The sequence below is a fragment of the Saccopteryx leptura genome, chromosome 8 (genome assembly GCF_036850995.1).
Source record: "Saccopteryx leptura isolate mSacLep1 chromosome 8, mSacLep1_pri_phased_curated, whole genome shotgun sequence".
Classification (NCBI taxonomy): domain Eukaryota; kingdom Metazoa; phylum Chordata; class Mammalia; order Chiroptera; family Emballonuridae; genus Saccopteryx; species Saccopteryx leptura.
In genome coordinates, this window is record NC_089510.1 from 88397363 (window position 1) to 88685720 (window position 288358).

At 41.3% G+C, this 288358-nt stretch overlaps 2 protein-coding genes and 1 non-coding gene across 6 annotated transcripts; all 3 read left to right on the forward strand.

The window, feature by feature from the left end:
* Nucleotides 1-8103: 8103 nt before the first annotated feature.
* Nucleotides 8104-54499, forward strand: LOC136379564 (transcriptional regulator Kaiso-like). Its single transcript, XM_066346928.1, is given in 11 exon segments — nucleotides 8104-8218; nucleotides 8303-8368; nucleotides 11693-11752; nucleotides 12845-12904; nucleotides 14073-14159; nucleotides 14300-14704; nucleotides 48037-48108; nucleotides 50212-50357; nucleotides 52107-52602; nucleotides 52605-53276; nucleotides 53279-54499. Coding segments are annotated over 11 exon segments (3324 nt in total). The 3' UTR covers nucleotides 54424-54499.
* Nucleotides 54500-74515: 20016 nt separating this feature from the next.
* GOLIM4 (golgi integral membrane protein 4) lies at nucleotides 74516-189687 on the forward strand. Of its 4 annotated transcripts, none has more exons than XM_066347126.1 (16): nucleotides 74516-74705; nucleotides 141099-141173; nucleotides 142511-142560; nucleotides 156461-156514; nucleotides 157701-157851; nucleotides 161744-161826; nucleotides 162314-162397; nucleotides 166458-166616; nucleotides 170326-170673; nucleotides 172140-172393; nucleotides 173202-173284; nucleotides 175155-175261; nucleotides 179081-179248; nucleotides 179583-179651; nucleotides 187734-187814; nucleotides 188355-189687. In XM_066347126.1, exons 1-16 carry the CDS (start codon nucleotides 74519-74521, stop codon nucleotides 188502-188504), a joined length of 2103 nt encoding a protein of 700 aa, XP_066203223.1. In that variant the 5' UTR covers nucleotides 74516-74518; the 3' UTR covers nucleotides 188505-189687. The 4 variants fall into 4 exon arrangements, with proteins under 4 accessions (XP_066203223.1, XP_066203224.1, XP_066203225.1 ...); XM_066347127.1 differs by having other exon boundaries at nucleotides 173202-173281; XM_066347128.1 differs by lacking the exon at nucleotides 162314-162397.
* LOC136380236 (small nucleolar RNA SNORA31) lies at nucleotides 159036-159170 on the forward strand. Its single transcript, XR_010746910.1, has one exon. It is a non-coding gene; the product is annotated as a small nucleolar RNA SNORA31 (small nucleolar RNA).
* Nucleotides 189688-288358: the final 98671 nt, after the last annotated feature.

The window sequence follows — 288358 nt, forward strand, 5'->3', positions numbered from 1 at the left end:
AAGAAGCCACAAAAAACCTGGTAGGGAGTGCCTGAATCTCCCCTGCTTACAGGAACGGAGGAGGGGGTGAGGCTGAGAGCCCAGAGGGGATCTCACACAAGGGAAAAGGGCAGAAACTACAGCTCACAGCCACTTGCCTGGCGACCAGAGAGTGATGTGTGTTGAAAAGACCAGCTTATCTCCCAAGTGGAAAGGACAGAGAGAGGGACAGACTGTGAGGGGCTAGGAATGCAGGAGACAAACTAAAAAAGCTCACTCATCCATGCTGGAGGCGGCCATAGCTGGGAAAGGGACTGAACCTTTCACAAAACAGAGCTGAATTGCTTCCGGATCAGAGATCTCTGGACATCTATCCAGCTCCAATCAGCGCAACAAGACACAGCTGAAAACAAGAAGTGGGGAGGAGGGGCAGTAACTCAGGTCTCCATGGAGATCTGAGATACACCTCCCACTACTGAAGCTGAGAAAACACCCTGCCCCCAGAGAGATTAATTGGCTAAAGAGGCCTTCAGAGGCTCAGGTTACACCCACCGCATTCCTGGATACAGTTTCAAGGAAGCCCCCTGCAGAGATCATTAACAAGACTATCACCTGTTAAGAAAACAAACAAATCAAGACTTCAAAGCAGCCCAAATCCGAAAGTGGATTACAGATAACAGCTGATACCAACCCAAGAAGATCTAGAAATAACTGAAAACTGGAGGCAGACAACACCAAGCCTCGACTCAACCAACTCTACAAATAAAAAACCCAAAAACAGACAATGAGAAAACAAAGAAGTGCAATCAAATGAAACCACAAGAGACACCTTCAAAAGATGAACTGAGTGATATGGAAATAATCAAACTTCCAGATTCAGAGTTCAAAATAGTGATTGTAAGGATGCTTAAGGATCATAGAACAACAATGGATGTCATTATGAACATCTAAATAAAGAAATAGCAAGTATAAAAAAGAATCAGTCGGAGATGACAAATACAATATCAGAAATAAAGACCACAATGGAAGGAATTAAAAACAGGATAGGTAGAGCTGAGGATCGAATCAGTGAGTTGGAGGACAACTGGAATGAAGGCATGAAAGTGGAGAAGAAAAGAGAAAAGAGACTCAAAATGTCAGAGGAAACCCTTAGAGAGCTCTGTGACAACATGAAGAGAAATAACATCTGCACCATAGGGGTTCCTGAAGAAGAAGAAAAAGAACAAGGGATAGAGACTTTGTTCAATCATATCATAGCTGAAAACTTCCCTAAATTAATGCAAGAGAAACTCTCACAAGCCAAGAAGCACAGAGGACTCCATTAAAGAGAAACCCAAAGAAACCTACACCAAGACACATCATAGTTAAAATACCAAAGCTAAGCGATAAAGAAAAAATATTAAAAGCTGCAAGAGAAAAAAAAGTTATCACCTACAAAGGAGCCCCCATAAGGATGACATCCGAATTCTCAACAGAAACACTTGAGGCCAGAAGGGAATGGTAAGAAATATTCAAAGTAATGCAGAACAAGAACCTACAACCAAGACTACTTTATCCAGCAAGGCTATTGTTTGAAATCGAAGGAGAAATAAAAAGCTTCCCAGACAAAAAACAACTCAAGGAATTCATTACAACCAAACCAATGCTGCAGGAAATGTTAAGGGGCCTGTTGTAAACAGATCAAAGTGGGAAAAGAGTATAGCAAAAAGGAATACACCTTTAAAGAAGAAAATGGCAATAAACAACTTCATATCAATAATAACCTTAAACGTAAATGGATTAAATGATGCAATCAAAAGACATAGGGTAGCTGCATGGATAAGAAAACAGGACTCACACATATGCTGTCTACAAGAGACACACCTTAGAACAAAAGATACACATAGATTGAAGGTAAAAGGATGGAAAAAAACATTTCATGCAAATGGAAATGAAAAAAAAGCTGGGGTAGCAATACTTATATCAGACAAATTGGACTTTAAAACAAAGGATATAGTAAGAGATAAATAAGGCCACTACATAATGATAAAGAGAGTAATCCAACAGGAAGATATAACTATTATAAATATCTATGCACCTAATATAGGAGCACCTAAATATATAAAGCAGACTTTGATGGATTTAAAGGGTGAGATCAACAGCAATACTATAATAGTAGGGGATTTCAATACCCCACTAACATCACTAGATAGATCCTAAAGAAAGAAAATTAACAAAGAAACAGCAGACTTATTGGAAACACTAGATCAACTCGATTTAATAGATATCTTCAGAACCTTTCACCCTAAAGCAGCAGAATATACATTCTTTTCAAGTGCTCATGGTACATTCTCTAGGATAGACCACATGTTAGGGCACAAAAGTGCTCTCAACAAATTTAAGAAGACTGAAATTATATCAAGCACTTTCTTCGATCACAGTGGCATGAAACTAGAAATGAACCACAACAGAAAAGCTCAAAAATTCTCAAACACATGGAAACTAAATAGCAGGTTGTTAAATAATGAATGGATTAAGAATGAGATCAAAGAAGAAATAAAAAAATTCCTAGAAACAAATGACAATGAGCATACAACAACTCAAAATTTATGGAACACAGCAAAAGCAGTACTGAGAGGGAAGTTCATAGCACTACAGGCACACTTTCAGAAGCTAGAAAAGCTCAAGTAAACAACTTAACCCTGCATCTAAAAGAATTAGAAAAAGAACAGCAAGTAAAGCCCAAATGTAGTAGAAGGAAGGAAATAATAAAGGTCAGAGCATAAATAAATGACATAGAGGCTAAAGAAACAATACAGAGGATCAATGAAACTAGGAGCTGCTTCTTTGAAAAGGTAAACAAGATTGATGAACTTTTAAGTAGACTCACCAAGAAAAAGAGAGAGAGGACTCAAATAAATAAAATTAGAAATGAGAGAGGAGAAATAACAACTAACACAACAGAAATACAAAATATTGTAAGAAAATACTATGAAGAACTGTATGGCAAAAAACTAGACAACCTAGATGAAATGGAAAAATTCCTTGAAACATACAATCTTCTGAATATCAATCTGGAAGAATCAGAAAACCTAAACAGACTGATTACAACAAATGAGATTGAAACAGTTATCAAAAAACTCCCAACAAAGAAAAGTCCGGGGCCCGATGGCTTCACAACGGAATTCTACCAAATATTCAAAGAAGAACTAACTCCTATCCTTCTCAAACTATTTCAAAAATTCAAGAGGAAGGAAGACTTCCAAGCTCCTTTTATGAGGTGAGCATAATTCTGATTCCAAAACCAGGCAAAGACAACACAAAAAAAAATTATAGGCCAATATCTCTGATGAATATAGATGCTAAAATCCTCAACAAAATATTAGCAAACCGGATCCAACAATATATGGAAAAAATTATACACCATGATCAAGTGGGATTTATTCTGGGAGGCAAGGATGGTACAATATTTGTAAATCAATCAATGTGATTCATCACATAAACAAAAAGAAGGAGAAAAACCATATGATAATTTCAACAGATGCAGAAAAAGCATTTGATAAAGTCCAGCACCCATTCATGATCAAAACTCTCAGCAAACTGGGAATACAGGGAACATACCTCAACATGATAAAAGCCATCTATGAGAAACCCACAGCCAACATCATAATCAATGGGCAAAAATTAAAAGCAATACCCTTATGATCAGGACTTTCACCACTCTTATTTAACATAGTCCTGGAAGTTCTAGCCACAGCAATCAGACAAGAAGAAGAAATAAAAGGCATTCAAGTTGGAAAAAAAGAAGTAAAACTATCATTATTTGCAGATGATATGATATTGTATATAGAAAACCCTAAAGTCACAATCAAAAAGCTACTAGACCTGATAAATGAATTCAGCAAAGTGGCAGGATATAAAATCAATACTCAGAAATCAGAGGCATCTTTATAAACCAACAATGAACAGTCAGAAAGAGAAATTAAGGAATCAATCCCCTTCACAATTACAACCAAAAAAATAAAGTATCTAGGAGTAAACTTAACCAAGGAGACTAAAGACTTGTACTCGGAAATTTACAAAGCATTGATAAAAGAAATCAAGAAAGATACAAACAAGTGGAAGCATATACCTTGCTCATGGTTAGGAAGAATAAACATCATTAAAATGTCTATTTTACCCAAAGCAATCTATAAATTCAATGCAATACCAATTAAAATACCAATGACATACTTCAAAGATATAGAACACATATTCCAAAAATTTATATGGAAGCAAAAGAGAACACGAATAGCCTCAGCAATCTTAAAAAAGAAGAATAAAGTGGGAGGTATCACACTTTCTGATATCAAGTTATACTACAAGGCCGTTGTACTCAAAACAGCCTGGTACTGGCATAAGAACAGGCATATAGATCAATGGAACAGAACAGAGAACCCAGAAATAAACCCACAGTTCTATGGACAACTGATATTTGACAAAGGAGGTAAGGAAATACAATGGAGTAAAGACAGCCTCTTCAACAAATGGTGTTGGGAAAATTGGATAGCTACCTGCAAAAAAATGAAATTAGATCACCAGCTTACACTACTCACAAAAGTAAACTCAAAATGGATAAAAGACTTAAATGTAGGCCGTGAAACCATAAGCATCTTAGAAGAAAACATAAGCAGTAAGCTATCCGACATCTCTCGGAGCAATATATTTGCTGATTTATCTCCACAGGGAAGTGATATAAAAGACAGGATAAACAAATGGGACTATATCAAACTAAGAAGCTTTTGCACAGCTAAAGACAACAAGAACAGAATAAAAAGACAAAGTACACAATGGGAGAACATATTTGACAATACGTCTGATAAGGGGTTAATAACCAAAACTTATAAAGAACTTGTAAATCTCAACACCAGGAAGACAAACAATCCAATCAAAAAATGGGCAAAAGAGATGAATAAACACTTCTCCAAAGCGGACATACAGATGGCCAATAGGCATATGAAAAAATGCTCAACATCACTAATCATTAGAGAAATGCAAATTAAAACCACAATGAGATATCACCTCACACCAGCCAGAATGGCGCTCATCAACAAATCAACACAGAATAAGTGCTGGCGAGGATGTGGAGAAAAGGGAACCCTCCTGCACTGCTGGTGGGAATGCAGACTGGTGCAGCCACTGTGGAAAACAGTATGGAGATTCCTCAAAAAACTGAAAATCGAACTGCCTTTTGACCGAGCTATCCCACTTTTAGGAATATACCCCAAGGACACCATAGAACGGCTCCAAAAGGAGAAACGCACCCCCATGTTTGTGGCAGCATTGTTCACAATAGCAAAGATCTGGAAACAGCCCAAGTGTCCATCAGAGGACGAGTGGATTAAAAAGCTTTGGTACATATATACTATGGAATACTACTCAGCCATAAGAAATGATGACATCGGATCATTTACAATAACATGGATGGACCTTGATAACATTATACGGAGTGAAATAAGTAAATCAGAAAAAAACTAAGAACTATAAGAATCCATACATAGAAGGGACATAAAAATGAGACTCAGAGACATGAACAAGAATGTGATGGCAACAGGGGTGGGGGTGGGGGGAGGGGGGAGGGGGCGAAGAAGGAGAGAGGGGTTGGGGGAGGGGAGGGGCACAAGAAAACCAGATAGAAGGTGACAGAAGACAATTTAACATTGGGGGAGGGGTACACAGCACAATCAAATGTCAAAATAATCTAGAGAGGTTTTCTTTCAACATATGTACCCTGATTTATCAATGTCACTGCATTAAATTTAATAAATAAATTAAAAAAAAAGATTTTAGATTTTCATCTTATTGTAAAATTTTCAACATTTAGTTTAACATAATGCAATAGAATGTCTTCTTTGGCATCATCTTTGTGAAAATATAATAATGTATATAATGCAGTAAATACACTAATACACTAAAAGATATGATTGCATCAGAATTTGTCTACAATTTCAAAACAGAACATATTAAAACACTTATTTTAATCATAAAATTTGTGCAAAACTAATTTAAATTCTATTCAGGCAAAAATTTGCGTTTGTAGCTCTTGTGTTTGGGTACTTGTTGAGGACAATCTCGTTTGATGCTCCAGCAGTAGTCTGCTCATCACTAACAGCTCCAAGATTTTCAGGAAACTTATCAAGGTGACTGTTCAGGAAGTGAATCTTAACACTCATGTTACATCCAATGTCGTGGAAAGCCAACAACATCCTTTGAACCAGAAGTTCATAGTTTTCTGCTTTTTTGTTACCAAGGAAGTTCTTTGTACCTGCTACAAAAGACTGCCATGCTGCTTTCTCCTTATTCATCTTCCTGGCAAATTCTTTGTCACGTATGAGGGTGCAAATTTGAGGTCCATCGAATACACCTGCTTTTATCTTCTCAAAAGACAAGGCAGGAAAAGCAGAAATAATATGTTGAAAGCATTCACTTTCTCTATTCAAAGCCTGAACAAACTGCTTCATTAAGCCAAGTCTGATGTGAAGTGGGGGAAAAATGATCCTGTCTCAATTAACTACAGGTTCATTCACAATATTTTGCATCCCTACTTCCAGAGCTTCACATTTCAGCCACTCCTCTGTGTCCAGTGTTTCTCCTGAGCTTGGCTGTCCTACAATCACAGAAAGCAAGGATACTTTGTGAAACCTCTCTGTTGTCCTAGCAGGAAATTTGCCATTTTAAGATCCACACAAATGATTCAGTTATGCTTCTCATATTTCAGAAAGTCGAGTACAATTTTTATGTCATACTTACTAAGTCATTCAATTCAGGTTGGCTAAGCTGCTGAGGGGTTAATGACTGTTTGGCATCAGAAGAAGACCCTTCAGATTCTACAACCATTTCCTCATGCATCTTATGAAAATACACTTGATCACCATGTTCACTTTCTTCATCCTTAGAAGAAAGAAAACCATTGAAAACTGGAACTAGGAGTGTCTCAGAGTGTGGGATAGGTCATATTGCTGAAGGAATATTAGGATATGTGATCATATGCCATTTTTTCTTGCCGATGCCCTTTGCATTGATCAGACAGAAATAACAGTCACTGCTGTGGTCCTTAGGTTCATGCCAAACCATGGGAATACCAAAAGGCATTCCTTTGCATTTTTCTTTTATCTAGTCACAAAGCATTTCCTCACAATTATGACACACAATATGAGGAGCCCAATTCTTGTCTTGATCGCCAAGGAGAACTTGAAAATAGGCAATATATTCATGTGTCACAAATGATAAAATATTGCGCCTTTGATGTTGAAGTGTGTAACAGCCACATATATAACAAAAGCTGTCAGGACTATTCTTACATTTACCCCTACTGGAAGAAGCCATGATTCAATCTTAAAACAAAATAAGAGGGTTTTTTTTTTATCAGAGAATAACTTTTTGAATTTAGAAACAACTACAGTTATGTAAAAGTGTTTGTAAAACATTAATTGCCTTGTGGTTATGTTCAATCCAAGGGCCATTGCCCTTTAACTCCAATTAAAAAACCAATGCATGCCATTAACTGTAACAAAAAGAAATTAAAATTGCATAAAAACTAGAGCATGCACCAAAAAATGGATTTCAAATTTGGAATCAGCAGAAATATATAGAAACAATTCTAAAACTTCATGCAGCAGAAAATGAAAAAAAATTTGTTCCCTAGTGTAATAATTAGAGATTTATTTCCAGGAATATTTTTTAAGAGCATTAACTTAATCATTCTTCCCACTTTTTACTTCCACATTCAGGATCACTAGCCAAGGTTGTTCACCACACAGAAGAATCCAGTGGGATAAAATGTAGACCACACACTATTCTCCAAGCTATGGACACATCGATTGCCTCTGCCTGTAGGAACTGATTTTGTCTAATTCAAAGAAAGGTGCTATGTGGGCTATGGGGTTGGTATTCTCCGAAACAGTTAGTTCCACCATCCATTGTCTCTGAAATTGACCAATTTTTCTCCAATGCCCAAGTCAGTATTACTTTATCTCTCACCCAAAGTGCTGAAATTGCTTTCTAATTGCAGTGCATACTTACAAAAGTCTTTGGAATGATGTATAAAATCCTTTGCTATCTGGCCTCCATTCGCCCCAACCGTTGCATCTTCCTTTGCCCTACAACATGCAGTCTGTGATCCAGCCACGCAGAACTACTTCAGTACAAACAAGCTCTTCCATGCCTCTAGGAAACGGGACAAAAGAAGCCAAGGAGAAATGCGGAGAACCTGAGGTCAAAGGCAACTGTCATCCAGACCCCAAATAAAGCCAAGGGAAGCCTGAAGATGCCAGCCTAGAAATGAATGTTCCCTGCGTCTAAACAGTTAGGGCCGTGGACAGCTTTATAGGAGCAGCAGAACGTCTGAGAATGTCCTGGAGGGAGCTGAGAGGTAGGCGGACTCAAAGAAACCCAGTTCATAGAAACAAGAGCAGATTCAGCAGTGACCTGTGAAGGGCAATGTTCAAAGAGCAGACAGAAACAACACCGCAGCAGAAGCCGATGTAAAGACGGCACTCAGACGGCTAGGTTAGGGGTGCTTCGCCACCACTAAAGCCATGAGCTCAGACCTAGTAGGGCACAGGGTAGAGAGGCACGAAAGTGACTGAGATTAAATCTTCCTCAACAAATGAAATGGATGTTTAATATAGATTTTAATTATGTTATAGAAAAATCAAGTCAGAATTTTTGGACATCTGAGTTTATGAACTCAACTACAAATTATTAACAAATAATGTCTAGACTTTACTCATGTGCCTGGTACATAGCAGATCTGAAATGAATACTTACGGAAAGAGTAAATAAAACTCATAATAATATTTTAAACCATGTATAAATTCTGAAATCTTGCTGTCATCTGTTGAAAATCCTCCAGATTCCCACTAGGTGGCGGTCATTATCTGGATTTCTTGACTTTCTGGATTGCTGCAGGATTTTTCCAGTGAAACATTGTTTCTTGTTTGCATCTGGCAGAGGTCTTTTTTGCTATTTTATTAGACTCTTACAGGTTTCTTCTTATGCAAAACTATTGGGATTTCCCCTCTAATCTTTCCAGGCTGCTTCTGCAACTGCTAAGGAAACAGACTGAAAACTCTAGTTTCAGCATATTAAAAAATATCAGAGCAGCCACAGTAAATAGATCCATTTCACTTTTTAAAAAATGTTCTTTGGCCTGACGAGGCGGTGGCGCAGTGGATAGAGTGTCAGACTGGGATGCGGAGGAACCAGATTCGAGACCCCGAGGTCCCCAGCTTGAGCCCGGGCTCATCTGGTTAGAGCAAAGCTCATCAGCTTGGACCCAAGGTCTCTGGCTCAAGCAAGGGGTTACTCGGTCTGCTGAAGACCTGCGGTCAAGGCACATATGAGAAAGCAATCAATGAACAACTAAGGTCTCGCAATGAAAAACTAATGATTGATGCTTCTCATCTCTCTCCGTTCCTGTCTGTCTGTCTCTATCTATTTTTATCTCTGACTCTGTCTCTGTAAAAAAAAAAAATTTTTTTTAATTTAAAAGAAATGTTCTTTGGATGCAGATTGTGTAGTATTTCTTCCTTCTGCATATATTTCTCAGGTCTGTCTCACTGTTACGCTTCCTATCTCTATTTCTCCATGAGAAGTAAATTCTATTTTAACTTAAATATTTTTTAAAGTTTTGTTTAGAGTTGTCTGAATTTTGCAACTAGATCATAAGAAAACAGCTATGAGGAAAGTCCAAAGCAACTAGAAAAACTTCCTTAGAAAACAAGCTTTTCAAACTATAATTAAAATTTTTTTCATGTTCTATAAAACTAAACTGAAAGAAAAGTCTCCATTGCTTTAAGTGATTAAGTGAGAGGTTAGAAAGATTCCCTGGAAAGAAAAGAGCGGTAAACACTGAAATGTTTAATTTTTCTGGCCTGGACCCTGGGAGAACATGCAGGTGAAAGCACTGAATGGTTATCAGTGAGCTTTCTGAAACCTTGTTGTATCTGTGGGGTCTGGTCCTCATTCCAATCTACATACTCCGCTAGGGTGTTGTCCCAGACAACTGTTGTTACCCACATATTCCGATCCCCGCTGGCTGTTGCCTGCTGCTTCCCCAGCCATATCTACAGCCCAGAACTCAGTCCCCAGATCAGACATGCAGATAATGTACTCTGCATCTCCACCTGGGTGTCTTCAAGGAGCCAAAATTCAATAGGTCCAACGTTTGACTCTACCATCATCACCATCACCATCACCTCTTAAAGTCCTTACTTGAACACTCAAGACAGAAACCTGGGAATTCCCCTCAAATCTTTCCCTCCCTTACCTCACACCTAATTAATCACCCAGTCTTGTAATTTCTGTCTACTCTAAGTCTCTTGTTTCTACCCTTTTCGCTCTATTTCTAATATCCTTCCCTTGGTTTAAGCCCTCATCAACTTTCACTATGAGTTATATTGCAAGCTCTTAACAAATTTCCCTGCCTCACCACTCTCCACCTCCTCATCTACGGTCCCCAGATTGTTCTTTCCATAACACAAGTATGAGATCATGCAACCAACTCTTCTGTTTCAAACCCTCTTCTATCTCTAGAACAGAAGTCCAAACTCCACTGGAAGACCCTGAGTTAGCCCCCCCTCCAATGTCATCCACCACTGCTCCTGTCCTGAGCCCTGTATTCCAGCTTTCCCAACTATTCGCACGCACCAAGGCGCTTTACTCCTTTATGTCACATGCTTTTGTTAGTATTCCTCTCTATGAAATACTGCTTCCTTCTCCTGCTTCTCCCATGTTTATCTACAAAACTCCTGATTAGTCTTCCAAGACCCAGCTCATCCTCCAAACTGATTATTCTACCCTCTGTCCTGTCCTGGTATCTTATATATAAATCTACCAGAGCGTTATCATATTTTAATTACAAGACTAAGTTTTCTGGTAACAGGAACTGCCTTCTGTTTTTGAGTTCTTCAGTGACAAACCCTATGCCTGGTCCCACTAGTTCTTAGACTATCTCTATAAATGAATGAAGAGACAGGAGTATTTATCAAAATTTACTGACTGCTTAATGAAACAAATGCTGTACTACAACTTTATAAAACTCATTTATTTCAACAGCTCAATGAGGACAATTCTATAATTACTGTATTTCTCAGATGTTATGTTTCAGGAAACTAAGGAACATATGTAAAATCAATATGTGCAAATGTAGGGCTCAGACTCTTTGCTTAGTTTGCCTGATCAAAGCTCAGTCTCAGCCTCAAGTCTATGCTGCTTCTCCAAAGACTAAATATGACAAAATACTATTCTGACTTGCAAAAAAATTCTTTTTTAAGGAATATCATGGATACTGCAAGCTAATCACCTGAGAGTTGGATACTGATTCTCAGAAGAAAGCAAGAGTCACTCTCAAGCATGACTCTTGTGAGCACTTAGTGAGGGCATCTTACTAATACCTGTGGGCATTATTACCAGGAGGCAAGATGATTTCTCTAAGATCAAGCAATTCTAAACCCACTTTTTCCCTTCTGGAACACAGGATGATTTGACAGGAAAAACAGGGTAGGTATATGGGTGTGCGACTCCCCAACACCCTCAGTGCTCTGCCGCGCTGAGGTGGCAGTCATGCAATTTGTATGCTGACCCCATCAGGGGTGAGAGCTGTTAGTCCAAACCAGTGTTTTTACAAGCACTGGTACATTGAGCTACCATCCAGAATGCTTGATAAGAATGAATTTCCCCTTTCTATGCCTAGAGATTCTGAATCAACAGGGCTGGGGGCCCAGGAATCTGTTCCCAGGGAAACCTGATACAGGTAGGCCGGAGCCACACTTCAGAAACATTTGCACAAACCAATCATGAGCACCCATCCCTTTGCCAGGAGCCCTGGGTGAGCACCTCAGAATGCGGTTTTGTCCTGGGAACAGTTCCTGGTCTAGATGAAAGTGATAAGGTGGCCAACTACCCCTGTTTGCTCTGAGCTGCCCTGGTTTTAGCACTGAAGATCCCACATTTCAGGACATCCCTCACTGCCAAGCAATCAGGATTGTTGGTCACTCTAAAGGTGACCTAGTCAAACTGAAAGAATAGTCTTCTAGTTATACTTTTCTCCTTCCCAACCTCCCTCTGGGCACAGACAAGTAAGTGTGTTATACCCCCTGCTATTGGCAGCCACCTTCCAACCTCAACGGAAGCCACCTGAGGACAACACAGGGTAGAGATGGAACACTCTGCAAATAGCGGGACAGAGTGACAACCCCTGACTGTGTCATACTGGATCCCTCCCTACCTCTGTGCAGTGACATAGGTCTTTCCTGCTTATTCCAGGATGATTCAGAGCTCCATCTGCATGCAAAAACATCCTAACCAATGCAGTTGGGAAAATCAGGATGTTATAAGGACATATGACAAAGTCCCTTTTGCATATATCGAAGATATATGCAACCCTAAAGGTTGGTAGGGTAAATCTGTTATTTTTGAAAGTGCATAAGGAATTTGCCTGGGTGCTGTCTTACTGAAAGTTATGAAGAAAAGTGTGTGAAAACCTGAACCAATGTATAAAATATTCTTCAAAAGCTGGCACAATGGCCTAAATCTAATATGATGAAATTTAAAAATGTCATAAATGCAAAGCCCTACTTTTAGGCCCAAAACAACAATTAATTCCACAAATACAAGATGGTGGAAACATGGCTTAAGAGCAGCACGTGTGAAAGATTTAAGGATTTTGGTTGACTGTAAATTTAATATAAGCCAACGGTGTGATGTGGTTGCCAAAAATGCTAATGCGACTGCAGGCTGCCTTACTAGACATGTAAAAAAGATTTCCCTCAGGCCACGGCAGCCACAATAACCTTACAAAATAGAGTTTCTCTGTATCTACAACTACTGGTGTTCTTCTGTTCAGCTGTGAGAATTGTTGATGCCCTCCCACGAACTCTTTTTAGGAATCCTTTGGAGTTTTACTGTAAGTTTGTTCATTTCTTTCTTTTTGGAAATTATTTCAACTGTTGATTAAACTAGCTGTTTGCTTTTCTTATTCTCATAGTCAAACTATTAAATGCTGAAGAAATTCAAGTAAATGATAACACCACAAACTCTCCATCACTAACCCCAGCCAGGACTCCCACCCTGCTCAGCAATCTTTCAATAGCCCACATTGATTTTCACTTTTTCATTTCTCCCAGTTGATGACCTCACCTCCCTCTTCATGGAAATGTGATCTGAATTCACATAGCCCTTGCCTGTATCTGCTCACTCAAACCCCTAGCCCCATGACTTTCTAAACACTGCCACAGAAGTTTCTCCACAAACTGAGGTAGGAGACCTGTGGATACTGACAAACATCTCCAGCTGGATGCTCCCTGAGGACATCTGCCACGAACCAGCGCAGCTAGTAATTGTCCAGGTCCTGAGTGAAAACGGTGTGGAATGAAGAAATAGACTCAAAGAGAAAAAAGGATGGGATCAGGAAGTCTCTGCAAGCTAATGGCAAGCCAGAGCAAAAGCAAAGCCTCTGGTCTGCTTTATTATATAGTGTAGAGAATTAAAGCCTTTAAGCCATATGCAAATAAGAAAGTCTCTGATACAAGGTCACTCATCTGAGGCATAAACGGGAATCCTCACAAGAGCTCACCACCCTCATAAGAGTCAAGGGTGTGAGGAAAAGCTTAATCTTAAAAAGGATGTTTGAAAATATCTTAGTATTAGAAGGGTGTTGAGAAGACCTTAGTCTTAAAAGGATGTGAGGAAGAGCTTAGTCGTAAACCAAGCCCTTTGTCAGCTTACAGCCTGTCTCCCAACAGACATCCATGTTCTCCATAAATCCCTTTTGTCCCGAGGCCTCTGTCATTGCAGAGTGTGGGGTCTCCCGGTGCCAGGTGGGGCTGTGTTTTAACTAATGCTGTTACCTGGTGCCGGCTGGAGCCTCCATACCTCCACACAAGCAGCTGCTTCAGGCTTTGCTGATGGTTTCCTTTCAAAGGAAATTAATGCCTCTTTTGTTTTCTGCTGTCCCCACCTTCACTGCCCTCCACTCTACACCCACCCCAGGCAACAGACACATTCTTCTTCACCACTTCACCAAACAATAAAGCTTTCTCGGAAATTGACTGATATGACTAACTGCTCCACAGGTCCGTTCCCCAGTTTACCCAGCAGGCATGAGCGCTCCTCAGTCCAGGCCCAGGATCAGCCTTCTCCACCTGCAAAACAAGAGGACGGTGAACAAGAACTCCAATTCCTGACTTAGCACATCCAAACGTCACTCCCCAGCTCTTCCAGCTCCTCAGGGGGCGTTCTCTCCCACCTTCACCACCGCTCTGCGGACACCTCTCACCCTCCAGAGCTTGTTTCTCTGCAGCTCTTCCAGCTCCTCAGGACGTGTTCTCTCCCACCTTCACCACTGCTCTGCGGACACCTCTCACCCTCCAGAGCTTGTTTCTCTGCAGCTCTTCCAGCTCCTCCAGCTCCTCCTTCTCTCCCACCTTCACCACCGCTCTGCGGACACCTCTCACCCTCCAGAGCTTGTTTCTCTGCAGCTCTTCCAGCTCCTCAGGGGGCGTTCTCTCCCACCTTCACCACCGCTCTGCGGACACCTCTCACCCTCCAGAGCTTGTTTCTCTGCAGCTCTTCCAGCTCCTCCAGCTCCTCCTTCTCTCCCACCTTCACCACCGCTCTGCGGACACCTCTCACCCTCCAGAGCTTGTTTCTCCCCAGCTCTTCCAGCTCCTCAGGACGCGTTCTCTCCCACCTTCACCACCGCTCTGTGGACACCTCTCACCCTCCAGAGCTTGTTTCTCTCCAGAATCTCCAACACTTTTCTTTTGGTGTCTTTTCTATTTTTTTCTCTTTTTTTGCATATATATATATGTATTCAAGTCTTTAAAACTCCTCTAGGAAATAAAAAGAAATTAAAACAAAAATAAATGGACTCAGTGGCATAAACTAATAAAAATGTGCCCTAGAGAAGAATCTAATGTGAAGGCCCCTCCATATAAGAGCTCACATCTTTCTCTTTTGAGTATTGTAAGTGGAATGGCTAAGTAACAAGTTTTTTGGGGGGGTGTTGATGTCACATGACATAGATGGCAAGTGCATAGTTACTTTCTCCACCTCCTTCTACAGTATTGGGATTGAATTAACAAAAGAATGTAGGGTCAGTTTCCTGAGCCTGGGAGCCCTGGGACTGCAGCACAGTGTGGGCTCTGAGCCACTGAGGTTGGACAGCCCTTTCCGTCTGTTCCAGTGGTGGCTCAGCATTGACACATCTTTGTTCTCTTCAGTTCCAGCTCCTGGGCCTCATCCCAGCAAGCCCCCTCATTCCCAGCCTCTCTGCCATCAGCTCTCCTTTGCCATCGTCACCATTTTGTATTCTTCGCTAGCTTTTGTCCAGCTTCTCAGTGCCCTCACTTCTTCTCTCCTCAACCAATTTTATGTTCCACCCCTTACTCTGATCTATGGAAACCTCTCTCAACTGAGGTCCCCATTGTCCACCTTGTTGCTAAGTTCAATTAATATTCTTCAGGCCTTTTATTACTGGAATTTTTACTATATTCTTTGTTGGCTTTATCTTTCTTGAAAGTTTTCTTCCTTGGCTCACATGTCATTTGCTTTAGATCCTCTCTTTACTTGCAGGCCATTTAATTTCAATCTTCTTCTTTTTATTTTTAGTGACAGAAGGGGACATAGTGAGACAGATTTCACATCCACCCTGACTGGAATCCACCCAGCAACCCCCATCTGGGGCTGATGCTTGAATCAACCAAGCTATCCTCAGCACCTGGGGCCAATGCTCGCATCATTTGAGCCACTGGCTGTGGGAAGGGAAGAGAGAAAGAAGGGGAGAAAGAGGGGAGAGAAGCAGATGGTTGCTCCTCACGTGTGCCCTGATTGGAGACTGAACCTGGGGTGTCCACATGCCAGGCAAATGCTCTATCCACTGATCATGGCCAGGGCCTAATCTCAGTCTTGTTAGTTGCCTTCTCTTATTTCCTTAAGAATAGAATAGTTCTGACTCCATCAAAAAGAATAACATAAGAATAATAGGTATATCAGAGGGAGAAGAGAGAGAAAATGGAATGGAGAACATACTCAAACAAATAATAGATGAGAACTTCCCAAGCCTGTGGAAAGAACTAAAGCCTCAAGTTCAAGAAGCAAACAGAACTCCAAGTTTTCTTAACCCCAACAAACCTACTCCAAGGCATATCATAATGAAATTGACACAAACCAACAGCAAAGAAAAAATTCTCAAGGCAGCCAGGGAAAAGAAGAATACAACATATAAAGGAAGGCCCATTAGATTATCATCAGATTTCTCAGCAGAAACTCTACAAGCTAGAAGAGAGTGGACCCCAATATTTAAAGTCCTGAAAGAGAGGAACTTTCAGCCACGAATACTATACCCATCAAAGCTATCCTTCAAATATGAAGGAGAAATAAAAACATTCACAGATACAGAAAAGATGAGGGAATTTATCATCAGAAAACCCCCACTCCAGGAATTACTAAAGGGGGTTCTCCAATCAGATACAAAGAACAAAAAAAAACAGAGCCACAAGTAAAAGCTCCAAGAAGAACACAATAAAACCAAATTTAAACTGTGACAACAACAAAAAGAAAGAGGGGGAGAAGATGGAGATTAACAGTAGCAAAGGACGATGGAGTGCAAAAGTACTCACAAAATAGTTCGCTACAATGAACAGGGTAGGGACCCTTTTCATTATTCAAAGGTAACCACCATTGAAAAAACCACCACAGAAGCACATGAGATAAAAAAGATAGCAACAGTGGAAAGATGTATGGAATACAACCAAATAAAAACAAAAGATAGAAAAACAAAAGAGAAGGATCAAACAAGACACAAAACTAACAGAAAGCAAGATATAAAATGGCAATAGGGAACTCACAAGTATCAATAATTACACTAAATGTAAACGGATTAAACTCACCAATAAAAAGGCACAGAGTAGCAGAATGGATTAAAAAAGAAAATCCAACTGTATGCTGCCTACAGGAAACTCATCTAAGTAACAAGGATAAAAACAAATTCAAAGTGAAAGGCTGGAAAACAATACTCCAAGCAAATAACATCCAAAAAAAAAGCAGGTGTAGCAATACTCATATCGGATAATGCTGACTACAAGACAGGAAAAGTACTCAGAGACAAAAATGGCCATTTCATAATGGCTAAGGGGACACTGAATCAAGAAGACATAACAATTCTTAATATATATGCACCAAACCAAGGATCACCAAAATATATAAGACAGCTACTTATTGATCTTAAAACAAAAACTGACAAAAATACAATCATACTTGGAGACCTCAATACACCGCTGACGGCTCTAGATCGGTCATCCAAACAGAGAATCAACAAAGACATAGTGGCCTTAAACAAAACACTAGAGCACCTGGATATGATAGACATCTACAGGACATTTCATCCCAAAGTGACTGAGTATACATTTTTCTCCAGTGTACATGGATCACTCTCAAGAATTGACCATATGTTGGGCCACAAAAACAACATCAGCAAATTCAGAAAAATTGAAGTTGTACCAAGCATATTTTCTGATCATAAAACCTTGAAACTAGAATTCAACTGCAAAAAAGAGGAAAAAAATCCCACAAAAATGTGGAAACTAAACAACATACTTTTAAAAAATGAATGGGTCAAAGAAGAAATAATTGCAGAGATCAAAAGATATATACAGACTAATGAAAATGACAATACGACATATCAGAATCTATGGGATGCAGCAAAAGCAGTGATAAGAGGGAAGTTCATATCACTTCAGGCATATATGAACAAACAAGAGAGAGCCCAAGTGAACCACTTAACTTCACACCTTAAGGAATTAGAAAAAGAAGAACAAAGACAACCCAAAACCAGCCGAAGAAAGGAGATAATAAAAATCAGAGCAGAAATAAATGAATTAGAGAACAGAAAAACTATAGAAAAAATTAATAGAACAAGGAGCTGGTTCTTTGAAAAGATCAACAAAATTGACAAACCCTTGGCAAGACTTACCAAGGAAAAAAGAGAAAGAATTCATATAAACAAAATCCAAAATGAAAGAGGAGAAATCACCACGGACACCGTAGATATACAAAGAATTATTGTAGAATACTATGAAAAACTTTATGCTACTAAATTCAACAACCTAGAAGAAATGGATAAATTCCTAGAAAAATACAACCTTCCTAGACTGAGTCAAGAAGAAGCAGAAAACCTAAACAGACCTATCAGTAGAGAAGAAATAGAAAAAACCATTAAAAACCTCCCCAAAAATAAAAGTCCAGGCCCTGACGGCTATACCAGCGAATTTTATCAAACATTCAAAGAAGACTTGGTTCCTATTCTACTGAAAGTCTTCCAAAAAATTGAAGAAGCAATACTTCCAAACACATTTTACGAAGCCAACATAACCCTCATACCAAAACCAGGCAAGGATGGCACAAAAAAGAAAACTACAGACCAATATCTCTAATGAATACAGATGCTAAAATACTAAACAAAATACTAGCAAATCGAATACAACAACATATTAAAAAAATAATACATCATGATCAAGTGGGATTCATCCCAGAATCTCAAGGATGGTTCAACATACATAAAACGGTTAACGTAATACACCATTATCAACAAAACAAAGAACAAAAACCACATGATCTTATCAATAGACGCAGAAAAGGCTTTTGATAAAATACAACACAATTTTATGTTTAAGACTCTCAACAAAATGGGTATAGAAGGAAAATATCTCAACATGATAAAGGCCATATATGATAAACCATCAGCTAACATCATATTAAATGGCACTAAACTGAAGGCTTTCCCCCTTAAATCAGGAACAAGACAGGGTTGTCCACTCTCTCCACTCTTATTTAATGTGGTACTAGAGGTTCTAGCCAGAGCAATCAGACAAGACAAAGAAATAAAAGGCATCCATATCGGAAAAGAAGAAGTAAAGGTATCACTTTTTGCAGATGATATGATACTATACATCGAAAACCCCAAAGAATCCACAAAAAGACTACTAGAAACAATAAGCCAATACAGTAAGGTCGCAGGATACAAAATTAACATACAGAAGTCAATAGCCTTTCTATATGCCAACAATGAAACAACTGAGAAGGAACTCAAAAGAATAATCCCCTTCATGATTGCAACAAAAAAAATAAAATACTTAGGAATAAACATAACAAAGAATGTAAAGGACTTATATAATGAAAACTATAAACCATTGTTAAGGGAAATCGAAAAAGATATAATGAGATGGAAGAATATACCTTGTTCTTGGCTAGGAAGAATAAATATAATCAAGATGGCTATATTACCCAAAGCAATATACAAATTTAATGCAATTCCCATCAAACTTCCAATGACATTTTTTAAAGAAATAGAGCAAAAAATCATCAGATTTATATGGAACTATAAAAAACCCCGAATAGCCAAAGCAATCCTAAAGAAAAAGAATGAAGCTGGGGGCATTTCAATACCTGACTTCAAACTCTATTATAGGGCCACGACAATCAAAACAGCATGGTATTGGCAGAAAAATAGACACTCAGACCAATGGAACAGAATAGAAAACCCAGAAATAAAACCACATATATATTGTCAAATAATTTTTGAAAAAGGGGCCAAGAACACACAATGGAGAAAAGAAAGCCTCTTCAATAAATGGTGCTGGGAAAACTGGAAAGCCACATGCAAAAGAATGAAACTGGACTACAGTCTCTCCCCCTGTACAAAAATTAACTCAAAATGGATCAAAGATCTAAACATAAGACCTGAAACAATTAAGTACATAGAAGAAGACATAGGTACTCAACTCAGGGACCTGGGTTTTAAAGAGCATTTTATGAATTTGACTCCAATGGCAAGAGAAGTGAAGGCAAAAATTAATGAATGGGACTACATCAGACTAAGAAGTTTTTGCTCAGCAAGAGAAACTGATAACAAAATAAACAGAAAGCCAACTAAATGGGAAATGATTTTTTCAAATGACAGCTCAGATAAGGGCCTAATATCCAAAATATACAAAGAACTCATAAAACTCAACAACAAACAAACAAACAATCCAATAAAAAAATGGGAAGAGGATATGAATAGACACTTCTCCCAGGAAGAAATACAAATGGCCAACAGATATATGAAAAGATGCTCATCTTCTTTAGCTATTAGAGAAATGCAAATCAAAACGGCAATGAGATACCACCTCACACCTGTTCGATTAGCTGTTATTAGCAAGTCAGGTAACAGCAAATGTTGGAGAGGCTGTGGAGAAAAAGGAACCCTCATACACTGTTGGTGGGAATGTAAAGTAGTACAACCATTATGGAAGAAAGTATGGTGGTTCCTCAAAAAACTGAAAATAGAACTACCTTATGACCCAGCAATCCCTCTACTGGGTATATATCCCCAAAACTCAGAAACATTGATACGTAAAGACACATGCAGCCCCATGTTTATTGCAGCATTGTTCACAGTGGCCAGGACATGGAAACAACCAAAAAGCCCATCAATAGATGACTGGATAAAGAAGATGTGGCACATATACACTATGGAATACTACTCAGCCATAAGAAATGATGACATCGGAACATTTACAGCAAAATGGTGGGATCTTGATAACATGATACGAAGCGAAATAAGTAAATCAGAAAAAAACAGGAACTGTATTATTCCATACGTAGGTGGGACATAATAGTGAAACTAAGAGACATTTATAAGAGTGTGGTGGTTACGGGGGGGAGGGGGGAATGGGAGAGGGATAGGGGGTGGGGAGGGGCACAAAGAAAACAAGATAGAAGGTGACAGAGGACAATCTGACTTTGGGTGGTGGGTATGCAACATAATTGAACGACAAGATAACCTGGACTTGTTATCTTTGAATATATGTATCCTGATTTATTGATGTCACCCCATTAAAAAAATAAAATTATATAAAAATAAAAAAAAATAAAAAAAAAAAGAATAGAATAGTGTTCTCCAAGATTCTGGTCTTTTTCCTCTACCCTTTTCTCTTCCCACTACCCTCAATGATTGTACTCACTCCCGTGGTCTCAGCCACTACTCATAGATTGCCAACTTGCAAAGCTACATCTTAGTACCCACCTCTCTTCTAAGTTCTTAACTCATTTTTCTTCCAAATATGTATTGAATATCCAATAAGAGACTTCAAATTCAGTATGTGCAATATTTAACCCCGAATTATGTTCCCTCTGCCTCTACCCTAGGCATCTCTTCCTCCTAAGATCTCTTCCTCTGTCTGTGGTACTATGGTCACAGACCTGGGTGCCACATGAAATTATCCTTTTTCACTATTCCCCCACATGTCCTTGTAGCTTAAAACCTTATATATTCTCTAGGACTCAACTTCCACTAATTTAATTTAGGCCTTTATCATTGATTAGATCAGGGGTAGTCCACCTTTTTATACCTACCACCCACTTTTGTATTTCTGTTAGTAGTAAAATTTTCTAACCACCCACCGGTTCCACAGTAATGGTGGTTTATAAAGTAGGGAAGTAACTTTACTTTATAAAATTTATAAAGCAGAGTGACAGCAAGTAAAAGCATATAATAATAATTACTTACCAAGTACTTTATGTTGAATTTTCACTATGTTTGGCAGAATAAATCTTTATAAAACAACTTACTATAGTTAAATCTATCTTTTTATTTATACTTTGGTTGCTCAGCTACCGCCCACCATGAAAGCTGGAACGCCCACTAGTGGGTAGTAGGGACCAGGTTGACTACCACTGGTCTAGCCCAACGAAAAGGTCTCTTTACCTCTATCTAATGCCCCACCTACTCCCACTACCTGTCTGTTCTCCACACTATCACCAGATAACTTCTTTTCTAATGACATGATCCTCTCATTCCCTCACTTGAAGTCTTTTGAGTCATGACTGCTACTTCTCAAAGACTTCAAGACAAATGCCAAATCCCTTGTCATGAAACAGAGTGCATCATTATACACTATCTCCAACCTCTTTCTCAACACTCTGCTACAGCTATGGAGAGTTATTACTCTCAGAATATTCTAGTACCATGAAACAATACATAAGCAAATAAATAGGATATAGCCTTCTTTTCCTTAAAAAAAAACAAACCATCGGTTTAACTCCCAACCTCATTTTGTCTCTCCTATGAAGTATACCTGTGTGTTTCTTCAGCACTAGGTTGTGTGACTTCTGGAGGCAGTAGTGGATTTTTTCTTAATAGTTTTATCTCTAATGCTTAGTGTAGTGCTCAGACTAATCTATTATTCAATGAATGGATGAAAGCAAAAGCTTTCTTAAAAAAAGAAAAATTAATGAGAGAGAGAAGATGGAAAGAAAAAGTACAAGAGAAATAAAGAAAAAGGAAAGAGAGACAGAAAGAAAAAGAAAAGATGGCAGGTGGGAGGGAGGAAAGGCTGTTCATAATGGCTCTATTTTACAATCTCTTTCAAATCATATTTGGCTATTGGCCATTCTCTGTCTGTCTTATAAACACAAGCAACCTTTAAAGCTTACCACATAGCCTGACCAGGTGGTGGCGTGGTGGATAGAGCATTGGACTGGGATGTGGAGGACCCAGATTCAAAACCCTGAGGTTGCCAGCTTGAGTGTGGACTCATCTGGTTTGAGCAAGGCTCACTAGCTTGAGCCCAAGGTCGCTGGCTTGAGCAAGGGGTCACTTGGTCTGCTGTAGCCCCCCAGTCAAGGCACATATGAGAAATCAATCAATGAACAACTAAGGAACCGCAAAGAAGAATTGATGTTTCTCATCTCTCTCCCTTCCTGTCTGTCTCTATCTGTCCTCTCTGACTCTCTCTGTCTCTGACACACACACACACACACACACACACACACACACACACACACACACCAAAAAGCTTACCACATAATTTTTAATCAAGCAACATAATAATAATTTATTTGAAAGACAGAAAAAATATTCTAAAACACCTAAGAATTCTGTTGGAGACTGAGCATCTAAACATTTACAAACAGCTGGGGATTTCTTAAGAAAAAGAGAATGTTTGGAATCAAGAAGAATTATTAATTTTATGTCTCATTAATATTTAACTCTAGGTATATCTTTAGCAAACAAGAGAATGAATATTAAAGTTCCCCTGTCTTCTCATTGAATAGTTTAAATATCCTAGACTACCAATTTAGGCAAAATCAGAAGCCTAGAGTAACATGGCTACAAGATTAAACATTAGATTTATTTCCTCCTATCTACAACTCCTTATCTACAACTCACACCATGTGATAACACCTTCCCTTTGTCTCAGGTGCCTCACCTCTCTCCCAGCTGTTGAGGGGGACCTCGGATTTCTTGGGTAAAGGTCTGATCAGGTGAGGCTGGAGATGGGAAAGGGATTTGAGTGCCAAGATGTTCAAGAGAACTACCCATGGCTAAAACGACAGTCAAAGATGCCACCAGCTCATTATAAAGACCGAAGGGAGTTCCATGGGCTAAGATAAAAAACTGTGCGATTAAGATAATGTATAATCTCTCCCAACAGCAGTCATATAATTTGGGAGCTAATTTGCTGATATTGGAAGAGAAAATACCACATATTTAACCTTAAAAGCCTTGTCCAGAAATGTATGCGTTCAAGAGATTTGATTCATTGCCTTGTTTATCTCTCATCTATGGAGAAGAAATAGAGATGGAAAGTTCATGAATGGCTCAATAAACTGCAATCAATGTGGTAGAACACAGCAGAAAACTACATGGAAGTGAGTGAGTGACTGAACAGGTTGGCAGAAGCCAGAGGATCTGCTCTGGAATGGTGAGAATGTTGGACTTGACTCTGTAAGCAATGAGAACCCCTTAATTGGCAGGTTTTAAACTCAAACCTGAAACAGATCTGGTTTTAGGAGGAGCATTCTGGCAGGAAGTACAAGAGAGAATGGGGATGTTAGAATCAATTGGGAGGCTTTGGCAACAATCCCGAGTAGATTTGGTAGAGTCCAAATTTAGGCAGCAGAAATGAAGAGTAATGGTGGAAAGATAAATGAAAGGAAAGGAGAAACTAAGTAAGAGAAAAGGGACTGGTTGTTCACCTGGCTTCGATCAGGTGGTCTAATTTTATTAGCTGCTCCCTCACCTGATAAGCACGCTGGGTAGAACTTCTTTTTTTATGTTCTTGACAAATTTGAGCATTTGAAGCAGAGCTTCTCAGCAGCATTGCCTGTTGCAGCACCTATGGAGCCCTTTAACATGAGTGGTTCCTAGGCATGGCGCCTCTCTCTCCTTGTTGCAAAGTCTGTTGGGTCCTCTCGGTCAATAAAATCACTGCTCTTTTATTTATTTATTTATTTATTTTTTTGTATTTTTTTGAAGTGAGAAGTAAGGAGGCAGAGAGACAGACTCCCACATGTTCCCCACCAGGATCCACTGGGCAAGTTCACCAGGGGGCGATGCTCTGCCCATCTGGGGCGTTGCTCTGTTGTAACTGAAGCTATTCTAGCACCTAAAGCGGAGGCCATGGAGCCATCCTCAGCACCCGGGCCAACTTTGCTCCAATGGAGCCTTGGCTGAAGGAGGGGAAGAGAGAGATATAGGCAGAAAGGAGAGAGGGACGGTGGAGAAGCAGATGGGCGCTTCTCCTGTGTGCCCTGGCCAGAAATCAAACCCGGTACTTCCACATGCTAGGCCAACGTTCTGATCCTGAGCCACCCAGCCAGGGCCACAAAATCACTGCTTTAAATTAAAATAAATCAATAAATACATGCTCTAGATGTTAAAGACACAAACATTTCTTAACTTTTCAGAGGCTTCACCACACCATGCATTTTTAAATTGTCCCAACAGAAGTATAAGCAAGATTGTTGTTCAAATCTTTGAAATGTACTTCGTGTTTTATAGTTATTTAGATGTTCCAGTGACAGCTTATGACACTTTTACTGGATATAATTGAAATAAGAATCAGTAAAAAAAATAATAAAAAACAGAAACTTGCAAGATTAATAAGATGATTTCTGATCAAATAATGTACTTTTTAATCATTCTCTCACCTTTTGTCAATCAGAATTACATCTGATGAGTAAACATTCACCTTCTGGGATGTGTCTCTAGAAATCTTATTCAGTAGGATTGGAGAAGGAGCCAGAAACTGGACTGCATTCAGCTTCCCCGGGTAACCCTGCTGTGAGGGGCCATGGGCCTCGCTCTGGGAAACAGGCAGCCTACTGCACTAGACTCATAGCACGTCAATAAAACATGTTCAACATTTGCCTAATCTACAAAGCCTTTTGACACCTTACTCAGTGAATCCAGGTGTCATAAATAGTTTGGAAATCAGGATCACTGAACTGTAACATCCTTTGAAATGTTATTTACTCTGGAGCAGTGGTGGTCAACCTGGTCCCTACCGCCCACTAGGGGGCGTTCCAGCTTTCATGGTGGGCGGTAGCTGAGCAACCAAAGTATAAACAAAAAGATAGATTTAACTATAGTAAGTTGTTTTATAAAGATTTATTCTGCCAAACTTAGTGAAAATTCAACATAAAGTACTTGGTAAGTAACTATTATTATATGCTTTAACTTGCTGTCACTCTGCTTTATAAATTTTATAAAGTAAAGTTACTTCCCTACTTTATAAATCACCATTACTGTGGAACTGGTGGGCTGTTTGTTAGAAAATTTTACTACTAACAGAGATACAAAAGTGGGTGGTAGGTATAAAAAGGTTGACTACCCCTGCTCTGGAGGAGGAAATGGTGACATTTTATACTGCAGGGAGGGCTGTAGACTAGCACAGCAGGTGGTCCTGCTCTGGGGCTTCTCTGAGGCTAACTTTCCTGGTTATGGGCTGGCTCTGGCCCCAGCAAGTGGAAATTTGAAAAAACAGTCCTTTATGCTCTAGCAGGGGTTACAAGAATATGGCATTTACTGTCAGACTTAGTTCAGGATCTAAGAGGTAACAAGTTGTGCTTCATGGTAAGAGCAGCTGGCACATCCAGGGAAGAGAGCTAGGTCAGGAACCAGATGAAATGGGCAGAAGACACAAACATTTAAGAGGGATATCAGGCACAAAGAGTGCTAAAAGACTTGAGTGGACATAGGATCACCTGAAAATGTAAACAACAGCAATAACAAAAAGAACCCCAAACAAACAATAATGAGATCTCTAACTATGGAGGTAGACTGAAGCATAGGGATTCTAAAAGTTCTCCAGGTGGTTCTAGGCCAAGCCAAAGTTAGGATTCACTCCTCTAAATACCCACTTTCCCTGAATAATTTACTACCTTGACTGATGATGTTCACCGGTCCAACTGCAAATGCAAAGGCTAAAATTCTAGTACCTTTGGTCAATACTTATTGCTTTTAGCTCCAATAATATGACCATAAGGATGTCTTCCCTGGTCCCCTCCCAACCTCAGTCTTACTGTGTGCTACGTTATACACAGTGTCTATATACTTTTGTCACAACACCTGTAAATTCCACGCACCTCTTGTCTGCTCCATTGCACTCTTGAGGGCATGATGCATGTTTTTATATTCCCATTCTCCTTGGCATATAGTCTGACAAGTGACAGACCTGAAAGAATTCAATAAAAATTTATTTATTCTTTAAAAAAAAATTATTAATTTTAATTTATTGTGTTAAGATGGATTCAAGTGTCCCACTCAATATAACACCCTCACCCCCACCCCATGTCCCCATTACACCCTCTTTGTTCCCCTCCCTCTAACTCTCTCCCCCCTTCTCTCTGGGATTTGCTGTCCTGTTATCTGTATCTATGTGTTATGTATATATAATTTCACTAATCCCTTCACCTTCTCTGATCCTATCCCCTCATCCCCCTTCCCTCTGACTGCTGTCCCTCTGCTCCCTGTGACCCTGCCTCTGCCTCTATTCTGTTCCTCAGTTCACTTTGTTCATTAGATTCCACATATCAGTGAGATCATATGATATTTCTCTGCCTGGATTATTTCACTTAGCATAATAATCTCCAGGTCCATCCATGTCATCGCAAAAGGTAAGATTTCCTTCTTTTTCATGGCCAAGTACTATTCCATTGTGTATATGTACCACTGCTTTTAATCCACTCATCCACTGATGGACACTTGGCCTGTTTCAAGATCTTGACTATTGTAAACAATGCTGCAATAAATATGAGGGTGCATATCTTCTTTTGAATCAATGATTTGGTGTTCTTAGGATATATTCCTAAAAGTGGGATAGCTGGGTCAAAAGGCAGTTCCATTATTAAGTTTTTGAGGAATCTCCATACTGTTTTCCACAGTGGCTGCACCAGTCTGCGTTCCCACCAGCAGTGCAGGAGGGTTCCCTTTTCTCCGCATCCTCTCCAGCACTTATTGAGTGTTGATTTGTTAATGAGCACCATTCTGACTGGTGTGAGGTGATATCTCATTGTGGTTTTAATTTGCATTTCTCTAATGGTTAGAGACATTGAACATTTTATGTTGGCCATTTGTATGTCCGCTTTGGAGAAGTGTCTATTCAGTTCCTCAGCCCATTTTTTAATTGGATTGTTTATCTTCCTGGCATTGAATTTTAGAAGTTCTTTATAAATTTTGGTTATTAACACCTTATCAGGCTTGTTGGAGAATAGGTTCTCCCATTGCATGGCTTGTCTTTTTATTTTGTTCCTGCTGTCTTTTGCTGTGCAAAAGCTTTATAGTTTGATACAGTCCCATTTGTTTATTTTGTACTTTATTTCACTTGTCCATGGAGAGAAATCGGAAAAATATTGCTATGAGAGATATCGGAGAATTTTCTTCCAAGATGTTTATGGTTTCTTGACTTACATTTAAGTCTTTTATCCATTTTGAGTTTACTTTTGTGAATGGTGTAAAGTTCGTGGTCTAGATTCATTTTTTTGCAGGTACCTGTCCAATTTTCCCAAAACCATTTATGGAAGAAACTGTCATTACTCCATTGTATACTCTTTTTTTTTTTTTTTTTTTGTCAAATATCAATTGTCCATAAAGGCGTGAGTTTATTTCTGGGTTCTCAATTCTGTTCTATTCACTGTATGACTGTTCTTATGCCAGTACCAAGCTGTTTGGGTACAATGGCCTTGTAGTATAACTTGATATCAGGAAGTGTGAAACCTTCCACTTTATTCTTCATTTTCAAGATTCTTGAGACTATTCATGTTCTTTTTTGGTTCCATATAAATTTTTGGAATATTTTTTTCTATATTTTTGAAATATGCCATTGGTATTTTAATAGGAATTACATTGAATTAATAGATTGCTTTGAGTAGTATAGATATTTTAATGATGTTTATTTTTCTTATCCATGAACATGGTATATGATTCCACATGTTTGTATCTTTCTTAATTTTTTTCAATGTCTTATAATTTTCAGAGTACAAATCTTGTACCTCCTTGGTTAAATTTATTCCTAGGTACTTTATTTTTTGTTGTTGTTGCAATAATAAAGGTGATAGTTTTCTTAATTTCTCTTTCAGACAGCTTATTGTTGCTGTATAAAAATGTCACTTATAGCCCTGGCCAGTTTACTCAGTGGTAGAGCGTCGGCCTGGCATGCAGAAGTCCCGCGTTCGATTCCCAGCCAGGGCACACGGAGAAGTGCCCATCTGCTTCTCCACCCCTCCCCCTCTCCTTCCTCTCTGTCTCTCTCTTCCCCTCCCACAGCCGAGGCTCCATTGGAGCAAAGTTGGCCCGGGCACTGAGGATGGCTCCATGGCCTCTGCTTCAGGCACTAGAATGGCCCTGGTTGCAACAGAGCAACGCCCCAGATGGGTAGAGTATCGCCCCCTGGTAGGCATGCCGGGTGGATCCCCGTTGGGTGCATGTGGAGTCTGTCTGACTGCCTCCCCATTTCCAGCTTCAGAAAAATACAAAAAGAAAAAAAAATGTCAATTTTTTACTATTAATTTTATATCCTGCTACCTTGCCAAATTTATTTATCAAGTCTAGTAGTTTTTTGACTGAGACTTTAAGGTTTTCAATGTACTGTATCATGTTATCAGCAAATAATGATAGTTTTACTTCTTGTCCAATTTCAGTGTCACTTATTCTTCTTGTCTAATTGCTATAGCTAGAACTTCCAGAACTATGTTGAATAAGAGTGGTGAAAGGGGGCACCCCTGCCTTGTTCCTGATCTTAAGGGGATTGCTTTCAATTTTTGCCCATTAATATGATGTTGGCTGTAAATTTGTCATAGATGGCCTTTATCATGTTGAGGTATGATCTCTGTATCCTCACTTAGCTGAGAGTTTTGATTATAAATGAGTGCTGGATTTTATCAAATGCTTCTTCTGCATTTATTGATATAATCATGTGATTTTTATCTTTCCTTTTGTTTATGTGATGAATCACATTAATGGATTTGCACATGTACTAACCTTGCCTTCCCCAAATAACTCCCACTTGATCATGACATATGATCTTTTTGATGTATTGCTGGATCCCATTTCTAATATTTTGTTGAGAATTTTAGCATGTATGCTCATCAGAAATATTGGTCTAGAGATTTCTTTCTTTGTAGTGTCTACTTGGTTTTGGAATGAGGATAATGCTTGCCTCATCAAAGGAGCTTGGAAGTCTTACCTCCTCTTGAATTTTTGAATTGGTTTGAGAAGGATTGGTGTTGGTTCTTCTATAAATGTTTGGTAAAATTCACCTGTAAAGCCATCCAGTCCAGGAGTTTTGTTTTCTGGAGCTTTTTTGATAACTGTTTCAATTTTATTTGTTGTAATTGGTCTGTTTAGGTTTTCTGATTCTTCCAGATTAAGTTTTGGAAGATTGTGTGTTTCTAGGCATTTATCCATTTCACCTAGTTCGTCCAATTTTTTGGCATGTAGATCTTTATAGTATTTTCTTACAACCCTTTGTATTTCTGTGGTGTCAGTTGTTAATTCTCCACTTTCATTTCTAATTTTATTTATTTGGGTCCTCTCTCTTTTTTTCTTGATGAGACTGATTAAATGTTTCTCAATCTAGTTTACCTTCTCAAAGAACCAGCTCTTGGTTTCATTGACTTTTTGCATTTTTTTTTTTAGCCTCTACGTCATTTATTTCTGCTCTGATCTTTATTATTTCCTTTCTTCTACAAATATTGATTGACTTACGACCTATGCAACTTATGACCATTCGACTTTATGACTACAATCGCTAGCCATGACTGCTCCACATCTGGCAGCACAAGTGTTGCCCAGCTGGGTGTACAACAGTGCGGACCAGCCTCTGGCAGCACTTCCATCTCCACGTGCACCATTACAACTGTTATCCCAGACTCAGTACAGCAATTTGTGTTTTGTGTCTTGGATATTTTTCATCAAATCCCTCCCAAGATGTCTACCAAGAGGAAATAGACTTTGCAAATATTAAACCAGTTGTACTGATAATGCAGTATTTTACTTAAACCTGACAAATGTAAAAATAAGAAACAAAATGGTGTAGAGATGATACAAATGGCATAAAATGAACAAAAAATTATGATATATAACAATAATGAAAGAAAATTATGATAAAATATGACTTAAAGCTTTTTATAACATCATTTCACAGTACTGTACATATAGCCTACTCAACTTATGACCAAATTGTGTTATGACCAGTCTGTCGGAACCAATTGTGGTCATAAGTAGAGCACTAGCTGTACTTCCTCTGGGCTTTATCTGTTGTTCTTTTTCTAGTTCTCTTAGATGCTGAGATAATTTATTTGATCTTATTTTTTTATTCTCAAGGTATGCCTGTAGTGGTATGAACTTCACTCTCAGGAATGCTTTAGCTGTGTCCTATATATTTTGAGTTGGTATATGTTCCTTTTCATTTGTTTCAAGAAAATTTTTTATTTTTTCCTTGATCTCATTGTTAACCCATTTGTTATTTAATAACATGCTATTTAGTCTCCAAGTGTTTGATGTATTCCAGTTTTTCTATTGTAGTTGATTTTTAGTTTTATTTCATTGTAATCAGAGAAGATGTTTGATATGATTTCAATCTTCTTAAATTTACTGAGACTTGTTTTGTGTCCCAACATGTGGTCTATCCTAAAGAATGTACCATGAGCACGTGAAAAAAATGTATATTATTCTGCTTTGAGGTCAAAGGTTGTGAAGATATGAATTAAATCCAGTTGACCTAGTGTGTCCTGTAAGGCTGCTGTTTCTTTGTGAATTTTCTGTCTGGATAATCTATCCATTGATGTTAGTGGGGTATTAAAATCCCCTACGATTATAGTATTGCTGTCAATCTTGCCCTTTATGTTCCTCAAAGTCTGCTTTATATAATTAATTGCTCCTATCCTAAGTGCATAAATATTTACAAATGTTATATCCTCCTGTTGGATTGCTCCTTTTATCATTATGTAGTGACCTTTAGCCCGTACCATATCTTTTGTTTTAAAGGCTATTTTGTCAGATATAAGTATTACTACCTCAGCTTTTATTTTATTTCTATTTGCATAAAATACTTTCTTTCATCACTTCACTTTCATTCTATGTGTATCATTTTTTCTGAGATGGGTCTTTTGTAGACAGCGTATATATGGATCCTGTTTTCTTATCCATGCAGCTACCCTAGGCCTTTTGATTGGAGTATTTAATTCATTTACTTTTAACTTTATTATTGATATATACTTATTTATTGCCACTTTATTCTAGAAATTTACAGTCCTCTATTTCTCGATTTCTTTTTTTTTCCTTTGCTTTTTTACAGCAGGCCCCTTAACATTTCTTGAAGTACTGGTTTGGTTGTAATGAATTCCTTGATTTTTTGGAGTTTGTTTGTTTTTGATCTGGGAAACTTTTTATTTCTCCTTCAGTTTTAAACAATAGCCTTGATGGATAACATAGTCTTGATTGTAAGTTATTGTTTTGCATCACTTCGAATATTTCTTGCTAATCTCTTCTGGCCTCAAGTGTTTCTGTTGAGAATTCAAATGTCATCCTTATGTGGGCTCTTCTGTAGGTAATTAACTTTTTCTTGCAGCTTTTAGTATTCTTTTTTTGTCTCTTTCCTTTTCCATTTTAATTATGATGTGTCTTGTTGTAGGTTTCCTTGGATTCCTCTTTAATGGGACTCCCTGTGCTTCTTGAACTTGTATGAGTTTTTCCTTCATCAATTTAGGGAATTTTCAGCTATGATTTCTTCAAACAGATTCTGTATTTCTTGTTCATTCTATTCTCCTTCAGAAATCCCTATAATGTGGATGTTGTTTCTCATCATGTTGTCACAGAGCTCTTAGATTTTCCTCAGTTCTTTTGAGACTCTTTTTGTTTTGCTGCCCTACTTCTGTATTTATGCTTATTCTGTCTTCTAAATTGCTGTTTGATTCTCTGCTTCATTCAGCCTGCTGTTGATTTCTTCTAGTGTGGTCTTCATTACTGATATTGTATTTATCATTTCTGACTGGTTCTTTTTTATGATTTCAATGTCTTTTTTTATGTTTGCTATCTCTGTACTAAAGTGTTCATTATGTTCATCCATTATTGCTCAAAGATCCTTGAGCATCCTAAAAATTATTTTTTTTAACTCTGCATCTGGTAAGTTGGTTAGTTTTATTTTAAATAGTTCTTTTTCTGGGGATTTCTCTTGTTGATCCATTTGGGTCACATTTCTTTGTCTTCCTATTTTGTCTCTGTATTAGGTAGCACTGTCTGACTTTGAAATTTTTGTGATTTCTTTATGAGGAAGATGGGCTCAGTGGTACTGAACTCCAGGCCACCTGTTATCCTTGTTCTAAGAGTGCTTCTTGAGGTTCCTATTTTCCTACCTGTTGCATGTGTGTATTGAATGCAGTTGATCATTTTGTGGGAATGGTTATTCCTTCAGGTTAGCTGGCTTTCAGGGTCAACTTTGATCACATGCTGTGCAATGTCTGTCCTGTTGAGCGTATTTATTCTCCACAGTGTCAGGTACCTGCTAGACTCCTCTTTTGGGTGTGCTGCTTGTGTAGCTAGCTGAGTCTAGGGTTGGTGCTGTCTGCCACCCACTACCAATTCTATTGGTTCTATATCTTCTTTGGTTGGTGTCAGCTGTTGTTTATTACCCGCTGTGGGCTACCACTCTGCAGCTACTGCTCTTTTCATTTTTCTGTCTTTGTTTTCTGTGCATAAGTAGTGTGGGAGGGGCCAACCTGTGTATAAGGATCAACTTTCTTCTGCTTAGAAATGACAACAGCTCTGTAAAAACCTGAAGCTCCATAATATTTGCCTCCACCTTTCAGCTGCTCCACCTCCTCTTGTAGCTGCCTGGTTTCCCAGAGTCTTCTGTAGAAAGACTGTAGTGTGGGCTCAGACTGTAGTGTGACCTAACCCAACCAACTCGTCCAGAAGTTGCAAGCTTAGTGGGTTATGGCAGCTGAGGTTGGGAGTACATTAGTGGGTTCCTCTACTTCAGGGGTTTCTTGGTCAGGAGCTCAGTATGGAGAATGTGGCTCCTACTTTAGAGCCTAATCCTTCAGCCACTGCTGAATACTCAAATTTTAGTTCTCCCCAGCAAGGTGAATGGCAGGTTCAGATCAATTGGGGCTGACATTCCCCTCTGCAGAGGTTCTTGAAGCTGGTGATATCCTGATCTTGGGGAGGATGACAGAGAGAATCCTCTCCTGGGGCTAACTATGCCCCCAGAAAGTGGCTAAGCCCCTCAACTAGATTCAACAATAAACTCACAGAGACCCACACTTTAAATGTTCATGCTCCAAGCCTCTCTTCCTTCACCCTATGGAATATAGCCCAGCGGGGCAGGATATCCAGCACCCAGGCCAGCTGACTATGAAGCTCCACCTTATCCAATGCACATGAGCTGCTGTGCCAGTTCTGATTACTGAGAGTAGAACTTGCCTCAGCTGAGCCAGGTGTGACAAACCCTTCCTTAGGATACCCTACTACAAGTATTGTTAGGTCCTGAACTGACGCTCTTCATAGCTGGCCACTGAATGTGCCAACCCTGAGCCTCCCTGGCAGGAACCCAGCATAGACCAGTGGAAAACACTGCCCATGACTGGACCACTACAACCTTCTTAGAGCTACAAGCAATCCAGAGTTAGTGGCTGCCTCTGCTGGGCCCAGGTACACATAGAAATACCAAGCTGCACACCCAGACTACTGGCTTTTACCCACACTGGGCCTTGGGGAAGGTCTGCCTAAAAGGCCAAGGTTTCCTGAGTCCCATCTCCTATAGCCTCTGTCTGCTGGCTGCTTGTTTGGCTGAGACACTGAAAAAACCTCTGGTAGAGTCTAGAGTTTATGATAATTCAGGGATTAGGAAGGGTGGTGTGTATGGTTTCACTCTTCAGCCCTTGGTATCAGTCTGTACATAATTTTTTCACAGACCTCAGTAGAGTCTGGCTTCTGAGACCCAGAGATGTGGTCTTCCCACAGTCAGATAGTTTCTACTTAGTCTCTTATGAGGCAAAATCACCAGTTTTAGACTTGGGAGTGTGTAGGCAAAAACTCTGGTTTTAAAAACAGAAAACGGAGTCACTGATGCACCCCTGGCTTCCTGGCTTCTCAGAATAACCTCATCTTCATAGGGTGGGGCAGGAGAGACTCCTTAGCGCAGATTGAGAGAGGAGAAACCAGAGGAATTCAGGAGAGGGAGGCCTGCAATATCTGTGATCTTAAGCTCAAGGCAGTGACCTCAGCGTTTTGGACTGAGGGAGCAAGGGAAGACTGGGAAAAGTTTGAAAAATAACAAACCACAGCCGTGATTCTTACTTGTTATCAGTTCCTTGAAATAAACTTGCAGTACCAGCAAGAAAAATGAGTTATAGTCAAGGACAGACCCTCCAGCCTCCTCTTTTACCTCCTCCTTTCCCGGAGATACAAAAGTCACGTAGCTCTGCAAAGATGTCAAAGAAATTGGGCACTTTTCACATGAAAGCTAAAGCTGTAAAGGTGTCTAAGATGTGAGAAATCTAACTTCAGGGAGCTGGTGATTTTGGTGCTACTATCCCATGGGCCCTGCCAGCTATAAATAAATTCTTCTTCCTTCATCATGTTGTCTGGGTGTCTTATTCTCCATTTGTGGCTAATTCCTTTCTACAGGAGCAGTTGATTTTCCCCAGGCTGATGTTGCTCAGTGGGGACTGCTCTACCAGAGAAAGATGGCGAGTACAGTATTGGAAAATGACTCAGCACAGGGGTCCTCCACAGTGTTTCTCCCTGGGCCTCAAAATTCACACTCTCCTCATGCAACTCTAGTCATTTCAGCCCTCCCTCTACAGGAACCCTGGGTAAGTGGCTGTAAACGAGATTTGCTGTGCTAGCCCTTTAAGAGTGAGATTGCGTCTTCGAGAGCTCATGTGTCTTTTTCACAGACAGAAACCCCAGCTCTTTTCACTGCTAAATTCTACGTAGGCACCTCTTCTAGGCTGTGGGGCTCTAGGCTGGCACACTCGAGCTGGAGCTGAGGAATCACACCTCTCAGGGTGACCCTTCCCACAGTGAGAGTCCCTCTGGACCTTCAGCCACCACTTGGTCCCGGTAGCAGGGCAGCCCTTTTCACATCTCCTCCCTTCCTACCAGTCTTGGTGTGGCTTCTTCAGTTGTCCTTGGTTATAGATTCCTCTTTGTTTAGTCCAATGTAGGGAATCACCCATTTAACCTTGAACCCTCTTGACTTGGACTGGGGAACTTTAGTTAAAAGCCCTGAGTGAATGTCTCTTGGATGCAAACACCAAAAAACTGTGTGAGTGAGTGACCCTTGTGCAGACACAAAGAAATGCATGTGGATGGGTTTTAGAGAATTAACCTAGAGGTTCTGGATTGCCCCTTCCTTTGTGCTTGTTAATTAGCAAAAGAAAAAAAAAATGTGCTGACCCCAATTCGCCCTTTCTCCATGTCAGCAAAATGGCCATTAGTCATTCTTTCCCCTTATCATCTGGCTTCCCTCCCTTGTAATCCTGTTACCTCTGTTCTGCTTCTGATCAATTATTCTCCTTATTTATTCTTAAATACAGTGGTACCTTGAGATATTATAAAGCCAGTTGCCGCAGCCACTATCACAGCCACCTGGCCCATGCAGGTTCGCATTGGATTCGGACAGATGGTAATGAAACAATGAGGCCAAGAACTGGTGGGCCATCATCTTTAATCCTAGCTTGCACCCAACGGGCAAGTAAAAACACACACTGGGCTAAAAACCCACTCATTCAGCACTCACAAAGCTACTGACTTATCCAAGTTTCCTGGAATCAAATGTTTCTAATGTTACTAGTCTCATTCACCTCTGTTCCTCATCTTCTCCCTGCACAAACTCTGCAAAAACTGGCTTCTCCTTCAACACTTCGCCATGTTGGCTGCTTCTCCTAGCCTCCTCCACGTGGCCTTTCTCTTCTCTCCTTTTCTGCTCTCTCCTCTAATGCTAATCTCAGGAACCAAGAGAGCAAGCTCCCGGTCTGCCCCCATTTTATAGTGTAGAAATCAAAACCTTTTAATCCAATATACAAAATAGGGAACTCTCTAATACAAAGTCACTTATCTGAAGGATGATGGGATTGCACCACCCCACATTAAAAAGGGTGGGAAAGGCTTAGTCCTAAAACTAAGCCCCAGGCTACAAGGATCCTGCCTGCCCACAGCCCGCCCTCAACACACATTAATATAATTACGCCCATTCCGAGCAAAAGGGCAACTAATACCATCACCTGGGAGAAGGGCTTCCATGTGGCAGCACCATCCTCAACAAAGTAAAGATATGAATTTAATTTGTTCTGTAACTGAGATCATAAATCAATCCACTCATATATCAAACTGCCGATACTGGACCCATGCACCAACATGCCAACTGGTGACAGCTTCCCAAATCACGACTTGTATCTCGGAATTTCACTTGGATCTCAAACAAAAATATGGACCGAGTAGCAGCTTGTATCTTAAAAAATTCATATGTTAGTCTATTCGTATCTCAAGGTACCACTGTACATATTTAACCTCTATGTAACTTGTTTTTAGCATTTATATAGGAAGAAATTGAACTATATTGTCTCTAAATCTTAATCCCTTTAAGATAAAGAAAATCTGTGATTTTTTTTCCTGTCTTTATTACACAAAAAGTATATATATAATTCTGGAAATAATGCTTCTTAAACTTTATTAAAATGTGTAAAGCCAGTAGCCATGGCCACCATCACAGCCACCTGGTCCATGCAGGTTCGCATTAGATTCGGACAGACAGTAATGAAACAATGGAGCCAAGAACTGGTGGGCCCTTACCTTTAACCCTAGCTTGCACCCAGTGGGCAAGAAATACACACAGTGAAAAGACACTTCCCTTTCCATTCAGGGCTCCCAAAGCCACTAACTTATCCAGGTTTCCTAGAATCAAAGGTTTCTAGCTCACCATCCTTATTCACCTCTGTTCCCCATCTCCTTCTCTCTGCACAAACTCTGAACAAACTGGCTTCTCCTTCAGCACTCTGCCATCTTGGCTGCCTCTCCTCTCCTCCACGTGGCCCTTCTCTGCTCTCCTTTCTCTGTTTCCTCCTCTAATGCTAATCCCAGGAACCAAGGGAGCAAGCTCCTGGTCTACCCCACTTTATAGTGTAGAAATCAAAACCTTTAATCCAATATACAAACAAGGAAGTCTCTGATGCAAAGTCACTTATCTGAGGCATAAATGGAATTCCTCATGAAAGTGCACAACCCCACATCATGCAATCAGTCAAGGGTGTGGGGAAAAGCTTACTCTTAAAACTAAGCCTTAGGTTATAACCACCCTGCCTGCTTACAGCCTGTCCCCACACTATAAGCGAGCAAACATATATATCATATTTGACCAACAAAATGCAAATTATAATTTGGCAGGTTTGGAGACCTGAGATTCTGTATTTTTAATAAGTTTCTTGGTCATGTTGGTGTATCTGGTCGAGGATGACCAATTGTGCTTTGAGAAGCACAATTTTAGGAATTGAGTTCACATCATATGTTATAAGGAGACAATGGTACACCTTAACCCCAGACTACCTGTGTTCAGATCCTGGCCCTGACACTCCTGGGTGACAAAGTCATCTTAATATACTTGTGTCTCAAGTTCCACATCTGTAACAGAGGCATAACAATAAGGTATTTGTGTAATGAGGAAGTTAACTGTTGGGTAGATAAAATATATTATGCTCACTTTGATAAAGATGGCACTGCCCATGTGGAAGCCCATCTCCCAGGTGATGATATTAGTTGCCCTTATGCTTGGAATGGGCATAATTATATTAATGTGTGTTGGGGCGGGCTGTGGGCAGGTAAAATCCTTGTAGCCTGGGGCTTGGTTTTAGGACTAAGCCTTTCCCACTCTTTTTGATGTGGGGTAGACTTTGTATTAGAGACTTCTCTATTTTGTATATTGGATTAAAGGTTTTGATTTCTGCACTATAAAGTGGGGTAGACCGGGAGCTTGCTCTCTGGGTTCCTGAGATTAGCATTAGAGAGGAGAGCAGAGGAAGGCCACGTGGAGGAGGCCAGGAGAAGCAGCCAAGATGGTGGAGTGCTGAAGGAGAAGCCAGTTTGTGCAGAGTTTGTGCAGGGAGAAGGAAGGAGATGGAGAACAGAGGTGAATAAGTCTGTTGAGCTAGAAACCTTTGATTCTAGGAAACTTGGATAAGTCAGTAGCTTTGTGAGCACTGAATGAGTGGATTTTGTAGCCCAGTGTGTGTTTTTACTTGCCTGCTGGGTGCAAGCTAGGATTAAAGCTAATGGCCCACCAGTTCTTGGCCCCATTATTTCATTACCATCTGTCCAAATCCAATGTGAACCTGCATGGGCCAGGTGGCTGTGATAGTTGCTGCAGCAACTGGCCTTCCATTAACTCATATATAATCCATTCATGAATTGTGCTTCATATACAAAAAGGACAAGAAATACAAATGCTACAGCTTCAGTCCTTTTCAATCTGCTTGCTTTTGCAGTAATAAGTTCTATATATTCAAGAGCCTTGTTTCTCTCTTTTTTTTAAATCTTGAAATTAGTTGGGAGAAGATATGTTTTCCTTTATTACATTAAGAAAGGAAATACAGGGTGTATAGACCAAGAAAAAATGAAAAGAAAAAAATTTACTTGTCATTCTCCAGTAACATCATTCCTCTGATTTCCATCCCACTGGTACCCCTCTGCAACACTGAAAATATGTTGTTACTATCTTCAGAAAAGGGAAAAAACAGGGACTAAATCTATAATGAAAAGAAACAGTATACAGTTTACTCAAAAAATTAAAAGTGGAATGGCCTTTTGACCCAGCTATCCCACTTTTAGGAAAATATCATAAGAATACTGTTGGTCAAATAAGTTTGTAAATGTGATATATATGTTTGCTCGCTTATAGTTTGTATTGGGCGTGGGGGACAGGCTGTAAGGAGGCCGGGTATTACAGTCTGAGGCTTAGTTTTAAGACTAAGCTTTTCCCCACACCCTTGACTGTTGCATGATGTGGAGTGGTGCACTCTCATGAGGAATCACATTATGCCTCAGAAAAGTGACTTTGTATCAGAGGCTTCCTTATTTGTATATTGAATTAAAGGTTTTCTGCTTTTCCCTTGTCTTCTCTTGTGGTTTGCCTGTCTTGGTGAGACACCAATAAACAGAATGGCCCACCATCCTTCGACTCCACCATTTCTTTACCATCTGCCCGAATCCAATGGGAACCTGCATGTGAATGGCTGCAATGGCAGCTCCTGGCCTTACAAATACTGAATCACTGATTCAAAAGAAGATATGCACCCCATGTTTATGGCAGCATTGTTTACAATAGCTAAGATCTGGAAACAGCCCGAGTGTTTATCAGTGGACGAGTGGATTAAAGAGCTGTGATACATATACACAATGGAATACTACACAGTCATGAAAAAGAAGGAAATCTTACCTTTTGTGATGGCATGGATGGACCTAGAGATTATTATGCTAAGTGAAATAAGCCAGGCAGAGAAATATCATATGATCTCACTTATATGTGAAATCTAATGAACAAAGTGAACTGAGGAATGGAATAGAGGCAGAGGCAGGGTCACAGGGAGCAGAGGGACAGCTGTGAGAGGGAAGGGGGATGAGGGGATGGGATCAGAGAAGGTGAAGGGATTAGTGAAACTAAATATACATAACACATAGATACAGATAACAGGACAACAAACCCCAGAGGGAAGGGTGGAGGGAGTTAGGGGGAGGGGGCAAATGGACAAGGAGGGAGAACACTTAAAAAAAAGAAGTAATGTGGAAATATCTTAACAGTTTTATGTTTTTGTCAGGTATTATTTAATATTTTCTCATTAATATTTTAAAACTCTTGCTTATAATCTAGTTTTGCATACCTCTTTTATTGTTCTTATTTAAGTATTAAATAAGACATAAACTAAAAAAAAGAGAACGCTGGCCAGAGTCTACAAATTGGCATTCAGCACAGCATAAATATCAGCACAAACACACACAATAAAAAACATTTTTCTTTTAATAGTAAGATGCAAATCTCATTTTTTGACACTGAGATATCAGTTCTTTGGCAAGCCAATTGCTTTTTAATGAGTAATCAAACTCTAAGGAAGTTGTCAAGATGCAAGAAGGATTGCCCCAAACTAAAATAATTAAATGGCAAGCACAGAGCTCGGTTTCAGACAAGGAGGAAAAGATTAGAATCAAAGAGCAAAACAGAAACAAACAAAAACAGAAGCCCTAACATTATTAGGAGCCTTCTGTTACCTTAAGAAGAAGAGAGGATGGAAGAGGCTCTAAACAATCATTGAGTCCTTACTATGTGCTGAGTGTTTCAATGACATCTGAGTTTTAAACAACCAGTGACACTCTCTAGAGATGGCATTGTGAACCTCATTTTCTAGATGAGCACCCTAAGTGTAGGCAGGTTGGTTCTACTCGCCAGACCTAGACAGACAGAGCTGGGGCTGGAATCTCCTACTATTGGAGACTTAGTGCTCAAGTCAGTCCCATCTTCGAAAACAAACTGAAAGAATCTCCAGATCAGATCCGAACTTTCTCAAATTTAAATCAACTTTAAGGTCATATAACAAATAACAAGCCGGGACAAAACGAAGTAGAAATGAATACAGAAAACAGCTGAAATTATGCCAAAGTCACATTCCACCTTCTAATAGTTTACACTGGAACAGTAAATCCTGGAACCCAAACAAGTTAGGCTTGTTACCAGTCTGTGGGCTTGGCTTACATTTCCCCTGGGTTCCAGCAAAATGCAATATGATTTGTACTGGCTGACCAATTTTTTTTTTTTTCTTTTTGCTTTAAGGTATACTTGAGGAAGAGTGTCTGTCCTGCTAGGTGGTGCAAAGTGCAAAACTCTCCAGTAGCTTGAATTCTGTCGGCCCCCTGCTTCCTGTGTTGAAGCTTAGGCTGCTTGAGTCTCCAGCCCTGCTTTGGTGAGCCTGAAATCCCTTGGGCCACTTAGCTTTTGTTAAGGGAAGGAGGCTAACCCACAGGGAAAAATGAATTCAAGGGCCTTGAAAGATGGTTGGTTTCACACCCTGAGTTCAGTTTATTCATAGATTGACCTCTTTACTTACACATTTCTAAGCAAAACATATACAACCTGGCCTCTTGGTTTAATACATATCTCATTATGCTGTAAGATCCTTTTCATATTCTAATTAATTCACATATACTCACTGATTACATTACCTTCTTTTAATATTGAACGTAATATGTTCCACTTGGTTTGACTATATTGAAAAACTATTGCCCATATTTAAAATGTTCAGAGTTTATTTTTCATACCTAGAGAAGCCTAATTATTTCTTATTCAATATAACCTCCTGTGTTAGAAAAAGGAAAATTACTGATCAGGATTCTTTTAAATGGATCAAATACTTGGCAATGATTCATCATTTTGATTTTTCGTAACTATCTGAATCTTTTAATTTTAACTTTGTTTTCCACAGAATATATGACTAACACGAAAATAAAAGTTAGTAACAGTCCATAATAATTAGTATATCAGAAATTTCAACTTTCTGTAAAGAAGTAGTTGAAATGAAAAAAATAATGCAAATTCTAGGTTTTTTTAACACAGCCTGGCAATAAAAGAGGATTATTGTCTATATTGTATATAGATTATTTCAAAAACTTATAATTTTTTGAATACTAAAGTGACTTGGGAAATATAGTCTTTCTTTGATAAATCAGAAACTATTTTAAAGTCTTATACACTTTTAAAATCACCATAATAAACAGATATTAACAGTTTGATTTTTTTCTGCCAAAAGACAAATGTCGTGTGTGTGTGTGTGTGTGTGTGTGTGTGTGTGTGTGTGTTCTAATAAAACTCTATTTACAAAAACAGGTAGTAGGCCCAATTTGACCCATGGACTATAATTTGCACAAGAGTCATTAAGAGAAATTCCAATAAACCATATTTTACAGTAACACATGATATTTTGGAAAATATGTCCTCTTTGCATTTTCATTTAAAGCCTGTTACTGAGAAATAACCTATTTAGTGGTTATGAACTTATACACCCTAGAGCTAATAAAAATGCAATGCCTGTGATTTCATGCCCTTGCATGATGTCATTACAGAAGTGGGATTTGGCATGATGAACATATTCCTCATGTAAATCCGTTGTCACATTAAGTGCTAAACAGATTAAAAGCCACATTTCAAATACAGCTAGCGCTTAACTTATGACCACGATTGGTTCTGACAGACCGGTTGTAAACATGATTTGGTTATAAGTTGAGTAGGCTATATGTACAGTACTGTGAAATGATGTTATAAAAATCTTTAAGTCATATTTTATCGGAATTTTCTTTCATTATTGTTGTATATCATAATTTTCTTTGTTCATTTTATGCCACTTGTATCATCTCTACACCATTTTGTTTCTTATTTTTACATTCGTCAGGTTTAAGTAAAACACTGCATTACCAGTACGACTGGTTTAATATTTGCAAAGACAATTAATTTCCTCTTGGTAGACATCTTGGGAGGGATTTGATGAAAAATATCCAAGACACAAAACACAAATTGCTGTACCGAGTCTGGGATAACAGTTGAAATGGTGCAGCGGAGATGGTGGTGCTGCCGGAGGCTGGTCCACACTGTTGTACACCCAGCTGGGCAACCCCTGCGCTGCCAGATGCAGAGCAGTCATGGCTAGCGATTGTGGTCGTAAAGTCGAATGGTTATAAGTTGCATAGGTCGTAAGTCGATCACAAAAGCAAACCTAAAAGATTTAATGTTTTCTTATAGATCAAATTTCAATATGTTTAAGCAGAGGAAACATCGTTCAACCTAAAATTTTTAAGGAATTAACCCATTTTTCTATATGAACTAGAAACAAAATACAGATAGTTTTAAGGTATTTGAAGTCATTATAACTCTTGAAAGAAGTATACTTTTGCAATATTGAAAAGGAAGATTAACTTTCTAATCTGTAGAGTTTGGAGGATTTATCTGGTAAGTAATATTGATATAGTGAAGGACCGGTATTTTGTAATGAACTGCACGAGTGCAATCGGTAGCATTCATTAGATGCATTAAACATCCATCAAACTTTAAAAGAGATATTGACTACAACATGTACATATATTATGTTCATAATAAAATCATACATAGTCTTAGCATTTCAATCAAAGAGAGATTTCTAAATGTTAAATTTCTTTGTAATAAACAATTACTGCGTGGGAAGCTGATTGAAGGTAGAGAATAAAACGAATATTCTGCATATGAAATGGATCAAAGGAAAAAGTCTTAAGGTACCACAGCTTCTTAATCATTGAATAATGATGACATAAATCAGAATTGGCAGAAAATCATGGAAGAACTTTCTGAAATCAGTTACCTGAGAAATGGTTCTATAACTGCTGTCAGCAACGTCTTCAGAATTTATATGAAAGCTAGTTATGATTCCATCATTCCCATTGTCATCTAAGCTACATATTTTTATCTTGGTTTCCTGAAACCCACCTTTAAAATGCATCTTTTAAAAAACATATATATAACTTCAAAGATTATCTTCTAAAAGTATAATAATATGTATCAATTTGAAAAGATATATTAATCAAAAGTTAAAAATAGAATATATAAATATTTTTTCTCTTTTTACTTCCTGTTTGTAGTTTTATTTTTTAATAGCTTAGTACAAAATTCAGAAGCTAATAATATTTCGCTTAGTACGAAACTCAGAAGCTAATAATGTTTTATAAACTTCTATATGTTGTTGAGAGATATGACTATGCCCAAGAAAATCCTAAAAATAGTAAACTCCAATTAATGTCTCACTTCTCTTCCACATTGTTATAATATTTCATCCCTCCAGTTTTAACTCTATATATGTATTCTCATTATTATGTGGCATTATTTTATTAATATACCAAATTTCATTGTTGACATGTTTTATAAACTGTATAGAGTTTAAATTTAAACTTATAATCTATGTTACCTCTGTATTCTAATGTGTTATGCCATCTAGGCACCATCATGACTACTAAAATAAGTTGCTCCTGTATCACAGGGATGGGACTAAGGAATGAAATATAAATAGTGTAGGTAGGTTTATTGAGAAAGTGTGATAATAAGAAGAAACATGCCCAGTTATAGAATTCCTGTAACAAAAAATTTGACCTTTGGCATTTTATAAGCAAAAATTTTGTATATGAAGAAAAATATTAAAAAGAAATTTACAAAGCACTAATCTAGCATGTAGTCCAAAACCACTTTGTAACAGATGAGAAGATTTAGACCCAGAGAAATTAAGCAGCTTGCTTAAGTTAACACAGCTAATTAACTACAGATCCAAGAGTAGAACAAAATCTCTGAAATTTCCATCCTACTCTTATTTTGCTCTCAATTTTTTTCCCCTCTAATGCACAATGCCTTTGGATGTCCTGCAAAGATAGTGTACATTCAAGTTACGAAGAGATCTTTGTGGGATGAAATAAGCAAATAGGATTATGAAGGAATTAGATAAATCCAAGCATGATATACTTACAGTAATTTAAGGAAGAAATTAGATATCTTTGCAGAAAAGCACCAAAATTTTTCTTAGATATTCCTGCTCTATTCTGTTGAAAATGACCTCTAGAGTGATGGCCATGGCTTAGAGTTCACCTCAGTGCTTCCTGCCGCTCAAGGCTCCATGCCCTGCCACCTGTGACATTGCTTTGTCTGGACCATGTTTTTGACTGACTCCCTTCTCAGCCTGACTCCTTCTCCTCTCCATCATTGTTGCCCTTCCTTAAGGCCTTCTGCTCACTTGAACTCATCTTTCTCTGTTATCCATCAGTGTTTACTACAGTTTTCTCTGTAGATGCCTCCCAAATTTCTATCTCCTGTTTTTCTTTTGACCATCATCAAACTGCCCATGAAGAATATCTGTCTGAATGTCCCGCATATACCTCAAATTCATGGGACAGGGCAGTGGCAGAGGGTTTGAGTAGGACAATAAGCAGTCAGTCCTGGGCACGAACAATCTGATGGAAAACCAGCACCTTGTCCAGGCTATGGTAATACATTGTTATAAGGGTTAAGTAGAAATGGAGCACAATACCGGGATGACTTGAGCAGTTCCCTACACCTCTCTGCAAACCTGCCCCCAGGTCCCTGTGTCTCTCAAACCCACCCACATTAAGTTGTTCCCAAGGAAAAAGTAAGGTACTAGCCAGAAAATTTAAAAAATTATTAAAATTTATAAATAGAATAAGCAAAGGAGAAAAGTATTAAGGAGCTCATAACAATAAAAAACTCAGTATGTGAATTAAATTTAAAATGAGACTTGAAGGGAATGTATGTAGGACAAAAGGAAGGAAGGGATAGAAGAATAATCTAGGCAAAATAAACGGCCTGGCAAGGTCTTCATGCAGAAGAAACTCAGAAAAGGTCCTGAGATGATCCCAAGGCGCCTAAGGCCAGAGCCTGTCCCTGACCTGACACACAGGGCTTCAGCTAGAACCCGAATGAAGGGAACAGCAGTGAAAATGTACCTTGTGCTTATCAGAGAATTCCTATCAGGCTACAAAGTTAGGGAGTGAGGCTTCACAAAACATCTGTTGCTGTCTTAATGAGTTTTCAAGAGGTTTTATACTCTTTCCAATACCATAATCTCTGGAAGATATGACGAGCTAAAAGCTTTTGCATTCTCTCTCTCTGAAAATAGGGTTTTATGAGCTGACAACTGAGGGAAAGTCCGCTTGATTCCTGCTTGAGAAATCAGAGGTGCTATGGCTTCAGGTTTCCTCATGAGCAGCTACTTGATTAATTGTCTTGATAATAATTTTTTTAAAAAACAGAGGGAGAGCTAGTCCTCTATAAGAGATTCACCTACTAAATATGACCAGGATGCTTAAGAATAGAGTGAGAGACAAATCAATAAATTTTCCAAACTAAAAATTAATTAAATGTGATAGAAAAAGTCATAGCAATGCTGCTACAGTAAATATATTTTTAATTTGTGTCTCCTACACTCACAAAATCAATGGAAAAATCTCTAACGGCTACACTGCTGTGATCACAGCAAAAGGCAGTTTCTATTTTTGAGTTCCTGCTTCCTGTTATTCAGACAAACTTAGGGATTTTTTCTCCACAATTGAAATGTTTGTTGCTGACCTGTTATTTGGCCAACATTGCATGATTTTAATTGAGTGTGGCTGTATCTAAGAGGGAAAGGGTACTAACTTTGTAAGATAAATATCATGCCAGTCTGGCTCAAGGTTTTCTGGCTATTTTTCTGGATGATTAAAGATTTCTACAGATGTTGGAAACTGAATCATTGTGGAATCAAAGTTCCCCATTAAAATGCTCTCCTTATCATGCTGAATCAATAGAATGCAGTAAGTTAAAACTGGTTTCGCAATGCAGTGAGTCAATGGAATATTTTAAAGTTTTATATTTAATTCTTTGTTCAGTTGTATTGTGAGTTTGTCCAACGATTACATAATCACTCGATTAGCCTACTACTCTCGGTCCAGAACTCCTGGGACACTCTCCAACACATTTTTCTTCCCCATTAAGATACTTTATTACTAATAAGTTATATAACCTAGCAGCTTAAGTGATAATTGAAAAACATTTCTTCTCCACAGAATTTAAAATATAGTAATATTTAAATTTAAAAACCCTTATTTTTTTCTCTAAAGATTATAAGCCAATACTAACCATAATTTCAATACAGTTAATAAAAATAAGAACAAACATATATTGTGCACAATTCCAGACCGTGCTACTCAAAAGTTTTTCTCTAATTCTTCTTTGTCAACAAGGACCTTTTTTTTTTCCTTTGGCAGAGGGTTGACAATAAGCTTAAAATTACGCACCTTGGTAGACCCCTTTGCATCGGGAGAAAGAACGTGACCCAATAAATTTTAGAGTGGTTTCTAAGAAAGCTATTGTCTTTCTGAGTGTTTAAAAAAAAAGAGGAGTGGGTGGGGGGTTGGATAGGAAAGAGGGAGGGAGAAAGAACTTTCCCTTCCTGTTGGTGCTTAGAAGTGATGGCCGGCTGTGAACAGGCATTCTGCAATATTGCGATGAAAACTTCCTATTTCACAGGTGGAGCAGGAAACAAGATCATCTGCATTATTGATGATTCCTTTCGAGCAGTTGTGCATCAGTTCTGGACTGCCTGAACTCAGGTTTCCTACAGTCCGATAAAAAGAAACTTCTTTATGTCTCAAAAAGAGCGCTCAGGATTGTGACAGAGGCTGCCAGCGAGCTGAACCGATGAAACACCTCGTTTCCGCATCCAGTGCCGCTGTCTCACACACGTTAGGGAGCATCACTTGTATCTTGCACCATCACGTTGCCCTGTAGCTAGCTGCAAAACGATAAGAGAATTATGGGGATTCAAAAATTAGTGAACTATGGATCCGTTTTGCAGTAGTTTACAACCTAATGAAACAATTTTGTAAACTGGTAGTTACAATGTAATTTTATCTGTGAGGGTCCGAGTTTCCCAGAGCATGTTTCCGGGGGTAGCGCTCAAGTTAAAAAATGCTCTGCCATCCTGTTTGAGAAGCTCTCCATGCTTCACAATGCACTCCGGCCCATTAAAGGTTCTGAGGAGTCCCGTAACAAAAAAAGTCTGTGTCACTTTTTGAAAATTAGTTGTCTTAAAAATGCCATGGTTCCACTGCTTTATTTTATATCCTAGCACCCTTGTAAATCCCACAATTCGGTGTCGCTGTTTGCATAGATCACCCAAGTAGCAGTTCAAATCTGAACCCTCATCCTCTGACCCTAAGTTGGACACCTCAGCTGGGAAAAGGTAATTTTAAATTCTCAATGGATTTTTACACATATGACTTACTTAAAAATTAATTGTTCAATTTTTAGAAATATTGGGCATTAGAGTAATAGGAGTTAAGCTGCCATTGTATTAAAAAGAAATAAATTAGGATCTAATCTATAGAAACTTTTTATCTAACTTTCTTTTCCTTAAGAGACAATTTGACATTAGAAATCATAAAAGTAGAGTTTTAAAAATCAGGCAGCAGTTTTTCGCATTAAAATTGTGTGTATACACACACACACACACACACACACACACACACACACGACTTTCTTTAACCTGCTATTTCCTAAAGCTATTTAATAATAAAATATTTTCTCCCCAAGAAGTACCCATTAATATGCTGCAGATTTTTGTTAAAAAAACAAACACTTGAGGAAATGGTTTACTAAGTGATTTGATATATTATCTGTGAAAATAATTCATCCATATTTAAATTATTCACTATTAGTCACCTCCCCCATTAATTTTTTTATTGCATCTCTCCAAAAGATATGTTGATGTTCTAACCTCTGGTAGGCACCTGTGCTTGTGATCTCATTTGGAAACGGTCCTTGCAGATATAAATTAAGATGAAGTCATACTGAATTAGGGCGGGCTCTACATCCAATCCCTGGTATCCTTACAAGAACAAAGGGTACATGGACCTGCAGAGCAGAAGGCCATGTGAAGACAGAGGTAGAGATTGGGGGGCTCCAAATGCAAGCTAGGGAATGCCAAGGATTACTGGCCGCCATCGGAAGCTAGGAAAGCACTACAGACACATTCTCCCTCTGAGTCACCAAGAAAGAACCACCCGGCTGACACCTTGCTTTTGGACTTACTCTGTTCTGTGAGAAAATAGATTCCTGTTGTTTTAAGTCATCTAGTTTGTGGTACTTTGTTAACTCCACTCTAGAAAATGAATACTCTGTCATGCTCCTGTTTGGCTCCTATCAGTTCTATTTGTTCTTAAGATTTTTCTTTGCATTTTCTCTGTAGTCTTGCAGCTGAGGGATGGGAAAGGAGGGATATGAAGTCCAAAAGAGTTTGAGCCCTGACAGCCTGTTTTAACTCTTTGAATTTAGACAAGTTACTCAGTTGTTTTGAGTTCCAATTTTCTCAATCATAAAATAAAGATAGAAACTTTCATTCATTCATCAATTCATCCAGTCCTTTGACAAATACTGATTGAATAGTAACTATGTGCCAAGCACCGTGCAGGGCACACAGATAGGTATGAAGCAGGCATTTATTAAATCCTGTAGAGGAAAAGCAGAGGCTAAGAGAGGACATAACCTGACTACATAAGCCACTCTTGGAGGTGGGAGTGGGGATTAAATGAGAAGAATATGAACGTACTTTTTAATTTCTACCTTAAGATACAAACAATGGTGTTATTATAAATAGGATCAGATGGATAAATGCTTCTGTTCCCTCTGGTCAAACTAGTAATTATTAGGTAAAAAAAAAATGTTAGTGGGGTTTCAGAAGACTGGCAGAGAAACTGTTGGAGGCTCAGAAATGGGAATAGAAAGATATGAGTTGTTTGTGAATTTATTCATGAATATTTAACAAAGTAAACCTGATCATGCTCCTCTCAGGGTTTTGCCAAAGCCCACCTACCATGTATTGTAATTAAGTAAGATGGTTAATAATTGTTCTTTATTTTCCTGCAAAAGGAGATAAAATGGATGTTTTATGTTGACTCATTAAATGACACACATAAGAAATAATGTCAGAATATCAATTACAGGAAGGCAGAGTAACATTGGTGTTACATTGGCAAAATATGCACCAGAACAGAAGAGAATGAATTCTGATATCAAATACCTCTGAAGTCACACAGATGTCAAGACTGGAAAATTCAAGTCACTGGTACCTTTATGATGAAGATGCAAAAAATCCTCCTCAGTAACTGTCAGGGGACATCATCTGATTTCTAGTGAAACCATGAACCATTTCAAAGGCCTCTTCCTTAGCATTCAGAAGACTTGGCTTTCCCATTCTCATAAAGTACGCAGTCAAAAGTTTTTCATGCAAGGACAAGTACTGTCCTATGAAAACTTTATGAAATGACGTCGAGTCTTCTTCTTTCAGAAACCAGTCATGCAGTATTAACATTCCCATCACAAGGATTCATGCTTTACAGAAAGACTATACTTGATTGCAGAAGGAATCAGAGAGCTGGAGCTCTGGGACTGAACATCTTGATCTACTGGCCGGCTCTTGGGCTTCCGAATTTCGTAGGTTTATAACTTACCCTTCAATTTTTTTCTCCTAAAGTAAAAAACAACTGACAGAAGACTTAATACTGAAATAATGATAATGTGTAAAGAGAAAATTCACAAAAGCATATAGTTCTGCCTATTACAAAAATGTTTGGGGGCTACTTTTAAAAATATTGTTTATAGTAAAAGACATTCTGCTATTGCAGGACTCATATTAAGTTCTATTATATATTACAGGTTTATTAAGTATATTAGGTTTTTAATACCACATATTAAGTTTTAGTGTCACAACTAACATTTATGGTATGAATTTTATTTTTTAAAAAACCTCAAATTGTATTCATTTTATTTACTTAAGATTGAAAAAAAGTATTCATCGCTTCAAACCTTCCAGCAATAATTCAAAGTGAACTACCTAATTAGCACAAGGAGATTTGTTTCATGGACTCTGAAGGAATTCTGGCTAACAAGTCTCACATGTAAAATGAGCATCAAAAAATTGTGAGGAAGCCTGACCAGGCTGGGGCACAGTGGTTAAAGCGTTGGACTGCAATGCACAGAGGACCCAGGTTTGAAACCCTGAGGTCACTGGCTTGAGTGCAGGTTCACCCAGCTTGAATGTGGGATCACTGACAGGACTCAGGTTCGAAACCCCAAGTCACCCTGCTTAAGCGTGGGCTCATCTGGCTTGAGCACGGTATCGCTGGCTTGAGCATGAAATCATAGACAGGACCCCATGGTTGCTGGATTGAGCCCAAAGGTCACTGGCTTGAAGCCCAAGGTCGCTGACTTGAGCCCAAGGTTGCTGGCTTGAGCAAGGGGTCACTCGCTCTGCTGTAGCCCTCTGGGCAAGGCACATATGAGAAAGCAATCAACGAAAAACTAAGGTGCTGCAATGAAGAATTGATGCTTCTCATCTCTCTCCCTTCCTGCCTGTCTGTCCCTATCTATCCCTCTCTCTGTCTCTGTCACACACACACACACACACACACACACACACACACACACACAAAATGTGAGGAAAATATAGTGGCATAAATAGTTGAGTCACAATTATATCTACCTAGAACTATTTCAAATTATATTCATTAATTACCCTAAAATCATTCTAAAGCTTTTCTGCCATCATATCCTTATCTCTAGTTCCTTTTCTTTAACACTCGATGGCAGTTCTCACTTGTTGACTTGTCCAGCTAAAACTAAAGAGGGTTAATGTCGTTTGAATATGATTGAACACTAAGAGACAATTTGAGGTCTATGATATTTTATTCAGAGATGGCAAATGTATGTAAGAGTATACAAACATTTAAAGATATCATAAAAAATTACAGCAGGATATAGGAGAAACTGAATATATATGTATATTCACACATACATATATGTAGTCAGTTAAAAAGAGATGTAAATTTGATATCCAATTATTTATTTCAAACCTCTAACTTCAATTATAAAATGTTAAGTGTTGAAAAAGGCATCAGATATTATCTACCTAATTTTTCTCATTCTATAGTCATCTTAGTCATTCCACGCTGATATAATAAACTACCAAAAACTTAAACAACAAACATTTGTTGTTTAAACAACAAACATTTCTCATAGTCTTGAAGGCTGGGAAGTCTAAGATCAAGGTGCAGACAGATTCAGCACTGGTATGATTGTATGAACTCCCATCAGAGGGACGGGCTCTCTGAAGACGATCACATTTGAAACTGGCTTAGCTTTTCAGGCTTGCAATAAAAACTGAATATAAAAGCCCTTCTCCAGAGCCTTCCTCCGCCCCTGACGGAAGGAGCCGAAGGCCGAGGCGGAGCCAGAGCGGGCCCGCCTAGAGCTGGGGCCCCTCCGGAAAGACCCGAAGTGCACTCGGAAGCGGAGGGCGCGTTCGGCTTCAGCGCTTTCTCGGCGCTGCGCCCTCTGCCGGCGGCGCGGGGCAGCGGTTGCAGCGGTGGCAGCAGGAGGCGGCAGCGCGTGGACGTCGCCCGAGACTGGAGCTACGTTTCCAGAAGGAGCCGAATGGCCGCGCGTCCGGCCTCTGGTCGTTGGAGGACTCCCCCTGCGCAGGAGAAGCGGCGGCGCCGGGAAGCAGGCACGGAGAGCAGAAAACTGATCTCTGCTGCAGACATTCAGTATTCGGGTAGGCTGCCGAACTCCTTGCACGAGCAGCGCGGCCGCGGCCTCTCCCGCGATGTGACTGGCGGAGGAGACAGTCCCGGCCCACAGGCCCGCCCTCCCGACCCGCCCTACTTCCGCCGGCTCTTCTCGGTGCCGGGCAAGTTGTTGAACTGAGCTTCATAAGAGCAGAGATCTTCGCTGAAATTCTCAATTATATCTATAGTTCTAAAATTGTTCATGTTAGATCGGATTTACTTGATGAGTTAATTAAATCAGGGCAGTTGTTGGGAGTTAAATTTATAGCAGAGCTTGGTGTCCCATTGTCACAGGTTAAAAGCATCTCAGGTACTGCTCAGGATGGTGATGCAGAAACCTTACCTCCTGGTTCTAGTGACAAGAACCTTGATATACAAAAATCAAAAGACGAAGCCCAAGATAATGTAATGCCTATTATAACGAAGTCTTTTTCCTTATCTGCTGAAGATTGTGAGACAAAAAAGATCATTGTTACTGATTCAGATGATGATGATGACGACGTCATTTTCTGTTCTGAGATTCTGCCTGCAAAGGAGACTTTGCCAAGTACCAGAGCAGTGACACAGGTCCAGCCTAACCCAGGCTCCGTTGCTATTTCAGATGTCACACCTTGTGCCAGCAGTAACTCTCCCCCTTTAACAAATGGCACACCTACTCAGAAACTTCCCACTCCTGTGAATCAGGCAACTCTGAGCCAAACACAAGGAAGTGAAAAATTGCTGGTGTCATCAGCCCTAACACATCTGACAACTAACATTATTTTGTTACATCAGACAACACTTACTACCCACCAAATGTCAGTCCTTCACTTCCAAATCATATGTCTCCTTCAATCAATTTGCTTGTGCAAAATCAGCAGACCCCAAACAGTGCTGTTTTAACAGGAAACAAAGCCAATGAAGAGGAGGAGGGGGAAGTTATAGATGATGATGATGACACTATTAGCTCCAGCCCAGATTCGGCTGTCAGCAATACATCTTTGGTCCCACAGGTTGATATTCCCCAAAATACTTTTGATGGATCACTGATACAGAAGATGCAGATGCCTACACTTCTGCAAGAGCCACTGTCCAATTCTTTAAAGGTTTCAGATATAATTACTAGAAACACTAGATATCCAGGTTTAGAATCAAAACATCTAATGGAGGGTCAGAAGATCATTACTTTAGATATAGCTACTGAAATTGAAGGCTTATCGACGGGTTGCAAGGTTTATGCAAATATCGGTGAAGATACGTATGACACAGTGATCCCTGTCAAAGATGACCCTGATGAAGGGGAAGCCAAACTTGAGAATGAGATACCAAAAACGTCTAGCAGTGAGACGGCAAACAAACGTATGAAAGTCAAATATGATGATCACTATGAGTTAATAGTAGCTGGAAGGGTCTATTATATCTGTATTGTGTGCAAAAGGTCATATGTCTGTCTGACCAGCTTGCGGAAACATTTTAACATTCATTCTTGGGAAAAGAACTATCCTTGCTGTTACTGTGAGAAGGTATCTCCTCTTGCAGAATATCGCACAAAGCATGAAATTCATCACACAGGAGAGCAAAGCTATCAGTGTTTGGCCTGTGGCAAAACTTTCATCAACTATCAATTTATGTCGACACACGTAAAGTCAGTTCATAGTCAAGATCCTTCCGGAGACTTGAAGCTTTATTGTTTACATCCATACAGGTCTTTACAGATCAGACAATATGCACACCTCTCTGATAGGCCAGGCGCTGTGCCTGTCATGAAGGATGATGGTATTGGGTATAAAGTTGATGCTGGGAAAGAACCTCCAGGAGGGACCACATCCACTACTCAGAACAAGCCAATGACCTGGGAGGATATTTTTATTCAGCAGGAAAATGATTCCATTTTTAAACAGAATGTAACAGATAGCAATACTGAGTTTGAATATATAATACCAGAATCTTATTGAACTCCTTTGAAATATCAAAGTTTTGAGGTGGATTAAGGGGCAGGGCTTTGAGAAGATCTATAGAACAAATTAAGAAATTTGATCAGCTATGTCATCTGAAGGTAGTTTAGTTGGATTATATGTTGATAACTTTTAGATGCAAATTATCCTGAAAGTTTAAGTAGAGATTGAGAAGTCCCTAAGTATCTGTATATATAGTTAGCTTTCAGCTCATTTAAGAGGCAAAAATAAAAAAATAAAGCTTGGAGAGATAGTTTCCTGAATAGAATTTGAAGCAGTATGGATGTTGTTTGAAAATAACTGGAGTTATTAGCATACCCTAGTATATCTTAAACTTCCCCCTTCCGTGTTAGCACTTTACTGCTGAATTCTCAATTTTCTTACTATTGAGACTATAAATGTGTGTTTGTCTTGTATATGGCATAAAAAGTACACAAGAACTTACAAAGTTGTCCTGGTAAATTTTAAAAAAGGACTCCAGGCCCTGGCCGGTTGGCTCAGCGGTAGAGCGTCGGCCTGGCGTGCGGGGGACCCGGGTTCGATTCCTGGCCAGGGCACATAGGAGAGGCGCCCATTTGCTTCTCCACCCCCCCCCTCCTTCCTCTCTGTTTCTCTCTTCCCCTCCCGCGGCCAAGGCTCCATTGGAGCAAAGATGGCCCGGGCGCTGGGGATGGCTCCTTGGCCTCTGCCCCAGGCGCTAGAGTGGCTCTGGTCAAGGCGGGGCGACGCCCTGGAGGGGCAGAGCATCGCCCCTGGTGTGCGTGCCGGGTGGATCCCGGTCGGGCGCATGCGGGGGAGTCTGTCTGGCTGTCTCTCCCCGTTTCCAGCTTCAGAAAAATAAAAAAAAAAAAAAAAAAAAAAAAAAGACTCCACATGGTTGAGTATTCTGCTAGTCCAAATGTCCAAATGAATATCAACCTCTTGCCTCCCCATGAAAGTGCCATGAAGACAAGTCTCATCAGAAGAATTAGTTTTAGCTGATTAGAATTAAATCTTGCTTATATTGTTCCAGTGTGGAAGACTTTGGTGGCTGGGACCAGTGTGTGTGTGTGTGTGTGTGTGTGTGTGTGTGTATTATACCTTTGCTGTGTGGTCTCTGTGGGCAAAACTATCTCCGTAATGCAGACAGGAGGAGATGTAAAGTTCTGTTGTGTTTGTTAAAAAACATTTTTGCTCTAACATGATAGAGACTGAGAGTGGAAATGAATGGAAATTGCCTTTTTGCTGGTTATGGTTAAAAATTTGTCCCATGAAATTTTTCAAATTTCAAATCTGTAAGCCACCAAAATAAATCTTGAATTCTGTCTAGATCTCTGTACACGATAAATTCCAGAAATGGGACTCCTACATCTTTTGGGTGGGAGGCTCCTGGCATATATTTTTCAATGTTCATATTACTTAGAATCTCTAAATAGGAAGTTTTCATTGAAATAGCTGAACCCATGATTTAGTATTTTCCTTTCAGCCAGACCTTTTTGGTTTTTACCCCTTCTAAAATAAGTTCCATTCCATCTGCAAATTGCTGCAATATTAGAGCAATCAGAAACTGTATGTGGAATTTAATATAGGCTTGTTGATTCTCATTTATCTTAAGAACAGTAAATACCACCTTTCTTCCTTTTAAAAGACATATTTAAACACTTAGAAAACAAAGTAAAACTTATTGAAGTGCTAGTACTAAAAGGAAGCAGTTTGGAAAGTATAGCCTAGCATTTATAACTGGATTAACTTGTTGAACTTTTTCTGTAAATGACTTTGCAAAGGAAAAAATTGATACTGAAAAAGATTGTTGTGCATAGTTATTAGTCATGTGTAACTTTGCTTAAGTATTTCTTAATTCAATATAGATATTTTTTCTCCTTAATCATGTATTTTAAAAAATAGTCTTTCTTTAATTTGAACTTAAAGCTTTAATCATGATTTCTCATGTATACATCATTCTTCTGACAGTAAGCTAGATTTAAAGATAATGGTTTTAGTGTTTAAGTTGGTAGCTGAGGGTATCAGGCATCAGTATTTGCAGTAATAAAAGGAGAAGGAAAAATAATCCTTTGCTTACTGATGATGAGAATGACGTGCAACCGTTTTCTGTTCTGTGAGTCTAGACCTTGAAAAACCATTTTGTAAACTAAGCCTTGGAATCTTAAATTACCTTATAAGTTAAGACTCGGTGATCTCTGGACTTACAGTATCTGTTTCCTTTCTATTAGATATTTATAGCATTACTCTTTGGCTATAGGGTACATTCTGAAATATTTTCATTGGAAATTTCAGTTTCATTAATGCCATTTTAGAAGTTAAAAGGAAAAAAAAATGCTTCTCTGGTGACTAGTTTCTGGTCAATCCCCAAGAAGAAAGAAACAGCCCACTCTTTATTTTCTCAGATATTGGACAATTATTCTTTTTACAAAAAATTTTGCATTTGAATATATTTGAAGTGGAAATCTTTCTAAAGTACATAACAAGTTTTCATGACTTTACCGATAGGGTAAACAAAGCATAATTTAATTTGTTACTTATGTTAGGATTATCAAAGTGGGTCCTGTTCATCCTTGTTTGTTTGTTTATTTATTTATTTATTTACATCAAAGAGCAACATGGCTTCTCCTAAGTGAATTGTAGGAAGCCAGGCAGCTACTAGGTGGAAAAGAGTCCTCTGAGTCTGGGCCAGTGGTCATTAGACACTTGGCATCAGAACCTTCCACTCAGGCTTTGACATGACTGTTCTCAGAAGTTCTGGGAAAGAGTCTGTTTAACTCCTCCAGAGCAAAGACTTGGCATGCTACCACAGCTACACCCAGAATTACAGATGGGGCTGTCTTGTGATTCTGTGGGAAGTTTGCTTCTTGAGTTGGCTCATTTTGCACAGTATGTCATTTTCTGCCCACAATATGATCAAAGAGAACTTTTCTGAGCTTCTCTCTAAGCATGTGCATGCAATATAAAGGCAAGCCTTCTGAGTGCCAAGTCTAACTGTATTGTATAAAAGGACAAAGAATAAGATAATCTATTTCCTAAGAATATTGGGAGTAATACAACACAAAGACTATATTCTGCCTTCAAGACTAGGGTTATTTCAAATAAATGTAATCATCACATCCTTGAATTAATTAGATGATTATAGGTTACAAACATGTTTTAAAATACTAAAATATAATTCAAGCTCACAGTAATGATTGGCCTATGATTTGTGCAAAGGGTTAATATTTGAAGAATATAGATAATATAAGCAATTAAAATAGAAGAGAAATGCCAGTTAAAATCCTATTCACATATATGCATATAGTTGGCTAAAAAAATGTTTTGTTGACAGATGTTGATGCTGATATTTGAGAAAACACCATGAACAAAAAGAGATTTATAAAGTTTCCAGCATTATATACTAGCTTAAAAAAATTTTTTAAATACAGGTGTATTTTACAGTACTTTGGTCCTCTTCAAAACCCTATTATGACTCCCTTTTCCCCAATGAAGCCCATATGCATTATTTTAGTGTTTTTAAGTTTATACACTTTTTCGCCCCAATTTGTTTTTCCAATATAGTTTCTAATCCTCAATGTACAAAAATTTATTCTTTTATTAGACATTTTATCATTCCTTGAGAAAGCCTTGCACTGTCATTGGGCTATTCTAATGTCCCTTCCCCATGAAGCCTCTGTGATCCTTCCAAACAAAATAGATAGGTTCTTTATCTGAACTTCTGTAGTACTTTGTACTTCTCATGTGCCATTCATCATGTATTGTGCTGTGTTATTATCTGTGTATACCTTATGTCTCTTACTAGATTATAATATAACTTGAGGGCAGGCTGTAAATTACCTGCCCACATGGTATCACCCACAATACCTAACAGTGCCTTGCATATATAAAATACAAGATAATCAAATGATATTACATTTGTATGATTCAGGTCTCTTTCAGAAGCAAAATAACAGAAACCCAGTTCAAACTAGTTTAGCTTCTAAAAGGGAAATTTATTGACCCTTACAATAGGCCTAATCAGGGATGCAGCTGACCTCAAGTATAAAAGGATTGAGGAGTTCAAAGAATGTCATTATAGTTTTCTCTCTTCATCTTTCTGTTCTTTCTACATTTCTTTGTCTTTATTTTTCAAGGAGATATTTCTCACATGGTGGTCAAGGAAGGCACCAGCAGCCTCATGTCACATGTTTAGGAAAGACAACTATTCTTTCTGCTTGGGATTCATAAAGTTACACCAGATATAGAATGAAAGCATAGTTTCCTAATGAAACTCAAAGGCAAACAATAAGAGTCCTGTACAACAACTACAAAATTACGCTTCAAATTACAAATTAACTTTTTTAAAAAATTTTATTTATTTATTCATTTTTAGAGAGGAGAGAGAGAGACAAGAGAGAGAGAGAGAGAGAGAAAGAGAGAGAGAGGAGAGAGAGACAGAGAGAAGGGGGTAAGAGCTGGAAGCATCAACTCCCATATGTGCCTTGACTAGGCAAGCCCAGGGTTTCGAACTGGTGACCTCAGCATTTCCAGGTCGACATTTTATCCACTGCGCCACCACAGGTCAGGCCAAATTAACTTTTTAAGAATCTTATAGATTATTATAAGGGTTAGCTTTATCATTTTCTAATTTTAGTGAAAATATCAAATCAAAAGCATGCATTATATGACTGTATATTGCTCAAGGAATACAAATAATATGAAGCCAAAGAATCAATCACTGAGAAATCATAGCTAGTTGGTGGTTGATAAAATTTAACGCATAGCAAATGAATAAATATAAGACATGATATTAACCAAGTGTTAAATATTGCAGAATAGTTTATAACCTTAATAATTCAGGAAAGAAAGGATGAAGGAGAAAGAAAAGAGCGCAATGTGCAGAAGCAAGCATTCTATTTGTACACACACTTGTGGGCAATAGCTCCCAAGCAGCGATCAGAATAGTCTGAATGGTATTGGCTGCTTGATCATGGTGTTCTAAGAAGTGAAATAGTTAAGAAATCTACTAAAATCTTACATGATTTGTACCAGCAGAAAACTCAGAGCTCAAGTGGACAAAATTCTAACCTGAATCATAAAAGCATAGCCTTTCAACCAATTTCCAAACTTGAGTCAGTTTTTAGGTGCAGAACCTCTTGAAAAGAGAGAAGCCTGGGACCCTTTGAGGATGGGACCAGGTATACTGCCCAAAATGTGTATACTGTTAACCTTTGTTCAAGCCTTCGCCAAAAGGACCTCCAACATTTTACCAGGGTAACTGTGCACTGGGGGGAGGACAATTATTAGACCTTTTGAAGACTACTAGACATTGACTCTGAACTGACATTAATTGAGAAGACCCAAACGGTCAGTGTGGTCCCCCAGTCAGAGAAGGGGCACATGGAGATCAGGTAGTCTGGAAATATGAGCTCAGGTCCCCGCCCAGGGATCCAGGGGTTTCTAGAATATATCTGTGGCTGTTTGCCCAGTTCCATAGGCTGAGGAGCCAATGTGGGTCTTCTATGCTCCTTCCCTGTGAGGCAGCGGCTCTCCCACAGTACTCGGAGCAATCATCACGTTACCTCTTTTATTTCGTTTTCTAGGATTACTTTTGCCTGATGTCTTAAGTCTGAACCATTGTTCCAAATATTTCGTAAAAGTTCTTAAATATTCCAGGCATACTGTATAGCTTGTCTCCTTTTATAGTATTTTGAACCTTGATTTTGGTGTTTTTCTTGCTTAGCGCTCATCATACCATGAAACATCCTTTGAAAACACCAGTTTGGCAGCTGTCAGTGGTGCGCTCACTTTTGCCAGATACCTTTGTCACGTTCCCTTACACGGGCTTGCAGTGTGCTTCACTCCAAAAGCCAGTGCCTGGTACCTGGGCTGCTGAGACCACTCTGCTGTTTGCACACAAAGGGCAGGAAATTCCTGGGAATCTACTTCCTTCATCCTAGTCCTTAAATAATGACTCTGTCAAGTAGAAATATAAATACACCTGCCTCGCTCCTCTTGGGAACTCTGAGGTCTGACCTATGCTTTCTCCACAGCTCTTCAGAGTGACAGCAAAAGTTACTATCCAGGGGACTGCTTCTGGCCATCCTTCCTGCTACCACATTGGTTTTCCACAAGAATTCTTCCTAATAACCTCTTGTACATAAATTCTTTTTTCTGGGTCCCTTTCTGAAGATCCCAAGCTAGAACAACTTGTTTTAACGACTGTTAAAATGTTCTTTTACCATTTACATCACAACTCACTTAACTGTTTCCCAGTCATTAAGCATTTAAATTGTTTGTATATTTTTCTATAATAATAACTAGCTTTCCAATGATTATCTCTGGGTGCAAAATGTTTCCTTGAGTCCTAGATTACTTTTAGGGATAGATTCCTAGAAGGAAAATTACTACATCAAAAAGCATGAATATTTTTTGGTGCTTGTTCTGAATTGCCAGTTTGCTTTCCAGAAATACATATCAATTCCTAGTTCCCTTTGTAGCAGATCTTTCCAATTATTTTTACCATATTAAGCCAGTCTTAATGAAAACCTTTAAAAAACCCTTGTTCATTTTATTAGTTATGAGATTATTAGCTTTTTTTTGTTGTTTTGTTTTCATTGCTTTGATTCCTGAGCTTGCCTACTTTCTCACACTTAGACTGGTTGTTTTTCTTTTGTGAATTATCTGTTTTTGTACTTTGCAACTTTTAAAAATTATCTAAGTGTTTTTAAAACCAATTTACATATAACTATATAACTTAAAGTTATTAAATCTATGTAATTTATATAATCTACTTACTCTAGGCAAATGTTCTCTGTATATATTTGCTTTTAAATTTTTTTGTATTTTTTAAAAATGCAACAGTTTTGATTTTCAAGTAACTCAATCTATTTATTCACTTTTCTTTGTGATTTCTTCTAATGCTTCCCTACTTAAAAAGTTGTACTACATTTAAAATCAGACACCTTTTATCTTACACATTCCTCTAGAACTTTTTCTTCCTTCTCTATCTCTCTAACATTTACCTGGTGAATTCCTTCATTTTGACCTATGGCATAGAACAAAAACAGACTTCATCTGTGTGCTAAGCTTACTCTCTCACTCAATAAAACATTTATTTGGTGTTTAATATGTACCAGGCACAGTACTGGACATGATTGGCAGAGGCAAATGTTGAGAGGCTACTGAAGTCGCATCTGAAGTCAGAGTGCACTTCGCTGACTCCCAGGGAGATGGTGGAGAGGGGTGGGGAACAGCAGCCCAGCGCGGGGCTCCGCCTCCCTTTCACAGGGCGACCTCAGCTCACTCCTACAGAAAAACAGATTTTATGATCGGCGATATGCTCAACAATGTTAAAAATGCGAATGTATAAAAACATTATTATCCTAAAGAGAATAAACTGATTTTCATGAGTTATTTAAAGTATTTTTCCTCTTCATTTAATTCCTTACAGTAATAAGCTCTAACAAATTATTTTTTCTTAAGAATTTAACATGGTTGTAATCATTGTGCTTATGATTTTACATTCTACATGTTCCATTTAATATTTTAAAATATTTGCATGTCATAAACTAGTAAGCATAATATCTAATAATTACATATAAAAGGTTTTTAAAGGGACCAATTATTTTTTTCAAAGCAGAATTAGTTTTTATGCTTAAATAGACATTCTTCTGCAGATATTATATTTGGGCTATTATCATACTATCATGCTCATTTTTCTAGTGTACACATTTAATCAAAGTGAATTATTACAAGCACACACCACCTTAGGCCCTCAAACACATTTATTTTTCAATTAGCCTAGCAATGTTTGCAATTTTCATCTCTTTAGTAACTCTGAGGATCATTCACTCAATAATTTATTGTGCCCCTAAAATGAAAAATGGACTATAATAAGGCATTGCCTTAAAAATAACGTTCCAGCCTGCCCTGGCTGGTGGCCCAGTGGAAAGGATGCTGACCCTAGCACTAAAGTTGCTGGCTTGAGCTTGGGGTTGCCGGCTCAAGCCTGACAAGCTCAAGCCTGAGGTCACTGATTCCATCACAGGGTTATTGATTCTGAGGTCACCAGCTCCATTCAAGGGTGTTAGTCAGCTCCACTGCCTGAGGTCGGTTTCCAGCCTGCTCAGGACACTTGAGAAACAATCAATAGCACAACTAGGTGGAACAATAAGTTGATGCTTCTCTCTCTCACATACATACAAAATAATACTACTACTAATAAAGGTTGCATACATTCTAATGACTGAGACAGACTGTTCTTTGTTTCTCAGAATCTATATTTAAACGTAGCACTTGTTCCTTTCCAAAATTTTGTCTTTGCTAACCCAAAGGCAGAAACTAAATTAAAACCTCCAAATCAAACTTTCTCTCAGTTTCTTCCTCCAGCTATACCCAATCTATCCTATTTCCCAACCAAATGTATCAAAAGCAGAGTCTCCACCTTTATCCTCCTCCTCCCTCATATCCCTGTTACCCATTCATTCCCAGCCCACTGCATTCTTCCACCTCACCCTCCTCAGTTCATCTGCAGTCTTGTGGGCTCTATCTTAACTTGCCCTCTCTGCAGTTCTATCAGCCTCTCTTCAAAGTCTTCCCGTCTTCCCCCTACTTTTGGTTTCTCAGTTACTTCTCTCACATACCCTTTCCTTTTTTGATCACCAATCCTTCCCTTTACCTTTCTAGTTGTTTGAATGTATGGTAGTAGCGCTTAACTCCAGCTGACCAGCTCAGCGGAGTTAGTGAAAGGAGGCTGTTCCCGTCAGTCAGTCCCTCCCACCGCACTCAGCACTGAAGACCTTGGCACAGAAATGAATCTCTGACTGGCCTGTACACATGTCTGCGGAGCTGTGTGATTTAGTAGAGATGTGGTTTGTTCTAAAAACTGGCTTGCAATTGCACTTGCTATATTTTGCCTTATGTTTTTTCTATTTTTTTATTCTTTTTAAAAATTGAATTCAGAGAGAAAAGGTGGGAGAGTCAGACAGAAACATCAATCTGATTCTGTATGTGCCCCAGTCCAGGATCAAACCAGCCGCCTCTGCACTGCAGGACATTCTCCAACCAACAGACCCATCCAGCCAGGGCGCACTTGCTATTTCTATTTTTATCAAATATTGTGTAAACTAATGAAATATGAGAGTGAAAAAGGAGTTGTTCCTAGGAAAATTCAAATGTATTTTATGGAAAAGTTCTATATTGATTGCTAGCTTAAAAATAATTGCAGTCAAAATAGGTGAAAAACAAGGCCAAGAAAATAAATTCTTCAAATCTAGATATATTTTATATTGAGTTACCTTACCACACAAGTATCTTTAAGTTCTTGCGCTGTTCAGTCAAGCTGAGACTGGAATCTGAATGATGCTCTGTGCTGTAAAAGACAAAGCCGAGCTCCAACCAGCAGCAGGTCCACCCACAAAGCAAAGGCCTTGGCTTGACATCAAGAGAGAATCCAAAGAAAGTAGACTTACATGTTTTAAGGTGTCTATGCATTGCTTGTATTTTTCACAGCCTTAACTACTCTACATTAGTCTGTCTCAATTGCTTTATCTCTGAGGCATCCTCTGGAAATAACTTGATTGCATCATGAGGCTTCTTTCCTGGCTTTGTTCTCTCTTTGAGAAAATTAATTTCCAAGCAGAACTTTCGATTAGAAAAACACCAAATCTTCAAAGTCTTTGCATAGAGGGTCTATGGTTTATGCATCATCACCTCCCCTATTTTCAAGTACTCCTTGAAGTGTACCTCGTACACAGTGACTACTTTAGAAAATTGTTGAGATTTAAAGCAAAATGAAAGCATTTAGTTCATAAATTACAACTCAAGAATTAGAAATCTGGCTTGAATAGTGTACTACAAGAAAATTCCTTTGTCTTGAAGTCATAATTTACCCCTTCCTACCAATTAAAAGAAAGAAGCTCAATTGAAAATTTTGACTGGGTCCTGGCAGGGTGGTTCAGTGGATAGTGTTGTGCTGGCAGGCTGAGGTCCTGGGTTTGATTGCTGGGGAGCAATCAATGGGTGCACAACTAAATGAAACAATTAAGTGGAATGAGTCGATGTTTCTCTCTCTCTCCCTTCTTTCTCTCTCTTGAATCAATAAAAAAAGTTTTTTAAAGAAAATTATGATTGAGAAATAACCATTTTAAATTGAGTAGCTGAACTAATTTAAAAAAATCAAATGTAGTTTTCCAGACATGTACAAACAAGTTTAGGTAGACAATGCAAGTACCACTACAACATTCGGTTTTATCTAGATGAAGGTTGAAGTCTGCTCTCTCTTGAATCTTAAGGGCTTATTTTCTTTGAGCGAGGAGTGATGTGATTATCTCTTCTATTTACAGATGAAAGAATTAATGGTCCTAATAGTTACTGACTTACTCTTGCCCTTAGAGAGAGTTTATGACTTCAAGGGAATTTATACCATTGTGCTAGGTATCTTGGGTCACCTTTTATTTTTTTTAATTTATTTTTTTTGTATTTTTCTGAGGTTAGAAACGGGGAGGCAGTCAGACAGACTCCCGCATGCACCTGACTGGGATCCACCCGGCATGCCCACCAGGGGGCGATGCTCTGCCCATCTAGGGCATTGCTCTGCCGCAATCAGAGCCATTCTAGCGCCTGAGGCAGAGGCCACAGAGCCATCCTCAGCACCCGGGCCAACTCTGCTCCAATGGAGCCTCGCTGCGGGAGGGGAAGAGAGAGACAGAGAGGAAGGAGAGGGGGAGGGGTGGAGAAGCAGATGGGCGCTTCTCCGTGTGCCCTGGCTGGGAATCGAACCTGGGACTCCTGCATGCTAGGCCGACACTTTACCACTGAGCCAACCATCTTGGGTCACCTTTTAAATGTTCCTAAGCCCCTTTACAGTTGGGCAGGAGAATCAAGAATTAAATAGTAAGCCTGACCTGCGTGGCGCAGTGGGTAAAAGCATTGACCTGGAACACTGAGGTCACTGGTTCAAAACCCCGGGCTTGCCTGCTCAAGGCACATATGGGAGTTGATGCTTCTTGCTCCTCCCTCTGTTCTATCTCTTTCCTCTCTCTGTCTCTTTCTCTCTGTGTGTCTCCTTTCTCTAAAAAAATATAAAAAAATGTAAAAAAAAAAAAGAATTAAATAGTGAAAAGTCAGACCCTTCTATCCACAATCATCACTCCTCTGCTCACCAGGCTGTCTAGGATTATGCTGTTTAATTTAACATACTTTTCCAAAAAATTTTTAGAAGGAATAAATTAAAAATTCATTCTTTAATATTTTAATGTTAAATTAATTTACTATGTTAATATATCTAATTTTTCTTCAGTTAAGTGGTTACTTGAAGAAAAGGGCAGTAATTGGTGTATTGAGGTCAGATTATTTCATATTATCCCACTTTGATTTCAAGAAGGAAAGCCCAAAGTGTCTGTATACGGTGCGTGAAGGGAGGGGAGGGCAGTCACTACGGGGACTCTGAGGAACCCAAGGGCATTAGTGCGATATTGTATGCCAGGAGTCCAAGAGTTGAACTAGGAAACAGAATGAGAAGGGTATGAGTAACCCAAACGAATGTTTCTACTTAATTTTAATTTGAGCTGAATTTAATGGTGAGGTAACTTGATTCTTATCTTTTATTGGAAGGTTTTCTCTAGTTTATTTCTAAGTAAAAATATTGGTAGTCCCTTTGTTTTAACTTAAAATGTTCCTGAAAACTGGAGCATAAAGAATGTTTATGAAGCAGATTATGATTTCCCTTAAGAATCATTCTGAAATTGCTGAATTTCTGACCCAGGAGTTAGTATTTGATATGTCATAAATATGACAAGCCATGCCTCACGATAATTAAGTAATTACTATAAATACTCATCATATAACATATTAAAATTATAATACAAATTCTGTAAAATGGTTATGAATAAACCAAAAATGTCTTTTATATAAAGGAATCCAATAAACTATACATTTTGGGGAGAAACATTAAAAATGTCATGTTTCATTGGCTGCTGATCTTTTCCATGTTCTCCCTGAAGGCAGAGAGCTAGTAAAAAGCTGCCTGAATGAGTCAACAGAAGATTTGGGAAGTTCATTTCACTTTTGAGTCTCACATATGGTCTTTTTACATTCATTCTAACGTTCTACGAAACTTATTTTCTAAAATTAGAATGCTAGTTAGTTCATTACATGCTAGCATAATAAAGGTTAAGTAACAAATTCAAGATAATTTCTTTGCCACTTTAGAGTTTAAGAGAGTTTTAGAATATGCTAGTTTTAGAAGATTGTTAAAGAAGTTTAACAAATGACAGCTCTTGTTTCTTTTGTCTAGCTATACATCTTGTGGCAAGTAGGGCCTTCTACCCCCCGCCCCCGCTATCAAAGTAGTTCATGATCAAAAGGTATTTATTAGTGAAGTTGATGGTAAGGCTTTGCTTATTGAAAAGCATTTTACAAATAAGGGCTAAACATCTACTTTCTCTTTTACTCTCTAACCTCTTAAATAGTTCAGAGTTACAAAGATGGCAGCTTAGAAAAAGACCAAAGCTAGGTACCAAGACTCATGGATTGGGGTTCAATTACTTTGTTATTCATTTAGCCAAAAGACTACGTTTTTTTATGTGTGATAATTTTTTTTTTACATCATTATTTTTCAATTACCCTTGACATAAAACACTATCTTAATTTCAGGTGTACAATTCAGTAGTTAGACATTATAGAACTTACTAAGTCTTGTACCCATCTGACATCATACATAGTTATTAGAATATTATTGACTGTTTTGATTGTGCTGGACTTTTTACATCCCTATGACTATTCTGTAACAACTAATCTGTATTCTTTTTTTTTAAATAATTTTATTTTTTTAATGGGGCGACATCAATAAATCAGGATACATATATTCAAAGATAACAAGTCCAGGTTATCTTGTCATTCAATTATGTTGCATACCCATCACCCAAAGTCAGATTGTCCTCCATCATCCTCTATCTAGTTTTCTTTGTGCCCCTCCTCCTCCCCCTTTCCCCCCTCCCCCTGCAACCACCACACTCTTATCAATGTCTCTTAGTCTCACTTTTATGTCCCACCTATGTATGGAATAATGCAGTTCCTGTTTTTTTCTGATTTACTTATTTCACTTCGTATCATGCTATCAAGATCCCACCATTTTGTTGTAAATGTTCCGATGTCATCATTTCTTATGGCTGAGTAGTATTCCATAGTGTATATGTGCCACATCTTCTTTATCCAGTCATCTATTGACAGGCTTTTTGGTTGTTTCCATGTCCTGGCCACTGTGAACAATGCTGCAATGAACATGGGGCTGCATGTGTCTTTTACGTATCAATGTTTCTGAGTTTTGGGGGTATATACCCAGTAGAGGGATTGCTGGGTCATAAGGTAGTTCTATTTTCAGTTTTTTGAGGAACCACCATACTTTCTTCCATAATGGTTGTACTACTTTACATTCCCACCAACAGTGTATGAGGGTTCCTTTTTCTCCACAGCCTCTCCAACACTTGCTATTACCTGTCTTGTTAGTAATAGTAATCGAACAGGTGTGAGGTGGTATCTCATTGCAGTTTTGATTTGCATTTCTCTAATAGCTAAAGAAGATGAGCATCTTTTCATATATCTATTGGCCATTTGTATTTCTTCCTGGGAGAAGTGTCTGTTCATGTTCTCTTCCCATTTTTTTTATTGGATTGTTTGTTTGTTGTTGAGTTTTATGAGTTCTTTGTATATTTTGGCTAATCTGTATTCTTAATCCTTTCACCTTTTCCACCCATCTTCCCAAATCCCCTCCCATCTGGCAACTGTCATAATGTTTTATCTATGAGTCTGTGACTGTTCTCCTTGTTTATTTATTTTGTTTTTTTAGATTTGATTTGTTGATAGATGTTTATTGCCATTTTATTGTTCATATTCTTTATCGTTATTTTTTCATTTTCTTTTTAAAGAAGACCCTTTAACCATTTCATATAATACTGATTTAGTGATGATGAAGTCTTACGTTTTTCTTGTCTAGAAGCTCTTTATATGTCTTTTGAGTCTAAATGATAGCTTTGCTGGGTAGAGTAGTCTTGGTTGAAGGTCCTTGCTTTTCACTGCTTTGAATATTTCTTGCCATTCCCTTCTGGTCTGCAAAGTGTCTATTGAGAAATCAGCTGATAGTCTTATGGGAGTTCTTTTATAGAAAACTAACTGCTCTTCTCTTACTGCTTTTAGGATTCTCTTCTTGTCTTTAACTTTTGCATTTTAATTATGATGTGTCTTGGTGTGGGCCTCTTTGAGTTCATCTTCTTTGGAACTTTTTGGATTTGTATGTCTATTTCCTTCACCAGATTAGGGAAGTTTTCTGTCATTTTTTTCAAATAGGTTTTCAATTCTTGCTTTCTCATTTCTCCTTCTGGTACCCCATGATGCAAATGTTAGTAGACCTAAAGTTGTCCCAGAGGCTCCTTACCCTATCCTCATTTACCCTATCCTCATTTTCTGCATTTTTTTTCTGTTCTGATTGGATGTTTTTTCCTTCCTTATACTCCAAATCACTGATTTGATTCTTGGCTTGATCTACTCTACTGTTAATTCCCTATAAGTTATTTTTCATTTCAGTTAGTATATCCTTCATCTGTAACTGGTTCTTTCATATGGGTTCAATATCCCTTCTTATGCTTATTATTTCTTTGTTGAAGTTCTCACTAAGTTCACTGAGCATCCTTTTAACCAGTATTTTGAACTCTAGCTGGAGATTGCTTGCCTCCATTTTATTTGGTTCTTTTTCAGATTTCTCCATTTCATTCATTTGTAACATGTTTCTTTGTCTTTGTATTCTGGCTGCTTCCTGTTTGTTTCTATGTACAGGGGGTCCTTGGGTTAAGAGTTTTGACATACGACATTTCAAATTTATGACACTCACACCCATAAAAACTTAAGAAAATTGAGACATGAGTGTCTTGCCTTACACTGTTAATGTCATACTTACGGACTATGTGGACAAACTAGTTGGATTGCATGCAGCAGAATAATACGCAGTAACACAGCATATGAGTGAGGGAGTTTGCATCACCCAGTACACTTACCTATGCTATTTTGGACTCTTAAAAGTGCAAGTATTCCATTCTTGTTAGGCTAAGATGTATTTCAACTTACACCAAAATTTGGGTTATGACAGAGTCCCTTTCCTATGACAGTGACATGACCCGAGGATCCCCTATCTTTGGTAGACCCGCTCTGTCTCCTAGACTTGCTAGAGTGGCCTTGAGTAGTAGGTTCCTGTAGGGCTCAGTGGTACAGGCTCCCCTCCACCGAGCTGGCTGTTTCAGCTACAGCCCATGCGTGGACTGTGTTCACTGTCCTGTTACAGTTGAGCCTTGATTGCTGTTGACATCACTGGGAGGTCCTGACTCACAGGCAAAGGCCTACTTCTTACTTTGTTAACCTGTTAACAATTACCATGAAATCATTAGCAAACTATTGTGAAAAAGGAGTTTCAAAACATCTTTCACAGAATCCTCAAAAAGAGAACGCTGTTTCCTTTACCCCTCAAAATAGGTTAGGTAAAAGGTAGCAAGAAGAAACCTGTGTGTCAATAAGAGATAGAAAATGGGAGAAGTGGCAAAGAGAGAGACTGAAGTTTCCTGAAGAGAAAATGGAGTTGATTTCAGAGTTTTTCACATGAAAATATTAAAACTGATTTTTCAATATTGAAACACCATTTAAAATTTTATTGATTTACTTTTTATTGAGATATCATTGACATATAACATTGTATTAGTTTTAGGTGTATAACATGATCCAATATATATACATATATATATATATATGTATATATTTATTGCAAAATGATCACCAAAATAAGTCTACTTAACATTCACCAACACATATAATTATGCATTTAAAAAAAAATTAATTTAACATTCACTATCTTTTTTTTAGGTGTTCACTTTTCTTACAAATTGAAAAATACATATAGATTTTATTTTGCAGTATAGAGTTAAATGAAAAATTTCAGAAAATGGAAATTATTTGCTCTAGAATCCTGAACATTATTAATTTAAAATTATCTGTTTTTACAAATTATGTACTGGCTGTATCCCTCAGCTATATTTTTCTTGCTTTCCCCTATTTTGAAAATAAACATATTTTACTAGAATGAAAAGTTTACTAAAATTGAAGAGAATGCTGAGTTTCCCTACTATTACCTTAGCCCTTCTCAGATGTAAGAACCTGAATCTGTTTAAGTTTATTTCTGCCTGCCTTAGAAGTAAAACATAAAATTCGTGATATTCCTGAGGATTTAAAAATTTTAAATTATATGTATTTTTAAATATATAGCATACAGAAATATAATTACATGATACCATTATTAAAATGATAAAGAAATAAAAATAAAATAGAATTAACAACAGATCTAGCAAGACCAGTATAAATAGCTCATCTATTACAAGCTCTACCCAAGGCAATGTTATGTAAATTAATTTATAGGCCCTGAATAGCTTCTCCAGTTTTGGCCTTCCAAAAGATGTATACTGATATTTTCAAGAAACTAGCAGCATACTTCACCTTGGAAAAGTAATATTATAAAGACACTGCCATTAGTGACTTTATGTACTTCTGCATACCCTTCTTGATTTTGAAATAATGGATTAAGTTCAGGTAATAATTTTTGTTCTCTTTCAAATTTTATGACTAAAATATTGAGTTGTGTTTTATGGCCTACATTTATTATTTTCTGTTCAGTCAGCCAGCAGCTTTAGGCAAAGAATACCTTTGGAGTCTGGAAATCAGATGCAGAGATCAGAGGTTTAGAATGAGTAATCATGTGTTCTGGGAGCATAAGAATTTTCCAAAGGTTCAAATATACAACAAAATACTGTATAATATATGAGCAATAATTTCCCAACGCTCTCTACAATTTCTATTTCTTTATGACTAGGATAATTTTCTATTTAAGCATGGTCCAGGATTGTAGCTATAAAACTTTATTTCCTCCAGAGTTGTTTTGGGAGATTTTTTGGAGGAAGAGTTTGTTTAACAAATTGTACACTGGCAATGGTAAGAAATTTTTAGTTATGAGGAATTTAACAAGGTCACAGGAATTATCCGTCTCACTTTCGAAGAGTCAAACTGAAAGAGGGAAATTTAAAGCAGTAGATTCAATAACAAGTCAGGCTATATAATATTTACGAAACAGAACAAAACTCTAAAATTTCTTTAAATTTTTTTCTTTTTAAATTTGGCTCTCATTTTAATAGACCAGATACAAGTTGTTAATATAACTTGTTTAAAAAGAATGAGAACCTGGCTTCTGCAGGAGAAAGAACCGAAAGGACAGGACTCTGACCTGGATTCTAATCCTATGAACTCCTATCTTTTTACATCTAGACCAGTGGTCCCCAACCTTTTTTGGGCCACAGACCGGTTTAATGTCAGAAAATATTTTTACGGACCGGCCTTTAGTGTGGGATGGATAAATGTATCACGTGACCGAGACAAGCGTCAAGAGTGTGTCTTAGACAGAAGTAATAGAGGGAATCTGGTCATTTAAAAAAAATATATCATTCAGACTTAAATATAAATAAAACGGAAATAATGTAAATTATTTATTCTTTCTCCGCGGACCGGTACCAAATGATCCACGGACCACTACCGGTTCGTGGCCTGGGGATCACTGATCTAGAAGGTCCTAGAGCTATCACAATCATTTTTATAAACTTTAGTTTCTTTGTATTTACCAAAATGGAAGTCTTAATACATATGGTTCTTGATTTACAATGGTACTCAATTTACAAATGTTAGACTTACAATTGTTTCACTTCATGATAGTATGAAAATCATATGTATAGCAAATTACATTATAGATATTCAAACTATTATAAAAATACTTTGTGTTTGATAATTTTGGCTAATTTATCTGATATCTATAAGCTAATGTAAGTGTTCTGAGCATATTTCAGTTAAGCTAGGCTAAGCTATGATGTTCTGAGGGTTAGGTGTATTAAACACATTTGGATTTAAGATATTTTCAATTTATGACCGGCATATCAGGACATAATTCCATCATAGACTGAGGAACATCTGTATTTACCATGGCTATGATAAGTGAGATAATGTACACTGCTCACAAAAATTACGGGATACTTTATCGCTTCATATTCATTTTGAAAATAGCCCCTAATTTTCGCGAGCAGTGTATTTAAACATGAAAGTATTTTGAACAACATACTGTAAGTTATTTATTAGGGAAAAAGCACATGCCAAGCACACTTAGTTTTTATAGTGGTATAAATTTATGTCACAGGCTAGCCAGGTTGTAAATTCAGTTTATTTTATGGTTTTTAGCATCCTCTAACTTCAGAGCCAACCTAAAAAATTCTGCACCAGGGACTGTCTTTATGTTGTATTTGGCTAAACAGCTCTACCCTCATTTTGAGCACTCACTGGTCATTACTGATAGTGATGACTAAAATCCAGTTAGAGTATCATTAAAATATTGCATTATTTAATAAATTACATGACACTATTGAGGCATTTGAGAAGTAATTTACTTTCTTAGAATTCAGGTCAAGAGGAAAAACAAAATAATTTATGCATAACCTCAGTTTCCCCCTTCAAGTACACAAAAAGACCATTATGGATTTTCTTTGAAGAGGTTTGTGTTTATTACATTTGTTTTACTTGGTTTTATATAGGGAACCTTTGTTGGCCTTTAAAATGCAATTTAACAATGTAACCAGTCTTTTTATTTTTCACCATTAAAACAAATACATATGACAAAATGAATGCATACTCATTTCAGCCTGTAAGATTTGTTTTTAAATTATTCTATGTGCAGCCAGGGGGGGGAAATATGAGATCATTTCTTTCCCCTCTGCCCAAGGCAAACTGATTTCCGCAACCCACGTGGACAATCAAGCGGTAAGTCTAGCGAACTGGAGTGCTTGAGTCTGTTGACTTGTGTCCTGCCATCTGTGGGTACACACGCATGCACACTGGATGGGGAAAGACTCAGTTGGCACAGCATCTCCTGCTCCACTACGAAGACTGTGCTGACAATTTAACAATCCCTTGTGTCTAACGCACCTGCCCACTGCACCGGGAAACATTACTCAGTATAGCTGCTCCCGTCCACTCTCCCATTCACGGTACATACAATGTACTCCTCTCCGCTTGTGCTTTTTCAGGGTTCGATCACCCATTCACAAGCAAACTCACACGAGCGCACCGTACCTCGCCCGGCCGCAGGACAGGGCACGTCCTTCGCGCACCCCAAACAGTCCGCTCCAGGCTCCACCGCCTCTTCCCATCGACCCACACTCCACGTGGGCTCACCCCCGCGCCAGGCGGCCGCGCAGCCCACGAGCCCCTCTCTGGCCCCGCAGTGGGAGGGAGGGCGCGGCCCCGGGGTCGGACGGACAAAGCGGACGTCCAATGGAGCCCGGCATTGCCTCCCCGAAGGGAGGGAGGTGCAGTTCGGACGGGCCCAATGAGCGGGAAGCCCGAGTGGGACTTCCTCCGGGAATCCCGTTGGCCAGAATAGCGGGGCCGCGGGTGACACGTAAGGTGGCTGGGAGGCAACGGCGGTCGAGGCTCTGCAGCCCCGTCAGTGATACCGGCCCGTCGTCCCCCAAGCCCAGGCGAGCACCCAGCCCCGACTCGTCCCGGAGGCAGCGCAGCCCGGAGCCCGGAGCCCGGGCCCCTTTGTTGGGTGGCGCCCCCGCACTTTGGTGGCAACAGTCGCGCAGTGGGAACCACCGCGAGGGGGCGGAGAGCGGCCAGGGCGGGACTTCGAGCGCCGCCGGGGGCAGCTGGGCCAAAAAGTGGGGAAGACGAAAAAGGCCGGCGGCGTCGAGGGACGAGCGCCAGGACCTCCTGCCCGGAAGAATGCGGAGGGCCCCCTCCCGGGCCCCAGCACTCGCTGAGAGTCCGCTGCGCACAAGTTTGGCCGCGGCCGCTCCGGCGGCGTCGATGGCTGCGCGCCCCGCGGCGCGCGGGGGCTGAGCGGTAGCCACTTCCCTCCTAGCCCCGCTTTTGTGTCTCGCGTCCCCTCCGCATGCTGTGTCCGGCCACCTCCTGCGGCGGCCGCTGCTGAGCGCTCGCTCGCGCGCGGGGAGGGGAGGAGGGGACGGCGGGGACGGCCGCGGCGCGCGGTCCGGCGGGGACTATGGGGAACGGGATGTGCTCTCGGAAGCAGAAGCGGGTCTTCCAGACGCTGCTGCTGCTGACCGTGGTCTTCGGCTTTCTCTACGGCGCGATGCTCTACTACGAGCTGCAGACGCAGCTGCGGAAAGCCGAGGCGGTGGCGCTCAAGTACCAGCAGCACCAGGAGTCCCTGTCTGCCCAGTTACAAGGTACGGTTAACGGGACGCACGAGGCCAACGGCCAACTCTGCCCTGCGCCTCCGCCCCGTCTGGAAAACTGGCAAAGCGGCGTCACCTCTGACCTTCAGAACATCAGAGGCGAGCCCTGCAGAGTGGCCGGGCCCCCGGTGTGTCATGGAAAATGACATCCCCATCTTCCAGCTTCAAGGGCTGTTAGCTTTGCAGTGGGTGGCCCTTGGTTCCGCTGGGCGTCGGATAGGCGGGCGAACACTGAGTTCTTTACTCCAGCACGGCTGCAGTTAGGGAGTTAAACCAGTGGCTCTCGCTTTGCTTCTCCAGCCCTTCCTGGAGAGGCATAGTTTCCTGGTTTCTAGGTATTTGCTTTCCATTTGACTTAGTAGCCTAAGAAATGGGGAGTTTGGCAGAGATTTCTCAAACTGTGCTGTTTTTTCAAGGGAAATTAAGCCATGACGCAGCAGCCCAAACTAATGGCCTACTTGAACGGAAACTAGACCTGCTGGTTTCTGTTAATTCAGTAGTGTCTTTAGAGGTGTATGATGTGTTGGTAAAGTCCATGGTACTGCTGTTTATCCTCCTGCAAGTATGTTTTTGAAAAAAAAAGTCTCTTTGTCTTCCTAAGTAACATTTAGTTTGTTACAGAGGTAGGTGTGTGTGTGTGTGTGTGTGTTTACAATTAAGCCATGAGAGGTCCTAGAAGAGAGAGTTTTTCACTTTGCCAGACAAGGCGAACACAACTTGCGCAAGACCTGCAGGAACACTTAAAGCTCCTGTGTTATTTTAGAATCCCATTTAATGTAAATTTCAGAAAAGTTAAGGATGCATGACTGCAAAGCAAGCACCATGCTGTCTTGTTAAGAGCGTAGTCATCCTATACATATATTCTGAAAACTTTTACTTGGTTAGTTTTCGACACTTATGCAGTCCTCTCTCCAACCAAAAATTAAGAAAAATCTGTGAGTACTGAAATGTTCAGTCTTTGCTGATAATGCAAATACAGCTTATTTCATATAACTAGGAGGATACAGCTGACTTGATGTATCCATCAGGGTATATGTATACAAATATAAAACAGATGCCTTTTTGTTGCTTCAGCTATTTTAAGTGTCTTCTCGTAAAACAAATTAAGATGAGAGAAAATGATGTGTAGCTGATTGCTTGGTCTTATTTGCTCTTCCCAACTTAACAGAAAGGAAAGTATTTTTAGCTCACTGAAGGCGCACAGCCACAGGCAGTGAATATATGTGAGCTGGGCTTAGCTTAGAAGGAAAACCTGTTTTGATACAGTCTTAACTTAAAAATTTTTTGTTCTTTAAATTTGTGAACTCATGGATATCATTGTTGGTACTGAAAGTACAGATGTATGTTTATTTACTTATTTATTTAGATATCAGCAGCTTCCCTGTGAAGTTCCATGCAGGTAGACCAAGGGAAAAATTTATTGTCTAATAGCTCAATGGCAGAGTTGGGAGGGGCTTGTATGGTGGATTCTATTAGGTCGGTGCCTTGGTCTCTTCCTTGAGGAGACCAGTGAGAGCAGGAGCCCTCATGGTCACTACACTAGTACATCCTCAGCACTGCACAGTGCCTGACACTTAAGCGGGGATTGATACATATTTATTCAGTCAACAAATAAAATTTATTCAGTCAACAAATAAAAATTATTGTAAACCGTGGTGAGAAGATTAATCCCATGTACTTTTTGTCTACTTTCTCACGCTTCACTTCCTTGTCTCTGCTTTATGAAAAACCAAAGTAGCAACAAAACATTTTACCCAAGTAGAGCATTTGCCAGAATTGTCAATTCTGAAACTCATTGACCAAGAACATGATTTCTGAGTCATGGCCATTATTTGCAGTATTCCATTTTGAAAATCAATCTCAATTTTTTTAAATGTTTTATTTTTAGCAACAAAGGCAGAGACAGACAGGGATGCAGATGAAAAGCATCATCTCATAGTTGTGGCAGTTTAGTTGTCCATTGATTTCTTGCTCATATGTGTTTTGACTGAGGGGCTCCAAACTGAGTCAGTGACCACTAGCTTAAGCCAATGACCTCTAAGCTAAAGCCAGCAACCTTGGGGTCATGTCTATGATCCTGTGCTCAAGCTGGCGACCCCATGCTCAAGCTGGTGAGCCTGCGCCTGCTCAAACCAGCGGCCTGGGCGTTTCAAAGCTGGGTCCTTAGCGTCCCAGGCCAGTGCTTTATCCACTGTGCCACCACCTGATCAGGCCAACCTCAAATTTCTTTTCTTCTTTTATTTGCCACCTTTTGATGGTAGTGGGGAAGATTGGTCATGAGTGCTAACAAAAGACCCTTAAAATACACATTTGCTTTGTAGTGAAGGGCCAGTTTGTGTGAGTTGCCCTAAAGTCAGTTTCTTAATTTACTCTTTTGCCATTTCCTCTTCAGTTGTGTTGTTGCAACAATTATCAGATTAAGCATGAAGAGTTGTTTCCCAAGGAGGCTACAGTTTCTTCTTTCCCAAGGAATGGATTCCTTGTTGACTTCTGTAGCATTTATTTTGTAGTTCACATCTGCAGGCCATTTAATGAAGATTTTCTGATGGTATGCAGGTTTGTTTCCCTTTTCCAGTGACAAATGACATTTTATTCAGTAGTGCTATGTACCACCTGCATTTGTTTTTAGGGTATTAGACTTTCTATTCTTAAGACTTGTTTAGTTTTGTGAAATATCTTGACCTGGCTTGGCTTAAGATCACAGTTAATTTTAAATGGCATTCCTTAGAAAATGACTCTTGAAATGTTTAAGTAGTTTGATCCTATAATCTGAAGGTATAAATTTGTTAAGTGAACATATTTAGGTCGTCTTCAGTTTAAGAATGGGTTGTACTGCAGAGCTTATTTTGATAGTAGGTTACTTCTAACACCAAGTGCATTTTGTAGTAGAACAGCTCCATAAATAGGAGTTGGTTGGGGTACATGGGGAAACTACCAAGACTAGTCAACCCCACTCCACTAAAAACAAACCTGGGTCTGCCAGCCTATATATTCTGCTCTGTCTGCCATCCATACTGTGCCTTAATTTACTGAGGAGTGGGGCAGAGGTTACGGATTGGTGACAGAGGCAGTACTAACAACCTTTGACTAGCACAGTCAAAGGACAAAGTCTTTAACCTTTTACATTTTTTTAAACTCTTTTCATGTGGGTCATGCACCATTCTCTGTGTCTACATGCAGTGGTTCTTAGCTTTGGCCATTAGAGTTACCTGCGCAGCTCCCAGACCAATTGAATAACATTCTATGGAGGTGAAACTTACGTGGCAGTCTGCAAAGGCTATTACACATAGTGCAGCAAAGTTGAGAACCACAGTTCTATAATCTTAAAACTGAGCCACTTCACACAGTTACTTTACCTGCTTGGCTTCAAAGAGAGTTAAAGTTTGTTTTTTTTCCCCTTAAGCATATGATTCAAATTCTAGCCCTGCAAATTTTATCTGAACTTGGGCCTCATTTTTATTATTTACAGTATACACTGGAGATTAGAATGACCTATTTCATAGAGGTATTGTGAGGGTAGAATCATCCCTGGAAAGCTACTAGCACATCTGGCACGTAGTAGGTACCACTCTTTAAAGAGTGTTACTATTGTCATGGTCCCTTTTAGAAGTAAGATATTTTATCTCTCTTCTGATGTTGATCATGGGCAAAATTTTGAAAACAACAGAATTTGTTTTTATAATTAGCCATCTCCTTTAAAAATTTTTTTTAAATGTTTCCATTGATTTGAGAGAAAGAACAAGGAAGAGAAATAAGTAGGGTGGAGAGGGAGAAAGAGAGGAAGGGAGAGAGAGAGAGAGAGAGAGAGAGAGAAGGTATCAACTTGGTGTTGCACTTGGCTGTGTAGTCACTGGTTGCTCTCATATGTGTCCTGCCCAGCAATCGAGCTCGTGCTCTGGGCATGTCAGGACAATGTTCTGTCCACTGAGCAACCTGGACAGGGGTACCACCTTCTTTTACTGTATTTAAATGAATATCATGGAAAATCTGTGAATTGTCATAAATCTGAGTACTTGACTGGAGAAGAAGGGACCTTCCCTGACAGTTTAAACTTAGGGTATAGTTACTGATTAACTCTCCTCTGTATCGTTTCAGATTAAGGGAGGGTGTAGCTGCTAGAGATAGGCAATAACATTGTGCAATAAGATCTGGGAGAGAAGTATCACTTAAAAATTTTAAAAGTAGGGGCAAAGTATCCCTCATTCCTAAAACACTGTATGACATTATTGCAGAGTTCTCGGTCTTCCCAGTGATGACCAGAAATCATCAAAAAAGGTTTATATAATGTATTCTATGCTTCTGTTCTAGATAAGTGTATTACAGTGATTTAAAATAAAAAAGTTTGCTGTTTCTAAGGGTCATGTTGTGATTTAGGTTAGTTGTTCTTTGCATTGTGCCCCTGTCAGGCAGGATGGCTTGTTAGCCAGAGCAGTAGCTCACTTTATGGTAACGGGTTACTTTGTTTTAACCTATCCCATCTTATTTATTTTATTTATTATTTTTTAAGATGTTATTTTTTATTTTAGAGAGGGGGGAGAGAGAGAGAAAGAGAGAGAGGGAGAAACAGGGGAGGGGAGGAGCAAGAAGCAATTCCATATGTGTCTTAACCAGGCCAGGGTTTCAAACTGGTAACCTCAGCGTTCTAGGCTGACGCTTTACCCACTGCGCCACCACAGGTCAGGCATTTACCTATCCTGTTTTAACCATATGTAGTAATCAAGATAATAGTGCTTATAATAGTTTGTCGTGAGGATTAATAGTGTTAGCCAGTATAGAATGCTTAGAAGGCTGTAGCTTGCATGTTAAGACTACTGGGGACCGTCATGTACCACAGAGTGACTCACAGAACTCAAGAAGCTAGACCTACAGGCGAGGGCAATGTGTTGTAGGTATACTCATTTTCAAGTGCAAAGTTAGGACTGACAAACATCAATTAGATATTATCTAGTAAGTAAAGTACATCTTGCAGTTAAAATGAGATATTTATCAAGCTGTTTTTGTTTCATTTTGTTGTGTTTAAAAAATGGAAGAGAAATACTTTCTAGATTCAGTAGTCTTTATTTGTATGTAAAACCTGCCTTAAAATCCATTCCCTGAACAGAAGATAAAAACTTCCAGATACTTTTGATAATTTTCCTCATTTAAGTATTCTGTTGAATATTACAATTGGCAAAAATATTTGATTCCAGCCTCACCAGGCGGTGGCGCAGTGTATAGTGTTGGACTAGGATGCTGAGGACCTGGGTTCAAGACCCTGAGGTCACCAGCTTGAGCGTGGGCTCATCTGGTTTGAGCAAAAGCTCACCAGCTTGAGCCCAAGGTCGCTGGCTTGAGCAACTCTGCTGTAGCCCCCCTGTCAAGGTACATATGAGAAAGCAATCAATGAACAACTAAGGTGCTGCAATGAAGAGTTGATGCTGTCCCTATCTGTCCCTCTCTTTGACTCTGTCTCTGTCCCCAAAAAAAAGAAAAAAAAATTGATTCCACACATTGTGTCTGCCTTAGTCAAATCCCTGAAATGGGTACACACCAATATTGCTTAACCATGTAAGAAAGTTGCTCATTATTTGTGAGCCTTTAGTTTAAGTACCAGGGAGAATGACGACCTTATCTTGATTTGTTTGTATTCTCTCCTGCTGTTACAAATACAGATTCTTATAGGGCTGGGGCACGAGATCAGGTTTCAGTGACTTTAGGAGTGAGTGAACCAGAGTCGGGGAACTGATGATGATTGAAGCTGACGTGGACCAAAATACGAAGGATTTGAGAGAAACAAGAATAAGGGAGAGAGAGAAAAAGGGGTGTAATATCAGTTTATGAGTTTTCCAAGCTTTGAGAAAGATTCTTGCTTACAACTTTATGTCCTGGAAAGAAAGAAAGAGAGACTAATCAAAAGAGAGTGAGTTTGGCATCAGATAACAGCTTGAATGCAATTCTGGTGTTTACCAGTAGTTACCTGGACCAGGCAAGTAACCTTTCTGAACTTGAGTTATTTTCTATTTAATTGGGGATAACAATGACTATTACATACTATGGACTAGAAACAATGCACTTAAAAGTGAACACCGTGAATCCTGGTGTGAATTACTACTAGAGGCATTAGGTGACCAGGGCTACTGTTGCTGGATTAGTATCAGGCTGTTTATTTGGCTGCATTTGCTACATCGTACAATTTTAACCTTTTTCATCTCATGACACACATAAACAAACTATGAAAATTCTGCAGCACACCAAAAAAAAAATATTTATTTTGCCTATCTGATTTAAAAAAAGGTATAATTTTGATTCATTCAATACAACAGCTATTGTGTTGGCTGTTGTCACTTTTTTATTTGACAGTCGAGGGGAAAAGGTCAGTGCCCCTGACTAGTCAGATACTGCATCGATTAATAGTTCTTGTTGCACACTGATTGGAAATCCTGGATTTAATAGATAACAGTGTTATTAGTTGTGTCCCAATGTGGGTCATTTCAGAGCCATGTACCCAATTTGGTTGAAACTTTTCTTTGATTTAAGATACTCTCTTGTCTTTTCTATTGTTTTGACCCTTGGGGGGGGGGGGGGGAAGAAAATGCCTGACAACATTTCATGTTCCTAACTAAGAGTTGCTGTTTTTCATTTTGACTACTAAGTGTTATTTTATCAGTGAGGACAAAATGTTTTTGCTTCTTTTGCCAGTCAGTGGTTTGTGGATTTTGTTGCTTTATTTGGAAGTGAAGTTTTATGTGTAATACAACTCTATTATAAAAGAAAAATGACAAGCTATATTTTCAAGCTACTATTATTTGAAGCAAATTTATTGTGATAGGATTTTGAAAATTTATTTGAAGGACTTAAATTATTTTAAATATACAACGTTGAGTGTCTACAGTGTTCAGGTACTGCGCTAGGCACAGTGCATGCGTTTTCTCATTTAACAGTGACACAAGCTGTGTAATGTGAATGAGCAGTCTGAGGCTCGGAGGGGCTAATGAACTTGCCAGTGTCAAGGTGGAATCCAAGGAAACTGAGCTTAGAACCCTAATGTGATTTCCTCACTCATGTTCTTTTCACATTACTCTATTCCCTTCAAAATTATTTTAGTGTCTCATGACATTATTACTGATTTTGAGAAATTAGGTCATGTGAGGATTTAAGATAAAATTTAGAATCAGAATGAACAGGTGTGATTATTTGATTTCCAGAGTGTAGAACATTTACTTCTGTTATGAAAGATGATTTGGTTGATACTGAGTTAATTTTAGGTGGTATGCAGATCACGTAATAAAAAAATGCCCTTTTGAATCCCCTTTCAGTGTGTTCTTGACAAGTGAAGTAGAAACTTCCAATTTGATGCTAGAACCTCCTTCTGTATACAGCTGCTTATTTGTCTTTCTCAAAGAGAGCAGACTTCATTTAGCCAACAGCCTGATAGCTAGAATTAACAATAGCTTTTCTGTTTTATTGCATTTAAATTTTACTCTAACCACCCACTAATGCAAATGCAGGGTAATCCATATTTTTCATATACAATGTACTAGCATAAAGTTTACTTTTTTTGGAAATTTATTGCAGGAAAAGTGAATATTTGGCAACCCATAGTACCTCTACAGGTTTTGTGTTCCCAAAGAGAGACGTCATGTTTGGAGTACCTGCATGTCTGAAGTTTCGGAATGCATCAGCAGCCCCAGTCTGATATGACGGCTGACTTTTACAGTTAACAGTCCTGAAGCTGATGAACCCTCTCTCTCAGGTGAAGTGCAGACCCTGTGCGTCTGACTTCCGGTACCACCTAACATTCTTGCATTGCGCTCTGCTCCTGGAGCCCAACAGCACCCTCTTCTCAGAGAGAAATGGACGCTGCTATTTTTAACAATGCTATGTATTTCCGAATGGCATATTTGTGTTCTCTGTTATTATTGGCCTGTAGTGCTTAGCCAGTGGATATGCTAGTCATTGCCTTTCACTAAAAAGCCTCACTAAATAAGCTCATAGCCTATAGGGATAGAAGCATGAAAATAAATTTCACTGTATGACAGTATGACATTTTAAAAATATTGCTTTAACCATTTTTCATGTATAAAATGTCATAATATGATAGTGAATTGAAAAGTAAAAGATACACTGTCATTCTGAAGGATAAGGCATTATAGAACATTTGAATGACACCAATGCCTTTCTTTTGAGAGTAAGCAGATTTAAGAACATCTATAATTATTTTAGGAGAGTTAAACATTCCATTTCCTATTTCCCATCTCATTTAATTCCCTTTTGGTGTAATTTCCATTACAAAAAAATCTGCAAATCAAGATATTTAGGAGAGCTTTGACATTGTATACTTTCAACAATAGCTTGATGCTTTAAAAGAAATATCCTCGATGCAGATTAAAATTGGACAACTAATAATTACTTGATTAGTTTAGTTAGTGTAGAACAGTTTATCAAGTTTAACATGGGTAAGATTTAATATTATTAATCTGTAATATCTATTGTGTCAATCTCTTAACCTACTAAAAAATAAATTTTTAAAAGGACTTCATATCCTTTTTAAAAGTTTGATGCTATAAAACATGTTAAATTATACTGATGTCAGACATCACTTTTATTAGAAGATGAAAAGTAAATTTTCTTTACTATATAGATGAGCATCGGCTCAAAATCCAGAAGTCATCTAAATTTGACCTGGGTGCGGATAAAGTCCCTTGAGTACAGTGTATAAAGTCATTCCTTTTCAGTGTAGATTTGTGAAACTAAAAACTTACATTTTCTGACCTCACACAACCAGCGTACAACAGTGGGTCAGAAATTAGATGCCTCCATATTCTTGTTCAACAAAGCAGGAAATCTAAGGTATGGCTCTTAGCAATTCTGAAATCCAGCTGGACTAATGGCCTTGACTAGGTTTTTGGGCCTGGGAGTAAATCTCCATAGCTGTTGCTTCTACCTTTTTGGCTATTGTTTTCACTGTCTTGAGTCATCCTTTCTTTTTCATAGAGGATAGTGTGTGCCTGCAGCTGGGTTTTCTCAGCCTGCCTCCTGCCACCAGAGCTTTGGGACCTAGGGCCTTTTTGTGTATACAATGTACTGTAATGTCCCTTTCAGTCCGGACTGGCCATTTCTGTGATAAAATCCTTTCAAAACCTTTGTGGGACTCCTGTGAAACTTGATGGAGTTTACTCTGCTAGACAAAATCCACACCCACATGTTTCTTGGAGATAAATCCTTCTCTACTGTGGGCTTCTGCTTAGGAAAAGCAGAGACCAAGAGCTGTCTTCCCAGGAGGCAGGCCTGTTGAGAGGACAGGCAGGTCACACCCTTGAACTTTTCCTGTGTCTGACTGAACAGCACTCTGAGACACCACACTTCCAAGGTCTTAACAAGGATTTCAGAAGCCACTCCCTGGGCCTCGTCTTTACATCTTGTATTTTTCTGACAGTTCTCTGGAGTTGATCTTTACCTGGAAGCTGTTTCTAAATTTTAGCATTGCTTGCTGTCTAGAGGAAAGGCTGAGGGTGCTCAAAATGAGCAAATCCTGCCTCCTGTTTAGTAGTCTTTCCCTCAGTTTATCTTCTCCCAGATTACTGATAGTAACAGCAAGAAACCAGCTAGCATCCTCAGCATTTTGCTGGGACGTCTTAGCTAAACCACCAGTTCATTTTTTATTTCTCATGCTACAGGCAGCTGCAGGTCACGTAGCTTTATGTAAGTGAATGCATGTTATTAAAACTTCCTCCATTACATAATTTCCAGCTTCCAATAAAATTCCCTTCACTCATTTATGTCTTTATTAGCCATCTCTCTTCAGAGTTCAGAATTCTGTGGACGTGCGTTCACGGCACGCTGTCCTCTCACTCAAGATCTTCTCAACGCCCACTACACAGTGCCAAAGCCCCCTCCACCGTTCAGATTTTTGTTACGGCAGCGCTTCACTTTCTGAAGCTGTACTAGCTAGCTTGTAGCATAGCAAATTATCCCTAGTCTGAACTGCCTGGGAACAGCAAATGCTATCTTACAGTCTCTGTGGGAAAGGAAACGGGGCTTAGCTGGGTGATTCTCCCAAATGGGCTGTGAATGTAGCACGATGAAGCTGCCGAGTAGGGTTGGAGTCTTCTCAACATTCAATTGGGGCCCGGGCCGGTTGGCTCAGTGGTAGAGCATTGACCCAGCATGTGAAGTCCTGGGTTCTATTCCCGGTCAGGGCACACAGGAAAAGCAACCTTCTATTTCTCCTCCCCCTTCCCCCCCTCTTCCTCCCCTCTCTTCCTCCCTCTCTCTCCCTTTCTCTCTCCCCTTCCACAGCCATGGCTCCTTTGAGCAAGGTGGCCCCGGGCGCTGAGGATGGTACTGTGGCCTCGCCTCAGGCGCTAAAATAGCTAGATTGCTAAGCAACAGAGCAACAGCCCCAGATGGACAAAGTATCACCCGGGAGGGGGCATGCCAGGTGGATCCCAGTCAGGGCACATGTGGGAGTCTGTCTCTCTGCCTCCCTCCTTTCATTTAATAATTAAAGCAAAAACAAAAACAAAAAACAAACCCTGCTTCAGAATTCACAGGGTGGTTGTTGGCAGGCCTCAGAGATCTGCTTTCAGCCTCACTCATCTGGATTTTTTGGAAGACTTCCTGTAGTGCCAGCTTGAAACTTAAAACATGATTGCTGCCTTCCCTCAGGGCAAAGAGTCCAAGGGAGACTATGTAGGAACCCAAGATGAAAGTGAAAGTATTTTAATAACCTAATTATCTTGAAAGTGCTAAAACATCACTTCTGCCGTATTCTGTTAATTAGATTGAATTACTAGGTTCAGCCACTGCTCAAGAGAGGGGGCTTTGGGTAGGTATGAATGACACAATATGGGGATCACAGGGGGCTCAGCTTAGTAGCTGCCTACCACAAGTGAGAATATCATTACTTTCATTGTTGCCATGTCATTACCAAAGTCCTTATAAGCTAACTTTTTTTTTTTTTTTTTTTGAGACAGAGACAGAGAGAGGGACAGATAGGGACAGACAGAAAGGGAGAGAGATGAGAAGCATCAATTCTTCGTTGAGGCTCTTTAGTCTCCTTAGTTGTTCATTGATTGCTTTTCTCATATGTGCCTTGACTGGGCGGCTGCAGCAGAGGAGTGACCCCTTGCTCAAGCCAGCAACCTTGAGCTTCAAGCCAGTGACCTTTGGGCTCAAGCCAGTGACCATGGGGGCACATCTATGATCCCATGCACAAGCCAGTGACCCTGCACTCAAACTGGTGAGCCCACCCTCAAGCCAGATAAACCTGCGCATAAGCCAGCAACCTTAGAGTTTCGAACTTGGGTCCTCCACGTTCCAGTCCTACACTCTATCCACTGCACCACCACCTGGCGAGGCCTCATAAGCTTTTATTGGACACTTGCTATGTACTGGGCGCTGTGCCACATTGTTTTCTTGAATTATGCAATATAATGCTTTTGAAAAAATGTTTTGCTACATATTAAAATGTGATTTACCATTTAATTGGAAGTCTATTAGCAAGAAGTGGCATTTGAAATCATGGCCTTCAGAGGGAAAATAGCTGGTATCTAAACCATCTGACCTGGAAGAATTAGAATTAAGAGTGTTCCATGTAACTGAAGTATAATCCCACTAGTTGGCTGTCAAAAGAAATCCCAACGTAGAAGGTGTCATGTCCTTGGGGAGTTTCCAAATCCATTGACAATGTGTGAATTTCCCATTCCTCCAAGGGACTGTATTTCATGGTGAGTGGATAGAAATGTGCAGCGTGCTGGTGCGGACAGTATTTTCACATGCTTCTGGTGTGCCTTCTGACTTTATAGGCTGTAGTGCTTAGAGAAGACCTTTGTATTTGATTGTCAGAAGGTAAGTTTTTATAGAGTTTTACTGGTCTTAGATACAAATTTTTTATTTAAAGAAAGTATTAAAATAAAGAAAGAACATTATTGCATAACTGGTCATTGCAAGTTGTTCATTTATTGCTACTTTGAAAGTCAAGTTTAGAATATTTTTATCTATGCATATTCTTTTGTGATTTTAATAAAATAAAAAACAGAGCATAAGAGCATATTATGGAAAAGTCATTAAATGTTTTCTGAACACTTGTAATACCAAACATAGTGTGATCCTGTGTTTCTAAATATATTTCAGTAATTATAAATACATGAGATAAAGATTGCTATTTTAAGCCCTGGCCGGTTGGTTCAGTGGTAGAGCATTGGCCCAGCTAGAGGAAGTCCCAGGTTCGATTCCTGGTCAGAGCACACAGGAGAAGTGCCCATCTGCTTCTCTACCCTCCCTCCCCCCACTGTCTCTTTCTTCCCCTCCCACAGGGTGCTGAGGATGGCTTCAGGGCCTCCACCTCAAGTACTAGAATGGCCCTGGTTGCAATGAAGCAATGGCCCAGATGGGCAGAGCATCGCCCTCTGGTGGGTATGGCGGGTGAATGCGGGAGTCTGTTTCTCTGCCTCCCCACTTCTCACTTCAGAAAAAAATACACACACACATTGCTATTTTCCTTTTGACTTTTCTAAACATATTTCTATAAGAGATTGGCTTGGGAAGTGGATAGAGAATATTTCTTCAAAATGTTTGAAGCCATATTCCATTCAAGAATTAAGGAAATTTCTGTTCTTGTCACTATAAAGTTATTGTTGAATATCTGTAGACCCAGTGATTGTTTTTCTGCCCAGTCCTCTCTGTGAGGGTGCCAGGTTGCTGCTCTGATAGTCACTGTTACTTCATGTTAGTGTGGCCTCTTCTTGGTGATTCTCATGCAGGTATCATAAGTTTCCTGTGACATTTGGTCTCTGTTCTATTCTTTGTCCGAAAAACCAAAATGATAAAAATCCCCTACACAGGCCACAATGTATTGTTAATGTGCAGTGTGGTTCTTAGGGAGAGTTACAAGATACATATGAAGGAAATGGTTAACTCATGTTCTTTTCTTCAACTAATTCCCACTGCCTTCATTCAGATTTCTACGACGGAGGAATAGAATGAGAAATAGCTAACTTGTTTACCAATCCTCCAGCCCCCTTCATCCAGTCATTCTGTTTTTTCTAACCATTTCTCAACCCCCTTACCTAGTTAATGATATCCCCATCTCTCCCTTCCACATTGGTGCGACCTTTTAAACTAGCCAATCGGAAAAAATAAGATTGTATGGTCAACACTAGCCAAGACCCATGGAGCAAGACCCAGCATCCTAGGGCCTGCGTTAGGGATAAAAACAGAATTTGCCCTCTGTCCGCGTGCTTGCTGGCTGGCTTTCACTAGCGGCAGCATGCCCGTCTGCAGCAGTTATTAAAGTGACCTTGCTGAGGTATTTTGTCTGCACGAATCTTGCTTAATTTTATTTCTAACACATATGAATTTTTTCATACACCTTTTATTTCCAGGGTTGATTGATTAGGGTCCCTATGGACTGAGCTAAAGGATGCTCTTTTCTGTTGAAACTGTCCCAGGAAGCAGCGGCTAAGAGCTAGAGTGATGGTATTGATGAGTACAATGTAATATCCCCTCTGTACACCCTAAGAAATCTTCATCGGAGGGCCCCAAGGTAGCAACACTTTCAGTGGAGTCTGCTTCTTTAAAGGAAGACTGCTTTGTTTTTGCTGTTGACCTCCAGCTGTTCTTAAAGCTGCCTCCTACCCAGCAACACCGCATTCCTCAGACCAGCTGTGACTCTTATCTGGGACCCGCTCTTCCTTAAGAGTGGCATCTTCAATTTAGGATCCATGGGGGGGGGGGGGGTCCATAAACTTCTGAAAATATATGTCACTTTTGTATACGTGCCATTTTCCCAGACAGGAGCCACTGCTTTTATCAGATTCTGAAACCATCAGTAACCTGAAAGGGGTGAAGAACCACTGCTTTAGGGAAAATTTCTCTTTCTGAGGTACTTTTAAGTCCCCCTTGGACTCTGACCTCCTCTGGTCCCACCCCTGTACCCTTTAGAAAGTGGCTGAGTTTGTTCTGGGACAGTAATCATTAGGTCACTGCTATTTTGCTAAAGCTCTAACCCAGGGGTCCCCAAACTTTTTACACAGGGGCCAGTTCACTGTCCCTCAGACCGTTGGAGGGCCAGACTATAAAAAAACTATGAACAAATCCCTATGCACACTGCACATATCTTATTTTAAAGTAAAAAAACAAAATGAGAACAAATACAATATTTAAAATAAAGAACAAGTAAATTTAAATCAACAAACTGACCAGTATTTCAATGGGAACTATGCTCCTCTCACCGACCACCAATGAAAGAGGTGCCCCTTCCGGAAGTGCGGTGGGGGCCGGATAAATGGCCTCAGGGGGCCGCATGCGGCCCACGGGCCGTAGTTTGGGGACCCCTGCTCTAACCCACTCCATCCCCTCAAATTTAAGAAGAATCCTGATTGGGGACCTAAACGGCAGGCATTAAGTAGTTGCATTCCTAGAATCCATTACTAATTGCATTATAAATAATAAAAGTGCCTTGCAATTACAGGAGAAATTTATACTTTTCAAATTGCTTTACGTATAATACATATCATTTGGTTCTGAAAACAACCCTGTGATATAGAGTAAAGCAAAATACACTATATTACAACCAATTTAAATTGGGGGAAACAAAAGTCACACAGCAAGCCAGTGACAGATTTGGGATTAACGCTCAAATTGTTTGAATTCTAACTCAGGGCCCTGACTAATACTGTTTCCAAGGTTCCCTTGCCCCGGAAATTGGATGAGGTTTTTAACTGTTCACAACACAGTTTCTGACTTTGCCTGTGGGGAAGAAACTGTCCTTTTTAGAGTTTGTCAAACAGTTAATAATCCCAGAGGGTGACTCACCTGGACTAGAGAATTGGTCTCCTTGAAGTCTCCCTGGTAGCCCCTGCCTTTCCCGTGTCTGTGTCCAGGAAGGTGCTCATGGCTCAGGCTCCTCCTTCCTGCTTCACCTCTGCAGCTTTCCACTGTCAGTGGCATGTTTTTTTGTTTTCTGTTTTTCTTCATTTCCAAGTGAGAGAAGGGGAGACAGGGAGATAGACTCCCACATGCACCCCAACTGGGATCCACCCAGCACCCCTGGTCTGGGGCCGATGCTCTGCCCATCTTGGGCCATTCTCTCAATGGAGGTATTGTCAGTGCCTGCCATGGAGGCTCTGTGGAGCCATCCTCGGCGCCTGGGGCAGTGCACTTGAGCCAATCAAGCCATGCCTGGGGGAGGAAAAGAGAGAGAAAGAGAGAGAGAGAAGGCAGAGGTAGGGGTGGAGAAGCAGGTGGTCGCTTCTCCTGTGTGCCCTGACCTGGAATCGAACCTGGAACATCCACATGCTGGGCTGACACTCTACCACTGAGCTAACTTGCCAGGGCCAGTGGCATGTTTACTTCGTTCCTTTCTGGATCTCACATGCCCTGGAGGATCCAGGCAGGCTCTAGGGAGATTGGGTCCCAAATTTATTGAGAAGTTGCCACTGTGGTGAACTTGGCTTCACCACCCTTACCTGTCTCTCCGGCACACTGTCCTTGATCCAGAATTAGAGGTTTGGGTTATCCTTTACCTTAGGAGGATTCTGTTTTAAACTCCTCTGCATTCTGGAGTGTAGACAGGGCTTACGCTTACGTGTGGATCCTGCCACTTTCACCACAGGCTGTCACTCTCTGATCGCATCTGTAGCTTTGAAGCCTACCGCTCAACTGATTCTCCAGCTGTGCTTTTCAGTTTCCAGATGTAGAAGTCAGATCACTCTGAAATTTATCATACATTGGTAGAGCAATCTAGAAAAAAATGTTTGTAGAACTCATGTTGCAAAAAGTAGCATATGGACTTGTTTTGATTTGGCTCACACAGTGCTCTGAAAAATTTCACAGTAGTTGTCTACAAGGAAAAAGAAAGGTATTTTATATAGATATCTGGATTTCCGACTTTGAAAGTCATTAGATCCCTGGACACTGGGCTACATTCCTGTGTAATGAATTGCTCATGTTTTGAATGGAGCATGTGGACTTCAGTTGGCAAAAATTCTCTTTGGAAATAGTTTATCTTGATTAACTTCAGTTTATCAATGAAGAAAATCAGCCTTAGAAAGATCGGATGACGTGACACCCGTGCTGTCCAGTGTGGTAACCACTGACCGTGTGTGGCAGAGGCACTCAAAATGCAGCTAGTGTGACTGAGGAACTGAATTTTTAATTTTAAAGTTCAAATTGAATTTTAAATTTTATAATTTAAATTTATAAGTTAAAACTAAAGTATTGTGAAATATTTTTCTGTCCAACACAGCTTGATAGTTTTGGTGACACTACGTTTCAGTTAACAGTTGTGTTGCGGTTAGATATTATTGGTGGATTACAGAGTACATATACTTACTACTTTGTTTTTTTTTAATTTGCAGCTGCTAGAAATGTAAAAATCACCAGTGTGATTCACAGAGTATTTCTATTGGGCAGTGCTAACCTAAGAGCTCACACAGCTGGTTGGTGGCAGGTGTAATATCTGTTGGCAGATAACCACACTTCTAACCATATTTTTGCTGCATGACTAGAGTTGTATTCAGCTTTTCTTGTAATTCTCAAACCCTTTTCATTATAATGTATAATCTCACAAATTCTGGTAAGAATTTGTTTCTCATTTTTATGTGGTATAGCATACTGAAGTGATTTTATGTAAAAGAAAATTTAACTTTGTGTATTAGCAACTGCTTTATAATAAAAGTAATTTTAAAAATGAACATTTATGTATATATATGTCTTTAATTTTTAACAGTCAAAATAACATTGTATTTGATTTTGACACAGATGTATAAAATATGTAATCTAAAACTAGTTACATATTGTAGCTTTAAAACTGGACAAAATAACTTTTAGATCTCTTATATTGAGTTCTGATATTTGGCACTTGAACTATGAAGTGTAACTATACACACATAAAAGTGCACAAATTATAACCATACAGCTTGGTGATTTTCAGAGACATTTGTGTACCAATAACCTGAGCAAAACACATAGCAATACCAGCTCCCTGGAAGTTTCCTTGTACCCCCTTCAGTCACTGACTGCTCCCACCTCCTGGAGATAATCACCATTGATTAATTTTGCCTGTTTTCATACTTGACATAAATTGAACAACATATACTCTTGTGTCAAGCTTCTTTTGCTTAATGTTGTTTGTGATATTCATTTGAGCTGTGACCAGTTGTTATAGATTGTTTATTTCTATTAGTATACAATTGTGTAAGTCCGTCACGATTTATCCATTTTACTATTGACAGACATTTGAGTAATGTCAGTACCTGTTGCTATGTTCTTTTGGCTTTTTAAAATGAGTAGCAGCCTCTTCAGCCTCTTAATGTACTTGTTGAGTATTTTGAGTAAGATAATGCAATTTAAGGACTGTTTTGAGACAGTTTGCAAGATTGTTACCTTATTCCCCTCTCCTAATGCTAATCTAATATCCTTGTTATGTATCCTGCCTGAACACCTTAGTCTATTATTTTAAATTTTAAAATGTGGCTAAAAATAAAAATAACTAAAACTTAATGTTCAAAACACAAATATTGGTATTATTGTTCAGCCAACGATAAGATGTCCAAGAGACTGACCACCCAGTATGAGCCAGCTTGTCTGTTTTCTCCACCGTCATGTTCATTTGGTACATGGGTTTTCCAGTTTTGTGTAAATGGGTCATTTTTAAAATAGTTTATTTAGAAAGTAGAAATGACAAAAGCTCTAGTTATCCCCTTTTGCTAAACTTGTTTCCTGACACCTGTTCATGACCCCCTGGTTTGGGAATACTGCATGTCACTACAAATGTCCAGATATAACTGAGCATTCAGAGGAATATTATGGAGTCAACTGTGAGGTGATTAAGCTAGCTTTAAGAGTTCTTCTAAGTTACAATTTGTGACTTTTAAATCCTGAGCTGCCAGCTTAAGTGAACAAGAAGGAAAATAAGAATTACCTGTAGTGACTCATGCTCAGCAATTTGCTGATACACAGTAAATTTCACAGTATACTTTTGATTTGTTGTATGTAAATGATGGGAAGGGTAAAATGTTCTTGGAACTGATCCATGAAAATCTTAATATTACCTTTATAACCTGTGGTAATGGATGCTAGAAAATATCAATGAATAAAATATTTATGTCAACAAAAATCTATCCCACTTTTTAAATGAACAGATTTCTAAATATTTAGGAGCATAAAAAGGAAAGTATTCTTCTAGCCAAAGAACGAACAGATGCTGTCTATCTAGTGATTTCCGCAGGACCTGAAAGGATCAGTCCTGAAGCAATGCAGAGAACAGGCGGGCAGCTGGCAGAGAGGAGGGCGCTGTGGGCCTCAGAAAGAGGGGAGGGGTGGAGCAAAGCGGAAATCCCACCGGTGCCGACCCGACGCTTTATGGGGATTACCAGAGGGAAGAGGAATGGGGGAGGTAGACGAAGGTGTAGAGGGGTAAATGGGGATGGAAGAGACTGGACTTCAAGCGGTGAACACACAATACAATATACAGATGATGTATTATAGAACTGTGTTCCTAAAATTATATATTTTTATTAATTAATGTCACCCCAGTAAAATTAATTAATTAATTAATTTAGAAAAGGACAGACAGGAAGGGAGAGAGATGAGAAGTATCAACTCATAGTTGAGGCACCTTAGTTGCTCATTGATTGCTTTCTCATATGTGCCTTGACCAGGGGGCTCCAGCTGAGCCATTGACCCCTTGCTCAAGCCAGCAACCTTGGGCTCAAGTCAGTGACATTGGGCTTCAAGCCAGTGACCTTTGGCCTCAAGTCAGTGACCATGGGGTCATGTCTATGATCCTGCGCTCAAGCCAAATGAGCCCATGCTGAAGCCTGCAACCTTGGGGTTTTGAACCTGGGTCCTCAGTGTCCCAGGTTGATGCTATGTCAGTAGACCAGTAGGTGCCACCGCTTGGTCAGGCATCCCAGCAAATTTAAATTAAAAAGTTATACCTTTGAACTCTTTCTTAGTTCAAGAATTTTACTAATTCACACTAGCTCCCCCTTCCAACACTAGTTAGGTCACACGTGTGAGGTTTTGAAGAGAATCTATGCAGAAACTGCTCATAAAACCTGACAAGTAGTTCTGGATTACATCAGGAGTTTAAGGAGGTGCATTACTTTTAGTTCACTTGGAGGACTGCTAGGTAAATTTGTAGAAACATCTGAGGCTACAAAATTATAACTTGGGTTTCCTTAAATAGGGTTTATTCACTCTATTATATTTTATTTCTGGAAATTAGTCTTTAGTTATAGAGTAATTGTCTTATGACAACTTTTTCTTTAAAAGTCCTTTATTGAAAAGATTTCTGATTCTGTTTTCTGAAATAGAAGATAGCCAAAGAAATTACTATTAGTTTAGGACAGTGGTAGTCAACCTGGTCCCTACCGCCCACTAGTGGGTGTTCCAGCTTTCATGGTGGGCGGTAGCAGAGCAACCAAAGTATAAATAAAAAGATAGATTTAACTATAGTAAGTTGTTTTATAAAGATTTATTCTGCCAAACTTAGCAAAAATCTGCCATAAAGTACTTGGTAAGTAATTATTATTATATGCTTTAACTTACTGTAACTCTGCTTTATAAATTTTATAAAGTAAAGTTACTTCCCTACTTTATAAATCACCATTACTGTGGAACCGGTGGGTGATTAGAAAATTTTACTACTAACAGAGATACAAAAGTGGGCAGTAGATATAAAAAGTTTGACTACCCCTGGTTTAGGATAAGTAAATCAAGATGAGGTTTGATGCAAATAATGTTACAGTAGCAACTTTATAACAATACAGAACATCAATATATTAGTTATTGTTTTGTAATGATTTCAGGATTTCAGTGGTTTACAGTAATAAAGCTATGTTCATGGGTCTGGGCTTTGGCTGTGGCTTGGCCATTATGGACTGGGCTAGACTGGGCCCAACTTGTCTGGACCTAGGCATCGACAACAGGTTTCTGATCAGTTTGGGGCAGACTGCAGATGCCGCCTTTCTATGATCTGTGCTGAAAGAATTTCATCTACTTGGGGGTGCTCTTCTCAGGGTGGATCACAGGAGTACAAGAGGAGTTTTCTTTGTGTTTTTAAAGTTTTTGACAGAGACAGAGAAAGGGACAGATAGGGACAGACAGACAGGAAGGAGAGAGATGAGAAGCATCAATTCTTCATTGCAGCTTCTTAGTTGTTCATTGATTGCTTTTTCATATGTGCCTTGACTGGGGGGCTACTGCAGACTGAGTGACCCCTTGCTCAAGCCAGAGACCTTGGGCTCAAGCCAGCGACTTTTGGGCTCAAGCCAGTGACCATAGGGTCATGTCTGTGATCCCACACTCAAGCCAGCGACCATGGGGTCATGTCTGTGATCCCACACTCAAGCCAGTGACCCCGCTATCAGGTTGGGTGAGCCTGCGCTCAGGCCAGCGACCTCGGGGTCTCAAACCTGGGTCCTCTGTGCATCGCAGTCCACAATCTATCCACTGCGCCCCCGCCTGGTCAGGCACAAGAGGAGTTTTAAAATGTGATGCCTCTTAAAGCCTTGGTTTGGGACTGGCTCACTGTCATTTTTTGTCTGCGTCCCATTGGCCTGCAAGTTAGGTGGTCAGACCCAACATTAATGGATTGTATGCAGAGAATACTCTGCCCACAGCAGTGAGCATGGCAGCATGATTGGCTGGGAGTGAGTGTGTGATTACAATAGTGAGGGTGAAGAATTTGGAAGGATAACCCCATTTATCATAGTCAAGTTCAAAATTGGTACAGTGTGAGACAAAAGGAGAAAGCTTCTTTTATTTGAAGAATTCTTTTACAGTGATTTGATATAGACCTTTACAAATATTAACATTAAATAGCATGATTTTAGTCATATTTGTATTTCCTTGGCAAACAGTATGAGTTTATAATGAACAAGCACTTAGCATAAATTCTAAACTGAAGCATCTATTGTCCAGAGACTTGATTGGGATATAAATTTTATTATACAGGTGCTGGTATCAAGAGACAGAATGCAAAAAAAAAAGGTGTCCTTTAAAGTTGAAGGCTTTTCTGATGCGTTCTTATGACTCTGCTCTCTGATAAGTAGAACTTATTAAGACAGGCAGTCCCTGGTTAAGAACGAGGTAAGTTCTGTAAGGTTGAAGATGTTTAAGTATTTATATGCACAGAGAAGTAAAAGTAAATACTATGTTAAGACAAACATCTGGCTAAGTTGCATTTAATAGGTAATGTACCTGTTCCCACTCACATACAGATTCAATTTATGAACAAGCCTACAGAACCCATTTCGTTCGTAACCTGGGAACTGCCCATATTTCTACATTTAAGCTGATTTTAGCAGCAAAACAGATGTGAAAAAAACATAAGATTTACTTGTATACACTAACTTACATGGCTAAAATAAAAAATTAAAACAAGTTAGAACGTGGACCCATGGATAGATTTAGGTATTTAAAATTTTTTGTAGACTTCTTGTGGACATATATAATGCTTTGCTTTTTAAAAAAATATTGCATATTCACCATGATTTTTTTTGTAAAAAAACTATGAAAAAAAATTATTCCATTAGTATTTACTTGAAGGTACTATGGCAACTATGTGTGTTGATACCCAAGGTCTCGGGGAAGAGCCGTGGGAAATTCATAAAGGCAGGTGCCCTGGCTGGCTTTTTGTCAGTCACTTTTTTACAATTTATCTGTTTTAAGGCATCTCTTTAAAATACCCTTTTCAAGTTGTACATTTATTAGTTCTTTTTAATGTGTGATTGTGTGTGTGACTAGTCAGTTCTTGGCCTTCCTTGGTAAAATAACTCTAATAGCAATTTTTTTATATTTTCACTTTTTAAAGTATGATTCTGTATGGCTTCGCTTAAGAATATCATCATTTTCTGCTACAGAAGGGGGGCTGAAAGTCAGCCCCTTGGTATACATGTATGGCTTTGATTTGGAATTGGGGGTTTCAAGTGAGTTGTCCTAACACGCTTCTGGTGCATATACTAAAAGAAGAAATAGCAAGAGACATTTTTTTTTTCTGCCAAGTTTATTTCTGTACCGTTTGTGAAAATGTCTATTCAGAAACTTTCAGAGTAGGAGCATGTAGATTCTTGTTAAGACCTAACAAGTAAAGCTCTGTGAAACCAGTGCAGCCAGTTACCAGTGTGGTGGTGTTCTCTAACTTAAGTGCGGTCAATACTTCTCATTAACTCGTTCCTTTGGAAATATGTTGATGTGGAAAGAAAATTCAGCTTTGGCCTTCCTTGTCTGTTTTATTACTTAATTTAAAAAATTTTTTTCTTTGATTGCTGATTGCTTAAACACATTTGTGGTTTTTTTAGCAAACAAGAGAGAGAGAGAGACAGAGAGATGAGAAGAAACATCAACTCCTTGTTGCATGACTTTAGTTGTTCATTGATTGCTTTTCATACATGTCTTGACTGGGGGGAGCTCTAGCTTACCCAGTGACCTCTTTCTCAAGCCAGTGACCTTGGGCTCAAGCCAGTGACCATGGGATCATGTTGATTATCCCACGCTCAAGCTGGTGAACCTACGCTCAAGCTGGTGACCTCGGGGTTTCGAACCTGGGACTCAGCGTCCCAGTTCAATTCTCTATCCACTGCGCACCACTGGTCAGGCTAAACACGTTTTTGTTTGTTTTGTTTTTTTAACATTCTGGTTCATACCAATTAGAACAGGCACCAAAAAGAGTATTTCTACTGACTGCTTAATCTTTTATAAAGGGGAAAGTCTTTTTTTTAACAGGCTCCCCAGTATTTAACTATAAGAGGTTATGATTTTAAGTACCACACCTCAACTTACTGCCTGAAGTTTGAGTTATGTCTTAGGTCCTAAGAAAGACTTAGGAGATCATATCTACTTTTTGTAGGTCAGTTCTGGTATTTATTATTCTGGTCACTCAAAAACCAGAACCTACTGGCATGCTGTAGGCTATGTCAATGTTTTTCATGGAGTTGTATTGACTCTACTTTTAAAATGTATATCCTGAATTTTACCAATCTACAGGTATGTTCACTTGTAGTATCCTCACCTGATTTACTGTAATCTGTTGATTGACTGCTGTAGGCTTCAATCTGGTCTTCTTGCTCCCACCCTTACTACTTATATCATAGTAGCCCAGTGGTTTACAGAGAGTATTCTTTGTAAAGTATAAATTAGGAAATGTTATTTCCCATCTCTCTTTGGAGGAATTTTAGCTCACTTGTTTTAATTCACCAAGTTTGCAGCCACATGGGCCTGTCAGCTGTTTCAGTGGCAGCCCAAGTCCATGCCTTTCTGTCGTTCTACTGCTGTACTCTCTGTCTGCAATGTTCCTCCCTGAGATTTTTTCATCACTGGCTCTTTTTTTAGGCCTGTGCTTAGATTTCAACTCCTAGAAAGGCAGCTGTATCAGTTAATTATTGCTGCATAACAAATGACCCCCAAACTTAGCACTTTCAAGCAGCAAACATATAAACATGAACTGTTTTGCACAGTGTCCTGAGGGTGATGAATCTTGGAGCATCTTAGCTGGGTAGCTCTGGCTCAGAGTCCCTCAGAGGCTGTCACCAGCTCCTGGCTGGGCTGCTTTAGTAAAAGGTCAGCTGGGGGCGAAGTCACTTCTGAGCTCCTTCATGTGGTGGTTGGCAGGCTACAGTTCCTCTCTGTTGGCCAAATGCCTCAGTTTCTCACTATGGAATGTCTCTTCACAGCCTGCCCCAGGGTCCTCATGACATGGCATTGGGCTCCTCACAGCACGAAGGATCTAATGGAGAAAGAGCCCAACATGGAGCCACAATCGTTTATAACCTAATCTTGGACATGGGATAAGATCATTGTGCGGGTGCTCTTAGTCACAAAGACCAGCCCAGGTACAGTGCAGGGTATGAGTACCAGGAGGTGGGGATTGTAAGGAACAATCTGGAAGGCTGGCTACAGCGGGGCCACCAGGGGATTTCACTGGTTACTTTGAAGGAGCCTGAACCGTTCATATTTTTGCCTCTGAACAATCCATACTACATGTCTTCCTTGATATAAGGGAATATCTATCCTACATAAGCAGAAAAATGGTAATAGTTTATCACCCAAGTACTATTTATACCCATTTTTATACATTATTATCTCATTTGCACAATCTGAAATCCCATGTTGTATCTCCTTGTTTGTTGACAATCTTGTTTTTCTTACTCTATAAGATAAGACTTTAAATTTAGAAAACTGTTTTTTTTTCATGTTCACTATTCTAGTCCTTGAGTTTAGAACAGTGCCTGAAATATAGTAGATAGTTATTACACAAATGAATAAATTGGCTTGCTTTTTCAAGGCTGGCAGTTTTATTTTAACCATTTTATATGGAAGTGTTTCTACATGCACCCCAGAATTCTAAAATTGACTATACTGAACATATGTACATTTCATTAGTTTAAGTATTTGCTGAGTTTACCTGATGCAGAAAGCACTGTGCTAGATGCTCTGATGTTATAAACACAAATACGACATGTTCCAACCCCCAAGGAAGTCAGTCCTTTTAGTAAGGAAGGTCAGACTATGCTCTGGGTCATATGAGAACAAGTAAAATAAAGAAATTCTCTTCTTTATTTAAATTAAAATAAAACCAATTAGAGGCAGGGTGAGAATTGGAGGAGGAAACTACACAATAGAGTATACCATCTTGATGTCTTAGGGCCAGTAGAGTTATTTTGTGCTATAATATTGTGTTCCTTTTAGCATGTTCAGAATGTAAGAAGGAAAGAAATTAGATTTTGAAGAGCAGCAAAATTCAGGAAACCTTGTCTATATAAGCAGACATGGTAAATTACTTAGTTATATAGTTTAAAAGATCAGCTTGCTAAAATATATATAAAATTTATATATGTTTCATTTTATGTGGCCATCATTGTAGAGCAGTTTGCCTAGAAATTAAATAGTCCTCATTCATGAATCTAAGGAATTAGAATTAGTTCTCTGAGTAGTGATTATTTTTTATAGCATTCTTCGGTGTTATAAGCTTCTTGTTATAGACATTCTGTCTCATTAAAGTTGTCTCATCTAATTTTGCTGTGGACTTGAAAGTCCAATAACCAAACTTCATAGAGTTATGTACAATAAGAATAAATATTATTCTGTACAAAATTTTCTTAAGTAATTAACTTTTAAGGGAGATTTTTTAGTTTAGCTCTTTGTGGTCCATTTTTTGCATCATTCTGGTACTCATCGATGTTTTAACAACTCAGTAGACAGGAAGTTATTTTACTTAGGTCTTCTATTGATCTTTTGTTTCTGTTCAATGGATCAATCATAGGCTTTGAAGTCAGTCTGACTCATATTTTCATTTTATGTCTTGAAACAAGTTGTAGAATCTTTCTGAGCCTGATTATAAAAACAAGCTTATCCTCCTTACAGAGTTGGTATAGAGAATAATCAGTATGTTAAGGGCCTAGAATGTTACCTGGCAGTCTGCTTTCTCCTGCTTTCCCCCGCCCCCAGTCATTCCCCACCAGGTAGAGCGGGCTGCACACTCTGTCACCACGTACCTAGAGACGGGAGCCTTGGCAAGCAGGACCCATATGCATGTTACTTTGACAGGGAGGTCCTGGCTTATCTCCAGTGATGTAGGTGGACTGGGAAGACCAGTCCTGCAGACACCGTGCTTTTCTGAGACTCATCCACATTGGGTTTCACTGCAGACTGATACCAGTAACTCAGCCCTGTGGAAAATCCAGAGTCCAAGACGATCCATAGACTTGATTTCTAGGTATTCTTTAGAGATTTGATACTCACAAGCAGCTTTATCTGCTACGTGGTATTTCACTCCCTGCCTGGGGTTTGCAGCAGTGCAACTAGTCAGAGGGACCTTTGAGAATAATGAGGTTGTGGGAGTTTGGTGGTGGTGGTGGTGGGGTCCAGTTACTGTAGATATTCAAAGTTAAGAAAACATTCAGGGAAAGGAATTTTTTAATTACAGTAAGTTCTACAACATCCATGTCATTACATTTTCCCACTCCCTAACATATTTTCTCAGCTTACCCACCCTCATGACTCACCCAGTAGCAAAACCAGTGAAATCAGCATTCTCTTCTTGTCCTCAAGCAGAACGAGGGCATCTCCCTGGTCTGCTGGGTTGTCTGGTGTGCGCGAGAGCCTCGTTTCAGTCTCGGCTCTTTCTGCTGCCCTCGGTCCTTGTTCCCGTGGTCTTGGTCCTCCTGTCCATTGGCAACCTCGCTCCATGGCCACTTCTTTCACCCCAGGGGGCCCCCTCTGAATGTCGCATTTCTTGTATTTGGTCACCATCTTTGCCTTGGGAATACTGCTGAGATTCTGCCTTTTTCTTGTTTTAAATTCAGCTGAAATTTACTGAGACTCTGTTCCATGCCTTACACTGAATTAGGCCCTGATGCTCACATTATAGATGAGAAGAACGAGGCTGAAAAAGGTTATGTGTCCAGAATGACAGTTGTTAATAAATTATAGAAGGAATTTGATGCAACTCTGCCGACTTCAAATTTAGTTGTCATTCTTCTTGAGCACAACTCTCCTTTCCTCCAGGCACAGCAAGACATTGAGAAACATTGATGATGTTCATTGATGCATGCTCGGGCCTGTGCCACTGGCCACCGCTCCTCTGCAGCCGTGGGTGTGTAAGCAGTGTGTGGCAGTGTGCCCCAGGTGCCATGTTCTGGCTCCACTTTGAGCCTGTGATGCCAGCGCCTAGCCTGTAGGATGGAGAGAGAGCTGTCATCTCTATGTTGATTTAAAAAAAGTAAATTAGCCCTGGCCGGTTGGCTCAGTGGTAGACTGTCGGCCTGGCGTGCAGGAGTCCCGGGTTCGATTCTTGGCCAGGGCACACAGGAGAAGCGTCCATCTGCTTCTCCACCCCACCCCCTCTCCTTCCTCTCTGTCTCTCTCTTCCCCTCCTGCAGCTGAGGCTCCATCGGAGCAAAGTTGGCCCGGGCGCTGAGGATAGCTCTACAGCCTCTGCCTCAGGTGCTAGAATGGCTCTGGATGCAACAGAGCAACGCCCCAGATGGACAGAGCATCGCCCCCTGGTGGGCATGCCGGGTGGATCCCGGTCGGGTGCATGTGGGAGTCTGTCTGCCTGCCTCCCTGTTTCCAACTTCAGAAAAATACAAAAAAAATAAAAATAAATAAATTAGAAGCCTGACCTGTGGTGGCACAGTGGATAAAGCGTTAACCTGGAACGTTGAGGTCCCTGGTTTGAAACCCTGGGCTTGCCCAGTCAAGGCACATATGGGAGTTGATGCTTCCTGGTCCTCCCCCTTCTCTCTCTCTCGTTCTCTGTTTCTTCTCTCAAGAGAGAATAAATAAAATCTAAAAAAAAGTAAATTAGAAAAAGAGCTGGTCTTAAAAATTAGAAAAAAGGCCTGGTATTAAAAGTTTATTTAGCAAGCTATGGTAGAAAACCTCTACTCACTAAAACGATGAACTTACTAAATGTTATAAAATTGGGGGGACTCCCTGACTTCAATTATTTAGAATATGGACTTAATCAGAAATATGTGATACTAGATGTGCTTTCCATTTGAAATTATAAAGCCATATATGCCTCTGTCTTGAAAGTTCACAGACCTTTTTTTCTTTTAATAAAAACTTTAAAAATAATCTTAATGAAAATGAAGATGGTTTCTATTAGTTGAAAAACAGGCATTTATTGATTAATTACATTATTGAAAGAGAATAAAAAAATAATTCATTTTGGGTTTCTAATGGGTTTTCAGAGTTTACCTTTGAATATTTGATGAAGTACAAGATTCCTTTGGAGGCCTTGGCTGGTTGGCTCAGTGGTAGAACATCGACCCGGCATGCGGAAGTCCCGGGTTCATTTCCTGGCCAGGGCACACAGGAGAAGCGACCATCTGCTTCTCCACCCTTCCCCTCTCCTTTCTCTTTATCTCTCTCTTCTCCTCCTGCAGCCAAGGCTCCATTAGAACAAAGTTGGCCTGGGCACTGAAGATGGCTCCATGGCCTCCACCTCAGGCGCTAGAATGGCTCTGGCTGCAACGGAGCAACACCCCAGATGGGCAGAGAATCGCCCCCTGGTGGGCATGCTGGGTAGATCCCGGTTGGGCACATATAGGAGTCTGACTGCCTCCCCACTTTGGACTTTAATGAAGCCACATCAGGAAGATGAGGAAACTATGCCCTTTCCTAAAACTTGGAATGACTGTAGACCTGGGTTTACATGTGACCTCCATCATTAAATATCTGGTTGACTTTTAGCAAGTTAGTGACTTGGCCTATTTCATTACCTGTTCACATAAGGATTATACTTGCCCTCTGGATTTATGAGTCTAATAAGAGTATCTATATTGTGTCTTGTACTTGGTAGACATTTTGAAAAAGCTAGTCAACCCCACCCATCATTTTAATTAGTAATGTTATAAATTTTAGAAAGAGTATTTATCCTACTGATGGTGAGTTAGTAACTTCATTTTTATGTAAAAAAGCTTCATAGTTGAAAACTAGATATATTTCATAAAGGTTTTACATAACACTAACTTAGAAAATAAAAATAGAGGTAGCAGAAAGCTCTGATTTCCTCTTAAGTTCTTCTTCTTCTTTTCCAAGTGAGAGGAGGGGAGACAGACTCCTGCATGTACCCGGTACTGGGATCCACCTGGCAACCCCAGTCTGGAGCTAATGCTCGGCCCACCTCAGCCCATGCTTGCAACCGAGCTAACGCTATAAAATATCCCCTAATTTTTATGAGCAGTATATTGTTAGCTCCTGAGACAGAAGCTCTACAGACCTATCCTCAGCATCTGGGCACTCAAAGCAATCGAGCCATGGCTGTAGGAGAAGAAGACAGAGAGGGGGGGGGGAGGGGAAAGGGAGGGGGTGGAGAAGCAGACAGGTGCTTCTCCTGTGTGCCCTGACCAGGAATCCAACCCGGGACTTCCACAGCTGGGCCAATGCTCTACCACTGAGCCCACTGGCCAGGGCCTCCTTTTAAGTTCTTCATTAAGGAAAGTTTAGCATATTAGAAGACATGATGTTTTTTAACAGACATTTTTATTTCAATCACTATGTTTTGGAATGATCTTTGAAAGATCATTCTGCTGTTTGAATTTGTTAATTTATTTTACTTAGAGACTATGAACATCAAAACCGCAAACCCAATTAAGTGAAATAGTCAGGAAATGAATATTCTGGTGAATTTAGTTGTTAGTGTTAAATAGAAAACTTATTACCTTCTCCACCCACATGGTTTCTGGTCTCTATTTAAATTGTTCCATTGAATGAGAGTTTGTATGGAAAGCCCTGTGCCAAGTGTTTTTCTGGAAAAAGGAAGGAAAATTAAATTCTTAAAATTCTTTTTGCTTTAAGTTCTATTACTGAAAAACATTTGAAACTGTATTAACTGCTTTACTTCGTTGGTACGAATAGTCATTGAAAACAGCAATTTTTTTTCTGTCATGAAATGGAGACCAGATATGAAGAAAATTAAATGTACAGGGTGGGCAAAAGTAAGTTTACAGTCATGAGTCTGTGAAACACAGAGTTTATTCTTGTTTCATTATTTATCAATTATTGTCAACACAATAAATTAAAAATAAAATAAAATCTAAAAACAGTTCCTGGCCAGTTGGCTCAGTGGCAGAGCATTGGCCATGCATGTGGATGGCCCGGGTTCGATTCCCGCCCAGGGAGACGCGCCCATCTGCTTCTCCGCTCCTCCCCCTCCCCTTCTCTCTCACCCTCTCACTCTCTTCCCCTCCCGCAGCCATGGCTTGACTGGTGTGAGTACTTCAGCTGGGTGCTGAGGACGGCTCCGTGGAGCCTCCAGCTGAGGCACTAAAAGTCAGTTGCGAGCATGGGTCCAGCTGGGCAGAGCATCAACCCTAGGTGGGGCTTGCTGGGTGGGTCCCAGTGGAGCGCATGTGGAAGTCTGTCTCTCTGCCTCCCTGTCTCTCACTAGAAAAAAAGAAGAAGGGAAAAAAAGAGGGCAAGCTGCAAAAAAAATTTGTGTAATTTTTCATACCAACAACTGTAAACATACTTTGCCCCACTGTGTGTACAGTTCTTTTTAGTCTACTTCAAATTTCTTTAAACCTGCTTAAGTTGGTATTTTGTATTATTTATTCTTATTTTAATTATAAATTTTAGAGAAATTATATGAAAATGGATAAAAAACAGTAAAGAAGCTCCCTTCTTGTTTTAAAAAAATCTGTCCTTTATTTAATAAACATTGGAATATCTTGTTTATACAGAAAACATAACAGAACTTTTTAAAGGTTTTTTATTCTACAAGAAGTTGACATGTAAGGAGTAAATCACATACCTGTTTTCAGAATTCATGAAAAAATGCTGTGAAAGCATTTTTCAGAAGCCAACTTTTAAGATTTTTTTCCTATTTTCTTACTCAGTGTTGAATAAACAGTTTTAATCGCAGTAATTTTTTTGTTGGTTTGCCTTCAATGTTTTTTTTATCACAGTAAGGAATGTAAGCCTAACAGAAAAATGCATCCATGATGAACTAATATTTGTTTTATCTTACATAGATTCATTCCTGATCACTGACTTCATAAGGAAAATCTCGTGAAAGTTACTTTAATTCTATAATGTACTGTATTATCAGATATATATTTTCATTAGATATAGATCCTATATATAATTGCATTTTGAAATATTGTGCCTGTAAGATGAGCTAATGGCTAAAGAAAGGTCACTAGATATTCTAAAATTACATTTCATACCACCCCCCACCCCACCCCCACCCCTGCCCGCAAATGTAGTGCCCAGTGCCTCAGAGCAGAGGGTATGCCTGTTTAGAGCCACAGGTGTCTTTCTTAACAAACCATCAGGACAGGATTCATCTTCTATAGCAAATATGAGGAAAGAAGAAAATACGTTATACTCTTACTGCAAAGATTGTAAAATGTCCAAAAATGAAAAGAGGATACAGGTTATCAATAAGAATTCCCATCAAACTGGTGAAGAAGGTTTTAGATATCCAGAGTTGACTTTGTCCCCACAGTCTGTCATCCCTTTGAGTTCCCTCAGTGGTAACTGTAAGTTAAGCAATGTGGTGGCGGTGGGACAGGAAATGTCAGGAAGAGCACAAAGTGGCAGTGGACAGCTGGCTAGAATTTACCTCTAACAGGTCCTTGTGTTAGGATTTAGACCTGCAGATGATGGTGAAATAGACCTTCCCAGAAGTAAATTTTAGCTACCAGCAACTTGGGTATTTTTTAGATTACTTTTCCCCCTTCTCTATGCTATCTGTATATATCTATCAAACTTTAAACATGCACAACAGAGGAGCCAGAGTGGACCCTCCCTCCCCACCCTCCTTGGTCCTGAGTCCGCCTTTCACACAGTAGTCTAAGCCAGAAATCTGTGCGCCATCCTTGGGTCCACATTCGTAGTGCGCTGGGAATCAGTTGCTCAGGCACTGTGGGTTGGCTTTCTTAAATATCTTTGCTTCTGTGCATTCCTCTGCCTCCGTCAGTGATTACCGTATACGCTTAAATATTGTGAGGCAAGGTTCTCTTCATGCTGGAAAATTCCCCTCAGAAAAGAGGAGGTTGTGTTGTATTGGAGCTAGTACAAAGCCTCTGCTATTACTGGGTGCTTTCCCAACTGCTTTATTTTAAACAGCAGAGCACTGTGTTAGGAAGACATATTAGCCCAAAATGACCTTATTTAATGTGGTTAGATATTTGTGGAGGCCTCCTAACAAGATCTTTTTATTTTATTTTTTTACAGAGACAGAGAGAGGGACAGATAGAGAGAGACAGACAGGAAGAGAGAGAGAAGAGAAGCATCAGTTCTTCATTGTGGTACCTTAGTTCATTGATTGCTTTCTCATATGTGCCTTGACCAGGGTGGGGGGTTGCAGTATAGCAAGTGAATCCTGGCTCAAGCCAGCGACCATGGAGTCATGTCTATGATCCCGCACTCAAGCTGGTGAGCCCACATTTAAGCTGGATGAGCCCGTGCTCAAGCTAGCGACTTCAGGGTTTTGAACCTGGGTCCTCTGCATCCCAGTCCAATGCTCTATCCATTGCACTACCACCTGGTCAGGCAAAAAAAATTTTTTAAAGGATGTAATAACATTTAAAATTTTGTGGGCATTTAGTCCCTGGAATGTGTCCTCACAATTGCAAATGCAAAATGTCTTTATAAAGAAATCATTTTTACCAGAATAGAAACAAACAAAAAACCCTAAGACAACACAACAAAAAACACCGCACACAGTCAGGAATGAGGGTTATAAAAGCATAAACATGCACCTACAGGACAAATGAAAAGTCAGCTATTTAACTTCACCAGGTATCTCCAGTTTAGGACATTTCCAGTGACTTCACGTGGGCCAGCTCTGCAGTGAGGTGGGTGTGTTCAGAGACTTGTCAGGACTGCAAACCTGGCTCGAGCTGATGACCTCACAGAGGTCAGACATGCATGTGAAGTTTGAATCGAATTGTGTCGGGGAGATGTGGATGGAGAGAAAGTAACAGATCTAAATATTTCGTTATATTTCACTTCTACACCTGAAAATAACAGATACAATGATCTCATTAAAAACTTGTACATTCAGGAAAGTACCTGAATCCTATGCATGCAGTTCAGAGAACTTGCCAGAGCAGCCGTGTAGACCAAGAATCAGAACATCAGCAGTGCCCAGAATACCCCCTGATGCTCTCTTCAGTACCCGCCCGCCTGAGCCCTCTGCCCCGTGCACTGTGTGCCACCCTGTCTCCTAGCACTGGTTGCACTTGTTTCCAACTTTTCCTAAGTAGAATCATTCAGTAATTACCGCTTTGCTGTCTGGCTGCTTTCCTCGTCATTATGTTTGTGAAACTCACCCATGTTGTTACATCTAGTTCACATTGTTGAGTATTTCATTTTTCGAACAACCACTGCTTATCCATTCTACTATGATAGATGTTTGTGTTTCCAACTTGGGATTGTACAAACAGTGCTGCTTTTAAGATTCTCTTGTGTGACTTCTGGTGGCTGAGTGTTAGGCATTTGGTTGGGTACATACAAGTCATTAGGCGTGCCTTTCTCAGCTCTAGCAGATAATATCAAACAGTTCTTCTAAAATGATTGTATCAATTTACACACCTGTCAGCAAAGAGGAATATTCTCCACCCACAGGGTTGTTGACTCTTGATATTTTCTGTCTGTTTTTACTTTAGCTACATTGATGGAAGAATATTGGTATTGCATTATGATTTTAACTTAATTTCCCTGATGACTAATTTTATTGACCACTTTTTATATATTTAATTTCTGTTAGGATATCTTTAAGTGCCAACTGATACTGCTTTTTCACTTCCCATTCTTTTTCATGTCCCTAAAATTTTCAATATTCCATATGGAAAAAATAATTTTTATTAGATTGTGTTATTGGCAAAACTTGATATCATCTCATATGTGGGCAGTATGGAAGTTTAGCTTCCATGTTACTTTATTTTAGGTTATTTTAGTGACCTCCTGGTTAAATTCATCAACCTCTACTCACTCTAAGATTCTCTACTCTCTCTTCTATTCTACCCATCAAATTATTTTTTACAACTATGTAGATCTGATCCAGTGAATTGCAGTCCTAGCTTATTTCTTCTCTCATGGTCCTGGTTACCCATCGTTCTGTCCAGCCTAGCTAAACATAGTGTTTCCAGAACTCTCCTATAGAAGCTCCCAGGGCGCAAATGGGGCACACTTGTTAAGTATTCACATCATCAAGCGTCTTTCCTAGAAATCTTGGTTGAGCGCATGGCTGGGCCCCAGGAATCTGATGGGAACATGGGCTCCAGGTTCTTATCTTCAGGGAGGTGTCAGGATCACTGCAGACAGGGTACTTTCTTTTCCGCCTCAGGGCTCCTGCTGTTCTCTGTTCACTCTCTGGGTTCTTCTCTGTCCTTCCTTCATTGTCCTCTTTAACCTCCACACAGATGTCACCTCTTTGAGTCTGTCTGGACTCCTGCAGGCTGAGTGAGTTGCTGTGCCCTCGGCGAATGCTTATTGCTGATCTCCTGCACAGACCTATCCCTCTGACGCCTCGCAGCCAGGCTCGATGGGATGCACTGCTGTTCTCTTCAGTGGAGACGCAGAGGCGGCCCAGGCAGCCCCTGTTCTGTCATTTCTTTAGGCTGGATTTCTTCAGAAGCTTGCCACTCACGAGGTTCCCTGCTCGCATCTTGTACCAGTGCTGTCAGAGTGATCATTTTACACGCCAAGTCATGCCTGTTTTCCCTTCTCAGAGCACTCCAGTGGCTGCCCACTTGTCTCAGAGGAAAGCCAGTCTTCAGTAGGTTGTAGGAGGCCCGTCGCTCTCTGACCCCTTCTCCACCTGAATTCACCTTCTGACCTTCCAGACTCTTGACCTCAGCAACCCTGGCCTCCTGTTCTGAGAACACCCAGGAATGCTTGCAGTCCAGGCTTGTTGCATTGCCTGTTCCTTCTAACTGAACTGATCCCCCCAGATGTATGTAGCACTAACTTTCACTTTTTTCATGTCTTGGCTTAAATTTCTTCTCAGTTCTCCCCACCTTGATGATACTGTGTAAAAATGAATTCTGACCCATCCTTCCCACACCTCCAGTTTCTTATAGCCTGCTCTTCCCTACTCCACTATGACACACACTCATGTCTAATATATTATTTATTAAGCTTCTTATTATTTGTATCTGTATGCCATAATATGAGGTCCCAAAAGTAATATTTTTATTGTTGTGCTCATGATGTATTCCCATGTATCAAAACAATGTGTGGCATGTAGTAAGTGCCTAATGAATGTTTGTTTTATTTGTTGAATGAAACATTCAGGATGCAATACCTAAGAGATCTTACATAGTATCTCTTACAGGTTACATAGTATCTCTAATGAAACCTTTTATGTTGCCTATTTTCATACTTTGAAGTGAACACTTGACTTTGGGAGTTCAGATGAAGGTAGGATTGCCTTTGGACCATTGTGCTGATACGAAGAAGCCCCTCCTGAAGTAGCCAGCTCCTTCTACCCTGGTCACGGTGTTCTCTGGGTTCAGATTTACTCAGTGCAGAAGCCTCTTAGGGGTTGATACTCCAGTACTGAATTTTAGCTTGTTTCCTCTTTGCTGGCATGCCTCGACAATTTAGGAAAGCACACATACATTTTGAAAAGTATGTGCATAAATTTGTAGCCTCATTATGAAACCAATGTGCTTTTGTGTATTTTAGCTCAACTCAAGGACATTCTTATACATCCTTGCATAAATTTTGGGTGACTAGAAACCTAACCTTCTTTCTCACTCATGTATTATTTCCTGAAATACTGTGGTGCTGTACAGCTGATATCTGACTGCTTGATAAGAAGAATAGTACTGTATAGGGTCTATTTATATGCATCTAGTTTTGGAGTAACTTTTGTGTCTATTACTGTGAGTTAAGTTTCTAATATATATACATGATACTTTTACATGTAATTTTTGCTTTGTGGAGTGCAGCATTTTTATGGGACAGGAGAATATTTTCCCTCTCAACTTACAAGATAGTATGTTAAAAAATCTGCTTACTCAGCAGGTCATTATGCCCTCCCAGCTCGCCTAACCTTTGGTGATCTCTAATTGTCTTATTACTGTTGTACCTGTTTTAACCTCTGCTCACAACCTAAATTTATTGATTATAAGCTTTTTATAAGAGTAAATTCCTCATTTTAATGTCTCCCAAGGTGCCTGGAATACTGTTGGGCTGTAATATAATAGCATTGAGCAGCTAAGAGAAGAATCCTTTCATGAGGACCGAATAGATTTCATCTTGTAATAATGATTATTAGTGGCTCACCGCTGGAAGCCTGCCAAAATGAAGATTCATATGGGGAAGTATAGCTTAAGTCAGCTAATAAAATACTTGTTCAGAAAAGCCAAATCTCAATTAGATGGTGTCATAAGAGAAAGCTTGGGTATAGTTTTATCCAAAATAGAAAAGGCAGTTAAGCACAAATTGAAATTATGGTTAAAATTTACATTTAAATAACTTCATCAACTGTACGCATAGCTAACTTAAAAATGACACTTGTGGAGAGAAGACAAGATGGCGATGGAGTAGGCGGACGTACCAACTCCCACCTCCCAGAACCAAAGTGGATTACAAACTAATTTTAAGAACTATCATCTGGAAAAACCAACTTTGGACTAAACTAAGAGGACTCTTCAACCAAGGAACACTGAAGAAGCCACACCGAGACTGGTAGGAAAAGCAGAAACGCAGAGAGGGCTGACCAGCTCCCCGGAGCGAACGGCAGCAGGGAGAGACTCGCATGGCAGGAAGTGAGTTCAGCAGAGAGGGGAGGGTCCTGAATCCCAGGAACAAAGCCCCAGCCTGCAGCCCCAGAGCCTAGAAGAGGCATATGGACAGTACTTAGCTGGAAACAAGACAGGATACTGTTTGTGAGAAAGAGACTGATTTCTCAGACCCAGGATTCTTCTTAAAGGGACTGCACAGAAAACCTCTCTCACAACCACTCACCTGGGGCTCCAGGAGACAGGGAGAGAGGAGAAGACCGGAGTAGCAGGAAGAGAGTGTAATCTAGGAGGCACAGGGAGAAATATTTTGGGAGACAGCCACCCTAACCCCTGGGATGAGTCACTCCTCAAATCTGAAGTGAATATTTCCCCTGGAAACAGCAATACCAGCAAAGGGAAGCAGAACACCAGCCAAACAAGCTCTCCCACGGCACTCAGAGCAGAGTTGCTTAGAAGGAGGGAGCTTTCGGGACTACAATAGTGAGTGTTAGGGTCTGAGCTGCAGCGCCCCCACCCACATGGCTGAGGTTCGCCGGAGGGTGGGCAGCGGCGGGACACGGAAGCCCGGTTCTTTGGGCAAGGGCGGAAGCCGGGTGGCCACCACTGGGCCCAGGTGTGAGCTCAGTCTTGCCTGGCTGGGGAGGAGGGGGCGTGCAAAAGCGGTCAAGCCCAGCTGCGGGCCATCTGTAATCCAGCTTGCAGGGGAAAGGGCGGGAACCCTGGAAGGGGTGGAGACCAGCCCTTGAGCAAGGGCGCAGGAGCACAGCCTTGCCCCATCCGTGGAACCGAGGCTTGTGGCCTGACTTGGGAGCCAGCTCCTCCCGTGGGGGTGGAGCCAAAAGCCCAGAACAGGCAGAGACCCGCTACTAAGCCTGGGCACGCAGTCCCGCCTGGCCTGTGGAGCGAAGGCTTGCAGCCGTCCCACAAGCGGGCTCCTCCTGCAAGGGCAGGGCAAAAGCCCGGAAACAGGCGGAGACCCACAGCTAAGCAAAGGTGCTCACCACTGCCCTCAGGGCCGAGCATAATGCCACCTATGGGGGCGGGGCGAAGGCCAAGGCCACAAAGGCTTGTACACCCGAGCACGTGATCACAGCCACCCCATGAAGTAGAGCCGGAAACCACAGCAACAGCCCCAGTGGGAAGGAACCAGCAACGCCCATACCCAAACGCCCTAGGCAGCAACAGCAAAGGGGGTGGCAGGCCTGCAGACAGACCAGACCTAGAGAACAGAGGCCACACCCAGTGGACTCCAGTGGCCAACACCTTCTTTTACACAGAGAAGATGAGAAGGCAGAGAAATGCAACACAAATTAGTCAAGAGAAATCCCCAGAAAAGGACCTGAATGAAACAGATAAAACCAAATTACCAGATGCACAGTTTAAAATAATGATTATTAGGATGCTCAAAGATATTAGAACAATAGATGGTCATTACGAACACCTAAATAAAGAGATAGCAGATATAAAAATGGACATTGAAATAATAAAAAAGAACCAGTCAGAAATGACAAATACAATATCAGATATGAAGAACACAATGGAAGGAATTAAAAGCAGGATGGATGAAGCTAAGAATTGAATCAGCGAGTTAGAGGACACGATAAATAAAGGCATGGAAGCAGAGCAGAAAAAAGAAAAGAGACTCAAAAAGTCTAAGGAAGCTCTAAGAGAGCTCTGTGACAACATGAAGAGAAATAACATCCGCATCATAGAGGTTCCTGAAGAAGAAGAGAAAAAACAATGGATAGAGACTTTGTTAAAGCATATCATAGCTGAAAACTTCCCTCAATTAAGGCAGGAAAACATCTCACATGTTCAGGAAGCACAGAGAACTCCACTAAAGAGAAACCCCAAAAAATCAACACAAAGACATCATAATTAAAATACAAAGCTAAGTGATAAATGAAAGTATTAAAAGCTGCTAGAGAAAAAAAGACTATCACCTACAAAGAAGCCCCCATAAGGATGACTTCCGACTTCTCAACAGAAACACTTGAGGCCAAAGGTAATGGCAAGAAATAGTCAAAGTAGTGCAGAACAAGAACCTACAACCAAGACTACTTTATCCAACAAGGCTATCGTTTAAAATTGAAGGAGAAATAAAAAGCTTTCCAGGCAAAAAAAAAAAAATTAAGGAATTCACTACAACCAAACCAAGGCTGCAAGAAATGCTAAAGGGCCTGTTGTAAACAGAACAAAGGAGAAAAAGAATATAACAAAAGAGGAATACAATTTTAAAGAAAAAAAATGGCAATAAACAATTACATATCAATAATAACCTTAAATGTAAATGGATTAAATGATCTGATCAAAAGGTATAGGGTAGCTGTGTGGATAAGAAAACAGGACCCATACATATGCTGTCTACAAGAGACACACCTTAAATCAAAAGATGCACACAGGCTGAAGAAAAATGGATGGAAAAAAATATTTCACACAAATGGAAATGAAAAAAAAGCTGGGGTAGCAATACTTATATCAGACAAAATGGACTTTAAAACAAAGACCATAGTTAGAGATAAAGAAGGTCACTACATAATGATAAAGGGAGCAATCCAAAAGGAAGATATAACCATTATAAATATCTACGCACCTAATATAGGAGCACCTAAATATATAAAGCAGACTTTGATGGATTTAAAGGGCGAGATCAATAGCAATACTATAATAGTAGGGGATTTCAATACCTCACTAACATCACTAAATAGATCCTCAAGAAAGAAAATTAACAAAGAAACAGCAGACTTAAAGGACATACTAGATCAACTCGATTTAATAGATATCTTCAGAACCTTTCACCCTAAAGCAGCAGAATATACATTCTTTTCAAGTGCTCATGGTACATTCTCTAGAATAGACTATGTTAGGGCACAAAAGCGGTCTCAACAAATTTAAGAAGATTGATATCATATCGAGCACTTTCTCCGATAACAATGGCATGAAACTAGAAATCAAACCACAACAGAAAAACTGAAAAATACTCAAACACTTGGGAACTAAATAGCACGTTATTAAATAACGAATGGGTAAACAATGAGATCAAAGAAGAAATGAAAAAATTTCTAGTAGCGAACGATAATGAGCATACATCAACTCAAAATTTATGGGACACAGCAAAAGCAGTCTTGAGTGGGAAGTTCATAGCATTACAGGCATACCTCAAGAAGGTAGAAAAAGCTCAAATAAACAACTTGACCCTACATCTAAAAGAACTAGAAAAAGAACAACAAGTAAAGCGCAGAGCTAGTAGAAGGAAGGAAATAATAAACATCAGAGCAGAAATAAATGACATAGAGGCTAAAGAAACAACACAGAGGATCAATGAAACTAGGAGCTGGTTCTTTGAAAAGGTAAACAAGATAGATGAACCTTTAACAAGACTCACCAAGAAAAAAAGAGAGAGGACTCAAATAAATAAAATTAGAAACGAGAGTGGAGAAATACCAACTGACACAGCAGAAATACAAAATATTGTAAGAAAATACTATGAATAACTGTACGCCAAAACATTAGACAACCTAGATGAAATGGACAAATTCCTTGAAACATATAATCTTCCAAAAATTAATCTGGAAGAATCAGAAAACCTAAACAGACCAATTACAACAAATGAGATTGAAACAGCTATCAAAAAACTCCCCAAAAAGAAAAGTCCTGGGCCTGATGGCTTCACAAGTGAATTCTACCAAATATTCAAAGAAGAACTAACTCCTATCCTTCTCAAGCTATTTCAAAAAATTCAAGAGGAAGGAAGACTTCCAAACTCCTTTTATGAGGCGAGCATAATTCTGATTCCAAAACCAGGCAAAGACAACAAAAAGAAAGAAAATTATAGGCCAATATCCCTGATGAATTTAGATGCTAAAATCCTCAAAAAAATATTAGCAAACCAGATCCAGCAATATATGAAATAAATCATATACCATGATCAAGTGGGATTTATTCTTGGGAGGCAAGGCTGGTACAATATTCGCAAATCAATCAATGTGATTCATCACATAAACAAAAGGAAGAAGAAAAACCACATAATAATTTCAATAGATGCAGAAAAAGCATTTGATAAAATTCAGTACCCATTCATGATCAAAACTCTCAGCAAACTGGGAATACAGGGAACATACCTCAACATGATCAAGGCCATCTATGACAAACCCACAGCCAACATTATACTCAATGGGCAAAAATTAAAAGCAATCCCCTTAAGATCAGGAAAAGGCAGGGGTGCACCCTTTCACCACTTTTTTCAACATAGTTCTGGAAGTCCTAGCCACAGCAATCAGAAAAGAGAAAGATATAAAAGGCATCCAAATTGAAAAAGAAGAAGTAAAATTATTATTATTTACAGATGATAGGATATTGTATAGATAAAACCCTAAAGTTGCAGTCAAAAAACTACTAGACGTGATTAATGAATTCAGCAAGGTGGCAGGATATAAAATTAATACTTAGAAATCAGAGGCATTTTTATACACTAACAATGAACTGTCAGAAAGAGAAATTAAGGAATCAATCCCCTTTACCATTGCAACCAAAAAATAAAGTACTTAGGAATAAATTTAACCAGGGAGATTAAAGATTTGTACTTGGAAAATTATAAAACATTGATAAAAGAAATCAGGGAAGATACAAACAAGTGGAAGCACATACCGTGCTCATGGTTAGGAAAAATAAACATCATTAAAATGTCTATATTACCCAAAGCAATTTATAAATTCAATGCAATACTGATTAAAATACCAATGACTTACTTAAATATATAGAACACATATTCCAAAAATTTATATGGAACCAAAAGAGAACACGAATAGCCTCAGTAATCCTGAAAAGGAAGAATTAAGTGGGAGGTATCACACTTCCGGATATCAAGTTATATTATAAGGCCATTGTACTCAAAACAGCTTGGTACTGGCATAAGAACAGGCACATAGATCAATGGAACAGAACAGAGAACCCAGAAATAAAGCCACAGCTCTATGGACAACTGATACTTGACAAAGGAGGTAATAGCATACATTGGAGTAAAGACAGCCTCTTCAACAAATGGTATTGGGAAAATTGGACAGCTACCTTCAAAAAAATGAAACTAGACCACCAACTTACACCACTCACAGAAATAAACTCAAAATGGATAAAAGACTTAAATGTAAGCCGTGAAACCATAAGCATCTTAGAAGAAAACATAGTAAGCTCTCTAACATCTCTCGCAGCAATATATTTGTTGATTTATCTCCACGGGGAAGTGAAATAAAAGACAGGATAAACAAATGGGGCTAAATCAAACTAAAAAGCTTCTGCACAGCTAAAGACAATAAGAACAGAATAAAAAGACAAACTACACAATGAGAGAATATATTTGACAATGCGTCTGATAAGGGGTTAATAACCAAAACTTATAAAGAACTTGTAAAACTTAATACCAGGAAGACAAACAATTCAATCCAAAACTGGGCAAAAGAAATGAATAGACACTTCTCCCCAGAGGACATACAGATGGCCAATAGGCATGTGAAAAAATGCTCAACATCACTAATCATTAGAGAAATGCCAATTAAAACCACAATGAGGTAATCACCTCACACCAGTCAGAATGGTGCTCATCAACAAAACAACACAGAATAAGTGCTGGTGAGGATGCGGAGAAAAGGGAACCCTCCTGCACTGTTGGCGCGAATGCAGACTGGTGCAGCCACTGTGGAAAACAGTATGGAGATTCCTCAAAAAATGAAAAATCGAACTGCATTTTGACCCAGCTATACCACTGTTAGGAATATATCCCAAGAACACCATAGCACTGTATGAAAAGAAGAAATGCACCCCCATGTTTATGGCAGCATTGTTCACAATAGCGAAGAACTGGAAACAGCCCCAGTGTCCGTCAGTGGACGAGTGAATTAAAAAGCTTTGGTACATATATACTATGGACTACTACTCAGCCATAAGAAATTATGACATCAGATCATTTACAACAACATGAATGGACCTTGGTAACATTATACTCAGCGAAATGAGTAAATCAGAAAAAATTAAGAACTATATGATTCCATACAGAGGTGGGACATGAAAATGAGACTCAGAGACATGAACAAGAGTATCGGGGTTATGGGGTTGGGGGGAGGAGAAGGAGGGGGATAGGGAGGGGAGGGGCACAAAGAAAACCAGTTAGAAGGTGACGGAAGACAATTGGACTTTGGGTGATGGGAATGCAGCATAATCAAATGTCAAAATAACCTAGAGCTGTTTTCTCTGATCATATGTACCCTGATTTATCAGTGTCACCCCATTAAAATTAATCAAAAAAAGAAAAAAAAAGAATGTGTCTCATGGCTAATTCAGGCAGTTAGAAGAATAGTATAAGGATGCTAATTCTGCTTCTCAGGCCACATCCTGCAAAAGGGGCCCCAAGCAAATTGGCCATTTGGCTCTTCTGACTTTGCCAATTGGATTTAAAAAAAAATAGTTCAGGAACACCCTGAAATGGAACTAACATTACATGAGCATAAATTTAAAGGACTTTTAGATACTGGAGCTGATGTATCTGTTATTGCTAAGCTACATTGGCCTCCTTCCTGGCCCACTCATGCAGCAGCCACAGAATTACAAGGTATAGGGCAGAGTTAATCCCCTCAACAAAGTTCTAGTTTTTTACATTGGGAAGATTAAGAAGGTCATTCTGGATTTTTTTTTTTTTTATAAATAAATTTTTATTTTAATGAGGTGACATCAATAAATCAGGGTACATACATTCAAAGAAAACATTTCCAGGTTATCTTGTCATTTAGTTCTGTTGCATACCCATCACCCGAAGAGAGATCGTCCTCCGCCACCTTCCATCCAGTTCTCTCTGTACCCCTACTCCTCTCCTTCTCCCTCCTTCCCTCCTCCCACCCCCTGTAACCACCACACTCCTGTCCATGCCTCTTAGTCTCGCTTTTATGTCCCACCAATGTATGGAATCCTGCAGTTCCTGTTTTTTTCTGATTCGCTTATTTCACCCCCGCACAAGGCTACCAAGACTCCACCATTCCGCTGTAAGTGATCTGATGTCATCATTTCTCCTAGCTGAATAGTATACCATGGTGTATATGTGCCCCATCTTCTTCATCCAGTCCTCTATTTTTTTTACAGTGATTAAAAGCCTTTAAGCAAACTCTTGGCCAATACAGCAAGAATCCATAAAAGAGTAGTGTCCTTAACATGTTCCCCAAGTCCAAGTTGGCCCCATCACCATGCCAAATCCCTGAAAAATGCAACCCCACCACAGTTCAGTCTGTTAGGAGCTGTCACAGGGAGCAGGAGTCCAGGAAAGTCCCCCACAGGAAAAGTCCGCATGGCACTGGAATTGTTGTCACCATTCTATACTTTGCAGCTCATGTCCAAGTCCCAATGACCGCTGCTTCTAGCTGGTAATGATTCAGGTAGACTGGAAAAAGCCATTTGCAGCATGCGTGGATATGGAGCTTCTGTTCTCCTCTGCCTGGAGAGTTGAGACCAGGTTGCTTTTCCCTGGAGCTCTGTGACTGTGGCCTGGTAAAGAGAACCTTGGGATACACTAAGCTAGGTGGCAAAGGTAAATTCATAATATAAGTTGGCAAAAGGAGGAAAGAGAGCTCTAAATTAGGAGTAGGTCCCAGCCTGAAATATGAGTGGGGCATTGAGATAGGAGGGATAAAGGAAACACTATATATTAAGCAAAGCAGCAGAAAATAGGACTATCAACACCCACAACAGAGATCTTTGAGGGAAGAATAAAAAACCTGACTATTCAGGCAAAACATAGTTAAGTGGCCCTTGTGTGAATGAGATCAGTTTACCTGCTTCTTGGAAGAAATACCCTAGGCTCGTCCACAGTGTCGTAGATGGGGCCGACGGCCCTGGGCACCTTCAGCCTTCAGTGGCAAACCCCAGCATTCTGGGCAAGGGTAGGTCATAGGTGGCTGGAGCAGGGCTGGAAGAGACTGAACCCTCCCTTAGAGGAGCGAGGGGGAAGCCCACCTTCCAGTGTCCCTGTTTCCTCACAGCAGAAGTGTGTAAGCGTGGCAGGCTTTAGCTCAATGACCTTCCTTTCCACTATTGAAGCAGGACCCAGATGGCATCCTATGAGACCCCTTTGGGGCGTTGGAGCCTTTAAGGGTGTATCCTAAAAGCTGGTAGTTCCCCTGATCTCTATTGGGCTTTTTCTGCCTCTAGGTATCTTAAAAGCCATTCTCAGAAGATCTCGCTGAGGGGTTTGAGGATCCCCATCCGCCTATATAAATCTTTTCCATATATCTGGAGATATTTGGAAAAAAGAACAGTGTTATTAGCTAGATCTAATAAAGAAGGTAGTAGTTTGCAGGCAAAAAAGATTTGATGTCTCCTGTTCATCAGCATTCAAAAGAAATGTAAATTTTTTTTTTTTTTTTAAGTAAAAAGCATGATATGGTAGACCCGTCGGAGTCATTGGCCTGGTGTGCAGGATTCCCGGGTTCGATTCCTGGCCAGAGCACACAGGAAAAGCACCCATCTCCCTCTCCTCCCCTCCCCCTCTCCTTCCTCTTCGTCTCTCTCCTCCCGCCTGCAGCCAAGGCTCCACCGGAGCAAAGCCACCCTGGGCACTAAGGATGGCCCCGTGGCCACTGCCCCAGTCGCTAGAATGGCTCCGGTTGTAACAGAGCAACACCCCAGATGGGCAGAGCATTCCCTCCTGGTAGGCATGCCAGGTGGATCCCAGTCAGGCACATGCAGGAGTCTGTCTGACTGGCTCCCCATCCCCTTCCTCAGAAAAATACAAAAAATAAATAAATAAAAGAAAAAATACTAAAAAAAAAAAGGGGGGGCATTCCCTTGTGCTAAAGCTCCAGGGAGCATGGAGTGAGCTTGAGTATGTCCTATGAAACATGGAGCTCTATGTTGACATATAAGTCTTTGAAGAAGAAGGAACTGCTGAAATAGTTTATCAGCATTTGTCCCTAAGACAGCAGTCTTTATAGTGGGAACACCATATGTAGATATTTGCTGTCTATCTATAGATTAAGGGGGGAATATGGCAAATGCTGAAAAGCCATGATCTTTGTACCCCTCCCCTCCCCCAACCCCCTCCCTCTCCTCCCCCCACCCTGTAACCTTAACACTGTTGTTCATGTCTCTGAGTCTCATCTTTATGTCCCACCTATGTATGGAAACATATAGTTCTTAGTTTTTTCTGATTTACTTCTTTCACTCAGTATAATGTTATCAAGGCCCATCCATGTTGTTGTAAAAGATCCTATGTCATCATTTCTTATGGCTGAGTAGTATTCCATAGTATATATATACCAAAGCTTTTTAATCCACTCGTCCTCTGATGGACACTTGGGCTGTTTCCAAATCTTTGCTATTGTGAACAATGCTGCCATAAACATGGGGGTGCATTTCTTCTTTTCAAACAGTGCTATGGTGTTCTTGGGGTATATTCCTAACAGTGGTATAGCTGGGTCAAAAGGCAGTTCGATTTTTAATTTCTTGAGGAATCTCCATACTGTTTTCCACAGTGGCTGCACCAATCTGCATTCCCACCAGCAGTGCAGGAGGGTTCCCTTTTCTCCACATCCTCACCAGCACTTATTCTGTGTTGTTTTATTGATGAGCACCATTCTGACTGGTGTGAGGTGATATCTCACTGTGGTTTTAATTTGCATTTCTCTAATCATTAGTGATGTTGAACATTTTTTCATATGCCTATTGGCCATCTGTGTGATCTCTTTGGAGAAGTGTCTATTCATTTCTTTTGCCCATTTTTGGATTGGATTGTCTTCCTGGTATTAAGTTTTACAAGTTCTTTATAAATTTTGGTTATTAACCCCTTATCAGACACATTGTCAAATATATTCTCCCATTGTGTAGTTTGTCTTTTTATTCTGTTCGTATTGTCTTTAGCTGTGCAGAAGCTTTTTAGTTTGATAAAGTCCCATTTGTTTATCCTGTCTTTTATTTCACTTGCCTGTGGAGACAAATCAGCAAATATATTGCTGCGAGAGATGTCAGAGAGCTTACTGCCTATGTTTTCTTCTAAGATGCTTATGGTTTCACGGCTTACATTCAAGTCTTTTATCCATTTTGAGTTTATTTTTGTGAGTGGTGTAAGTTGGTGGTCTAGTTTCATTTTTTTGCAGGTAGCTGTCCAGTTTTCCCAACACCATTTGTTTGAAGAGGCTGGGTTTACTCCAATGTATGTTCTTACCTCCTTTGTCAAATATCAGTTGTTCATAGAGCTGTGGGTTTATTTCTGAGTTCTCTGTTCTGTTCCATTGATCTATGTGCCTGTTCTTATGCCAGTACCATGCTGTTTTGAGTACAATGGCCTTATAATATAACTTGATATCTGGAAGTGGGATACCTCCCGCTTTTTTCTTCCTTTTCAGGATTGCTGAGGCTATTCGTGTTCTTTTTTGGTTCCATATAAATTTTTGGAATATGTGTTCTATGTCTTTGAAGTAAGTCATTGGTATTTTAATCGGTATTGCATTGAATTTATAAATTGCTTTGGGTAATATAGACATTTTAATGATGTTTATTCTTCCTAACCATGAGCACGGTATATGCCTCCACTTATTCGTATCTTCCCTGATTTCTTTTATCAATGTTTTATAATTTTCCGAGTACAAGTCTTTAATCTCCTTGGTTAGATTTATTCCTAGGTACTTTATTTTTTTGGTTGCAGTGGTAAAGGGGATTGATTCCCTGATTTCTCTTTCTGACATTTCATTATTAGTGTATAAAAATGCCTCTGATTTCTGAGTATTGATTTTATATCCTGCCACCTTGCCAAATTCATTTATCAGGTCTAGTAGTTTTTTGACTGAGACTTTAGGGTTTTCTATATACAATATCATGGCATCTGCAAATAATGATAGTTTTACTTCTTCTTTTTCAATTTGGATGCCTTTTATTTCTTTTTCTTGTCTGATAGCTGTGGCTTGGACTTCCAGAACTATGTTGAATAAGAGTGGTGAAAGGGGGCACCCCTGCCTTGTTCCTGATCTGAAGGAGATTGCTTTTAATTTTTGCCTATTGAGTATGATGTTGGCTGTGGGTTTGTCATAGATGGCCTTGATCATGTTGAGGTATGTTTCCTGTATTCCCACTTTGCTGAGAGTTTTGATCATGAATGGGTGCTGGACTTTATCAAATGCTTTTTCTGCATCTATTGAAATTATCATGTGGTTTTTCTCCTTTCTTTTGTTTATGTGATGAATCACATTGATTGATTTGCGAATATTGTACCAGCCTTGCCTCCCAAGAATAAATCCCACTTGATCATGGTATATGATTTATTTCATATATTGCTGGATCTGGTTTGCTAATATTTTGTTGAGGATTTTTGCATCTAAGTTCATCAGGGATATTGGCCTATAATTTTCTTTCTTTTTGTTGTCTTTGCCTGGTTTTGGAATCAGAATTATGCTCGCCTCATAAAAGGAGTTTGGAAGTCTTCCTTCCTCTTGAATTTTTTGAAATAGCTTGAGAAGGATAGGAGTTAGTTCTTCTTTGAATATTTGGTAGAATTCACTTGTGAAGCCATCAGGCCCAGGACTTTTCTTTTTGGGGAGTTTTTTGATAGCTGTTTCAATCTCATTTGTTGTAATTGGTCTGTTTAGGTTTTCTGATTCTTCCAGATTGATTTTTGGAAGATTATATGATTCAAGGAATTTGTCCATTTCATCTAGGTTGTCTAGTTTTTTGGCGTACAGTTCTTCATAGTATTTTCTTACAATATTTTGTATTTCTGTTGTGTCAGTTGTTATTTCTCCACTCTCGTTTCTAATTTTATTTATTTGAGTCCTCTCTCTTTTTTTCTTGGTGAGTCTTGTTAAAGGTTCATCTATCTTGTTTACCTTTTCAAAGAACCAGCTCCTGCTTTCATTGATCCTCTGTATTGTTTCTTTAGCCTCTATGTCATTTATTTCTGCTCTGATCTTTATTATTTCCTTCCTTCTACTAGCTTTGGGCTTTACTTGCTGTTCTTTTTCTAGTTCTTTTAGATGCAGGGTTAAGTTGTTTATCTGAGCTTTTACTAGGTTCTTGAGGTAAGCCTGTAATGCTATAAACTTCCCTCTCAGGACTGCTTTTGCTGTGTCCCATAAAGTTTGAGTTGATGTATGCTCATCGTTTGTTTCTAGGAATTTTTTAATTTCTTCTTTGATCTCAATGTTAACCCATTCATTGTTTAATAACGTACTATTTAGTTTCCAAGTGTTTGAATGTTTTTCAATTTTTCTGTCGTGGTTGATTTCTAGTTTAATGCCATTGTGATCAGAGAAAGTGCTCGATATGATTTCAATCTTCTTAAATTTGTTGAGCCCGCTTTTGTGCCCTAACATGTGGTCTATTCTAGAGAATGTACCATGAGCACTTGAAAAGAATGTATATTCTGCTGTTTTAGGGTGAAAGATATAACGTACTATTTAGTTTCCAAGTGTTTGAATGTTTTTCAATTTTTCTGTCGTGGTTGATTTCTAGTTTAATGCCATTGTGATCAGAGAAAGTGCTCGATATGATTTCAATCTTCTTAAATTTGTTGAGCCCGCTTTTGTGCCCTAACATGTGGTCTATTCTAGAGAATGTACCATGAGCACTTGAAAAGAATGTATATTCTGCTGTTTTAGGGTGAAAGATTCTGAAGATATCTATTAAATTGAGTTGATCTAATATGTCCTTTAAGTCTGCTGTTTCTTTGTTAATTTTCTTTCTTGACGATCTATCTAATGATGTTAATGGGGTATTGAAATCCCCTACTATTATAGTATTGCTGTTGATCTCGCCCTTTACGTCCATCAAAGTCTGCTTTATATATTTAGGTGTTCCTATATTAGGTGCGTAGATATTTATAATGGTTATATCTTCCTTTTGGATTGCTCCCTTTATCATTATGTAGTGACCTTCTTTATCTCTAACTATGGTCTTTGTTTTAAAGTCCATTTTGTCTGATATAAGTATTGCTACCCCAGCTTTTTTTTCATTTCCATTTGCGTGAAATATTTTTTTCCATCCTTTTATCTTCAGCCTGTGTGCATCTTTTGATTTAAGGTGTGTCTCTTGTAGACAGCATATGTATGGGTCCTGTTTTCTTATCCACGCAGCTACCCTATGTCTCTTGATCAGATCATTTAATCCATTAACATTTAAGGTTATTACTGATATGTAATTGTTTATTGCCATTTTTTTTCTTTAAAACTGTTTTTCTCTTTTGCTATATTCTTTTTTTTCCTTTGATCTGTTTACAACAGGTCCCTTAGCATTTCTTGCAGCCTTGGTTTGGTTGCAGTGAAATCCTTGAGGTTTTTTTTTGTCTGTAAAGCTTTTTATTTCTCCTTCAATTTTAAATGATAGCCTTGCTGGATAAAGTAGTCTTGGTTGTAGGTTCTTGTTCTGCATTACTTTGGATATTTCTTGCTATTACCTTTGGCCTCAAGTGTTTCTGTTGAGAAGTCAGAAGTCATCCTTATGGGGGCTCCTTTGTAGGTGATAGTCTTTTTTTCTCTAGCAGCTTTTAATATTTTCTCTTTATCATTTAGCTTTGGTAATTTAATTATGATGTGTCTTGGTGTCGGTTTCTTTGGGTTTCTCCTTAATGGAGTTCTCTGTGCTTCCTGAACATGTGAAATGTTTTCCTGCCTTAATTGGGGGAAGTTTTCCGCTGTAATGTGTTTGAACAAAGTCTCTATCCCTTGTTCTTTCTCTTCTTCTTCAGGAACCCCTATGATGCGGATGTTATTTCTCTTCATGTTGTCACAGAGCTCTCTTAGAGTTTCCTCAGACTTTTTGAGTCTCTTTTCTTTTTTCTGCTCTGCTTCCGTGCCTTTATTTATTGTGTCCTCTAACTCACTGATTCAATTCTCTGCTTCATCCATCCTGCTTTTAATTCCTTCCATTGTATTCTTTATTTCAGATATTATATTTGTCATTTCTGTCTGATTTTTTTTTATTATTTCAATGTCCTCTTTTATATTTGTTATCTCTTTATTTAGGTTTTCATAATGGCCATGTATGGTTGTTCTAATATCTTTGAGCATCCTAACAATCGTTATTTTAAACTCTGCTTCTGGTAATTTGGTTATATCTGATTCACTTAGGTCCTTTTCTGGGGATTTCTCTTGGTTTATTTGTGTTGTATTTCTCTGCCTCCGCATTTTCTCTTCACGGGAGTGGCTGTGATCACGTGCTCGGGTGCACAAGGGTTGGTGGCCTTGGCCTTTGCCCCGCCCCCGTGTGTGACGTTATGCTCGGTCCTGAAGGCACTGGCGAGCACTCAGCTGCGGGTCTCTGCCTGTTTCCGAGCTTTCGCCCTGCCTTTGCAGGATGATCCCACTCAAGGAACAGCTGCTAGCCTTGGCTCTACCGCCCGGCAGGGCTGCGTGCCCAAGCTCAGCTCCGTAGCGGAACTCCGCCTCTTCTGGGCTTTTGGCTCCACCCCCGCAGGAGGAGCTGGCTACCAAGTCAGACCGCAAGCCTGGGTTGCACGGGCGGGGCAGGGCTGTGCTCCTCTGCCCTTGCTCCGGGGCTGGTTTCTACCCTTAACGGGGTTGCCCCCCTTCTCCCGGAGGCTGGATTACAGGCTGCCGGCAGCTGAGCTTGACCGCTTTTGCACACTCCCTTCTCCCCAGCCGGGCAAGATTGAGCTCACACCTGAGCCCAGTGGTGGCCAGCTGGCTTCCGCCCCTGCCAGCAGAACCGCGCTTTTGTCTCCCGCTGCCGCCTGCTCTCCGGCTCACCCTCAGCCGCGTGGGTGGGGGCGTTACAGCTTGGACCCTAAGACTCACTACTGTAGACCCGAAAGCTCCCTCCTTCTAAGCGACTCTGCTCTGCATGCTGCGGGGGAGCTTGTTTGGCTGCTCTCCTGCTTCCCTTTGCTGGTATTGCTGTTTCCTGGGGAAATATTCACTTCAGCTTTGGGGAGTGACTCGTCTCAGGGGTTAGGGTGGCTATCTCCCAAAATGTTTCTCCCTATGCCTCCTAGATTACACTCTCTTCCTGTTACTGTGCCCCCCCCCACCCCCCCACCCCCCCCCCCCCCCCCCCCCCCCCCCGTCCCCAGGAGCCCTGGGTGATTGTTTTTGAGAGAGATGTTGTGCGCGTTCCCTTTAAGAGGGATCCTGGGTCTGAGAAATCAGACTCCTTCACAAACAGTATCCTGACTTGTTTCCAGCTAAATACTGTCCTTACACCTCTTCTGGGCTCTGGGGCTGCAGGCTGGGGCTTTGTTCCTGGGACTCAGGACCCTCCCCCCTCTGCTAAACTCACTTCCCGCCACGCGGGTCTCTCCCTGCTGCCCTTCGCTCGGAGAAGCTGGGCAGCCCTCTCCACGTTTCCGCTTTTCCTACCCATCTCTGTGTGGCTTCTTTAGCGTTCCTTGGTTGAAGAGTCCTTTTAGTTTAGTCCAAAGTTGGTTTTTCCAGATGATAGTTCATAAAATTAGTTTGTAATCCACTTTGGTTCTGGGAGGTAGATGCTGGTATGTCCGCCTACTCCAGCGCCATCTTGTCTCTCCCATTCTGGATTTTTTAAGCCTTATGCGCTCCCTGGATGGCCAGTTAATTTGTGGGGTAGAGATGTTTTGAAAAACACGGGAGCATTGCTTGTCAGTCCTAATGGTTTAGTCAGTACTCACATGTTTGATTGGGGATTTTTGCCCACTAAGGGTCTAGGGAAAGAACAGCGAGGAATTCTCACCCCCATAGAAATGACACCCAATACCAGAAGGTGTGGATTAGGATATCAAAATTTAGCATAGGGGCCTTGGTAGCTCCTGCTCCCTCAATAATGCATTGTGCAGACCCAATTACTTGGAAATCAGATAATCCTGTATGGGTAGACCAATGGCCCCTTTCTCAGGAGAAACTTAGGGCAGCTGCTCGATTGGTACAAGAGCAGCTACAGCTTGGGCACATTAAACCATCTAATAGCCCATGGAATACACTTCATATTTTGATCTTGTCGCTTCCTTGATTATCAAGGGGCATAGGCGACGCTTACAACTTATAGGTTTTGAGCCTCAAAATTATTGTTACTCCTTTTTTCAAAGGGTCAACAACAGTGGCTCTGGGAAATTTCCACTAAATGGCAAGTCGCTTTTGCAAATCAATGGACAACTTTATACTGAAACAGTCAACTTAAAATCAGCTCAAAGACTAGAATTCTATGCCATTATCATGGCTTTTCAGCATTCGCCATATTCCTCCTTTAATCTGTATACAAAGAGCAAATATTTACTTATGGTTGTTTCCACTATCAAGACTGCTGTCTTAGGGACAACTGCTGATGAACTATTTCAGCAGTTCCTCCTTCTTCAAAGACTTGTATGTCAACATAGAGCTCCATGTTTTATAGGACATACTCGAGCTCACTCCATGCTCCCTGGAGCTTTAGCACAAGGGAATGCCCTTGTTGATCAAGCTACCCAAAAGAAAAATTATTTGGAGCAACCATGACAGATCGAGCAATTCAGTCTCATACTATTCATCACCAGATCGCTGCAGCCCTGTGTAAACAGTTTCAACTTTCTCGGGAAGCAGCACAGCAGATTGGTAAATCCTGTCCAAGGGGCTACAATCTGTCTCTTCATTTGAAGTTAACCCTCAAGGACTCCTGCCAGGACAACTTTGGCAAATGGATGTTATTCATATACCTTCATTTGGCAAACAGTCCTATGTCCACGTTACAGTGGATACCTATTCTGGATTTATAGTAACCTCTGTCAGAACAGGAGAGGCTGCTAAGCATGTTAAAGCTCATTGTCTGTATGCATTTTTCTATTACTGGATTTCCTAAACTGGTTAAACTGAAAATGCTCCTGCATATGTAGCAAAAGCATTTACTGTATTTTGTCAAACCTTTCGAATTATGGGTATCTCTTACAGTCGTTAAAGTCAAGGTATTATTAAAGTGTACCCAGAAAATTTTTAAGGTATATTTTAAAAAAATTTAAAAGGGGGAGTCATATCCTGGAACTCCTATGGGTCTACCATATCATGCTTTTTACTTAAAAATTTTTAAGTTTCTTTTGAGTGCTGATGAACAGGAGATGCCAAATCTTCTGCAAACTTCTACCTTCTTTTATTTGATCCAGCTAATAACACTGTTTGTCTTTTTCCAAATAGCTCCAGATATACGGAAAAGGTTTATATAGGCGGATGGGGATCCTCAAACCCCTCAGCGAGATCTTCTGAACATGGCCTTTAAGGTACCAAGAGGCAGAAAAAGTCCAATAGAGATCAAGTGAATTACCAGTTTTTAGGATATGCCCTTAAAGGCTCCAACGCCCTAAAGAAGTCTCATAGGATGCCATCTGAGTCCTGCTTCAATAGTGAAGAGGAAGGTCAGGCTTACATGCCTTTGCTGTAAGGAAAAGGGACACTGGAAGGTAGGCTTCCCCCTTGCTCCTCTAAGGGTGGATTCAGTCTCTTCTAGCCCTGCTCCAGCCACTTATGACCTAACCTTGCCCAGAATGCTGGGGTTTGCCACTGAAGGCTGAAGGTGCCCAGGGCCGTCGGCCCCATCTACACTGTGGATGAGCCTAGAGTATTCCAAGAAGCAGGTAAACTGATCTCATTTGCACAAGGGCCACTTAACTATGTCTTCCCTGAATAGTCAGGTTTTTTATTCTTCCCTCAAAGATCTCTGTTGTGGGTGTTGATAGTCCTATTTTCTTCTGCTTTGTTCAATATATAGTGTTTCCTTTATCCCTCCTATCTCAATGCCCCACTCATATTTCAGGCTGGGACCTACTCCTAATTTAGAGCTCTCTCTCCCCCTTTTGCCAACTTCTATTGTGAATCTACCTTTGCCACCCAGCTTAGTGTATCTCAAGGTTCTCTTTACCAAGCCACAGTTGCAGAGCTCCAGGGAAAAGCACCCTGGTCTCATCTCTCCAGGCAGAGGAGAACAGCAGCTTCATCTCCACACATGCTGCAGATGGCTTTTCCAGTCTACCTGATTCATTACCAGCTAGAAGCAGCAGTCATTGGCACTTGGACGTGAGCTGCAAAGTATAGAATTGTGACAATTCCAGTGCCATGCGGACTTTTCCTGGATGTGCCCTTTTTCTTTTCTGCTCCTTGTGACAGCTCCTAACGGACTGAATGGGGTTGGGTTGCATTCACAGGGATTTAGAATGGTGTTGGAGCCAACTTGGACTTGGTGAATATGTTAAGGACACTACTCTTTTATGGATTGTTGCTGTATTGGCCAAGAGTTTGCTTAAAGGCTTTAATCACAGTAAAAAAAAAAAAAAAAAAAAAAAAAATATATATATATATATATATATATATACTCTCTCTATATATATCCACTCTATATATATTCTCTCTCCTATATATCTATCTCTCTCTCTCTCTCTATATATATATATATAGATGTGGTATATATAGATAAAGAAGATGTGGTATATATACACTATGGAATACTACTCAGCCATAAGAAATGATGACATCGGATCATCTACAACAAAATGGTGGGATCTTGATAACATTATACAAAGTGAAATAAGTAAATCAGAAAAAAGCAAGAACTGCATGATTCCATACATTGGTGGGACATAAAAACGAGACTAAGAGACATGGACAAGAGTGTGGTGGTTATGGGGGGGGGGGAGGGAAGGAGGGAAAGGGGGAGGGGGAGGGGCACAAAGAAAACTAGATAGAAGGTAATGGAGGACAATCTGACTTTGGGTGATGGGTATGCAACATAATTAAATGACAAGATAACCTGGACATGTTTTCTTTGAACATATGTACCCTGATTTATTGATATCACCCCATTAAAATTAATAAAAATTTATGTATAAAAAATGACACTTATGTGAAGTATTACGGGAACTTTATTGTTCAGTAAAATAAATACTTCAGTTGCCACATGGTAGAAAAACACCTATTCAAACTGTTCTTTAGTCTCAGCATTCTCAGAGCTGTATTTCAGGGCTATGATTTAACTACTGTTAATCTTAGGGGCCTTACAGCAAGAGATAAATTTACATTTAATCTCTATTCTGTTATCTGTTTAGTCTCTTGGTTATATGATACTGATATGAGCCAACAAATGTGGAAATTTAGTTTAAAAATGCTGGGTCATAAAGGAAAGCAGGAAAATGAGGAAAAGACAAATATATATATTTTCTAAATGCCCTCATTCATTTAGCAAGATTATTGCATACCACTAGATACTAGGAGCGGAAATTGGGACGGAAGTGGGAGTGAGGGTTTGGAGTCTAGAAGAAAAGGAAAAAGGAGACAGCCGACCTCATCCTTCAAGGCACGTATAGTTCATTTATTCATTCTTTCATTCACTTATTACCTATTGAATGCTTTATCAGTTTCCTGGGGATGCAGTGTTGAAATAAAACAGACCAGAAATTCTTGTTCTGACTGAGCTTCTATTCTAGTGAATGGAAGGGCAAAAGGTAAGACAGATCAGTAAAAAATACTGTAGTGTGAAGTGCTAGGAGAAAAATGAAGTAGGGAAGGAGACTGGCAGCGTTGAAGATGGGAAGCAGGCTGCAGTTCTAGGCGGGGTGTCTGGGGCAGGACCTGGTGGAGAAGGTCGAGACCCGAAGGAGGCGGGGAGTTGGTTGCTTGGGGCCCCGGAGAAGGAGCAGTGGAGGCACCAGGAAGGGGCAGTTGAGGTGCTGTGGTGAGAGCTGCCTGGCGTCTGGGGAGACAAGGAGGCTGCGACTGGCCAGGGGGGGAGTCGGGGGAAGCCATGCGAGGCTCCAGGCTTCACTCCGAACGGAAGCCTTTGGAAGGTTTTGCCCCCAGGCTTGGAATGTGAATATGTAATTTGATAAAGGGAGCTTACCATAAATAAAAGCTAATTAATAATTAAATTCAGCTATAAGTCAAGCCGACTAGAAAGGTTGAATTGTACTGGAAGGCGTGCAGCTGGGGCTGAGTGACGGTGGAGGGCTCTCTGTGTGGTGATGGGAAGGACGCAGTCACATGCGACGTTCTGAAGATGGGTGCTCTACTCGGGGGCTTTGGGAAGAGCCAGGCTGGGACACATGGGAGACAAAGCCTCCGGGAAGCACTTGCCTACTTACAGGTCCAGGGCGGTCCTCGAAAGGGTATTAGTTGTTTCCTTTCTTTTTCTGTCACTTGGTTGTTTTATTTATTTATTTTTTTTACAGAGAGAGAGAGAGAGAGATAGACAGGGACAGACAGACAGGAACGGAGAGAGATAAGAAGCATCAATCATTAGTTTTTCATTGCGCATGGAATACCTTAGTTGTTCATTGATTGCTTTCTCATATGTCCCTTGACTGCGGGCCTTCGGCAGACCGAGTAATCCCTTGCTCGAACCAGTGACCTTGGGTCCAAGCTGGTGAGCTTTGCTCAAACCAGATGAGCCCGCACTCAAGCTGGCAACCTCGGGGTCTCGAACCTGGGTCCTTCCTCATCCCAGTCGGACGCTCTATCCACTGCGCCACCGCTTGGTCAGGCTCTTTCTCAGACTTCTTATGAGGTAAATATGAAAGAATTTTACTTCAGATATAAAATTTTACTTTAGATTTATATATATAAATCTTCAACCATATTTGTCAAATAAGTTTGTAAATACGATAAATATGTTTGCTTGCTTATAGTTTGCATTGTGTGTGGGAGACAGGCTGTGGGCAGGCAGGATTCTTATAGCCTAAGGCTTAGTTTTAAAACTAAGCCTTTCCCACCCTTTTTGATGTGGGGTGGTGCACTCTCAAGAGGAATCCCATTATGCCTCAGATAAGTGACTTTGTATCAGAGACTTCCTTGTTTGTGTATTGGATTAAAGGTTTGGATTTCTACACTATAAAATGGGGCAGACCCGGAGCTTGCTCTCTCAGTTCCTGGGATTAGCATTAGAAAGGAGAGCAGAGAAAGGCCACGTGGAGGAGAGGAGAAGCAGCCAAGATGGCAGAGTGCTGAGTGAGAAGCCAGTTTGTGCAGGGAGAAGGAAGGAGATGGGGAACAGAAGTGAATAAGGCTGGTGAGGTACAAACCTTTGATTCTAGGAAACTCGGATAAGTCAGTGGCTTTGTGAGCACTGAGTGTGACTGGGTTTTGGAGCCCAGTGTGTATTTTTACTTGCCCGCCGGGTGCAAGGTAGGATTAAAGGTTATGGCCCACCAGTTTTGGGCTCCATGGTTTCTTTACCGACTGTCCGAATCCAATGCGAACCTGCATGGACCAGGCTGCTCTGATGGTGGCTCTGGCCGTGGCTGCTGGCTTTACATTTGGCGTAGTCTGTGGCAGGATTCGATACAGATCGGCAAGGAGCCTTTGAGTGGTGGAGTAGAGGACTGGCTAGTGTTAGGGTTCCCCATGGCTGTCCTTTTGGGGATTGTAGGCTGGCTGACTTTTACAGCCATGCGTGAGGAAACTGAGAGCTCTGTGGAAGAGGCTGCCCGGGACCTGCAAACTGAGCAGCAGAAGGAGATGGAGCAAATGCGGGAGAAACAGATGCTGACCCTGGAGCTGGAGGAAATGCTGGAGGAGGAGGCCAACCAGGTGTTCGAGATTCGCCTGGAAATGGAGCAAACGCTGGAGGAGGATTCAGAGGTTCGTGAGTTGCAGCTTGCCCTGGATGTTGCGGAGAGCCAGCAGCGGCAGGAGGCCGGGGCTGAGGCTGAAGCTGAGGCCGGGCCCGGAGCTGCAAGGTCTGCGGAGCAGAAGGCTGCGGCAGCCCGGGGCTCGAGACTGGCAGCAGGAGCTGGTGTTTTCAGTTCCTCTTTGGAGGATGAGGAGAATCGGACTGGAGTTGTGATCTGCAGTCTCCAGAAGATGGAAGCCCAGCTGGAAGGAGCACCTACTGCGGCCCCGGTAGGTCTGCGATTTTGGGACATAGGCCTGGACATGCTTTTCGGAGCAGAGATGGAAATGCTGACTGCCATTGCCACGTGCTCCTCTTTGGGACAGTGTAAGACCTGCGAGGACGGCAGGGATGAGGGGGGTGGCTGACGCCCTATGTGCGTGGACTGATATCCTGGACTACGACTGGAGTGGGCATTGGCTCCTTTGTTGGATGGACTTATGGATTACGGATTTTGGACAATGTGAAATACCCTGATGGGGGTGGGGGGTGGCTTTCCTGGAAGCACTCCCCTGCCCCGGGAAGCTTTCCCATGGCTAGAAAAAAGGCCGAGGACATTTTGCGCTTTGGGCTAAGTGCTGAGAGACTGGTGAAATGTACCTTTGTAATTGTTGAAACTGTATGATTTTTGCTGTTGTAATCTGTGTAATGTTCTAATTTCCTTGCACAGGAATGCTGGTGATGTAAATTGTAGGTAGTAAAGTGAGCATAGGGGTGGATTGTTGGGCAGATAAAATGTATTATGCTCACTTTGTTAAAGAGGCCGTTGCCCAGGTGATATTAATGTGTGTTGAGAATCGTTGTAGCCTGAGGCTTGGTTTTGGGATTAAGCCTTTCCCACTCTTTTTGCTGTAGGGCGGTATAATCCAATCATGCCTCAGAGAAGTGACTTTGTTTTAGAGACTTCCCTACTTTGTATATTGGATTAGAGGTTGTGAAGCTACAGTATAAAGTGGGGGCAAAACGGGAGTTTGTGCTTTTGGTTCCTGAGGTTAGCATGAGAGAGCAGAGCAGAAAGCAGAAGGAGGCCACGTGGAGGAGGCCAGGAGAAGCAGCCAAGATGGCGGAGTACTGAGTGAGATGCCAGTCTGTGTAGAGTTTGTATCTGGGATAAGGAAGGAGATGGGGAACTGAGGAGAATAAGGTTGGTGAGCTAGAAACCTTTGATTCTAGGAAACTCGGATAAGTCAGTGGCTTTGTGAGCACTGAGTGTGACTGGGTTTTGGAGCCCAGTGTGTATTTTTACTTGCCCGCCGGGTGCAAGGTAGGATTAAAGGTTATGGCCCACCAGTTTTGGGCTCCATGGTTTCTTTACCGACTGTCCGAATCCAATGCGAACCTGCATGGACCAGGCTGCTCTGATGGTGGCTCTGGCCGTGGCTGCTGGCTTTACATAGAGTAAAACCTGTTTCCATTCTCGATTGCACGGAAAATATTAAACTCCTTCAGTAAGCAGATGATGAGTCTTGTGGATTTCCTCTTTTTCTCATGACTTTTTGTGATTCAGATCCTATCCCTGTTATAGTGTTATTCTGCATTCAAGGTCTTGAATGCTGAGATTGAACTATCATATTTTTATACTTATTTTCCCTTAACGTGCTTGGTGCCATGAGAATATTCACTGCATACCATTTTTGTTGCAAAAGTGCTAGCAGTATTAGTTTATCTTGACTGATGCCCTTGAGTTCAGAGTATAAATAGAAAAATAGAGATAAGTGACAAGGATTGATTAGCAATCCTCCTCCTAAGCAAAACAGTAAACATATCTAGATAAATCACTAGCTCAAAAGCCTGGAGAATGCATTTTAAAGAAATTAAGGGTAGTGTGTGTGTATGTTTAATTGATAGGGAAATTTTCTAGAAGAGCTACAAGGACACAAATATTCTATCTGGGTTGTTTTACTGTCCTTCAAATTTTATTTAAAAAATTGGCTTATGGGTTTTACTAAGTTCTTGGAATGATTATTTGCTTTATTATTTCTAAGTATATTTTTTTAAACAAATTTTTAAAGCAAATTAAAATCAAGATCTTATGCCTTATTGAATATATATCTATAACTTTGTTATTATTAGAATTTAATTTTAGGGTTGAGAAGACTTCCCTAATTTACTCTCCGGCAGTTTTAAGCCATCATAACAGATAAGTGAAAAAATATTTTAGTATTTTCTGGCATTTACTCTGCCAGGCAGTGTTCTAAGCACCTGGCATTTATTAGCTCATTTAACCCTGACGTCTCCCCAGAGAGATAGATACTGTTACTATTGCCACACATCACATAGAGAAACCGAAGTACGAGCAGTGCAGCGACTGGCCCCTCAGGCAGTGCTTCTCAAACTGTTTGAAGTCGGGGCACATTTAAAATCCTACAAATAATAGCAGGCGCACTATATACAAATTTCTGAGAAATATGTTATAATAAGTCAAATATTAAAAAATATAAAGTCCAAGCGTGCTTTTATGGTAATTAAACAAAATAAATATGACAAAATTAAATTTATTCTGACATTAGAAAACATTTTTATGTTACACTTTTTGTTATGCTTTTTAGAATTCGTTAAAAAGAGTTAAAAAATAAAAAGACAAAAATGTTATCTTTATATATATATAGATACATTCCTAGTAAGATTTAGTAAATTTTTCATTCTTGTGTTTATGAGAAACATGAGTGTGATGTGTCCTAGCGATTTCTTCAATGTTTGGGCATATATTTGAAAGGCAGTCATTTCCTCATCAATACATTGAAGAATTCCTCTCTTTTTACTCTTGTGTTGAGGGTAGAAAATCCTAATTCACATAAATAGGATGTTGAAAATTGTAGTAAAATGTTCAAAGCTTTTTTAGATATTGCCACATATTCTTCTTTTATAGAAATCCAAACGTCTTCAAGAGACAAGTCCTTATGTATAGTCATCAATCCAAAACCCCCACCATACATATCATCTTAACTTGACACCAAACAAAGGATAGAAGAAACTTGCCTCCAGTCTTTCTGGGGAGCATGAGGGTAGTGTAAACAATCCAGCACCACAGCTTAACAGCCTTTTGCAACCTAATCAGGAAAGTGAGGTGGGGGGTTGGGCAGACTGTCAGCTTACAGCCAATTCCCCACACCTCTGTCCCTCAAAAATTTAAACTCCAACAGGCACATATTTCTCTGGAATACCATAGGGTGCACCTGGAAATCTTCTAGGACACACCAGTGCGCCCTGGTGCACACTTTGAGAACCACTGCCTTAAGGAATGGATCTGGGATATGAACTCAGACACCTGTGCCTGTGTTGTCAATCATTCTATTATTGCCTGTCTCTTTTTTATGCTTTCTGAAATTTCCAAATCCAAGAATTTTCACTTCACTGTTCCTTACCTAGTATTAGTGGTTTTGTCAGCTCCCAGTTTGGTGATTCTTTTTTGGCCTTTCTCTGAACCTGATGAAAAACAGTGCTCCAGCTCTCCACCAAGTGCTGCTCTTTCACCTTCTTCCTTGGTGATTGGCTCTACCTCTCAAACCCCTTTTGCATTCCTAAGTTATATTACATCAGGACATGTATATAATGTAATATATATATACATTATATTACATTATAGAAGCTGATGCTCTATAATGGCTTGGCCAGTTCTGAGTAAGATACTATTAATAATACAGTTACCTCATGCTTTCTACATATAGCCGCTATTCCTGTTTATCCCATCTTTTTACTCCTATTGCAAAAACACATTCTCTTGCCTGAGCTCTTGTTGTGATACCATTTTATGTATGACTGTGTCTCAGATGTCACAAGGACTGTAATCCACAAACAGTTTGCTTCTTTGTGAACTTCATAGAGTATCTCTTCAGGTGATTTATGAAAGTTTATAACTGTGTATCCTAGGATTTCTTGGCTCTTGAGACACTTGACTATTAATATGTTGAATATATAAATTCCCACTGAGTATAAAACTGTCAAAGGCAGTTGTGTGATTCAGTATGATAAATGGGTGCTGTGGACCAGCTGTTGGCACTGTCTCTTCCTGACTGCGCTGCAGAGAAGAGGATGAAGAGAGAATGCAGCCCCATCTCCCACAGGCCCACACCTGTGCCTGTCGCCTCGTCCCACGCTCCCTCTCAGTTTGGGCTACTTGACTGGATGCTCCGCTCTTGTTGAATATGAAATCACACTGATGAGTTTTCTGCTTGCCAAGCCAAATATAATCATTATCTGGCTGCTGAGTTCACACAGTGAGTTTACATACAGTGATTGCTGCTGTATATTATTAAATAAGGAAGAATTTCACAGGGTTGTAATATATAAGTGCAGCTTCCCCCTCTAACCTTACTCTTCCACAAAAATATTTACTACTACTCTGATGTGGCTAGGGATGGGTGGTGAGCAGTCCCCTCATATAAATCTTATCTAGGCTGTAGGTTTTTGTTGTGTTTTTTTTTTAATTATGGGTGTTTCTAGACTGGAGTTATTTATCCCAAACGGATCTGACACCCTCAGGAGGCCCCTGGACTCGCATCCCTGGCTGCCGTTTCAGTTCCATTAGAGCAAGGTCTTGACTTCGCCTGTTTTTTTTTCCTTTGAAAATAATGCAGATGCTTGCTGAGATTGTCTGTAATATGTTCAATGGCTGTACCAGGATCCCCTTTTAGCTGGCATGTTTATATTCTTGTGACCTTCTACCTAGACCGTGGGAACTTTGGCCAGTGGATTGGAGTTGAGGGGGTGTTTCCTTCCCATCTGGGGAGTCTGGGTGATCCTGTGGCACTCTGTTCTTGCCTCTGTCATAGCATGATGGCGTTGTAATTCATCTGCTTTCCTGTAAGTTTCCCCAACCTGACTGAAGTCCTCCATGACCATGAGCCTGCAGTTCAGGGCTTGGCTTTGGTGTGGTTATAAAATAGCACTAATCTTTGTTTTCCCTGCTTTGTCTCAAACTTCATACAAGTTGACACTGTTCGTATCAATCCAGGAAACTCTTGGTGTTAATAGGCTTTTGGAAGTTGGCCTTGGGACTTAAATGCCATACAGATGTGTTTGAACAAATGTGATTTCTCAACAATGGACTTGCAACTAAGCTCTTTGGAGTACAACTACCTTCAGTCTAGTTTCACACCTCTGTGCCTTTGTCCTTGTGAGGCCTTTCAGAATGTGCCTCCCCGTCTACCAAACTGCTCTTCACACTCAAAGCATCCAAGAGAGAAGCTCCTCGGAGAAGTCTTCCCAGCCCCTCTCCAATCCAGAGCTCATCCCTGTCTTTCCTTGGGCTTAAATATACTTTTATTATCCCAAATGCATTTAGCTCTAATTATTTAAAAATGACCTCACCTATTTCCAGTGTTAGACTTGAGCTTCTTGGGGCCAAGGCCCTTGTCTATTCATTTTGCTTTTCTATTGATAATGTGGTGCCAGGTACACAGTAGGTGCTAAGACAATGCAGAGTTGTGTTGGGTTCCTTTATAAATAGCACGGGGTGGTGGACCATGTGGTGAATAGAGTAGGAACTGGGGTGGAGAAAGGGGTTGGAGCAGAGATTACTGCAATGACTAGTAACAGGCTGAGGACGAGGGGAAAGAGGAGACTGGGGCAGGCATGCCAGCAGGGGTGACACCAGACCAGTTTGGGTGGAGGCAGGCATTCCAGAAGTTGTGGACAGAGATGTTAGCTAGCAGAGGTGTGAGTAGAAGTAGGAGCTGTGGTTGTATTGGGTCGGGAACCTATGGCTTGTGAGCCAGATGTGGCCCTTTTGATGGCTGCATCTGGCTCACAGACAAATCTTTAATAAAAAAAAAATAACGTTAAAAATATAAAACATTCTCATGTATTACAATCCATTCATTTCCTACTGCTCATGTTCATGGTTGCGGGTGGCTGGAGCCAATCACAGCTGTCCTCTGGTACAACACCAAATTTTTATTGGATAATGCATAACATACACGGGTTGCTGTATGGCTCTCATGGAATTACATTTTAAAATATGTGGTGTTCATGACTCTCTCAGCCAAAAAGGTTCCCAACCCCTGTTGTAGATGGAGCCCTGGCGATGGGAGGTGTATATAAGATGACAAGACAGGATGTGCAGTATGGGAAGGAGATGATGTTCTGTTGGAAGTTGGACAGCAGTAGCTGGTAACTGGCAGCTGTGACAAAGGGGAAAGGGTGGGGAGAGGAACAGCGAGTTCCTTCAGCAGCAAGGGCTTGCAGCAGGTGTGGGGAGGGGAGTTGCTGTGACCATGATAACTCTGGATGGCCAATTCTATGCTATGCATGGTCAGGCAGTGATTAATGATTACACTGTATCTTGGGTAATTGTGCAGAGCTAAGGACTGGTAAAACCACTGACAGGTTTGGCTTAGTTTGCCAGGTAATGACATCATATGTGACCACAATGCTGAACAAACGGATTCAAACAGCACCTCGGGAACTTCACTTATTCTTTTCTCCTTTCCCCGCATTGCCTGTTTAAGCCTCTCTGTGGGCTGCATTTTATGTCCCTGGGTGAAATCTAGGACAGACTTGGCTGCTTCTTGGCTTCTTTCAGACTGAAAAAAAAAAAAAAAGAAAAACTTTCTTGTATGATAATTATGTAGTATAGTAAGTATTGCTACATCGGCAATTATAATATTTAAATGTATCAAAGTAACACTATTGACTTCCTTAAACTTAAAGTGTTTCACATCAAATTTATTCAATAAAAATCAACTTTTAATATCATTTATCCACAGTCTTGTTGTAGTAAGTATCTTGATTTAGTATCTGGCCTAGTACAGTATATAATAACATATTTTATTCATTCAGAGGGAAGTCTCCCTCTCTTGCAGCTCCGCTTGCTGCGGTTGTGAAGCCTGGAGTGGGGAAGAGAGTTCCAGTAGAGCAGGTGTCCCCAAACTTTTTACACCGGGGGGCCAGTTCACTGTCCCTCAGACCATTAGAGGGCTGGACTATAAAAAAATCTATGAACAAATCCCTATGCACACTGCACATATCTTATTTTAAAGTAAAAAAACAAAACAGGAACAAATGCAATATTTAAAATAAAGAACAAGTAAATTTAAATCAACAAACTGACCAGTATTTCAATGGGAACTGTGGGCCTGCTTTTGGCTAATGAGATGGTCAATGTCCGGTTCCATATTTGTCACTGCTAGCCGTAACAAGTGATATGATGCGCTTCCGGAGCCGTGATGCGTGCTCCCGCGTCACTGGAAGTAGTACTGTATGTGAGTGATGTCGCGCTTTGTGATGCCGCGCTTTGTGGTGCCACCATATACAGTACTCCAGGAGCACAGGATGCAGATGCATGCTGTGCTCCTCTCACTGACCACCAATGAAAGAGGTGCCCCTTCTGGAAGTGTGGCGGGGGCCGGATAAATGGCCCCAGGGGGCCGCAGTTTGGGGATCCCTGCCGTAGACTCTCCCTGCCTTTCCTCTAAAGTACCTGCTCTTCCTCTCCTGCTCCCGGCAGTTCTGGCCTCTGTGGAGTAGACTGAGGAGACAGGGATGGTAAAGTGCAGGAAGTCACAGGAAGACATCCCTCTGCCGTCGGTTTCTACTGGCCATGGCAGATGTGATAAACCTGGCTGTTCTTATGTGGCACTTCTGCAGGTCCTTTCCAGTATCCCTCCCTCCTTCGTTTCTGTGTTTTCCTTGATGTGGGGACATAGACTTTTCTTTTTCATTCCGGTGGTATACTGCTGTGGTTTCCTTACTGACACACAGCAGCCTTAATTTAAATTCAGATTGTGTTGGCTCAGCAGTGCTTATAAAATATCTGAGTGGAAATACCTATAGGCTTTAGGAAATGTTGTTTCAAGTGCCTAAGAGAGAGGCGGGAGGAGTTCGAGATACAGATTTGTGGGTCAGTGCTATGCAGACGGTGGTTGAAGTCGTGGGTGTGGACATGGTTGCCCAGGAACCTCACAGAAATGCTCATTTAAGAAGCAGGGGAGCCTGACCAGGCAGTGGCGCAATGGACAGAGCATTGGCCTGGGATGCAGAGGACCCAGGTTTGAAACCCTGAGGTCGCTGGCTTGAGCGCAGACTCATCCTGCTTGAGCATGGGTTCTCTAGGTTGAGCTTGGTGTTGCAGGCTTAAGCCCAAAAGTTGCTAGCTTGAGCCTAAAAGCCCTGGCTTGAGCAAGGGGTCACTGGCTTGGCCTTACCCCTGGTCAAGGCACATATGAGAAAGCAAATTAATAAATAACAAGTGCCTCAATGAAGAATTGACGCTTCTCATCTCTTTCCCTTTCTGTCTGTCCCTGTCTGTCCCTCTCTCTGTCACTCTCTGTCCCTATCTGTCCATCTCTCTGTCTCTCTCTCTCTGACTCTCTCACTTAAAAAGAAAAAAGAAGCAGGGGAAGGAAAAGGAGCTGGCACAAAAGGTAGCAGCCTCTTCCAGAGTATTGGTTCTATAGAGGGACATACTGTTCAGAGATTCTATAGGAGTCAGCCCAGAATTATGTCGATTATTGCATCTATTTTTAAATCAGAATGTGAAAATTCTAAATATATACCTTTTTATTTTAATTGTGAAAAGACCCTAACTTGTTTTCCTACTGTTTTAAAAATTCATGTTAATTTTACTTTAGAATTTTTAAACCATTGAATACAAATTTTGACTTTTTTTTTCCAGTTGTGTATGAACACAGATCAAGATTAGAAAAATCATTACAAAAGGAAAGACTTGAACATAAGAAAGCCAAAGAAGGTAAATAATGTACCTTGTGTTTTGTTTTTATCATACTCTTCCTTGCAGCATCATGTACATATTTGCTTTACTACCTTTTTTTGCTAAGAAATTGATGAGATCAACCCGAAGTCAGAATTATAGGTAGACAGAGAGAGATGTCAAGCAATTTGCTGTGCCTTGTGCAATAAAATAATTCCTGCTCAAGACTGCATTTAGAATCTTTCACTCAATGTGTACCACCTTGAAGTAGTTCATATATTGACTATATATATTCTTTCAGAAATAAGTAGCTTTTCATTTGAATATGATACACATCTGAATATTATACATATGTTACTAATACATAGAACTTGTGTCTACAAATATCCAGAAAGTAACAGTATGCATTGTCTCAAGTATGACATATTTATATGATATATTATATATATATATATATGCATATGCATATATATATATATACACACACATTTATAACAATAAATTGATTATATTGTATGATGTCTTTTAAGTTAAACGCCTGTTTTATCTTGTGAGGGCTTTTATTGGACGTCCTATTGGTCCAATTTGAAAAACTAACATTTTGCACAGGCATTTAGGCAGTGCTGTGATTTTTATCAGAATTTTGGTGGAAAGCATAGTGTTTATACAGCTTGTGATCTACAGTTATATGTATTTATATTTTTATTCATGTTTTGTGATAAATCTTGTGATTTAAGTTAGGTGTTCTGTGTGATTAATTTAGTGTGTGGGAGGGAGAAAAGGGGACAGCAATATTGGTTCAGATGTGTAACTGACCCTTGGATTAAGCCTGTGTAAGGAACAGAAATTTAACATCATTAAAATGCTTTAATAGGATTTGGATTTTTCTTGTCTTCAAATACAGAGTGATTTTATAGGGCCATCTAGTGGATGATAAGTTTTAATAAGAGCATTAAAGATGGTTTCAGTGCCTTGCATTCTCTTTTTAGGTCCTGAATGATTTTAGTGTGCCATCTAGTGGATAGCAAAAAATCATCTCTGGCTTTAGGTGTGCTTCCTGTTTTTTTCCTCCTTAATTTCAAGGCTGGTTAATTACACCGTGCACCTTCTAAATGCACTTTTAATCAATTGGTTGTAATGTGGATATTGATGCAAGATTTACAGCTTTAAGTTAAAGAGGAAAATTGTATGATAGTTTTTTCAACTTTTTCCAAACTATTAAGAGGCAAAATTAAGTATATATAAGTCACCAAGAAGATTGTTTTAAACCCAGAACTTTTTTGTAAGTCTGAATAAAAATTTCCTTTATTTTAGATGTTTAACAATTTCACAAGCAATTAATGAACACTGTATTTCCTCCATTTTATATTTTCTAGATTTTCTTGTTTATAAGTTAGAAGCACAAGAAACACTAAATAAAGGAAGGGTAAGTTTTTATCCATTTCTCTTTTTCATGAAACTGAGAGGAGAGGGAATTGTTGAAAAATCTTTTACTCTGATTATTAACAATTGTAGGTCTGAAGTACATTTTTTTTTGCTACCAAAATATTTTAAGAGGAAGAGTTAAAAAAATTATTCTTAAAACCTACCTATTTTTATTACATTATTTATGATAGCAATAAATTGGAAATAGCTTAATCTTCAACAATAAAGAGTAGATTATTTTTTTCTTATGTTAATGTATGTAAAGTGCCCAACACATAGAGGTCCTCTGTTTTCTTTCCTCCTTGTCCTATAGTATAATTATTTTATTTGATTTTTTTTATGATTTTAATTTATTGAGTTTAAATAGATTCAAGTGTCCCACTGAATATATCTCCCCCCACCCTCGTGTTTCCCTCGCCCCCCTGCCCTGTTTGCCCCCTTCCCCCTTCCCTCCAGGATTTGCTGTCCTGTTCTCTATAATGTTGTCTTATGTATATATAATTTTTTTTTTTTTACAGAGACAGAGAGTCAGAGAGAGGGATAGATAGGGACAGACAGACAGGAACAGAGAGAGATGAGAAGCATCAATCACCAGTTTTTCGTTGCAACACCATAGTTGTTCATTGATTGCTTTCTCATATGTGCCTTGACCGTGGGGCTACAGCAGACCAAGTAACCCCTTGCTCAAGCCTGTGACCTTGGGTCCAAGGTGGTGAGCTTTGCTCAAACCAGATGAGCCCGTGCTCAAACCAGATGAGCCCGTGCTCAAGCTGGCGACCTTGAGGTCTCGAACCTGGGTCCTCTGCATCCCAGTCAGACGCTCTATCCACTGCACCACCAAATGGTCAGGCTATTTATATATAATTTTATTAATCTCTTCCCCTTCTCTGATCCCATCTTCTCTTCCACTTTTCCTGTGACCATTTTCCCTCTAGTCCCTTTGAACTCACCTCTGCCTCTGATCTGTTCCTTAATTCACATTGTTCATTGGATTCTTCAAATGAGTGAGGTCATATGATATTTTTCTTTCTCTACCTGGCTTATTTCACTTAGCATAATAGTTTCCAGGTCCATCCATGTTGTTGCAGAAGGTAAGATTTCCTTCTTCCTCATGGCCTCATAGTATTCCACTGTGTATATGTACCACTGCTTTTTAATCCACTCGTCCACTGACCGACACTTAGGCTGTTTCCAGATCTTGGCTATTGTGAACAATGCTGCCATAAACATGGGGATGCATTTCTTCTTTTGAATCAGTGATGTGGTGTTCTTAGGGTATATTCCTAAAAGTGGGATAGCTGGGTCAAAAGGTAGTTCCATTTTTAATTTTTTGAGGAATCTCCATACTGTTTTCCACAGAGGCTGCACCAGTCTGCATTCCCACCAGCAGTGCAGGAGGGTTCCCTTTTCTCCACATCCTCATCAGCACTTATTCTGTGTTGTTTTGTTGATGAGCACCATTCTGATAGGTGTGAGGTGATATCTCATTGTGGTTTTAATTTGCATTTCTCTGATGATTAGTGATGTTGAGCATTTTTTCATATGCCTATTGGCCATCTGTATGTCCTCTTTGGAGAAGTGTCTATTCAGTTCTTTGGCCCATTTTTTGATTGGATTGTTTGTTTTCCTGGTGTTGAGTTTTACAAGTTCTTTATAAATTTTGGTTATTAGGCCCTTATCAGATGTATTGGTGAATATATTCTCCAATTGTGTGGGTTGTCTTTTTATTTTGTTCATATTGTCTTTAGCTGTACAAAAGTTTTTTAGTTTGATAGAGTCCCATTTGTTCATCCTGTCCTTTATTTCACTTGCCCGTGGAGATAAGTCAGCAAATATATTGCTGCGAGAGATGTCGGAGAGTTTACTGCCTATGTTTTCTTCCAAGATGTTTATGGTTTCACAACTTACATTTAAGTCTTTTATTCATTTTGAGTTTATTTTTGTGAATGCTGTAACTTGGTGATCCAGTTTCAATTTTCCCAACACCATTTGTTGAAGAGGCTGTCTTTACTCCATAGTATGCTCTTACCTCCTTTGTCAAATATCAATTGTCCATATGGGTTTGGGTTTATTTCTGGGTTCTCTGTTCTGTTCCATTGATCTGTATGCCTGTTCTTATGCCAGTACCAAGCTGTTTTGAGTACGATGATCTTGTAGTATAGCTTGATATCAGGAAGTGTGATACCTCCCACTTTATTCTTCTTTTTCAGGATTACTGAATCTATTCGTGTTTTTTTTTGGTTCCATATGAATTTTTGGAATATTCTATATCTTTGAAGTATTGCTATTTTAATAGGAACTGCATTGAATTTATAGATTTCTTTGGGTAATATAGACATTTTAATTATGTTTATTCTTTCTACCCATGAACATGATATATGAGTCCACTAGTTTGTATCTTCCTTGATTTCTTTTATCAGTGTTTTATAATTTTCCAAATACAAGTCTTTAACCTCTTGGTTAAATTTACTCCTAGGTACTTTATTTTTTTGTTGTTGCAGTAGTGAAAGGGATTGATTTTTTAATTTGTCTTTCAGATAGTTCATTGTTGGTGTATAAAAATGCCACTGATTTCTGAATATTGATTTTATATCTTGCCACCTTGCTGAATTCACTTATCAGGTCCAGTAGTTTTTTTTGTTTTTTTTTTTTAATAATTTTATTTTTAATGGGGCGACATCAATAAATCAGGATACATATATTCAAAGATAACAACTCCAAGTTATCTTGTCATTCACTTATGTTGCATACCCATCACCGAAAGTCAGATTGTCCTCTGTCACCTTCTATCTAGTTTTCTTTGTGCCCCTCCCCTTCCCCCTTTCCCTCTCCCTCTCCACCCTTCCCCCGTAACCACCACACTCTTATCAATGTCTCTTAGTTTCACTTTTATGTCCCACCTACGTATGGAATAATGCAGTTCCTGGTTTTTTCTGATTTACTTATTTCACTTCGTATCATGCTATCAAGATCCCACCATTTTGCTGTAAATGATCCGATGTCATCATTTCTTATGGCTGAGTAGTATTCCATAGTGTATATGTGCCACATCTTCTTTATCCAGTCATCTATTGACGGGCTTTTTGGTTGTTTCCATGTCCTGGCCACTGTGAACAATGCTGCAATGAACATGGGGCTGCATGTGTCTTTACATATCAGTGTTTCTGAGTTTTTGGGGTATATACCCAGTAGAGGGATTGCTGGTGTAAGGACTAAGAGAAGATCAGAAAATAAGCAGGGCACTAATGGAACAGGGAACTTAAGGGTTACAGGCAGGTCCTGCTCCTGTTCTGTTAGGAATAACATGCCCAAGGTCATTCAAGAAGCAGAGACAGATAGGGACTCTGGGAGGCTGAGAGAGAAGAAAAAAAGAAAGAAAAAGAGACAAACGTTTGCATTCTATTGGTTAAAAGACCCTTATCAGAAGTTTAGGTTTGGAATTCGCCAATGAGCTAGACCCCAGCCCCTGTTGCTATGCTATGTGCAGCCCCCTTAGCAAATAGGTTACCGCCACATCTGCTTCTGTATTAGGCTTGCTTGCTTAGCTTATAAAAAGATTTAGCTGTGAGCGCTAGGTGCGATTCCCATCTGCAGCTCCTTGTGAGCACAGTGTCTCTGGACACCTCAGGAATTTGCCCCTGCGCAGGTAAAACTAGCCAATAAAGTTACATCTATACTACTGAAAGTCTCCGACGTTTGTTCTTGTACCCGGTGGATGTTACATCTGGGTCATAAGGTAATTCTATTTTCAGTTTTTTGAGGAACCACCATACTTTCTGCCATAATGGTTGTACTACTTTACATTCCCACCAACAGTGTATGAGGGTTCCTTTTTCTCCACAGCCTCTCCAACATTTGCTATTACCTGTCTTGTTAATAATAGCTAATCTAACAGGTGTGAGGTGGTATCTCATTGCAGTTTTGATTTGCATTTCTCTAATAACTAACGAAGATGAGCATCTTTTCATGTATCAGTTGGCCATTTGTATTTCTTCCTGGGAGAAGTGTCTGTTCATGTCCTCTTCCCATTTTTTTATTGGATTGTTTGTTTGTTTGTTTGTTGTTGAGTTTTATGAGTTCTTTGTATATTTTGGATATTAGGCCCTTATCTGAGCTGTTGTTTGAAAATATCATTTCCCATTTAGTTGGCTGTCTGTTTATTTTTTTATCAGTTTCTCTTGCTGAGCAAAAACTTCTTAGTCTGATGTAGTCCCATTCATTAATTTTTGCCTTCACTTCTCTTGCCATTGGAGTCAAATTCATAAAATGCTCTTTAAAACCCAGGTCCATGAGTTTAGTACCTATGTCTTCTTCTATGCACTTAATTGTTTCAGGTCTTATGTTTAGATCTTTGATCCATTTTGAGTTAATTTTAGTACAGGGGGACAGACTGTAGTCCAGTTTCATTCTTTTGCATGTGGCTTTCCAGTTTTCCCAGCACCATTTATTGAAGAAGCTTTCTTTTCTCCATTGTGTGTTCTTGGCCCCTTTTTCAAAAATTATTTGACAATATATATGTGGTTTTATTTCTGGGTTTTCTATTCTGTTCCATTGGTCTGAGTGTCTATTTTTCTGCCAATACCATGCTGTTTTGATTGTCGTGGCCCTATAATATAGTTTGAAGTCAGGTATTGTAATGCCCCCAGCTTCATTCCTTTTCTTTAGGATTGCTTTCACTATTCGGGGTTTTTTATAGTTCCATGTAAATCTGATGATTTTTTGCTCCATTTCTTTAAAAAATGTCATTGGAATTTTGATGGGAATTGCATTAAATTTGTATATTGCTTTGGGTAATATGGCCATCTTGATTATATTTATTCTTCCTAACCAAGAACAAGGTATATTCTTCCATCTCATCATACCTTTTTCGATTTCCCTTAACAATGGTTTATAGTTTTCATTATATAAGTCCTTTACATTCTTTGTTATGTTTATTCCTAAGTATTTTATTTTTTTGTTGTTGCAATCGTGAAGGGGATTATTCTTTTGAGTTCGTTCTCAAATGTTTCATTGTTGGCATATAGAAAGGCTGTTGACTTCTGTATTTTAATTTTGTATCCTGCAACCTTACTGTATTGGCTTATTGTTTCTAGTAGTCTTTTTGTGGATTCCTTGGGATTTTCGATGTATAGGATCATATCATCTGCAAATAGTAATACCTTTACTTCTTCTTTTCCGATATGGATGCCTTTTATTTCTTTGTCTTGTCTGATTGCTCTGGCTAGAACCTCTAGTACCACATTAAATAAGAGTGGAGAGAGTGGACAACCTTGTCTTGTTCCTGATTTAAGGGGGAAAGCCTTCAGTTTAGTGCCATTTAATATGATGTTAGCTGATGGTTTATCATATATGGCCTTTATCATGTTGAGATATTTTCCTTCTATACCCATTTTGTTGAGAGTCTTAAACATAAAATTGTGTTGTATTTTATCAAAAGCCTTTTCTGCGTCTATTGATAAGATCATGTGGTTTTTGTTCTTTGTTTTGTTGATAATGGTGTATTACGTTAACCGTTTTACGTATGTTGAACCATCCTTGAGATTCTGGGATGAATCCCACTTGATCATGATGTATTATTTTTTTAATATGTTGTTGTATTCGATTTGCTAGTATTTTGTTTAGTATTTTAGCATCTGTATTCATTAGAGATATTGGTCTGTAGTTTTCTTTTTTTGTGCCGTCCTTGCCTGGTTTTGGTATGAGGGTTATGTTAGCCTCATAAAATGTGTTTGGAAGTATTGCTTCTTCTTCAATTTTTTGGAAGACTTTGAGTAGAATAGGAACCAAGTCTTCTTTGAATGTTTGATAAAATTCTCTGGTATAGCCATCAGGGCCTGGACTTTTATTTTTGGGGATGTTTTTAATGGTTTTTTTTTATTTCTTCTCTACTAATAGGTCTGTTTAGGCTTTCTGCTTCTTCTTGACTCAGTCTAGGAAGGTTGTATTGTTCTAGGAATTTATCCATTTCTTCTAGGTTGTTGAATTTAGTGGCATAAAGATTTTCATAGTATTCTACAATAATTCTTTGTATATCTATGGTGTCTGTGGTGATTTCTTCTCTTTCATATTGAATTTTGTTTATATGAGTTCTTTCTCTTTTTTCCTTGGTAAGTCTTGCCAAGGGTTTGTCAATTTTGTTGATCTTTTCAAAGAACCAGCTCCTTGTTCTATTAATTTTTTCTATAGTTTTTCTGTTCTCTAATTCATTTATTTCTGCTCTGATTTTTATTATCTCCTTTCTTCGGCTGGTTTTGGGTTGTCTTTGTTCTTCTTTTTCTAGTTCCTTAAGGTGGGAAGTTAAGTGGTTCACTTGGGCTCTCTCTTATTTGTTCATATATGCCGGAAGTGATATGAACTTCCCTCTTATCATTGCTTTTGCTGCATCCCATAGATTCTGATATGTCGTATTGTCATTTTCATTAGTCTGTATATATCTTTTGATCTCTGCACTTATTTCTTCTTTGACCCATTCATTTTTTAAAAGTATGTTGTTTAGTTTCCACATTTTTGTGTGATTTTTTTCCTCCTTTTTGCAGTTCAATTCTAGTTTCACAGCTTTATGATCAGAAAATATGCTTGGTACAACTTCGATTTTTCTGAATTTGCTGATGTTGTTTTTGTGGCCCAACATATGGTCAATTCTTGAGAATGATCCATGTACACTGGAGAAAAATGTATACTCAGTCACTTTGGGATGAAATATCCTGTAGATGTCTACTATATCCAGGTGCTCTAGTGTTTTGTTTAAGGCCACTATATCTTTGTTGATTCTCTGTTTGGATGACCGATCTAGAGCCGTCAGCGGTGTATTGAGGACTCCAAGTATGATTGTATTTTTGTCAGTTTTTGTTTTAAGGTCAATAAGTAGCTGTCTTATATATTTTTGTGCTCCTTGGTTTGGTGCATATATATTAAGAATTGTTATATCTTCTTGATTCAGGGTCCCCTTAGCCATTATGAAATGTCCATTTTTGTCTCTGAGTACTTTTGTTGTCTTGTAGTCAGCATTATCAGATATGAGTATTGCTACACCTGCTTTTTTTTGGATGTTATTTGCTTGGAGTATTGTTTTCCAGCCTTTTACTCTGAGTTTGTTTATATCCTTGTTACTTAGATGAGTTTCCTGTAGGCAGCATACAGTTGGATTTTCTTTTTTAATCCATTCTGCTTCTCTGTGTCTTTTTATTGGTGAGTTTAATCCGTTTACATTTAGTGTAATTATTGACACTTGTGAGTTCCCTATTGCCATTTTATAGATTGCTTTCTGTTAGTTTTGTGTCTTGTTTGATCCTTCTCTTTCATTTTTTTATCTTTTGTTTTTATTTGGTTGTATTCCATACATCTTTCCACTGTTGCTATCTTTTTTATCTCATGTGCTTCTGTGGTGGTTTTTTCAATGGTGGTTACCTTTAGGTAATGAAAAGGGTTCCTACCCTGTTCATTGTAGCGCACTATTTTGTGAGTACTTTTGCACTCCATCGTCCTTTGCTACTGTTAATCTCCATCCTCTCCCCCCTTTCTTTTTGTTGTTGTCACAGTTTAAATTTGGTTTTATTGTGTTCTTCTTGGAACTTTTACTTGTGGCTTTATTTTTTTTTGTTCTTTGTATCTGACTGGAGAACCCCCTTTAGTAATTCCTGGAGTGGGGGTTTTCTGATGATAAATTCCCTCATCTTTTCTGTATCTGTGAATGTTTTTATTTCTCCTTCATATTTGAAGGATAGCTTTGATGGGTATAGTATTCGTGGCTGAAAGTTCCTCTCTTTCAGCACTTTAAATATTGGGGTCCACTCTCTTCTAGCTTGTAGAGATTCTGCTGAGAAATCTGATGATAATCTAATGGGCCTTCCTTTATATTTTGTATTCTTCTTTTCCCTGGCTGCCTTGAGAATTTTTTCTTTGCCATTGGTTTGTGCCAATTTCATTATGATGTGCCTTGGAGTAGGTTTGTTGGGGTTAAGAAAACTCGGAGTTCTGTTTGCTTCATGAATTTGAGGCTTTAGTTCTTTCCACAGGCTTGGGAAGTTCTCATCTATTATTTGTTTGAGTATGTTCTCCATTCCATTTTCTCTCTCTTCTCCCTCTGATATACCTATTATTCTTATGTTATTCTTTCTGATGGAGTCAGATAATTCTTGTAGGGCTATCTCATTTTTTTTTAATTTTTGAGTCTCTTTCTTCCTCTCTCTGTTGTGCCTCAAGTTGCTTGTCTTCTATTTCACTAATCCCCTCTTCTATCTGGCCTGTTCTATTAGCCAAGCTTGTTACCTCGTTTTTCAGCTCGTGAATTGAGTTTTTCATCTCTGTTTGATTTGTTTTTATAGTTTCAATTTCCTTGGACATATATTCTTTGTTTTCATTGAGTTGTTTTCTGAGCTCCCTAAATTGCCTTTCTGTGTTTTCTTGTATATCTCTGAGTATTTTTAGGATTTCTATCTTGAATTCTCTGTCATTTAACTCCAAGTTTTCCAATATATTAAATTTTTTCTCCATAGATTTTTCCTCATGTAGCTGTATTACCTCTCTTTCTTTTGTTTCCATGATATTCGATTTTCTCTTCCTTAATGGCATCTGAGGGTGGTTTTGTTGATAGTATTAATGAGATTTAATAAAAAATAAAAAGTTAAAAAAATAAAAAAATGAAAAAAGTTGTGTTTTTTTTAAAAAAAATTAATAATGAAATAAAGAAAAATAAAATAAAATAAAAATTTAAAAAAAGGAAATTATTCCCCCCCCTCCTTTTTTTCTCTCCTCTCCTCTCCTTTCTTTCTTGAGAAAATCTTGTGGTGAACTGTGAATTATATTGTATTTAATAGAACAAACAATGCCTGTAATGGAGGGCCTGAATTGGGGAAAAGTAATAAAGGGGCAAGAAAAAAAAAAGTGGTGGGGGTATGGACCCACAAAAAGCAAATAATGAAAAAATTTGGATCAAGAATAAAATGATTTGCGTTTAGATGTTGGTTGACTAAGAGTTATGATGAGAGGAATAAGAGGGAAACAGGAAAATGGGGGGACAAATTAAAAAATTGCTATTGTGTTTAGTGGAACAAGAACTAGATAAAATGGAGAGCCAGGGATGGGAGCACTGCTAGTGTGTTAAAAAGGTAAAGTAAAAAAACCCCAAAATGCCACAAACATAAGTTTGAGTCCCAGATAAGATATTGTTCGTTATTGAGGTTTGAATGAGAGGAGACGTAAAGGAGAAAGGAAGAAACTAATATAGAGGGAGAAAAGAAAGAGAGAGAGAGAGAAAAAAGAGGGAACCACTAAAAAAAGAAAAAAAAAAGAGGAGAGAGAGAGAGAGAGAGAGAGAGAGAGAGAGTTAAGGGTTTTGGAGTGCAACCCTCATAGAGAGAAAGGAAGAGGAAAGAAAAGATAATGGGAGATGTAACACTTATGGGTAGTGTAGTTCAAGGAGAGGAAAGAGTAAGACCGGCAGAGAGTTAAATGACCAAATTGGAGGAGGAATAAAAAATATCAAGAATGAAGATAAGAGAAACAAACAAACAAATATAATAAAATGGGATAGGCTGCGTATTATTCTTGATTTTGAGAGGTTATCTTCTTGCTTTTTCTTTTCTCTCCCTCTTCCTGGTTGGTGACTGTGTACCTCGGGTTCTGCCCCTTTGGCACGCTAAGGTAGAGGTTTGCAGTTGATAAGTCTCTATGGCGATGTCGTGTATTGTGCTTCAGTCTTGTTGGCAGTCGAGGCTCATTAGCATTTATAGGCTCCGCCAGTGAGAGAGTCCGTGTTCCTGGAGCCTTTCTCCTAGTCTTTCCTTCCTCAATTAGTAGCCTGATAATCCAGCTATGGGGTTGCTGCTGCCTCTGCCTGGATAGTAAGAGGCTCAAAGAGCTGGCAACTGCCCACTCTATTCCCACTCAGCACAGGGCTCTGGGTAAGGCTCAGTCAGTCAGAGCTGCTAGCATAATCAGGCGGGGCTTCCGCCCACTCAAAGACCTCTGGCTCTGCCACTCTGTGGGATAACACGGGCGCGCACTGCCGAGGCACTTGGAGGAATCTCTCGCCCACTATCTGCGCACACAGATCAGGATATCAGGCCAGCAGTCTCACACTCTGAGTGAAACCCCTACCTGCACGGAAAAGTTCCAGCGTTGGAATTGGCTCTCACTCTGTCCCCGGGCGCGGCTTTTTCAGGGCGCTGGGGCAGCCCGAGATCCTGCTTTTTGGCCCACACAAAAGCCCCTGACCTGCCCCTCTGTGGGATAACACGGGCGGGCACTGCCGAGGCACTCGGAGGAATCTCTTGCTCACTATCTGCGCGCGCAGACCAGGATATCAGGCCAGCAGTCTCACACTCTGAGTGAAACCCCCACCCACTCGGAAAAGTTCCAGCGTTGGAATTAGTTCTCGCTCCGTCCCCGTGCGTGGCTTTCCAGGGCGCTGGAGCGGCCCGGAGATTCCGCTTTCGGCCCACACAGAGGCCTCTGACTCTGACTCTGCCCCTCTGTGGGGTAACACGGGCACCCACTCCTGAGGTGCTGGGAGGAATCTCTTGCCCACTCTCCGTGCGTGCCGACCAGGATATCAGGACAGCCGCCTCACCCTCTGAGTGAATCCCCCTCCCGCATGGAAAAGTTCCAGCGTTGGAATTAGTTCTCACTCCCTCTCTGTGCGCGGCTTTCCCAGGGCGCTGGGGCGGCCCGGAGATTCCACTTTCGGCCCACACAAAGGCCTCTGCCTCTGCCTCTCTGTGAGACAGCACAGGTGCACACTCTCGGGGCTTTGGAAGGAATCTCTCACCCAGTATCTGCGCGCGCCGACCAGGAGATCGGGGAAAATGGCTGCCCCGCTTGTCTTTCTTTGTCTGGGTTTGGCGTGAGTGTTAGCTTGTATTGCCCAGGTTGCCACAGGAACAGTTTTTCCTCGGCCTGGATCTCTGTGCCACAGCCTGGTTCGGCCATTTGTGCCGCAGCCTGGATCTATTCACCCCCTTTGCCCACCTCAGTTTCTATATTCTCAGTTCCCAGTGAAAGCCGCCCTGTTTAGGTTAGTGAGGAAGGCGGAGCATTTCTTACTCCCTATTTCCTTCGGGGTTTGATTATATATTTAGCCAATTTTTCGCTCAACCATACCTTCGGGTATATTGTGAAACATCTGGAGGCTCCAAGGGTAGGTTTTTCTGTTTCTGGTTGAAGATCTTGTTGAGTTTTGGGGGAGATTTATCGGTATCGCTCTCTACCGCGCCATTACTCTGACGTCATCTCCAGTAGTTTTTTGACTGAGACTTTAGGGTTTTCTATGTACAGTATCATATCATCAGCAAATAATGATAGTTTTACTTTTTTTCCAATTTGAATGCCTTTTATTTCTTTTTCTTGTCTGATTGCCATGGCTAGGACTTCCAGAACTATGTTGAATAAGAGTGGTGAGAGGGAGCACCCCTGCCTTGTTCCTGATCTTAAGGGGATTTCTTTTATTTTTGCCCATTGAGTATGATGTTGGCTTTGGGTTTGTAATAGACGGCCTTTGTCATGTTGGGGTATGTTCCCTGTATTCTCACTTTGCTAAGAGTTTTGATCATTAATGGGTGCTGGATTTTATCAAATGCTTTTTCTGCATTTATTGATATTATTATGTGATTTTTTTATCCTTTTGTTTATGTGAGGAATCACATTGATTGATTTGTGAATATTGTACCAGCCTTGCCTCCCCAGAATAAATCCCACTTGATCATGATGTATGATTTTTTCCATATATTTCTGGATCCGATTTGCTCATATTTTGTTGAGAATTTTAGCATCTAAGTTCATCTGGGATATTGGTTTGTATTTTTTTTCTTTGTAGTGTCTTTGCCTTGTTTTGGAATCAGAATTATGCTCACCTCATAAAAGGAGTTTAGAAGTCTTTCCTCCTTTTGAATTTTTTGAAATAGCTTGAGAAGGATAGGAGTTAGTTCTTCTTTGAATATTTGGTAGAATTCACTTGTGAAGCCATCAGGCCCAGGACTTTTCTTTTTGGGGAGCTTTTTGATAACTTTTTCAATCTCATTTGTTGTAATTGGTCTGTTTAGGTTTTCTGATTCTTCTATATTGATTTTTGAAAGATTATGTTTTGAGGAATTTGTCCATTTCGCTTAGGGTTGTCTAATTTTATGGCGTACAGTTTTTCATAGTATTTTTTTACAGTCCTTTGTATTTCTGCTGTGTCAGTTGTTACTTCTCCACTCTCATTTCTAATTTTATTTATTTGAGTCCACTCTTATTTTTTTGGTGAGTCTGGTTAAAGGTTCATCGATCTTGTTTACCTTTTCAAACAACCACTCTTGGTTTCATTGATCCTCTGTATTGTTTCTTAGCTTCTGTCATTTATTTTCGCTCTGATCTTTATTATTCCCTTCCTTGTACTTCCTCTGGGCTTTACTTGCAGTTCTTTTTCTAGTTCTTTTAGGTGCAGGGTTAAATTGTTTATTTGAGCTTTTTCTAGCTTCTTAAGTTATGCCTGTAATGCTGTGAACTTTGCACTCAGGACTGCTTTTGATGTGTCCCATAAATTTTGAGTTGTTATATATTTGTTAAGAATAGATTATTTTTATTCATTTATTTGTTCACTTGTTTACAGTCTCTCTTTTCTGCAGCGTATAGTATTTGTTTTGGTTTGCCTTTGCACCAACATTACTGTGTAACTCCTAACAGTATCATAGTGCTCTTGAGTACAAAGTGCTGTTCACTTTCAATGTAGCCAAGAGAACATTTCCCTCACCCCCCCAATCCAGATCTTATGTAAAAACATTTGCTGAATGAATGAATGAGTAAATAAATGATATTGACATTAAAATTTTTTTAAGTCCATATTACCTTGAAAAAAGCTAGTCTTTCACTTACTGTTAAAAAAAGTAAGCTTTAGTTGAATAAAACATTGGCATTTGGGGTTCTTAAAACTGAGAAGATCCAGTGACTTACTTAGGTAGGTGGCAGGCTATTGGCTTTCAACTTTTACTTGCTTTTGAAAGCCTTGACCAAAACTGTGTACATTCTGTTGTACATTTCATAATATAATTCCCTTATAAATCAAAATAAAGTAGTGAAGCAATAAAATAAAGTGAGAAAGCAAAAATACATTTCATTTTATAAGTTGTAAAAATATGAAATAAATGATTGAGAGTGTGTACTCATACTGACCACGGGGTGAGCAAGGGGTGTGGCGTGTAAGCTAGCACAGCACAGCGTGGGGAGAGGACATGTTCAGGTGGCTCAGATCCTGACTGACATGGCTGCCCAGGACTGGAAGGGGTCCACAGGTCAAGTTGCTCCGCTGGCCCCAATGATCTCCTCCTAAAACTCGGAGCTCAGTTGTAGGCTAAGGCAGTTTGAGTCCTGGGTCTGCCACTGAAGGAGTGCTTGCTTGCCCTTGGTCTGCTCCTTCTCCTTTCTCATCCTCACTCTGTGAAATGGAGTATCACTAAGGTAAAGTAATATTTGGAGAATTTCTTACCCACTGAAGCTCAGGGAGGAAAGCACTTTTCTCTCCCCTCCCTAAGCCAAGCCAAGCCAAGCTCCTGAGACCGGGGCCTTGCTGGTAGCCCCCTTTCCCTTGGAGTACCTGGCACAGTGCATTATTACCTTTGTGCCTCAGTTCTTCTGAACGTGAAAGTGGAAGTAAGTCATTGCCCAAGGCCCTGTCAAGCTGCTATTTTATGACTCTTATGTCCTCTTGTTCATTACTAAAATCTTGCAAAGTTATGGGCATGTTAACACTTTATTTCTCCTATTATATGAAGAGATGGCCTCAGAGACATTCTGGTTCAGGTGTAGAATTCATTTTAGCTTACACAGTAAAACAAGTGAAATTCTTCTATTAAGAGTTATAAGCTGGGTTTAGCAAAAGAGCCAGGTTTTTAAATATTTGTGTTAACTGTTTTCTTTTCAATTTACAGCAAGATTCCAATAGTAGATACAGCGCATTGAATGTGCAACATCAAATGTTGAAAGTGAGTAATTTGATGTTATTCTTCATGAATGAGTGAAAGGATTAACTAAAGTGATTAAGGACAATTACAGAAAGTTGATTTCTATTATAATATGGTAAAGTCATATTTGACTAAATGTGTATCACATTTATGACCTCATTACAAAGAACATATTTAACTTATTACACATTTCTTAGAAATCAAACTCTCTGGTTGACTAATTTGTTGTTGTTCTCTTTATTCTTCAAAGCTTTTTGTTTGTTTAATTTCTCAGTAATTTTCCTTAGATGTTTTCTTTATCTTAGACACACTGGAGGTGGTAAACTAGTGCCTCCTTTGTGCTACTAATATTTAAAAAGTGTCCTTTTACCTACCATAGAGACACAATTTATAATTGAAGATTCTCCTTCCTTAGTTCTGGGGTAAAATGCATACTGTGTGTCAGGAAGACAGAGAGAGAGAGTGAGGAGGGAGAGAGACTCACGTGCCGTCCACACAGCAGGAAGACCACGCGTGATCTGCACCCTCCACCCCCCCAGCTGTTTGTCTGTATTGTCTTCCCTCCTATGACAGTCGGGCAAGAACTTTTTTATTGAAACCAGAATCTGTTTTATTATCAAGAAAGCAGTGCATGATTAAAGCAGACTATCCTTTCACATGAAGAATTTGGAGACTGTACAATTTATCTAGATTGTCATGGTAGCATAGTATTATCATCAGGAGTCAGATAAATAAGAATAATTGAGTAAACAATCAATTTATTACCCGAAAGGGAAGTCTTTTTATTTTCTTCCTTTCTTTAAACTGGGTTACCAGGAAGGCTGAAAGGGAAATCAAAAATGTCTTAGAAAAATAAAAGATTAAAAGAGGAAGTTAGACTATCCAGAGGGTTAATTTTTCCATTAGCTTCCCCTTGTTTCCACAGTAATTTGAGTACCTGGGAATTTCCCCAGATCCTTCTCTTTTCCATCTTCCAACTTCTTGTTTCCATTGATGTTAAAAATTAAGAAGAATATTATTTTTGGCCATGATCCCAAATTCCTTATTTGGAATGTAAGGGAAACGAAGGTGAGCTCCCCAAATTAAAAGCGCCCTGAGGAAAAAGAAACGTACTTCTTTGTTCTTACTTTCTTGCAAGAGAAAGGCTGTGTTATTGAGAAATGGACTCTGGGGAATGTACATTGTTGCTCAAGGCCCGTTTTTGCAGAGTCAACACGAGGAGCTGAAGAAGCAGCACAGCGACTTGGAGGAGGAACACCGCAGGCAAGGGGAGGACTTCAGCAGGACATTTAATGACCATAAACAGAAATACCTGCAGCTGCAGCAAGAGAAAGAACAGGAACTTTCTAAGCTGAAAGGTATTTGGAAATTTAATTAGCCTGTAATCAGTGCTCATATTAATGTTTCAATGAACATACTTATCTTGTTTGCTTTTCGCATGGTGGTCGATTTATCTGCATTAGGTGGTCCTTTCCTAGCCACTTACTCCTTTGCAACACCTTCTGTTCACCTTACCTCTTCGGTTTGTTCAGCAAGCGGAGCACATCAGTGTTTCAGTGGGGCACACTGGTCACGTTGTACACACAGTTGTGTGTGTGTGCAAGACAACTGGCATCTCGGACATCGGCCCCCACATGGCCATCCAGCAGTGCTCCCAGTCATTGTGATGATTCACAGCTACAATGGTGAAACACTTCTAAACATTTTCAAGGTGAAGAAAGACTCCTGACTGATGGCTAGCAGTAGCTTGCAATAACTCAGGCTTCTAGAGTCCAACTGCCCTGGTGAATCTTGGCCTCATCGATTACTAGCTATATGACCTTGGACAAAAGTTGTGTAATCACCACTGGTTTCATTGTCCTCATCTGTAAAACTGGGATATTTGTAAACAGTATCACCCTCATAGCGTTGGTGTATTAAATAATTTATGCAAAGCATCTAGAACATCTGCTGGCATGAGGTAAACCTTCAATATGTATTAATTGGCATCAATGTCAGCATCAAGTATTTTCATAGTATTATGGAACAAAATGTATTATTTCTTCTCAAAGTATATCTGAGTTTTGGAAAAGAGAAATAGCATAGTCTACATTTACCTATTTAGTGATTAATAAATATTCAATAATATTAAATTTAAATAGACTATTTAAATAAGTTTTTAAAGTGTGAAAATGGTGAACTCTGAATAAGTTGTGTAGTCTAGTTAATAGTATTGTGCCAAGCAGTCTCCTGGTTTTGGTGTAGTACCTGCATTTATATAGGACACTGTCACAGAGAGAGGCTGGGGGATGGGTAGCTTGGATTTCTCTGGACTCTTTAAGCAACATTTTGTCTGTTAAGTATTTCAGAATAACAAGTTACAAAAAAAAGCTTATGGGAAGAGTTAAGTAGCCACTGAGGCAATTTACAAAGGGTGAAAATGGGCTTGATAGAGCTGGGCTTGCTTCAGCAGGTGATACTCACAAGATGTGGACATGTAGAAGATTTGGCTTGTTGGTGATGGGGCAGGTGGTGAGGGGTCATTAAGATAACAAAACAGCGATGCATCTAGTTGACAGACCTGGAGCAGTTACTGTGTGCTGCTGGGGCTCCATTGTAGATGCAAGAAAAAGGGTCCTCGTGCTATCTTTCTGTCTGTCTGACTGTGGCAGCCAAGACTGAATGGGGGAATACAGTAATAATAACCAAACAGAGGAGGCCCTGGCCGGTTGGCTCAGCGGTAGAGCGTCGGCCTGGTGTGCGGGGGACCCGGGTTCGATTCCCAGCCAGGGCACATAGGAGAAGCGCCCATTTGCTTCTCCACCCCCCCCCCCTTCCTCTCTGTCTCTCTCTTCCCCTCCCTCAGCCAAGGCTCCATTGGAGCAAAGATGGCCCGGGTGCTGGGAATGGCTCCTTGGCCTCTGCCCCAGGCGCTAGAGTGGCTCTGGTCGCGGCAGAGCGACGCCCCGGAGGGGCAGAGCATCACCCCTTGGTGGGCAGAGGTCGCCCCTGGTGGGCGTGCCGGGTGGATCCCGGTCGGGCGCATGTGGGAGTCTGTCTGACTGTCTCTCCCCGTTTCCAGCTTCAGAAAAATACAAAAAATAATAATAATAATAATAATAACCAAACAGAGGAAAGAGGAAAGAAAGACAACACCAAAATTCTCACAAGAGGTCGTGTAAGGAAAGAGAGGGCCAGAGGAGTCAAGTGTCAGGAAGAACTTTCGGTGGTGAGGGAAGAGACTTTTTTTAAATTAAATACCTGGTTTAGCATTTGCAAGCCTGAGCTAAGCTGAGTAAATAGTAAATTATACTGATACTAACTAAGTAGATTCTTTAACAGAAATAAAATTTCGCAGATGCTTGACCTGTGCTTGGCATGCTCTACAATGTAGAGTCTACATAGTTCATTTAACTTGAGCAGTGTCCTTAAACGGCAGGCTTTCTTATGTCTGTTCTCTATTTACTCCTTTCTTGGAAACAAAATCCATATGTAGTACAATTTTAACAAATTATATATAGAAGTAAGAAGAATGGAAAATAGTAGGACATGTATGTGAGGTCTTTATATTAAGATAATTCAAGCCTACTACCTGGTCTGTACTTCCTGGCACCCAGGACAAAAAGGGAAATACAGTAACTTCCAGAGTCCCTTGCTGTCAGAAAGAGAGACTATACGACACTGTGGGGCAGGGAGCGACAGAGACAAAGGAAGACTAACAGAGAAAGAGAGCGAGAGGAAACTAATTGTTTTACCAATTAATTTTTGGAAAAAATTGCTCAAAGAGACCTTAACCAACAGAGCGTGACAATGCTTTCATGACATTTTGGTAAATAATTTTCACATCAGTGGTTTTGTTTGATTATGCTCCTTGATAAAGCTAAGGATAATAAGTTAAAGCCTATGGCAGTAGACGCAGTAGATGTATAGTAGTGACACACTAAGATGTATAGTCCAAGTAGTCTTTGATAGTTTAATGTAATGTGAAGAGAATATTTAGAATTCTTAGGAGGTGAGCTGATAGCATGTAAGCTAGATAATTATTCTTTTCATCATCATTATTATAAGAGCTGACACTCAACAAATGTTTACTCTGTGCCAGAACCCATTGAGACTCTTCATGCAATTACCTTAGTTAATTTTCATAAGAACCTGTTAAGCAGGCGATGTGTTTAGCTTCATTTGACAAATGAAGAAATTGAGGGTTACTGCAGTTGAATAACCTACTCAAGATGATACAGCAAAGGCATGGCACCCACTGCCATTAAGTTTATAATCTGTAATTACTTCAAAAGCTAGCAAAGTCAGGGTATTTCGAGTGTGTGTAGGCTGAAGCCCCCTCCAGCCAGTGACACACTCTTGGATCAACAGTGGTCCTGTTTTGACCTTTGAGAAAATCTGTTATTACATGGACAAACTAATCACTGGCCCATTGCTCACCTTACTGTTGATCTCTCCCCCAAACCCAGTCACAGATCTAATGCCTAGGAGCAGACAGGTCTCCGAAAGAGTGAAAGCTGACGGAAAGGATGTTGAATCGTGGTGGCTAGCATGTTCCTTCAGTGCCGAGTGCATGCTGGAGACGTAGGGTTTTATCTGGGGGGCGGGGGGGGGGGGCTGCCACTTAGGGACAGTTGCTCAGCACAGTCTAGTTTTGCATCTGCTGGTCCAGAAAAGTAACAGCACCTCCTTTCACTCTAACAAGTATCACCTCTTGGAAAATGAATTACATGGTCACCCTGCCACCACCCAACTTTTACTGAGTGTTGAACATGAAAATTGGCCTAGTGTTACCAGATTTATTAGACCCAGATTCTTGATTATGTAAATGGTGGCATGCAGGGGCAACACTGCAGGGACAAAAAAATTGTGGCTGCCAGTTTATAACATCTATTGTCCAGATACAGGGAATATGAGAAAATTACTAAGAAGGTAAGAGCAGTGGGTTCTAGAGTCTTTTAAGTTGCTGGGCTGTACCCTGAATGGTAGGGCATAAGACTGGGGAAATTTAGGACTTCATTCACTATGACTGCCGAAGTCTCACCTTGAGGCCCTGGAAAGACTTCTCTAGAGCAGAGAACTTGGATAGTCAGTAACCAGGTTGTGTGGAAATGTCCAACAGAATCTAGGCCCAAATGGTATAGCAGTTGTTGATTTGGAGTACTGTCGAAGTTCAAAACAAATCTAAAACAAGCTGTGTGAAGCTTTAGATTTGAAAATATTAGAGTCAAAAGCCTCAGGCTTTATGCTTGATTTTTTTTTCTAAAATAGAAACTGTGTACAATTTGAGAGAAGAGAATAGGCAGCTGAGGAAGGCGTACCAAGATCTCCATACGCAGCTTCAAGATGTGAAGGTAAATAAAACCGTGCGTTTCACAGTTTGGTGCTTGCCGCTTAACTTTTTAGAATGGTTTTAAAAGTCATTCCCTAATTGACCTGCTCTACAAAGCTACACTGTTCATTTGGATTTTGCATAAACTCAAGAATGCCCAATACTTTTACCACTTCTGCATTGTCATCTAAAAAAAGATGGTCTGAAAATCCAAACATTTTCATTAGTACTGAAATTATTCTTTTGCTATATAATTACATTTTAATACAGTTCTTACTTACAAAGGTTTATTACTAATGAGAGGTTTGTCCCTTTGTTTTTTATTTTATTGTAAATGATAATGATATTTGGGTGGTGGTGAGTTTTAAACTTAAAAAATGCTGTGACAACAAACAAAGAAATAAATAAGCAAGCAGGGTTTGGGTGGTTAGAGGTCAGACCACTGTCAGCCAAAAAAGAATTTGTCTCAGAATGTTAAAACTCAACATGTAAAATTCTTTTTTGTGTAGCAACAGCATAAGAATTTACTCTCCGAGCATGAACATCTTGTAGTGACTTTGGAAGACCACAAGAGTGCGCTCGCTGCTGCACAGGTTAGAAGGGTAGCAGCCTCTGTTGGTTCCTTCTCAAGTCTGCCTAACATTTCTGAATTCCTTCTTGCATGTAGTCTCTTAAAAGCCAATCTTCAGTGAGTTCCTTAGGCCAGAACTCTCTTGATGCTGAGATCATGCATGCTTTCAAAATTCAACCAAGAGGATAGTCAATAACCCTTTGACTGCTGTTTGCACTGGCTGTGTAGAGCATGTGACTCTCTCTACCCTGCGTCAGCCTTTCTTGCAGCATTCGGTTTAAGTCATAGCAGTTACTCCATATATGTGGTCTCTTCCCACTGTCTGACCTGGGTTGACTCTTGCTTTAGGATTCATAGGATTTTATGACACAAGATACCTAAGTAAATTATTGTCAGACTTTTCCCCTCCCTTCTTTCTGCCAGCATTTCATTCTACACACACTCCTGTTGGGACTAGGCTTCTGTGTTGTTGGTCAGATTACAGAAAAAAAGAAGAAATCTCATGTTAATAGAGAAGGGAAAATCAAGAGTCCTAAGTAGTTCCATTTGTTCAAAGCTTAGAACCATCTTTGGCACAAAGCCGGCCCTCTGCAGATATTTACTGAGTGAACAGATGAGTAAGTAGTAGTGTTGGAGAGCTTATTAAAGCCATTTAGCACTGTGTCACAGCTTTCTAGAGAAGCAAAGGGTGGAAATGGCTGGCTCAGTCACTGTAGCTTCTTAGTCATTAGGTCTTCACTCTTCTGGAAGAATTAAGAGGAAAGGGCAAAGGAAAACCAACCATCTCTACTTATCAGGAAACCATGTATCATTTTTCCTCTTTGTAAAATTATTAGAAATATAATATGATGGGCCCTTATCCATCTCAGAGTCTATAGCATCTGTATTTGTGGGACCCCTTCTCATGGTAGTCATTGATTGGGCATCTCCCTGCAAAACTGGAGCAACACGGTGAATTTTTTTTTTCTTTCTATTTTTCTGAAGTTGTAAACAGGGAGGCAGTCAGACAGACTCCTGCATGCGCCCCACCGGGATCCACCCGGCATGCCCACCAGGGGGCGATGCTCTGCCCATCCGGGGCATCGCTCTGTTGCAACCAGAGCCATTCTAGCGCCTGAGGCAGAGGCCACAGAGCCATCCTCAGTGCCCGGGCCAATCCGGGGCATCGCTCTGTTGCAACCAGAGCCATTCTAGCGCCTGAGGCAGAGGCCACAGAGCCATCCTCAGTGCCCGGGCCATCTTTGCTCCAATGGAGCCCTGGCTGCAGGAGGGGAAGAGAGATACAGAGAGGAAGGAAAGGGAGAGGGATGGAGAAGCAGATGGGCGCTTCTCCTCTGTGCCCTGGCCAGGAATTGAACCCAGGGCTCCTGCACGCCAGGCCAACGCTCTACCACTGAGCCAATCGGCCAGGGCCCAACACGGTGAATTTTTACGTGTCCAAAGTACATTGACTTCAGAAGGGATTATTTCATTAAAACCCTTTTTTTTATAAAACTTTTGCTAAGTATTTTTATTTTATGCGAGGCTGTTATTCATACTTAAAGCTATGACAAACTGATTTGAATACAGTACTCTATGTGCTATAATGGCCATAAATATTAAACTAAGCAACAATTTGAAAATCCAGACAAACATAAGTAAAATAGTTCTTTTAATGACCACAACCAAATTTTATAGTAAGCACACTGGAAGTATTACTGACAGAGTTTTGTCATAGGAAAAAAAAAATTTAATTAAATCTCTGTATAGTTTTCTATTTTGTTAAATATAATTTGGCTGTTTGGGTAGAGAGCTCCAAGTTTTCCCTGCCCTCCCCTCCCCCCTTTTTTTATAGTTATTCCAGAACTAGGCATAATACTTAATTAAAGCATTATCTCAAGTCCTCATATTAAAATTTTTTCTACGGCCTGGTGTGCGGGAGTCCCGGGTTCGATTCCCAGCCGGGGCACACAGGAGAAGCACCCTTCTGCTTCTCCACCCCTCCCCCTCTCCTTCCTCTGTCTCTCTCTTCCCCTCCCACAGCCAAGGCTCCATTGGAGCAAAGTTGGCCCGGGCACTGAGGAGCTGAGGATGGCTCTGTGGTCTCTGCCTCAGGCGCTAGAATGGCTCTGGTTGCGGCAGAGCAACGCACCAGATGGGCAGAGCATCGCCCCCTGGTGGGCGTGCCGGGTGGATCCCAGTCGGGCGCATGCGGGAGTCTGTCTGACTGCCTCCCATTTACAATTTCAGAAAAATACAAAAAAAAAATTTTTTTTCTAGATCATAGGGAAAAATGCTGTTGACACATTTACATTTCTCATATAAATGACCTTATGAGATTATCTCATGCTTAAAGGTAGTTGATGGGGAAGAATGCAAGAACAGAATATAATTTTAATGTTTATAATTGTCAGGGATCATCATGAGAACCTTACATATAGAATTTTGTTTAATATTCACAACCTCTTAAGTTACATTTATTATTGTGCTCTTTCATAACTAAATAGAGTGAGGTCACAGGGAAATACAGTAGCTGGCCTGAGACCGACCAGAGGTGAGTTTGAAGCTTAGGCCCCCTGACATCTGCGTCAGGTTTCACTGTTAAGATGGTGTTTTTGCTGGACCCCCTCCAGCACAGTACCTGGGGCTTGACCCAGACCTAGCAAATCACAGCTGCTGGAGTGGGGCCCGGGAGCCTACATTTTTAACGTGATCCTTCCGTGATTCCTAATGTACACTAATATTTTAGTACTACAACATTAATGGCTTCAAAGAATTTATATTTAGGAGGAGGAGAAAGAAGAAAGGCTAGAATTAAGGTTTGTATATTCCTCCATATTTATCTTAAAATATTAAAAGTATCATTATGTGGATGTCAGGAGTTTTGGGCCACTGTTAGCCATCTGATATACCTTTGTAAAAATTACAAAGAAGCACTCCCACGAGGCAGACTTAGCAAGCAGCCTTCTTACCTTTGTGTGAATTTTAAAAAGGCAAAAATGTACCTCTTCCCAGAGGGGAAGGGAAGCGTGCAGGGCGCGTGGGCAACAGGAAGCCGACTCTCGTCCCCAGAGCCTGCTCAGCGGCGCGGTGTGGTGCGTCAGGCGGCCGCCTCCGGGAGGCTTGTTCAGAACAAGATTTCAGTGCTCTTTGAGTTTTTATAAGTGTGCATTTGCACACACAGCACTTCTGTTTTAGGGTAACAGTGTGGTGCATCTGATGAGCTAAGTCTAAACAGTGTCTTTTAATTTTCTTAGTTAAGGTGTGATTTTTTTTTTCTGCTTTCTAGCTCCTTGCATTAAAAATATCACACCACAAACACACACACACACACACACACACCCTCCACCACATATGCACACAGATATATTTAAAAGAGTATATTCTTTTTTATACCCACATTTATGCCTTTTATCAGTCAGGAAATAAAAATCCTACTTACCTTATGTTTATGCTGTTTTTCCCCAAAGGTGCGGAGCACAGTTCCAGGGGTGTTTGAGGAACAAGGGGCCCTATTTGAGCACAAGTTGACTGGGTAGCCTGAGTGATTTTATAAATATTTAGTTACTTATCTTAAACTCATGATTCCTTTCCACTGAAAAATGTTAGTTGGACCATATTGGTAAGAAGATATGTGTACCTGTATTTTTAGTTATGTAAGTTTTTATAGAATTTTAAATGCTACAGAACTGATTGCGAAGGTGCCGGATCGCTTCTCGGTCAGGGCACATACAGGAATATCTCGGTATTCCTGTCTCTCTCTTAAAAAAGAACAAAAACAAAAATATCCTGATTAAGTAGTTATCATTTAATAATATTTATACTAGAAAGTTATTTATAAAACATTTGTTTAATGCAATGCAGGAAACTAACATTTGTCCTAGATATTTTTTCTGTTTCCTATTACTCTTAATTCTAATTTGCATGTGCTCTAAGAAGACTAAGCATGTTCAAGTAAGACTAGCTAATGCATGGAAACAATCTTCCTATTTTCTCTAACTTGTATTTAGATGTAATATTTTTGTCTCGTTTTCCAGTGAACCCTAGTGCCCATCCATGAGTGATGTCTTTTTCCCTTTCCAATTTGTACAATTTCTGTGTAGACTCAAGTTGCAGAATATAAACAACTGAAGGATACTCTGAACAGGATTCCAAGCCTTCGAAAAGCAGAGCCAGCAGAGCCACCAAGTGTTACTCAGACGACACATTCTCCACCAGGTGACATCACAGCAGGGAAGAGCCCAGTCAGGGAACGACAGGAGGTAAGAGGCTGTGCTCAGCTGACTTCCCCTGTTCAGCTGGCATCAGGCAACTTGCTCTTTCTACAGAGCAGTGGTTTTCAAATTTTAGTACAGTGTATATCAGGCCCAGCAGGGCTGTGAAAACACGGACTGCTGGGCCCCAGCCCTGGATTTCAGATTCTGCTAATTTCGGCTGATGTCTAAGGATTTGCATTTCAATTCAGTTTGGGGAGCATACTTTGAGAAGTACTACAGTATTTTCTGGCAAAGAGACAGTAGCTTTGTCTTTTAGTCATGTGGGTGTTATTTGTTTGAAAGGAGCTGTTGTATCCTGAGGTTTTTAAGGTTTTTGTTTTGTTTTGTAGTGTTATATCTGGGCAGCGAGGAAACAAACGTTTTGCCACACAATTAAGTAGCCAAATTAAGGAGTCTTTAATTTAATGCCGGCGACCACAAGTGGATTCCATCCTAAAGAACTAGTGGTCTCGAACATGCTTAGGGGTTTGCTTTTACAGTCAAAAAGAAGCGAGGGGCGGGGGTGAGCGCCCAGCCAAAGCAGTTTTACAGAAGCGAAAGAGGCTTTCAGTTATCCTTGGAACAATCAAGGGAGAGAGTGCTCAGCAAAGCATTTTACAAAAAGCAAAAGAATGTGCTCGGTTATCTTGGTCTTTTACAGAGGTTGTTAAGGCAGCGTCCTGAGGGCTTTGTGGAATCTAGACCAGGGCTCCCCAAACTTTTTACCAGGGGGCCAGTTCACTGTCCCTCAGACCGTTGGAGGGCCAGACTATAAAAAAAACTATGAACAGGCCCTGGCCGGTTGGCTCAGTGGTAGAGCATCAGCCTGGTGTGCAGGAGTCCTGGGTTCGATTCCCGGCCAGGGCACAAAGGAGAAGTGCCCATCTGCTTCTCCACCCCTCCCCCTCTCCTTCCTCTCTATCTCTCTCTTCTCCCGCAGCCGAGGCTCCATTGGAGCAAAGTTGGCCCAGGCGCTGAGGATGGCTCCATGGCCTCTACCTCAGGTGCTAAAATGGCTCTGGTTGCAACAGAGCGACGCCCCAGATGGGCAGAGCATCGCCCCCTGGTGGGCATGCCAGGTGGATCCCAGTCAGGCGCATGCGGGAGTCTGTCTGACTGCCTCCCCATTTCCAACTTCAGAAAAAATACAACCCCCCCCCCAAAAAAAAAAAAACTATGAACAAATCCCTATGCATACTGCACATATCTTATTTTAAAGTAAAAAAACAAAACGGGAACAAATACAATATTTAAAATAAAGAACAAGTAATTTTAAATCAACAAACTGACCAGTATTTCAATGAGAACTATGGGCCTGCTTTTGGCTAATGAGATGGTCAATGTGCTCCTCTCACTGACCACCAATTAAAGAGGTGCCCCTTCCGGAAGTGTGGTGGGGGCTGGATAAATGGCCTCAGGGGGCTGCAGTTTGGGGACCTCTGATCTAGACAGTAGTGAACATTTATGGCCTTTACAGAACTCTTTTCATTTACTCATCTGCAAATCTTGCAAAACTCGGTCTATGGTCAGGTATATGGTGTTTCTACATTTCAGTAGACTGAGAGGCTGAATGTTCAAGCGTATATAATGTGGCAATTAGCCCACTCAAGTATTGAAGTTGATACTATATTTGAAGTGGAAGCAGTGCTAAACTAAGTCCACGGGGACATGCCAATGTTGGTCTTAAAAAGCCTTTATGAAACTATGAAGGGTGTGAGTGTTACTGTCATTATTGACTTTTTTGTATCCCTATCCTTCATAAAAGCTAAGTCTTGCTTAAGAGTATCTTATGAATAAGACATGAAAAGTAGTGTAACCCTAATCATTCATTTTTTCAAGTTGATTTTGCAATCACAGGTGTCATGATGATTTTTCAATAAAAATGTCAAGCATGATGATTTTCCCCCTGACGATGTTAACAGTGAATGTTTGAGAAGACTTGCCCAATTCCCATCTTGCAGGAATAAGTAACTGATGTGAGTGGACTTCATACCAGTCTTCGGTCCTTGAAGAACATTTCTTTGTAGACAGATTCTGTGTCCTCATGGACCCTTGTTCTTTGTCTGGGTCTCAGGTTACTACTAGCTTAAGAAAACAAGACCAGATCCAAGGCCTGCGAGTTGGTTTTATTCTCTACCCTAGTTTAACTGACAATCTACGGAATTAATCTTTTAATGACTCAGAGCTTTAGCTTTCCCGCCTGCGAGGTGGAGGTAGTAGTGTTCTGCTCTAACCTTTCTCACAGCGATACTGTAGGGATAAGTGACAGGCATTTGAGAGCACTTAGTGTTCTTTGGAGAAATATTTCATCTAAACCCAGGACACACTTGCCAGGCATGTGAGGATGTTGGTAAACTATACATCTCCAAGAGTTGTCCTCAGTTGTCCGAGGAAAAACTTTTTTCCCAGCTTGCTTGCTGTTTTTATTTATTTAGTCCAATTTCTCAGTCTATTGCTGCTAATATAAGAAGAGGCCTTCACATTTATTTGAATTATGGGAGAGCAATCTGACCATAGAAGTTTTCTCTGATAAAGAGGTGCAGAAAGGGGTAAAAGATGTTCCTATTGATAGTATATCCTCTCTGTTTTGCCCCTCTTTTCCAAATAATGAAAATCATATAGAAACTTCTGAAACTTAAAGGGACAATGGATCTAAATCAATTAATTTTAGAAGAGGGGTACTCTTTAGACATGTTTCTTTGGTGGTTGTTCAGATTTGCTATATTAACAGTACAAAATACAAAAGCCTTCTTCTGGTTTATAAAGAAATACTACTTTCCTACATTAAACAAGGTTATATTGCTTCTGGTTTAATGGGCACTATTTTTAGCTAACATGGATGTCCATTAGTAAAGGCGTTCTCTCTCTCTCTCTCTTATTTTTCTTGTATTTTTCTGAAGTTAGAAGCGGGAGGCAGTAATACAGACTCCCGCACGTGCCCGACCGGGATCCACCCATCATGCCCACCAGGGGGCGATGCTCTGCCCATCTGGGGGTGTTGATACATTGCAACCGGAGCCATTCTAGCGCCTGAGGCAGAGGCCATGGAGCCATCCTCAGCGCCCGGGCCATCTTTGCTCCAGTGGAGCCTTGGCTGCAGGAGGGGAAGAGAGAGATAGAAAGGAGAGGGGGAAGGGTGGAGAAGCAGATGGGCACTTCTCCTGTGTGCCCTGGCCGGAAATCGAACCCAGGACTTCCACACACCAGGCCGATACTCTACCACTGAGCCAACTGGCCAGGGCCAAGGCATTCTCTTTTTTTTATTAGCTAATAAAACATAAACCCAACTTGTCCTCTATTTAATCTCACCCTTTTCAAATCATTATTTGAACCAAAATTTATATTGAAGAAAAGTATGCATATAAATATTGCATCACTTGAAGTTTCTCCTTTTTATCCTAAAGGGAAAGAAGAGCTAGGTTGCTTTCATGGGAAAGGCCCACTGAGGTGGGGTCACTCACAGGCTTTCCTTTGAGATTATTTGCTGCAGTCTTTCCCAGATGAAATTTTGCTTATGTTACTTGTATTCTAAAGGTGAGATTGCACAGCAGGAAGAGTTAAATGACTCCACTGCAGCCATACTTTTAGTCAGGACTCTTTTCTTGTAGACTCCAGGATTTTGCTGATGTGTAACCTCATAAACATGGTAATAAAGAAATGATGTCACTACTTTCAAAATAGAAGAGTGTCATTTCCAGGGTTGTGCTTGGCCTAGGTGTCTCGAAATAGTGATGGGTGGCAGAAGCCAGAAGCCATGCCTGGAAGAACAGAAGAAACAAAACCTTACCCTCCCACCCGGAAGGAAGCAGAATTCCAAACTCCAGCAGAGCTGCAAGAAGCAGAAGCCAGAGAGCCCGAGGAGCAGCAGGTGGAAGAGGAACATAGGAAGGCGCTGGAGGAGGAGGCCATGGAGCAGGTCGGGCAGGCTGAGCATCTGGAGGAGGAGCACGACCCCTCCCCAGAGGAGCAGGAACGCGAGTGGAAGGAGCAGCGTGGGCGGAAGGAAGACCCCAGTCTTCGGGAAGGACATGCCCCTGCCGAGGCAGGGGGCCATCCACCCCAGGTGGGCTCCGAGTAGGTTTTGCTGGCTGGGATAAGGGAGTGTGGCTTTGTATTAAATATTAAAGGAGAAAGCTTCTTGTATATGACAATCTCTAAAAGAAAAGTGTGAGTGTTCAGTGAATGTTACATGCACATACTTGTTTTCTTTTGTAATGTTAATAGTAGAGCTACATCCGTACCTTAATAAAATCTTTGGAGAAAAAAGACAAGCTGCTTTTATTTGTATGTGGGATGTGCCCACAGTGCACGGCACTGCGATGCAGGCTCACGTCCCTGTAGCAGGGGAGCGTAGATGAGCACCCGGCTAGGCACCTTCCCAGTACCTGCTCAGTCCTATAGTCATCCTGAGGCCAAGAAAATTGTGGTTCTCTCTGACCAGAGTTTCTTCTCCCTGTTCATTTATTCTCAAGTGTATGTTGGCTTTTACCCATTCACTTCAAGGTGGTTATAAAGCTGATCTTATCCCTTAAGTGTACTGTACTAGGTGATCATGTTTACCCTCTGCTCAGGCTCCCCCACGAGCTCTCCCCTCTCACACAGGTAAGATTTATAAATGGTACTTTAAAAGAACTGAAAGCAACACTGACTGCAGCTAGGTACCTTTCTTCCACTGTCTCTAAACCGATACTCAACAATAGGCTACCTGGTCTTTGCGTAGACACTGGTCACCTTTTGTTTATAACTGAAACTGAGTTTGGCGTGGAACTTTCTAATACCTCAAGCTGCTTGAGAACAGGGTGTGGAAGCCTCTGCAGCTGCACTCATAACGCTGCAGACTTTGCATCAGGAAGCCTCTCCCAGTTTTGTGTCCTTTGTGGCTTTACCCAAAAGTAATCTGCATTGTGTGTACTGGTGTCAGTCGGATGGAGGAGAGAGTAGTGGAGCTCTCAGAGGGAGACAGAGTTGAAGGGTTCCTGTTTCAGGTATTTTTTTGATCAGAAGGTGCTATCCTCTCTTCCATTCTTTGTTTCTTGGAGGAAAATTAGTTCTCTGCTTTTCCACCCAAATCTGAAATTGTACTTTTTTGGCAGTGTTTTGCCTGAGATTGAAATAGACATTGTTAGAGTTTATTAGCATCCCTAGGAGTTTAGCCTCAAGCTCACAAGTTGCCCCAATTGGTGTGAGGTCACTTATTTCCCACTTACAGCAGAGCCTTTTGAGCATAAGTTTAAGATTCAAAACTGATTTCTTCTCTTTGTCCTCTTCCATTGAAAGGAGCACATTTGAAGCTGGCCTTTAAATTGGGAGGGCCAGTTGCTAGGATGCCATGGGGGTTTACAGGGAGTTGGGAAATCAGTTCCAGTGCTGGCTGACCTTGGATGTCATGTTTAGTCACAGTTCCCCTGACAGACAGGTATCAGTGCACCAACCCTGCCTCCTCAGTTTGTCTTGAGAAACAAATGAAGGCAGAATTCAGAGGACCTAACTGCTTTTGCTCAACTCCATCTCCATCTCGATTTTCCCTAGGTGCATCCTTCAGCTGAGCTGGTGACCAAATTCCGATCCCCATATGAGGAGCAACTGGAACAGCAGAGACTGGCGGTGAGGCGCGCGGAGGAGGCCCAGCGGCTGAGAGAGCACCAGGAGGCCCTGCATCAGCAGAGGCTGCAGGGACACTTGCTGAGGCAGCAGCAGCAACAGCAGCTTCTCGCCCAAGAGATGGCCCGGCAGAGGCAGGCTGGGCGCGAGGAGAGGCGGCCACAGCGCCCAGAGCAGCTACGGTAGGTAGCCTTCCGATGGGTGTGGACAGCCCCTCTGGTTCTTATAATCAGGTGACAAACAGCATTGTGCATTTATTATCCGTGAACTTGAGGGGTTCAGATTGCTCCTTTGGCTGAGGCAGAATTAAATTCCAAATATTTAATTTTTTAAATAATCAACTATTTTTTCCTGCTTAAAAATGATAGATTAAGTCTCAATAACCTAGCAAACTAGAAAAACCTATTTTGTGCTAACTTTATTTTATCATTTGAAAAATAGTTTATCTTTTTTTGTTTGTTTGTTTGTTTTTACAGAGACAGAGAGAGTGTCAGAGAGAGGGACAGATGGGGACAGACAGACAGGAACAGAGAAAGAGGAGAAGCATCAATCATCAGTTTTTTTTTGTTGCAGCACCTTAGTTCATTGATTGCTTTCTCATATGTGCCTTGACCGTGGGCCTTCAGCAGACCCAGTAACCCCTTGCTTAAGCCAGTGACCTTGGGTCCAAGCTGGTGAGATTTGCTCAAGTCAGATGAGCCCACACTCAAGCTGGTGGCCTCGGGGTCTCGAACCTGGGTCCTCCGCATCCCAGTCTAACGCTCTATTCACTGCGCCACCGCCTGGTCAGGCTAGTTTGTCTTTTTAAAGGTATCTTTTGATAGTATATAGAATCTTTATTAAACCTAATTGCATAAGCTTTTTAAAAGAAATTTTAATGGCTTGGAAAAAAGGTTGAAAAATTATTTATTACTATCTTTAAAGATTAATGACTTAAACTGTGCAATTTAATTTGTGTTGCTGAGTTGATAATGTTTGTACCCCTTGCAGGCAGCAGGCGCATTACGATGCTTTGGATAATGATATCGTTCAGGGAGCAGAGGATCAGGGCATCCAAGAAGAAGAAGGAGGTGGTAAGACTTCTTAGATGATGAATGTGTTAATAACATAGCTTGGTAGCATGTAGTACATCAACTCAGCTACATGCACATCTGAGCATACGCTAGGGAGACTTGTGTTCTGTGTTTCTTTCATTGTTGTTGTTGTGTTTTTCTTAATCCTCCCAGACAGTGCACGTTAGTAGCCAAAATTGTCCATGATAATGTTTCCTCTGTAACATTTTAGAATGAAGAGGAAATAGTAGTTTAAGCTTTTGTATACTAAATAGTTATTTCTGACATGTTATCATACGACACTTCCTTCATATTCTCCTTACCTGGGAGGCTTTTGGATCATTGCCTTAAAAGTTTTCAAAAATTCAGTTACTAATAGCTTTCCTTTATAGTATACATCTAGTGTAATATTTATTGCATGTTGCTCTGGGATAATGGAACTCCCATAGAAAGTAACCGTCTCTCTGGCAACACCGCCACTTAGGTGTGGGTGCTTTTCTAGAGTCTAAAGGAAGTGATTACCCAAACTCACTTTCTACCTGTTCTCATATTTTATAGCACTTCTTATATTCAAGAAATTGTTTCCCTCATGTCCTCTGTGCAGCACTTTAAGCTTTTTTGTCTATTATCAGTAAGACTAGATGACAGTTTGTTCACTTCTTTATTTAATGAATCCCTTGGTGCACTTGAATTCTGTATCTTTATTTCCTGTAGGTTAAATACTCTCCATATACTTAACCTTTCCTCTTATAGCTGATATAAAAAGATGTTGTTCTCTTTATATGCTCTTATCTAAATTTTCTTTATCAAAAAGATATTTTTTTCAAAAAGCAAGTAGCTGTCTGTGAGCATAACTGGGTGTGTCTGTGTCGTCGCCACCGCAGAGGACACAGGACAGCAGTATGTGTTGTTGTTCCACACATGGAGTTGTTCTTTCTTATTTCCTGAAATAGTATCAATTTCTGCTTTTGGTGTCTTGCTGTTTTCTCTGATATTATGAACAATTAGTTGGTAATTTTAGCAGAGTCCACTTGACTGAACTTTTATTGAGAGAGTTGTGATTATTGTTTTTTACAAAAGGGAGGGGGGAGGGAATTGCAGTTTCTGTTATAAACATTTGCTTCAGAAAGTTAGATGGTGCCACTCGCCCACGTGATTTCCTTAGACACCTGGTCTGGGGAAAGCCAGGCCACTCACCCATGTGATTTCCTTAGACACCTGGTCTGGGGGAAGGCCACTCGCCCACGTGATGTCCTTAGACACCTGGTCTGGGGGAAGGCCACTCGCCCACGTGATTTCCTTAGACACCTGGTCTGGGGGAAGGCCACTCGCCCACGTGATGTCCTTAGACACCTGGTCTGGGGAAGGCCACTCGCCCACGTGATGTCCTTAGACACCTGGTCTGGGGAAGGCCACTCGCCCACGTGATGTCCTTAGACACCTGGTCTGGGGAAAGCCAGGCCACTCGCCCACGTGATTTCCTTAGACACCTGGTCTGGGGAAAGCCAGGCCACTCGCCCACGTGATTTCCTTAGACACCTGGTCTGGGGAAAGCCAGGCCACTCGCCCATGTGATTTCCTTAGACACCTGGTCTGGGGGAAGGCCAGGCCACTCGCCCACGTGATTTCCTTAGACACCTGGTCTGGGGACACCTGGTCTGGGAAAGGCCAGGCCACTCGCCCATGTGATTTCCTTAGACACCTGGTCTGGGGAAAGGCCAGGACATAATTCAGGAAAGCTGAGACGTGCACCTTATGTCATGATCACCTCGCTGGGGGACAGACTGGGTGAAATGGTGCCTGGAAAAGCGTACTGGGAGCTTCTGTTTAGTAACAGGAAAGAATACTGTCTGGTTTATCTGGGCTAATGTTAGTTCCTTTGATTTGCTAGCCTATGAGAGAGACAACCAGCACCAAGACGAGGCAGAAGACCCAGAGAACAGACGTGAGCCTCATGAACAAGGGCTCCATGGAGCTGACCCAGAATCTGAGGCAGATGTAAGTGTCCTCTCTTCTAGTCATGATACTTGGAAACTCACAAGGCAGAGGGAAACTTGAAGGTTTGCCTCACATCAGGCCTCTGGCTCCAGATGTGCCTGTTGTTGTATCAGCGCAAAAGGAAAGTAGATTGCATAATTATATATATGAGCGATGTTATCAACTATAATCCATTGAGGGTATGTGTGTGATGAGAATGGGTTAAAGTTTGTTCTGGAAAAACATCAAAGGATTCTTCTCTGATCACTTTTAAATTAATAACTTAAAATTTAGCCTGACCAGGTGATGGCACATGGATAGAGCATCAACCTGGAATACTGAGGACCCAGGTTCAAAACCCTGAGGTCACCGGCTTGAGTGTGGGATCATAGACATGACCCCATGGTTGCTGGCTTGAGCCCAAAGGTCTCTGGCATGAACCCAAGGTCTCTGGCTTGAACCCAAGGTCACTGGCTTGAGTAAGGGGTCACTGGCTCAGCTGGAGCCCCCTGGTCAGGTCAAGGCACATATGAGAAAGCAATTAATGAACAATTAAGGTGTTGCAACTATGAGTTGATGCTTCTCATCTCTCTCCCTTCCTGTCTGTCTGTCTCTCTCTCTTTGCTTAAAAAAAAGAAAAAAACTAAAAACTTAAATTTAAAATAATAAAAGTAAAATTGAAAGGCATTGAAAGATGTAGTAATTCTGAAGGATAGAAAATGAAAAAAGTGGGGGTGTTGGAGAAAGGAAATGATTAGTGAACAAGGTGAGCAGTCTGCTAGGGCTTCGTGTGTGTCATGTGACTGATTTCCTAACAGTGACCATCTTAATATATACATGAATTAAGAATGTGTGGTTTGAGCCTGACCAGGAGGTGGTGCAGTGGATAGAGCATTGAACTGGGACACAGAGGACCCAGGTTCGAAACCTCAAGGTCGCCAGCTTGAGTGCGGGCTCACCAGCTTGAGTGAGGAGTCTCTGGCTTGAGAGTGGGATCATAGATATGACCCCATAGTCGCTGGCTTGAGCCCAAAGTTTGCTGGCTTGAAGCCTAAGGTCACTGGCTTGAGCCTAAGGTCGCTGGCTTGAGCAAGGGGTCACTGACTCTGCTGTTGCCCCCTCCCCCAGGCAAGGCACATATTAGAAAGCAATCAATGAACAACTGAGGTGCCAAAACAAAGAACTGATGCTTCTCATTTCTTTCCCTTCCTGTCTATCTGTTCCTATCTGTCCTTCTCTCTGTCTCTGTCACAACAACAACAAAAAGAACATGTTGTTTGAGAGGTGAAAAAAGTTGCTCAAGTACCATGATGCTCTATTGTGTTTATCCAAAAAAGGACCAGGACTCCCAGTTCAGCAAGTGGCCTGGGGCCCTGCCTGGCCTAAAGTATGGCAAACATATGTTGAATGGATGTGTTCTTGTGCTTATATGTAGATGATTTTTACAACTTTAGCTCTTCTGTCATCCTTTGCCAGTAAAGCAGCCACCATGTTTATAAAATTTAGTCCATGCTGTCCGATGGGCCGTGATTATATTGGTCCAGGGGATTAAAAAAAGGCTCTGCACCCTTCCTTGGTTATTGCAGAGATTGTCCCCTGACAGCTGCTTAAAGCCGCCTTGAGGGAAACAGCTTTCCCACTTCACTGGTGAGTGGAGAAGGGAGAGGTGGTAGAGCACGGGCCTGCCAGCCCCGGAACTAGCATTTGAAAGCATGCTCCAGAGAACCCTTGCCCTAAAGTCCTTTCAGGACTGAGCAAGAGCTACAAAGACAAGACGGTGTGAGAGAGGCAGACAGTGTGAAAGAGCAAGGGAGTGTCCCTGAGAAAGCAGCAAAGGGAGTGTGCAAAAGCCTGAGAGTGTGTCTGAGAGCAGGAGGGGGACAGGGAAAGAGTGAGTGTTTCGTCAGTGACATCTGGGGACTGCTGTAAACTCTGCTTGTGGAACTATATGGCCGTCTACTCTGCTGTCACAATGGGAAACACTGGCCTCTCTACCACGCCTCTTTTAAAATTAGAAATTGTTAACCCCTTTCTTACCTATTTCATTTATTTTTTTCTTTAACAGTTTTTTTATTGTTCAGTTGCATTTGACATATAATATTAGTTAAAAGTGTACAACACAGTTATTAGACATTTGTATAACTTACAAGATGATCACCCAGATAAATCTGGTCCCTATCTGAAACCACACACAGTCATTCCAGTGGTACCGACTGTGTCCCCCGTGCTGACAGTCGTTCCGGTGGTACCAGCTGTGTCCCCCGTGCTGACAGTCGTTCCGGTGGTACCGGCTGTGTCCCCCATGCTGACACAGTCGTTCCGGTGGTACCGGCTGTGTCCCCTATGCTGACACAGTCATTCCGGTGGCACCGACTGTGTCCCCCATGCTGACACAGTCATTCCGGTGGTACCGACTGTGTTCCCCAGGCTGTACTTTACATCCCTGTGGCTGTTCTGTAACCACCAATCTGTACTTCATCTTTTCCCCACTTTCCAACTTTAGGGAGGTATAAAAGATAGCCTGGTATTTTATTAGGATTTAACAACTGTGCCTATTAAACCTTACTTACATTTGCTCAGGGTTAGAGCTAGTGTGCATAGACATTAATTTTTGCAAAGCCTTCGGCACTTTTTTTCTGAAGAGAATGTGTGACGTTTTCTACCTCCACATGAATTATTGCTAATGCACTAAGAGAAATCCATATGACAAGAGATGGTGGAGTAACTGGAGTTTAGAGCAGAGGTAATGATTTGTCACTCTTCTCTTCCCGTGAAGAGTGTCATTTGCACTTGAATGAAGTACATAGCTGGGGATGTAGCTAATCGGTCAGCGGAAACCACAGTGAGCTCTTGAAAACGTTCAAAGCTCTGAAGTGAGTTGAAGAAGAATCATGTCTGGAGACCCAAAAGAGGCTTGATCTTACCTGGAGTCCGCTGGCTCTGGGAAGTGTTTGCCGCTCCAGGGAAGTGTCCTTCGTAGTGATGGCACGGAGCGACGAGGACGCGCAGACGGCAGCACCACTCCAGCCCAGCTCAGGCTTGATGAAGTCATGTGTTATTGTGAAAGGCACTTTGGGAACTTACGTGGAAAATTGTGATAATTCTAAAGTTGGTAATATGAAGGGAGTTTGTTAAACACAGGAACTGAGAACTACTTGGGAGGCGGGATGGGTCGGGGGAGATATTTTCCAGAATATATTCTGAAGGTGGGGTTGGTTCGGTTCTGTTCCCCGTGCCACGCCCGCGCCCCGTCGCCCGTGTCCTAACTGCGCATTACAAAGAAGTGTGATCCGTACTGGAAAGTGGTCGTGTACTTTGTACTAGCCCTCTTCCTGCCTCCTTGGTGTCTTCTGTGGTTCTTCCTGTGTGGGCCGCCTTCTCTTCATCTGCTTCTTCATCCACTTACATGTAAAAAGTTGCGAAGGAAAGCCTGCCTGTGTAAAATTCAGCATGCCAGTGAATGAAGCGAGCATTTGCCTGTCTAAATTTTCCATTTTACTCATTTCCCCCACTTGGTCTTTTGGTTTTTATCAACTATGTTTCTTGTGTCTGTTTAGTTATGCTCACATTACTGTGACAGTAAAATTTTGAGGACTTAATTTGAAATCTCTTCTAGAAGCGAGTGCCAGTCACATTTCATCCTGATTCATCAGCCTCTGCAGACGAGGCAGGACTTTTATCTTTTGATGGTGGGTGTGGATTTGTGCGTCTTGGCAGGGCTAGAGCTGAGCCATCGGTGAAGGACGATTTCATTTTCCTGCCCGTGTGTGGCCTTTCAAATGAAATTAAACTTGATCCCAGGTTTTGAAGTGGTGGTTGCTTTTTATTAAAATTTTGCAGAGGGCAGCTGTGGAGGATGTAAACCCAGCAGATGACCCTAATAATCAAGGTGAAGATGAATTTGAGGAAGCTGAGCAAGTGAGAGAAGAAAATTTGCCAGATGAAAATGAAGAGCAAAAACAAAGTCATCAGAAGCAAGGGAATGCAGAGATGGAAGAGCATTTGGTGGTAAGCAGAGGCCACTGCGAACAGGGGTTTCATCCTCAGTATTTTAATCAATGTCTGGTTTATGCAAAAGGTTAGTCATAATCTACCTTGACCGAAGATTGGCCTCTTTGGCTCGTTTTCTGGCCATTATACGAAGTGATGTGTCTGCACTCAGCAGGAGAGGGTGATGGACAGCCCGGGCCGGGTGTGGGGAATGATTATTCTTTATTTTCTGGCCACCGATGCATTGAAAGTACACTTTTAATGGCGGTAGGCTTGCGCTTTGCCTCAGAGAACTACAGCAAAACACATCTCGAGTGTTTAGTAACCTAAGCCTTTTCTTTTGTTTCAACAGATGGCAGGAAATCCAGACCAGCAGGAGGATAATGTTGATGAGCAGTACCAGGAGGAAGGCGAGGAGGAGGTAGGAAGGTGGAAGGCAGGGGACTGATAGCACTGCGGCGCGCATCGCACTAGCCTGAGACACCCCTCAGCAGCATTGGCTTTGATGTGCCTTTTATGAAAATGTTCAGATAGACTTTGAGAGTGAGTGGTTTCAAGAAATAGACGCTGGCAGTGGAGACATTGGCTAGAAGATAACAATAGCAGGGTATTGTTCCTTCCCTCTGGTTCTCACTACAAATTTTGAATTAAGAAGACATTTGGTCATCCAGGAGTGGTGGACTTAGGTATAGGTAACATTTATAAGAATATTTTCTGCTGTATCTCTCCCTCATAAAAGAGAGAAGACCAAAGCTCTGCACAGTGAGGAGTGTGGGCCAGCACTGTAACTTTCTCTGTAGACATTGCAAAGTGCCTGTCACTGGTACCCTGCGTGTCTGTCAGAATACCCCTCACACCCTACAGACATTTAAAAAAATTGTGGGCTCTATCTACTTTTAGCCTTTTCCCTCCCCAGAATTTGGTATCTTAATAAAATGTAACAATAAAGAAAAGGAAAACTAGGTAAAGGAGTTCAGTTGAATAAAATGCCTTTGGGTAGAATTTCTTAATATTTCATTTGTGTGGTTTTTTAATGTAAACTTCCAGCATATTATTATGTTAAAACACTGTGAGGCTGCATTTGTGTAATGGACTGATGAATGAATGCTGTTGGTTGTAGCTGCTTCAACACAGCACTTTGGTGTGTGGTCAGCTGAAGCTCAGTACTGGGGAATATGATATGGATGAGGCCAAGGCCTTCATGTTTAATCTCTCTCTGGACCAAATGGCCCAGTAAATTAAACTCCCATTGAGAGATACCTGTCAGCTAGACATCTTGCTCCTGTGTGGCGTTGGCCCTAACGGGAAGGACGCGCACGAGAGGATGGACACATGGCAGGTGAGCACACGGCCCCCGCCGAGCCCCTGCCAGAACACCTGTGCTGCTGCGCTCAGCCCCCTCACTGGGCCTGCTCTCTCGTTCCTGGTGCAGTTGTCAGCTTTCAGACTGATGCTGAAGTCTGTGCTTAGACCAGGCAAACAGAAGGATGTCGCTCCTGACAGTGTTGGCACCATGTGTCTCTCACTAGTCACGTGCACTTGAACTCGTTTGATCTTTTTATTCTCTCTTCTCATGCTGCTGTTCATCCTAATCAAGAACCTGAGCTGTTTGATTAGAAGGGAGCATTAGTGAAACTAGCAGCCTTGAATATTAAGACATTTGGCAAGAAAAAGATATTCATCTGTACTTCTCTTACAGCAGGATGTCTAGACTAATATTACCTCATTCCATTATGGGAGGAGCCAGCAATCTCTGAGGTATTAAAAGAGAAGAAGTTCACCTTGCTTCTTTTTAAAAAATTCCAAAGGGTAAACATAAAACTTTAATCAGTGCTTACTGATTATTTTTACTTCTATGTAGTATTAGTTAAGGTGGAGAGAGAAATCGTGTGACCCAGGAGGGATCAAGGGTAAACAGGAAAGGAGGCGGAGACAAGGGGAGGCCAGTGGGGACAAGGCCGAGGTCAGAGCCTCACCCGCGGCAGACCCTCCTTCAAGCCCAGGCGCGTCCTCCCTTGTGGGCAGAACTGACCGGAGCCTTCTTCCTCTCCCTGTGCCAAGTCCCAGGTCCCGCTTCTCTGGCCAGTTTCCGGCCCAGAATTTCTGTGTTTGGCATCCCTGTCCCACTTTGTGATCCTGTCTCTTGCTCAGGCTCCTGGTTACCACACCTGTCATTCGGGACTGCTGCCTTTCTTCCTCCCTGAACATCCTCCCTTCCCGAGCACCCCTGGGCAGGCTGTGCCGCCTGAGGCTGGTTCCTGAGATGGGGATTACAGGATCTTCCTACCTCTTGCTATTGTTACCAGTCCTTCCCTTGAGGAGGGTGGAGAGTGGTGCCCAAACACCGTTCAAGGGTCACAGACGAAGTCCTTAGCAGGCGACAGCAAAGTGAGAACAGTAAGGAGGGCTGCAGGATGAGAGAGTGCAGGGGACACTGCGTAGGGGCACGCTGAAAACCAGAGTGAGGGGTCATGTGCGTGTTCCTGTTTCCAGCCTCTGTCTTCCAGCTGCCCCAGCTGACCGGGGTGGAAGGCTCCCTGCTCTCCGCGGTTCCCACCCTGGTCCATAGTCAGACTGCCCTCTGTCCGCTGCGCCTCGGGAGGAAGTGCCTCCTGCTGGGCAGTACCTGTTCCCAACTACCGCCCAGCAGACCTGGGACCTGCCCTCTGAGAGGGGAGGGCCCAACGCCAGTGTGATTTTAGGAAATTCGCACTGTCCCTGCTCCCTTTGTCTTAGTGCAGCAGTGTTGGACACTCTTCAAAAACAGAAGAAAATGACAGTTATTATTGATAAGCATTCGTTGTTTATTGCTTGGGATCATTTGAGTGAAAGACATTCACCTGCTGATCCCATCCTCACGTTGCATACTTACCAGATTTTTTTATCTACTTATGAGCAAACAAGACAAATTGTGACATTGCCTAGAAATATGCTCTGAGTGCTTTAAAATTAAATGTTCAAAAATTTATGTAGATTGAATGCTTGAAAAGTCGAGATGCTCACTCTCCTCAATGTACCTGAAAAGAGATTGAGCCCTCAGGAGACAGCAAGCGCCACCTGTCGTGCCCCTGCGGCCTGGGAAGCACATCGAGACGCTGCCCAGGGGCAGAACTCTCCTGTAAGCATCACTCGGCCAGCAGTGGAGCCCCCACTGCAGCTGACATTGCTGAAGGCCTTTTCTTGGTCACATTCTACCCACCTGTTTGGATCCTAGCCTTCTGGTTCTGGCTCACCCCATGGCCACTTTGACGTGTAAGAGAAAGGGTCCGTGCACACGGGCAGGGCGGCTAGCTTGCCAAAACCCGCTTCAGGCCCAGTACCTCTGTTTCGTTTTGTTTGGGCTGTTCATTAAACTTTGCCACATAACATAGGAACCATTTCTAAAATGCTTAAAACATCAGAGTTTGATGAACAAAATGAGTAATAAGCAACAGTATTTGGAAATCTTTACCAAAATGTTTGCATCTGCTTTAACAGCATGCTAAAGAGGGTTGAATGTGGGAGACATAATTGGTGTGTCTGTATTATAAAAAAGTACTAATATTTGGCATCTGGTTGTTAGCCTAAGCATATTTTAAAATTAGAAACTACATACCACTTTTTCCCTTTTCAGTAATGTCTCTAAGATAAATTTGAATTACGTTTGCCCCAAATGTGAAGAATATATTACTAGAATAATGTGTATCTATAAACCTGAAAAATTATAAAATTTTTATTTGTGAGTTCCCTAAATTAAATAATAATTTAAAATGGTACTTCCCACCTCAGATTATATTGATGTATGGTAAACAACCTAATTTTTCTACAACAGAGCCTAAGGAAGGAAAATAAAGAACTCATAAAAAGGATGTTTATATTGGCCCTGGGTGCTTGGCTCATGGTAGAGCATCAGCCCAGTGTGTGGATGTCCCTGGTTCAGTTCCCTCCAGGGTACACAGAAGAAGTGCCCATCTGCTTCTCCACCCCTCCCCCTCTCCTTCCTCTCTGTCTCTCTCTCTCTTCCCCTCCTGCAGCCAAGGCTCCATTGGAGCAAAGTTGGCCCGGGCGCTGGGGGTGGCTCCATGGCCTCCGCCTCAGGCACTAGAATGGCTCTGGTTGCAATGGAACAACACCCCAGATGGGCAGACCATCACCCCCTGTTGGGCATGCCGGGTGGATTCCGGTTGGGCACATGCCTCCTGCTTCTCACTTCAGGAAAATACACACACAAAAAAGGATGTTTATCATTTTAGCAAGAGACATTCTAGCCAGTATCCATATCACTCAGGCAAGTGGTTCTCAGTCTTTGCTGTGGCTAAGAATTACCTTGGAAAGTGTGTGAAAAATAGAAATACTGGGTCAGACCTTCCCATTGGAAGTTTTGATCTTATCTGTGGTGGGCCCTAGAACTCAGTGTAGGCCTCCCTTCCTTACCCCCTGCCTGATGCTAATGTTTCAGAGCATACTACCTAGAGGCACTGTCCTTGGACACATGGTTACAGGTGGACTTTGGGAAGGCTGAATTTCTTGAAACTTCTGTACAAAATGATGTGTACATATACCCATTTGCTAATGACTTTCTTACCAAAGTCTTAAAAGGATCCATGACTTTCTCTATCCCACACAGTTAAAAATCACTGATTTTTACTTAACTCCTTTATTTCACAAGTAAGGAATTTGAGCTTCAGAGAGGTAGCTTAAAATTTTGAATAACACAGCTTGTTAATTGTTAGGACCATGATTAGAGCCCACTAAGGTCTGATTTTAAAGGTTACCATAATTATTACCTAGCATGCAATTATGCATATAACTAAATAGTTGATATGAGCAAGTTCTTTATAGAAGTTAGTGAATGCAGAAGAAATGATAGAATTAGAAAGTCACAATTTCTGTAACCCCTAATTAAAACAAATGGTTTGAGAGCAGTCATCAATGGATAACTCTAGAGGAATAGAAATGAGGGATTTTACCATGAAGGGACCAGTCTGTCACCATGAGACTCACTGAACAGTCTTAGCTTCACTAAAAGTGGGACAAACATTATGTGCCTCCTGATGTAATAAAAATATGAATTCTACAGCATCACCTTTGAAAAACCTTTGCTTTGCAAAATGAATTTGAATTCTTCCAAGCTTTAAGCTAACTTGATTTTATAAGAAATGTTGAAGCTAAAGGAATAAGTTAAATTATGCTTTAAAGAAGCAAATAAATCCAGAATGTGGGTTTTGTGTAGGACAATGAATCAACAACACTGAGGAAAAAAGAGGGAAACAGAATCTAAGTTAGGTGTGTCCTTTGTTTAAATGATGACAAGAACAAACCAACTATATAAATAGACATTTGTGAGACAATCAGGAAAATGTATGGACTAGACACTAGATCAGTGGTAGTCAACCTGGTCCCTACCGCCCACTAGTGGGTGTTTCAACTTTCATGGTGGGTGGTAGCGGAGCAACCAAAGTATAAATAAAAAGATAGATTTACCTGACCAGGCGGTGGCGCAGTGGATAGAGCGTTGGACTGGGATGCGGAGGACCAGGTTCGAGACCCCGAGGTTGCCAGCTTGAGCACGGGCTCAACTGGTTTGAGCAAAAGCTCACCAGCTTGGACCCAAGGTCGCTGGCTCGAGTAAGGGGTTACTAGATCTGCTGAAGACCCACGGTCAAGGCACATATGAGAAAGCAATCAATGAACAACTAAGGTGTTACAATGAAAAACTGATGATTGATGCTTCTCATCTCTCTCCATTCCTGTCTGTCCCTGTCTGTCCCTCTCTCTGACTCTCTCTCTGTCTCTGTAAAAAAAAAAAAAAAAAAAAAAAGATAAGATTTAACTATAGTAGGTTGTTTTATAAAGATTAATTCTGCCAAACTTAGCGAAAATCCAACATAAAGTACTTGGTAAGTAATTATTATTATATGCTTTAACTTGCTGTAACTCTGCTTTATAAATTTGATAGTTACTTCCCTACTTTATAAATCACCATTACTGTGGAACCGGTGGGCGGTTAGGAAATTTTACTACTAACAGAGATACAAAAGTGGGCGGTAGGTATAAAAAGGTTGACTACCCTTGCACTAGATGATACCATGCAATTATTTATCAGATGTTAATTACCATGTAATTATTTATTAACATTATGGTTATATTAGAAACGTCCATTGTTTTTAGAGATGTGTACTGAGATGGGTAGGGGTGAAATTATATGATATCTAGAATTGTGGAGAATAATCACAAAATAGAGGCAATAGGTGATTCAAGTGTGACAACATTGTGATGACTTTTGAACCTTTGTGATGATGACTATAAAAAGTTCATAAAATTATTTTTATTTGTGTGTGCTTAAAAATTTTTATAATACAAACAAATGACCTCAATGTTTATACAGCCTGGAGAGTTGCAGAACCAGGGTTTTAGTCCAGGTGTCCGACTGTGTAGACTATGTTAGGGGTGGCAGACGACTGGCCTTGGCCTGTTTTGTAAGTGAGGTCTTACTGGCACACAGCCATGTATTTTTAGTCGCATACTGTCTGAGGCTGCTTATGCACTATGGTGGTAGAGCTGGGTCGTTGCTACACCTGATGACTGAGAATGCCTGACTATTCCTATCTGGCCCTTTACAGAAAAAGTGTGCTGACCCTGATTTATATACTCTTTCTTCCATACTTCAGGGCAGTTTCCTCGCAGGCCCAGCTAAGCCATGTTTAGTGTTCACTAGTATATTTCCAGTATTATGGCTATAGAAGATATATCTATTCACTGAAGCCAACTGGGACACTTTAGCAATTTAGTAATGTTTCAATAAGTGAGACTTTAATATAGTCTGAAATAAGTGCTTCATCATTTTCATCCCAATATCCTGGGGAATATTGTTATGAGGTCCTGTGACTAAGGGCAGATCGATGTCACAGACCACAGGTAGAGTCCGCTGTGTGACGTGGTCTTTTCTCTAGTTCGCCCCACTCGGACATGTGGATACAAAAGATGTTCTATGCTTCTGTCCCCAGAATGAATTCATTTTGTGACAGTGTAGTTTAGGGGCTGTGAATCCAGTTGGCATTGGCTGGCTAGAGAAGTTCATGAAGACGGGGCTCTGCTCGGGCATCTTTGAGGGGTCATTCTTGTAGGCTCCTAACAGGCCAGGATCACTCCAAAGCATGCCTGCTAGGTTTGGGTTCATTCCTGTTGCACCTGGGCCAGACACCTTGAGATAGCCCTTCATTTCTTGCTCCTTAATTAGAACACCTACATACTTCCTTCCCTTGCCCATTTCTGGGATTTTTTAAACCTCCCATGTCAGCACCAAAAAAAAAAACAAAAAAAAAACAGGTAATTTTATGTGTTATTCTAGGAAACTTACTCTTTACCTCTGTCCTTGGAGAGATCAGGTTTTATTTGGTTTTGTTCTTTGAGTTTTGGGGGGGTTTTTTGGTACTAGATCAGCACAATATGCTTAGTTAAAGGTCATCAATTTTTTGAAATATATTCAGATAACTTAAACCTTTTAGCCTATATCTGTTTTTCAAAATGGTTAAGTTAGAAAAATATGTTAGAAAATATTTTGTGGAATGGAATGTGATCATTAAATAGAGATTATTTAGCAAAAATATTTGGATGAGTTCTTTGATTTGCATTTTGAAAAGACATTTGGGATCAATGACAATAGTAATGGTGTACATTACAAAAAACTAAAGTTTAAATACCATGTTAGAACATGAAGAAATTGAATGATTGTGTTCTCTGTTCTGGATATTTTAGCCAGATAAGTTTATTCCTAATTAGAGAAATATACATACACATTTTTTTCTCCTATCTTATATATAGGTCATGAGGTCTGTTTTCTCTGCCTTTACAGAGCAGATATTTTTTGTATTGATTTATTTATTCATTCATTCAACAGTATTTATTAAGCAATTGCACTGTGCCAGGTATGCATCTTGGTGCAGAAGACAGCCGAGTAAGATTTTTTATAGTAGGTGTTATACATTTCTTTTTTTTGTGACAGAGATAAACAGAGAGAGAAGGACAGATAGGAATAGACAGGAAGGGAGAGAGATGAGAAGCATCAATTCTTCATTGCAGCTCCTTAGTTGTTCATTGATTGCTTTCTCATATGTGCCTTGCCCGGAGGGCTACAGCAGAGCGAGTGCCCCCTTGCTCAAGTTAGTGACCTTTGGGCTCAAGCCAGCAACCATGGGGTTATATCTATGATCCCACGCTCAAGCCAGCGACCCTGCGCTCAAGCTGGTGAGCCTGCGCTCAAGCCGGTGACCTCAGGGTTTTGAACCTGGGTCCTCTGTGTCCCAGTCCGACGCTCTATCCCTGCGCCACTGCCTAGTCAGGCAGTGTTATACATTTCTTCATAGCTAATAGACAAGTCAAATATTTGACTTTTATCTTTTTCACATTTATTTTTAGTTTAATTTGTTGTTACTACTTTGGATGAACTCTTTAGAAATCAGAATATGTTGTTTCAAGTGCTTAAATGATTTTGGTGTCACCTTGTATCTCTGGTTTGTTTTAGGTTCAGGAAGATTTGACTGAAGAGAAGAAAAGGGAATTGGAGCACAATGTGGAAGAGACTTATGGTGAAAATGATGACAATGTACGTGTAGGATGCATATTTCTATTGTGTATGTTAGTGCACGTGTAGGAGATATTATGTGTAGTTGGGATAGATACCAGGCTGTACCTCAAAGTGCCACCATATTTAATAGACCAGCCTAGCCTGGCCTGTGATGGTGCAGTGTGTAAAGTGTCGACCTAGGACACTGAGGTCGTGGGTTCAAAATCCCGGGCTTGCCTGGTCAAGGCACATATGGGAGTTGATGCTTCCTGCTCCTCCCTCTTCTCTCTCTCTCTCTTTCTCTCTCTTCTCTCTAAAATGAATAAATAAAGTCTTATAAAAAACCAGGCCAACCTAGACTTAGGAAAATATGTTGTTTCAAGTGCTTAAATGATTAAAGTGTCACCTTGTATCAAAGACTTTTGATACACTTTTGTCTATTAGAATATTTTTCCTCACTTGTTTTACCCTTCCAAAAATGAGTAACTTTTCACCCTTTTTTTAAAAACAGGGTTTTGGGGTTATTTTTATCTAACTCTATGCCCTTTCTCTTATTTTTTTTTTTCTTTTAACTTGAAGGTGGAGGACAAAAACAATGATGGAGAGGAACAAGAAGTTAGAGAGGACAACCGCCCCAAAGGCAGAGAAGAGCACTATGAGGAGGAGGAGGAGGAGGAAGAAGACGGAGCGGCTGTCGCTGAGAAATCACAGCGCAGAGCAGAAATGTAGCCACGCCCCATTTTACAGACCGCGTTCAGCCCACCAATTCCTTACAAGCTGCTCGAAAATAAACCTGCCTACTGAACTCTAGGATATTTAATTACAAAAATTAAGAATTTAAACTTTTTAAAAAAACTTTTGTACTAGAAATGCTTATACATTTATATGGATATATTTTGATAACCTAGGTTAGAACTCCTTTTATATTCAAGCTAAACCCGAACAGGATGAAAAACAGTAAAGCAAACCTTAGACTCAGTCTCATTTTTCAAAGATGTGTGATGTTGGAAAGGACATTAATTTTGTATATATTTCAACTTGTTACTTTTCTGTCTTCTTGTTTCCAGGTGCTCTGTTGTTTGCCTTTGATAAAGTAAGAAACACTGCAAAAATCTGTGCAGACATTAAGGAAAATGGCCAGTTTACTAATTGTTCCCTTTTGACGTTCTTGTGAGTAATTCTGATAGAATTTTCACCAGTCTGTGTATCCATGTACAGAAGTGACATTGTTTTTCAGTCTTAACAAATCAGTTAGAAAACTATTTGGCCTTACTTAAACTCACAGCTATGCTTCTTGAAAGGAATTAAATTTTAAAGGGCGATAGTACTAAATTCATGTGACAGTATTCTGGACTTATGTATTTCAGTATTCAGATAAGGTATGGGCTCCTTACGGTAGTAAGATTTTTGAACGACTGATATACTGTTTAATAACTAACTTACTGCGTCTGGGTGTTTTCTACATGAGCACCCATTCTGTTAGTTTTCAAAGCCACCTAGTGATAGCCTTGTTCATGGTCTAGTTCCCTACAATAATATGCAGTTCCCCTGTAAGCTCTGTGCCTTGGTATGTAATCACTTTGATGACAAGTATGAATATGCAGGCATATCGAATTGTAAAATTGAATAGGGTTATTTTTTTAAAAACTATATGAAGTACATATGGTGGTGTGATAGACCCTGATGATTTTTCTGATTGCTGAGGTTGGGTCTGCATTATGCCCACAGATAGACATTTTAATGATGAATTATAAAGGTTCCTTAAAGAAGTTAAAAATCAAAAATTTTCCTTGGGATAGAGACAGTTCAGTCTCAAGCATAAAGATTTTTAGATCTATAGAATTAGGTTATATAATTCATGCGTGTGGTTTTGTAATAATCTCAAATTAATAAAATCAAATTTCAATTTTTACTGTTGTATGAATGTAATTTTATTTTAATAACGACTCACATATGGTTTTGACTGTCCCAGTTGAGTGATTGTGTATGTGTGCATAGGAATGTTTGTTCAAATTTATTTTGGATTTTCAGTAATCATAAATCAAATTTTACCTTTATGTATAAAAATTCTTTAATGTAAAATGTATAATATTGTACATAATAATCAGAATACAGTTATTTTGGTAAATTAGTTTGTATTTTTAATGTCCCAGTTGCAGTATTTAATTATTTGGAACATTGAAACTTGGTAATACTCAATAAAGCTATGAAAAGACAAGTGACAATTCTTTTGAAGTATATGATTTTTTAATAGTTTGTGATTTTATAGCATTCATTTTCATAAAAAAATTTAAGAAATACCAATATGTATGAATTAATTATAAAATGTCTTTTCCAACCTCCTGTTCTCCTTCTCTTTTTGTATGTGATCCCCTTCCTGGCCACCATCCGAAAGAAAGAGCTAAGCATTTTTATTTTATTTAATTAGTTCTGGGCAGAAGAAAAAAGAGGTACATAAATGTACAAGTGTCATGTGCACACACACAAAATCAACAGCAACAGAAACCCTGTTCAATTCCCACTAGGAAAGCAACAATCAGAAACACGCTACTCTCGGGAGCACAGGTTTTAGGGCCATTTTACCTAATGCTTTGACAACTAATCAGCCAGAGGTGATCTGTATTAATAAGATGAGCAGAAATAAATTGTCACATTTATCTTGCCTATTAATCTATGATTCTGGTGCAACCACTAAATCAAAGAATTTGGTACCAGTGACAATCAGAAAGGGGGGGGGAGGCACATTTATTCGTGGGACACAAAACTACATTAGTACAAATGCAGTGGCTGGATAGTTGTAAGAGGGATTAAAAAAAGATCTAGGAATAAGGGTATGATCTAAGCCTCATGTAAGTGACTCACTTTATAAAGGAAAAGTACTGATATCTACTAAATGTCATAGCATGAGGAGTGTGTTAATAGGACCCATTTTATCCCACAGTGCTCCTTTTAGGTCGAAGTTCCTCCCCTCGCCACCCATCTGAAGTTTGTTCTCCTAGAGTATTTGACATCATTTAACTGCTTTGAGTTCTTTGTTTTGTTTTTAGTTCTTGTATTACCTTGTGGTGCAGCCACTTAAAAAAAAATGAGAGCAGTTTCTATCTTGAATTATCTTTTGGCTTCCATCATATTATTTGTTCTTAGTTTTCTTCTTACCATCCTGGCTACTCTTTCTCAATCTTTTTTGTGAGTTTCTCTTCTTGTGCCTTCCCCTTAAATATCTGTGTTCTTCAGGTTTTCCCTATAGGTCCTCTCTCTGTTTAACCCGCTTTGCACCCATGTCTCCTAACCCATCTCCTCAGCCTAGCTTTCTATGGCCTGTCCTGCCAAAAATTTGTAATTTTCAAAGCTGAATTTGCATTTCCGACCTAAAAGCAACATATCACTAAGTCTTCCAAAACCAAAAACAAAGTTTGTCCTTGATTCTGTCTTCTCTCCCTATAGATGCTACCAAAATATCCTTAAGTTTGCCTGTTTCTCTCCACCGGCTCTCCCGGTTCAGTCCTCTGTCATCTTCTGCGTGAACTGTTGGAACAGGCCGCTCACTTCACTCCATTCACTCTCGTCTCATCCTAGCACAGTCTGTGCTAATGTGACCATTCTGCAGTTAATACACTACCCCATTATAAAATGATTTAATAGAATTGCTGTTGCACATAGGAAAAATTCCAAACTCAATATGGCCTGCATAATTCTTCATGTCTGGCCCCAAACCTTCAACCTTATAATTTACCCTCTAAACTGAATCATAGTAAATGTGACTCATCTTTGTCAAGCACATGCCTCTTCTAATGTCTTAGTAAGTGACCTTGACCTCTGTCCTTGAGTGGGAAGTCAACTTCAACAGAACCAGTAATACTAACCCATCTTCTTGGACAAAGTACTTGATTCAAGATGGGCACATAACATCTCCCTCCTGGGATCTTTTGTTGGAGAACAATTCTCCATCGAGTTTCTACATATCTTGTGACAGCTTTCCTCCTGGACTACCTTTTCAAGGATACTCACCTAGCAAACAGAAGGTAAAGCTAGTATCTCCTTTGGGGTCAGAGGGCATATTTGTGCCCTAACTAGGATAATAGCGATAATGTCTTCCTTGGGGGCAAAGTTGGGACAGGTTTGCCAGAAGTTCCTTTGTAAGATTGAGAGTTTCCTAGGGTCAGTGATCGTCAGTGGGACACAAGCTCACTGTGTGTGCAACATCGACCTGGGGCGCTCCACACTGTGCCCATGGTACTTGGGGACCACGGGGAAACTGATGTGGACATGAAGCTGGCTCAGAGACAACTATGTCTCATCTCCTGTGCCATGAGACATAGCTGTCTCTGATCCAGGGGTCAAGAGTCTTCTACCAGCATCCATGAAACTGGCGGGCTGACTTGTTAGTTTATAAAGTGGGAAAATCTCAGACCCTGCACAGTTACGGACCTTTTTGCAGACTCTAGTTAATGGAAAATTGCAAGCACCTTGCTTTTCTCTCCAACAGCCTAGCTACTGGATTGTAAATTCGACAGCTGGTATCTATTTTCTCAATTGTGTAGAGACAGCAGTCTGTAAAAGTGTAGAGCAGACAACCTAACCCACAAAGACAAGCAAAGGCAGTGGTCGAGATGCATTTTTGTCAGTCCCTGATGCCAGCTAAGTCCACCCCTAGTTGACTAATGAGCCAATAAATTCTACCTTTTCATTTGAGCTAGTTGGCTTGCCACCTGAAGGCTTCTGACCAATACTTGACTAACATTGAGTTCCTTGAAATGATCATGCCCTCTAATAATCATGTTAAATTTGCCACTTACTCGCCCCAGAAATACTGTTCGATCCCTGTTTGCTCTTCTCTCCTTTGCTTGGCTCGCTGTTCTAGGTCTCACCTTAGATACCGTCTCCTCAGGGAAGGGCCGTAGCTCTCTCTGCCTCCCACCCCAAGTCTAGTCTGCATGTCTTCTCTGTGCCCCTGTAGCATCCTGGGTGTCATATCCGACTACTTACCACAGTGTATGGAATTAACTATAAAATTGTCCAACTCTTGACATACATATCCTACGAGGATAGAGATTTTTTTCTCTTGTTTTTTGTTGCACCCCAAACACTGATACTTTCAATACATATTTACTAAATGAATATCTTTTAGTCTTCATTTGTAAAATACAAAGATTGATTATTTGAAGAGAACACAATTTTGAGTAAGTGGCAGAGCAACACTGTTTTTTCCTAAGCGAATCTGACTCCAGTGTTCATTCTAAATGTAGCCAGTCTCGCCACTGCCATGTTTCCCCTTGGATCTGGCTCTAGGCTCCGATAATTATAATAAAAGTTTAGGGCTTGCTACAATAAAGTTAAAAATACTTGTATATCCCCATTCTTTATTCTACACCAAAGATTGGCAAACAGTTTTGTTGTAAGATCTGGATAGTAAATCTTTAGTCCTTGAGTCCACAGAGGCTCTTTGAAACTGCTCACTCTGCCATTGTACTTGAGTGTAGCCAGAGACACTGCATAAGAGAATGAGCATTGCTGTGTTCCAATAAAACTTGATTTACGTAAACAGAAAGCGTGCCAGATTTGGCTGTAGACTGTAGCCACCTGTTCTATATGATCCAAATGCTTGCTATAAAAGCAACGATTTCAATAGAAAATAGAGCATTTTGAGATTTTCAGGTATCGAGGCTTTCTAGTTCTCTTCCATAAACCTTTCTATTTTAAGTTGGCAAGTGCTCAACATTATCTTAGCTGCTACATTCATACACTATTTTAAATGATTGGAAATGAAATACTTTTGTCCTTTACCATCTTGGCTGACCTTGTCCTCACCATTTCTTGTATTATACTAATGGAGCTTGAAATTAAATGTCATTTCTGTTTCTCTGTTAACACATACACAGCATTTCCCATAAAGTATCCGTCTTTTAAAGAACTGATTCATTGGCAAACATGGATTTGAGTAAGATGAGATGACTTGTGTTGGTCTGCTATGTTCTTTCTCCTTTTAAGACTTAAGGTATGGAAACACGTAATCATGCCTGTTCGTTAATAGGTTAACAATAACCAAATTTATTCTCAACTCAAGAGTATTGTGAGTTCTTTGGGTATCTGATTCCTGATAAGTTTATGCATCCTAGTGGAATTAGATTATTTTTCCCATAAAGGCAATTAAAGCACCTTTTACATTTTCTTAACCCTGCCAATTATTTCCTGTAGTAGTTCTGAGATTTGTCCACAAAATATTTGAGAATCTTCCTTTCAAAAGGTGAAGTGTAGTTCCCCTTCCCTTGATCATGAGCTGGGCTTGGTTACTGGCTTCTAACAAATGAAGTGAAAGGGAAGGAGGGCATGGGACTCGAGATCAGGTCATAAAAGACAATACAGCTTCCTCCACGCTCTCTCTTGGAGGCCAGCTACCATGTCATGAGGATATCCAAACACCCTTATGTTTAAACCTACACACATGTGGCAAGAAATCAGGGCTTCTGGCCAACCGCCTGTGAGGAACGGGGGACTCCTGCCAACAGCCGCACCAGTGAGTTTGGAGCGGCTCTGCCAGCCCTAGCCAAGCCATCACACTACAATTTGACTGTAACTTCGTTAGAAACCCTGAGCCAGAAGCACCCAGAAAAGTCATACTCAGCTTCCTGGCCTCACACAAACTTTAGATAGCAAATGTTTACGCTTTTAGGTTTTGGAGTAATTGGTTCCACAGCAGTAGATATTACTTCATCTTCTGAGGAGTGCTCATGGCTCCAAGGGGAGAGGCCGGGTGCAGCTGCTCTGCTGGAAGCAGGGAAGATGGATTTCAACTTCATGAGTTGAATAAACTTAAGCCGATTTATTTGTTCAAAATTATTAGATTCTTTATGGCAGATAGTAGCCTCTAATACAGTAGTTCACACACCTGGAGAGTTTCTGAGGTAGCAATACCTGGGCCCCACCCCCACAGACCTGGATTCATTGCACTTGACTAGGGTGTCTTTTGGGCATCGGGATTTTACAACTTCCCCAGGTTCCCGTGTGCAGCTAAGATTGAGGACTACTGTTTTTGTAAGTTGTAAGTTGGAAAGAGTAATGTTCCCTTCCCAACATCTCCCAGCCTATATGGTAAATTACAATGAAAGCAAGTCTCAGACCAAATTTGCAAAGCAAGTATTTACAGGCAAGCAGAAACCTGATATTAAACTTTTCTGAAGGCTCCATGAGTCACAGACCCCTCCACTTTTAGGCATTCCAGACAGGCGCAAAACATGAAGGATTTGCTCAGGACACAGCTCATAATATTCCAGGAGCAGAATCCAGCTGAGCTCTGGCCAGACCCTGTGCCCAGCCCTCTTCCCTCAGGGGCCCAGGTCCTTCTGCAGCGGGGGAGGGGCGCACCACGTGCTCAGACCCCTTTGTGGGAGGGGGCGGTGCCTGTACGAGGGGCTTCTTTCAGCTCATCCACGTAGTTTGAACACCATTCATTTCTAGAAAAAAAAAGAATTTCTAGAAAAAAGAAAGTGTCTTTAATATCCACTGTACTAACAAAACATATAGTGCTGATTTAGGTTGAAGAAAGTAGATCTTGGGATTGTAGCGTCTGAAGTGTGGGTCCCGAAGAAAGCACACACTTCGCAGCCTTGGGTGCATATTATAATAGAACTCCTGAGGAAACTTTTTTTTTGGATATTTTTTAAATTGAGTTTATAAGGGTGACACCAGTTAACATAATACAGGCCTCAAGTGCCCAATTCTACAACACATCTCTGTACACTGTATTGTGTGTTTACCGCCCAAGTGAAGTCTTTGTCCATCACCATTTACGCCTCCATACTCTCCTCCTCGTGTGTGTGTGTGTGTGTGTGTGTGTGTGTGTGTGTGTGTGTGTGTGAGAGAGAGAGAGAGAGAGAGAGAGAGAGAGAGAGAGAGAGATTGGGCAGAGCCTGGGCCTTGGTTTTTTCTACCAGCTTCTCCACAAACCCTGACTGCCTGGGGTTAGGGAGTGGGAGGGAGACACTGAAGGGAGAGTGCACAGAGGGAGATTCAAGTGGTGAGACTCCCTGTGTTCTGACTGTGAGAGTGTTATACAAATCTACACATGACACAGCTCTGGAAAAAAAAGGAAAAAAGGTAATTCTTGTTATATGATAATTTTAAAAAATACCATAACTATTCAATTCTTTTTAAAAGCTTCAGATGATTCTAATGTACAGCCAGGGCTGGGAGTCACCAGATTAGACTGTTACCAGGGCTGATTGACCATCTGTGGGACGTGCATTCATCATTAGGGCATGGCTGGTTTACCTCCTAAGTTAATAAACCTCACCTAACAACACATAAGCACACATCCGCGTATGTAAGCACACAACCCATATGCAAGCACTCCACATTATCTATGTTAAAGTATTTTACAGTAAAGTATAAATGCCATAGTAGTGAGATGTAGCTGTTTTACCAGATTCATACTGGAGAATTAAGAATATTACGGTGGGGAATTGCATAAGTCAATAGTTCTATTAATCTCTGCTCTTGGAGAAAAAACTAATAATGCAATTGCTTTGCCTCAAAACAAAGTTTCTCAAACTTATAAATTGTGGTTTTTATAAAATAACAAAGAATCCCAAAAGAAGAATAGTGTGGCAGTTTAATTAGTTTTATTTCTTAGTACGATTACAGGGAAAAAAATACATTTTATTAAACAAAACAATGTGCTTGAGTATGTGTGTATTATATAAATGAAATAAAAGTTTCGAGAAACAGCTCATGCCTTTCCTATTGTAGTCTCTTTCACGGCAGTGTTGGTCATGATTCAGGATCTTGGCATCATGATGCACTAACTTGAGAAAACCACCGTTGAAGTACTCTGGGATAATAGAACCAGGTGTCTACGCTTCATTTTGCCATGAGGCAAGGAGACAGATGGGAGTTTGATGCCTGGCTGCACAGTTACTTTGCTCTCTGAGGTTAGACGAGTTTCTTGATCTTGGCGAGCCTCCATCTGCTCCCTTGTAAAATGAGAACAATGGCAACAGCCTTCGGGTTGGGCTTGGGATCCCTGACACACCAACACCGAAGTGTCTCTTCCCTTCCTCTACATTTAAATTAAGAGTTGCTGAAGAAGAGACTGAGCATGGAAGTCCTAAACTATTTCTTAGCTGGGAAGCCAGAACTAGACCTGAATCTACTGTCTTTTTCCTTTGAATGATGTTGCATGGAACCTAGGTCTTATCAGAACTTTTAATACATGAAAAAGCCAAAGAGCTTAAAAACAGTATAAATACTTTAATCTGCAATGATTTGGGACACTGTGGCTGGAGGCAGAAAAATAAATTAAGCGATTATTCTGACCAAAAAGGATTGAGATCCAAGCTGGTCACTAATCTGCCTCATACACATCTTTAAGATAACCAAGAAAGTTTCATTTACAGGTTTATCTTATGGAAAGCCAACAGTAGTATATAAGGGGGAAATAAGATGATTATCACAGTTGAGAAAAAAGATGTACAAATAGTCCCAATGAAAAGGGATGACCACCAAATGGGTATATGTTGTTGTCCTTGCCACTTGTTGAACCCTCCCCATTCACTCTCACCTTCAAGGCATCCCAGGGCACCTGAAGACCCAGCAAACTAGGCAGAGTTCATTCAGATACTCACTAGGACACTTTCTAAAACTTCAGAGACGTGGAAAAAATATGCTATATATACAGAAATGCAAATCACACAAAACACAAGTGAATACCAAGAAATAAAATCACAAGGCAAAGCAGCTTCTGGTTTCTGTTATTTTGGGCAGTGATGTGGGGTTTCAGGGGTATTGTTACAGCCAGTCCTGTTACTTAGTCACAACATGGACAGCAGTTCAAATTCATGGGCGTGTGCTGTTTACCTAGTATCTATTCAAACTAAGGCCAGAAACGTTCCTAAGATGTGGAGGATAGTGTCCCTGCCAAGTTGGTGGTTAAGTTGGGGTGGTTCAATATATTTAGATCAGCAAGTTGTCTTTTAGGTTACAAAAGCTATCAAAAAGGCTCATCCTGGAAGAATATCGGGTATTGGTTTACAACCTCGGGATTTCTTGTATGAAATATGAACCTGGCCCCTGTATACCAAGGGCAAGGAGAAACAGAAGAAAGAGACAGAGGTGGCAGGTTTAAAATGCAAGGGAACCTACTTACATAAATGAGGCTTATCTTAGGTGGCTATAAGACCTGTAGATGTCTGTACTGGCCCATCAGAATCTTAAAAGTTTATAAAGAACCCTTAACAAAGTATACCATCCAGATGGTCTCAATAACACATTGCTCTCTCAAGGCTCATCTTTGAAGTCTCCAGCTATGAGAATTGCAGAAAGAACATACCTTCCAAGGACAGGGGAGTAGGTGAAAAGCCTCCGATTGCTCAAGTCTGGCTTGTGGGTCAACTGGTAGTCATATCCTTTCCATGACCCCTTTCAATGACTTGAGAAATATTATTTGTGGTGTGACAAAAAGACTAATGTGGCTAATATGGTTAAAGAGCACAATACATGTCTAATAAGAATAAAATTGGCCCTGGCCAATTGGCTCAGTGATAGAGCATTGGCCCGGCATGTGGAAGTCCAGGGTTCGATTCCCGGCTAGGGCACACAGGAGAAGTGACCATCCACTTCTCCACCCCTCCCCCTCTCCTTCCTCTCTATTGCTCTCTTCCCCTCCTGCACCCAAGGCTCTATTAGAGCAAAGTTGGCCCGGGCACTGAGGATGGCTCCATGGACTCTGTCTCAGGTACTAGGATGGCTGCAGGTGCAATGGAGCAACGCCCCAGATGGGAAGAGCATCACCCCCCTAGTGGGCATTCTGAGTGGATCCTGGTCAAGTGGATGTGGGAGTCTGTCTCTCTGCCTCCCCACTTCTCACTTCAGAAAAATACACACACACACACACACACACACACACACAGAATGAAATTGTATTGGAAAGAAAATCAGCTATAACACACAGTTAGATAGGCAGTGTTGAACCTTAAAAAAGGTAAGTTTAATCTGTTGGGACCATGCAGGAGGGGACTGCAAAAAGAAATCTTAGCTTCTCACTTTGGAATGCATCTGCATTAATGTGGACACACGTGACAGTTCTGACTTTGCACACTAGCAGCTGGTGCCACCACAGGACAGCCCAGTTCAGGAACTTCTACCCCTGAACTCCCTGGAACATGTTCCTGGTCTCTCTGAGACTCCCAGGATGCAGTAGGCCACAGGGTTGCTGTAACCTCAGTGCACCATAGCATGGACTCCTCCCCTGTTCTTCCTTCTCATTTCTCCTGGCCCTCCCTCTTTCTTTTTTGGCTAACCAGAAATATCTTTACCTGAACACTCAGACTTGAAGACTTGGAGTTCTCAATCAGGAATGAACAATCTGACAGAGGGGTCTGTCTGGATGAGGAAGTTACCCACCCACACAGAAGCTCAGGTAGATAAAATGTGGATCACTGAGTCCAGGTGACTTGGGGTTGGGACACTGCTGGGTAAAGAGCCGGAGGATGATGGCTCCCTTGAAGATGGGAAATAAAGAAGGAGGGCCTCGGGCTGATTTACTGGAAGCCTGCACATATTTGCCTGTAGCTGTGAGTAAAGTAATAAACACAGTTTTTGCATTTAAAGTTCAAAGACTATGACTCCTTGCAAACCCAGGGAGTAGTTCCTTTTATCCTCATAGATCGATAATCCTGACTTCTTAAATGGGTCATTAACGTTATTCTGCACCCCTGGTTTGGGATGGGCTTTAGCAGCTTGGGGAGCCTCTTCTGTGTGCCCTCTCCATGTGTCCTGGCTTCCACAGCCTCGGAGCTGTAGGGAGGCACATGGGCACAGCAAAGCTCATGAGCTGGAGACCAGGATTCTAACTCCTTTCCTCTGCACTCCCCTCCTTCAGTTTCATATCTATAAATATTCTTGGTTTTTGACAACAGAACAGCTGAATTAATAAATACCTATGCACAAAGTACAGCAGGGGCATATGAGGACTTTAATCCTTTTGGCACTTTCCTGTGATCTGTTCTCAGTTCTTGAAATAATGTGTGCTCCCTGTTTATAGGGGAATGTGGCTATGGCCCCTTTCTGTCCACCTCACCATGCATTCCTCTTAACATTCTTCTTATACCGACAGCCTTGTCGAGTCGATACGCTGGGAGGCAAGCCTCAGTGTAAAGGAGCTGCTGGCCACTGGCCAGCATCCCATGGTGGCGTGGCCTTTCAAAAACAAAATTCATATAAAAGCGAGAAAGAAGACAAGGTTCACACTAAGCTAGGAACTGGCTTCTGAAAGAAATCCTAATATCATATTTTTTGTTTTTAAATAGCTTAGAAAAGCAAACATTTCGTGGCTGGATATCAGTACTAATTTTTATGTAATGTCTACATTTTAGAGAGTTTTTCCACTTCATATGGAACTCTCAGTAGCCATTGAACATGGCCACAGACATTAGTAAATATATTTCATAAAAATTGCATAGTATAGCATTAATTTTATGTGTATCTTAGAGACTGATATAAACATATTACCTGTTTTAATGAGAAGGTAACTTAGCAGCCTCATTCATATGTAGAATTGATGAATTAAGAGGTAGTATAACATTTACTTGTATATATATCTCAGCCCACAATTTTGTGTGTGTGTGTGTGTGTGTGTGTATGTGTGTGACAGAGACAGAGAGAGGGACAGATAGGGATAGACAGACCAGAAGGGAGAGAGATGAGAAGCATCAAGTCTTTGTTGCACCTTGGTTGTTCATTAACTGCTTTTTTATATATGCCTTGACCAGGGGGCTACAACAGACCGAGTGACCCCTTGCTCAAGCCAACAACCTTGGGCTCAAGCTAGTGAGCCTTGTTCAAACGAGATGAGCCCACACTCAAGCTGGTGACCTTGGGGTTTTAAACCTGGGTCCTCCGCATCCCAGTCCGACACTATCCACTGCACCACCGCCTGGGCAGGCTCCCAGCCCACAAGTTGAAGGGAAATTATTCAATTATTATACTGTTTCTCTAATACTTTTTTCCTGCTTAGAAACTATAATCATGCATTTACCTTCCATATGAAACATGAATTAACTGTCATTTATATTTTGATGACTAGAAAAAGAGCTAGTCAGCACCTTTATTTCACATTCTTACATCTTTCTTTATTTCCCCAAGGTTACAGTTCCAGTATAGTTTTAAATCTATAGGCAATGACAATAGGAAATAAAATTTTCCAGTGATTCAAACACACTTAAATCCCAAATGTCAAATCAGAAAAAAATAATTTCAACTCTAAATATTACTTTTGTACCAATTAAAAACCATGTATTTCTTTTTGTTGCATAGTAATGCACTTAGCCCTTTAAAGGATATTTATTAGAAAGCCAGGAAGTTGTTAAAATAAGAAAAAACTCAGTCACTTTAAGTTCCATCTAACATTGTCATTATTTTTAAGTTTGAGTTATATTTTCAGAATTTAATGCAGTTGCCAAATTATATCAGAAGCAAAATCCCAATACAAGTAATTTTCCTTTCTCTTTCTTATTTAAAACAGAAAATACTTCTGGAGTAAAATAATGGAGGAAATTGTGTGAGCAAATAAAACAACATTTAACGTGTTTTGTATAATTACAAAATGGAGTTGTATAGTTGAAACTGAATTAATCAGTTTTTTCTTTTGTCAATCTACTAAAATAATTGCCAGATTTATTACTTACTAACTTAACATTTCATTAATGAATGGATTATATGTAGCTTCGAAATTATTTCTAAAGCTACCATCTTTTCTTTTTGAACAATGAAGAAGGAAAGGCCATCTTTTTGAAAAGATAATGGGAGTTGATCTGGCTTGCCTTTCACTAAAAGGTCTTTCAATTATTTGTACAATATGAGAAGCACTCATAAAGCACTATCTGTCAGATAGAAATGATTTATTATTGCTAATGTTAGTGGAGAAAATATAATATAGTTTCAGATTGCTGTATAGCAACAAATAATTAACTGGCAGAGAATGAGCTTTTCAAAAGCTTAAATAATGTATTTAATACTGCTTTGAAAAGTGATCACTCTAAAGAAATTAAGAACATGTATTTTTATATTAGAAATCAAAATAACTATATTTATAAAATACTGAAACAATTGAGGCATCAGTAAATTTCTACATAACAATAAGCAGATACTAAAACTTGACATTAGTGTCTCTATTACTGTCCTAGGGCTGCTATAACAAATTAGCACAAACTTGATGACTTAAAACAATAGAAATTTATTCCCTTCCAGCTGTGGACGCTAGAAGTACAAAGTCAAGGTACCTGCAAGGTTGGCTTCTTCTGGAGGTTTTGAGGGAGAATCTGTCCCATTCCTATCTCCTGGTGGCAGCTGGCAATTCTTGGCCATCACTGACTATAGATGCCCCGCTGCAGTCTCTACTTCTGTCAGCACGTGGTGTTCTCCCTGTATGCCTGTCTCCCGTGTCAGTCCATTACATTCTTATAAGGATGCCAGCTATTAGAGTTAAGACCCAATTAACCGAATATAATTTCATCTTAACTAATTAAATCTCCAACAACCTTGTTTCAAAATACATTCACAATCTGGACAGACATAAATTTGAGAGTAGAGTATTCAACCCACTATAGTGTATTAATATTGTAAAGAAAATGTTAACAGTTTATAAAAAGTGGCTCAGAATATAGTTTTGGCATTCATATGCTGCTTGAACTGACAGGTAAACAATTTTATTTGGAAAGTAGGTTGTTTTATTTTTATTGAATTTTATCAGACTAAAGAATTAGGGAATAAGTTAATAATACTATTTTTAGAAAATGTTGGCATGGTCTTCATACACTTGATTAGAAATAGTCAACAAATATTTATTGAACTTTTACTATGCCCAAGGCACATCTTTGGGGACTATTGGTATATTCATTTATCTGAAACATGATTACTATTGATCAAAACATTTATTATATCCATTCTTGTTTGCTTGCAATAAATAAGAAATACAGAGGATATTGGAAATAGGAAACCAAAACCAAAATAATACATAAAGGCCCTGGCCGGTTGGCTCAGTGGTAGAGCGTTGGCTTGGCGTGCAGGAGTCCCGGGTTCGATTCCCGATCAGGGCACACAAGAGAAGCGCCCATTTGTTTCTACACCCCTCCCCCTCTCCTTCCTCTCTGTCTCTTTCTTCCCCACCCGCAGCCAAGGCTCCATTGGAGCAAAGATGGCCCGGGCGCTGAGGATGGTTCCATGGCCTCTGCCTCAGGCGCTAGAATGGCTCTGGTTGCAACAGAGCAATGTCCCAGATGGGCAGAGCATCGCTCCCTGGTGGGCGTGCCAGGTGGATCCCGGTCAGGCGCATGCGGGAGTCTGTCTGACTGCCTCCCCATTTCCAACTTCAGAAAAATACAAAAAAAAAAAAAATACATAATACTTTTCCTCAAAAGCTTTCAAGTAGCCTGACCAGGCAGTGGTGCAGTAAATAGAGCATAGGACAGGGATGTGGAGGACCCAGGTTTGAAACCCTGAGGTCACTGGCTTGAGTGCTGGGTTGCTGGCTTGATCGTAGGATATAGACATGACCCCATGGTAGCTGGCTTGAGCCCAAGATCGCTGCCTTGAGCAAGGGGTCACTTGGTCTGCGGTAGCCCCTCTGGTCAAGGAACATATGAGAAAGCAATCAATGAACAACTAAGGTGCCGCAACAAAGAGTTGATGCTTCTCATCTTTCTCTCTTCCTATCTGTCTGTCCCTATCTGTCCCTCTCTCTGACTCTCTCTCTGTCTCTGTCAAAAACAAAAAGGTTTCAAATAAAAATATGCTATGTTTTTAAAGGGAGGGGTAGTCTGATAAGTGAGAGCATGGTGGACTGCTAGATTATTAGTAATTATGGGACAGTTAGTAGAACTCATCTGTAAAATGAAGTCAGTAATATTTGTATCTATCTCAGAAGTTTTTGAGGACTAAGTGAATAATAATAGATTCATGAAGTGTTTAGAGCCATCCCTGAACATAGGATGATTTGTATAAGTGTTAAGCATTGTTACAAGAAAAACTGGTGCATATAAATATTTAAGAATGATGTGGGACAATACTGTAAAGTCTTCTGGGGGCCCAAATATTTTCCAGAAAATGGTTTCCAGAGAATTCTGGGCAACTTGGTAATTATAAACAATTTTTTTGAGATGGTAATTGATTTTTGTAATTGCATAAATTATCTATTTCAAAGTAATATGTGGTTTTTGGTTAGATAATGTAATAATTTATTCTGTAGTTGTGTTTGCTCTTAAAAATAACATATTAAAAAACAAAATATTTAAAGAATTTGAGTTTCATTGGGTATTTTTTTTGAGGTTTACAGCCAACTTTTCACCATACATCTCCATTTGTGTGTTTCATATAACAGAGCCAAAAATTACATTTCCTCACAAACTTATTTGTCTGCATTCTTTATCTAGGAAACAGTCACCACTATGCACCCGGTCTCCCGGTCTCCCGAGCTGGGCCCAGCGGCCGTTTCTGCCTCCCTGTTCACTGCTCTTCATATCTGGTCACCAAGCATTTCTACTCTACTTTCCAAATGCTCTCAGGTTCAAGTCACTCTCTCGGTTGAAGTCACTGCCACTGCCATTCATTTGAGTCCTCATTTCCCTCCTAGGAGAATATTAAAAAATGACTTAGTTGGACTTGTTGCTTCGGGGCAGGGTGATCTAGGTTTGAGTCCCAGGACTAAGCACTGTCCAACAATGTGACCTCAGACAAACTGGACTCTCTAAGTCTGTGTTTTCTCATCTGCCTGAGCTCACTAAAGGCAGGAGCATTTCATGCACACAGTGCCTGGCTCATAGGAGATACTTAATGCTGAATGAAGGGAAAATATACTGAAAATCTACATCAAAAAATTGTTCTACCTTTAAAATTTTTTGATAAGTCATTACCTCTCACATTTTGCTTCTACTTTTATTTTTTTGATAATCATGATAACATCCCTTTGAGGCACAGATTTACTATCTGTGATCAAATCCTGGCCCCACCCCAGAAAAGTCATATGACCTTGGGAGCATTACATCTTTTCTGTTTGTTTTTTTGTATTTTTCTGAAGTGAGAAGCTGGGAGGCAGAGAGACAGACTCCTGCATGTGCCCAACCAGGATCTACCCAGCATGCCCACCAGGGAGTGGTGCTCTGCCCATCTGGGGGCGTTGCTTCCTTGTGATTGGAGCCATTCTAGAGCCTGAGGTGGAGGCCATGGAGCCATCCTCAGCACCTGGGCCAACTTTGCTCCAATGGAGCCTTGGCTGTGGGAGGGAAAGAGAGAAGGAAGGGTGAAGAAGCAGATGGGTGCTTTTCCTGTGTGCCCTGATGGGGAATTGAACCAGAGGCATCAACACACCAGACCGACACTCTACCGCTGAGCCAAACGGCCAGGCCAGGAGCATTACATCTTAATGTTTTGTGTAAAAAATCTGTGTAATGGGGATTGTTTTGGATGGTTAAATGAATACCCCACTTGAAACAGAATTGGACACATAGTAAATGCTTCCCAAATGTTAATTGTTCTTTATCGCCATCTTCATCATATCAGGATTATAGTACCCCTCTTTGTGGTTCTCAATTTTGTATAAGGAAATTGCTGTAAGCATTATTTTTGGTGATAAAAGGAAAAATTTGTAAACTCCTGCCATCAAAGGGAGAAACAGAAGCAAAAAACAAAGAAAAAAAAAGCAAATTGGTGAAGCCAAGTTAGGAGTTCCAAGCTAGGAGGGCTGAGTTCAGGTTGGTCTCCGCTTCACCAATGATCAAGTGGAGGGGCTGAGTGTCCTCGGGTCGCATTCCAGACACACAGCTCTTTTTTACAACCCCAGGGCCCCAGGGGTTGCTATGGTGAAGTTTTAAGCAAAATCTTCAATTTTTTGGAAGACTGAGAGGAGGAACATTTAATTCTAAAAATGGTCCAACTACTAGGCTATATAACTATGGTAAAATATAGTCAGCTCTCAGACTCACAAGGGCTTTCCATAGAGACCACTGACCAAGGAGTACTTGTATTAAGAAACACCTGCTGAGCTGACCCCCCCACCTGTGAGGCTCAGGCTGGGCTGGGTGGAGTGGCTGCAGGGCAGGGGAGGGGCAGGGTCTGAGTCTCCTGCCTTCTCTGTAAGGGCAATGCATGGAGGAAACTCTGGATATGATTGGTCCCTGGTTAACCAGGTAACCATATACTGTGCTCTAGTTGCTAGTGCCTCCAGGAGCATTGCCTTCAGTTGAGTGGCAGTTGTGGGAGGAGAAGGCACATTGGCTTAATTCTCTTCTTGAAGTGGTTGTGGTTCTCAGAGTTTGTCTGATAACCACACCTTTTACGTAAGTCAGGCTCATTGTCCACACACACTAATCAGGTTGGGAGGCTGGAAGCAGCTAGACACAGCGTGGCCCCCAGGACTCAACAGCTCAGTGGCCCCTGTGCTGCACAGGGCTTTTTCGTTGCTGGCAGGGTTGTTCTTCTGAATCAAGGTGGTAACAGCTAAGTGGAGTGCCTCATGGGGAGCACATTAGTCAGTTGCTTTAAGTCCCATTCCAGCTGCAAGAGGGCCTTGCACTCTATGCCAGTACAGCTGGAAGAGAAATCCTATGCCCAGGATAAGAGGAATTGGAAGTCCGTGAAAACACTGGCAATTCAGGACCTTTATCAGACCTATTTCCTTCAAGATGTCAAGAATCCATGATTTGAAAATTATAGGCCAATATCCTTGATGAATTTAGATGCTAAAATCCTCAACAAAATATTAGCAAACCGGATCCAGCAATATATGAAAAAAATCATACACCATGATCAAGTGGATTTATTCTTGGGAGGCAAGGCTGGGTACAATATTCACAAATCAATCAATGTGATTCATCACATAAACAAAAAGAAGGAGAAAAACCACATGATAATTTCAATAGATGCAGAAAAAGCGTTTGATAAAATCCAGCACTTATTCATGATCAAAACTCTCGGCAAAGTGGGAATACAGGGAACATACCTCAACATGATAAAAGCCATGTATGAGAAACCCACAGCCAACATCATACTCAATGGGCAAAAATTAAAAGCAATACCCTTAAGATCAGGAACAAGGCAGGGGTGCCCCCTTTCACCACTCTTATTCAACATAGTTCTGGAAGTCCTAGGCACAGCAATCAGACAAGAGAAAGAAATAAAAGGCATCCAAATTGGAAAAGAAGAAGTAAAACTATCATTATTTTCAGATGATATGATATTGTATATAGAAAACCCTAAAGTCTCAGTCAAAAAACAACTAGACATAATAAATGAATTCAGCAAGGTGGCAGGATATAAAATCAATACTCAGAAATCAGAGGCATTTTTATACACTAATAATGAACTGTCAGAAAGAGAAATTAAGGAATCAATCCCCTTTACCATTGCAACCAAAAAAATAAAGTACCTAGGAATAAATCTAACCAAGGAGATTAAAGACTTGTACTCGGAAAATTATAAAACATTGATAAAAGAAATCAGGGAAGATACGAATAAGTGGAGGCATATACCGTGCTCATGGTTAGGAAGAATAAACATCATTAAAATGTCTATATTACCCAAAGCAATTTATAAATTCAATGCAATACCGATTAAAATACCAATGACTTACTTCAAAGACATAGAACACATATTCCAAAAATTTATATGGTACCAAAAAAGAACACGAATAGCCTCAGCAATCCTGAAAAGGAAGAAAAAAGCGGGAGGTATCACACTTGCAGATATAAAGTTATATTATAAGGCCATTGTACTCAAAACAGCATGGTACTGGCATAAGAACAGGCACATAGATCAATGGAACAGAACAGAGAACTCAGAAATAAACCCACAGCTCTATGGACAACTGATATTTGACAAAAGAGGTAAGACAATACAATGGAGTAAAGACAGCCTCTTCAACAAATGGTGTTGGGAAAACTGGAAAGCTACCTGTAAAAAAATGAAACTAGACCACCAACTTACACCACTCACAAAAATAAACTCAAAATGGATAAAAGACTTGAATGTAAGCCGTGAAACCATAAGCATCTTAGAAGAAAACATAGGCAGTAAGCTCTCTGACATCTCTCGCAGCAATATATTTGCTGATTTGTCTCCACAGGCAAGTGAAATAAAAGACAGGATAAACAAATGGGACTTTATCAAACTAAAAAGCTTCTGCACATCTAAAGACAATAGGAACAGAATAAAAAGACAAACTACACAATGGGAGAATGTATTTGACATAACGTCTGATAAGGGGTTAATAACCAAAATTTATAAAGAACTTGTAAAACTTAATACCAGGAAGACAAACAATCCAATCCAAAAATGGGCAAAAGAAATGAATAGACACTTCTCCAAAGAGGACACACAGATGGCCAACAGGCATATGAAAAAATGTTCAACATCACTAATGATTAGAGAAATGCAAATTAAATCCACAATGAGATATCACCTCACACCACTCAGAAAGGCGCTCATCAATAAAACAACACAGAATAAGTGCTGGCGAGGATGTGGAGAAAAGGGAACCCTCCTGCACTGCTGGTGGGAATGCAGACTGGTGCAGCCACTGTGGAAAACAGTATGGAGATTCCTCAAGAAATTAAAAATCGAACTGCCTTTTGACCCAGCTATACCACTGTTAGGAATATACCCCAAGAACACCATAGCACTGTTTGAAAAGAAGAAATGCACCCCCATGTTTATGGCAGCATTGTTCACAATAGCAAAGATTTGGAAACAGCCCAAGTGTCCATCAGAGGACAAGTGGATTAAAAAGCTTTGGTATATATATACTATGGAATACTACTCAGCCATATGAAATGATGACATAGGATCTTTTACTACAACATGGATGGGCCTTGATAACATTATACGGAGTGAAAGAAGTAAATCAGAAAAAACTAAGAACTATATGTTTCCATACATAGGTGGGACATAAAGATGAGACTCAGAGACATGAACAACAGTGTTGGGGTTACAGGATGGGGGGAGGAGAGGGAGGGGGTTGGGGGGGGAGGGGCACAAAGATCATGGCTTTTCAGCATTTGCCATATTCCCCCTTTAATCTATAGACAGCCAGCAAATATTTACGTATGGTGTTCCCACTATAAAGACTGCTGTATTAGGGAAAATGCTGATAAACTATTTCAGCAGTTCCTCCTTCTTCAAAGACTTATATGTCAACATAGAGCTCCATGTTTCATAGGACATACTCAAGCTCACTCCATGTTCCCTGGAACTTTAGCACAAGGGAATGCCCCCCCCCCTTTTTTTTTTTTAGTATTTTTTCTTTTATTTATTTATTTTTTGTATTTTTTGGAGGATGGGGATGGGGAGGCAGTCAGACAGACTCCTGCATGCGCCTGACTGGGATCCGCCTGGCATGCCTACCGGGGGGAATGCTCTGCTCATCTGGGGTGTTGCTCTGTTACAACCGGAGCCATTCTAGTGACTGGGGCGGAGGCCATGGGACCATCCTTAGTGCCCAGGGTGGCTTTGCTCCGGTTGAGCCTTGGCTGCAGGCGGGAGGAGAGAGACGAAGAGGAAGGAGAGGGGGAGGGGTGGAGAGGTAGAAGGGCATTTTCCTGTGTGCTCTGGCCAGGAATCGAACCCGGGAATCCTGCACACCAGGCCAATGACTCCGATGGGTCTACCATATCATGCTTTTTACTTAAAAAAAAAAAAATTACACTTCTTTTGAATGCTGATGAACAGGAGACACCAAATCTTTTTCGCCTGCAAACTACTACCTTCTTTATTAGGTCCAGCTAATAACACTGTTCTGTCTTTTTTCCAAATAGCTCCAGATATATGGAAAAGATTTATATAGGCGGATGGGGATCCTCAAACCCCTCAGCAAGATCTTCTGAGAATGGCTTTTAAGATACCTAGAGGCAGAAAAAGCCCAATAGAGATCAGGGGAACTACCAGCTTTCAGGATACACCCTTAAAGGTTTCCAACGCCCCAAAGGGGTCTCATAGGATGCCATCTGGGTCCTGCTTCAATAGTGGAAAAGAAGGTCATTGAGCTAAAGCCTGCCAGGCTTACACGCCTCTGCTGTGAGGAAACAGGGACACTGGAAGGTGGGCTTCCTCCTCGCTTCTCTAAGGGAGGGTTCAGTCTCTTCCAGCCCTGCTCCAGCCACCTATGACCTAACCTTGCCCAGAAAGCTGGGGTTTGCCACTGAAGGTTGAAGGTGCCCAGGGCCGTCGGCCCCATCTACGACACTGTGGACGAGCCTAGGGTATTTCTTCCAAGAAGCAGGTAAACTGATCTCATTCGCGCAAGGGCCACTTAACTATGTTTTGCCTTAATAGTCAGGTGTTTTATTCTTCCCTCAAAGATCTCTGTTGTGGGTGTTGATAGTCCTATTTTCTGCTGCTTTGCCTATTATATAGTGTTTCCTTTATCCCTCCTACCTCAATGCCCCACTCATATTTCAGGCTGGGACCTACTCCTAATTTAGAGCTTTCTTTCCTCCTTTTGCCAACTTGTATTATGAATTTACCTTTGCCACCCAGCTTAGTGTATCCCAAGGTTCTCTTTACCAGGCCACAGTCACAGAGCTCCAGGGAAAAGCAACCTGGTCTCAACTCTCCAGGCAGAGGAGAACAGAAGCTCCATATCCACGCATGCTGCAAATGGCTTTTTCCAGTCTACCTGAATCATTACCAGCTAGAAGCAGCCGTCATTGGGACTTGGACATGAGCTGCAAAGTATAGAATGGTGACAACAATTCCAGTGCCATGCGGACTTTTCCTGTGGGAAACTTTCCTGGACTCCTGCTCCCTGTGACAGCTCCTAACAGACTGAACTGTGGTTGGGTTGCATTATTCAGGGATTTGGCATGGTGATGGGGCCAACTTGGACTTGGTGAACATGTTAAGGACACTACTCTTTTAGGGATTCTTGCTGTATTGTCCAAGAGTTTGCTTAAAGGCTTTTAATCACTGTAAAAAAAAATAGAGGACTGGATGAAGAAGATGGGGCACATATACACCATGGTATACTATTCAGCTAGGAGAAATGATGACATCGGATCACTTACAGCGGAATGGTGGCGTCTTGGTAGCATTGTGCGAATCAGAGAAAAACAGGAACTGCAGAATTCCATACATTGGTGGGACATAAAAGCGAGACTAAGAGGCATGGAGGGGAGTGTGGTGGTTATGGGGGGGTGGGGGGAGGGAAGGAGGGAGAGGGGGAGGGGGAGGGGTACAGAGAGAACTGGATGGAGGGTGGCGGAGGATGATCTCTCTTTGGGTGATGGGTATGCAACAGAACTAAATGACAAGATAACCTGGAAATGTTTTCTTTGAATGTATGTACCTGATTTATTGATGTCACCCCATTAAAATAAAAATTTATTAAAAAAAACAAAACTCTCGGCAAAGTGGGAATACAGGGAACATACCTCAACATGATAAAGGCCATCTATGACAAACCCACAGCCAACATCATACTCAATGGGCAAAAATTAAAAGCAAACCCCTTAAGATCAGGAACAAGGCAGGGGTGCCCCCTTTCACCACTTTTATTCAACATAGTTCTGGAAGTCCTAGGCACAGCAATCAGACAAGAGAAAGAAATAAAAGGCATCCAAATTGGAAAAGAAGAAGTAAAACTATCATTATTGTCAGATGATATGATATTGTATATAGAAAACCCTAAAGTCACAGTCAAAAAACTACTAGACATAATAAATGAATTCAGCAAGGTGGCAGGATATAAAATCAATACTCAGAAATCAGAGGCATTTTTATATACTAACAATGAACTGTCAGAAAGAGAAATTAAGGAATCAATCCCCTTTACCATTGCAACCAAAAAAAATAAAGTACTTAGGAATAAATTTAACCAGGGAGATTAAAGATTTGTACTCGGAAAATTATAAAACATTGATAAAAGAAATCAGGGAAGATACAAACAAGTAGAAGCATATACCGTGCTCATGGTTAGGAAGAATAAACATCATTAAAATGTCTATATTACCCAAAGCAATTTATAAATTCAATGCAATACCGAATAAAATATCAATGACTTACTTCAAAGATATAGAACACATATTCCAAAAATTTATATGGAACCAAAAGAGAACACGAATAACCTCAGCAATCTTGAAAAGGAAGAATTAAGTGGGAGGTATCACACTTCCGGATATCAAGTTATATTATAAGGCCATTGTACTCAAAACAGCCTAGTACTGGCATAAGAACAGGCATAAAGATCAATGGAACAGAACTGAGAACCCAGAAATAAATCCACACCTTTATGGACAACTGATATTTGACAAAGGAGATAAGAGCATACATTGGAGTAAAGACAACCTCTTCAACAAATGGTGTTGGGAAAATTGGAAAGCTACTTGCAAAAAAATGAAACTAGACCACCAACTTACACCATTCACAAAGATAAACTCAAAATGGATAAAAGACTTAAATGTAAGCCGTGAAACCATAAGCATCTTAGAAGAAAACATAGGCAGTAAACTCTCTGACATCTCTCGCAACAATATATTTGCTGATTTGTCTCCACAGGCAAGTGAAATAAAAGACAGGATAAACAAATGGCACTATATCAAACTAAAAAGCTTCTGCACAGCTAAAGACAATAAGAACAGAATAAAAAGACAAACTACACAATGGGGGAATATATTTGACAATGTGTCTGATAAGGGGTTAGTAACCAAAATTTATAAAGAACTTGTAAAACTTAATACCAGGAAGATAAACAATTCAATCCAAAACTGGGCAAAAGAAATGAATAGACACTTCTCCCAAGAGGACATACAGATGGCCAATAGGCATATGAAAAAATGCTCAACATCACTAATCATTAGAGAAATGCAAATTAAATCCACAATGAGATATCACCTCACACCAGTCAGAATGGCGCTCATCGCCAAAACAACACAGAATAAGTGCTGGCGAGGATGTGGAGAAAAGGGAACCCTCCTGCACTGCTGGTGGGAATGCAGACTGGTGCAGCCACTGTGGAAAACAGTATGGAGATTCCTCAAGAAATTAAAAATCGAACTGCCTTTTGACCCAGCTATACCACTGTTAGGAATATACCCCAAGAACACCATAGCACTGTATGAAAAGAAGAAATGCACCCCCATGTTTATGGCAGCATTATTCACAATAGCGAAGATCTGGAAACAGCCCAAGTGTCTGTCAGAGGACGAGTGGATTAAAAGCTTTGGTACATATATACTATGGAATACTACTCAGCCATAAGTAATGATGACATCGGATCATTTACAATAACATGGATGGACCTTGATAACATTATACTGAGCGAAATAAGTAAATCAGAAAACACTAAGACAGGGGTCCCCAAACTATGGCCCTCGGGCCACATGCGGCCCCCTGAGGCCGTTTATCCGGCCCCCACCGCATTCCAGAAGGGGCACCTCTTTCATTGGTGGTCAGTGAGACCACCGCAAAGCGCGGCGTCGCTCACGTACAGTACTACTTCTGGTGACGCAGGACGCACGCCTCACGGCTCTGGAAGCGCGTCATATCACTTGTTACGGCTAGCAGTGACAAATACGGAACCGGACATTGACCAGCTCATTAGCCAAAAGCAGGCCCATAGTTCCCATTGAAATACTGGCCAGTTTGTTCATTTAAATTTACTTGTTCTTTATTTTAAATATTGTATTTGTTCCCGTTTTTTTTTTTTTTTTACTTTAAAATAAGATATGTGCAGTGTGCAAAGGGATTTGTTCATAGTTTTTTTTTATAGTCTGGCCCTCCAACAGTCTGAGGGACAGTGAACTGGCCCCCTGTGTAAAAAGTTTGGAGACCCCTGCACTAAGAACTATATGATTCCATACATAGGTGGGACATAAAAATGAGACTCAGAGACATGGACAAGAGTGTGGGGGTTACGGGGTCGGGGGGAGGAGAGGGAGGGGGATGGGGGAGCGGAGGGGCACATTTCTTTGTGCCCCTTCACCAGTTAGAAGGTGACGAAAGACAATTGGACTTTGGGTGATGGGAATGCAGCATAAGCAAATGTTAAAATAACCTAGAGCTGTTTTCTCTGAACATTATGTACCCTGATTTATCAATGTCACCCCATTAAAATTAATCAAAAAAAAAAGAATCCATGATTTTTCCAACAGCAGAAGCCAAATGCCGTCTTGCAGCCTCCGCTCTCTATATGGTGTTCTTAAGTAGGCTGGTTTCAGTTGCCAGGATAGAGCTGCTTTACTTCTTCCACAGTGGACAGTTGTAGCATCCACTACGGGAGTGGTTGCCCCTTTCTTTTCTTTTCTTTTCTTTTCTTTTCTTTTCTTTCTTTTCTTTTCTTTTCTTTTCTTTTCTTTTCTTTTCTTCCTTTCCTTTCCTTTCCTTTCCTTTCCTTTCCTTTCCATTTCCTTTCCTTTCCTTTCCTTTCCTTTCCTTTCCTTTCCTTTCCTTTCCTTTCCTTTCCTTTCCTTTCCTTTCCTTTCCTTTCCTTTCCTTTCCTTTCCTTTCCTTTCCTTTCCTTTCCTTTCCTTTCATTTCCTTTCCTTTCCTTTCCCTTTCCCTTTCCTTTCCTTTCCTTTCCTTTTCTTGTGATTCTCCACAGGAGGGTTTTTAAAAATCCATTTAACAATCATTTCCTTCCATGTTTGTTTCTTCCACGTATGTTTCTTCTTAAAACATTTACCTGTGTGAGTCTCAGGTGTGCCTTGAGGTGCAGGAATTTCCAGTAAACTTGCACTGGTGCTTTGTCTGCCCAGCTCGAGGTTGGTGCTGCTTCACCCTGCTGGCCCATTTGTCTGGGGTCGGTTTCCACTCTGCTCTGGTTTGCTTCATGCCAGGGTAGGTGGCGGGGAGACAAGGGGTGTGGCCATTGCATCCAGTGGGGGCTCAGGATCAGCGCTTGCAGGTGGCAGGCTTTCGGCTGTGGCACCCTCTCTGCTATTGGTTTGTTTTTGTATTATATCAGTTAAATCGCATCCTCCTGTGAGGCCCTGTGACGCCCGTCAGAATAGAAGTCTGGACTTCCCCTCTTTCACATCATAAAGAAAAGAGACTGGCCAGAGTAAATGAAACAGTCCCCTTGAGCAGGGTGGCTGTGGGTTTCTGCCTTGAGTGAGAATCCTCTGTTGCACTACTTCTCAGACCAACTGCACTTCCTGGGACATCTACTGCCACAGACAAAAACACACTGCCCCGGGGCCTTTGAATTACCCTGAGTGTGTTTTCCTTCTCCAGCCCAGCCAAAGCCACTAGGAGAATGAATGGAGCCTGGATGACAATAAAGCTTGCATGAGTGTAACCCTACTACTGGTTACCCTGTTGGACAGTGTATTTTATTTTTTGTATTGACCAGCAATATTTAAAGGAAATAATAGTTGGCAGGTGATGGGAGGAAGAAAATTTATGTGGTTAAGGTGGAGACACGTAAAATCTGCTGCTATAAATTGCAGCTGATTACTTATCAAGGTGCAGCTTAGTTGGAAAACGTGTGATAGGCCTGGTTCCATCACTCACTGGAGGATGCTGGACCAAGCAGCTAGTTACCATTGTCCTCAACCAGGAAATTAGCTGCACAGTGTGTCTGAATGTGTCTTCCTTTTCCCCTGCCATGCCTGCTTCTTGCAAGTGAATGTTATTTAGCTATGAAAAAAGGACAAGGAAAATTCTCATAAAATTAAACTAATTTCAGATATGATCATTTCCAAATATTAATTAGAAAATATGTACAATCATTTCCCAGGGAAATTGGTAAATGTTACAGGGGAAAATGGCTTCCCTGGTAAAGTAAGGATGGGAAACAGTAGGTTAAACTGATGTAAACTAAAATTATTGGGGTGACCATATAGTTTATTACCCAAATTAGGATCCTTTTGAGAGAAAAAAGAGGTGCTATTGGTAATTATGCCAGAACAAAGGTATAAGCCAGGATTGTCCCAGGCAAAAACATGGATACACCCATCTTATTGCATGTTATATGAGAACCTTTTGGGTGATGATAACCTTTTCCTTAGGAAGTAAGTACTATATGATATTTTTTAAAAATTGGAAAACATAGAAGATCTGGGTGAAACAGTGTTTATGAAATATTGGTTTTAAATGTGTACTTAGAAATAAAGGATTCTGTATCCCCATCTTTAATTTCAAATTTAAAAAAACTAAGTAAAAACCAAGGAGGAAATTATTTCTGTATAAATTTAAGTGCATATGGATGATATTAAACCCTTTAATGAGGACCTTCATTCTATAAAATAGATCCTGGGGATTAAAGGTTTCTAAGCATGGCTGATATCTCATTAACATTTTAATAATATTACAACACTCCAGGAGAAAATTTGTACTGTCCTTAAAGATCATCAGCACAATGTGCCTATTTTCCCTACATTTTTATCATGAACTTTTGATTCTAAGAGTTTTTATAGTTGTTTTAGGAAAATGCTTTATTGTAAGTCCTGTCATTTAAGACACTTAAGTGTAGATGCCCTATTGATGGAACTGTCCCTCTTATAGTTCTAGCAAATGTGTCCAACTTTATAAAATGATAATAAGAATTTAATGGCTTTCTTCAGACTCAAGGAAAAATGGATTTTAGAATATTAGGGATATAGGGGCTTTGCTTTCTCCAGGAAGACAAAAAACAGCTGACCTCAGTTCTCAAGTTTTATTCCTTCAATGGTTAATGGGATATTACTTGTAATATGTTTCAATCTGTTTTCAAGAATACTCAAATTCACTGATTAAAAATTAGTAAGAAGAGGCCCTGGCCGGTTGTCTCAGTGGTAGAGCTTCCGCCTGGCGTGCAGGAGTCCCGGGTTCGATTCCTGGCCAGGACACACAGGAGAAGCACCCATCTGCTTCTCCACCCCTCCCCCTCTCCTTCCTGTCTCTCACTTCCCCTCCCGCAGCCGAGGCTCCATTGGAGCAAAGTTGGCCCAGGCGCTGAGGATGGCTCTATGGCCTCTTCCTCAGGCATTAAAATGGCTCTGGTCGCAACAAAGCGACGCCCCAGATGGGCAGAGCATCGCTCCCTGGTGGGTGTGCCGGGTGGATCCCGGTCGGGCGCATGCGAGAGTCTGTCTGACTGCCTCCCCGTTTCCAACTTCAGAAAAATACAAAAAAAAAAAAAAATTAGCAAGAAGAAGGAAAGAGTAGAGAGTCATGACTTGAAGCATGAAGAAATTAGGACATCATAATTCAAATAAAATGTATAGTTATTCAAATAATAGAACAGTATGATTAAAGTTGTATTACTTGCTATGCCTAGAGAGCCAGCTTGGACCAGGGCAGGCAAAAAAAAAGAAAATCTCAAGAGGATGGTAAGAGGCAGGGGCGGGCGGTGGGAAGAGTGCTGGGCAGAGTTATAGTCACAGGGGCGGGTGGTGGGAAGAGTGCTGGGCAGAGTTATAGTCACAGGGGCAGGTGGTGGGAAGAGTGCTGGGCAGAGTTATAGTCACAGGGGCAGGCGGTGGGAAGAGTGCTGGGCAGAGTTATAGTCACAGGGGCAGGCGGTGGGAAGAGTGCTGGGCAGAGTTATAGTCACAGGGGCGGGCGGTGGGAAGAGTGCTGGGCAGAGTTATAGTCACAGGGGCAGCAGGGGCAGGTGGTGGGAAGAGTGCTGGGCAGTGTTCCGGTCACAGGGGCGGGCGGTGGGAAGAGTGCTGGGCAGAGTTATAGTCACAGGGGCAGGCGGTGGGAAGAGTGCTGGGCAGAGTTATAGTCACAGGGGCGGGCGGTGGGAAGAGTGCTGGGCAGAGTTATAGTCACAGGGGCAGCAGGGGCAGGTGGTGGGAAGAGTGCTGGGCAGTGTTCCGGTCACAGGGGCGGGCGGTGGGAAGAGTGCTGGGCAGAGTTATAGTCACAGGGGCAGCAGGGGCAGGCGGTGGGAAGAGTGCTGGGCAGAGTTATAGTCACAGGGGCAGCAGGGGCAGGCGGTGGGAAGAGTGCTGGGCAGAGTTATAGTTACAGGGGCAGGCGGTGGGAAGAGTGCTGGGCAGAGTTATTGTCACAGGGGCGGGCGTTGGGAAGAGTGCCGGGCAGAGTTCCAGTCACAGAGAAAGCTTGGCCTGCCTTTAGAGCAACAGCTGGAACAGGATAGGCACTCAGCAAACTGGCCAAAATTCAATATTTGCTGAATGAATGAATGGCTCACAGTAATCAGATCTTCTCTCAGTGTTTTGCTAATGCTATCACATTGATTAGAAAATGCTATTTATGGGAGGCGGGGAGGGGCACAAAGAAAACCAGATAGAAGGTGACGGAAGACAGTTTGACTTTGGGTGATGGGTATGCAACATAATCTAATGTTAAAATAACCTGGAGATGTTTTCTCTGAACCTATGTACCCTGATTGATCAATGTCACCCCATTAAAATTAATAAAAAAAAGAATATCCATTCCCTATATATTATGCATAAAAATAAAGACATGCAAAATAGTACATTTAAAACATTGTAAAAAAAAAAAAAAGAAAATACTATTTTGCCTAACCAGGCAGTGGCACTGGGATGCGGAGGGTCCAGGTTCAAAACCCGAGGTCGCCAGCTTGAGCGCAGGGTCGCTGGCTTGAGTGTGGGATCATAAACATGACCCCATGGTCGCTGGCTTGAGCCCAAGGTCACCTGCTTGAACAAGGGTCACTGGCTCAGCTGGAGCCCCTTGTCAAAGCACATATGAGAAAGCAATCAATGAGCAACTAAGGTGCCGCAATGAAGAGTTAATGCTTCTCATCTCTCTCCCTTCCTGTCTGTCTGTCCTTGTCTGTCCGTCTGTCTCTCTCTGTCTCTGTCACACACACAAAATAAAAGTGCTTTTAAATATAGAGATAAAATAATAATTTAGAACAGTTTTTAATGATTTTTTAGATCAGAAAACAGAGAAGAAAAAATGTGCATAGCTTTTCTTTTCCCTTGAGTGAGTCACTAAGATTCAGTTTCTTTCCAACCAGAAATAATATTTGCTTTGCCTTCCTCACCTGTTTGAGAATCAAATGAGATGGTTGGTAAGGTATATTGGATTATTACTCTTTGAGGGAATATCAACAATTTTCTTTAGGGAGCTTTGTCTCATCCAGCAAGTGATCAAACCTCTCCATAGGGATGAGGGCTGCAATGCAGAGATGCTGGCTGCTGCGTGTATTTCTCGTTAGTGGAGTAGTGGGGATCAGTGCTTCTGAATGCCTCTGTGTGCAGCAGATTCACCTGGACAGCTTTTACAACACACCTGTGTCAGCATCTTGCTCCGAGAAATCTGATTGAATTAGTCTAGATAAGGCCCAGGTATTGATATGTTTTTAAAGCTCCCTAGGTGATTCTATATGTAGCTAGAGTTGAGAACTATTGCAGACCAAAATTGGGGGTGGAGAGAGAAAAAAGCTAGAGCTTACAATTTTTTCCTTTATAAATTCAGCATTGCAACATCTAGTTACTAGATAATTTTTTCTAAGTGGTAAATAGGGTAATGATACATCTTATAATCTTTGAGATCTTATATTCAATGGAATATAGTAATATAATATGATTTTAGATAAAGTCAAGTAAGACAATTTCTCCATAATCAATAAAACATCAAATTACATAATTTAAAAGTTAAAAATCTCAAATAACAAAACAATCATTAATAAATGACTTAGATCGACACTACAATCCCTTCATCGGGGTTTGCTTCCGTGGGTGATACTGTAAATCCTGTATATTTTACTGGACAAATATTGTGAAACTTAAATGAAATTATCAGATTTGGGACACAATTTTCCATGAGTTTTATGTTTCTCCACATCTTGAGAGGTACTAAATGTCCTTTGTTTCAACTATCTTTGCAAGGTTATTTATCTAGCAAATAGCCTTAGAAGACAGAGATAGTGTTCCCCTCCAGAGCGAAGGGCAGGCATGCTTACTGTCTGTATATTAAAGGTACTGTCTCCCCCTGGAACAAAGGACATGCATCTTCTTGGCCATTATAAAAGTTTCAGATTGTCTAAGCTCGGAGTTTAGTGACGCAGCACAAAAGCTGCCAATACTCGGGCTACTACAGGCATGCCTGAGAGTTATTGAGGATTTGGTTCCAGACCACTATATTGTAAATATGAATATTCATGATATTCACAAAGTGAATGTTGCAATAAAGCAAGTCACACAAAAGTTTTGATTTCTCAGTGCATATAAAAATTATGTTTATACTTTACTATAGTCTATTAAGTATGAAATAATTTGTGTAAAAACAATATACATACCTTAATGAAAAGTACTATTACTAAAAAGAAAAGAAAACTGATCACCTTCTGAGCCTTCAGCAGGTGATAATCATTTGCTGGTGGAAGGTCTTGCCTTCATGTTGATGGCTGCTGACTGAACATAGTATTGATTGATTAGGTGACTGTGACAATTTCTTAAAATACAACAATATAGACTTCATCTCAAAAAACCAGGTTCTTTGCTCATTCATATAAAGCAGCTCCTCATCCGTTACAGTCTCATCATGAGATTGGAGCAACTTGGCCACATCTTCAGGCTCCACTTCGAATTCTGGTTCTCTCCTGTTTCCACCATATCTTCAGTTTACTTCCTCCACTGAAGTCCTAAACCACTCAAAGTCATCTGTGAAAGTTGAAATCAACTTCTTCCAAACTCACCTTGGAATAGCGCTAACATCTTTGCCTAGAAGTGAAACTTCTAAGAAGGCTGCTGTGAGGGTCCTTACAGAGATAGAGACCTGTAGTCCTGAGTGCCCCAGAGTGTGTATGTCGACAGAAATCAGTCTGACCTCGTTCTCATGGCTACGGACCTCCTGAGGGCGAGGCAGGCAGAGGGGCCTCCCGATGTTCGCAGACCACCTGTATTTACCAAAAAGGACCTGGCAATCATGAAGACACACATTCACTTAAGGTCAGCTCACAATAGACAAGTATCAGTATTATCTCCATTTATAAGTTAGAAATCTAAGGCTGAAAGAAATAAGTAATTTGTCAAGGTGACAAAAAACAAGTCAGAAGCAGAGCTGGGACGGAAATTTGTGTATCTTTCTAACATCCCTTTCCTTGCACTAAAAGCTGGTGAAAAAAGAGATACCAAATTATATTATTCTAATGGGAGAAATATAACAACAAACCAAAAATTATGCATTAAAAACCCCCAAAGAAATTATACAAAAACTATTACTAAGAGTTAGTGGGATCAAGGGCAATGTCCCACCCCCCTTTCTGTAGTTATTACACAAATTGATTTCTAGCAGCTAATATTTTTGCATATGTAAAGAAAAAGACCCCTAAATTTCATTTTTTTTTTGTATTTTTCCAAAGTGAGAATGGGGGTGGGTGGAGTGGAGGCAGACAGACAGACAGGATCCACCCGGCATGCCCACCAGGGGGCGATGCCCTACCCATCTGGGGCGTTGCTCTGTTGAAACCAGAGGCATTCTAGTGCCTGAGGCAGAGGCCATGGAGCCATCCTCAGCGCCCAGGCCAATTTTGCTCCAATGGAGCCTTGGCTGCAGGAGGGAAAGAGAGAGACAGAGAGAAAGGAGAGGGAGACAGGTGGAGAAGCAGACAGGTGCTTCTCCTGTGTGCCCTGGCCGGAAATCAAACCCAGGACTTCCACACACCAGGCCAACGCTCTACCGCTGAGCCAACTGGCCAGGGTCACATTTCATTTTTTTTAAAAAGTGTTTCTGGCTGAAGCAAACTATTATATCAATATTCCCTCAAAATAGTACACATAAAAACAAAAATACATTCATAAGCCAAATAAAATTATTCTTGTGTCATAGTACTAAAAAGTATTTATGCTGTTGACACAACTTTTTGAATATATGAAATCTCAGCTAATGTGTTGTTTATTGTGTCATTAGAATATTTTAATTTTTATAATTCAGTTTTAAAGAATAGAATATCAGTTTTCTTGACTAAAATATAGTGTCACTACTTCAAAGTCACCTCAGAAGAAATGTTTAAAAGCAATGGAAATAAATCTAACCTCTATATTCTACTTTAAATTTCCTTTTGCATAGTTTATGTAAATATAATAATAAAATGCATTGCAAATCTTGTATGGATACCGTGGAGGAAAGAGGAGGGTATATTTATGCTCCTGGTTGCTGGAAGTAATGAAAGTGCTTTTCACTACGTGCTCTCCGGGTTTTCTAAGCTGATGAAGGGGAATATTGTAAATATGTATATGACAGACGCTATGGATGAATAATGCCAGTATAGTGACAATTATTATCCAAAATCGTTTTTTTTTTTGTTTTGTTTTTGTTATTTTTCCATTGAATTTTACTGGAGTAGCACTGGTTAACAATTACACAGTTTTCAAGTGCCCAATTCTTTTTTTTTTTTTAATTTATAAAATTTAATGCAGTGACATTTATAAATCAGGGTACATATGTTGAGAGAAAACATCTCTAGATTATTTTGACATTTGATTGTGCTGTATACCTCTCCCCCAAAGTTAAATTGTCTTCTGTCACCTTCTATCTGGTTTTCTTTGTGCCCCTCCCCTCCCCCAACCCCTGTCTCCTTCTTCACCCCATCCCCCCTTCCCCCCACCCCCCACCCCTGTTGCCATCACATTCTTGTTCATGTCTCTGAGTCTCATTTTTATGTCCCTTCTATGTATGGATTCATATAGTTCTTAGTTTTTTTTCTAATTTACTTATTTCACTCCGTATAATGTTATCAAGGTCCATCCATGTTATTGTAAATGATCCGATGTCATCATTTCTTATGGCTGAGTAGTATTCCATAGTATATATGTACCAAAGCTTTTTAATCCACTCATCCTCTGACGGACACTTGGGCTGTTTCCAGATCTTCGCTATTGTGAACAATGCTGCCACAAACATGGGGGTGCATTTCTCCTTTTGGAGCCGTTCTATGGTGTCCTTGGGGTATATTCCTAAAAGTGGGATAGCTGGGTCAAAAGGCAGTTCGATTTTTAATTTTTTGAGGAATCTCCATACTGTTTTCCACAGTGGCTGCACCAGTCTGCATTCCCACCAGCAGTGCAGGAGGGTTCCCTTTTCTCCACATTCTCGCCAGCACTTATTCTGTGTTGTTTTGTTGATAAGCGCCATTCTGACTGGTGTGAGGTGATATCTCATTGTGGATTTAATTTGCATTTCTCTAATGATTAGTGATGTTGAGCATTTTTTCATATGCCTATTGGCCATCTGTATGTCCTCTTTGGAGAAGTGTCTATTCATCTCTTTTGCCCAATTTTGGATTGGGTTGTTTGTCTTCCTGGTGTTGAGTTTTACAAGTTCTTTATAAATTTTGGTTATTAACCCCTTATCGGACGTATTGTCAAATATGTTCTCCCATTGTGTAGTTTCTTTTTATTCTGTTCTTGTTGTCTTTAGTTGTGCAAAAGCTTTTTAGTTTGATATAGTCCCATTTGTTTATCCTGTCTTTTATTTCACTTCCCCGTGGAGATAAATCAGCAAATATATTGCTCCGAGAGATGTCAGAGAGCTTACTACCTATGTTTTCTTCTCAGATGCTTATGGTTTCACGGCCTACATTTAAGTCTTTTATCCATTTTGAGTTTATTTTTATGAGTGGTGTAAGCTGGTGATCTAGTTTCATTTTTTTGCAGGTAGCTGTCCAATTTTCCCAACACCATTTGTTAAAGAGGCTGTCTTTACTCCATTGTATTTCCTTACCTCCTTTGTCAAATATCAGTTGTCCATAGAGCTGTGGGTTTATTTCTGGGTTCTCTGTTCTGTTCCATTGATCTATATGCCTGTTCTTATGCCAGTACCAGACTGTTTTGAGTACAACGGCCTTGTAGTATAACTTGATATCAGGAAGTGTGATACCTCCCACTTTATTCTTTTTTTTTTAAGATTGCTGAGGCTATTCGTGTTCTCTTTTGGTTCCATATAAATTTTTGGAATATGTGGTCTATATCTTTGAAGTATGTCATTGGTATTTTAATTGGTATTGCATTGAATTTATAGATTGCTTTGGGTAATATAGACATTTTAATGATGTTTATTCTTCCTAACCATGAGCACGGTATATGCCTCCACTTGTTTGTATCTTCCTTGATTTCTTTTATCAATGCTTTGTAATTTTCCAAGTACAAGTCTTTAGTCTCCTTGGTTAAGTTTATTCCTAGGTACTTTATTTTTTTGGTTGTGATTGTGAAGGGGATTGTTTCCTTAATTTCTCTTTCTAACTGTTCATTGTTGGTGTATAAAAATGCCTCTGATTTCTGAGTATTGATTTTATATCCTGCCACTTTGCTGAATTCATTTATCAGGTCCAGTAGCTTTTTGACTGAGACTCTAGGGTTTTCTATATACAATATCATATCATCTGCAAATAATGATAGTTTTACTTCTTCTTTTCCAACTTGAATGCCTTTTATTTCTTCTTCTTGTCTGATTGCTGTTGCTAGGACTTCCAGGACCATGTTAAATAAGAGTGGTGAAAGGGGGCACCCCTGCCTTGTTCCTGATCTTAAGGGTATTGCTTTTAATTTTTGCCCATTGAGTATGATGTTGGCTGTGGGTTTCTCATACATGGCTTTTATCATGTTGAGGTATGTTCCCTGTATTCCCACTTTGCTGAGAGTTTTGATCATGAATGGGTGCTGGATTTTATCAAATGCTTTTTCTGCATCTATTGAAATTATCATATGGTTTTTCTCCTTCTTTTTGTTTATGTGATGAATCACATTGATTGATTTACGAATATTGTACCAGCCTTGCCTTCCCAGAATAAATCCCACTTGATCATGATGTATGATTTTTTTCATGTATTATTGCTGGATCCGATTTGCTAATATTTTGTTGAGGATTTTAGCATCTATATTCATCAGAGATATTGGCCTATATAATTTTCTTTCTTTGTGTTGTCTTTGCCTGGTTTTGGAATCAGAATTATGCCCGTCTCATAAAAGGAGCTTGGGAGTCTTCCTTCCTCTTGAATTTTTAGAAATAGTTTGAGAAGGATAGGAGTTAGTTCTTCTTTGAATATTTGGTAGAATTCCGTTGTGAAGCCATCGGGCCCCGTACTTTTCTTTGTTGGGAGTTTTTTGATAACTGTTTCGATCTCATTTGTTGTAATCAGTCTGATTAGGTTTTCTGATTCTTCCAGATTGATTTTTGGAAGATTGTATGCTTCAAGGAATTTGTCCATTTCATCTAGGTTGTCTAGTTTTTTGGCATACAGTTCTTCATAGTATTTTCTTACAATATTTTGTATTTCTGTTGTGTCAGTTGTTATTTCTCCTCTCTCATTTTTAATTTTATTTATTTGAGTCCTCTCTCTCTTTTTCTTGGTGAGTCTACTTAAAGGTTCATCAATCTTGTTTACCTTTTCAAAGAACCAGCTCCTAGTTTCATTGATCCTCTGTATTGTTTCTTTAGCCTCTATGTCATTTATTTCTGCTCTGATCTTTATTATTTCCTTTCTTCTACTACATTTGGGCTTTACTTGCTGTTATTTTTCTAATTCTTTTAGATGCAGGGTTAAGTTGTTTATTTGAGCTTTTTCTAGCTTCTGAAAGTGTGCCTGTATTGCTATGAACTTCCCTCTCAGCACTGCTTTTGCTGTGTCCCATAAATTTTGAGTTGTTGTATGCTCATTGTCATTCATTTCTAGGATTTTTTTTATTTCTTCTTTGATCTCATTCTTAATCTATTCATTATTTAACAACCTGCTATTTAGTTTTCATGTGTTTGAGAATTTTTGAGCTTTTCTGTTGTGATTCATTTCTAGTTTCATGCCGTTGTGATCGGAGAAAGTGCTTGATATGATTTCAGTCTTCTTAAATTTGTTGAGAGCTCTTTTGTGCCCTAACATGTGGTCTATCCTAGAGAATGTACCATGAGCACTTGAAAAGAATGTATATTCTGCTGCTTTAGGGTGAAAGGTTCTGAAGATATCTATTAAATCGAGTTGATCTAGTGTTTCCAATAAGTCTGCTGTTTCTTTGTTAATTTTCTTTCTTGAGGATCTATCTAGTGATGTTAGTGGGGTATTGAAATCCCTTACTATTATAGTATTGCTGTTGATCTCGTCCTTTAAGTCCATCAAAGGCTGCTTTATATATTTGGGTGCTCCTATATTAGGTGCATAGATATTTATAATAGTTATATCTTCCTGTTGGATTACTCCCTTTATCATTATGTAGTGGCCTTCTTTATCTCTTACTATATCCTTTGTTTTAAAGTCCAATTTGTCTGATATAAGTATTGCTACCCCAGCTTTTTTTTCATTTCCGTTTGCATGAAATGTTTTTTTCCATCCTTTTACCTTCAATCTATGTGTGTCTTTTGTTCTAAGGTGTGTCTCTTGTAGACAACATATGTATGGGTCCTGTTTTCTTATCCATGCAGCTACCCTATGTCTTTTGATTGGATCATTTAATCCATTTACATTTAAGGTTATTATTGTTATGTAGTTGTTTATTGCCATTTTCTTCTTTAAAGGTGTATTCCTTTTTTGCTATATTCTTTTCCCACTTTGATCTGTTTACAACAGGCCCCTTAACATTTCCTGCAGCATTGGTTTGGTTGTAATTAATTCCTTGAGTTGTTTTTTGTCTGGGAAGCTTTTTATTTCTCCTTTGATTTTAAGTGATAGCCTTGCTGGATAAAGTAGTCTTGGTTGTAGGTTCTTGTTCTGCATTACTTTGAATATTTCTTACCATTCCCTTCTGGCCTCAAGTGTTTCTGTTGAGAAGTCTGATGTCATCCTTATGGGGGCTCCTTTGTAGGTGATAACTTTTTTTCTCTTGCAGCTTTTAACATTTTCTCTTTATCGCTTAGCTTTGGTATTTTAATTACAATGTGTCTTGGTGTAGGTTTCTTTGGATTTCTCTTTAGTGGAGTCCTCTGTGCTTTTTGGACTTGTGAGAGTTTCTCTTGCATTAATTTAGGGAAGTTTTCAGCTATGATATGATTGAACAACATCTCTATTCTTTGTTCTTTTTCTTCTTCTTCAGGAACCCCTATGATGCGGATCTTATTTCTCTTCATGTTGTCACAGAGCTCTCTAAGGGTTTCCTCTGACTTTTTGAGTCTCTTTTCTCTTTTCTTCTCTGTTTTCATGCCTTCATTCCAGTTGTCCTCTAATTCGCTGATTCGATCCTCTGCTCTATCTATCTTGTTTTTAGTTTCTTCCATTGTGGTCTTTATTTCTGATATTGTATTTGTCATCTCCGACTGATTCATTTTTATACTTGCTATTTCTTTATTTAGGTGTTCATAGTAACCATCCATTGTTATTCTAAGATCCCTAAGCATCCTTACAATCATTATTTTGAACTCCGCATCTGGAAGTTTGATTATTTCCATATCACTCAGTTCATCTCCTGAAGGTGTCACTTGTGGTTTCATTTGGATTTCACTTTTTTGTCTTCTCATGGTGTTTGGGTGTTTTATTTGTAGAGTAGGTTGAGTCTAGGCTTGGTGTTGTCTGCCTCCAGTTTTCAGTTGTGTTCTCCAAAATGGTTTTGATTTTTTTTTTTTTTTTTAGATTTTATTTATTGGTTTTTGGAGAGAGAGGAGAAAGAGAGAAAGAGAGGTAGAGAGAGAAAGAGGTTGGAGAATCGCGAAACATCTACTCCTCGTAGTTTCTTCTTGTATGTGCCTTGACCAGGCAAACCCAGGGAATCGAGCTGATGACCTCAATGCTCCAGGTCGACGCCTCATCCACTGCGCCACCTCAGATCTGTCCAAAATGATTTCAAGTAAAGCAGTTGCTCACTAAGTTTTGTATTGTTACTGTACCATGTGCAAAATATTTTACAATGTAACTTTATAGTTATGCTAAGAAAAAGAAGGAAAGCCATGTGATAGTAGGATTTTGTTCATGAAGTAAGGAGGAGAAGATGAAATGACACCTGTTTCTCTGATTCTTATCCCCCCACTTTCCCATGTGCGTAATTATTATGTTTGCATAAGTGTGTTGGAACTATGTTTATACATTTTGATATATTTCAGTGAGTTTGGAGACATGTTCTGGTTTGAGAACAATAAACTGTATTACAATACCAGTTGCTAGAAAGTTACCTACACAATGTCATCTGGGCTATTTCTAGTTCTTCAATACAAAAGCATACATTGATTATGCTTGTATGTTAATTAACCTATTAACAGGTGTATGAAGACTTTTTTTGGTGCTGGTGGTGATTATAACATAAAATACGAGACAGCTCACTTGAGACTAGTAGAGAAATGAATAAAATTGCCTTTCAGTACCTCTAGGGAAAGAGGCTGAGGCCTCAGTGCTGGTTCAATTGATTAATGAGAAGTGTAGCTCTAGCCAAGAGGGATCACTGGTGTCTTCGCCAGAGCTTTGAGTCCAGAGACTGTAAGGCTGCCTGTTACAGATGAAGGGAATATAAGCCAGGAGAAATATGGAAAAAATATGACTGAGCAGGTAGTTTTTGGCCTGTTAGAGTCAAATCTGTCTACTGGACTACCAGGAGTTCTACATAGCTTCTCACTATTTTGCTGTAGTGCTCCCTTTTTGAAGTTCTTCCATATAAAGCAAACATTATCTTATAAGTATTGTCATTAAGCACTTGGGGTCCATTGAAATTCTGCTTAATACCTCCTCAACCTAAAATAAATAAAGAGCCAAAAATAAAATAAATTGTATACCATAAATAAAAGTTAGGCTAATTTTTGCTTAAATAATTATATGAGTGTCATTTTATGTTTTAAGTATAAATTTATCTGATTAGTTTTTAAACTAACAATAACAATGAACAGACATTATTTTTGTTTTATTGAAGTTGGAAGAACTTTCAAATTATAATTAATTTGTATTTTGGAGTTGTCTTTCAGTAAAATGAATAAATTTTAAAGTGTTTTATAAGTTTCTTTAGTGTATGTTTAAGGTAGCTTTTGTGCATATGCATTATTTGTGTGAAATGAAGGTGAATCTCCAGTTTCCCAAGCATTTCTGAAACTGTGTTGTACTATAATTAATTTTTGTACATTTTGTTCTGAGTATATTGAAAATTTCTTGAGAGGAGAGACTACTGAATTTTTTAACCTCTACTATACCAATGATACAGTCCTGGACTTCAGTAAATACGTGCTAAATTAAATTGAATTTGCACATTTAAAAATAAAAAAAGAAGCAGAAAGAAAGAAAGAAGAGGGAGGAAGAGAGTGGGGGAGGAGAGGCATAGAGAAGAGTTGGAGAGAGGCAGAGAAAAAAAAGCAACCAAAATATTACTAATAAGGGAAAATTTTCCTGTTAGAAAAGGTCAAAGTTTCTTTTGCTTGTTAAAGAAATAACCACCTTAGGCCTTGGCTGGTTGGCTCAGTGGTAGAGTATGGCCCGGTGTGCAGATATCCCAAGTTTGATTCCTGGTCAAGGCACACAGAAGAAGTGACCATCTGCTTCTCCACCCTTCCCCCTTCTCTATCTCTCTTCTCCCACAGCTATAGCTCAATTGATTTCAGCAGGTTGGCCCCAGACACTGAAGATAGCTCTGTGCAGCCTCCACCTCAGTATCTAAAAATAGGTTGGTTGCTGCATGGCCTGAGATGAGCAGAGTATCAGCCCGAGAGGGGGTTGGAAAAAGAAGAAAAATAAATAAATCAGATAAAAGAGAGATTACCTTTCAATGTGAGTAGAAGAGAGAACAAGAGAGAATTCATAGAGGAGGAGGCAATTAGAATGGAACCTGAAGCCTGACCAGGTGGTGGTGCAGTGGATAGAGGGTCGGACTGGGATGCCGAGGACCCAGGTTCGAGACCTCGAGGTTGCCAGCTTGAGTGCGGGCTCATCTGGTTTGAGCAAAGCTCATCAGCTTGGACCCAAGGTCACTGGTTCGAACAAGGGGTTACTCAGTCTGCTGAAGACCTGCGGTCAAGGCACATATGAGAAAGCAATCAATGAACAACTAAGGTGTCACAACGAAAAACTAATGATTGATGCTTCTCATCTCTCTCTGTTCCTGTCTGTCTGTCCCTATCTATTCCTCTCTCTGACTCTCTCTCTGTCTCCGTAATAAAAAAAAATTAAAAAAAAAAAAGCATTCTTAGAATGGAACCTGAAGAATATTATAGATCTGCGCCCTCAAAGGAGACTGGGAAAGAGAAGGCATTGAAGACCTCAGGACTGCAGTGGTGGTGGAGGTGGGGGTCGGGGTGTTGAGTAGGGAACAGCTGGTACACAGGAGAGTTAGGATCTGAATCTAGGTCTGGATTTGAACTCAGGTCTGTTAGACCAATGTTAGTTCTCTTCTGGAACTTCAAACCTTGCCCTTTATTGCCCAGAACTCCTTTTCAGCTGTGAGACATTTTTGTCCTGAGTCTTACAGCATCAGAATATGAAGGGTGAATAGAATTTTTTTTGTGTAGAATTTCAAAACTGAGAGAAGGGATAGATTGGGCAAGTTGGGCACCAGAACCCCCAGGGTGGTCAGTGTTTTGAGAAATCATCTAGTTTTCCTCTCTCCTTTCAAAAGTATTCCCATGGAAGCTGAGACAGATTAGACATAAACAGCCAGTTAGATCCAGACCCTGGTCTGCCACATGCCCCAGGGACCTTGCTTTAGGAACACAGTGGTGTCGAGGGAAGAGCCCAGGCTGTAGAGGCAGACAGACCTGGCTTTAAACCTTGTTTCCACCCTGGCAGTTTAGCTCAGTGGATAGAGGGGTATGCAGACGTCCTAGGTTTGATGTGTTCCAGTCAAGGCACACATGAGAAGTGACCATCTGCTTCTCTTCTCCTCTCTCTCTCCCTTCTCTCTCTCTTCCCCTCTTGTAGTCAGTGACTCCCTTGGCCCGAGCATCACACTGGGTGCTGAGGATAGCTCAGTAGTAGGTCTGAGTGTACAGCCCCAGGTGGGGTTGCTGGGTGGATGCTGGTCGGGGCGCATGCAGGAGTCTGTCTCACTCTCTTTCCTCCTCTCACTTAAAAAAACAAAACAAAACACAACAACAACAACAAAAACTGTCTACATTACCCATTAACCTGTGATGAGGAAATTGTATTGAGCTCTTTAATGTGTACCTTGATCTTGGACTCACCGGCTTGTAGAACTCTGAGACATAAATGTTTGTTGCAACTCAGTCTATGTATTCTGTTATAACAGTTGGAACTGGCTGGGACAATATTCTAATATCTATTGGAAAGAAAACTGTACCTGTTTATAAGATTGTTGTAAGGATTAAATTGGTTAAATCTTCAAAACAAAAAGAAGTTAGTTCACGGAAGGTCTAAGACAGTGTCTGACACGTAAGTACTACTTAATCCATACTGGTCCTCACAGCCACCGTCATCATTGGAGCCGCGTCTAGGGTTCGGATCGTGCTTTGATCACTTCTCATCTCTGTGACCTTGGCTGAATCTCCCTCTGCCTCAGTTTCCTCATCTATGAAACAATAAAAGTACCAGCTTAGTCAGGTTATAGTGAAGATTAGAGAAAGAAAGAAATATAAGAAGGAGTTCAGAAGATGTGTGGTATGATCTGAGCACTCTGAAACTGCGAGATACTTCTGTCTGCAAACCACCACCAGAGTACTTTGTGGTTGTCATTTTCTATCCAAGTGATATCATTACAGAATTCACAGAACTTTATAATAACAAGTTTAGGATGAGTACATATGTAAATACTGAACTAAATTTCTGAACTAGCTTAATGAACTAAGGAAAAAGGTCTGAGTAAAGAATGATGCAAACCTCAACTCTTGACAATATATATATGAAAGATGACATTTTGAAACATTAAACTGATATAGTTAAATTCCAGTAGTTGCTTAGTGTGAGAAACTAATAATTGCTTCTCTTTGCCCTGAGGCTCTTCTCTCATTAAAACCGAAGCAATCATAACTTCAGGGGAAGGTAGATAGTCTAAAAAACAAAGAAGTAATTGCTCAGCTATAATTTTTATTTATATACATTTTTTAAGAAAAAGACATATTTTTGCAAATTAAGCAAATGTATTTTTCAGATAAAAGTATACTTATTGCCTGACCAGGCACTGGCGCAGTGGATAGAGCTTTGGACTGGGACGCAGAGGACCTAAGTTCAAAACCCGAGGTCGCCAGCTTGAGCACAGGTTCATTCGGCTTGAGCGAGGGGTCACTTGCTTGAGTGTGGAATCATAGATGTGACCCCAAGGTCGCTGGCTTGAAGCCCAAGGTTGCTGGCTTGAGCCTAAGGTCACTGGCTTGAGCAAGGGATCACTTACTCTGATGCAGTCCCCCTGTCAAGGCACATGAGAAAAAGCAATCAGTGAACAACTAAGGAGACTAAGGAGCTTCAACGAAAAATTTATGCTTCTCTTTCTCCCTTCCTATCTGTCTGTCCCCCTCTCTGTCTCTGTCACACACACAAAAAAAAGATTTAAAAATGTATTTATATATTTCATAGTCACATAGTTCAAAATTCAAGAAGTATGAAAGACTGTACGGTGAATATTCTCCCCCTCTCTTTAGCACCTTATTCTACATAATCAAGTTTTTTGGTTTTAGGGTAACCTTCCATATATATCTTGAGCTCTTATAAATCAGTACATAAAAGCCACTTCATTATTTATTATATCCTATCTATAATACTTTTATAATAACCTATTGTGTGAATTTACCATATTTTATTTAATCAGTCTCATATCATAGGCATTTAGGTGGTTTTTAATATTTCACTCCTACAAAAATCCCATGACATAGAACCTTATAAAAAAGGCTATTTGTGAGAACATGATTATATCTGTAGTATACATTCCTGAAGATATATTGCTATTAAAGGCCATGTGTATTAAAATTTGTTAAATACAAGAGTAAATGGCTCGATTAGAGCGAGTTGGCTCCAGGAGCTGAGTGAGGATGGCTCCGTGGTCTCTGCCTCAGGCACTAAAAAATGGCTTGGGTTGCAATGGAGCAACAGCTTCAGATGGGTTGAGCATCACCCCCTAGTGGACTTGCTGGGTGGATTCTGGTCAGGGTGCATGTGGGAGTCTGTCTCTCTGCCTCTGCCTCCTCACACTAAAAAAAAAAAAAAATAAATAAATAAATAATAAATACAAGAGTAAGCAAAAGGAGGTTTATAGTTGTTTGTATGAAAAAAGACATGCAGGTTATGATTCTTACAGTAACTTTATTTACTGTGTTTTGTGTACTCACAATTGTAAATCTGCTTTCGCTCTTCCTCTCTATTGCCAAATTGTCTTCCATAGAGGTAACACTAATTTACATGCCACCTGGAAATGTATGAGAAGTGTTCAAACCAAACTTCTTAAAGTCTACATCAAAAACACTTTTTTTGACTTTCCCAATTTGAGCTAAAATTCTAGGAATGGGAGGGATAAAGACAATGGGATTATCACTCAAACAGAAGATTTCATCTTCTGCTCCCTTGCCCAGCCGTTTTCTGCAAATGCAATGAGTCTCTGAGAGACTTTCCAAAGTGACATGGCTTTGCATTCCATGTGACCTCGTGACAGACAGTAGTTCAGTAAGAGCAGGGAGAGGTTCCAGAGCTGTGGTCTGAGAACAGCTCTGAAGGTCTCCTTACACCAGTGAGGCAGAGACGCTCCAGAGAGTTCCTGGCGCCCGCACAAAGCTTGGAAACGCTGAGAGGAGCAGAAGAGAAGTCTTGGTTTGGGACCAAAAAGCTAGAGACAGATAGGCTTGTAATTAGCAGTGATAGCCAGGTCTGCTGTGATCAGTAGCGGCACCCAAGCCAGACCTGACAGACAGCCATGTAGACTGTCTTCCCTCGGGCCAAGTGAGGGGGACAGAGGACATAGCAGGATGAGACACTGGCCAGACAGCAAGTAGGGTCAGACTAACGACAGGAAAGCATATAAACTTGAATCCCAGCTGGGGATAGGGCAAGGACCCGTACTATCCTACTCCACCTTCTGTCTCTCCCCATTTGCCCAGTGCCTTTACCTCGGATCTCTGATTTCACTGTTTACATCTGTGGTTGAAGACCATAAAATATACTTTAACCAACTGAAGCATAAAGAGACTCATAAAACATGTTTTAGAAACTCACAGGAGCTCCAGGGTTCCTGGAAACTAGGCTGAGATGTAAAACCAGAGCAACACAGCCAGCAGAAAAGCCCAGTACAAACCACAGTCACCATCATTCATCATCAAACTCCAGGATGCTGGTGAAGAGATTCTATAAACATGACCACTGTCACCCCAGAAGACCCAGGGACCTCTGCCACCATGCCCGCCTGTCTGAAATTACTTCTTCCTGTGGCTGGCAGCTGTTCACTGTCACACTGAGAACACACAGACTTGTTGGAACCAGGCCACATATAGAGCTCTAGCTTTAAGGGAAGCTGGGAACGAGTTTGTCAGGGCCTATGGTGTACAAGACAAAAAAGACCAGCAGGATTTGTGTCAGAGTGTGGGCGGCATACACCATGCCAAAGCCCTCTTCATCTTTCCCAGTGTGACTTTTATGTAGATACACATATATGTGTATCTAAGCCTCATCTGTATTTTCAACTTCCTGCCAGACAGAAAAAAATGGTTTGTTCACATCTCTTTTGAAACAACACCTTATTTGTTTATTTATTAGTGATTCTCCTAAAGCCAGTCTTGTCCACTTCGAGTTTGTAGGATTAGATGAGGTCTCTGGAGACATGTTCTTACCGCCATTACTGAGATTTTATTTTGAAAAGGTTTCCCTGAGGTGCAACCTGGCTGCTGAATCTAATGACATGGTTACTGTGTTTTAGCTGGAAATGAGTGGAAGAATTGTTTTTTAAAGACAATATATTTGGATTCTGAACCAATACACTAAACACAATATGATTAACCTTTAATGCTATCCTCCCCTACTAAAACACAAATGTATTTATTTCTTGTGGTTTTCTGTGTAGGTGAATTTATAGCCTTGAGACCCCTTGATAATACATACAACAGCAGTTTCCACTAAGTCTGATCACTTTTCTAGAATATCCTGTTCACAGTCCCTTTCTGCCAGTCATTGGCTGGTTTACCATGTAACTGATTCTTTTCCTGTTTTCTCTTCACTACTTTCTCTTTGTCTCTCTTTTAAGTGAAAGGAGTGAAGATAGAGAGACAGACTCCTGTATGCACCCCAACTAGGACCCACCGGCAGCCCTCTTTCAGTCTCTGGCTGATGCTGGCATCAACTGAGCTATTTTCAGGGCCTGAGGCTGATGTGCTGGGACCAACCAACCATCCTCAGTGCCCCGCCCACACTCTGATCAATCAAGCCACTGGCTCCAGGAAGGGAAGAAAGAGAGAAAGAGGAGAGGGAAGGACAGAGAAGCAGATGGATCAGATCCAAGAAGTCCATACACAGGGCCAATACTCTATCCACTGAGCTATTAGGCTAGGGCCATTTTCTCTTTTTTATATTTTTTATAAGTATTATATATTTTCACACATCAAAGGCAGGAAGTAAACATACACTGCAGTTAAAGGAATCTTGTATGATACACACTTAAAGGGGAGCTTTGCTTTGACAGCTGGATCATAGATTTCCAGAGTCAATGTGTCAAAAGCCTGATTACAAGAACCCACGAGAAGAGTTTGAATTGAAACACATATGGAACTGCCTTCAGATGCAGGGAATGCAGCAGCTCATATTTAGTTGCTGTAATGAATCTCTTGCCTCCTTTTTCATTTTAATAGATATTGCAGATTTTCAAAGCACGGTTTAATTAGAGGCTACTGGTGGTTGTGAACTGCTGATGTTTTCCTCTTTGCATTTTATTTATTTCATTTAAAGAAAATATTGTGTACCTTCCCTTTGGGCCCCTGCCTGTAGCTTTTGAAAAGCTTATTCTCATAATTCCATTGACATTTTGCTCACTTGAGGTCTTTAAGTTAAATAACACTTTATGAAATGCGGACTTTTCTTTTTAATTTTCATGGCTAACATGCGCTGCAGTCTTAAGTATTTCATAAACTTTGTAAAGAATTACTTAAGGCTTTTGGGCATTAGGTATAGTGCCTTAATTATTTCATTTTAAAGAAACATGTCTTATAAAAGAAGGGAACATTAGTAATTTCTACTTCTTATTTTTTAAAGCTTTTCTAGAAAATTTCTTGTTCTCCTTAGGCATAGAATCTCATTGTTTAAAACTACAAGGGTGAATGATTTTATTTTCACCCTGGGACTCCTGCAAAAGCCAGATATTGATTCTTTTGTTAGATGTACAGTAAAGTCATTTTAAAAAACTTGTTTCCACTTTTTCTTTAAAGATAAGCATTTTAAATACATGCTTCTGCTCTTTCTGATAAATCACTACCTAATGTAAATTCTCTACACCATCTCATACTTTGTGTGTGTGTGTGTGTGTGTGTGTGTGTGTGTGTGTGTGTGTGTGGCTAGGCTGGGGAGGTAATAATGAGATAGAAAAAGAATTTGGAGAAGTGAATACAAAAAAGATTTCTTTTGTTTCAAATCTTATGAATTATTTTCCTAAGGGTTTTGAATGAAACCATTTTGCATAGAGCATTGCTATGAGAATAAATGAATTGCAGGAAAGATATTTAGTCAAAGAAGGCTTTTCACTTAATAAAACAGTAGCATCCTGTATCTAACCTGTATTATTGAGGAATAATAAAAAACAATATTTTTCACAGAAACAACTTTATATTGACTATAAAATAAGATGGTTATGCAAATCAATTATAAATATTTACTTCATACAGCACTCACAGGATGCAAATTGGAATATTTATGAACAATGATTTGGCATTCTCTATCAAAATTTAAAATAAACATGCCTTTAGGTTCAATGATTCCACTTGTAGTAATTTATTCTGCAGACAGACTTGCATATGGGGTGAAATGACCAATGTACAGATTGATTATTCAGCACCACTCCTTCCCAAGTTAAAAAAAAACAATGTACATGTTCATCTGTTAGGTTAAATAAAAATTATGATACATTCCTAGAATGGATTATCTTGCAAACATAAAAAATAAATAAAGAAATGTAGTATTCATTACTACAAAATGATCTCTAAGATGTTTTGTTAAGTGAAAAATCAAGGGGAAGAACAGTGTGCATGAGGAAATAAACATATATATATTTATTACATTTAATAAATTGCTTGTACATGCCCAAAATATATTTGGAGAGACATTCCAATGATCCCAAATACTATTTGCAAATAAGGAGCCAAATGTAAGTAAAATTTAAAAAAACCAAAGTGTTCATGCTGAATGATTTATCTAATAACCAGCTATTTAAAACATCAAAACCATGGCATTGGCCCTGGCCGGTTGGCTCAGTGGTAGAGTGTCAGCCTGGCATGTGGAAGTCCCGGGTTTGATTCCCGGCCAGGACACACAGGAGAAGTGCCCATCTGCTTCTCCACCCCTCCCCCTCTCTATCCTCTCTGTCTCTCTCTTCCCCTCCCGCAGCCAGGGCTCCACTGGAGCAAAGATGGCCCGGGCGCTGGGGATGGCTCCATGGCCTCTGCCTCAGGCGCTAGAGTGGCTCTGGTCGCAACAGAGCAACGCCCTGGATGGGCAGAGCATCGCCCCATGGTGGGCAGAGCGTCGCCCCCTGGTGGGCATGCCGGGTGGATCCCGGTCGGGCACATGCGGGAGTCTGTCTGACTGCCTCCCAGTTTCCACTTTCAGAAAAATACAAAAAAAAAAAAAAAAAAAGAAAAACCCCATGGCTTTATAATATTAAGAATAAAGTAAAAATTTCCTTTTCCAAAGTCATAATGCTCAGCCTCACAGAGATGGGATAAACAAGACTTGGAGGGCCTACTCTCTAACCCACACTGTAAGCACTCTTCACTAGCTTAAGGGTACAAGTGTGATCACATGTCTTTTTAAATGAAATCATAGGAACTTTTTTAAAAATTATTTTTATTTATTCATTTTAGAGAAGAAGACAGAGAGAGAGAGAGAGAGAGAGAGAGAGAGAAGGGGGAGGAGCAGGAAGCATCAACTTCCATATGTGCCTTGACCAAGCAAGCCCAGGGTTTTGAACTGGCAATATCAGCATTCGAGGTCAATGCTTGATGAACTGCACCACCACAGGTCAGGCATGGAACTCTTTATATAATAGATTTCCAAAAAGTTTGTATTCTCTTTTGGTCCCCAAATGAATCAAGAGCCCAAGGGATTACTCAATCCAAGAAAGCCAAGCTTCTTTTCAAATGTCTCAAGGAGAACCACAGACATAGAAACTGATCAATCCACGTGGGCCAAGTGGGGGTGCCATTGCTTCTGTTGTCACACTGTATTAAAAGGAGTTAAAACTAGTTCTGTGCAGTAATAATACATTATTGTTTATTCCTGCAACAAACCTTAAGTTAATCAGACCTCTGCTACCCCAGAGTTGGGCTTCCAAGATTACAACTCTTTCATTTACACCTTGTAGTGGAATCTATTTGTGTCCCATTGTTGGGTAAATGAATTTGTAAAATCTGTATCTTCTGGTTTTGCTTACTCTTATTGTTAAAAATGGCCGCTGCTCACATGGTGATGCTCTCACATGATATAGCTAATTGCTTTTCTGCTCAGGATGGGGCTTGGTTATGCTAATATGTGTTGGAGGAGGGGGTTGTCCCACCGAAAAGTTTTAGAAGGAGAAGCTAGGGGGCCATTTTGGGAGAGAGGAGGAGACCACATAGTTCCAGGGAGAGAGACCATGTGGTTGGAGGGGAGGAGGCAGCCAACATGGAGGTGAACAGAGGTGTGAGCCTTTGATTCTAGAAAAAAACCAGAAAGAATGGGTTTTGGTGTCTGTGTGTTTGTTTTTACTCATTGGCCAGTATGAATCTAGAATAAAGGAAAATGGCCACAAGTTATTGGCTCTGTTGTTTCATTACTGTCTGTCCAAATCAAATGTGAACCTGCAAGAGCCAGGCGGCAGTGATGGTGGCTGTGGCTACTGGCCTTACACCCATATACCCTTTAAAAGACTAGTTACCCCTCCTACAACTGTTTTAAATTTGACTCGTAGATGCAGCCTTCTATTCTGGAGAAACTGGAACTTTTCATCTCGGAGGATTACACTTGCCCTTCCACACTAAGGCAACCCATAGCTTAACTCTGACTGCCACTAGAATGCACAAAGCCAGCCCCCTTGCCTCAAAATGTACTAACTCTGGAACCAGCACAAAGCTTAGAACAAAGTGGAGATTCAATCACTATCTATTGATTCAAATAAACAAACAAATGAAACAATAGATACTTGAACATATATTGCAGTATATATGAAGCAAATATGTATTTTATGAAAACAATGTGTCAATATTATTTTCCTTAGTTTCTAAGTTGTAAAGTGTAAGGCCAGGAGCTGCCATTGCGGCCCTTCACATGCAGGTTTCTACTGGATTCGGGCAGACGGTAAAGAAATGGCGGAGTCAGAGGATGCTGGCTGGGCCATTCTGTTTATTGGTGTCTCACCAAGACAGGCTAACTACAAAAGAAGACAAGGGAAAAACAGAAAACCTGCTTTTCCCATGAAAGGCAAGGGATTGATGGATACATGAATTTACCAAAACTTCCAAACTGCCCTTTTGCTGTTCCGCTACTCTATCTGACCCCACCCTTACTTACTGGACTATCGCCCCTGAAACAGAAAAGTCCTAGGAAGCTGGTCAGCCGCCCCGAGGAGAAGCATTTCAGGAAGCCGATATTATAAAACTACAGAAGGGAGCACACCAGAACTGATGACGCAACACACACTTGCTCAAAGCTCTCCCTTAACTCTATAAAAAATTTGCCTCAGAATCTGTTTGGGTGCACTTCTCCCGGAGGAGTGCCCCGGCAGGACTTTCTCCTCTAATAAAGCCTGCACACCTGGTGTTTGAGTGCCGTCTCATTCTTACATCTAGTGCCAAAACCCGGGACAGGTCACTGGCTACCTGGATGATCCCCTTGCCGGCCGAACTTACAACCAGGGAAGCAGTGGACAGCGGCAGCTCGTCTGGGCTTACTCCCTGATTCTGTTCGGCTATGTGAGCGCGGTTGAGCGACTGGCAGTCCGACCCTGTCCCGAACCCCTGCCGGACCAGGAAGGTAAGGAGTTTCTCCTTCCCCTCCCCTGTTGGCCTCCAAATTTCTCTCTAAAAACACCCCTTCCTGGTCGGAGGGTTTTGACTTCGGACCCCATATCTACGGGTGGTCTGCCTCTACTCCTTTATGGATTTCAACGAAAGTCTAGGCGCGCCTAGCCAGGCCCCTCTCCTACGTCCCGGGATCTCAGCCTTGGGGTGATGACCTCTTATCTGAGACCCTCTTTCTACAGAGATTTTCTCCTCTCGGAACTGTGACTGGAGGCGGGGACGCCCCCTTCTCTCACCAGTCTCCTCTACTGTGGGCTCCTCTCAGTCCAAACCATCCAGCCAGGCTCCCCTCGGCTGTGTCCTCAAAAATCTCGCCAAACTTGGCCTGTCTGACGTCAAACCAAAAAACCCATCTTCCTCTGTAATACAGCCTGGCCTCAATATAAATTAGACAACGACTCCCACTGGCCAGAGAATGGAACCCTTGACTACAATATCCTAAGAGATCTTGACAATTTCTGCCACTGGACGGGGAAGGCAACAGAAATCCCTAACGTGCAGGCCTTCTTCTATCTCCGGTCTAGACCTTCTCTTCGCTCTTCATGCTCTCCTATCAAGTTCTTCTGGCCAGAACTTCTACCTCATTCTACCCACTCTCCTCTCTCTGACCCTCCAGCTGATACTTTTGACCCTCAAGACCACTCTGCTGTCCCTTCCGCACCTGCTCCTCCATCTCCTTCTTCTACTGCTCCACCTCCCTATCAATCACAATCACCTGAACAAACTCCATTACCTCCTTCTCCTAATTCCTCTCCTCCAATTTCTCCCCCTCACCTGCGCCCGCGTAAGCCACCCCAGTCAGGCATGTACCCTCTCCGGGAAGTTGCAGGAGCTGAGGGAATTGTTAGGGTCGCCATCCCTTTCTCCCTCTCTGACCTTGCCCAAATTGATTGCCGCCTAGGGTCATTCTCCTCAGACCCGGACACTTACATGAAAGAATTTAAATACCTTACCCACTCCTATGACCTAACCTGGCACGATTTAAGTATTATTCTCACCTTCTCTCTGTCGGCCAGCAACAAGGACTGAATATGGACCACTGCCCAAGAAATTGCAGATGAGGCAAACAGTAGGAACAACAACTTCCCCATGGGTCATCTAGCAGTTCCCTCGGACGATCCCAATTGGAATTACCAGCTCAATCATGCGATCAAAAATTAAGAGATCAAATGACTGATTACCTACAACAGGCCCTCACCCAACTTGCCAATAAGGCTGTCAATTATGACAAGATTAAAGAAATCATTCAAAAGCCCCAAGAGAACCCTAGAGAATTTCTAGAATGCCTTTCACAGGCCTTTCAAAGGTACACTCACGGCGCTGGCCAGTTGGCTCAGTGGTAGAGCGTCGGCCTGGCGTGCAGGAGTCCTGGGTTTGATTCCCGGCCAGGGCACACAAGAGAAGCACCCATCTGCTTCTCCACCCCTCCCCCTCTCCTTCCTCTCTGTCTCTCTCTTCCCCTCCCGCAGCTGAGGCTCCTTTGGAGCAAAGGATGGCCTGGGCGCTGGGGATGGCTCCGTGGCCTCTGCCCCAGGCGCTAGAGTGGCTCTGGTCGTGACAGAGCGATGCCGCGGAGGGGCAGAGCATTGCCCCCTGGTGGGTGTGCCAGGTGGATCCAGGTTGGGCGCATGCGGGAGTCTGTCTGACTGCCTCACCATTTCCAGCTTCAGAAAAATACAAAAAAAAAAAAAAATGTACACTTGCCTAGACCCAACAACTCCAGCAGGGACCACCCTCTTTTTTTTTTTTTTTTTTGTATTTTTCTGAAGCTGGAAACAGAGAGAGACAGTCAGACAGACTCCTGCCTGCGCCCGACCAGGATCCACCCGGGACACCCACCAGGGGTGACACTCTGCCCACCAGGGGGCAATGCTCTGCCCCTCCAGGGCGTCGCTCTGCCACGACCAGAGCCACTCTAGCGCCTGGGGCAGAGGCCAAGGAGCCATCCCCAGTGCCCGGGCCATCTTTGCTCCAATGGAGCCTTGGATGCAGGAGGGGAAGAGAGAGACAGAGAGGAAAGGGGGGGTGGAGAAGCAAATGGGCACTTCTCCTATGTGCCCTGGTCGGGAATCGAACCCGGGTCCCCGGCACGCCAGGCCGACGCTCTACCGCTGAGCCAACCGGCCAGGGCCAGGGACCACCCTCTTACACTCACACTTTATCTCCCAATCTGCTCCAGACATCAGGCACAACCTTAAGAAACTTAAGAATGGGCCTGAGACTTCTCAGAAGGACCTCTTAAATCTAGCCTTTAAGGTCTTCATTAATCGAGAGGACACGGAGAAGGAGGAACAACAAAAGAGGAATCAGGAGAATTACCTAATGCTAGCGAAGGCCCTAAAAGGGAACGCTGCTACGGGCTCAAAGACCAAACCCTTCCAGGGTCAATATTCCAAATTTGAGCTACTGGGTCCCTGCTTTAAGTGCCGTCAACCTGGACACTGGGCTAAGCAATGTCCTAATCCCCGTCCACCACCAGGGCCTTGCCCACATTGTCACCAGGAGGGTCATTGGGGAGTTGATTGCCCCAGTCGCCAGAGAGGGATTGGGTCAAACCTCCCCACTAATACCCAGTCAGTGACTGATTTCCTAGGCCTGGCAACGGAGGACTGAGAAAGCCCTGGGACACCGGTCCCGGTACGAATCACCTACAGTGAGCCCAGGGTAAAACTTCATGTAGCAGGTAAGGAAATCTCCTTCCTCATTGACACCGGGGCCACCTACTCCACCCTCCCTGAATTCAGAGGACCTCTGAGTCCTTCTAATACTTTCATAGTCGGGCTCTCAGGTCTACGCACTAGCCCTCTTATAACTCCACCACTTACTTACTTACTTGCATACTAGGACAGACATCAGTCACACATCAATTTCTAGTTATTCCACAATGTCCCACTCCATTACTAGGACGGGACATCCTAACTAAATTCAATACTACACTCCAATTATTTTCATTTAGCTCTACTCAAACATCACAACAACAAACTTCCAATATTCTCCTTTTGTTGGCCAATGGTTCATCACCTCACCTTACTGACTCCCCATTTCTCTCCCCTCCCCTTCCTTCCTCTCTAGTAGACTCATCGGTTTGGGACATTCAACACCCATCCATAGCTAGACATCATACTCCTGTCCAAATCTCCCTTAAGGATCCCTCCCTCTTTCCTAATGTACCCCAATATCCCATTTCCCACAAACACCTCCAAGGACTAAAACCACTCATCACAAAATTCCTTAATGCAGGACTTCTTATCCCCACCAGTTCGCCATACAACACTCCTATCCTTCCGGTAGTCAAACCCAACGGCACTTATAGGCCAGTGCAGGACCTGCGAGCCGTTAACTCGGCAGTTCTTCCCATCACTCCCGTAGTTCCTAACCCCTACACTATCCTATCTACCATACCCGCCAATACTACACACTTTACTATGCTGGATCTTAAGGATGCCTTCTTTACTATTCCCTTACATCCCGACTGTCAAAACCTGTTCGCATTTACTTGGATCGATCCTGACACTTTGCATTCACAACAGCTAACCTGGACGGTCCTACCTCAGGGCTTCTGGGATAGCCCTCACTTTTTTGGACAGGCATTAGCTAATGACCTCAAATCACTAACTTTGTCCCAGAGCACCATCTTACAGTATGTTGATGATCTTCTCTGCAGTCCATCCTTGGAAATTTCTAAATCAGACACTATTCAACTACTCACTTTCTTAGCTCACCTAGGCTACCGGGTAGCTCCTGCTAAGGCACAGCTCTCCCTATCACAGGTCACATATTTGGGGCTACAGTTGACCCCAGGAAAGAAAGCCATCACCACTGATAGAAAACATTTAATATCCTCCATACCAACACCCTCTACCAAAGAGGAGCTTCTCTCCTTCCTGGGAATTGCGGGTTTCCTCAGATCATGGATCCCTAACTACAGTCTGTTAGCAAAACCTCTCTATGAGGCCACTAAAGGGGACCTCACCGAACCCCTAGACCCTAAATTCCCAGTACAAACACCCTTCACTAAACTCAAACAGGCTCTCCTTCAAGCACCTGCCTTACAGCTTCCAGACTTAAACTCAGAATTCATACTCTATGTTACAGAAAAACAAGGGCTTGCCCTTGGAGTCCTTGGACATCAAAGGGACCCTCCTTCGCACCAGTTGCTTATCCCTCTAAACAGCTTGACCCCACTTGTAAGGGATGGGCACCCTGCCTCAGAGCTCTGGCAGCCACTGCCCTGTTAGCCCTTGAGAGCAAAAAGCTCTCATTAGGACAAAAGGTCATCACCAGGTCTCCTCACAACCTACAGGACCTTGTTACTCATAAGGCCTTAGCTCATTTATCACCCTCTCAATTACAACAAGCTCATATCATCTTTCTTGAAAATCCCGAATTCTCTTTCCAACCCTATTCTAGTCTAAATCCAGCCACACTCCTCCCTACCTCCTCCTTACCCCCAGCACATTGTTGCATGAAAACTCTCACACGTTTTGCTACCCCCTTCCCTCACCTCTCCTCTACACCCCTTTCCTCTCCAGCCCTCACCCTCTTCATTGACGGGAGCGCACTTAAGACCAGACAACAGTCCACTCAGGCAGGCTATGCAGTCATCACCGACCAACACCTCATCCTCGAGGCTCAGCCCCTACCACAGGGTACAACCTCACAGCAGGCTGAGCTTATAGCTCTTACAAGAGCTCTGACTATTTACACAAATTCAAAATATTGCTATCCTATTCTTCACTCAGCTGCAGCTATTTGGAGGGAGCATGGATTCTTTACTACCAAAGGCGATCCCCTCCAAAACCACACATACATACAAAATCTTTTAAATGCAGCTCTACTCCCCAAATAAGCAGCCATTATTCATCGTAAGGGACACCAGAAGAGCACCTCTCCTATGTCCACTGGAAATGACTTAGCCAATCAGGTAGCCAGGAAGGTTGCAGCCCAGTCTCCTGATTCACAAATTTATTTCCTCACCTCACTTACTCCCCAATATTCCACTAAGGAGAAAACTATCCACTCCTCTCTCCCACAAAGGGAGGAATGGTTTCTCAAGGATGGAAAACTCCTCCTTCCACAATCCCAGACTGAGACCATCTTACAGTCCATACACGAGTCTTTCCACGTAGGCTACCAACCTCTTCTAGTCTACATCTCCTCCTTCCTCACGGGTAATAGTATTTCTACAATTCTTAAACGCATAACCTCGTCCTGTCATATCTGTACCTCTTGCACCTCACAGGGAGGAATACATCCCAAATCTTTCCCTGCCCACCAGGTTCGGGGACAACTAGCAGCCCAAAATTGGCAAATAGACTTTACACATATGCCTAAATATAAGGGATTCAAATACCTCCTCACCATAGTAGATACCTTTTCAGGATGTATTGAGGCACTCTCCACTAAACGGGAAGATGCTGGCACTGTTGCTACCATCCTAACTGAACACGTTATTCCCCGATTTGGTCTCCCTTCTGTGCTTCAATCTGACAATGGCCTGCCTTCATTTCTCACATCACCCAATCTCTCTCCTCCTACCTAGGACTCAAATGGCAATTACACATTCCATACCACCCTCAATCCTCAGGGAAGGTTGAACGAGCAAACCAGGTCCTCAAAAATCATTTCACAAAACTCATCCTAGAACTACACCTATCTTGGCCTCAGCTTCTTCCCTTAGCCCTCATGAGAATTCGAGCTATGCCCAGGAAACCATTGAACCTAAGCCCCTTTGAGATTATGTATGGTAAACCCTTCGTCTTAGACTCTAGTCCCCTTACACCCTCTGATCCGGCTATAGGGTCCTACTTTCCTGCCCTGGCTCTCACGGGAGCCAACCTACACGCTGAGGTCAACAAACTGCTACACATTTTTCCCTTCTGCCCGGAGACCAGGTATACAAGAGGAGCTGAGGAAAAACACCACTCCAACCAGTTTGGACGGGACGCCACACAGTCATCCTGAGTACTCCCACAGCTGTTAAAATAGAAGGAGATACCCACTGGACTCACCTCTCTCATATCAAACCCTACCTTAGCAAACCTCCTAAGTCCTATCTGTCCACCCCTACAGGACCTCTAACTCTCAGACTCTCCTCTATTCCGGAGGAATGAGCCCACTTCTGTGCCAAGTCGGCTTAGCTCTCTACACTCTCCTGTCATTCTCTTGCTCCCAATCCTGTGGCCAACAGCATGTCTGGAGATTCTTCGTAAATGAAACTGTTGGGCCTTCACATTCACCACAACCTCCACATACAGTTGAAACTGCAGATTGTTCCCATGCAGGGTGCCAATCTTCCATAACTGTCCCAATTCTATTACAAAATCTCCAATCCCTACAAAAATCTACCTTCCTCAGATCCTACCTTATGTTTTCCTCATATAAAAAGCAAACCTTACTGCTCTGCCAGGAAATCTGGACCCTGGGGGGCATGCCCTGGGGGACACAAAGAGGCCATAACCACTAGCTGCGAATTCTCACCCCTTCCCTCATAGACTATTTCAATTTCACTATAAATGACCCCTGGGCCCCATTTTGGGAGAGAGGCAAAACAGCTTCTATCTTCCGATCCTCATCATTGCAGAACCCCTCTGGAATACTTTCTTTAAACCGACAATGGGTGAGGGAAAAATCTCCTACAAAACTTCTAGAGGAGCTAACTAATTCTATCCTTACCCATGAGGATAAACTTAAAACACAAGCATCTAACCCCTACTCCCAACCCTTCTCATGGCTAGGACTCATCAAGCAGGGCATCCAAGTTCTCAACCTCACTTCTGTATACAACACTTCTCACTGCTTTCTCTGCGCCTTTTTAAACAAACCTCCCATCACCGCAGTCCCTTTACCATATCCACTCAACACCACCAAAATTCAAGACCCTTTTTCTCTCTCTGGAGTTCCTCTCTTCTTAGAAGACCCCACTTCAACCCTGAATGTCTGCTACACTAATCGGCCCACTCCATCATGTAATAATATTATCCCAATCAAAACTTCTCTAACCAGCCATAACGGAACTCACTTCTGGTGCAATAGAACTATTCTAAAAACTGTGAACACATTTTCCCCCCTCCCTTGTGTCCCGGTAATAATTGCACCACAATTAACATATTATGGAGAGGAAGAATTCTCAAAGCAGCTGAGGACAGGTAGAAATAAACGGGCCGCCTTCCTCCCGGTCCTCCTTGGCCTTACCCTTGCCACCTCTATAGGAATAGGTGGGGCTGGCCTGAGCCATAGTATATGGACTACTAACCAACTAAAGGCAGACCTGGACCAGGCCCTTGATAATTCAGCCACCTCTCTAGCCTCCCTCCAGAGACAACTGACCTCTCTAGCTCAGGTCACCCTACAAAACTGAAAGGCTTTAGATCTACTAACAGCAGAGAAGAGCGGTACTTGTCTCTTTTTACAGGAACAGTGTTGCTACTACATCGACGAGTCTGGCCTGGTCGAGGAGAATGTCAACTCTCTCCGAGAACTTCAAGAATGAATCCGCAGTGGTCAGGCTGGTACCAACCCCTACTCCGAACAGTGGTGGAAAAACCTCTTGTTCTCCATGCTAGTACCAATTATAGGACCAATCCTAACTCTGTGCCTAATACTAATACTTGCCCCTTTCTTTATCAAGTTCCTACAGGCCCAAATGAGAGTAATCTCCAGGATTGCCTACAATCAAATGCTTTTGCAACCCCTACTCCAACTGCCCCAGGGAGAGGTCCATGAAGGAGGCCCCAATAGGGGTAACAGCAGGAAGCAGCTCCAGAAGATAGCCGGCCGAGACCAACCTCCTTCCTGGACCTCATACCCTTTTTTCCTTCCCCTCACCTCTTTTTCTTTTATCATACCACAGAGTTGAGAAATGATGGATACATGAATTTACCAAAACTTCCAAACTGCCCTTTTGCTGTTCCACTTGTCTATCTGACCCCACCCTTACTTACTGGACTATGGCCCCCGAAACAGAAAAGTTCTAGGACGCTGGTCAGCTGCCCCGAGGAGAAGCGTTTCAGGAAGGAAGTCGATACTGTAAAACTACAGAAGGGAGCACACCAGAACTGATGACGCAACACACACTTGCTCAAAGCTCTCCCTGAACTCTATAAAAAATTTGCTTCAGAATCTGTTTGGGTGCACTTCTCCTGGAGAAGTGCCCGGCAGGTCTTTCTCCTCTAATAAAGCCTGCACACCTGGTTTTCGAGTGCCGTCTCATTCTTACATATATGTTTGTTTGCTTATAGTTTGTATTGGGTGTGGGGGACAGGCTGTAAGCAGGCAGCATCATTATAGCCAAGGCTTGGTTTTAAGACTAAGCTTTCCCCCACACCCTTGACTGATTGCATGATGTGGGGTGGTGCACTCTCATGAAGAACCCCATTATACCTCAGATAAGTAACTTTATATCAGAGACTTCCTTGTTTGTATGATGGATTAAAGGTTCTGGTTTCTGTTGGAATCCATGGGAGTCCGAAAGACCAGAGTTACAGGCTTTATTGAAAGGAAGAAAGGAACCCTGCTGGGCACTTCTCCTGGGGGAGAAGAGCACCGGTTACAGACTAGGGGTGAGTTATGTAGTGTTTGGGAGAGCCTGAGGGGATACTGAGGCAAAAGTCCTGGTATGTCCGGAATGCTCCTCCTTGGGGGGCTTCGAGCATGTGGGTGTTGAATCAAAAGTCCTGGTGTGTCCGGAGCCCCTCCTTGGGGAATCTTCTCAGCTTTTTGGAATTCCTCTGTCTCAGGGTCAATAGTCCAGTAAGGGTGAGGTCTGACAGATAAGTGAAACATCAAGAGGGCAGTTTGGAATTCACGTATCTATCATTTCTCGACTCTGTGGTTACATATAAAAGAAAGGCAGTTATTAATTTTATAATATATGGTGAGGGGTGATGAGGAGAAAGGGGAGAAAAAATTGGAAAATTATTGCTTCTTCTGGAGAGAACTCGAGAAGGGAACCTTGTCAAGCCAAGTCCCTCATCCAGTTAAGGAGGTCGTCAATTTCCATGCTGTGAGGTCTGAACCAGGCGATGTTTCTGAAAACCTGAGTGAGGAAGTAAAAAAATTTTGTGAGGTAATAATTGTTAGTTGCTTGCTGCTAGTGCCAAATGAACAGAGTGACATGGTGATACATGGTCTCCTGGATGAGCCTCATGAGACATGCTGGACTGGTTCCATTCAAGTGGGAGGACATGTAGAAATTTTAAGAGACAGGGAACCTGTTGGTGTAAATTTTTAGAAGAACTGAATATGTGTGGTTAAAAAGGAAGAGGGTTTGGAGAACATTCAGGAGGGAAATTCTCGGGGTGAGGGGCGGCTTCTTCCTGCTGTCATCCCTACCTATTTGATATTTCCCTCGTGAAGTTCTCCTTGGGGTACTGGGGAATAGGAGTGTAGGAGCATTTGATTGTAGGTAATCCTAGAGATTTCTCTCATCCCAGCCTGTAGGAACTTAATAAAGAAAGAGGCAAGTATTTGGAGATTAGCAATGCAGAGATAAGGAGGGTTGTATAGGGGTGTGTGTGTGAAAGTTCTTCCATGGTAAAGTCAGAGATATTTTCTCCTGGCAGACCTGGAGAGAGCAGTTAGGTTGAGTTAAAAGAAATGTTTCATGTCCGTTTGTAGGCTCCAAGAAGACCCAGTGATCTTGTTCTTTTACTATGTGAAAAGTAAAAAGACTGAAAAGCGTTAAGAGGTGTTGCTATTTATTCTCCTAGTTCTTCAGGAATATGGGAGAGCTTTAGGGTTAGGGGACCTGTAAAGGTTGAAAGATAGGATTTAGGAGGTTTGCTGATACAGGGTTTCAGATTTTTCTGTTTCATGAGGGCAGGTTTCAGGGTTGATGTGTAGGGCTAGGTAGATTTTTCCAGTTGTCTGATTGGTGAAGGTCTGCATGCGGTTCTGTAAAAAACTAGAAAACAAACGTAAGAGGCAGGGTCTAAAAGTTAGGAAAGTAAATAGGAAAGTGAGTGAACTAATGAAAGGCAATAGTAAGACGCCCAGTTTGTGTGAAACCACTGATTCCATGTTTACGAATTCACTGGGCTTCAGAGAGAGAGAGAGAGTAAATAGGAAGACAGGGCAGTGTGTCTAGTCCTGTTGGGCAGATAAAATGTATTATGCTCACTTTGTTAAAGAGGCCATTGCCCAGGTGATATTGATGTGTGTTGAGAATTGTTGTAGCCTGAGGCTTGGTTTTGGGATTGAGCCTTTCCCACCCTTTTTGATGAGGGGTGGTACAATCCAATCATGCCTCAGAGAAGTGACTTTGTATTAGAGACTTCCCTATTTTGTATATTGGATTAGAGGTTGTGAAGCTACACTATAAAATAGGGGTAGAACGGGAACTTGTGGCTTGGTTCCTGAGATTAGCAAGAGAGAGCAGAGGAGAACAGAGAAAGGCCATGTGGAGGAGGCCAGGAGAAGCAGCCAAGATGGCGGAGTGCTGAGTGAGATGCCAGTTTGTGTAGAGTTTGTATCTGGGATAAGGAAGGAGATGGGGAACTGAGGAGAATAAGTCTGGTGAGCTAGAAACCTTTGATTCTAGGAAACTCGGATAAGTCAGTGGCTTTGTGAGCACTGAGTGTGACTGGGTTTTGGAGCCCAGTGTGTATTTTTACTTGCCCGCCGGGTGCCAGGTAGGATTAAAGGCTATGGCCCACCAGTTTTTGGCTCCATGGTTTCTTTACTGACTGTCCGAATCCAAGGCGAACCTGCATGGACCGGGCTGCTCTGATGCTGGCCCTGGCCACGGCTGCTGGCTTTACAAGTCCCCTTGTTCCTAGATCTACTTTTGTAGAGATTTCTTAAAGCAATAAGAAGAGAAATTACCTGTATAGCTTGTTTGGTCCTTACATTGATGGATAGTGTATTAGGAACTGGAAGAGGCTCATGGAGTGGGATTAGGTTGATATTTAGGGTGAGATAGATTAGGATACAGATTTTTGTCTAATTAGTATGGAGACACAGATAGGTGTTGGTCCCACACAAGTAGAAAGTTCCTGATTTGGTGAGGCAGGCTGAAAGGTGCAGTGGGAGTTGTCAGGATTACGGTGTGTGGACCTGTCCATGTGAAAGTCAGTCCTTGGATGATGTAATGCTGGAAGTGCCTCTTGGACAGTGTTTGAACAGTTTGCTGAGTGACCTATAAAACCTGCAAGTACTTAGGGAAAGAGTGTTACATTTCTACACTTTGTAGTTAGAGTTTAAGTCCTAGTGACCACTGCTTCTAGCTGGAATTAGCAGCAGGTCCCAGCCTATAATAGGCATGGGGCATTGAGATAAGAGGAACAAAGGAGATACTAAACATTAAATAAAGCAATAAAATCAGACTGTCAATACCCACAGTAGAGATCTTTGAGGGATAAATAGAACTTAAATATTCAGGCAAGACATAGTAGATGGCCCTTGTGTTTACAAGAAATGAGATTAGCTTATCTGCTTTTGGTAGAAATACCTTAGGCTCCTTAACGATGTCCTTGGGCCTTCAGTGGCAATTCCCAGCACGCTGGGCAAGGTCAGGTCACAGGTAGCTGGAGCAGGACTAGAAGAGACTGAACCCTCCCTCCATGGAGAAAGGGGGCAGCTTACTTTCTCATGTCCCTCTTTCCACAGCACAAGTGTGTCACCGGTGGGGCCGGGAAGCCTGGCAGGCTTCAGTTCAATGACCTTTCTTTCCACTCTGGAGTAGGGCGCTGATGGAATGCTATGAAACCCCTTAGGGTGCTGGAGCCAAAAGTTGGTATTTCCTGACTTCTTTTGGGCCTTATTTGCCTTTTCTGTTACTTCCTTGGTCATTATAGACCTTAAAAGCCATGCTCAGAAGATCTCACTGAGGGGCTTGACTAAGAGAGCAAAATTGGGAATTCAGTGTTTAAAGAAGCCTGTTAGACTGAGGAAAGAAAATATTTGATCTGTGGTGGTAGGTGGTTGGAGACTGTGGAGGGTGAGACTTCAGGCAGTAGGGGTTAAAGTAATGCCTAGATAGACTAGGGACTGAGAATAAAGTTGAGCCTTAGCAGAGAAGACAGGATAACACTTCATAGTGAGGAAGTTAAGAAGGGTGGTGGTATGTCTCCTTGAGGCAGGCAGGGAGGGGCTGCAGAGGAGTAGGTTATCTACATATTGTAAGAGAGTACTAGTTTTGAGATTGCGTGCTGCTAAATCCTGAGCTAGTGCCTGCCGAAACAGGTGTGGGCTGTTTCTGATCCCCTGGGGTAAGACAATCCAGGTAAATTGCTGGGCTGCATTAGTGTCTGGGTAAAGGCAAACAGAAAGTAAGAGTCAGGGTGTAGAGGAATGGTAAAGAAGGCATTTTTGAGGTCTAGAACCCTGAAGTGAGTGGTGTTTGAGAAAATGTGTGACAGTAACTTGTAGAGATTAGGGACCACTGGATGGAGGGGAATTACTGCCTCATTGATTAGGTATAAGGCTTGTACGAGGTGATAAGCTCCTGAAGGTTTCGAACAGGAAAGATAAGGGTATTGCAGGGAGAGTCCATGGGGATGAGTAAACCTGGTTTATCAGGTGGGTAATTACTGGTTTAAGGCCTTAGAAAGAGACACAGTTACACATTAAACAAAGACTTCACATATTATGAATTAAGAAATTTAAATGAGCGCGCTTTACTTGTTTCAATTCATTAGAAATATTTTTTGACAAACAATGAGACAAGACAGATTACTTACTCACATAGCTTAATATACAATTCTGTTTTTTAAGTTTTTCGAGATGGCAGAGAGTTGCCAGCAAAGAGGGGAGGAAGAGAGAAAGCAGACAGATGGACAGTGTGAGCAGCTGGATGGAAAGAAGGAGGGTCAGAATCTGCAGGAGGAGAGAAGGAGGTTAAAGTATTGGTGTGGCGCCACATGGTCAGAGGAGTTAAAAGGATTTAGAGCTCTGAGGAGAGAGGAGAGGGCGAGGAGGAAAGAGGTACAGTCACAGTTTGTAAGGAAGGAGGAGGGGTCAGAGAGGAGACAGAACTGCAGTTTGTAAGGAGGGAAGAGAGGTCAGAGATGAGACAGGCACAGCTTCTAAGGAGGGGGGAGAGGACGAAGAACACAGTGGAGAAGGGAGAGGCCCCTGGCCAGCAGGGGAGGAGAAAGAGAGACTGGTGAAATGAGAAAACAGGATTTAGTGAAGGGAAGAGGCTTTCTGGAGGGAAGAGACTCCAGCAAAAAGATTTGCTGAGAGACTAGAGAGGGGTCCCGAGAGAGGGGTGCCCCGGGGGTCAGGCAGGAGAAGGAGAGAGTTGGGAGTCCGCGGAGAAGGAAAGATTAGGAGCAGAGGTTTTAGGTGAGGTTTCTTTGGCCAAAACCAGCCTGCGTGTGGAACAGAAGGTACAGAAATTAAAGACAGGAGAGAAGGGAGAAGAAAGCCTGCACGTAAGGAATTTCTGATGCCCTCCCCGTCCGGTGGCAGAAATTGTCAAGATCTCTTAGGATATTATAATCGAATGTCCTGTTTTCAGGCCAATGGGAGTCATTGTCTAGTCTGTACTGAGGCCATGCCGTGTTACAGAAGATTAATTTCTTTGGTTTGAGGACTGAGAGACCGAATTTGGCGAGGATTTTTATGAGACATCCTAGAGGGGTCTGGTCGGAAGGCTTAGATTCTGAAGAGCCCAGAGTGGAGACAGGTGAGCAAGAGGTGGCGTCCCTGCCTTTTGTCACTGTCTCAAGAGGAGAGAATCTCCGTGTGGGGGAGTCGTCCCTGATAGAGGTCGTCACCACCTGTCAGGGAGCTCCGAGGACGAGAAGTCCGAGAGAGTGGAGAGGTTTGGCTAGGCGCCTAGTCTTCCATGCAGTCCACTGAGACTGAAAGTCAAACCCCTCAAAACGTGAGGCGTATCAGAGAAAACTGTCCGACCAGAAAGGGGTGTTTTTAGAGAGAAATTTAGAGGCCATCCAGGGAAGGGGAAGGGAGAAACTCCTTACCTTCTGGTCCAGCAGGGGTTCAGGACAGGGTTAGACTGCCGGCCAATCAACCCACAATTACACGTCCAAACAGAATCAGGGAGTAAGCCCGGGATGAGCTGCCGCTGCCCATTGCTTCCCTGGTTGTAAGTTTGAACGGCAAAGAGGGATCGTCCAGGCAGTTAGTACCCTGTCCCGGGTTTCGGCACCAAATGTTGGAATCCATGGGAGTCCGAAAGACCAGAGTAACAGGCTTTACTGAAAGGAAGAAAGGAACCCTGCCGGGCACTTCTCCTGGGGGAGAAGAGCACCGGTTACAGACTAGGGGCGAGTTATGTAGTGTTTGGGAGAGCCTGAGGGGATACTGAGGCAAAAGTCCTGGTATGTCCGGAATGCTCCTCCTTGGGGGGCTTCGAGCATGTGGGTGTTGAATCAAAAGTCCTGGTGTGTCCGGAGCCCCTCCTTGGGGAAGCTTCTCAGCTTTTTGGAATTCCTCTGTCTCAGGGTCAATAGTCCAGTAAGGGTGAGGTCTGACAGATAAGTGAAACATCAAGAGGGCAGTTTGGAATTCACGTATCTATCAGTTTCTGCACTATAAAGTGGGTCAGACCGGGAGCTTGCACTCTCTCGGTTCCTGAGATTAGCATTAGAAAGGAGAGCAGAGAAAGGCCATGTGGAGGAAGCCAGGAGAAGCAGCCAAGATGGTGGAGTGCTGAGGGAGAAGCCAGTTTGTGCAGAGTTTGTGCAGGGAGAAGGAAGGAGATGGGGAACAGAGGTGAATAAGTCTGGTGAGCTAGAAACCTCTGATTCTAGGAAACTCAGATAAGTCAATAGCTTTATGAGCACTGAATGAGTGAGTTTTGTAGCCCAGTGTGTGTTTTTACTTGCCTACTCGGTGCAAGTTAGAATTAAAAATAATGGCTCACCAGTTTTTGGCTCCATTGTTTCTTTACAGACTGTTTGAATCCAGTGCGAACCTGCATGGGCCAGGTGGCTGTGATAGTGGCCCTGGCTACTGGCTTTACACCCCTGCAATGGTGATAGCAAGAACCAAGAAAGTAAGCTCCCAGTCTATCCCACTTTATAGAATAGAAATTAAAACCTTTAATCCAATATACAAACAAGGAATGTTGTAAGGCAGTTTGGTTCCCAAACTTTTTTGGGCCACAGACCAGTTTAATGTCAGAAAATATTTTCACGGACCGGCCTTTAGGAAGGGGACAGATAAATGCACAAAATAAAATTATGCAACTGGCATAAAAACTGTGGTATTTTTAAATATAATTATTGATCTTACAAAACAAGCATCAAGAGTGAGTCTTAGACGGATGTAACAGAGGGAATCTGGTCATTTTTTAAAAAATAAAACATCATTCACACTTAATATAAATAAAATGGAAATAATGTAAGTTATTTATTCTTTCTCTGCAGACCGGTACCAAATGGCCCGTGGACTGGTATCAGTCCACGGCCTGGGGTTGGGGACCACTGTTGTAAGGTACCAAAAAGCTGCAAATTAATATTAATATTCTGGGAGAAAAGTCAGGTTTTCCTGTCTTTTCTATGGAAAAATGGAGGAAAAAGAATAAAGAAGTCGCTTGACCAGGCAGTGGTGCAGTGGTTAGAGCATCAGACTTGGATGAGGAAGACCCAGGTTCGAGACCCTGAGGTCGCCAGCTTGAGCCTGGGCTTATCGGGTATGAGCACTCACCAGTTTGAACCCAAGGTCGCTGGCTCAAGCAAGGGGTTCCTCGGTCTACTGAAAGCCCGTGGTCAAGGCACATATGAGAAAGCAATCAATGAACAAATAAGGTGTTGCAATGTGCAACAAAAAACTAATGATTGGTGCTTCTCTCCATTCCTGTCTGTCTGTCCCTGTCTATCCCTCTCTCTGACTCTCTTTGTCTCTGTAAAAAAAAAAAAAAAAAGAATAAAAAAGTCTCCTGATTTACAAGGACAACTGGGTCATTTGGTTTTAAGTTCTCTGAAAGTATTAAGGTTACCTGAAGAACTTCCTTTCTCCTTCAATAAGAGACTAAATTAACATACCATCCTACACTGATTTTAGCTCTCCCTCCCTTCCTGGAATCCTGAGATTAACTTGTACCTCTAGGCAAAGAAGGAGAGATAGATATTAAAAGGATTTACCTTGAAAGTTAATGTTTCTTGTAAATCCCTTAGACAAATGTTAATCTTGTTAATGTAATGTAAATCTTGTCAAATGTTATAATATTGTTAATGATTGAGTCATGCTGTCATGCCCCCCAACATGTATGTTGTTGGGCAGATAAAATATATTATGCTCACTTTGTTAAAGATGGCACTGCCCACGTGGAGGCCCAGGTGATATTAATGTGTGTCTCTGTGGGCTGTGGGCAGGCAGGATCCTTGTAGCCTGGGGCTTGGTTTTGGGACTAATCCTTTCCCACCCTTTTTGATGTGGGGTGGTGCAATCCCATCATGCCCCAGATAAGTAACTTTGTATTAGAGACTTCCCTATTTTGTATATTTGGATTAAAGGTTTTGATTTCTGCACTATAAAATGGGGGCAGAACGGGAGCTTGCTCTCTTGGTTCCTGAGATTAACATTAGAACAGAGAGCAGAGAAAGGCCACGTGGAGGAGGCCAGGAGAGGCAGCCAAGATGGCAGAGTGTTGAGTGAGAAGCCAGTTTGTGCAGAGTTTGTGCAGGGAGAAGGAAGGAGATGGGGACCAGAGGTGAATAAGTCTGGTGAGCTAGAAACCTTTGATTCTAGGAAACTCGAATAAGTCAGTAGCTTTGTGAGCACTGAATGTGAGTGGGTTTTGGAGCCCAGTGTGTGTTTTACTTGCCTGCTGGGTGCAAGCTAGGATTAAAGATGATGGCCCATCAGTTTTTGGCTCCATTGTTTCTTTACTGACTGTCTGAATCCAATGCGAACCTGCATGGGCCAGGTGGCTGTGATAGTGGCCCTGGCTACTGGCTTTACATATGTGGTCAAAGGGTATATAAGCAGCCTCTGAAATATACTCAGGGCACATGACTTGGGTCGGCAATTGCCCTGTGTCAGCCATAAGCGGTAGGCATATTTAACAAATCTCCTCCTTCAATAAAACTCTTCAAAATTCATCTGGACTGGGTGTCCCTACGTAAACTTGATGAAGTGAGGTACAGTGCCTTTCAGAATCTGGGGTGCAGTACTTTATAACGGGAAGTCTCTGATACAAATTCACTTATCTGAGGCATAATGAGATTCTTCATTAGAGTGCACTACCCACATCATGCAACAGTCAAGGGTGTGGGGAAAAGCTTAAAACTAAGCCTCAGGCTATAATGACCCGGCCTGCTTACAGCCTGTCCCCCACACCCAATGCAAACTATAAGCGAACAAACATATATGTCATATTTACAAACTTATTTGACCAACATTCCACCCCTTTTGCTCGCTTCACAATCTAAACTACAGGTATCTTCCATGATGGTCACTGTGCAAGGAGTGGGGTACATTGCATAAACAGAAACAGTGCCAACTACAGCAATAGGATTAACAAATCAGAGGCTATGTGCATAATGAGAGAGCTGTCAGTGGCACCAAGAGAGGCAAATCTTTTCCCTCTGGCAGAATTCAGGCCCGAGTTTTGTCTGCAGACAGCACCGTAGCTGGTACCAGAGGCTGCCTTGAGCGGGCATACCAAACCTTATTGGCCAATACACCAGCATCTGCTGGTTCTATGTGTAGTAAAATAGGAGAACTCTTATTGCCCATAAAGAAATTAGGAAGGTGCCCTTCATAATGCTGCCCCCTGAGCACTCAAGGGATAATACACTTCTACCTTAGGTGTCCAGGTGCTGGTTGCCCAAGGAGTTAACTGGAGGTCCACCTCTAGCTCCTTTCCCCATTGTTGGGCAGATGAAATATATTATGCTCACTTTGTTAAAGATGGCGCTGCCCACATGGAAGGTTGTCGTCCAGGTGATATTAATGTGTGTTGGGGGTGGGCTGTAGACAGGTAGGATCCTTGTAACCTGGGGCTTGGTTTTAGGACTAAGCTTTTCCCACCCTTTTTGATATGGAGTGGTACAATCCCATCATGCCTCAGATAAGTAACTTTGTATTAGAGACTTCCCTATTTTGTATATTGAATTAAAGGTTTTGATTTCTGCACTATAAAATGAGGGCAGAACGGGAGCTTGCACTCTTGGTTCCTGAGATTAGCATTAGAGAGGAGAGCAGAGAAAGGCCACGTGGAGGAGGCCAGGAGAAGCAGCCAAGATGGCAGAGTGCTAGAGGAGAAGCCAGTTAGTGCAGAGTTTGTGCAGGAAGAAGGAAGGAGATGGGGAACAGAGGTGAATAAGTCTGGTGAGCTAGAAACCTTTGATTCTAGGAAACTCGGATAAGTCAGTAGCTTTGTGAGCACTGAATGTGAGTGGGTTTTGGAGCCCACTGTGTGTTTTTACTTGCCCGCTGGGTGCAAGCTAGGATTAAAGATGATGGCCCACCAGTTTTTGGCTCCGTTGTTTCTTTACTGACTGTCTGAATCTAACGCAAACCTGCATGGGCTGGGCTGCTGTGATGGTGGCCTTGCATACTGGCTTTACACCTATGGTGCTAACAAGGCCACCCAACTCAAATGGGGGGGCATGTACAGTCCAGGGCCAAGTCCATCAAAGTTGTTGGCCTTTTAGAAGGGCTATTTGGGCAGGCAAGAACACATTGCCCTGCTACCTGGCTTGAGTAAAACGTCCTTGGTGCATATCTGCTACTGAATGAGGGCAGCTGCCCAATGCAGGAGGGCCTCTACTGGAGCTGGGCTCCCCCATCGAGATTTCTCATTCAAAATTCAGAGTACTGTCCATAAGTGGCATGTCCATCCAGTAAGGAAGCCGGTGTCCCCCTCCTGTCGCAGTCTCTGCTTTAAGAGTCCATTATTCCGCTCAGCGATACCAGCAGCCTGGGGGTGGTGGGGAACATGGTACTTCCAGTCCACCCCCAGCTCTTGAGCCCATTGCCTCACCACTGAACCAGTGAAGTAGGTACCGTTGTCACCTTCAAGGACCAGCAGTCACCTGTATGCAGCACTCAGGCGGTCCAGAGCCTGTATGAGTGCCCTCTGGTCAGGGTTACGGGCCGGGTAAGCAGCAAGCAGCCCGGTGGCAGTATCTACACAAGTGACTGCATACTGGTACCCTTCTGACTTTGGTAAGGGTCCAATGATGTCTATCTGCCATTGTGTCAGTGGGACATGACCCCTCTGGATCTGTCCAGGTGACACCAGTGGTCTCCGAGGGTGTTCCTTGGAACATACTGCACATTGCTCACAGGCTGCAAGTACCTCTGCATAGGACACAGACAAGTTCCAAGCCTTAACCGTAGCCCACATAGTTTTCTGTCCTGCATGGAGCAGGCGCCGGTGGAGCCACTGTGCCACATCACCTGCAGGTGCAGTCTCCAACCATCGCACCCTTGCCAACGTATCTGCCTCATCATTCCCAGGATGGGCTAGAGGGGCATGCCCTGTGACATGATATACTGTCACCTGCTTCTGGTGTTCTATTTCCCATAAGTCCTGCCACATGGCCTGACCCCATAGTGGACAGTGCATTGCCATCCACTGGTTAATGTGCCAAGTAGCAATCCAAAGGGTCAGTCCACGATAGACAGCCCAGTTGTCAGTATAGATCACCAGAGGTGAAGGTTCATTACAGACAACTAGCCAAACAGCTCTTAATTCTGCCCATTAGCTGCTCTGGCCTGTACCCGTGTCCATCCAAATAATCTCAGTGGCCAGATGGAAGACTATAGCCATCCATTTGACAGGTTGGCCCCTGCTGGAACCATCAGTATACCAGGCATCCTCAGGGATGGGCACCCGCCCCTCCTGGTAGGGACTGACTTCGGGTTCTGCCTCCTGAGCCCCAGCTGCACCTGACTCTAAGGTCGCATAGGTGACTGGACCCAAGACTTCCTGCAGTTCTGCCCTCATTGGGCTGGTGCTAAGAGCACAGCATTGTTGCAGGTAGGTGCCCCGCTTGGCCAGGGTGGACATAGGGCCATAGCACTATGTGGTTTGGTTGCCCAATCTCTCACCCATCCTGCAATAGGGTATGCTGTCTTTACTGTAACTGGTGTTGTGGTTGTAATACTCTCAGTGGCCAGGAGGGCAGCATACACAGCTTCCAGCTGCCTCTCCACTAATAAGTAATGAACTTCAGCACCTTTCCACAGTTGGGTCCAAAACCTAATAGGTTGCCATAAGAACTCTGTCTGCTGCCAGAAGCCCCATCCAAACCCCTCCAAGGTTACATGAACATCCAGCTCACAGGGCCTGTCAAGATCCAATATCTGTGCCACCTTGACAGCTCTCTTAGATGCTGTAAATGAACCTTGCACCTGCTCAGTCCAATCCCAATGAACCCCCTTCCAAATAAGGTTGTACAAGGGGTGTAACAACTGAGCCAAATGGGGTGTAAATGCTCGCCATTACCCCAACAAACCTAAGAATTCCTGTTACTGTTTTACCATAGTGGGCATGGGGTATGCTTGGATCTTATTATAACTGTGTCAGGGATAACCTTTGACTTACCTGACCAGACAACTCCCAAGAATTTAACAGATAACCCAGGTCCTTGTAATTTGTTCTTGTTGACTGCCCAGTCACATGCTTTCAAATGGGACAGCAGGGTGGGGACTGCTGGCTGCAATTCTGGAAGAGAGTCACTAGTTAGCATAATATCAATGTAATGGTACATGCAAACTGCCTCTGGCTGTTTCCATTTAGCCAGGTCAGCAGCCACCAGCCCATGGCACAAGGTGGTGCTATGCAAATAGACCTGGGGTAACACTGTAAAGGTCCATTGTCTCCATTCCCAACTGAAGGCAAATTGGTCTTGACTCTCTGCAGCTGTATCAATAGAGAAAAAAGCATTGGCCAAGTCTGCCACAAAGTGGTATGTCTCCAACTCATGGCTTAGCTGAGCCATCATGTTAGCTATCGAGGGAACAGCAGTGTGCAAAGGGGGAACAACTTTATTAAGTTCTCTGTAATCCACTGTCATTCTCCAGGTTCCATCTGGTTTGCGCACAGGCCATACCAGGGAGTAGTAAGGACTGTGTGCTGGCCAGATGATCCCCACTTACTTTTTCTAGTTCGAGGATTGTCCCTGTGACTTCTTCATAACCACCTGGCAGGAGGTACTGCTTGGCGTTAGTCACACGCTGAGGGATAGTAATTGAAAAGGGAAATGTAATGTGTGTCCCGTAACACTGCCTTCACAACCCTGATCCGCAGCCGGAACTCCCCAGCTGTAGTTTCCAACCACAGTCCTTGCAAGACATCTACCCCCAAAATATACTCAGAAATGGGAGATACACACACCTTATATGGCTTAGGAGGCAGTCTTCCTATCCCCAATGGAATAGTTATTGGCTTCACTTGAATAGTTTGGCCCCCATAACCGTCAATGGCCACTAGGGTCCCAGCAAACTGCTCTGGGTTCCCACAGAGGATGGAACATTCTGCACCTGTATCCACCAAGGCCAACACCCGTTGTACATTGGAAGGGGACCAGTGGATAGCCTGGTGTGGCCTCCGGTCCTGCCCATCCCCATTAGACGGGTCCCTCGGCCCTTTTCCTATTCAAACTGGTACAATGAGTTTTGGGAATTCTCTCCCTCAGCCGTCTCTATCATATAATCTTGTAACCAAGCTGCCCGCACACCAAACATTTTATTGGTAGCTGCTGGGGCCTTTTGTCTCAGTGGCTGGAACTTCTGTTCTGGTTTAAGCTGCTGCCAAAGCTCCAAAAGAATTTTATTAGACTGGCCATCCAATTTCCCCTTATCTGCTCCAGCTGCAATCAAGTCTACCCACATCTGCGTTCGGGTAACCTTTACAGGCCCGTTTCCCTTGTTAGTTGTGGGGGGAAACATAGGCAGCAGCCCTCACTGCTTTATGATCCTGAGCAGCCTCCAACTCTCCCAAATCTGCTACCATCTGTCTAACTGATAGGCTGCCTCACATAGGAGCTCAAGATAGTCACAAGTGAACAAAAAGGGCTGATGGGGCGCTAGCAAGGACAAATTCCCTCATTTTTTCTGTAAACACTTCCTTGTCTGGCCCATGGGACCCAGGGTTGAAAACAGCATTCTTCATACTTAGTTCCTGAAGGACCTTTACTAACTCACTGTAGCACTGCTACCGACTCATTGCCCCTGGCAATTCTCCAGCATTCTGCCAGACCATACGAATGGCGGCCATCACCCATTCTAATGGGGTATGGTCTCCTGGGTTGCCATGGCAGTTCTGAAGATGCTACCTCAAGGAGGAGTGTGTGGTAATGGCGGCCAATTTCTCCATCTCTATTCCGGAGAGCATGATGCCATCCACCCCTATGTCCCATAATCGTAGTGACCAGGCTACCAGGGATTCAGTAGGTTTCTGCCTAAATTGTGCCCCCAACTCCATCAGCTCTGCCTGGGTATAGGGCCGGACCACAGAGTGTTCCAGTACCTGGGCAGGAGGCTGTGGCTGCCCCTGAGGGACTCTTTGCTGCTGGGTTTCTACCTTCTCGGCGACCACTGCTCGGGCTCTCAGTGTGCGTATGGCAGCTTCAGCCTGAGCCTTCTCATCCTCAGAAGAGAAGTTGCAAGCGCCTGCTCTACTGACTCAAAGCCAATCCACCGGCACGGATGCTGCTGCTCCTTTGGTGACCGTTTAGGCTCCTGTGGCTGCTGGTTTTTGGCCAGAAGCTGAGACCCGAGCTCTTGAATCTGCAGTTGTTTCTCCAAGAACTGCCGGTGCAAACGTTTATCTTCCAGGGCAAACTGCAACTCACGAACCCATAATTCCTTCTCCAGTGTTTGCTCCAATTTAGCCTTTTCTCCCCTTTGATTTGCAATTCATACTGAAGCTTTTGACCTCAGCTAGCTTCTCGCATAGAACTCCTGGTTCCTCTTGAGTAAAGAACACCCAGCCCACAGCCCCTAAAAGGACAACCATGGGGAGCCAGAGCAGCAATCATTCCTCTATCCACCCCTCAAAGGTGGCGGCCCCATACCAATCTCCGAATCCTGCCACAAACTACTCCAGTTGTATGGCCAGGAGCTACCATGGTGGCCATTCTCATGCAGGTTCCATTGGATTCAGGCAGACGGTAAAGAAATGGCAGAGTGGGAAGATGGTGGGCCATTCTTGATAGATATGTAAATTCCTAACTGCCCTCTTAATGTTCCGCTTATCTGTCAGACCTCACCCTTACTGGACTAGCCCCCTGAAACAAAGGAATTCCAAAAAGCTGAGAAGCCACCCCAAGGAGGGGCTCCGGACACACCAGGACTTTTGGTTCAACACCCACATGCTCCAAGCCCCCAAGGAGGAGCATTCCAGACATACCAGGACTTCTGCCTCAGTATCCCCTCAGGCTCTCCCAAACACTATATAACTCGCCCCTAGTTTGTAACTGGTGCTCTTCTCCCTGAGAAGTGCCCGGCAGGGTTCCTTTCTTCCTTTCAATGAAGCCTGTTACTCTGGTCTTTCAGACTCCCATGGATTCCAACATTTGGTGCAGAAATTCGGGACAGGGTATTAACTGCCTGGACGATCCCTCTTTGCTGTCCAAATTACAACCAGGGAAGCAATGGGCAGTGGCAGCTCATCCTGGGCTTACTCCCTAATTCTGTTTGGACGTGTAATTGTGGGTTGATTGGCTGGCAGTCTAACCCTGTCCCGAACCCCTGCTAGACCAGAAAGGTAAGGAGTTTCTCCCTTCCCCTTCCCCGGTTGGCTTTCAAATTTCTCTCTAAAAACACCCTTTTCTGGTTGGACGGTTTTCTCTGACATGCCTCACGTTTTGAGGGGTTTGACCTTCAGCTCAGTGGACTGCACGGAAGACTAGGCACCTAGCCAAACCTCTCCACTCTCTTGAACTTCTCATCCTTGGAGCTCCCTGACAGGTGGTGACGACCTCTATCAGGGACGACTCCCCCACATGGAGATTCTCCCCTCTTGGGACGGTGACAAAAGGCAGGGACACCCCCCTCTTGCTCACCTGTCTCCACTATGGGCTCTTCAGGGTCTAAGCCTTCCGACCAGACTCCTCTAGGATGTCTCATAAAAAAACTCACTAAGTTGGGGCTCTCTGTCCTTAAGCCAAAAAAGCCCCTCATTTTCTTCTGTAACACAGCATGGCCTCAGTACTACAGACTAGACAATGACTCCCATTGGTCTGAAAATGGGACATTCGATTACAATATCCTAAGAGATCTTGACAATTTCTGCCACCAGACGGGGAGGGCATCAGAAATTCCTTACGTGCAGGCTTTCTCATCCCTCCTCTCCTGTCTTAATTTCTGTGCCTTCTGTTCTACACACAGGCCGTTTTTGGGCAAAGAAACCTCACCTCATTCACCCGCAATACCACACTCTCTCTTTCTCTTCTCCTGCTGGCCAGGGGCCCCTCCCTTCTCCACAGCGTTCTTAAACCCGTCCTCCCTCCTTACAGATGGACAGCTCTGTCCCTTTTTCTTCTTTGACCCATTCCCCCACCCCACCACCTTCGGCTGTCTTTTTTTCTTCTTCAATGCATCCTTACCCCTCCTCAGAGACTGACTGTGCTTTCCAATACCCCTACTCCTCTTCCCTCTCCTCAGAACTCTAAATCCTTTTGACTCCTCTGACCACATGGCGCCACACCAATACTTTAATCTCCTCCTCCTGCAGATTCTGATCCTCCTTCTTTCCATCCAGCTGCTCACATTGTCCATCCGTCTGCTTTCTCTCTTCCTCCCCTCTATGCTGGCAACTCCTTGCCATCTCGAAAAATTTAAAAAGCAGAATTATATTAAGCTATGTGAGTAAGTAATCTGTCTTGTCTCTTTGTCAGAAAATATCTCTAGTATAATTTGAATTGGAACAAGTAAAGCACACTCATTTAAATTTCTTAATTCATAATGTGTATCTATCTGAAGTCTTTGTTTAATGTGTAACTGTGTCTGTTTCTAAGGCCTTAAACCAATAATCACCCACCTCTTAAACCAGGTTTACTCATCCCCATGGACTCTCCCTGCAATACCCCATCCTTCTTGTTCAAAAACTTTCAGGAGCTTATTGCCTCGTACAAGCCTTACACCTAATCAATGAGGCAATAATTCCCCTCCATCTAGTAGTCCCTAATTTCTACAAGTTACTGTCACACAGGCGTCTACAGCAATACCATCCTGAATGCGCCGGATCTCATCTACTGTCACACATTCCCTCAAACACCACTCACTTCACAATCCTAAACCTCAAGAATGCCTTCTTTACCATTCCTCTACACCATGACTCTTACTTTCTATTTGCATTTACCTTTATTTAAACTGACCCGGACACTAATGCAGCCCAGTAATTTATATGGATTGTCTTACCCCAGGGGTTCAAAACAGACCACACCTGTTTTGGCAGGCACTAGCTCAGGATTTAACAGCATGCAATCTCAAAACTAGTACTCTCTTACAAGATGTAGGTGATCTACTCCTCTGCAGCCCCTCCCTGCCTGCCTCAAGGAGACACAGCGCCACCCTTCTTAACTTTCTCACTATGAAATGATAACGTGTCTTCTCTGCTAAGGCTCAACTTTATTCTCAGTCCCTAGTCTATCCAGGCATTACCTTAACCCCCACCACCTGAGGTCTCACCCTAGATCAAACTCAGACCCTCCACAGTCTCCAACCACCTACCATCACAGATCAAATTTTTCTTTTCTCAGTCTAATAGGCTTCTGTAAACACTGAATTCCCAATTTTGCTCTTAGTCAAGCCCCTCAGTGAGATCTTCTGAGCATGGCTGTTAAGGTCTATAATGACCAAGAAAGTAACAGAAAAGGCAAATAAGGCCCAAAAGAAGTCAGGAAATACCAGCTTTTGGCTCCAGCACCCTAAGGGGCTTCATAGGGTTCCATCAGGGTGCTACTTCAAGAGTGGAAAAAAGGTCATTGAACTGAAGCCTGCCAGGCTTCTCGGCCCCATCAAGGGACATACCTCTGCTGTGGAAAGAGGGACATGAGAAGGTAAGCTGCCCCCTTGCTCCATGGAGGGAGGGTTCAGTCTCTTCTAGCCCTGCTCCAGCTACCTGTGACCTGACCTTGCCCAGCGTGCTGGGAATTGCCACTGAAGGCCCAAGGACATCGTTCAGGAGCCTAAGGTATTTCTTCCAAGTAGCAGGTAAGCTAATCTCATTTCTTGTAAACACAAGGGCCATCTACTATGCCTTGCTTGAATATTTAAGTTTTATTTATTCCTCATAGATCTCTACTGTGGGTATTGACAGTCTGATTTTGTTACTTTATTTAATGTATAGTATCTCCTTTATTTCTCTTGTCTCAATGCCCCATGCCTATTGTAGGCTGGGACCTGCTGCTAATTCCAGCTAGAAGCAGTGGTCACTAGGACTTAAACTCTAACTGCAAAGTAGTAGAAATGTAACCACCCTTTCCCTAAGTACTTGCAGGATTTATATGTTACTCAGCAAACTGTTCAAAGACTGTCCAAGAAGCACTTCCAGCATTACATTACCCAAGGACTGACTTTCACGTGGACAGGTCCACACACCATGATCCTGACAACTCCCACTGCTGCTAAAATAGAAAGATGGCATGCCTTACTCCAACCACAAACTGGAAGCTGGTTGTTCTATGTATGGTGAATATGATAAAATTAAGGACTCTTTTAATCAGGCTTTGGGAAAAGGGAAACTAGGATAAAAAGAAAGTCAACTTAATTGTCACTAAAGGTTAAAGATTTTTAAATCAAGAGTTCTGACTAGGAAGGAATTGTATGGTTTTGATAATAGAAGTTATAAGGTATGGAAATACTTTTGAAAGAAAAAGGAAAAGCAAGCTGTTATGAAGGCCAGTTATTTCTGGATAAGAAAGTGCATGAAAGCTGAAGGTTTAAGTAAGTTGTAGAAGGTTTGTGCAGGTTGTAGGAGATTTGTACTTAGAAAAAAGAAGTTGTACAGTCAGAAAACTGGTTTTCAAGGAATGTTTAATTAGTCACCCTAGCTAAAAATCCTCTGCTCTCCCCACTTATTGGGATGACTCTTTCCTCTACCCTGACCTTCTGAAGCTTAGAAACAGAGAAACAAAACCAACCCCTTGTCCTTCCATTCTCTATTCACCTCTCTACCTGCCTTAACCAATCAGGTGCTTTCTACTCATGTGGGACCACAAGTATATGTATCTCCTTACTTATTGGACAAAAACCTGTACCCTAATCTGTCTCACCGCAAATATCAACCTAATTCCACCCCATGAGCCTCTTTCTTTTTTTTTTTTTTAATTTTTTTTATTTATTTATTCATTTTAGAGAGGAGAGGGAGAGACAGAGAGAGAGAAGAGACAGAGAGAGAGAAGGGGGAGGAGCTGGAAGCATCAACTCCCATATGTGCCTTGACCAGGCAAGCCCAGGGTTTTGAACCGGCGACCTCAGCATTTCCAGGTCAACGCTTTATCCACTGCGCCACTACAGGTCAGGCCTTGAGCCTCTTTCAATTCCTAGTACACTACCCGTCAATCTAAGGACCAAACGAGCTGTACAGGTAATCCCTCTTCTTATTGCTCTAGGAATCTCTACAAAAGTAGGTCTAGGGGCAGGGGGACTGGTCACTTCCCTGTTTTATTCCTACTCTCTCTCTCTCTCTCTCTCTCTCTCTCTCTCTGAAGCCCAGTGAATTCGTAAACATGGAATCAGGGGTTTCACACAAACTGGGTGTCTTGACAATTGCCTTTTATTAATCCACTCACTCTCCTATTTACTTTTCGAACTTTTAAACCCTGCCTCTTAAGTTTGTTTACTAGTTTCTTACAGAACCGCATGCAGACCTTCGCCAATCAGAAAATTGGAAAAATCTACCTAACCCTACACACCAACCCTGAAACCTGCCCTTGCGAAACAGAAAAATCTGAAACCTTATATCAGCAAACCTCCTAAATCCTATCTTTTAACCCCTACAGGTCCCCTAACCCTAAAGCTCTCCCTTATTTCTGAAGAACTAGGAGAATGAATAGCATTCACCTCTTAACACTTCTCAGTCTTTTTTACCCTTCAGATAGTAAGGGGACAAGATTGCTGGGTCTTCTTGGCTGAAGAAGAGCCTACAAATGGACATGAAACATTTCTTTTAGCTCAAGCTAACTGCTCTCTCCAGGGCTGCCAGGAAAAAATATTTCTAACTTTACCATGGAAGAACTTTCACCCCCCGCTATACAACCCTCCTTATCTCTGCATTCCTAATCTCCAAATACTTGCCCCCTTCTTTATCAAGTTCCTACAGCCCTGGATGAGAGAAATCTCTAGAATTACATACAATCAAATGCTCATACACTCCTATTGCCAATACCCCAAGGAGAACTTCATGAGTGAAATATTAAATAGGTAGGGATGACAGCAGGAAGAAGCTGCCCCTCAGTCTGAGAAATCCCTCCTGAATGTTCTCTAAACCCCCTTCCTTTTAATACTCAGTCCTTCTAAAAACTTCCACCAACAGGTTCTCTGTTTCTACAGATCTCCACATGTCCTCCCATTCGAGAGGAACCAGACCAGCACGTCTCATGAGGCTCAACCAGGAGACCATGTATCACCATGTCACTCTGTCCACTTGGCACTTGCAGCAAGCAACTAACAATTATTACCTCACAAAAATTTTTTACTTCCTCACTCAGGTTTTCAGAGACATCGCCTGGTTCAGACCTCACAGCATGGAAATTGATGACCTCCTTAACTGGATGAGGGACTTGGCTTGGCAAGATTCCCTTCTTGGGTTCTCTCCAGAAGAAGCAAGAATTTTCCAATTTATTCTTCTCTTTCTCCTCATCACCCCTCACCATATATTATAAAATTAATAACTGCCTTTCTTTTATATATAACCACAGAGTTGAAAAATGATAGATATGTAAATTCCAAACTGCCCTCTTGATGTTCCACTTATCTGTCAGACCTCACCCTTACTGGACTATCGTCCCTGAGACAGAGGAAATTAAAAAAATCTGACAAGCCACCCCAAGGAGGGGCTCCGAACACACCAGGACTTTTAATTCAACACCCACATGCTCCAAGCCCCCAAGGAGGAGCATTCTGGACATACCAGGACTTTTTCCTCAGTATCCCCTCAGGCTCTCCCAAACACTATGTAACTTGCCCCTAGTCTGTAACTGGCACTCTTCTCCCCAAGAAGTGCCCAGCCCAGTGCTCCTTTCAATAAAGCCTGTTTCTCTGGTCTTTCGGACTCCCATGGATTCCAACAATTCTGTTAATTGGTGTCTCACCAAGACAGGCAGGCCACAAGAGAAGACAAGGAAAAAGCAGAAAACCTGCTGTTCCTATGAAGGGCAAGGATCAGGGAGGCCCCTGCAATGGTGGTAGCAGGAACCGAGAGAGCTAGCTCCCAGTCTGCCCCACTTTATAGTATAGAAATCAAAACCTTACATCCAATATACAAACAAGGAAGACTCTGATACAAAGTCACTTATCTGAGGCATAATTGGATTCTTCATGAGAATGCACCATCCCACATCATGCAATCAGTAAAGGGTGTGGGGAAAAGCTTAGTCTTAAAACTAAACCTTAGGCTATAATGACTGTTGGGCAGATAAAATATATTATGCTCACTTTGTTAAAGATGGCGCTGCTCACATGGAAGTTGTTGCCCAGGTGATATTAATGTGTTTTGGGGGCGGGCTGTGGGCAGGCAGGATCCTTGTAGTCTGGGGCTTGGTTTTAAGACTAAGCCTTTCCCACCCTTTATGATGTGGGGTGGTACAATCCCATCATGCCCCAGATAAGTGACTTTGTATGATATTAGACACTTCCCTATTTTGTATATTGGATTAAAGGTTTTTATTTCTATACTATAAAATGGGGGCAGAACGGGAGCTTGCACTCTTAGTTCCTGAGATTAACATTAGAGGAGAGAGCAGAGAGAGGCCACGTGGAGGAGGCCAGGAGAAGCAGCCAAGATGGCGGAGTATTGGGTGAGAGGCCAGTTTGTGCCGAGTTTGTGCAGGGAGAAGGAAGGAGATGGAGAACATAGGTGAATAAGTCTGTTGAGCTAGAAACCTTTGATTCTAGGAAACTTGGATAAGTCAGTAGCTTTGTGAGCACTGAATGTGAGTGGGTTTTGGAGCCCAGTGTGCGTTTTTACTTGCCTGCCAGGTGCAAGCTAGGATTAAAGATGATGGTCCACCAGCTTTTGGCTCCATTGTTTCTTTGCCAACTGTCCGAATCCAATGTGAACCTGCATGGGCCAGGCGGCTGCTGTGATGGTAGCCCTGTCTACTGGCTTTACAATGACCCAGCCTGCTTATAGCTTGTCCCTCACACACAATGCAAATTATAAGTGAGCAAACATATATATCAATTTACAAACTTATTTGACCAACATAAAGCATAGTAAAAAAGATTTTCTGACTAAAAGTTTAATAAAGGATTTTTTCTCTTTTTTTTTCAAGTACTTTTAAGGGTGTTTTGTACAATCAATGAACAGTTAAGTTTTTCACTATTGTGTCTACCTTGGGTCATCACACCATTATAGCTTTATATTTAAGTTGTTGTGTCCCCCCAAATGTGAAGTTAGCTTGAGTACAACTTAAAATGGAACATTTTTTCCCTGGGAGGTGGAGTGGGGTGGTGGTGGGTGGAAGCAGGCTATGTTGCCCCAAATCCAGAACATCTACATCAGATGAAATTTATGCAAAGATTAAGTTAAGCCTAAAACTATCTCACATTTCAAAAAGAAGAGAGGCCAATTGTTGGCAATATAAAATATATTGTGCTCACTTTGTTAAAGATGGCGCTGCCCACGTGGAAGCCCGTCACCCAGGTGATGGTATTTGTTGCCCTTCTTGCTTGGAATAGCGTGATTATATTAATGTGTGTTGGGGGCAGACTGTGGGCAGGCAGAATTCTTGTATCCTGGGGCTTGGTTTGGGGACTAAGCCTTTCCCATCCTTTTTGATGTGAGGTGGTGCACTCATGAGGAATCCCATTATGCCTCAGATAAGTGACTTTCTTTCAGAGACTTCCTTGTTTGTATATTGGGATAAAGGTTTTGGTTTCTACACTATAAAGTTGGGGCAGACTGGAAGCTTGCTCTCTCTCGGTTCCTGAGATTAGCATTAGAGAGGAGAGCAGAGAAAGGCCATGTGGAGGATAAGAGAAGTAGCCAAGATGGCAGAGTGCTGAAGGAGAAGCCAGTGTGTGTAGAGAGAAGGATATGCAAAACAGAGGTGAATAAGGCTGGTGAGGTAGATATCTTTGATTCTAGAAAACACGAATAAGTCAATAGCTTTGTGAGCATTGAATGAGTGAGTTTTGGAGCCTAGTGTGTGTTTTGACTTGCCCACTGGGTGTAAGATAGGATTAAAGATGATGGCTCACCAGTTCTTGGCTCAGTTTTTTTATTACCGTCTGTCTGAGTCTAATGCAAACCTGCATGGGCCAGGTGGCTGTGATGGTGGCTGTAGCTACTGGCTCTATACCAATGTAGGTACTTTTTCAGGTAGGGATAATAGCATTATATGGAGTTGGGAGAAGTTTGACTATTTGAGAAGCCAAAAGAAAGCCAGTTTTGTTATGAGTAGAGATGGTAAGAAGATTGAGAGGAAGCTTGCAAGATACACAGAGGTCAAATCATGCAAGGTTAAAGCATGAAAGGTTATATTACAAAAGGATATGGCAGCATTATTTATAATCATCAAGATATAAAAACAATCTAAGTGCCTATTAATGGATAAATTGATAAAGATATGTTGTATACAATGATTATTCAGCCATAAAAAATGAGGAAGTCCTGCCATTTGCAACAACACCAATAAATCTTGAGGGCATTATACCAAATAAAGTAAGTCAGAGAAAATACAAATACTTCATGGAATCATTTATATGTGGAATCTAAAAAACTGAACTCATGGAGTCAGAGAACAAATTGGTGGTTACCAGATTAAATACATCTTTTAAAAAAATTTATAAAGATTCATTCTTAGAGTTTGCAAACTGGGAAAAGGTGAAAACCCAGAAATGATCTGAAGAATAAAGAAATGTTAAGAGTTCTTGTAGTAAAAAGTACATTCTTGAGAAAAATCAGTCCTGGATTCTGAGCCCTAGGACTGGTCCAGAATGGTTATCAGTCAGATAACCTGGCAGTCTGGATAATGGAAGTCAGGTAGATATCAGGTGGTCTGGATGTGTGCCCTCAGGAGAGAGTGGATAATCAGAGGATTATTTGGAGGAATGAGGAGAAAAGAGTGCAAACTTCCAGTTTTAAAATGGGTAAGTTCTGGGTATAATATACAGCATGTTGATTATACTATAGTTAGCAATACTGTATATTGGTCAAATAAGTTTATAAATATGATATATATGTTTGCTTGCTTATAGTGTGCATTGGGTGTGGGACAGGCTGTAAGCAGGCCAGCTCATTATAGTCTAAGGTTGAGTTTTAAGACTAAGCTTTTCCCCAAAACCTTGACTGATTGCATGATGTGGGGTGGTGCACTCTCATGAGGAATCCTATTATGCCTCAGATAAGGGACTTTGTATCAGAGACATTCTTGTTTGTATATTGGATGTAAGGTTTTGATTTCTACACTATAAAATGGGGACAGACCTGGGCTCACTCTCTCAGTTCCTGAGATTAGCATCTGTTGGTCAAATAAGTTTTTAAATATGACATATATGTTTGCTTGCTTTTGATGTGGGAGACAGGCTGTAAGCTGGCAAAGTTGTTATAGCCTAAGGCTTAGTTTGAACTAAGCCTTTCCCACCCTGGGGTGGTGCACTCTCATGAGGAATCCCATTATGCATCAGATAAGTGACTTAGTATCAGAGACTTCCTTGTTTGTATATTGGATTAAAGGTTTTGATTTCTGCACTATAAAGTGGGGCAGACTGGAGCTGAAATTAGCATTAGAAAGAAGAGCAGAGAAAGGCCAAGAGGAGGAGAGGAGAAGCAACCAAGATGGTGGAATGCTGAAAGAGAAGCCAGCTTGTGCAGAGTTTGTGTAGAGAGGAGATTGGAAACAGAGGTGAATAAGGCTGGTGAGCTAGAAACCTTTGATTCTAGGAAACTCGGATAAGTCAGTGGCTTTGGGAGCCCTGAATAGAAAGGGAAGTGTTTTCCCACTGTGTGTGTTTCTTGCCCGCTGGGTGCAAGCTAGGATTAAAAGGTAATGGCCCACCAGTTCTTGGCTCCATTGTTTCATTACCGTCTGTATGAATCAAATGCAAACCTGCATGGGCCAGGCAGCTGTGATGGTGGCTGCAGCTACTGGCCATAAATTTGGCATAGTCTGTTGCAGGATTTGATACAGGTTGGTATGGAGCCAACACCACCTTTGAGTGGTAGAGTAGAGGACTGGCTGCTGTTATGGTTCCCCATAGCTGTCCTTTTGGGGGCCTGTAAAGCCAGTAGCCATGGCCACCATCACAGCCGCCTGGCCCATGCAGGTTCTCATTAGATTTGGACAGATGGCAATGAAACAACAGAGCCAAGAACTGTTGGGCCATTACCTTTAATCCTAGCTTGCACCCAGTGGGCAAGTAAAAACACACACTGGGCTCCAAAACCCACTCATTCAGTGCTCACAAAGCTACCGACTTATCCGAGTTTCCTAGAATCAAAGGTTTCTAGCTCACCAGCCTTATTCACCTCTGTTCCCCATCTCCTTCTCTCTAGACAAACTTTGCACAAACTGGCTTCTCCTTCAGCATTCACCATCTTGGTTGCTTCTCCTCTCCTCCTCTTGGCCTTTCTCTGCTCTCCTCTCTAATGCTAATCTCAGGAACCAAGAGAGAGAGCAAGCTCCTGGTCTGCCCCACTTTATAGTGTAGAAACCAAAACCTTTAATCCAATATACAAACAAGGAAGTCTCTGAAACAAAGTCACTTATCTGAGGCATACTGGGATTCCTCATGAGAGTGCACCACCCCACATCAAAAAGGATGGGAAAGTCCCCAAACCAAGCCCCAGGCTACAAAGATCCTGCCTGCCCACAGCCCGCCCCCAACACACATTAATATAATCACATCCATCCCAAGCAAGAAGGGCAACCAATACCATCACCTGGGTGACGGGCTTCCACGTGGGCAGCGCCATCTTTAACAAAGTGAGCATAATATATTTTATCTGCCCAACAGGGCCATAGGCTGGCTGACTTTTACAGCCATGCATGAGGAAACCGAGAGTTCTGTGGAAGAGGTTGCCTGGCACCTGCAAACCGAGCAGTGGAAGGAGCTGAAGCAAACATGGGAGAAACAGATGCTGACCCTGGAGCTGGAGGAAGTGCTGGAGGAGGAGGCTGACCAGGTTTGCAAGATTCGCCTGGAAATGGAGCAGGCGCTGAAGAAGGAATCACAGGTTCATGAGTAGCAGCTTGTCCTGGACATTGTGGAGAGCCAGCACTGGCAGGAGGCTGGGCTGCAAGGCCTGCCGAGCAGAAGGTTACGGTGGCCCGGAGCTTGAGCCTGGCAGTAGGAGCTGATGTTTTCAGTCCCTCTTTGGAGAATGAGGAGAATAAGTCTGGAGTTGCGATCCACAGTCTCCAGAAGGTGAGAGTCCAGCAGCAAGGAGTACTTGCTATGCCATTGGTAGGTCTACAATTTGGGGAAATAAGGGTTGATGCCATCATGCTCTCTGGAGCAGAGATGGGAATGTTGACTGCCATTGCCACGTGCTCTTCTTTGGGACAGTGTAAGACCTGCCAGGATGGCAGGGATGAGGAGGGTAGCTGAGGCCCCATGTGCTTGGACTTATTCCTGGACTATGACTGGAGTGGGCACTGGCTCCTTTGTTGGGTGAACTTATAGATTTTGGACAATATGAAATATCCTGATGGGGGTGGGGGCCAGTTACAAGCTAGTATCCACGGCCACCATTTCAGCAGCCTGGCCCATGCAGGTTCGCATAGGATTCAGACAGATGGTAATGAAACAACGAAGTCAAAAACTGGTGGGCCATCATCTTTAATCATAGCTTGCACCTGGCAGGCAAGTAAAAACACACACTGGGCTCCAAAACCCACTCATTCAGTGCTCACAAAGCTACTGACATATTTGAGTTTCCTAGAATCAAAGGTTTCTAGCTCACCAGATTATTCACCTCTGTTCCCCATCTCCTTCCTTCTCCCTGCACAAACTCTGCACAAACTGGCTTCTCCCTCAGCACTCCACCATCTTGGCTGCTTCTCCTGGCCTCCTCCACGTGGCCTTTCTCTGCTCTCCTCTCTAATGCTAATCTCAGGAACCAAAAGAGCAAGCTCCTGTTCTGCCCCCATTTTGATATTTTTGATTTTTTTCTGAAGCTGGAAACGGGGAGAGACAGTCAGACAGACTCCCGCATGCGCCCGACCGGGATCCACCCGGCATGCCTCTGGGCGATGCTCTGCCCACCAGGGGGCGATGCTCTGCCCACCAGGGGACAATGCTCTGCCCCTCTGGGGTGTCACTATGCCGTGACCAGAGCCACTCTAGCGCCTGGGGCAGAGGCCAAGGAGCCATCCCCAGCGCCTGAGCCATCTTTGCTCCAATGGAGCCTCGCTGCGGGAGGGGAAGAGAGAGACAGAGAGGAAGGAGGGGTGGGGGTGGAGAAGCAAATGGGTGCTTCTCCTATATGCCCTGGCCGGAAATCGAACCCGGGTCCCTCGCACGCCAGGCCGACGCTCTACCATTGAGCCAACCGGCCAGGGCCTGCCCCCTTTTTATAGTGTAGAAATAAAAACCTTTAATCCAATATACAAAATAGGGAAGTCTATGATATCAAGTCACTTATCTGAGGCATGATGGGATTGTACCACCCTACATCAAAAAGGGTGGGAACAGCTTAGTCCTAAAACCAAGCCCCAGACTACAAGGATCCTGTCTGCCCACAGCCTGCCCCCAACACACATTAATATCACCTGGGCGACAGGCTTCAATGTGGGCAGCACCATCTTTAACAAAGTGAGCATAATATATTTTATCTGCCCAACAGGTGGCTTTGTTGGAGGCCCTTCCCCTGCCCCGGGAAGCCTTTCAAATGGCTAGAAAAAAGGCAAAGGACATTTTGTGCTTTTGAGAAAGTACTCAAAGACTAGTGAAGTGTACCTTTGAAATTGTTGAAATTGTATAATTTGTCATGCTGTTGTAATTTGTGTAATGTGCCTAATCTCCTTGTGCAGGAATACCTGTGCTTTAGATTGTGAAGCAAGCAAAAGAGGTGGAATGTTGGTCAAAAAAGTTTGTAAGCCTGACCAGGCGGTGGCGCAGTGGATAGAGCGTTGTACTGGGATGTTGAAGGACCCAGGTTCGAGACCCCGAGGTCACCAGCTTGAGCATGGGCTCATCTGGCTTGAGCAAAAACTCACCAGCTTGGACCCAGTGTCGCTGGCTCCAGCAAGGGGTTACTCAGTCTGCTGAAGGCCCGCAGTCAAGGCACATATGAGAAAGCAATCAATGAACAACTAAGAAGTCGCAACACACAACGAAAAACTAATGATTGATGCTTCTCATCTGTCTCCATTCCTGTCTGTCTGTCCCTGTCTATCCCTCTGACTCTCTCTCTGTCTCTGTAAAAAACAATAAATAAAAAAAATAAATAAAAAATAAATCATTTAAAAAAAAAAAAAAGTTTGTAAGTATGACATATATGTTTTCTCACTTTTGGTGTGGGAGACAGGCTGTAAACTGGCAAATTTGTTATAGCCTAAGGCTTAGTTTTAAGACTAAGCCTTTCCCACCCTTTTTGATGTAGGGTGGTAAACTCTCATAAGCAGGGGTCGAGAACCTATGGCTCGTGAGCCAGATATGGCTCTTTGATGGCTGCATCTGGCTGGCAGACAAATCTTTAATAAAAAAAAATAATGTTAAAAATATAAAACATTCTCATGTATTACAATTCATTCATTTCCTACCGCTCATGTTCATGGTTGCGGGTGGCTGGAGCCAATCACAGCTGTCCTCTGAAACAACACCAAATTTTTATTGGATAATGCATAACTGTAAAGCCAGGAGGCACGGCCAGGGCCACCATCAGAGCAGCCCAGCCCATGCAGGTTCGCATTGGATTCGGACAGTCGGTAAAGAAACCATGGAGCCAAAAACTGGTGGGCCATAGTCTTTAATCTAGCTTGCACCCGGCGGGCAAGTAAAAATACACACTGGGCTCCAAAACCCAGTCACATTCAGTGCTCACAAAGCTACTGATTTATCCGAGTTTCCTAGAATCAAAGGTTTCTAGCTCACCAGCCTTATTTCCCTCAGTTCCCCATCTTCTTCCTTATCCCAGATACAAACTCTGTACAAACTGGCATCTCACTCAGCACTCTGCCATCTTGGCTGCTTCTCCTGGCCTCCTCCACGTGGTCTCCTTTAGCTGCTGGCTCTACTCTCTCCGCTCTCTCATGCTAACCTCAGGAACCAAGGGAGCAAACTCTCGTTCCATCCCCATTTTATAGTGTAGAAATCCAAACCCTTAATCCAATATACATAATAGGGAAGTCTCTAATACAAAGTCACTTCTCCGAGGCATGATAGGATTGTACCACCTTACACCAAAAAGGGTAGGAAAGGCTTAATCCCAAAACCAAGCCCCAGGCTACAAGGATTCTGCCTGCCTTTAGCCCACCCCAACACACATTAATACCACCTGGACAACGGCCTCTTTAACAAAGTGAGCATAATACATTTTATCTGCCCAACAATCCACCCCTATGCTCACTTTACTACCCACAATTTACATCACCAGCATTCCTGTGCAAGGAAAGTAGAACATTACACAGATTACAACAGCAAAAATCATACAGTTTCAACAATTACAAAGGTACATTTCACCAGTCTTTGAGCACTTAGCCCAAAGCACAAAATGTCCTCGGTCTTCTTTCTAGCCATGGGAAAAGCTTCCCGGGGCAGGGGAGTGCTTCCAGCAAAGCCACCCCCCACCCCCATCAGGGTATTTTACATTGTCCAAAATCCGTAATCCGAAAGTCCATCCAACAAAGGAGCCAATGCCCACTCCGGTCGTAGTCCAGGAAATCAGTCCACGCACGTGGGTCATCAGCCACCCCCCTCATTCCTGCCGTCCTGGCAGGTTTCACACTGTCCCAAAGAGGAGCACGTGGCAATGGCAGTCAGCATTTCCATCTCTGCTCCGGAAAGCATGTCCAGCCATATTTCCCAAAATCGCAGACCTACCAGGGCCGAAGTAGGTGCTCCTTCCAGCTGCGCTTTCACCTTCTGGAGACTGCGGATTGCAACTCCAGTCCGATTCTCCTCATCCTCCAAAGAGGGACTGAAAACACCAGCTCCCGCTGCCGGGCTCGAGCCTCCGTCTGCCGCCGCCTTCTGCTCCGCAGACCTTGCAGCTCCGGACCCGGCCTCAGCTTCAGCTTCAGCTTCAGCCTCAGCCTCAGCCTCAGCCTCAGCCTCAGCCCCGGCCTCCTGCCGCTGCTGGCTCTCCGCAACATCCAGGGCAAGCTGCAACTCACGAACCTCTGAATCCTCCAGCGTTTGCTCCATTTCCAAGCGAATCTCGAACACCTGGTTGGCCTCCTCCTCCAGCATTTCCTCCAGCTCCAGGGTCAGCATCGGTTTCTCCAGCATTTGCTCCAGCTCCTCCCGCTGCTCGGTTTGCAGGTCCCGGGCGGCCTCTTCCACAGAGCTTTCGGTTTCCTCACGCATGGCTGTAAAAGTCAGCCAGCCTACGATCCCCAAGAGGACAGCCATGGGGAACCCTAACACTAGCCAGTCCTCTACTCCACCACTCAAAGGCTCCTTTGCCGATCTGTATCGAATCCTACCACAGACTACGCCAAATGTAAAGCCAGGAGGCACGGCCAGGGCCACCATCAGAGCCGCCTGGTCCATGCAGGTTCGCATTGGATTCGGACAGTCGGTAAAGAAACCATGGAGCCAAAAACTGGTGGGCCATAGTCTTTAATCTAGCTTGCACCCGGCGGGCAAGTAAAAATACACACTGGGCTCCAAAACCCAGTCACATTCAGTGCACACAAAGCTACTGATTTATCCGTTTCCTAGAATCAAAGCTTTCTAGCTCACCAGCCTTATTTCCCTCAGTTTCCCATCTTCTTCCTTATCCCAGATACAAACTCTGTACAAACTGGCATCTCACTCAGCACTCTGCCATCTTGGCTGCTTCTCCTGGCCTCCTCCACGTGGTCTCCTTTAGCTGCTGGCTCTACTCTCTCCGCTCTCTCATGCTAACCTCAGGAACCAAGGGAGCAAACTCTCGTTCCATCCCCATTTTATAGTGTAGAAATCCAAACCCTTAACCAATATACATAATAGGGAAGTCTCTAATACAAAGTCACTTCTCCGAGGCATGATAGGATTGTACCACCTTACACCAAAAAGGGTAGGAAAGGCTTAATCCCAAAACCAAGCCCCAGGCTACAAGGATTCTGCCTGCCTTTAGCCCACCCCAACACACATTAATACCACCTGGACAACGGCCTCTTTAACAAAGTGAGCATAATACATTTTATCTGCCCAACAATAACGTACACTGGTCATTGTATGGCTCTCATGGAATTACATTTTAAAATATGTGGCGTTCATGACTCTCTCAGCCAAAAAGGTTCCTGACCCCTGCTCATGAGGAATCCCATTATGCGTCAGATAAGTGACTTTGCATCAGAGACTTACTTGTTTGTATATTGGATTAAAGGTTTTGATTTCTACACTATAAAGTGGGGCAGACCAGGAGCTTGCTCTCTCTCTTGGTTCCTGAGATTAGCATTAGAGAGGAGAGCAGAGAAAGGCCAAGTGGAGAAGAGGAGAAGCAGCCAAGATGGTAGAGCGCTGAAGTAGAAGGAAGTTTGTGTAGAGAGAAGGAGATGAGAAACTGTTGAGCAGATAAAACATATTATCCTCACTTTGTTAAAGATGGCACTGCCCACATGGAAGCTGTCGCCCAGGTGATATTAATGTGTGTTGGGCGGGCTGTGTTCAGGCTGGATCCTTGTAGCCTGGGGCTTGGTTTTAGGACTAAACTGTTCCCACCCTTTTTGATGCGGGGTGGTACAATCCCATCATGCTTCAGATAAGTGACTTTGTATTAGAGACTTCCCTATTTTGTATATTGGATTAAAGGTTTTGATTTCTGCACTATGAAGTGGGGCAGAATGGGAGCTTGTTCTCTCGGTTCCTGAGATTAGCATTAGAGAGGAGAGGCAGCCAAGATGGCAGAGTGCTGAGTGAGAAGCCAGTTTGTGCAGAGTTTGTGCAGGGAGAAGGAGATGGGGAACAAAGGAGAATGAGGCTAGTGAGCTAGAAACCTTTGATTCTAGAAAATAAGTCAGTAGCTTTGTCAGCGCTGAATGAGTGGGTTTTGGAGCCCAATGTGTTTTTTTCCTTGCCCGCCGGGTGCAAGCTAGGATTAAAGCTAATTGCCCACCAGTTCATGGCTTTGTTGTTTCATTACTGTGTGTCCGAATCCAATATGAACCTGCGTGGGCCAGGCGGCTGTGATGCTGGCCATGGATACTGGCTTTACATTTGGCATTATCTGTGGCAGGATTTGTTACAGATGAGTATGAAACCATCACCACATTTGAGTGGTGGAGTAGAGGACTGGCTGCCGTTATGGTTCCCCATGGCTGTCCTTTTGGGAGCCATAGGCTGGCTGACTGTGAGAACCATGCGTGAGGAAACCGAGAGCTCTGTGGAAGAGGCTGCCCAGGACCAGCAGGCTGAGCAATGGAAGGAGCTGGAGCAAACGTGGGAGAAACAGATGCTGACCCTGGAGCTGAAGGAAGAAGCGTTGAAGGAGGAGGCTGACCGGGTTCGTGAGATTCGCTTGGAAATGGAGCAGCCACTCAGGAAGAAATCACAGGTTGATAAGTTGCAGATTGCCCTCGATGTTGTGGAGAGTCAGCAGCTGTGGGAGGCCGGGGCTGAGACCAGAGCTGGGGCTGCAAGGTCTGCGGAGCAGAAGGCGCCAGCAGCCCGGGGCTCGAGCCCGGCAGCAGGAACTGGTGTTTTCAGTTCCTCTTTGGAGGATGAGGAGAATCGGGCTGGAGTTCCAATCCACAGTTTCCAGAAGATTAGAGCCCAGCTGGAAGGAGTTCCTACTACGTTCCTCCTCGTAGGTCTGCGATTTGGGGACATAAGGGTGAATACCATCATTCTCTCCGGAGCAGAGATGGAAATGCTGACTGCCATCGCCACATGCTCTTCCTTGGGACAGTGTAAGACCTGCCAGGATGGCAGGGATGAGGGGGCTGGTTGAGGCCTCATGTGCATGAACTAATTTCCTGGACTACGACTGGAGTGGGCACTGGCTCCTTTGTTGGATGGACTTACTGATTTTCGACAATGTGAAATACCCTGACAGGGTTGGGGGTGGCTTTGCTGGAAGCACTCCCCTGCCCTGGGAAGTTTTTCCCCTGGCTAGAGAGAAGTTCGAGGACATTTTGTGCTTTTGGCAAAGTGTTCAGAGACTGGTGAAATGTATCTTTGTAATTGTTGAAACTGTATGATTATGTTGCTGTAATTTGTGTAATGTGCCTAATTTCCTTGCACAGCGATGCCAGTGGTGTAGATTGTGGGTAGTAAAGTGAGCATAGGGGTGAATTGTTGGGCAGATAAAATATATTATGCTCACTTTGTTAAAGATGGCGCTGCCCACGTGGAAGCCGGTCACCCAAGTGAGAATATTAGTATGTTAATGTGTTTGGGGGGCGGGCTGTGGGCAGGCAGGATTCTTGTAGCCTGGGGCTTGGTTTTAGGACTAAGCCTTTCCCACCCTTTTTGATGTGGGGTGGTACAATCCCATCATGCCCCAGATAAGTGACTTTGTATTAGAGACTTCTCTATTTTGTATATTGCATTAAAGGTTGTGATTTCTGCACTATAAAGTGGGGCAGATCTGGAGCTAGCTCTCTTGGTTCCTGAGATTAGCATTAAGGGAGAGAATAGGTTGGAGAGCAGAGTAAGGCCATGTGGAGGAGAGGAGAAGCAGCCAAGATGGTGTAGTGCTAAAAGAGAAGCCAGTTTGTGTAGAGAGAAGGAGATGGGGAACAAAGGAGAATGAGGCTAGTGAGCTAGAAACCTTTGATTTTAGGAAACTCGGATAAGTCAGTAGCTTTGTGACCGCTGAATGAGTGGGTTTTGAAGCCCAGTGTGTTTTTACTTGCCCGCCGGGTGCAAACTAGGATTAAAGCTAATTGCCCACCAGTTTGTGGCTCTGTTGTTTCCTTACCGTCTGTCCGAATCCAATGCGAACCTGAATGGGCCAGGTGGCTGTGATAGTGGCTGTGGCTACTGGCTTTACAGAAACAGAGGTGAATAAGGCTGGTGAGCTAGAAACCTTTGATCCTAGGAAAACTCAAATAAGTCAGTGGCTTTGGGAGTCCTGAATAGAAAGGGAAGTGTTTTCCCACTGTGTGTATTCCTTGCCCTCCGAGTGCAAGTTAGGAGTATAGCTAATGGCCCACCAGTTCTTGGCTCCATTGTTTCATTACCATCTTTCCAAATCAAATGTGAACCTGCACGGGTCAGGTGGCCCTGATGGTGGCCGTGGCTACAGGCCCAACACTGTAGTGTATACAGGTATTTGAAAATTATTTAGACAGTTAAATTTTAAAAGTTCTCACCACAAAAACTTGTGACTATGTGAGGTGATGGATGTATTTATTAATCTTGTTGTGCTAATCCTTTTGCAATATATACATATATCAAATCATTATGTTATACACGTTAAACTCATGTAATGTTTCATGTCAATTATATCTCAATATAGCTGGTGGGTTTAGGGAATTGATATAAATCTACTTAAATCTAGCAAAGATCAGCCTGACTGGGTGGTGGCACAGTTGATAGAGTGTCAGACTGGGATGCGGAAGACCCACGTTCGAGACCCTGAGGTCGCCAGCTTGAGTGTGGACTCAACTGGTTTGAGCAAAAAGCTCACCAACTTGAGCCCACAGTCGCTGGCTCAAAGGGTTACTCGGTCTGCTGAAGGCCCACAGTCAAGGCACATATGAGAAAGCAATCAGTGAACAATTAAAGTGTTGCAACACGCAACGAAAAACTAGTGATTGATGCTTCTCATCTCTCCGTTACTGTCTGTCTGTCCCTGTTTATCCCTCTCTCTGACTCTCTCTCTGTCTCTGTAAAAAAAAAAAAAAATCTAGCAAAGATCATTCTAGCTGCTTGAAGTAAAAAATAAAAGCCCAAACCAGAGAAGTTGCAGTGGAAATAAAGGATGAACAATAAAATATATTGTCAAAACTTGAAATTTATTGATTGTTGGCAGCAAGGAAGGAGGAATAAAAGGTAACTGAGATTTTGAGTCTGAGTTGGTTCTAATAAAAGAAGCAAGGAAAAACAGTGTGAGAGGCAAGTTGGTGAGCACCACAGGCACATGATGTTTGTGGGAACTGTGGCACATCTAGGACACTTGCAATGTGCAGCTATAATTCAGAGGAGAGGATAAAGGGTAAGACAGACATTTGAAAGCCACCTACCTAGATGTTTTCCTGGGGTAGCAATGAAGTGGAAGGAGTTCTCCACGAGAAAATGAATCCAGAGAAAAGAGTAAAAAGGCTTTAGACACATTCTTAAAATGCAATTATAAATTAGTGTTTCTATGCTTTCTTTCTAATGTGAGTAACTGAAAAATCCTGAGTACTTATTTTTCAACTTTACAATTTAAGCAGAAAGGAGATGTAATTATTTTAGGGTGCTTGCAACTTGAAACATGATTAGAAATTAAATACTACATTTACAAGATATGGATGTTTTGTTTTGAGAAATGCATAAAGCATGTCAGATAAAGTAAATATTGCTGTAAATAAACACACACAATAAGTAACCCCAAAGTATTCTAATTTTGAAAATCCAGCCATCAACCATCTAATATTTTGTCAGAAAGAGATGAGGCAAAACCAAATGAGATTTGTAAAGAACAAATGGATGTCCTCAGGTGACAAATTTTTGACATGAACCATAGCAGGCATTTCTCAGTAGGCTGAAAATATCTTAATAAACTAAAATTTATTTTATCTTTCTCTGCTTTAATGAAAAACACTCACCACCTCCCCAAACCCCTCAAGCAGTTTATTGTAATAGATAAACCCTTAAAAATGAAATACCGACCTGAATTATACTGACATTGTGGAAGAGAGCTTCCTAACTTCTTCTGTTCATGGAGTCCTTGGCAGCTCAGCATTTTTTTTTCACAGCCTTTTTAGTCCAAAAGAAATACCAATGTATTAAGTGGTTAGAGTCAAGCAATTTCATAAGTATTCGTGTCCTAGCAACTCAGTACCATTTGAAAAAACGATACACAGAAATTGAAATAAAAATATATTTTATGTGATTCTTGAATAACCACAATTACTTCCTAAAGGGAAGTACATCTGTTGAGCTCTGCACAATTTCTCAAACCTTGGAATCAAATTAGATACCACTACCTTCATTTCCTGTTTCACATAAGTTTTTATGAAGTATTTGCTTTTTATCATAACAAGTGCAGAAAAACGAGCTTCTGAAAGATATGCTGTCCAAGGAAATGTTGTGTGGTTTGAAAATTACCCCAAACTTGTAATTAATGAACTAAGACACACTAAGTTTCTATGTGTTTCCCTTAAAAATACAAAATATCCACAGCTCCCATATGCATTTTCTGCATTACTGTGTGATGACTTGGCACAAAGTTGGGACATGCACCTTTAGCAAATTTGGAATTAAACAGAAATCAAAATGGGATAAAGAAACTGGAGAGCATAGAACATTTAGGAAGTCATCACTTTGGATTACCAAGTAGTTTCCCCACTGTGCAAAACTCAGATTGAGTTCATAACAGGCCTCCCAATCTCCCAATTTGTCCCTTGTTATGCATCGAGATGAGTTGATGTAACTCTCTTTCTAGAAAACATAATTACTTTTGAAGATAAAGCAATGACTTATCTTAAAATCCATCAGAAATTTCTGAGTGAAATACAGTCAGATTATGTCAGTACTTTGGCAGGCAGAATCGAGGAACCATGTGGGTCTGACAAGGGGTGATTTGTTCTCCTCTTAGAGTACATTGAGATGTTCCTCTGGCATTTGGTTAAAGGAAACAATGACAGAGCTATTATCTATTAGAAGGGCCAGGAAATCACTGTGCATCTAATCACTACCAAGCCTCAACTACTTTCTTATATGAATGAGATATCAGGCTCCTACATCACCTTACTTGTTCTCCAAATTGGATCCTAACATTAAATTCTTGTGTCCTGTCTCTAATTGCTAAACTTACTTTTCCCCCCTTCTATGACAACATATTCATTTTAAGTTTTAACTTATCAACTCTATAATGTAATCATTAGATAGGCCAACAAGATTAATTCTAGCTTCTAGGACAATTAGGAAATAAAATTCATTTAACTTCCTCTATTTTCCTCTGAATAAACCTGACTCTAGAATGTGTCATGTGTGAAAGGAAAAAGAAAAACAATTATTTTTTTCTAGTGCCTGTTCTTCACTATGCACTTAACTACCTTAGTGAATGTAGAATGCACAAAAACTCTGTTAAGTACATAGGACAATCTCAGGAGGAAAGCCCTCCTCAGAATTTAGTGAGTGCTAGAGTGGGAATTCATGAATCGATATCCATCATCTTTTCACTGTATACCATTTCTTTCTTTCTCCAGGACTCTTGGACAATGCAACCAGATAATGCAAAGCCCATGTTTGATCTGTGTTCCTTTATTCTAATACCACAAGCCCCAGATCAGAGGAAGTTAGGGTTCAGGTGAAGGCCAGGGTTGAAAATGTCCCAATAACCAATGTACAGAAATGTTGTGCTGCTTGAGGGATTGAAAATGGGATTAATATTTGATCATGTTTCCATGAAGAAACGGCCATGAAGTCCCAATAGTGTGGGATTCATAGCTTCTCACATTCCAACTCCACGGGACAGAAGCCCCTGCACTAGAGCCTCCCAGACTTCACGCTGTGTCTCTCTCAACCTGGCTGTTCATCAGTGTCCTCTATAATAGTCTTAATAAAATGGTAAACATGAATAACTAATTTCTGTGGGCTGATCTAGCAAGTTATTTAAAACTGAGGAGGGGCTCATTGTCATCTCAGATCTATAACTGGGGGGTCAGAGCGTGGTAATGCTGACCTGAACTTGTGGCTGGAGTGTGGAGTGGGGATGGGGCGGGAGAGTCTCATGAGCCATATCCTGTGAAATCTGAGGCTATTCTCAGGTAGCTAATGTCAGAATGAGTTAAATTGTAGGACACCCAGAGATGTTGGAACCTGCTTGTTGTTGTAGGGGAAACTTACTTTTGTTGACTGGAAGTGTCAAGTGTTTTGTGTGAATAGTAAAGGAAACTCATAGGGCAGAAATTCATTGCAGGGAAGAGCTGGGTTTTCCTCTTCATGTCCTGAACTGTTAACCTAAGAATTTCAATGTGAGATGTGGGAGGGAAGAGAACACATCCATGTGTAAACACATTGTGGTACATTTATGGATGATTTCTTTTTCTTTTCTATTTTTTAAGTATTTTTCAAATTAAATAAAAATAATAAAATTACTTTTATCACTAAGAGAAAATACTCATAACAATTGAGCATTGAAGTAAAGCTATGGGCCTTCTCGCCAGACCAGCATATACCAAAGGGTGGGCTTCATTGATTATCGAAGCATATGTGGTTTTAAAAGGCAGCTATGGAATAAAGAGACTAATTTTGTTTTTTATAATGAATAAACAAATCTCAAAACATATCTATTTATTATAGTAAGGCTATTTAAAATAATAAATATTTAATAATAAATATACGCAGGCTAAATTTTTATATTGTTCTCTATATTTGTAGGTTATATTCTCAAATATTTGCCCCTGCTTTACAAGTTTCCTAAATCTTGACTGAATATATTAAAGTAGTTTTTAAGTCATTTAAATATTTTAAGTTAGAAAAGCCTCCTCCTCCTTTGGTATATGGAGATGTGTCCTATAGCATCATTCAGACATCATTATTCGGATGTCAGGATTTAGCCTGCATTTGATTTACTAATATGCCATTCTGTTCAACTAGCTACCTCTATTATAATATCATCTTTATTTTTACTAAAAACTATGTTCATGACCATATTTAAAATCTGATGCCATATAAGAACAAACAGGGCTGGCTTCAGTTGGAAGAAACATGGGACAAAATTTCATGTGCAAGTTGTTCTGTCAATGTCCAAGGGAAAAGCTAACAGTATTGTCCTGCTTTCTGTTCACATAGGTCATGACCAGCAAGAAGAACCTAGAGAACAGTGTGGAGTTCAGTTAAAACATCTGTCCAAAGCATTCACTAATCCACAAAATTTTACTCTTTCTTTCTAACCATAGCTGTGTCGTAATGACATTATATATTGTTACATTCAGTGTTACTGACACATGGGGACCATAGGAAATCTAACACAACTTTTTTTTTTTTTGTATTTTTCTGAAGTTGGAAACGTGGAGACAGTCAGACAGACTCCCACATGCGCCCAACCGGGATCTACCCGGCATGCCCACCAGGGGGTGATGCTCTGCCCATCTGGGCCACTGCTCTGTTGTGACCAGAGCCATTCTAGTGCCTGAGGCAGAGGCCACAGAGCCATCCTCAGCGCCCGGGGCCATCTTTGCTCCAATGGAGCCCTGACTGCGGGAGGGGAAGAGAGAGACAGAGAGGAAGGAGAGGGGGAGGGGTGGAGAAGCAGATGGGCGCTTCTCCTGTGTGCCCCGGCTGGGAATCGAACCCGGGACTCCCGCACGCCAGGCCAACGCTCTATCACTGAGCCAACCAGCCAGGCCCAAAACTTTTTTTTAACCTCAATTTACAGTCACCAGTTGGGTGACCTTGGGCAAGTGAGTACAGTTATCTTTCAGCCGAAGTTACTTCAGTTGCTGTATGTAAAGAATGTTTACCTTGCAGGTTAGAAAAGTGTCTTACTGGCCAGTTGGCCCAGTGGTAGAGCATTGGCTGTCATGTGAAAGTCCCAGGTTGTATTCCTGGCCAGGGCACATAGAAGTGACCATCTGCTTCTCCAACCCTCCCCCTTCTCTCTCTCTCTATCTCTCTCTCTCTCTCTCTTTCTCTTTCCTTCTCTCTCCTGTTCCCCCCAGCCACACATGGCTCATTTGGGCAAGTTGGCCCTGGGTGCTGAGGATGACACCATGACCTTGCTGCAGGAGCTAAAATAGCTCCTTTGCTGCAGGAGCTAAAATAGCTCGATTGTTAAGCAACGGAGCAACAGCTCCAGATGAGCAGAGCATCTCCCCTTAGTGGGCTTGCTGGGTGGGTCCCAGATAGGCAGGAGTCTATCTTTCTGCCTCCCTGCCTCTCACTTAACAATAATAAAAATAAAAAGTGTCTTACAACAATGCCACCTTCTCAATAAGTGTTAACTTTTGATAATCTATGCAATACAAAAACAAAGCAAAAGAATTCAATGTATAAGCATTCAAAAACTAGTAGAGGTAAACCCATTTGTCAGTAAAAAATTTGAGAAATGTATTCTAAAACTGGGAGAGCTGAGTTAAGTCACCACAAAGGAAACATCTATAACAGAAAGGCAGAGGGAAGATTTTAGCAGCTTCCTCAGGCCAGGAAGGATGCTGGCACATCACACTTCTTTTGTATCCAACATTCATGGAATATTCTGTGCTGGATACTCAACAGGTCAGATTTTGTCTAGTGTGACAGAACAGGAGATATCAAGTTTGAAGTTT

Excerpts from the sequence above, each read along its gene's own strand:
- GOLIM4 (XM_066347126.1), top strand. The coding sequence starts at position 74,519 with ATGGGGAACGGGATGTGCTCTCGGAAGCAGAAGCGGGTCTTCCAGACG. Across the intron at positions 162,398-166,457 it reads GTGCGCTCGCTGCTGCACAG|ACTCAAGTTGCAGAATATAA; the intron begins GTTAGAAGGGTA and ends ATTTCTGTGTAG. Across the intron at positions 179,652-187,733 it reads AGGAGGAAGGCGAGGAGGAG|GTTCAGGAAGATTTGACTGA; the intron begins GTAGGAAGGTGG and ends GGTTTGTTTTAG.